This window comes from Schistocerca piceifrons, chromosome 1 (assembly GCF_021461385.2).
Source record: "Schistocerca piceifrons isolate TAMUIC-IGC-003096 chromosome 1, iqSchPice1.1, whole genome shotgun sequence".
In the NCBI taxonomy this organism is placed as follows: domain Eukaryota; kingdom Metazoa; phylum Arthropoda; class Insecta; order Orthoptera; family Acrididae; genus Schistocerca; species Schistocerca piceifrons.
Genome location: NC_060138.1, coordinates 650,594,494 through 650,882,851, shown reverse-complemented (window position 1 = coordinate 650,882,851; position 288,358 = coordinate 650,594,494). Strand labels below are relative to the sequence as shown.

General features: G+C 42.7%; 1 protein-coding gene across 1 annotated transcript; it reads left to right on the top strand.

Moving 5' to 3' along the window:
- The first annotated feature begins 50,638 nt into the window (after positions 1–50,638).
- On the top strand, positions 50,639–278,712 carry LOC124761130 (neural cell adhesion molecule 2-like). Its single transcript, XM_047249111.1, has 13 exons — positions 50,639–51,029; positions 64,849–64,959; positions 87,520–87,723; positions 183,426–183,571; positions 187,958–188,102; positions 194,978–195,108; positions 207,202–207,361; positions 216,442–216,735; positions 229,801–230,130; positions 246,816–246,941; positions 253,087–253,328; positions 256,264–256,317; positions 278,581–278,712. Exons 1-13 carry the CDS (start codon positions 50,639–50,641, stop codon positions 278,710–278,712), a joined length of 2,466 nt encoding a protein of 821 aa, XP_047105067.1.
- Positions 278,713–288,358: the final 9,646 nt, after the last annotated feature.

The window sequence follows — 288,358 nt, the reverse complement described above, 5'->3', positions numbered from 1 at the left end:
CTTTTCCGTTGCCCATCGTTGGACCTTGAGCGCGTTTCGTCTAAAATGGAATTTCCGCTTCTGACAGACGCTCGGTAAGTGAGATTAATGGTCAATTTCCAGGCTACGGACGTCTCAAAACGCAGTAGCTGCTCCCCTGAAGGAGCGCGCTCTTCCTCAAAGACGCCCCCAGGGGTCACAGCAAAGAAAGCGCGAATTAGCGCGCTTCATCATTGCGTGGCGTTTATTGAGTAACGGCTTCCTTGCCGTGGCGGCGGCGGCGGCGGCGGCGGCGGCGGCGGCAGCAGCAGCTAATAAGCCGGTGAGATAGCGAAATAAGCGCAGAACCTGTTTCCGCGGCGCAGCGGCGGCACAGAAATCGCATTACGGGCGGTGATTTATCGCCGTCGGCACCACCTCGCGGACAATAGCCGGTGATAACTCAGGCCGGCCGCGCGCGGCTCCCAGGAATCGCAGCAAGGCTCCGCGCTTCCCACGCAAAGTGCCTCCTGACGTCACACGCCACTCCAGCCCCCTGGCAGCTATTCCACTTTAAATATAAATCGAGCCCCGCGGCGGGCTAAGCGGCGTCGGCAGCAAGTGCCGTTTGCTGTTGTAGCGCGCCTACAGTCACCGGGATATGTACTGTTGTTGTCCCTCTGCGAACGGTAGGCGCTATTCTCGCCATGTCCTAACCAGTGTACGGCACGCAGCGTGCGTGCCCTGGGCTCAGTTTCCGTATGGACACAGTTAAGAGGAGGAGGGAGAGAAGCAGAAGCAGAAAAAGGTAGACGTAAATGAAGGGACAACATTAGAGGCCACCAAAATCGGAAAGGAAGATGGCAGTGGCGCAAGTAGTCGACTTAGCTAACTGCTAGGCAGGACACACTTCAGTTTTTAACTCGCCTCCCTACTGACATTTCGCCGTTTTTTGCTTAAACCTCATCGCTCCCTAACGTATTTATTTAATGAAACGACAAGCCTTTATAGGAAGTGAAAGATACGGATCGAAGGAAACAATTAGAGATTCTGGTAGGGAGACGCTATACCCTAATACATTGACCCGTTTACTTGAGCCAAATGAGCCCACGCAACGAAAGAGTAAAGAATTTGTTTTGCATTTGTTGTTTCAACATAATACAAAAAGAAATTATTGAACTCTGTACCTTTACGGCTCTGTAAGATCATGTGGTTTCCAAAAACAAATCCGTTAAACAGCAATGAGCATTAAGCAAAAAACTAGGGACATATCAATACGGCGGCGGGTTCGAAGTTGGCGTTTGCCGTAGGCGACAGTTAGCTTACTTACGTAGTTGCACCACGTTCTGGCTTGCTGTATGAAATAGCGAAACAATGTCCTCGGAGTCTTTCGCGTGCGGCGTGTCTGAATAAAATTTTCTCGGTTTTCGAGCTGTGACAAATGAATTGAGGCGGCTTGAAATCTGAGAAGATTTCATTCAGTAAAACAGTGTTCCAGGATCAAACAGTCTGGCTACGTAAGTGCAAGTTAATTGTGCAGATTGTCAGGATACGGGGTGCACGCAGTAACTTACTTTGTTAAGCTATACATAAACGATAGAAATAGTTCTAAGAAATATGTTAGTAAAATATTAAAACCACAACTTTGTATTTTCTGTCGATAGTTACAAAATTCAAATGTAATGCTTTTCCATGTCTCCTAAGGAGTTGATAATTTCACTCGTCATAATATTCTCCCTCATGCCAGCCCATGACAGCATTGTAAAGTTCTTCACGAGAACCATAGCTTTGGGAGCCAAGCCGATTTTTCAAGTGCATTAGGATATGAAAATTACTTGGAGCCTAATCTGCGGTATAAGGTGGCTTTTCGTGGCAGACTACATGCAGGTGACTACTTTTCTCATCTTTCTGAAAAATTGGTCTTTCCGTTTTGAAACAACCGATACATTGATGCAAAACTTTTTTACTTATCAATTTTTCACTGAACACGAGATGTACGTCGCGGCGAACATCAAAAAGTTAACACAATCGGTAGGGAAACTGCCTATGAAGGGTTAGGCTGGGACCTGATGTCTCATTTTAGCAGGCAGTTTTATTCGGCCACGAAGTTTCAAACACGACACATTCCACTACAGGGTGAAATGCAGGAAGGTCACTATCCTTGGAACTTTTATCCACTGAAAACCGTATTACAAAACGGATTTAACTTCATGCGGGATTTTCGATTGGAATGCTTAATTTGAAATGATATCGTATGCGAAGGTGAATAAATGCGGCCCTCTGGCTATCACGATTCTGAGCGTACTTACGTACTGTGTCAGTCGGTGCACCTGTAGTTCAACTCTGCCAAGAATTGTACGTGCTACGTGGAAACGGATGCTACTTTCGGTCGGCTCCGGTAGTCACAGAACGAAACAACAAATGCTTGGAGCAGTTGGCATACAGTGTAGTACAAAAAATTTAATTAAACCAATGCTAAACGGTTCATAAAACTGTGTATTAAGCAGAAACACTCTTCAACACCGAGCGAGGTGGCGCAGTGGTTAGACACTGGACTCGCATTCGGAAGGACGGCGGTTCAATCCCGCGTCCGGCCATCCTGATTTAGGTTTTCCGTGATTTCCCTAAATCACTCCAGGCAAATGCCGGGATGGTTCCTCTGAAAGGGCACGGGCGACTTCCTTCCCCATCCTTCCCTAATCCGATGAGACCGATGACCACGCTGTCTGGTCTCCTTCCTCAAACCAACCAACCAACCAACTCTTCAACAGTAGCTGTGGTGGTGGGGAGGGGAAGCGGAGAGGGTTTATAATTGCTGTTGGCCGCCGGTTGCATGTCCTGCTATTTCCTAGGTGTGGGGAAAATTTGCCAGAATTTTCGTGACAAGGTGCATTTTTTTTTTTTTTTTTTTTTTTTTTTTTTTTTGTACAAGCTGCTTAATGATTGCTAAGGCCTGCCATCTTATTATCTTATGCACGCCGTAGTGTTCGAAACAGACCTCTTAGCCAGCTCCCATGGACGCCACCGCGCGGTGAAATTAAGCTATGCTGTTGAGGCCACTGGAATTGTTGCCCATGCAGCACCACGTGGACGTGTGGCTCATTTTGTTCGCTCTTTAGTATTATATTTTATTTACTTACAGCAATTACACATATTTTTAAAGAAAAATGTATGTATGTGGAAGCATAATTTAAGAAGAAAATAAAAAGAAGACAAGAAGGAGTAGATGCAGATATTCGTTCACCAACACCACCCTGGGAATTCGTATTGTACTTCAAGTCCTGCGTCACCGTGTGGTGCTAGCAATTTTAATATCATCCGCATGAACATCACTCCCCGGGAAAACTCGACTTGTTCAGTCTGTGGGGAGCTAATATATGTTGCTGTTCTTTGTTAGCGTGTTGTATGAGTTAATGTTAGTTAAGTTATGTGACTTCAGCTACTACTGGATTAGTAAACAAATTTTCCTACGCCGGTGTGATCTACGAGGTGCATTCAAGTTCTAAGGCCTCCGATTTTTTTTCTAATTAACTACTCACCCAAAATCGATGAAACTGGCGTTACTTCTCGACGTAATCGCCCTGCAGACGTACACATTTTTCACAACGCTGACGCCATGATTCGATGGCAGCGGCGAAGGCTTCTTTGGGAGTCTGTTTTGACCACTGGAAAATCGCTGAGGCAATAGTAGCACGGCTGGTGAATGTGCAGCCACGGAGTGTGTCTTTCATTATTGGAAAAAGCCAAAAGTCACTAGGAGCCAGGTCAGGTGAGTAGGGAGCATGAGGAATCACTTCAAAGTTGTTATCACGAAGAAACTGTTGCGTAACGTTAGCTCGATGTGCGGGTGCGTTGTCTTGGTGAAACAGCACACGCGCAGCCCTTCCCGGACGTTTCTGTTGCAGTCCAGGAAGGAATTTGTTCTTCAAAATATTTTCGTAGGATGCACCTGTTACCGTAGTGCCCTTTGGAACGCAATGGGTAAGGATTACGCCCTCGCTGTCCCAGAACATGGACACCATCATTTTTTCAGCACTGGCGGTTACCCGAAATATTTTTGGTGGCAGTGAATCTGTGCGCTTCCATTGAGCTGACTGGCGCTTTGTTTCTGGATTGAAAAATGGCATCCACGTCTCATCCATTGTCACAACCGACGAAAAGAAAGTCCCATTCATGCTGTCGTTGTGCGTTAACATTGCTTGGCAACATGCCACACGGGCAGCCACGTGGTCGTCCGTCAGCATTCGTGGCACCCACCTGGATGACACTTTTCGCATTTTCAGGTCGTCATGCAGGATTGTGTGCACGGAACCCACAGAAATGCCAACTCTGGAGGTGATCTGTTCAACAGTCATTCGGCGATCCTCCAAAACAATTCTCTCCACTTTCTCGGTCATGTCGTCAGACCAGCTTGTGCGAGCCCGAGGTTGTTTCGGTTTGTTGTCACACGATGTTCTGTCGCACCCACGAACGCACTTTCGACACATCCATAACTCCATCACCACATGTCTCCTTCAACTGTCGATGAATTTCAATTGGTTTCACACCACGCAAATTCAGAAAACGAATGATTGCACGCTGTTCAAGAAAGGAAAACGTCGCCATTTTAAGTATTTAAAACAGTTCTCATTCTCGCCGCTGGCGGTAAAATTCCATCTGCCGTACGGTGCTGCCATCTCTGGGACGTATTGACAATGAACGCGGCCTCATTTTAAAACAATGCGCATGTTTCTATCTCTTTCTAGTCCGGAGAAAATAAATCGGAGGCCTTAGAACTTGAATGCACCTCGTAGTTAAGTTATGTGCAGACCTTACGTTTCTGCAGAAAAATAACAAGCCACAACTAAGCAGATTATTAATTGTATAGAAACATGTTTCTATAACAAAACTAATATCTCTGAGTAGTGTACTTGTTAATTCCGTATATATTGCGTAATATGCATGATCTGTCACTGTTGTCTATGAATGCAGTTAGAATTATTTTTGACTTGTGTTATACTACATTTGTATAACATTCATATTATTACATTTACAATGATGTGTTCTTTTATATTACTAATTAACATAGATATTACAGGTTTAACGTGCATTCTATATCGCACGTTTCGGAAGTTCTTCCATACTTAGTCTGAAAGCCAATACTGATGTCCTTCTGGGCGTCAGATAAATCGCACCATTTCCGCTTTACGACAATTGCTACATTGTTTTCCGTATGTCCCAACACACTATATCTTATGTCCACTGGCAGCCCGGCCACCTGTCGTTTGTCAGCAGTCATTGCACGTTGACGTCTAAGATTAATGTGACTGGGAGTGTAAAACATAATTAATAAATTGATAACGTTAACCTTAATAAACAGCGCCATCACACACTACTGGAAACGTTCTCTCCGTTTTGTCATCTGAGGAGTGTCTCCCATAGTTATCACATACTCGAACGAAGATACATTGAAAGGTGACGTGCACTTTAGTTGAAGAGTAATATACGCCTATCAGGCTTAAAACAATTATTGAAGTTGCCTAAGTGTGCCTGATGTTGATCAGGTACTGCTCTAGTAGACTTGTAGTATCGTTTCTGTTCAGAGAGCCATATTCTTCTTTACCGCAGTCGCGTGATAGGAATGCCGCCTAGCCGTGCAATGTAGGTGTTTTCTTTAACTGCCGTAGTTGTACCTAGAGCGTGTAAGAACGTTGTGGAATCGAGTCGCCCTAATCTTGTTGTTGTTGCGGTCTTCAGTCCAGAGACTGGTCTCATGCAGCTCTCCATGCTGCTCTATTCTGTGCAAGGTTCTTCATCTCTCAGTACCTACTGCAACCTACATCCCTCTGAATCTGTTTAGTGTATTCATCTCCTGGTCTCCCTCTACGATTTTTACCCTCCACGCTGCCCTCCAATACTAAATTGGTGATCCCTTGATGCCTCAGAACATGCCCTACCAACCGATCCCTTCTTCTAGTCAAGTTGTGCCACAAATTTCCCTTCTCTCCAAGTCTATTCAATATCTCCTCATTAGCTATGTGATCCACCCATCTATTCTTCATCATTCTTCTGTAGCACCACATTTCGAAAGCTTCTATTCTCTTCTTGTATAAACTATTTACCGTCCACGTTTCACTTCCATACATGGCTACACTTCATACAAATACTTTCAGAAACCACTTCCTGATACATAAATCTATACTCGATGTTAACAAATTTCTCTTCTTCAGAAATGATTTCCTTGCCATTGCCAGTCTACAATTATATCCTCTTTACTTCGACCATCATCTGTTATTTTGCTCCCCAAATAGCAAAACTCGTTTACGACATTAAGCGTCTCATTTCCTAATCTAATTCTCGCAGCATCACCAAATTTAATTCGACTACATTCCATTATCTTCGTTTTGCTTTTGTTGATATTCATCTTACACCTTCCTTTCAAGACACTGTCCATTCCGTTCAGCTGCTCTTCCACGTCGTTTGCTGTCTCTGACAGAATTGCAATGTCATCGGCGAACCTCAAAGTTTTTATTTCCAACTCCTAATTCTTCTTTTGCTTCCTTTACTGCTTGCTCAATATACAGATTGAATAACATCGAGGATAGGCTACAACCCTGTCTCACTCTCATCCCGACCACTGCTTCCCTTTCATGTCCCTCGACTCTTATAACTGCCATCGTTTGCTGTCTCTGACAGAATTGCAATGTCATCGGCGAACCTCAAAGTTTTTATTTCCAACTCCTAATTCTTCTTTTGCTTCCTTTACTGCTTGCTCAATATACAGATTGAATAACATCGAGGATAGGCTACAACCCTGTCTCACTCTCATCCCGACCACTGCTTCCCTTTCATGTCCCTCGACTCTTATAACTGCCATCTGGTTTCTGTACAATTTGTAAATAGCCTTTCGCTCCCTGTATTTTACTCGTGCCACCTTCAGAATTTGAAAGAGAGTATTCTTGTCAACATTGTCAAAAGCTTTCTCTAAGTCCACAAATGCTAGAAACGTAGGTTTGCCTTTCCTTAATCTACTTCTAAGATAAGTCGTAGAGTCAGTATTGCCTCACGTGTTCCACATTTCTACCGAATCCAAACTGATCTTCCCCGAGGTCGGCTTCTACCAGTTTTTCCATTCGTCTGTAATGAATTCGTGTTAGTATTTTGCAGCCGTGGCTTATTAAACTGATAGTTCGGTAATTTTCTCATCTGTCAACACCTGCTTTCTTTGGGATTGGAATTATTATATTCTTATTGAAGTCTGAGGGTATTTCGCCTGTCTCATTCATCTTGCTCACCAGATGGTAGAGTTTCGTTAGGCCTGGCTCTCCCAATGCTCTCAGTAGTTCTAATGGAATGTTGTCTACTCTTGGGGACTTGTTTCGCCTTAGGTCTCTCAGTGCTCTGTCAAACTCTTCACGCAGTATCGTATCTCCTATTTCATCTTCATCTACATTCCCTTCCATTTCCATAATATTGTCGTCAAGAAGATCGCCATTGTATAGACCCTCTATATACTCCTTCCACCTTTCTGCTTTCATTTCTTTGCTTAGAACTGCGTTTCCATCTGAGCTCTTGGTATTCATGCAAGTGGTTCTCTTTTCTCCAAAGATCTCTTTAATTTTCCTGTTGGCAGTATCTATCTTACCCCTAGTGATATGTGCCTCTACATCCTTACATTTGTCCTCTAGCCATCCCTGCTTAGCCCTAATCTTAGCTTTCGTATTTGCAAGACAACTGCTACTCAGTGTTCCTCGTCTCTCTGATTAGTAGTTCCAGGATGGTTAATGGACTTACGTGCGGCATTCCTGTTTTCCCTCACCTGTCATAGATGGCTGCTTCGACCAGCTTGTCAGCACATTCATTCGAAGAAATATCGCAACCTTTACCCATCGTGTTGTAACACCTTAATTCCTAATTGTGACCATTAACATGAGACTGAGAACGTCGTATGCAACCGGATGATTGTTTTCACCACAACAGACGTATCTTAGTAACGAAGTACTGACATGGATTCAGAGAGGTTAATCATCTGATCATCCACATGCTTCTCGGTGTACGGGAGAGCTCAGCACACACCGCTAAACACAATTGTCGTTACTTATTTCCTCAGACAACAAGAATTTCTTACCACGAGCAAATCCATCGTTCTTCGAGTCTTCGGTAGACATGAGCTACGTATGTGTGGTTGGCTAGATATTGAATATGCAATCGGTTGAGTATCCATAGACGAAGTCTAGGACTAATACAGCTTTTAAAAAGTTGTAATATGCTGTCTAGTCTTCGAGAAGATAAACTTCTTTTTATAAATAGGCGGGTTTCCACATACTCTGCAACAAGACGAAGATTTTTTTAGCCAGTGTGTGGACGTAGCGTACAAGTTCGATAAGGCACGAATGTTTTACAAAATCTCTTCCTGTGCGAACTGTGACTCTTTTGGTAGGTGTAAGGGTGGGTCAATTATCTCTTTGGAGGATGCTTTATTCGCAATTTATTTTATTGCCCCCAGAAACAGTAAGCACTTTAAGGAGTTATAACCACATTTAAAATAAATTTTCAGTTAATTTCATAGGGACATATATTTGGGAAGCTATAGAACCACTGCACAACTTCATTTGTTTTAAAGTGTAAATTGTATTTACCATGACAAAGCTTTGAATGTATGGACAGCTTCACACTTATACTGTTGTACACGTAAGAGTTTACATTTTTATACCTTTGTCTGTTACACATCTAATTCCACAGCGGTTGCAACATTCAGTTTCCCCTGTCGATGAATGAAAAAGCCGAAAACTGTCGCATTATAAATAAAAGATGTTGCAGCACACTAAAAGCGTTTGCTTTTCTGTCTGTAACGAAGAACTGTGGGTCTGACATAACTGCAAAGGCATCCACGACCAGTGTCCACTTGCGCTAAATCATTTTGGGTGTAACTCCGCGTCATTACTGAACATTTTAAAATATCTACTAACTCGATGTTTCAACAGTCTTTGCAGCAGTCCACCTCAGGGCGACTAAAGTGCAGATTTTTTATGTTGAATAATGACGACTCTTTCCCCTCTAAGTGTAGGTTTACTGAACTTAACAATACAGTGCGTTCGTGAACGTGTCGATTGCCTCTTCGACATTTAAATATTTCACGCATCACTCGAAGCCGTACGTACCTTCGCATTAGTCGCAGAGACATAGATTTACCATTAAAATCCTCGTGGATATGATGCTGCGTCGTATAATAAAATACTTAAATATGCTTAAGTGTCCGACGTGTCGGCTCTGTTGCACCGACCTTCTTCACGGCAAGCTTATACGCTGAGAAAGGTCGCTGCAACATTTCATACGCTGACTCGACGGTACATCCAGTAGAGTTCCCGCAAGATTGACACCAGGCACGGAAGCTTACCTATTTAGACACGAAGCCGCTTCCCACAGAACCGCCTCAAGTGACAAATCGGGCCGCGATCGCGAGCTGACACATAAGTAAGTGGTATCGCGAGGCGTGCAGCTGCAACGTCACATCGCTACGTCACAGGCGCCACAACTCTGGCGCGCTGGGAGCGGAGCAGCTCCGGGCGCCACGACGTGAGGTGCCGCGACGTGGGGCGGTAGGGTTACGGCAGCGCGGCCTGCCTTCAGACGTCCCGTCTTGCAGAGCCGCGCTGGCGCCGGATTAAAAGCGACCCGCGCCGCCTCCCTCGCTACTCGTAAACCCCGGCAGCCGGCCCGTCTGCCGGATGAGCGGCTTTTCAGAAAGGTGCCTTCTCTCTGCTCCTCCATTTTCCATTAGAAGCTGTCTGGCGTACGCATCCACACGTAAGGTATTCGGTAACGCTGCGGAAAGTGAAATGAGCACACGGGCAGTTTTAATGTCAGCTGCCCGCATTATTATAATAAACACAGCAACCAGCCACTTTTTAACGTATTTTTTTAATGTCAAAAAGCACTTCAGGTTTCTGATCAACTGTAATGGGCGTAATGTTCTGAAGAACCAAAGAAATTGGTACACTTGTCTCATATCGTGTAGCACGCAGAAGTGCCAAAACACGAAGTGACATGGACTCGACTGTTGTTTCAAGTAGTGCTGGAGGCAACTGACACCATGAAGCCTGCAGGGCTGTCCATAAATCCGAAAGAGTACGAGAGGGGGGAGATCTCTTCTGAACAGTATGTTGCAAGGCATCCCATATATGATTTTCATGTCAGGAGAGTTTGGTGGCAACGGAAGTGTTTAAACTAAGAAGAGTGTCCTTGGAGGCACTCTGTAGCAATTCCGGACGTGTGGAGTGTCGCATTGTCCTGCTGGAACTGTCCATCTTCGTCGGAATGCACAATGGTCATGAATGGATGCAGGTGATCAGACAGGATGTTTACATACGTGTCATCTGTCAGAGTCGTATTTAGACGTATCAGGGGTCCCATATCACTCCAACCGAAAGCGCCCCACACCATTACAGAACCTCTACGAGCTTGAACAGTCCCCTGCTGATATGTAAGGTCCATGGATTCATGAGGCTCTCTCCATGCTAGTTCACGTTCATCTGCTCGATACAATTTGAAACGAGACTCGTCCGACAAGGAAATATGTTTCCAGTCATCAACAGTTCAATATCGACGTTGACGGAAACAGACGAGGTTCAAAAATGGTTCAAATGGTTCTGAGCACTATGGGACTCAACTGCTGAGGTCATTAGTCCCCTAGAACTTAGAACTAGTTGAACCTAACTAACCTAAGGACATCACAAACATCCATGCCCGAGGCAGGATTCGAACCTGCGACCGTAGCGGTCTTGCGGTTCCAGACTGCAGCGCCTTTAACCGCACGGCCACTTCGGCCGGCGAAACAGACGAGGTGTTAAGCTTCGTGTCGTGCAGTCGTCAACGGTACACGAGTGGGCCTTCGGCTCAAAAAACGCATATCGATGATGTTTCGTTGAATGATTCGCACGCTGACACTTGTTGATGGCCCAGCACTGAATTCTGCAGCAACTTTACGGAATGGTTGCACTTCCGTCTTTTCCTTTCTTGCAGCATCTGTTTCCGGCCGCAACGATGTCGGAGATAGGAAGTTTCACCGGATTCCTAATATTCACTGTACATTTGTGAAATGGTCGTACGGAAAATTCCAACTTCATCGCTACCTCGGAGATTCTGTGTCCCATCGCTCGTGCACCGACTACAAAACTACGTTCAAACTCACTTAAATCTGGATAACCTGCCATTGCAGTAGCGGTAACCGATCTAACAACTGCATCAAACAGTTGTTGTCTTATATAGGCGTTGCCGACCGAAGCGTCGTATTCTGCCTGTGCTGCTTCTAAATCGGATTCGGTTCATCCTCCTGCGTCTGGTCGGGCATTTTGAGGTGCGTATCACCTATATCAAAACATGAGAGCTTCCGTTTGATAATTGTCATAGAGCTGTTATATGAAGGTGTGTTTTAAAATATTGTGGTTTTGTATAATCATTATATGTTTGCGCCTTGGGTCGTGTTCTCACTGGTTGCTTAGAAACGGATTGTGTTGATAAACGTGTCAGGACTGCCCTAAGTAATTTCGGGTCTGCTCGTCCGGGCCATATTGCCCAACATGCGGAGGTTTCATATCAAGGAGCTATAATTCTTCTAAGTTCCGCTTTATCGAAACAATTTTAGGTAACCCTCAATTATTTGTGGTATTTTAGTCAAACATATTCAAGAAATGTTTGTGAACTACCTGTCAGAAGAACCTTTGAAGAGAATGTTATGTAACTTCAATTGCTGAAATATTGCCTTGCTTCTCTTACTAAAATTTGCTGTAAACATTTCAACAGTAGTAACCACTGGCACACAAGTTTTGTATATTTTTAGAAAGACAATAAAATTTTTAGTAAATCTAAATGTTCATACTTAATGTTTCCATGAACGACTTTCAGAGAGTTGAGAGCATTTGAATTAATACTCTAACCTCTCGTTATTTGATCTCGCTGAAATACACTACTGGCCATTAAAATTACGCCGACCAGAGTGGCCGAGCGGTTCTAGGGGCTTCAGTCTGGTACCGCGCGACCGCTACAGGTGCAGGTTCGAATTCTGCCTCGGGCATGGATGTGCCTGACGTCCATAGGTTAGTTAGGTTTAAGTAGTTCTAAATTCTAGGGGACTGATGACTTCAGATGTTAAGTCCCATTGTACTCAGAGCCATTTGATCCATTAAAATTGCTACACCAAGAAGAAATGCAGATGATAAACGGGTATTCATTGGACAAAAATATTATACTAGAACTGACATGTGTTTACATTTTCATACAGTTTGGGTGCATAGCTCCTGAGAAATCAGTACCCAGAAAAACCACCTCTGGTCGTAATAACGGCTTTGATACGCCTGTGTATTAAGTCAAACAGAGCTTGGATGGCGTGTGCAGGTACAGCTGCCCATGCAGCTTCAACACGATACCACAGTTCATCAAGAGTTGTGACTGGCGTATTTTGACAAGCCAGTTGCTCGGCCATCATTGACCAGACGTTTTCAATTGGTGATAGATCTGGAGAATGTGCTGGCCAGGGCAGTAGTCGAACATTTTCTGTATTCAGAAAGGCCCGTACAGGAACTGCAACATGCGGTCGTACATTATCCTGCTGAAACGTACTGTTTCGCAGGGATCGAATTAAGGGTAGAGCAACGGGTCGTAACACATCTGAAATATAACGTCAACTGTTCAAAGTGCCGTCAGTACGAACAAGAGGTGACCGAGACGTGTAACTAATGGCACCCTATACCATCACGCCAGGTGATACGCCAGTATGGCGATGACGAATACACGCTTCCAGTGTGTGTTCTCTGCGATGTCGCCAAACACGGATGCGATCATCATGATGCTGTAAACAGAGCCTGGATTCATCCAAAAAAATTACGTTTTGGCATACGTGCACCCAGGTTCGTTGTTGGGTGCACCATCGCAAGCGCTCCTTTCTGTGGTGCAGCGTCAATGGTAGCCGCAGCCATGGTCTCTGAGCTGATAGTTCATGCTGCTGCGATCATCGTCGAACTGTTCGTGCAGATAGTTGTTGTCTTGCAAACGTCCCCATCTGTAGACTCAGGGATCGAGTCGTGGCTGCACGATCCGTTACAGCCATGCGGATAAGATGCCTGTCATCTCGACTGCTAGTAATAAGAGGCCGTTGGGTTCCAGCACGGCGTTCCGTATTACCCTCCTGAAACCACCGATTCCATATTCTGCTAACAGTCATTGGATCTCGACCAACGCGAGCAGCAATGTCGCGATATGATAAACCGCAATCGCGATGGGCTACAATCCGACTTTTACCAAAGTCGGAAACGTAATGGTACGCATTTCTCCTCCTTACGCGAGGCATCGCAACAACTTTTCACCAGGCAACGCCGGTCAACTGCTGTCTGTGGATGAGAAATCGGTTGGAAACTTTCCTCATGTCAGCACGTTGTAGGTGTCGCCACCGGCGCAAACTTGCGTGAAAGCTCTGTTAAGCTAATCATTTGCGTATCATAGCGTCTTCTTCCTGTCGGTTAAATTTCGCGTCTGTAGCACGTCATCTTCGTGGTGTAGCAATTTTAATGGCCAGTAGTGTATTTGATAAATTATTGATTCATCGTCGGTAATTTTTTCTAACAAGGGAACATCCCCATTGCACCCCCCTCAGATTTAGTTATAAGTTGGCACAGTGGATAGGCCTTGAAAAACTGAACACAGATCGATCGAGAAAACAGGAAAAAGTTGTGTAGAACTATGAAAAAATAAGCAAAATATACAAACTGGTTCGTCCATGTGTAATATAGGCAATATTAAGGGGAGTATAAGACGAGGAGCGCCGTGGTCCCGTGGTTAGTGTGAACATCCGCAGAACGAGAGGTCTTCAGTTCAAATCTTCCCTCGACCGAAAATTTTAACTTTTTATTTTCAGTTTATGTGAAAAACTCTTATGTTTTCATCACTTTTTTGGAGTGATTATTACATCCACAAGAAAACATAAATCGGGTAAGGTAGAAGAATCTTTTCACCCATTCGCCAAGTGTACTAGTTAGGTGGGTCGACAACATATTCCTGTCATGTGACGCACATGCTGTCACCAGTGTCGTATACAAAATATCAGACGTGTTTTCCTGTGGAGGAATCGGTTGACCTATGACCTTGCGATCAAATGTTTTCGGTTCCCATTGGAGAGGTACGTCCTTTCGTCAACTAATCACACGGTTTTGCGGTACGGTCGCAAAACACAGACACTAAACTTATTACAGTGAACAGAGACGTCAATGAACGAACGGACAGATCATAACTTTGCGAAAATAAAGAAAGCAAAATTTTCAGTCGAGGGCAGATTTGAAGCAAGGACCTCTCGTTCCGCAGCTGTTCACGCTAACCACGGGACCACGTCGCTCCTCGCCTCATGTTGGCCTTAATATTACCTATCTTACGCATGGACGACCCAGTTTGTATATTTTGCTTATTTTTTCATAGTTCCACACAACTTCTTCCTGTTTTCTCGATTGATCTGTGTTCAGTTTTTCAAGGCCTATCCACTGTGCCAGCTTATAACTAAATCTGAGGGGGGTGCGATGGGGAGGTTCCCTTGCAAGCAATTTTATTTAAATTAACAGTTTTGTCTTGATATGTCAAGGTCTTGTTGGCCTAGTTCGTAAAATTACTCTGCTGACAAGTGTTAATAAAAGTCTTCATACGAATGATGTTCAACCCTTATTTGGCCCGGTCCTTCCACTCCCAAGTAACCTTACGCCAGTAATGCGAACCTGTAACACAGAAAGACGTGATAAATCGTTTGTGTTCATTTGGGATACTCTCAGTTTTGACTGAGGCTGGAATATGTACACCGAAGCGCCAAAGAAACTGGTATAGGCATGAGTATTCTTTACGAGTGCCGTGTGATCTCGACATCGAAGCAACGAACTAAATGTAGCTCACTGTCATAGAAAGCCGCTGTGCGATGACAGTCAGTGGAATACTTGGAGGCGCCAGATGATGTGTGGATGACGACGACCCACTACTCTCTTCCAGACCTGGTAGGCCAAACGAATAATCTGCCCACTCCAGTTTCCGGTGCAGTTCCCTTGCGTTCGGAAGATGCTCAGCCAGACTAACTAGGAAGTCACACGGACAACAGAACAAACAGCCGGCCCGTTACCCCGCAGGCCTATGCTACCCGTGCCGCTGCACTGACTCCTCCTGCGGAAAGGCTTCAACTGTATTCGCGGCAAACGTGCTACGCCCACTTCACGCCAAAGATTGTGTTCCAGGAGCCGTGGCGCGAGCTGCTGATCGCACGACGGTCCACTTATTAGTAGGATTTTTACTGCAAACTACCTCTGTGTATCCTGTGTTACATTTCCATGTTCTTCACTCGTTTCGGTATATTGTGGATGTGAATACTTGACTTCTGTCAGGATATCTTTCTTTAAGGCTATGAACGAGTAGCTTTCAATAAGTAATGTAACTACTTTGTTAAAGCAGGTTGCTGTTATTCAGGATTCCAATACTCAATATTATTCCCCACTCTTTCGGCTACAAAAACTGGATTTTCATCATAATCTCCTTTCATAGCGACAGCCTTACGTAACTCTACTTGGAGGGCCTACACGCCCACATAGCACCGCTTTACAGAACGACCTCGGAGCCAACGTCTTGTTCTATCACTAACCTCCCCATCATCCACAGACTGCTTCCCACCGAGCGCGTAGATCATTGGGCCAGACAGATGGAAGTCGGAAGATGCCAGATCAGGGATGTAGTGTGGATGGGGAAGAGCAGCCAAATGAAGTTTTGTGAGCACTTCTCGGGTACCCAGACTCATCTGGTGCCTTGCGTTTTCATGGACAATGAGAAATTTTTGTGACGACGAACACGCTGAAGTTGTTTCCTTAATTACCTGACGGTAGCACAATTCACTTCAGCATTGATTGTTGCGCCCTGGTGGAGGACGTCAAACTTAATAACTCCTTTAGATTCCCAGAAGACTCTCGCCATGACTTCATCGGCTGAGGGTGTGACTTCGAACTTTTTCTTTGCAGGAGATGCAGTGTGGCGGCACTCCATGGATTGCCGTTTGGATCCATCCTTCGTCGCCTGTGACGATATTCGACAAAAAATTGCCACGATCAGCCTCGTAACTCGCAACCAACTCCGCACAGATGGTCCTTCGTTGCTCTTTACGGTCTTCTTTTTGGAGGACAGGAACCCAGCGGTTACACACACCAACTGGTGGAAGACTGTTTCAGCACTACCAACAGAGACTTCCTGTAGAGTGGCAAGATGTATCCCAGTCATCCATCGATCATCTCGAATAAGAGTGTCCGCACATTCCAACATTGCCGGTGTCACAGCTGTGTGCGGACGGCCGGCAACGGGAGGTCAGACATGTTTGCGCCTCCTTGTTCCATTGGTGACAGACGCCTCGCCCAAAGACTCTCCGTGCTTTTGTTCACTGTAGCGTCTCCGTTGATATTCTGCAAGCTCCTATGAATATCCGCAATTCTGGAGTTTCCAGCCAAAAATAACACAATGACAGCTCTCCCCCGTGACACACCTTCGCTACAAACGATATTTTGAAAGCCACGTATGGCGCTGCCACCCAGCGAAACTTCATGAAACTATATGGGCTGATTCGGGAATATTCCACGAAATTCTGCATTGTTTTCAAACGGAATTGGCCGGAAAAAATGTGTCGAATTAATTACTGAATAACCCTCGTAACAGCATACAAGCGTTCGGCTAAACTAATGTACACTCGTAATTGTCAAAAACGAAGAGTAGTATAACATTTCCAGCGTTGAGATGGCTGTACGGGCATGTTCTGAAAGCCAATAAATAAAAAAGGGCCTTCAGTTACTACAGTGCTAAGAATACCAACCTCGGTTTGGATGCTGCAGCCGCCCTATGCAAATTAACAATTGCTTTAACCGCTACTCTTCGCGAGTTCTTTATTTGCGATATATTACTTGTTAAATATACTTACATTCTATTGTGCTTTTTGTTGCTCGAGGTTTTCGCTATATAGTAGTCGCATAAGAACTTTTCCTTTACATATTGCATGAAAACAGAGTAATATCCGCCATGTTGCCGACTACCATTTTTGTTTGCATCTGAAAACTATGTCTGCGGTGAGAGCTACAGTTTCCTTAGAGGTTAGGAAAATAGTGTTGAAGTCAGTTTGGTATTAATATTAGATATTTAAAATTTAAGCTCCTGAAATTGGTCGTTTAGATCGCTCATACTTTCTCGACCGCTCCGGATTCTTGGATGGCGTTTGGGAAAATGAATGCTCGTAGCGGGCAGGTTCTGGCTGGCTGGCTGTACGAGAAACGGTGGGCGGACGCGCGGTCCGACGCGCTCGCTGCGTGATGTTGCGATTATTATGGTGGCAGCTCTGCGTATCTGTTGGCTGATGTTGATTATGAAATACTCGCACCAGGTGATGGAAATGCACTCACATCAGTCTACCTATGATTTAGACAAGTTTTCCCAAACGATAGTGTCTAATCGCAACATCTTTATCATCCATAAGAAAAATAGCTCGTTTCGTACGATGACGGAAATTTGGAAACAGTTTAAAGTCTCACAGCAAAACTAAGTAACTACCAGCTCTTATAATGATGGTCGGTCGTGGAGTGAAACATCATATTGCCATTTTTGTTACACCATCCACTTTATTTGAGGCAAATTTACATGTGCAAACTTTACTACCTAACAGAAAAACAAAATAGTCTCCAAATTACTCTCTACTAGAGTTGTAATTACTCGTACAATGAATTGCCCCGATATCATCGACTCCTTTCAAATCACGTTTGCTTCGTCTGACCGAGAAAAGGTTGCCTGCTGGCTATAATTTCTTTAGCTATCTAATAGCCATGGGGGACTGGAACGCAGTTGTAGGGAAAGGAGTAGAAGAAAAGGTTACAGGGGAATATGGGCTTGGGACAAGGAATGAAAGTGAAGAAAGACTAATTGAGTACTGCAATAAATTTGAGCTAGTAATAGCTAATACCCTGTTCGAGAATTACAAAAGGAGGAGGTATACTTAACAAAGATAGGGTGATACGGTGATATTTCAGTTAGATTACATCATGGTCAGACAGAGATTCCGAAATCAGATACTGGATTGTAAGGCGTACCCAGGAGCAGATATAGACTCAGATCACAATGTAGCAGTGATGAGGAGTAGGCTGAAGTTTAAGAGATAAGTCAGGAAGAATCATTACGCAAAGAAGTGCGATACGGAAGTATTAAGGAATGACGAGATACGCTTTAATTTCTTTAAGGCTGTAGATACAGCAATCACAGTAGACAGTACAATTGAAGAGGAATGGACATCTCTAAAAAAGAGTAATCACAGCTGGAAATAAAAACATAGCTACAAAGAAGGTAACTGCAGTGGAACCATTAGTAACAGAAAAAATACTTCATCTGATCGATAAAAAAAAGAAGTACAAAAATGTTCCGGGAAATTCAAGTTATGCTGAAACACATGTCGCTGAGGAATGAAATAAATAGGAAGTGCAGGAAAGCTAAGACAAAATTTCTGCATGAAAAATGTGAAGAAATCGAAAAAGAAAGACAGACGCACCATATAGGACAGTCAACAGAACCTTCGGTGACATTAAAAGCAAGACTGGTATCATTAATAGTGCTACGAGAGTTCCACTGCCAAATGCAGAGGAGAGAGCAGATAAGTGGAAAGAATACATTGAAAGCCTCTATGAAGGGAAGATTTGTCTTATGTGGTAGAAGGAGAAACACCAGTCGATTTAGAAGAGATAGGGAATCCAGTACTATAATCAGATTTTAGAAGGGCTTTTGAGGACTTAAAACCAAACAAAGCAGAATGATGGACAACATTCCATCAGAATTTCTAGAATCATTGCGTGAAGTGCCAACAAAACGACTCACTACGCTGGTGTATAGAATATATGAGTCTGGTGACATACCATCTAGCTTTCGGAAAAATATCATCCACTCAATTCCGAAGACTGCAAGAGTTGACATGTATGAGAATTATCGCACAATCAGCTTAACAGCTCATGCATCTAAGTTTCTGACTAGAACATTATAAAGAAGACTGGAAAAGAAAATTTAGGATGTGCTATACGACGATCAGTTTGGTTTTAGGAAAGGTAAAGGCACGAGAAGGCAGTTCTGACGTTACGGTTGATAATGGAAGCAAGACTAAAGAAAAATGAAGACACTTTCATAGGATTTGTCGACCTGGAAAAAGCGTTCGACAATGTAAATGGTGCAAGATGTTCGAAATTCTGAAAAAAAGTCGGGTTTCGCTTTAGGGAGAGATTGGTAATGTACAATATGTACAAGAGCCAAGAAGGAATAATAAGAGTGGACGACCAAGAACGAAGTGTACGGATTAAAAAGGGTGTAAGACAGGGGTGTAGTCTTTCGCCCCTACTTTTCAATCTGAATATCGAAGAAGCAATGAAGGAGAAAAAAGGAAGGTTCAGGAGTGAAATTAAAGTTCAAGGTGAAAGGGTATCAATGACATGATTTGCTGATGACATTGCTTTCCTGAGTGAAAGTGAAGAAGAATTACATGATCTGCTGAATGGAATGGACAGTCTAATGAGTTCACAATATGGATTGAGAGTAAATCGGAGAAAGACGAAAGTAATGAGTATTAGTCGAAATGAGAACAGCGACAAACCTAACATCAGGATTGATGGTCGCGAAATGGATGAAGGAATTCTGCTACCTAGGCAGCAAAATAACCAATGACGGACGGAGGAAGGAGAACATCAAAAACAGATTAGCACTAGCAAAAAATGCATTCCTGGCTAAGAGAAGTCTACTAGTATCAAACCTACGCCTTAATTTGAGGAATAAATTTCTGTGAATGTACGTTTGGAGCACAGCATTGTATGGGAGTGGGAAAATCGGAACAGAAGAGCATCGAAGCATTTGAGATACGGTGCTACAGACGATTGTTGAAAATTAGGTTTAGTGCTAAGGTAAGGAATGGGGAGGTTCTGCGTAGAATCGGAGAGTAAAGCAATATTTGTAAACCACTGCCAAGGATAAGGGACAGGATGATAGGAGATCTGTTAAGACATCAGGGACTGATATCCATGGTACTAAATGGAGCTGTAGGGGGCTAAATCTGTAGAGAAAGAGGGAGATTACAATACATCCGGCAGGAAATTGAGGACGTAGGTTGCAGGTGCAACTCTGAAATGGAAAGGTTGGCACAGGAGCGAAATTCGCGGCGTGCCACATCAAACCAGTCAGAAAACTGATGACTCAAGAAAAAAAAATCCAAGTTTGAGGCTGGAACACAAAACCTTCTTCTCAGTGAAGTAGGTTGGGAAAGAGAGTACCGTTACGTTTCCACCTCTCAAGTGGAAAGTCGTCTTCGCCATTATATATTCGGGTTGAATACTAGTCAGCCTCATTGGTAAACAGAGTATGACGTGACCCACCGTCTTGTTACTGAGATATTTTTGGCGACTAAGCGCGGATGAAATTCTCTCAGTGGCCCTAACCAAGTATTTACAAATATCTCGAAAACAGAAAATTTATAATTTTCTGCTAGCTTACCTGGAACCGACGTTTTATCACGAATCCCTAGGGCAGTAGCCGGCCGCGGTGGCCGTGCGGTTCTAGGCACGTCAGCCCGGAACCGCGTGACTGCTACGGTCGCAGGTTCGAATCCTGCCTCGGGCATGGAAGGTGTGTGATGTCCTTAGGTTAGTTAGGTTTAATTAGTTCTTAGTTCTAGGGGACTGATGACCTCAGATGTTGAGTCCCATAGTGCTCAGAGCCATTTGAACCATTTGAACCTAGGGCAGTATTTATATCTATCAGAAATGGATATCATTTTTAACAACAGGGACAGTGGGCCACAGAAATGCTTCTACTATGTGCAATGTCCGAATTTCGACTTTCTCGTCTACGAGACGGATACAGCGCTTTTTCGGTACGGTATACACGATAATACTGCAATTGTACCACACTGTCAAGTACCAGTGACACAGGAACTGGCGTTTTGCAACTAAATACAATTTGCATTTCCCGAATACTTGACGTATTGGAGGGACTTTTATAATGAATAAATGTATAACCGCTGACTTAAATAGGATGGGCTCATATTGAAATGTCAATGGAAATATATTGTGTTTTATTTATTATTAATACTATTCTTCGTGACTGTACTTAGCGGGTGGTCATGTAAACGTATTTTGGAAGTTATTTAGAAACATTTTTTTGGGTAACTCTGTTTCAGTTCAATTTCAAAGCAAGAAACTGGAGCAACAACAACCAAAATAGAAAATAAGTGTATCTAACATACATTTTATCTTAAATATGCAACTCACGAATAGTGATAGTTAAACAAATGGTTAATTTGCACAGGTCAGCTACACCATCGAAACAAGACAATGTTGTTAACGCAGTACTAACTGAATGTTAACATATAATATGCCAATAGAAAAGAGGTGAATGCCCGAAACGCGTATCGGCATAAATAAAAATGCATTTCCCGAACACCTGACGTACTGGAGGGACCTTTATAATGAATAAAGGTAAAACAGCTGACTTAATCACAGCCACAGACTCAACAACCAGTAACATGGATAAATCAACGCAGCTGTTTGTCCTTTCATATACGATTTCCTGTCACATTGGGTTGGCTATTTCAACGATTTTCCCGTCCTTGCCTGATAATGTTGCAGTTCATCTTATAAAAGATTCACTTAAATGAGAAAATGGAATGTTTCATGTTGCCTTTCTCGGTATTTAATCCTCCAACTCTCAAACGTTATTAGTGGAAACCATTGTTGGGTATAGTACTGACTAGGAAGAATTTGAAAATAAAATTAGCAAACCTGCAAATAAATTAATTTGAAGGATGCCGATTATGTGAAAGTAGAAGCTTGGGCTTCTGTCATGGTCGAATTCCCCTCTCTCTCACCTCCCTCCGCCCCACCTCCCCTAGTCTCTAATCCTTTCAGTACAGGACAATATTTTAAAATAATTTAGCTTTGTTGAGGAAATATTATACTCATTTACCTCAAATAGTAAATGTTACCTGTGTGAATTCTAAGGCATCAGACTATGAATGTTACTTTATCACACACTGATTTAATGAATTAATTAGTTCAATTTTAACAGTCATTTTTCTACACATTGGAATGTGAAGCCTTGAGATTCCTTTGTAACCACTTCCAGAACCAATTCAGTTAATGTCTCAGTGCTCATGAATCAAAACGATTCTTAAAGTAAGGCACAGCGTCTACTTATCAAGACCTCTTAAAGTCAGTAGAAAAATGAACAGTTAAATTTTGGCCGCATTGACGTTAACACCTTTTAGAGTTACCCACAACAAACGCATAAATAGCTTAAGAACCACTAAAAACACAGTAAATAATATTTAAGTCTCATGTACCACTTATTTGGTTACTAAACTGTTGATTAGTCTTGTCCGTATCTTTGAGCGTAGAACACAATTAATAAACTACTACAAATACACGTGTAACAATTTGTGAAAAGCAATGTATTTAGAATATCTGTGAACATTAGAGCTATTGTAACTAAGGAAATCACCAACTCGTTTTGGAAAACTTACTCCTAGAAATGAAGAGTTGCGCTGACACGACTACGACTGCTGGATATGTTAACTGAATCAACATAAAATAACGTTCAGTACAGTTGCAATAATTACACTTCACAGTAATCACACTAGATGTTCGTTGCGGCACATTTTTGTCCATTTTTAATAGCCTCCTTCCTGTAATATTAAGACTAGTCATTCGATTTACTTTCCGTGCAGATCCACTATCTCATTGACAAAAGCTCGTAATCTAGTGGTTAGCTTTTGTTCAAGGTAACTCCATTTACATTCCCGGCTGGGTTGGGTATTTTTCTTTGGTGGGGACTGGGCAGGTGTGTGGTCTATATCTACATCTACATAGATACTCCGCAAGTCACCGTACGGTGCGTGCCATAGGGTACCATGTACCACTAATAGTCATTTCCTTTCCCGTTCTGCTAGTAAAAAGAGCGAGGGGAGAACAACTGTCTATACGCCTCCGTATGAGGCTCTATTTTTGGCATTTTGTGTCTTCATGGCCCTTATGCGCAATATATGTTGGCAGCAGTAGAATCATTCAGCAGTCAGCTTCAAATGCCTCTTCTCTAAATTTTCTCAATAGTGTTCATCGAAAATAACATCGCCTTTGCTCCATGGATTCCCATTTGAGTTCCCAAAGCATCACTGTAGCACTTATGTTTTGCTCGAAACCACCGGTAACAAAACTTGCAGCCTGCCTCTGTGTTGCTTCGATGTCCTTCTTCAATCAGACCTGTTACGGACAACAAACACTCTAATAGTACTGAAGAATAGGTCCCACCAGCTTCCTATATGCGGTCTCCTATACAGATGAACCACACTTTCCCAAAATTCTCCCAATAAACCGAAGGGGACCATTCGCCTTCTCTTACACAGTCCTCACATTCTCTCTGAATTTAATAGCGCTTTACAATGTTGCCATCAGATATTTAAACGACGTGACTGTTTCAAGCAGTACACTACTAATGCTATACCCGCAATTTACAGGTTTGTTTCTTCTACCCATCCGCATTAAGTTAGATTATTCCGCATTTAGAGCTAGCTGCCATTCATCACACCAATTAGAAATTTTGTCTAAGTCACTTCGTACCTTCCTACAGTCACTCAACTTCGACCCCTACCATAAACCATAGCATCTTCAGCAAACAACCGCAGATTGCTGCCCACCCTGTCCGACAAATCATTTATGTACATAGACTACAACAGCGGTCCTATAACATTCCGCTGGGGCACTCCAGACGATATCCTTGTCTCTGATGAACATTCGCCGTCGGGAACAACGTACAGGATTCTATTACTTAAGAAGTGCTCGAGCCACTCACATTTCTGTGAACTTATTCCACATGCTTGTACCTTCGTTAACAGCCTGCAGTGAGGCACCGTGTCAAAAGTTTTCTGGAAATTTAGAAATATGAAATCTGCCTGTTGCCCTTCATCCATAGTTTGCAGTATATCTTTTAAGAAAAGGGCACGATGAGTTTTGCACGAGGCGATGCTCTCTAAAACAAAACTGATTCTAGGACATAAGCTTCTCAGTCTCAAGAAAATTTATTATATTCGAGCTCAGAATAAGTTCAAGGGTTCTGCAGCAAACCGAAGTTAGTGATTTTGGTCTGCAATTTTGCTGGTGCGTTATTTCACCCTTCTTACATACGGTAGTCACCTCAGCTTTTCGTCAGTCGCTTGGGACTTTGTGCTAGGAGAGAGATTCGCAATATATGCAAGTTAGGTAATGGGCCAATACCGTAGAGTATTCTTTGCGAGACCGAACTGGGATTACAGCCAGACCTGGTGACATACTTGCTTTCAAACATTTCAGTTGTTTCTCTACGTCAGGGATGCTTATTGCTATATCGTCCATGCGAGAGTCTGTCCGACTGTCTAATGACGGTATGTTTGTACGATTCTCCTCTGTGAACGATTTCTTGAACGCGAAATTTAAAACTTCGGCTTTCGTTTTGCTACCTCTAATTGCCACACCAGACTGGTCAGAAGGGACTGGATGGAGGCTCTAATCCGCTTACATAGGACCAAAATTTCCTCTGGTTCTTCGCCAGATCTTTTGCTAAGGTATGACGGCGTTATTTGTATGCTCTAGCGCAGACCTTTTCACAGACACACAAATCTCTACTAAATTTTGCTTGTCGTCATTTGTACGTTGCAGTTTTTACCAAGGGTGCAACAGAGTCTGCTAACTCAGTATCTTCCGAATTCGTTATTAAACCACTGTGAGTCTTTCTCATCCTTTATCCACTTACTAGGTACGTAACCCTCCAGAACACGATTTACAATCTGCTTGAACTTCGCCCATAACCCTCTACGTCCATCTTATTGGAATTAAGTGACGTCGATTCACTCCCTAAGTGAGATACTAACAACTGCTTATCTGCTCTACCTAGCAGAAACACTCTCCTAGCCTTATTAACTTACTGACTTCCGTAAGCACAGTAGCTATAATGACATCATGATCAGTAATCCCCGTTTCTATACTGACACAGATCCGGCCTATTTGTAGCCACAAGGTCTAAGATATTTCCATTGCGTGTGGGCTCCCTAACTAGCTGCTCAAGATAGTTTTCTGAAAACGTGGTCAAAAGATCTTCTCACGACTTTCTGTTCGTACCCCCGAATTGAATCCATAATTCCAGTCTGTGCTTGGTAGCTTAAAGTCGCCTCCAACTAGTATTGCAAGATCTGGATATTTCGGTGCTACTATTTTCTTTGAATGACTCTATTATTGGGTGGCTGTTGTGACCAGATACTTTTACTGTCACCCTCCATTTCGACCTCAATAACGACAATATTATTGTCAACTGCAATCCATACTCCCCTCTTACCGTTATACATTCCACGACTCGCTTAATATCTCAAGAGCTTTCCACTTCGGGTTTCAGCCAAGTCTCGGTCCCAAGAATAGTTTGAGGGCGAGAGCCGTCCTGGAGGGCAGTAAATTCAGGATCTTTGCTACGAATGCTTCTAGAGTTTACTGTCTTTACTCTGAACGCGATCTGACTTCCATTGCTGCGTATCGTCTGGCCAGAGTTTATCAGAATACCTCAGACTACCTTCTAGCCTAAGAAAACCCTCCTATGGAATCCGCAAGTACTCTGCTACCCAAGTATCTGCTTCCTTCGTGTAATGCACCCCTGACATAACATAGAACTCTGCTGCGACGACCGTTACAGAGGCGACGAATCCTTTGGTTGAGACCCTCCACTCGGATGCGAATCAGAGGACCCCGATCAGTTCTGGGAACTGTACTGCAAATTACGAGCTGTGCTTGCACCCCTTAGCGGGAGGCCAGCAGTCTTCAGCACCTCCGCCTGCAGCCTGTATGAACTGGAGATCTCCTCAGGACCCATGCGACGGGCATCGTTGGTGCCGACGTGAACCACAACTTATAGACGACTGCACCCTGCACCCTCGATAGCCGCAGGCAGTTCCGCCTCACATTTCGGATGAGGCCCCCGGCCAGTCTCCGCATTGGCCGTCCGCCTCTAGCGACGCGAACGCGTTACCACCCGCCACTCACGGTCCTGTGAGGACGGATCCACCGCGTCCAGTGCACTTGGAGGCGCTCGGAAGCGGAGCCCCTGGGCAACACAAGTGACACCTGAGGTGGTCCCATGAGACGCGCCAGATTCTAGTCACCGCTATACCCCGGGGCAGAAGCCTGAAGGTGATTGACCGTAGCCAACAACACCTTCAGCGTCCGTACGCAGCATGCAGACATCTAAACCATCCAAGCAAGACTAACTGAGGATGTAAACTATAAAAGCATACAGAATCCCAGATATGCGACTTGCTACCCTCCTGACGTGTCACCCATGGACGCAGATGCGTTAATGAGCTACGTAGCTCCTCAGTGAGCAACTACAGCGCTACAAAGTGAATGATTTTACCCTTAAAAATCGCATAACTGAACCTCTAAAACAGAAAAACATGCAAGAAATGTAATAAATATACTATGAGGCAGAAAAAGTAAACACTTAAAAGTCAACACTTAACTTGCCGCTCTGTAGATGTACATCTGCCAAGAGCTGCGGCCAGACTGACTGGCTTACTAAACGAACGGACGCTTCTCTTCAAAATAAAACAAATGAGCAACTGTTGCGGTACAGGCTGAATGATTGATCCTCATAAAAAGTGAGATTAAACCTCTTATACAGATCAACACGCACGAATAATAAATATACTACGAGGAAAAGAAAGAAAAAGATAAACACGTAAATTTGTCGCTCTCTAGATGTATGTCAGCAGACAATTGCGGCCTCTTTATCGATTTATCACCATTGACGAGCAAGTCGCCGAAGTGAAAAAAAAAAGACTTCTACTACTTGGCCGAACTCCGTAGAATGGGACTCTCGGCCAGAAATGCCATACTCTCACACGTACTATATGGTCAGAAAAGACATAGTATAGTTAGATATCGTTTGGTGCACTGAAAGTGTTTCATGTTAGTCACAGTCCAATAAATAACCAAGTCTCTCTCTTTCGAACAATAGATTTATTATAAAACATTTACGAAAGACTGCGACAGAAAAAATCTGTAATGAATGCCTAAATAAACTTTTAGTTCATGTCACTGTTAATCAAAATTGTGCTGTAGCAATTAAGAAGAAGATCCACACATATCATGTTAGCAACAGCTTCAGTTAGCAGGCCGGCCGGAGTCGCCGAGTGGTTCTAGGCGCTTCAGTCTGGAGCCGCGCGACCGCTGCGGTCGCAGGTTCAAATCCTGCCTCGGACATGGATGTGTGTGCTGTCCTTAGGTTAGTTAGGTTTAAGTAGTTCTAAGTTCTAGGCGACTGATGACCTCAGATGTTAAGTCCCATAGTGCTCAGAGCCATTTGAACCATTTTTCAGTTAGCAGTATCATGTTTACGTCTCTATGTGTTTGGATTGGCAGTCTTGTGGTTTAGTGCTGCTTTCTTCATGTTACTGGTTTTTCTTCAGGCAAACCTCATTAACACGTAACTCAGAGTGCTTGCGTTTAGCCACCCTATGTAACTCCGACGACTTCACCCACCTCAGAACGTATTAGCAAATTCTTCTCGTCAATGAGAAAGACTTTTCAGCTTTACTTCTTCGGACCATACGGCTTCTTTCCACATCTTAAGAAAACATACTTCCTCTACACATATATTCTTTGTCTTTTTCACCTCAAAACACCTTAATAATTCTTAACAATCAGTCGCGTCAAAATGTAGTATCTTCTCACCGAAAGAAGAAACACCTTTGATACTCTGTAGTATTTGCAAAGCTGCCAAGCCTGTGCAAAGAGCGAGTTACTATCATTTAACACAAACCAAAATGCTTCAAAGCTCTCTCTCTCTCTGAAACAGTTTTTAAAAACGTTTTTTGTCACCAACAATCTTTACAAATATACAAACACATTAAAAGATTAACGAATTGTACACAGAAAAGTTTGCTTATAGTGAAACGTCAGATTGATTTTACGGTGTCACACTCTCATATCGACATGACCTTGCAACTACTGTCGCCGCCTGGACGTGGCCAGTGGGCCAGTCACACTCGTTGCGCTACTTCGTTTATAGATGGCTCATGTGTATAGTATTTGTCATTCGTGCACGTGACATTTCTACCTGTATTCACCTGCCGATGCAGGTATAACTCATTGCTTCAATCACAGATGGCATAAGCATCTCTACACCCTTACGCTTGAGATGCGATTCCTTGATAGGTTACACAGGACTTCGTATCGGGGATGTTACAACGGCAAAGACTTGGTATAAGCTCCTTCCTCCACATAGCCTTATCACTGAGCGAGAAACCCAAAACAGTTTATACCTCAACTGTCTGGACTGCTTAAAGAATCTTCTGGATCTGAAGAATGCAACTAGAAAAATATTCAAGACTGGATCGAATTTGGTGCTGATGACCTCGTCAGTCAAGTACTGACTGACAATAAAATAATTATCAGTGTCATAGCAGACCAAGACCCTGCGACGACGAGAAAGTCTTGGCTCGCTTTAACCGTCATTTTCGACATTTAGAACAAGGTTGTTTTATTTGTAAGACGTGTCAGACAAAATAAATATACACAAAATTTTTTGTTTAATTAAGTGCTCCTTTTTGTCACATTCCTATCAACACTGGTACAGCATATTTTCGTAAACGATCAGTTACCCGAAAAAACAGTGAAATCCATACTCGTAAGACATTAATTTGTATTTTAAAATATTAAAGCACTTGTTAACTGTACTACAAATAAAGGTAACTTTGTGATCCACAGAAGGCACGCATGTTGTAAGACGGTTTTCAGTGGTATGTGAACTGCAATGTGCTCATGAAGTGGATAGTTCCGGACGGTACCGAAAAGGGTGAGAGAGAAATGTGAAATCTTTCTGAATCTGAGATTAATCAAGAAGCAGGAACGCCTGTGAGACCCACAGCTAAATTCAGTGTACCCGACGGATTTACAAATGCTTTGATTGACTGGCCCTAGCAAGGAATCTGAAGGCGGAGAATTGACAAAATAATATCATGTCAAGGAACTGGTTGTGATAATGAACACAATATTTAAATAACATTATTATTTACTATCAAAAGATGTGAATGTTAATGCAGTAAAACATAATTACGACGACAAGAAGATTAAAAGATGTTTCATAGTATACGTATCGCAAACTAACACTCTGAGTTGGCAATGTACGTGATGTTGATGATGTGTGGTTTTTGGGGCGCTCAAATTAAACGGTTATCAACGCTCGTACACAGTCCAGTCTTGCCACTTTCATGAATGATGATGAAATCATGCGGACAACGCAGACATTTAGTCCACGAGCGGAGAAAATCCCCACCCCGGGCGGCAATCGCACAGGGGATTCCATAGACAGCAAGGCTAGCCACTGGGCCACGAGCTGCGGACATTGCCAATGTAACCGAACGTGGCGGAGCTGCATCAGAGATCAGATCTAATCCTGTGACATAGACACAGAAATAGCCTTATTATGGTGATCGCAATGACAGTTTCTCTGGAACTAGCATCTAAATATCCTCCAGAATTAAGGAAGTGCAAATAAATGAGCCGGTGGCAGCTCTCTTTCAATTGAACTATGATACTTTCGATTTCCCTAATATACCAGAAAAGTAAGCGATGCTTGCCAAAATCTTCACCGATCTATGAGCAGAACGGAGACGCAGCTATTCCACGACTTGTGAATGCAGCACCAATCTAGTCTCCTCGTCTCCCAAGCGACACCTTTCTTAATCCACGCTTCCCGAGAGACTCCCTATTTCGCGTCTAAAAACCAAGCACGCTGCTGGCTTCCCACCAACACTACAAAGTTGTCAGCACCGCAGAATGATGGAATTGTATCATAGGCAAGATTGTACACACAAAAATGCCGAAACGGCAATAGGACAATGGATCACATTTATTCCGTTATTTTCTAAAAAGTTTGCTACCGTGTTTTACGTCCACATGACGTCACAACTAACACGCCAATTGATGTTCATTCTGCCATCAGCTAACTTCACATTTTTGGTCCTGTGAAAATGTAAAAAGCTTGCTATGAGACAAGTAACCAACCTTGCTACAGCGCCCATCCGTGAAGTAGATCAGGGTTGTTTTCTAGTTTTTTATGAACGCCAAGAAATGTTTACCTCCCAAAGTATTTCACTTCACAAGGTACCAGTACCTGTCGCCCACTGACAGAGCTCCAGTTTTGGAACGAAGGCATTCTCATGTCAGCTGTCCATAGATAATGGCTTGTAGCCCAGCGCTCCATGTGCCAAGTGAATTTCATCCACTGGACAGAAAGACAGGAGGCGGGTGCTTCACCTACCATTCTTTCCTGCTTCTGCGAAGGACCAGAGGGGCGACCCCCCCCCCCCCCCCCCCCCCCTCATCCAAATCCCATGGCTCACAATATGACGCGTCTCATCTTCAAAGCACTCCTCGCTGTTAAAGTAAGCCCAGAAAGCGATTGAAAGTTACCAGCACCAAGTTAGCCTGTAAGAAAATTAAGGAGAAAGGAAGTGAACTCAGCACATCCGTACACTGTAATAATACACATCCTGTTAAAATTATTGAATTCCTCTCGATTTGTGTAAGTAACGATTATCAAAGAATGGAAATAGGCTCACCAAGGGGCTTGCCGCATTTCAGGCGGTATGTTATGAGCGATGACAAGTGAATTTTTCGCTCCACCAGTTGATTATTGCAACTTGTGTGATACGGCGGAACACTTTCACTGTCCTGTTAGTGTCCACTAAAGCTACTGTCAGGTTTTAACTACACAATTTGCAGTTCAGTGCTATTTTTCTTCCACACTTCGTCATCTCACGCTTCCAATATTACTAGCTACTGTACTCACATCACGAGACCTGCTAGCAGAATTTTTAGTCAGCCGTTATACTTCTCTATTTTCTGTTTTTCATGATTCTTTCCCAAATACTCCTTATTTGAGCATATGCAAGCTCTAAGTAATTACAACTGCCACTGCAAAATGCATGCAGGGAGAGGAAAGCAACGAAAGGCCAAAATTGGTAAATCACGGGAGCATATGAGGCGCTACGTAAGGACGCAGTTGACACAGGAACAAGTGTAACTATCGATGGAAGTTGAAAGTGACAGGGAAGCTCCCCTTCTTGGATGTAATGAGTTCTAAAAAGAGTGATGGAACATTACGATGCAATGTTTAACGGAAATCCACCCACACCAACCGTCATCTGCATGCAATGAGCTGCATTCCCCATCATCAATTCAAAGGGGTGCTTACGATGTTGGCTCGGAGAAGAGCCACCATATCTGACAATGACCACTTGGCAGATGATTTGAACAGCTGAAGCTAGCGTTCAATCAGAATGCTTACTCTGATAAGCAGATTCATTGCACACTAGATTTGACAACCAGCTGAACCACAGGAAGGTGAATGAAAAACATGGTGTTCATTATACTTGAACTGTCTCCACAAAAACGGAGGTACTTAAAAGGATTTAACATTAAGACGTTGTAGCGTCCGACTTCCGAGGGTACAGTACTCCTTGGCTTCTAGACCAGTGTGTGCAAAATTACATGTACCTACGCAAGCACTAGTTAACAATTTTTGATCGAACAAAATTTCTGTCCACCAAGTACTCAACTTTGTACCTGACGATGGTGTAACAGCCGGAAAGCGGTTCGTAATACAATTACTAAATAGCATATTACACCAGTGTTGTGTCTGTTTTATTCATAATGAGAAACAATTGTTTGGAAAAAAATTGATACTAGGCGCAGTTTCCGAATTAATTAGTACTTAATTCAAACAATCAGGCTATTGCACGCGCAGATTGAAGCGGCATGCCAGATACAAACAGTATCAGTTGTTCTCAGAGCACAAATGATAGCGCTAAAGACTGCTCAGCCTTTGGCTCAGGCTCGATGCTTACTACCGTCCCATGTAAAAGTTTTCTCTGTCTCTCTTATTAGGTTCCAGGAAATCAAAATGAAGGACACGTTTTGAGACACCATCTAAGGGGCGCCGCTTCAGTCTGCGTGCGCCGCTAACTTCAATGCTAATTAATTCGGAAACTGCGCATAGTATCGATTTTTTTTTCTTTACGGCTGCTCCTCAACACAACCTACCCTCAAAAACCCTTCAAGTTTTTCAGATTGTTTCTTACCACTCTGTATATGGCGCAAACATGATATGATTAATGGCGTCTACACATTATATGTAAGTTTTACTTCTGCAGCTGTAATTTCCGAACAGCGCACGGATATTGCATACAGTTGCTTATTAACCTCTTCAGCGATATATGCACATATGTGGCCATTAACTTTATGCTGAGTATATTGAAGAATATGAGGTCCTGTAATGGGCAGTGGTTTCAGTTGTGGCCATTGTGTTCCTCATAAGTTGACTACCCTGTCCCTAGTTCATTAAGTTTCAATGTTATGGAGAGAGATGTTTCTATATCTGTGGATAGTCAGCTGCTACCTGTTGTTCAGTATGTGCATTTCATATCATAATTTACACTTTTTTGCAGGAGAATTTTTCGTCTACAATTTTTCATTGTGTGCTTTGAACGCTGTTGAAACAGTAATATCTGGGAACTATTTTGTATAAATCGACTGTTTACAAACGTACACATTTGTGCACACAGTGCAATAGGTAACATAACCTGAAATACAACGTAACCACCAGTGCCTCAATTATAAAATACCGTTTTTGTCATTTTGTTACTTTCATTTATTTTACAGTTTCTCTTCCAACATTATTAAAAATGAATCGAAGGAAAACATTGAGCCCAGAGGAAATTTTACTTATCTTAGATTCTGCTGATGATGACAATTGTTCTGATTTGGACGTACTTACAAGTGATGAGGACAGTGATATTCCTGATGATGATTTTGATGATAAGTCTTGTTGGTGATGACATTGTTGCTAGTGGTGATTTACCTGTTGATAGCGCAATTCAGTAAATAACAGTGCGGACCAATAGTGCAACTACAAGTACAAGCTCAACAGTTTCGAATTCTCCACCATCGTCCCTTATTATATGATATCCAAACAAAGACAACGACTTCATTGGTAACATTCCTGCATTCTGTGGCATTTACAAAAGTAATACTGACCCTTCAGTAGCAAAGACACCGTATTTTGCTACTGCAACATGTTCACTCCTGAAGTACTGGACGTGATAGAGAGACAGCATGGTATGCTTTTTCAAATCGTGAATGTCATTTCTCTGTCTCAGTAAGTGAAATTCATTGCTGCTTAGTGATTAATTTGATTATGACACATATGAAGTACCGAAACTATCGTATGTACTGTTCAAGTAACCCAGCTTTGAGAATGGATCTTATTGCTGACATTATTTCACTAAAGACATTTGAGAAAATAGAAACGTACTTATATTTTGTGGACAATGAGGATATCCCTGAAAACATCACTGATATCTTTGTGAAGGTGAAACCCATTTTGGACATACTGAAAGAAACATTTCCAGGGGCAGTAACTCCTACTGAATATCAATCTATAGATGAAATGATTATCGCCTTCAAGGGTAGAAGCAGGGCAAAACAGTACATAAAGTCTAAACCCAAAAAGTGAGGATTCAAAGCATAGGTACGCTCTAGCTCAGATGGATACGTGACATTTTCTGAGATGTACCGAGGGAAAAGTCAGGAACAGAATAACACACTGAACCCTAACTTTGCTTCTTTTGAGAATACTGTCGTAAGATTGTGCCAGGGGCTTGAAGGAAAGAATCACAAGATCATTCTTGACAATTTATTCACAACAGTCCCATTGCTTTCGTGTCTGAAGCAAAAGAAAATTCATGTACTGGGAACCATAAGATAGAACAAACTGAAGGGTGCAGAGAGTAAATTGACCAAAACCAAAGCTCTAATGAAATCAGGTCGAGCTTCAATGCCTATTGCTACTTCTAATGACAATATTACAGTTTTGCGATGGGTGGATAGAAACATTGCCCACACGGTATCTACCTTTGCCAGAGGGACACCAAGTGATACTGTCAAAAGATGGGACGTTACGAACCATGCTCGCATAGACATATAAAGACCATATGCTGTAGTATGCTACAACAAATTCATGGGCGGAGTAGACATGACTGACCGAATGGTTACACACTACCCTCACACAATGAAGAGCAAGAAGTTTTATTTGTGAATATTTTTCCACTGTTATAATGTTGCACTAGTAAATGCATGGATTCTTTACAAAAGAGACACTAAAAGAAATATTTCTTTCGTGGAATTCAAGCCATCAGTTGCTACTACAGTTACAGAGCTACGAAGCCTGCAAATGAAGTGTGGCAGACCATCAAATACCCCTGACCATGCTCACTTGAAGAAAAGGCAACGCACGGGATGATCTGCAGGTATAAGACTGGATGGAATAGGCCATTTCCCTGAAAAAAGGAATGTAACAATCCTCCTAGGTGCAGAGATAAAAACTGCAAAAGAAGAACAAAAGGTACATTTGCAAAAAAATGCAAGGTTCCTGTTTGCCCAGAATGTATGAAGTTGTTCCACAATACACGATGTGAACAATTTCTTGTTACTTGAATTTTGCCATTATTTATCACATTTTTTGGTTTCCTTATGTTTTGACGGCATGTAACATGCTATGCACCATCTACACAAATGTGACCATTTCCTATTTCCATTGTTGTACAGTAAATTGAAGTATTTGAAGAATAATATTTGTAATGACTTCCTTACATCTCAAATACAGTGCTAGAAATAATGGTCAAAATTGAAATTAATAAAAAAAATTCGACCATGGAGAGGGTAAACTAGTGATGAGAGAGTCCGATTCCCTAAACCTTGCGATGCTTTTGATAGGGATACTGTGATACTTCTTGTGAGTTTACGACATTATTGAATACCTGATACAGCAACCGATGTTACGGATTAGACCAAAAGTAATATTGAAACTGCCTTAGTCGAATGAATGAGTTAACCAACTGATGTCGCGTCTCTTCACTCATTTGTTGTCAGTCCCCCTGCTCTGCAAACGAATTTATTTGTGGCCGTTAGCAGGGTGATGCTGCCGCAGCCTCACCTGCTGCGCAGAGAGGAGTCACAGTCTGCTGACGCCCGGACGTCGCTTTTCACCGACTTGGCACAATTGTGCGGGAGCCGCCTTTGGCCGTTTGCTCGCCGAGCTGGAAAAACAGTCCCGTCGCGCAGCGCTTCTGTGATCGCCACTGCGTGCAGCGACGTCGATTAGTCGCGACAGTGGCGCCGCGGCGCGGCCAACCTGCGCGACGGCAATTACAGCCGGCGGGTCTTTGTGGGGCCGCTCGCGGCTTTTGTTTCGCAGATTGCTTTTCGGAGGGCAGCGGGGAGAAGCGAGGGGCAGCCGCGGACGACTCGAATTTTTGTTTGATGCGACCCGGGAATCGATTCGCGAGATCGACGGACGGAATCACACGACCGCTAGAAATAACTTCCGCTCGTAACACGGGCTGCCATTTCCGGCGCGCATTTAGCGCGAGCGGCAGCGGCGGCCCGTGCCTCGCGGGGCGCGTCCCAGCGGCCGCCGCTCGCAGCGAGGGTCGCCCGGCACAACACGCGTGGACAGCACTTCCCGCTCCTTTTTTTTCTCATACTACTCCGTCATTTGGCTCGTTTGATGTGGTCCTCATTTCTTTCTGTATTCATTTCTTTAGATCTCCGCAAACCCACCATGTGCTATGTCCTGCAGTGATTCAGATGCACATTTTTTTGTAAGCCTATTATATTTTCCTCTTCTACTGGCATTTGTGGAGGTACCTTGACGAAGGAATGAATAACATAGCACTGATTTTGTACATTATCAAATAACTTGTTTGCAATACAGTATTTTACACTAGCGATAAACGGAAAGAGTTTGCACCGTTTTAAACAGACTACCTTGTTTGCGGGAAGATAGTGGCTCCAGTCTTCATCCGACCAATCTGATTTGGGTTACTAACCCTTTCGCTAAATTCCTTCAGGCTAATCCCAGTATAGCTATCACCGCTCACTATTGCCAGTACTAGGCCTATACGTACAGAGTGATCAAAAAGTCGGTATAAATTTGAAAACTTAATAAACCACGTAATAATGTAGATAGAGAGGTAAAAATTGACACACATGCTTGGAATGACATGGGGTTTTACTAGAACAAAAAAAAAGTTTTGCTAGACGCGTGAACGATCTCTAGCGCGCGTCGTGTGCTCAGCCGCCACTTTCGTCATGCTTGGCCTCCCAGGTCCCCAGACCTCAGTCCGTGCGATTATTGGCTTTGGGGTTACCTGAAGTCATAAGTATATCGTGATCGACCGACATCTCTAGGGATGCTGAAAGACAGCATCCGACGCGAATGCCTCACCATAACTCCGGACATGCCTTACAGAGCTGTTCACAACATTATTCCTCGACAACAGCTATTGTTGAGGAATGATGGTGGACATATTGAGCATTTCCTGTAAAGAACATCATCTTTGCTTTGTCTTACTTTGTTATGCCAATTATTGCTTATTGTGATCAGATGAAGCGCCATCTGTCGGACATTTTTTGAACGTTTGTATTTTTTGGTTCTAATAAAACCCCATGTCATTCCAAGCATTTGTGTCAACTTGTACCTCTGTATCTACATTATTCCGTGATTTATTCAGTTTTAAAATTTATACTGACTTTTTGATCACCCGGTATATGAATACCAAGCAGCTTTTTTCCCCTACGACAACTCGTCCAATATCCTTGCAAAAGTATTCTAAGGATGGGTAAAAACGGCAACAATTACCACTACCTACTTGCTTTTACATTATATGATATGAATTGTATTTTTGGATAGCTTGGAGACTTTAATGTTTAGAAAGAATTCAAAGAAATACATTTTTTCAGATTTCGTTGCACGTTATTTACAAATTTGTCAACGGAAGATATTTCCACTGAGATTATGTTACATGTACGGTTGTTTAGACAGCATTTGGACAGTTTCGGCAAAACAGTGATTTTCACGTGGACAAGACCATGAACATGTGTCACATGTCTTTCAAACAACAACCATAGTATCTGATCATGATACTCATCATACGATTAGGTAAATATGTAAGTTTGTGTTAAAAAACTTACTTTGGTAATACTGCAATGTTCTTGCACGTACATTTACCGATTGTATGAAAATCACTTGATAAGATGGTATGGCACGTTTTGATGTCATACGATGTGTATGGACTTGGAGACGACCCTACCAACTTTTGATATGCAATAACGAACTTAGCTACGCATCGCCAAGCGTATCCGTTTTAATAGGAAAGAACCATCTTGTGGTTTCCTTAATGAAATACATAAGGATGTTACATTTACAAGGTTAGACAGCAGTGCATTAAACTGGTATATCTGTGAAACTCATACTTTGTATGGTTTTAATTTACAAATTATAAAAAATGTATGTCAGTCCATAGCAACGCATGTTGTCTAGAGGTAACAAGTTATCGGTATAAGTTTTTTACTTACTAAGAGCCGAGCGGGATTAGCCGAGCGGTCTGAAGCGCTGCAGTCATGGACTGAGCGGCTGGTCCCGGCGGAGGTTCGAGTCCTCCCTCGGGCATGGGTGTGTGTGTTTGTCCTTAGAACAATTTAGGTACCATAAGATATCATACACATTACTTTACATTACTTACTAAGAACGAGTTGAGGCCTCAAATATGACAAGCAGTGCGCAGAACACTTTGAAATGTCACTATTATTTTCTAGAATAGAAAATTTAAAACAGAGTTATTTTGGGATCAAGTCTTATCTTCTTTTAAAAACAGCCGCTTAAAGAACCTAAATTAATTATGTAAAATTTCTAGAGAGTGGCTGGGATTGTGTTGTTTCATATTTACGTACTGCATACTTTTAAAACGATTACTGAAAACTATGTCTTCATCAATAACTTCATCCACAAAACTTTACTAAACCTGTTTTTCACAACGCCAAACACAGCAACGTTGTTGAAACACCGTTACAAGAACATAGCACCCAAGAGAACACAAACGTTTACATCTACTTGTAGGCACAGTAATACATCAAATTTGGACAGGAAGTATTCAGCTACTGGAAATTAAAGAAATTACGGACTAAATATAATATTATCTTTTCAAATTCTGTTAATGACAGCTGCTGAAAACTTCAGGTTGAAATTTCATATGTTAGTTTATTGTGCAGCGCAACGTTATTTTATGGACCGGGTGCAGGATCCTAATAAAGGCACAGCAAATGCTGGTGAATGAAATGACAAGCTATTCGCTTTCGGCACTTAAATTAAAAACATTAATATTGTCACCACTCCTTCTTGTAATACAGTTGTAATGGAAACTTATACGTACGTCGCCTTCATACGACAAAAAAAAAAAGAGCTACAGGGGCTCGTGAACTGGCGCAGGTCATGTCCTGTTAAAGGTCGTATCAAACGTACATCGACTAACGGTAAGCGACAGCCACCAGAGAGAGTTGCCGTAAGCGACTTCGGGTTGCTGCCATCGGCCGCTGTCAGTTACGTTGTATTCGTAGACATGTTGGCCACAGCTCCCCAGATCACTAGCCAAGTCAGCGCTGAATAATCAACATCGGCGAACAGCCGTATCATCCAGAACACCTCTTCTCTCTGTCATTCAGGAGCCACTGCACGAAACACGTTGGTCTCCTCCCCGCACTTAACGTGGCACGGAGAACACCATGTCTCGAGAAAAACGCTATTTGAAGGACAAAACGCTGCGAAAAGTCTTCTACGTTGGTCAGTTTCGATGCACGTCTTTAAACGTCGATGGCAGTGCACGATTACGTCCTGGTGGCTAATAGTGTTTTCTGGCTAGCGGAGATAGTATTCTTGTGAGGTGGATATTGCATGGAGTTACCTGAAAGACTGAGAGACTCGTTAGTCAAACTGGTTAATGGAATGTATGAAAGAGATAGTATGAACAGTTACCGGACTTTTTTACCGGTTTATTCAGAAGGTTTTGAATTTTGAAGAAGTAATGAATAGAACAGTAGTGGCATATTTCAGCTCACGTAATCTGCGGTGAGACTCGCGGTTTGCCCTTGGGATAGATATAACAACATTAAATGAAATTTACTATTTTATGTCTACGTACTATCCCAGCAAAATGAGGACAGTACGTATTGTCCATGATTTAAGAATAGTATTTGATCGTGTGGAACATATAATAGTTTTGCATAGCTTGGAACAATGTGGAGAAAGATATAAAGCTCAACAATGGCTCAGGAGGTAGGTAGGGGGCAGAAGGCTGTTGTCCAGCCTCAACACCAATGAAAGAGTTTTGACCTGGGTTCGTTACTTTGCTTGGTTTATGCTGGAAAAAAACTGTTTACTTCAACATTTAACACATGAACCACAATTAGTACAATTTGCAAGCTGTTTACAGCCGCATTCCTGGTGAACCTTATATAAATATGCATCCGACCATTATTTACGAGGCGAGAACTGTTAACCTTCGCAAGCGGAAACGAAAACGAAATATTGAATATCGGAGGCCAATGACAAATTGTGATAATGAATATTTTGTTCCACAAAAGAAACAAGTGAACTACGGGTGCACAGATTACGAACTCTGTCATAGAGAAACCCTTACAAGAAATCACCTACACCATGCCCATATTTTTGCAGTTCGTTACTCTGTATGTAAGAACTCTGGCCATTACTTCAATACAATATCTTCATCTGCCTCTACACGTACATCTACATCTAGATTTACATCTACGTAGATACTACACAACCCACTTACGGTTCGTGGCAGAGGGTACCCTGTATCGCTACTAATCATTTCCTTTCCTGTTTCACTCGGAAATAGACAGAAGGAGAAACGACGGTCTGTATGCCTCCGTATGAGCTCTAATTTCTCGAATCTTACATTCGTCGTCCTTATGCACAATGTATGTTGGCGGCAGTGGAATCGTTGTGCGGTCAGCATCAAATACCAGTTCTTTAAATTTTCTCATAAATGCTTCTCGGAAAGAACATCGCCTTCCTTCCAGGAATTTTCTTGGAATCCCTGAAGCATCTCTGTAATACTTACATGTTGTTTGAAACTACCTGTAACAAATCTAGCAGCCTATCTTGAATTTCTTCGATGTCTTCCTTCAATTCGACCTGGTATGGATCCCAAACACTCGAGCAGTACTCAAGAATAGGTCGCGCTAGCGTCCTATATGCGATCTCCCTAAATTTCTCCCAATAAACCGAAGTCGACCATTCGCTTTCCCTGCGACAGTTCTCACATGCTCCTTCATTTACATATCACTTTTCAGTGTTACGCCCAGATGTTTAAACGGCTTGACTGTGTGAAACAAAACACTAGAAATACTGTAACCGTACATTAGAGGTTTGTTCTTCCAATTCATGTGCATTAACTTACATTTTCCCACATTTCGAGCTAGCTGCCATTCATCAAACCTCCTAGAAATTCTGCCTGTCTTGTATCTTCCTCTAGTCACTCAACTTCGACGCCCTGCCGTACACGACGATACCCTTGTCTCTGATGAACACTCGCCGCCGAGGATAACATATTGGGTTGTAGCACTTAAGAAGTCTTCAAGCCACTCACATACCCGTGAACGTGTTCCATATACCTTCGTTAACAGCCTGCAGTGGGGCACCATGTCAAATGCTTTCCTGAAATCTAGAGATATGGAATCTGGCTGTTGCCGTTAATCCATAGTACGCAGTATATCATCTGAGAAAAGGGCAAGTTGTCCGCACGACCGAATAATCTCTGAATCAGAACGAAATGTTATATGAGCATTGGTAAGAGCCGATTTGTAGCGTCGGCGCATTTAGCATCAAACGCACAATGTATGTTGGCGGCAGTAGAATCGTGGGCAGTCAGCATCAAATTCCAGTTCTTTAAATTTTCTCAATAGTGCTTCTCGGTAAGAACATCACCTTCCCTCCAGGAATTCTCATAGAGTGATTAAGCACCCAAAAGTATTAAAAGTCGAGTAATATACACCACTTTTTTGTTTAAAAAAAAAGAGGAAATGGAGCACCAGAAGATGAGGAGGAATGGAAATGGAACTTCAGAGGTTCAGTGTGTAGAAGGGGAACTCTACCTAGATTGCGGCCACGCCTGCCGGCATTAGTTATCCGGGGACTGTAGACCCAAGATTTATCGCTGACGACAATGCGACGCAATGCATCGGCGGTCTATGCTTCCTGGTCGCAGCGCCACTCCAAGTGTAGGCTATCGCTTGGGATGGGAAATTCGCTAGTCCGGATGATACTAGACTCGACCAGGGGTGCGGAATGACACAGAATATTGTAAGGAATACATCACTTGCTCTCGGAAGGCAGGTACATATGTGAAACAATTAAAATGTGCTTGGGGCACAATGCGGCTATCTTCCATTGTCGTGACCACGTGTGGTCCAACTTTGGGCCGCTGTCAGATCCGACTGCCCCACAGATCAGGATAGTTCGATTAAATCACCCGGCTAACAGGAGGCCCCCATTGAGGCCCCTCTAATATGCTATCATGTGCTGATAACGGTGTCCCAGACGACTAGGCTGCACCTCCGTGTCCTCCACAGTGATTGCTCAACGTCTGTTTTCTAGTACGGCAAATCCAGTCTCTTGTTATAGATTCCGCAACTGTAGTAGTGGTTCTGGAGAAAATGTCGGCACCAGTTGCACTTGTAAATTTATATTTAAAAAAAAATTGTTCAAATGGCTCTGAGCACTATGGGACTTAACATCTGTGGTCATCAATCCCCTAGAACTACTTAAACCTAACTAACCTAATGACATTACACACATCAATGCCCGAGGCAGGATTCGAACCTGCGACAGCAGCGGTCACACGGGCCAGACTGAAGCGCCTAGAACCGCACGGCCACACCGTCCGGCTTAATTTTAAACCATGACCGATTCCGGTCCCCAAGACCATTACCAAGGGGTATCTACATAGCACCAAACAACAAAGTGGAACAGAATTTTTCAAAAGCTGAAGAACTTACCAATAGTCATCTTCAACAACAAATTAAATGCATACATGTCGTAAACAAATTGTCCACACCCTTCATAAAAACAGCAAATTAAATAATAATGTAGTGGGAATTCGTCTACTTTCAAAAGGGACGTACGTTATGTAAAGTAAATAATGCTGAAAAACAAGTATTCAACAGATATAAACCACCGTATTAACATAGATATTGTATTACGTCGCTGACAATCTAGGAAACCGACATATGTCCCCAGAAAGTTCATTTCAGGCGTCCTGAGAAGACGCAGAACGATTGCGAAGAGACGCCATGATGTGTCACGTAAGTAGGAGACAGCCAAATTACAAAGAGAGCCTCTAGGGGACAGGTAGGTAAGTGATGATATAAAAGCTGACGAAGTACTTTAAAATGTAAATAAAATACGAAACAAACTTGAATATAAAACCCTGACAAGGTTGCATAATGAAATGTATAAAAAGTAGTACACTGAAGAACCAAAGAAGCTAGTACACCTGCTTAATATCGTGTAGAGCCCCCGCGAGATCACGCAAGTACTGCAACACTACGTGGCATGGACTCGACTAATGTCTGAAATAGTGCTGAATGGTACTGAAACAATGAATCTTACTGCGCTGTACATGAATCCGTAAGAGTACGAGAGTGTGCTGATGTCTTCCAAATAGCATGTTACAAGGCATCCCAGATATGCTCAATAATGTTCATGTCTGGGGAGTTTGGTGGACAGCGGAAATGTTTAAACTCAGGACAGCGTTCCTGGAGCCACTCTGTAATAACTCTGGACGTGTGAGGTGTCGCATTGTCCTGCTAGAATTCCCCAACTCCGTTGGAATGCGCAGTGGACATGAATGGACGCAGGTGATCAGACAGGATGCTTACGTACGTGTCACCTGTCATGGTTTTATCTAGACGTATCCACCAGCTTGAACAGTCCCCTCCCGACATGAAGGGTCCAGTTTCCTTTCAGGATCATTCTCCTGCCGCAGTGATGTCGGAGGTTTGACGTTTTACCGGATTCCTAATACGGCACACTCGTAAAATGTCCATACGGGAAAATCCCCACTTCGTCGCTACGTCGAAGATGCTTTGTCCGACTGCTCTTGCGCCGACTATAACATCACGTAAAATCTCAGTAAAACATTGATAAACTGCCATTGTAGCAGCAGTAACTGATCTAACGACTGCGCCAGACACTTGATGTCTCATATAGGCGTTGCCAACCGCAGCGCCGTACTCTGCCTGTTTACATTTCTTTGTATTTGAATACGCATGCCTACACTAGCTTCTTTGGCGCCTCAGCGTATTACGGAAAGAGAAAGCAACAACGGTCAACGCTCAGATATCCTGTGATGAGCGAAAAGTCAATGTAGAAACAAACACAAAACGGCACAGAGCACTAATACTGCCAATAACTTCAAATTTTTGCATAAAATTGGAAATATCTTCTTTATTATATTTCTAATTTTGGATCACAAACTTTATTTGTAATCAGGTTATTATTTTCGGCCAGTTATGTCCCTTTTCAGCCCTAGACAGATATAAGCATTTCGAGGTAGCCTAATTTACAAATGCACTCCTCAATATCAGAATGTAAAGCAGAAAACACTATAAAACAGCTGTACAACATATCGATTCCTAAGTAGAAACTAGTTGCATTGCACATATCACACCATTATACGTGCTGTTGCAGTCAGCTTTATGTTGCTGCAGCTTGTGCAGGTAAAAATAGTCAATAATAATAATAATAATAATAATAATAATAATAATAATGAGCGTACGGCATTGGTGGCCGGGAGACCCCTCGCGGGTCGGTTAGACTGTCGCCTCACAAGTTCTTTAACGCCACTACAACGACTTGCTAGTGAATGAGGATGAAATGATGATGGAATACACACAACAACCAGTCATCTTACGTTGCGCATTTACTATGGAAAATATTTAACAAACATTTTTAGTAAAAGATGTTTTCTAATTACTCTTTGTGTTTTAGAGGTAGGTAAGGTATGACTGTTTAGTATTTTGTCGTTTTGGCAAATTGCTTTTTAAGGCTTCTGTTTTTTCAAACGGATTTTGGAAGTACAGTACGAGTATGTATGTTTTATGAATTCTATTTTTTTATTTATCAAACTGCAGAGTTTTCTTTCTATTTTTACCCGTTTTTTTCTCTTCTTAGTCAGTGTGGTTGGAGCTCATGGGCGCTCAACGGCGGGGTTACGAGCACTTTCTTTCTCTGTGTGTGTTTTAATACTGATTGCCTTATACGAAGATATTGTACACAGATTACAAAATTGTTTACTTATTTGGTAATAGAAAAGCTGTTCATGCTCATAAGAGTAGGTAATACTGTTTCACAGCAATGTTTTTAAGTCATCCCATTACCCCTCATTTATCCGCTGTTGATTTGTGAGTGGATGCACGAGCGTACCCTGTCCGCTAAATAATATGTTTTATTTACGAGACAAACATTTGAAACTTCATGAACATTTATGTTGTACATTGGCTCGGGATTCCTGATGCGGCATATGCGTTACAATACCTTTTAAGAATGTATATTTTATAACACCTGTTTTCACACACTGATACTTTATAATTGTGGTTGCCATATGGATGGCATGTGGCAGTGGCGATATGGCGTCCAGTGACATTTTTATTCCATTTACCGTTATGCCTGAGGTTTATTGCGAGCTCTCGTCTGAAGGGCGTGCTGCGTGAGCGCATTGTCTATATTTGATAATACTTTCACTGGTGGGCTGCAATTTTTACTGTAATAAAATTGTTTTGAGTGTGTAAAGAGACTCTGCATTCTTCTGATATTAGTGTTTGTTATAATGAAGCATCGTTTCCTATTAAATTTATTATATGCTTTTTAAGCACAAGCATTTCAGTTTTAATTTCTATATTTCCTTTAATAAAATGTGAACAAAGTTTTTATATGTTTGAGTATAAGGGATATACTTTTTGAAATCGTGTAAACTGACGTGCAGGACGGCGACATCTTCCGGGATTGAATGGAGGCAAGTTTATTGTTGCTGCACGGCAGTTATAACTAAGTATCTCTTCATGTCCAGTATACTTGCTTCGGCATTACCCTTCACGTTACGTAATTTTATTTGTTCGACGAATCCGAAGGGGCTACTGATTTTGACTACACCATTACGTTACAGGCGTGATATTCTCGTATGGATATGTTGTGCAGTTGTTTTACTGTGTTTTCTGCTTAAAATTCGTGTAGTTAGGAATACGTTTGTAAATTAGGCTACCTCTGAGTGCTTATAACTTCCGAAGCCTGAAAATGGACATTACGGGTTGAAATTAAAAATCTGGCTACAAATAAACATTGTGATATAAGACTAGAACTATAATAATGAAAATATTTCCAATCTTATGCATAACTTTGAGGCTACTGGAAATATTATTACCACTGTGTCGTTTTGTGTTTGTTTCCATATGGACTTTTTGCTCATAATAGGGTATCTGAGAGTTGGCTGCTGCGCTTCCTTTTTCCGCAATAATACCTTTCATACATCTTTTTATTATGCAACCTTGCCAGTGTTTTGAATTTCAGATTTTTTCGTATTTTATTTATATTTTAAAGCATTCTGTCAGCTTTCATTTCATCTTTTGCCTCTGTCTGTTTACCTACCTGCCCCCTACAGGCTCTTATTGTAACTTGGCCCTCCCATACTTACATCCTGGCACTATCAGCAACAGCCCTGTGCCCTCTCGGAACGCCTGACATGAAAATATGTTGGTTTCTCGATTGTAACCGACCTCTTACATTATCTATGTTATTATGGCGTTTTTATTATGTACATTGGCAAGCTGTTTTTCAACGTTATTTAGTGTACACAAAATATATCCATTTTAGTAGTAAACGAGATTACACTAGTTTTTAATTTGTTGCTGTTATGAACTGAGTGAACGATTTTTTGAACAGTTATGTATTTGATTTTTTGTTGATGGTTCTTCATCATCTGATTAATTCTGTTGTTCTTTGTTGTTTGTTATAGTGTCCATACCACTAGATAATGGCCTTGGGGGTCCGAAACTGGTCATGGCTTAAAATAAAGAGAAAATGGGAAATGGTGATGACATTTTCTTCCAAAAACGCAGCATCTTAAGCTATGCACGCCCCTTATATACCATACCAGGCCTATCAAAACCACTAATGCTCTCTGGTGACCGCTTAACTGTTACAGAGAATTGCAGCTATAATCATTTACATACCCGTCGTCGGTGTTTACGTGTACGCTGTTACGACTACACTCACAATTGGTCAATTCTTCTGGGTGCTTCACTTTTATTGGTAGAAACTGTATGCATGAGACCCGTAACGTTCCGGTGTGTGCGAAGTATTTGTGAATTGCAGCACTGTTAAACAGGGTTAAGGATTATAGAATTACCTATTTCTTGGTTGAGGTTTCGTAACAGCTTGCTCTGTTACAAAAACTACTCCTTTTAAAGAATTGTCGTTGATGAACACCGAAATCCGAACAAAGTACAAAAATAGATCGCTTTACAGGAAACTCTGACTTTTTACCGAATAAGAGGAGGATTTACGGTTCTAGGCGCTACAGTCGGGAACCGCGCGACCACTATGGTCGCAGGTTCGAATCCTGCCTCGGACATGGATGTGTGTGATGTCCTTAGGTTAGTTAGGGTTAAGTAGTTCTAAGTTCTAGGGGACTGATGACCTCAGATGATAAGTCCCATAGTGCTGAGAGCCATTTGAACCATTTGGAGGATTTAGTATCTAGCATGAGCATGGGTGCTGACAGAATACATGGACATCCCGTTACACGTGGGCGCAGGACTCAAAGCCATTTACAAAGAACAACGTTCTACTTTCAGTCAGAATTCCAAAGAAAACATTTAATGAGCGTAATGACGACATCGGAAAAATAACTTCGTCGTACATGAAAGCGGCCGATTGCACTTGCAGTGCGTTTCTTAAATCAAAAGCATGTAGTGAACTCACAAACGGATTAGCAGAATCATAAAATGAACACAAAACAGCGACCATGCTTTGGATTACAACCAAAGGGGTCCTGCTGTGAGATGAAATGGCATCACAGACCATCACTCCTGTAGTTCGGGTTGGACGGTGGGTGGGCAGGTGGTAGTCCACCACCTTTATGGAGCGTCTCCAGACACCTCCCCGTCCAGAAATCTCATGGATGGGAGCAGAACTGTCTACAGTGATGAGCCCACCTTCGACGTGAGCCCCGATGTTCAGCGGTGACTTGTGCGGAGACGCCCCGGTAGCGGTGAGTGTTGCTCGCCATACGGCGTTGACAGTCAGGGGCGATGGTCTGGGTGCCATTTCATTTCAGAGTAGGATCTCTTTGGTTTCATACACGGCGACCTTGCAGCACAGCGGTATGTCGACGATACTCTTCGCGCCATTTTGTTGCCCTTAATGGCAAGTCGTCCTGGGCTTACATTTCGGCACGCCAATGCACACACGCACACGGCGAGAGTTGCTACTGCTTCTCATCGTGCTTGCCAAATCCTTCCTTGGCCAACAAGGTCACTTGATCTCTCTCCAGTTGAGAACGTTTGGAGCATTATGGACAGGGCGTTACAGCCAACATCGTATTTGGTGATCTAAAGCTCCAGTGGATATAATTTGTCACGACATCCCTCATGAGGGCATCATTAGGGATTATACAGAAGCGTCTGCAGTGTTCATTAAGTTGTATTTTCAGTAGTTTTCCAGTAGAAATGAAAAAATTCAGTAATAATCCCGAAGTATTCAAATCGAATTTAAAGGTTTTATTGTGGCACATTCCTTCCATTCTGTGCAGTATTTCCTCGTAGTAGAGGAGCGCTTTTCTTTGTCACGTGTTATTAATTAGTATACTCTCTGACTTTCTTTTATTGTTTATTAATTCTATAGTTTACCAATTTTAGTCAGTATTCAATAACTATGTACTGGCCTGTTACGTGTAAAAGTATTTCTGGCTCTCATGGTCCAATCGAACCCGATTAATAACTAAAATAAAATAAAAGTGGGCTCCTGATAAGACTGTATCAACTCTCCGCGATGAAGGATACAGGATCTTACGATCCGTTCATATGCATCGCTTTCTAGTTTAAGGCAACTCACAGGCTATTTATATTTTCAGAAAATCAGTTTTCCATTCCATCATTCCGCGACTGTCGGAATAATTTGAGAAACACTACATGGACGTGAGGGTTCTCGTTTCGGGCCTAAGAGAGGCTGACATCCACTGGACATGCCTGTGACGCCACAGAGCAGGATGAGCAATTTTTTTCTGCAATTGTGACCGTTCTTGGTTAATTATCGATGGAGCTTGAGATATGTTATGGGTCTCGATGGTTGCTGAAAGTCTTTATTGTCTGCTGGATCCTAGGACGCAATGTTTCGCCACCGTCAGGGCAAATCCGGGTAGTACATTTTACTGGGTGGTTGTGGATTGCTTACATTTAGTTTTTGTGCACAGCCAATAGTACAGTCCCTGTGGAAGTAATCTTCTAGTCTTCAACAGAGCAGAATAGTTGTCAAATATAAAATACATTAACTCAGTCTTTAAATTACACTACATTACCTTAACATTATGTATTATTTTTAAAAGTCATCATCGCCACCCTTGATTACTAAACTTACGCTATCAAAAGTTTCTAAGAGTGCAGCTTAAGCCTTTGGATTATTTTAAGGGGGAACAAGTTTACGTCATGTCATGTCTTAAAGTACGAAATCGTTCCATTTGAAAATGGCCGAAACGCCGAAATTATGGTAAATGAAGTAATTTTGATACATAAAAAGCAATAACCGTCTCGCTCAAAATGTTAATACGACTATGAACTGCGCAAAAAAAAAAAAAAAAAAAAAAAAAAAAAGAAAGAAAGAAAACCAACTGCGTCACATCTAATAATCGCTTACAGGTTAAGTTGTAGAAAATATGTGTACTCGTGTATCTGTCTCTTTTCTTTAATAATACTGTACCATTGAAGAAAGTGATCATGGTTTTATATCCAAATTTTTCACAGGTACAACGGACGGATGAACATCAACAGTGTCACATGCCTCACTTCACTGCACACTAAGAAGAGGTTTGGAATTTTGCTGATCAGGGACATTACACCACAACCCTTCCTTTCCCTTCAGCCATAAACGCAAAGGGAAAATTGTCAATAGCGTGCAGTGTAGAGGGATGGGCACCCATCCAGGTACTGTCTCCTCCAGATCGTGCCTAACTTCGATGATCTGATCGGGACAAGAATATCAACCACGCCATGGCAATTGACTCCTGCTTATACTGTTCTCTATAAACGTCTTCCTCCACTCTGTGTCTATATTTGATAATGATAACTGTAGGCTTCAACTGTCCTACCAGGATGATGTTTATATCTTTGCTCCATGTCTTTCTCGTTCTTTCTAAGTTGCTTATTTTAATCTTATCGTTTCCATTTCTAAGCGATCTAAGTATCTACTGCACTCTTAGAAATTATGTATTTCTTTCTCCCACGGAATGAACAAAGCGTCACAGCAGTTGTGTATGTCCCCTTACTATACTTCACAATATTTGTGTAGGCCATTTGTCATTGCTTCAGTGAACGTCCACTTTGTTCAGTCATTCTTAATTCATTCCAATACTTCCCCCATTTCTTCATTCTCTGGAATTTCAGCAAATTGCCTCTATTTTCTAGGCTGTAAATGGAATTGATATCCTGAATTGGTTTAAAATATCAGCAAATCGTTGTTAATACAGTTTGTAACCGCAATGTACTACAGTTCATATATTCACATGTATTTTTCTATTTACAAGTATAATTTCTTTTCGAATATTCTGCTTTTTGTACCTACCCGCTTTTAAAACCTTCCAGTCTTTCAAATTCAACCCATTTTGCTTCATGTATCGTCAGTATTCCATTTACGTCAGCGAGACCTAACGAAATGTTCCTGTTCGATAAACTCAGTAGCATTCTACCAAAATGCATTACGAGTTATAAGTTTTGTAACAATAACCCGTTTCATGTCGCTTCTTTTTATTCCACCAAACATTAAAAATTATGTTGGTGGCTCCAGAAATTTACCGATTGTTGTTTTGTAGGGCGGGAAACAACAGCCAAACTTCGACATATTTTCAAAGGAAATTCCGCACTGGCTGTATGGATGATTTTTATTAAATCTGCGACCGGTTTCGCACCACTTATCGGTGCATCCTCAGGCAATCTGTACAAAAAATAATATAATAAGAGCTCATATACACTATTCGATCCCCCAACTTTGAGGTGTAAATTAAACTTTTAAATAGTCAGTTTTTTGAATTAAACAAGAAAGTACTCACATAGGCTACTTATAACATAGTAACGTTGAACATTGCCCTGTAGCCACTCCCCACCATTCACGTCCAATATACCGTTATCTGGTGAAAGCGGTAGTTCAAATTTAAAAATCTTTTTTAAATTTTTTTTGAATGATGGGAACGGCAGTGACCTAGAAAATAAAAATAGAATACGATGTTGATAAAACTCTCCTAAAGACGAACGACGAAGAGCAGAACATCAGTATGAAGAAATAGAGGAATTAGGGACATGTAAACATACCAGAACTTGCACGAAGTTGAGAGGAGCCGCGTGGCTGTGGACACGGCCTGACTGACTGGATGTGTTATTGTGTTATGATTATCCTCGATTTCAACAATGTCTCGAACTCATCCGCACAGCACGTGTTGCCCGTGACTCTGTGTTTCTTCGGACCTACTGTCACTTGCTTCATCTTCACTGCCTCCTTGTGCCGCTTGAGAGAGCTGAGCCGCCCCCGCTGCGCCGGCGTTAAGTGGCCGCCCGCCTGCTGTTGCAGCTTCGACGTGCGCGGGCGGCCGCTGAGCCAGGCGACGCACTGGTCGTCTCCCGAGGCGTTCGGGCCGCGCGCCTACTTCCGCACCGTGTCGGAGCCGGCGCAGCTGGTGCTGGAGGACGTGCGCCTGCGCGACGAGGGCGTCTACCGCTGCCGCGTCGACTTCCGCAACACGCCCACGCGCTCCGCCAGGTTCAACCTCACCGTCATAGGTGAGCACACTGCTGGTTTTTCATACAATAAACAAGTTAGCGGAGAACCACAGGTACCGTTGTATAGAGTGAACCCAAACACATCCACCATGTCGGACGTTATTCAACGATATTTTCTGTTTTGCTATAAGGGACTCGTTTGTATGTAAGTGTGTGTGTGTGGTAACCGGGGACCTAGAAACGAAGGAGAGGCTTGGCCCCGCCGTAGCTCTCAGTGGTTCACAACACAACCACACGTCACAGCAGTCCACCCACCCCACCACCGGCACAAACCGAACCCAGGGCTATGCGGTTCCGCCCCCAGTGGACCAGTGCCACCCCCCCCCCCCCCCCTCCCGCTCCTGGGGCTCCAAATGTTTGAGTCGCAGAGTAATTATGGTGTACGCGTACAAGGAGACAGTGTTTCCGCAGCAATCGCCGACACAGTGTAATTGAGGCAGAATAAGGGCAATCAGCCCGAATTCGCCGAGGCAGATGGAAAACCGCCTTAAAAACCGTCCACAGGCTGGCTGGCACACCGGACCTCGACACTAATCCGCAGGGCGGATTCGTGCTGGGTACCGGCACGCCTTCCCGCTCGGGAAGCAGCGCGTTAGACCGCGCGACTAGCCAGGCGTGCCAGGGATCAATGCTGTCCAGTACGGACTAGCTAACAAGGAGACGACACGACCGTGGGGTCGGAGATTTGTCCTAAATTTTGTGTGGTGAAGGAGGAGCCCTAACACCTCACGTGGTTAAAATATTAGGACGCACTACCCGGAAAATCCCGGGAAAAATCGATCCAAAGTTTCTTAGGTGCCGTATGAGTATAAAATGTTAGTGCATTGGCGAGGCGCCGTCTGGCCTAGATGTTTAGGGCTCGTACTCTTTCGCCAGAGGTGACTAGTTCGATTCCTCCACCAGCACTGTTTTTTTCCTTCTGTTTCATTTTCTTTTGTTATTCCACGTATTATTCAGAAGGTTTCCCAAACCTACATTATCTTTAACAAATTAGTTACATTATTGAATAAAAATTATTTCTTTTTTGTCCAACAACACAATTCATGGCGGTAGGTTTTCCAGTTTTCATTGTAAAGTATATGAGGAGAAACATTGGGTTATAATCAGAATAACAAAGTCGATTGGGAAACATTCGATTTTTATACATATAATAATTATAAACACGAACCGCAGTGGTAATTATCGTAAAAACAAACAAAGCAATAGTTTTTGCGACATCTTGCTCAACATATGAAAGCGGACTTTTTGGAATCACAGGGCGTTTGCAATAAATCTGTACAAAAAAAGCCTCATTAACATTTACGAAAATGTTTTGAGTTTCTGATAATTTTGAGGCTAACCAGGAATATTGAATCGTGTCTCGGAATATTGGTGACGATAATTGATGGTGAATTATAGAATTAATTTTTATACAATCTTCCCGGGAATTAATTTCACGATTCTCCTGTAACAATGCGCTGCAATTCTGCAAGCAACAGAAGAAAAAAAAAGTGTGCTAGAGGAGGAACCGAACTCGAGACATCTGGTATGAGGATCCGAACGCTAACCATGTAGGCCAAACGGCGGCTCAGTAATGGACTAACATTTTCAATCAAACGGCACCTAAGAAACTTTGGATCGTTTTTCTCGGGATTTTCGGAGTAGTGCGTCCTAATATTTTAACCACGTGAGGTGTTAGGGGTCCTCTTTCACCACACAAAATTGCGGACAAATCCCCGTACCATCAGTCGTGCCGTCTCCTTGTAAGTAACAGCTTACTACCGCAGTTACCTTTATTTCCGTGACATACATTGATAACAGTTAAAAAGTCTAATATCCAATTACTGCAGTAGCTCTAGTGTGCTAAACGCCACATAGTCACCCAAGGGTAGCAGGGTAGCCGCCTGGCCATCATGGAATGGGTAAAGTGATGTCTGTGGCGACGGCGAAGCCAGTGAATACTCCCAGGAAATAAACTGCTCCTATTAACAGCACATTCTAAACAGCGAAGTCAACCAGTGTCCGAGTATAGGAATTGTTGAGACAGTCGACTGCAATATTGGCAGCAGCCCGGCTGGGCAGCCTTGCTGAGGTAACTGGTCTTAATGCAACTCCGCAGCGGAGAGACTGCGAGCAGCGAGTGTTTCCAGAATGAAGTTTTGACTCTGCAGTGGGGTGTGCGCAGATATGAAACTTCCTGGCAGATTAAAACTGTGTGGCAGACTGAGACTCGAACTCGGGACCTTTGCCTTTCGCGGGCAAGTGGTCTACCGGCTTTCTGCTGCAGAGCGAAAATTTCATTCTGGAAACATCCCCCAGGCTGTGGGTGAACCATGTCTGCGCGATACCCTTTCTTCCAGCAGTGCTAGTTCTGCAACGTATACAGGAGAGCTTTCGTGAAGTTTGGAAGGTGGGAGACGAGGTACTTGAAGAACTGAAGCTGTGGTGACGGGTCGGAGTCGTGCTTGGGTAGCTTGGTCGGTAGAGCACTTGCCCACGAAAGGCAAAGATCCTGAGTTCGAGTCTCGGTCGAGCGCACAGTTTTAGTTTGCCAGTATCAGCGAGTGTTGTCGGCAGTTCGGCAGGCACCTAGCCCGGATTGGCGTGATCTTTCTCGAACCCACTGATGCAGTTCTAGTCGTTAGTGCGTTCTGAATGGCCCATCACGGGGGAAGCGAAGAGGGTCCCATTTCGACACCTGAGAGCATTACCCTAGCTGGCGCTAGCAAGCCCGTGAATGAGTGTAGTAGCAGGTACAGACCATGGATGCTACCAGCAGGTGCAGAGATTGCATCAGTGCTGACGCTGGAGTCAAAGTCACGAACAAAGCTGAACGCAGCACAGTTCCAGTAGTACACATTCTGACGTCATAATTGTCCCTGTTGTCACGAAAAGTTAGTTTGTTGTCACGTAATGGTACGCCTGAAAAGCATTGCCACAGTCGCTGACGCGCAGAAGCATGCCCCGTTGTGGGACAAGTTGGGAAATGCAGGATCCTGAATAGCAGTATTATAAGGCCTTGCTGCAAAATTTCCTAATTTGCGGATCACTAGTCCGGCAGCCAAGCCGATCGATCCGACGTTACAGTAATGCGGAGAGATACGAAAGCACTGTGATGTTCCTTGCTTCACTGCTGGAACTGCTGACCTAGCATCCTTGTCCCGTCTTCCAATACATTCCACGAACCAATGCACGACGTGCATAGTAGCCAAGTATGGATACTGCTTTGTATTACTGTTAACGTACAACTGACATTGGTGGGAAGAAAACCGAAGCAGTAGCGAGCAGTTCTGAATCTAAGCTTAAGGGCGAAGAGTAAAGTGATACGTTATGGTACAAAAGGTAACTGAAACAATACCCAATGAAACGAACAGCATTGAAACTTTTATTCAAAGATCACATTTTCACAGAAGTTACCGCTATTTGTCATGGTCCCTTCGGCATTAAGAACGGCGGTACATGGTCCTTAGTAGAGTCTGTGATCAGCATAGTGAGTAACTCATGTTCTACAACGTGGTCTTCTGCTGCTACCCACAAGGCTATCTTGTGATAGAGCGTTGCATTCGTCCAACAGCGTGGTCTTTGGTACACGTACGCATCCCACATGTGGTCAATGTGATCAACCGCGAATTAACTCGGTGAAGGGAGGGTGGGGGGGGGAGGGGAACGTATAAGCCAGTCCATTCACCGCATATCCTCTTGTTCCAAGTGCTCTTCCACCTGCGCAGATCGTTGCGGTCTCCCATTGTGTTCCATTAAAAAGAAGTCGGAGTCAAATACACCCTGAAAAGACACACTTGGCGATGGAATACAGTGTCACAATAAGATCGACTCGTGAGTGTATAGAGTTCAAATATTTGGAGGTCAGTATGCCCATGACATATTATGCCTCCCCACCACGCGACACCAGGACCACCAAAACGACAATATTCGACAATGTTAATGTGTGGAAAAAATGTCCGCACCTCTGGATAGGTCCAGAATGAATGAACTGAGGGGAGAATGATTACATGCGTGTATGTACGCTGCAATTAGTCAAATCTTTTCTACGGGAGGAGGAGGAGGTTGTAGTATACATTACGTTCCTTACTCAGTGATGCTTCTTAAAACTTTATGGGGAGGCTTTCGATAGACAGTTGTCAGTGATACAGCGCTGCCATTTCAAGTTTTCCATTCTTCCCCGGACGATTTCCCGTGAGTCAAAACTACCTGTGATCGTTTGTGTTACCTTTCTTTGTATTTAGTATCCCTTTAGCCCTATATGGAATCATTCCACACGGTTTAGCGACAACGTAAGATGAGCCGAACAACTATTTTTCAGCTTAACATAAAAGTTTTCTGAGTATCTGACTGTGCCATAATGTAAAAAACGATACGTAGTTTCTCATATAGTGACACGGTGAGATACTCAGAAACCTTTTATGTCAATGACTGCCTCCGGAAGCCTATGGAATTACATTTCTCTGCAGCCTCGTTTCTAGACATTGCATTTTGCCAGTATCCTACCAATTAAGTCGACGATGTAATTTACCTACAACTTGGCGTGTATCATCATCCCATTTCACTTCCCTAGAAATTGCTTCACTGTGTTAGCTGTAAGATCTGATTTATTCCAGTTGCCACTCATTAATATTGTAGAAACACTTTACTAAGTTTTCATGAATTTTGAAGTTAACAAATGCACATTTTTGGACGCGTACAGCAATTTCCCCAATCATTACACCATTTTTGAAAACTTCCAGTAACGTTTCTGGATATTCTGAGAGTTTTCCTTACATAATACTATATTATAGTTGATTCCATCACCTGTAAAAGGTTTACTGTTACTGTACATGCAGCCTACCAAGTCATTAGTATACAGGGTGGTCCATTGATAATGACCGCGCAAATATCTCACGAAATAAGCATCGAACGATAAAACTACAAAGAACGAAACTCGTATAGCTTGAAGGGGAAAACCAGATAGCGCTATGGTTGGACCGCTAGATGGCGCTGCCATAGGTCAAACGGATATCAACTGTGTTTTTTTAATAGGAACCCCCATTTTTTATTACATATTCGTGTAGTACGTAAGGAAATATGAAAGTTTTTGTTGGACCACTTTTTTCGCTTTGTGATAAATGACGCTATAATAGTCACAAACGTATAAGTACGTGGTATCACGTAACATTCCGCCAGTGCGGATGGTATTTGCTTCGTGATACATTGCCCTTGTTAAAATGGACCGTTTACCAATTACGGAAAAGGTCGATATCGTGTTGATGTATGGCTATTGTGATCAAAATGCCCGACGGGCTTGTGCTATGTATGCTACTCGGTATCCTGGACGACATCATCCAAGTTTCCGAACCGTCCGCCGGATAGTTACGTTATTTAAGGAAACAGGAAGTGTTCCGCCACATGTGAAACGTCAACCACGACCTGCAACAAATGATGATGCCCAAGTAGGTGTTTTAGGTGCTGTCGCGGCTAATCCGCACATCAACAGCAGACAAATAGCGCGAAAATCAGGAATCTCAAAAACGTTGGTGTTGAGAATGCTATATCAACATCGATTGCACCCGTACCATGTTTCTATGCACAAGGAATTGCATGGCGACGACTCCGATCGTCGTGTACAATTCTCCCACTGGGCACAAGAGAAATTACGGACCGATGACAGATTTTTTGCACGCGTTCTATTTAGCGACGAAGCGTCATTTACCAACAGCGATAACGTAAAACCGGCATAATATGAACTATTGGGCAACGGCAAATCCACGGTGGCTGCGACAATTGGAACATCAGTGACCATGGCGGGTTAATGTATGGTGCGGAGTTATGGGAGGAAGGATAATTGGCCCCATTTTATTTATGGTAATCTAAATGGTGCAATGTATGCTAATTTCATACGTAATGTTCTACGATGTTACTACAAGATGTGTCACAGCATGACAGAATGGTCATGTACATCCAACATGATGGATGCCCGGCACATAGCTCACGTGCGGTTGAAACGGTATTGAATAGCATATTTCATGACAGGTGGATTGGTCGTAGAAGCCCCATGCCATGGCCCGCACGTTCACCGGATCTGACGACCCCGGATTTCTTTCTGTGGAGAAAGTTGAATGATATTTGCTATCGTGATCCACCGACAACGCCTGACAATATGCGTCAGCGCATTGTCAATGCATGTGTGAAAATACGGAAGGTGAACTACTCGCTGTTGAGAGGAATGTCGTTACACGTATTGAAAATGCATTGAGGTTGACGGACATCATTTCTAGCATTTATTGCATTAATGTGGTATTTACAGGAAATCACGCTATAACAGCATGCGTTCTCAGAAATGAATAAGTTCACAAAGGTACATGAATCACATTCGAACAACCGAAATAAAATGTTCAAACGTACCTACGTTCTGTATTTTAATTTAAAAAACCTACCTGCTACCAACTGTTCGTCTAAAATTGAGAGCCTTATGTTTGTGACTATTACAGCGCCATCTATCACAAAGCGATAAAAGTGGTACAAATAAAATATTCATATTTCTTTACGTACTACACGAATGTGTAATAAAATGGGGGTTCCTATTTTAAAAAAAAATCGCAGTTGATATCCGTTTGACCTATGGCAGCGGCCGGCCTGGGTGGCCGAGCGGTTCTGCAGTCGCTACGGTCGCAGTTTCGAATCCTGCCTCGGGCATGGATGTGTGTGATGTCCTTAGGTTGGTTAGGTTTAAGTAGTTCTAAGTTCTAGGGGACTGACGACCTCAGAAGTTAAGTCCCACAGAGCTCAGAGCCATTTGAACAATTTTTTAACCTATGGCAGCGCCATCTAGCGGGCCAGCCGTAACGCCATCTGGTTTGCACCTTCAAGCTAGACAAGTTTCGTTCATTGTAGTTTTTTCGTTTGACGCTTATTTTGTGAGATATTGGCCCGGTCACGATCAATGGCCCAATCTGTATAACTTGCACAGTCTGCCGCTGGTAGTGCTGCGAGGCGGTCACGCGCCAGAGCGCTGCGGGCGATGAAGTTAAAATACCACCAGTGGATCTAATTGGTATCCACTTGTCCATAGTTAGCAGTACCGTGTACGTCAAAATGATCAACGATGCGGCCTGCGACAAGTTGCTTCAGCAGGGAAAACGTGGACTGCGCTTCTGTCATTCCGACGGCAACGTCGGACCCGTTACCGTCGATCACGCAGGTCTCGGCACACGATTCTACCTTTGTGCCGGCTGGAGTGGCCGAGCTGTTCTAGGCGCTACAGTCTGGAACTGCACGACCGCTACGGTCGCAGGTTCGAATCCTGCTTCGGGTATGGATGTCTGTGACGTTCTTAGGTTAGTTAGGTTTAAGTAATTCTAAGTTCTAGGGGACTGATGACCTCAGAAGTTAAGTCCCATAGTGCTCAGAGCCATTTTTTTTTTTCTACTTTTGTTTATAAGTTTGTACTGTTTCAAATATTTTCAGTAGCCAATAAGTACTAAATCTCTCTTATTGCCTTGATCCATGGCCTTCTTTATAATATGTGACAAAAGAGTGAGGCCGGTTTCACATCATCGATGTTTTCGAAATCCTTGCTGGTTGGGATGTAGGAGGTCATTCTATTCGAGGTACCTCATTCCGTTTGAGCTCAGAATGTGTTTTAAGATTCCGCAACAGATGGATGTCAGTGAGATTGGGTAATAGGTTTGTGGATCACTTCTGTTATCTTGTAGATGGATGAGTCTATTGGTTTCTTCCGAATAGGAGGCACACATTTTTGTTCGAATGACTTACGGTAAACTACAGTTAGAAGTTGGAAATTCAGTACAGAAGATGATAGAGGTTCCATTGGGTCTCGGACCCTCGTTCAGTTTTAGCGACTTCAGCTGTTAGTCAAAGTCACTGGCCATAACGTCTAAATCATCATATTTGAGGTTGGGCGAAGCTAAATTGTATCTGTAACCCTAGTTCCTCGTTTGTAACGGAAAAGGGGATTACAATTTTTAAATTTGCTTTGCTTCCTTCAGTATTAGTTCCTGTGTCATCTGTGAGTGTCTGGACACTGATTTAGGTGCTACTGACACCATGTACACAATAACTTAATTTCTTCTGGTTTTGTGACTGTCTTTCGGTAAGAGTGAGATATGACTAACGTTGAAGTTATACGCATTCTCTATACAATGGCCGCATCATCTCTATCTGCTGCTGTACGACTTTTCTACACACCTGATGATCAGTATCTATTGTTTAGTTAGATGTTTATTGCAGCGACTGTGTTCTGTGGAGCAGTCTGCCCCTCCCCCCCCCCCCTCCCTCTGTCAGGATCCTAATTGGTGTTCGGAAATTCCCGTGACAAACCTCTAGCACTTTTAGAGGAGAGTGAGTAGATAATATTTTGAATTGGAACCTATGTCCTGAAACGTACCGTTCCTATGCTACAACCAGTTGAAAAAGTGTTCGTAACTCGATCACTTTTACAAGTAATTCTTTAAGCGTGACTTGTCTTACGGATCTCGTTGTTAAAACTCAAAAAACTGCTCATGGTTCTCTTCAACCTGATGCGGTACGGCATCTTGCCAAAACGGGTTTCCGGCGTCTCCTTCGACCACTACAGTCACGCCTGCTGATGGTGAAGATATCCTTTCTGGAACCCGTTGCGTAATTGTGGAGAAAAGAGTGTGTGATGGAGTCAGACATTGTGGAGAACGATCTCGATAAAGGCGACGAGCAGGTCTTTCATTGCCATGCGCTTCGCCATTCAGAAGGATCATGTCGGTATATTTTGCAAATGTACTCAAACATGTTGCTGCAAAACTCACAGATACGCGAATGAGGCTCGAACCAGGTTAGAGAGGTAGTAAAGATGTCAGATGACATTAGCCTATCGGACGTAAGCACCCACTACAGTAACTACCCTGTTACATATCTGCTTTGGAAACACGTTTTGTAATGGCTCTAGCACGGAAACGGTACGTTATCGGACATTGGTTCCTATTCAGAATATTATGTAATCACTCCCTTCTAAAAGTCCAAGAAGTTAATAAGGTGGACTTCCGTATACTCTATATATATCCCGAGCGCTTCCTCAGCTACTATTCTGATTTAGAGCTACAGCTACTGTACATGCTTTTGTCCAGAACAATATCTTCTTCACAGGTAATACGTGCACTTAATATGCAGCGGGAATTTTACAACTTACTGCATAAAAACTATTGACCTATATTCAATATGTCACACGCCTTATTTACAGCTGGCAGCACACGGCAGAATGGTGCCATTTCATTGTTGTTTCACACTCTGAATACAATGAAACTGCCGGCCGCGGTGGTCTAGCGCTTCTACGCGCTCAGTCCGGAACCGGGGGACTGCTACGGTCGCAAGTTCGAATCCTGCCTCGGGCATGGATGTGTGTCATGTCCTTAGGTTGGTTAGGTTTAAGTAGTTCTAAGTTCTAGGGGACTGATGTCCACAGATGTTAAGTCCCATAGTGCAGAGAGCCATTTGAACCATTTTTTACAATGAAACTGCTGCTAAAAATTAAAAATGTTGTGTTAATACAAAAGAACCCAATAGCAGCGGGCTTCCTCTAATGATTAAATACAAATATGAGCTGGAGGGAAGGGAATTTAACTTTCAGCGTAACAATAAAATTCCAGTCATGTTGTGGAAAAACTAAGAACATGTTGCTATTTCCACAATTTAGAAAATACATAAAGACATCACAAAATTTGCAAGAAAATACCAAGGTGAAAATAAAGTGATGGGTTGTTGTTTGCCCGCTATTGCCAGGTACTATATCGACGAAGATGTTGATAAATTTGTTCAAGTGTGTGAACCTTACGTAGTGGGATGGAGTTCCCAGGTATGTTGCAAGACAGTTGACTGGTGGCTTCTAATATCGGAAACAGATAGGGGGACTAAAACTTTTGATGAATATGAAATAACTTTCAGAGGACGTACGAGTTTTCAAAGCAGAGGGTCACATGTTCGTCTTGGGGCAAATGTGGAGATTACTGGACAGTTTTGCGGCCGTCAATCAAAATTTCTAAGAAATGTACAAATGTTGTCATTTGTGTTAAGTGAAACGAGAGACACGATGACAATACATATAATGAATTCATAATGTCAATTTTAATTGGAAAAAAGGGGTAGAAATAAAACGTTCAACAGTTAATGAACGATTTTCTACTCTAATGATTAAAACCTATCAAATTTGTGAAAATTTTGTGTGGTGAGAACAGAAGGGCCCGTAAAAAGATTGACCTCACTGGTCATCAGGGCTCACTGAATGCGTCGCTATCTCGGCACGAATCACGTTGCCGGCGTGCACCCAGATCTACTGCATTGAAATGAAGCAGCCACTGCGAATGCTTGTATCGAGCGCCTGCGATGTAGGTCGCCCAACAAACAGCACGAAGCCGCGGGTCACGGGACGCGGCTCGGCGCTGCACCCGTTTCCTTGGTCTCGTTGCGAATCCCCGTATCAGAGGACACACGGCCGGGGGTTCCCTTCGCCACGGAGGATCTCCGCGGCCCGGAATCCAATTTGGCTGTCGGCTCCTCGCCGCTGCCTCTCGCTGACCCACCACGGCACCTGCAGTGGCTGCCATTGCTGCTCCAGCCTTGGGTCACCAGCTGCTTCTTCCTATTTCAAAAGCTATCATTTTTGTTTACTTTCATTCAGTAATTTAATAATTTACGTTTTACATCATACGAACAGTAATATTTTTGATGGGATACAATAATGAAAGAAAATGTTTTAGGGCATTGTTTGGCTTGAAGGATCCCTAGGCATAGGTAGAGCCGCCTACCAGAACAGGCTTTCCTTCCCCTAATGGATGCTCGTAGAGCGTGATGGCCCGTTAATGATGAGAGAAGGGAGAGGGTGAAAACCAGTGCCACATCGCAGTCTGCTCCTCTCCTATATCACCAAGCGGGTGGCCGAGCTTAACGTCAACACACGAGACATGTAACCCTATCACTAGCTCCATATATCCTCACTACATGAAACAATACGAGTCTGGAATTTAATCCAGGATAGTGACGTATATCTGTTGTTCAGGAACTTCATGTCACCACCTCTCCTCCCCTTTCCGGAAAAGTACTTGTGGTCATAACATCTTCCACCGACGTAGTTCCGGCCAGCCAAGCGTGGATCACCGACATTAACTGTGGAGGGAATTGTGATACGATGGGTTGCTAACAAACTTCAAGCTTGTGATCGTGACCTTCTGACACAAGCTTATGGTGTGCCTAGTGCTCACTGGGAGACGTCGAACGTACGAGTTCCATACCTACTCCCGGAATAGTACATGACTTTTTTTTTTAGATTCGATTTGTTTGCTAGTATCTTCTGGATTCTACGGTCGCCTATAATTTTATCTTGGTGAACAGTTTCTGCTATTCAGTCCCAGTTAATAATCTTATTCACCGTTCTCGGATCCTCTTTCCCCAAGATTTCGTGAATTAGCTGAAGAAAGAACTAACTTCTCCCAGCAAGTAACGTAAAACGTTCATAACCAGAGTTCCATTGTTTCAACCAGGTACTCTCAAATTAACCATTAATAGAATGTACTTTACAATGAACACCAGGCCCCTCTTTTTCTATGTACTGTATACTGTAGAGTAAGTCAGTTATATTTTAAATAACGTTTACTAATAATACAGGCTCTTTGGTTATTCCTTGGCGGGCCACCTCAACTCCTCCCATCAGCGGCTACACGGAATAACACGCCCACCACAGAAACTGACGACGTCCGTTCACCACTCATGCCCACCACGGGAGGTGCAACTCCTGCGTAAATTCTTTGCTGTGCACAAACAGAAACCGACAGTGTTTGGTTCCACTCTAGGTCAATTAACTTCAAATAATAGTTTTCCTCTCCATATTCACGTATCTTAAGAGCGTAACATGAAATGTCCTAACAAAATGTCATGGAACATTACATGTTGATTAGCAAATAGGACAGAGAAAGTTTATAGCTAGGTGCCATTGTAATCATATGTATGTGTAGAGCACCAATGTCCAACTTTGTAAGTAACCTTAAAACTGAAAATTTTCAAAACATTTTTTTCTGTGTTTGGCTGTGTATCTCACATTATGTTTACTGCGTTGTTATAGCCCTCTAGTGATGATTTTGTGGACCGAAACTTATGTACGCCCAGAGGTTTGACCCTTGCAGATTGGTGAACGGTATAGTGGACAGAATATATGTGAAGGATTTTTCACCTGAAGCTTTTATAGAAAAATATGAGAGGGTATACAAACTTGTACTCATTCGTGGTTTACAAGATAGGAGGAAAGGAAAATATGAAATGAAAACTTGAGATAACCTGATGATGCCCTGCCCTATTCGGGTGAAACGCGTCGTTTTTGGGACAATAAAGACCATTGTGCAACCTAGGACTGTCTTTAAATATTAATTACTGGGTTGCCTAAAAGAGCCAATTTATAAATCACAGTTAAAATTCAAAAAGTTTTAAAGGCACCAATGAGAAAATCAGACAACATACAATTTTAAAAAGTATTTAAAAGGCCAATGACCAAATCAGACGTCGAAAACATATATAAACCGCCAATAATTAAATCAGAAATTGCAGACTTGAAAGTACTTGAAATGCATGAATAATCAACTCTATAGCTTTTCGTGGATTTAAACCTAATAACTTACAGGAGTGCAGCTACAGAAGTCAAATTCCGGCCCTCATTTAGTTAGAACACAAAAAAGGCCAATAACTGACGAGAATGTTAAGGGCTCACTCTGAAAAACTTCGTTCAGAGGTTGGTATAAGCATGTTTACATTCGGCGCCGGTCCCAACACGTCGTCCCATCAGATTTATAAAGGTGCACTGAAAGAATTCGGTTTTAGCGCTACGAAACAAAGAAACAACGATATTACCATACGTCCTATAACATCTTAAAAGAATTACATATAATTTAAGTAAAGACGCCTGTGATCACAAAACTGTGTACGATAACATCACTTCCGTGATTTACAATCTTTAGAGGAAAATTTAAATCGCAAGAAAACACACACGTTATTGCTCGCACTTCCTTTGAAATCTTAAATGCAAGGAGCATGTAAATCTAACATCTTACGCCGCAGAGGTAGTAACCGATTTCTCAATTATATATATCAAAACAGGTACGTAAATGCTGAGGCAGTCGAGATCACTCGAGCATTATCAAGACTGAGTCTCGCAGGCAATATGTTCAGCGTCATTTGGTACAACGAAACCCCGTTAATATGTAATACAGCTGACGGAAAATGACCATTAACTTCCATTGTTTGATGATAATTATTGCCGCAACCGCCTCGCAGCAGGTGCAACTCGTTGACGAAGTTTCGTAGCAAAATTACGACCTGGGTCACCGCATGTAAATGCTCCAAACCAGCTCCTTTCCAAGTTGGAACTTGTCGCTCTGCCGGGAAATCTTTCCTACGCACCGTTCACCGCGTACTGCCCTTCGCGTCCTCTCGCGGTGTTCCAAGGGAACTTCAGGTACTTTAAGTCAAGCACCACCACTATCTCATTAACACATCGATACGAATGTATCAGCACCTTACTGCACCGATTCCATATAACCGACTCGCACATAAACACCACTTCAACAGCTTGATTCACGTCAGGGTTGTAGAGTCACATGGGAGCCTGCTACTATTGTTACAGCAAGTACTGTGCGATATATGTTCTATTTTAAAATGGTGACTGTTATTTCGGCTGGTGATCTTAAACTATCTGTCAGAAGCACATGCACTGTAAGCCCCACGTTGATCCCTTGTGACGCTCACGTGTTCTTAGCAGCATCACGCCGTTTCCTGTGACAGTGTGGTCAACCTTGCCGTTGCTGTTGTGTGCCCGCAGTGCTGCCCGAGGCGCCGCAGGTGCTGGACCGGCTGGGCCGCCGCCTCAACGCGACGCTGGGCCCACTGCTCGAGGGCGACGACATCGTGCTCACGTGCCGCGTGGTCGGCGGTGAGTAGCCCTCCGTCTCCTGCCTGCTGCGCGCTACACCATTAGAACACAACCCATGCCAAATAACGTGGTGCTAAAATGAATGGGTGAGTAAAATACACTACTGACCATTAAAAATGCTACACCAAGAAGAAATGCAAATGATAAACGAGCATTCATTGGACAAATATATTATACTAGAACTGACATGTGATTACATTTTCAATCAGTTTGGGTGCATAGATCCTGAGGGATCAGTACCTAGAACAACCACCTCTGGCCCTAATAACGGCCTTGACACGCCTGGGCATTGAGTCACACAGAGCTTGGATGGCGTGTACAGGTACAGCTGCCGATGAAGCTTCAACAGGATACCACAGTTCATCAAGAGTAGTGACTGGCGAATTGTGACGAGCCAGTTGCTCGGCCACCATTCACCAGACGTTTTCAGTTGGTGAGGGATCTGGAGAATGTGCTGACCAGGGCAGAAGCCGAACATTTTCTGTATCCAGAAAGGCCCGTGCAGGACCTGCAACATGCGGTCATGCATTATCCTGCTGAACTGTATGGTTTCGCAGGGATGGAATGAAGGGTAGAACCACGGGTAGTAACACATCTGAAATGTAATGTCCACTGTTCAAAGTGCCGTCAATGCGAACAAGAGGTGGCCGAGACGTGTAACCAACGGCACCCCATACAATCACGCCGGGTGATACGCCAGTATGGCGATGACAAATACACGCTTCCAATGCGCGTTCACCGCCATGTCGCCAAACGTGGATGCGACAATCATGGTGCTCTAAACAAAACATGGATTAATCCGAAAAAATGACGTTTTGCCATTCGTGCACCCAGGTTCGTCGTTGAGCACACCATGGCAGGCGCTCCTGTGTGTGATGCAGCGTCAAGGGTAACCGCAGCTATTGTCTCCGAGCTGATAGTCCATGCTGCTGCAAACGTAGTCGAACTGTTCGTGCAGATTGTTGTTGTCTTGATAACGTCGCCATCTGTTGAGTCAGGGATCGAGACGTGGCTGCGGATAAGATGTCTGTCATCTCGACTGCTAGTGATACGAGGCCTTTGGGATCCAGCACGGCGTTCCGTATTACCCTCCTGAACCCACCGATTCCATATTCTGCTAACAGTCATTGGATCTCGACCAACGCGAGCAGCGATGTCGCGATACGATATACCGCAATCGCGATAGGCTACAATCCGACCTTGGTCAAAGTCGGAAAGGTGATGGTACGCATTTCTCCTCCTTACACGAGGCATCACAACAACGTTTCACCAGACAACGTCGGTCAACTGCTGTTTGTGTATGAGAAATCGGTTGGAAACTTTCCTCATTTCAACATGTTGTAGGTGTCGCCACCGGCACCAACTTTGTGTGAATGCTCTGAAAAGATAATCATTTGCATATCACAGCATCTTCTTCCTGTCGGTTAAATTTCGCGTCTGTAGCACGTCGTTTTCGTGGTTTAGTAATTTTAATGGCCAGTAGTGTATGTGTGTCATGAACCGTTACAGCACACCTGGAGACCTTTCAGTGTGACGTGGTGGGAGTAAAACGCGGAGAAACCGTTGAGCAGACAAAAATTAAGTAAAACAGCTTATGCACGATTCTGTGTGTAGTATAGAAAAACTAAGGAGTTAATATTGATGTGACATATATAAAGAGAAAGGATGGGATCATAACAAGTTTCTGAACTGTCAGCATGTAACGATATTTCATGTAAATTGTGTGAAATCGTACTTAATCTCTGACTCGTCTTTGAACACATGGTTTTCGGTATGCTTTCTTTTCCGCGGTATCGGCCGCGATCCAGTCGCCGCACTTTCAAATACGCGCGCCGGCCAATTAAGTCACCGCGGTTCCTATAGCCGCCACCGCGGCACGAGGGCGCTGCCTGCCACCAAGAGTTACGCCGCTGCCAAAGAGATGCGAGCATGCCATCTCCAAAGCTCCAGCGTCGTGTGCACTTAAGTTCTAGCGTTCATACAAAGAGCCCATTTGTATGTTCTCCAGTTGAATAACATTTACAGGGCACGACATTTTCTGAACTGACATCGTATTGTAGAATGACAGATTTGTAAATTTTTTGTATCTATATATATTTTTACATTCAAAGCTACTGATAACAACTGACGCTGCTATACCAGCAACAAAGTCGTGTATTAGTTTTACTATTTGAGTATTGGTTAAAAACAGTCTTGGTTGTAATTATAGTTTTTATTTTTCAACTACGCGTCCATCTAGAAAAAGGTTTTACTGAGTTTAACGAAGGCGATGTGGCCTGATATATTCGACGATACCCTTTGGCTACACTGACAAAAGGATCCTTCTAAGAAATACCAAATTAAGATAACCTGAAATGAAATGAAATGTCGTGTGACGAGGGCCTCCCGTCGGGTAGACCGTTCGCCTGGTGCAAGTCTTTCGATCTGACGCCACTTCGGCGACTTGCGCGTCGATGGGGATGAAATGATGATGATGATTAGGACAACACAACACCCAGCCCCCGAGTGGAGAAAATCTCCGACCCAGCCGGGAATCGAATCCGGGCCCTTTGGACTGACAGTCTTTCGCGCTGACCACTCAGCTACCGGGGGCGGACATTAAGATAACCTGAAGATGCCTAAATAAGGCGAAACGCGTAGTTCAAAAATAAAAACTAAAATTGCAACCAAGACTGTTTTTAACCAATACTGTTAAGCACTGGTTTGCTGTATGCCACATATGGATTAAGAATTCTCTGCTCTGTTCCTCGCTCCCGTGTCCACTGAAGAACCACATAGCGTGCAAAGGAAGACATGTTGTGGTCTTCAGTACAAGGACTGGTTTGATGCGGCTCTCCGTGCTACTCTATCCTGTGCAACCTTCTTCTTCTCCGAGTATCTGCTGCAACCTACATCCTTCTGAATCTGCTTACTGTATTCATCTCGTGGCCTTCTTCTATGACTTTTATCCCGTCCCCCCCCCCCCCCTTCCGCCCCCGCGTTTCCCACAAGTACTAAATTGGTGATCCCTTGATGCCTCAGAATGTGTCCTACCAACCGATCCCTTCTTCTAGTCAGCTTGTGCCACATGTTTCCCTTCTCCGCACACTATTCAGTACCTCCTCATTAGTTACTTGATTTACCCATCTAATCTTGAGCATTCTTCTGTAGCACCACATTTCAAAAGCTTCTTTTCTCTTCTTGTCTAAGCCGCTTATTGTCCATGTTTCACTTCCATACATGACTACACTTCATAGAAATACTTCCAGGAAGGTTTTCCTGACACTTAAATCTACACGCGATGTTGACAAATTTCTCTCCTTCAGTAACGCCTTTCTTGCCATTGCTATCTACGTTTTATATCCTCCATACTTCGACCATCATCAGCTATTTTGCTTCCCAAAAAGCAAAACCGATCGACTACTATAAGTGTCTCATTTCCTTACACAATCCCCTCAGCATCACCCGATTTAATTCGACAACATTCCATTATCCTCGTTTTGCTTTTCTTGATTTGCTTCTTATGTCCTCCTTTCAAGACGCTGTCCATTCCGTTCAATCTCTCTTCCAAGTCCTTTGCTCTCTCTGACAAAATTACGATGTCATCAGCAAACCTCGAAGTTTTTATTTCTTCTCCCCGGACTTTAATTCCTACGCCAAATTTTTCTTTTGTTTTCTTTACTGCCTGCTCAGTATATAGATTAAATAACGTGGGGGATAGGCTACAACCCTGTCTCACTCCTTTCTCAACCACTGCGTTCCTTTCTTGCCCCTCGATTCTTATAACTGCAATCTGGTTTATCTACAAATTGTTAATAGCCTTTCGATTCCTGTATTTTACCCCTGCCACCTTTAGAATTTGAAAGAGAATGTTCCAGTCAACATTGTCAAAAGCTTTCTCTACGCCTACAAATATTATAAACGTAGGTTTTTCTTTCCTTAACCTATCTTCTATGAGTATGTGTTGGGTCAGCATTGCCTTGCGTGTTACTACTTTCTCCTGAATCCAAACTGAACTTCCCCGAGGTCGGTTTCTACCAGTTTTTGCATTCTTCTGTGAAGGATACGTGTTAGTATTTTGCAGCCGTGATTTATTAAACCGATAGTTTGGTAATTTTCACGTCTGTCACCACCTGCTTTCTTTAGAATTGGTATTATTACATTCTTCTTGAAGTCTGAGAGTATTTCACGTGTCTCATACATCTTGCTCACCAGATGGAAGAGTTTCGCTAAGGCTGGCTCTCCCAAGGCTATTAGTAGTTCTAACGGAATGTTGTCTACTCCCGGGGCCTCTTTCGACATAAGTCTTTCAGTGCTTTGTCAAATTCTTCACGAATTATCATATGTTCCTCCTCATATTCATCTACGCCCTCTTCCACTTCTATAATAATTCCCTCAAGTATATCTCCCTAGTACAGACCCTCTGTATACTCCTTCCACCTTCCTGCTTTCCCTTCTTTGCTTATGACTGGTTTTCCATCTGAGCTCTTAATATTCATACAGGTGGTTCTCTTTTCTCCAAAGGTCTCTTTAATTTTCCTGTAGGTTGCATCTATCTTACCCCTAGTGATACATGCTTCTACATCCTTACATTAGTCTTCTAGGAAGTCCTGCTTACCCATTTTGCACTTCCCGTCGATCTCATTTTTAGGCGTTTGTATTCCCTTTCACCTGCTTCATTTATTGAATTTTTATATTTTCTCCTCTCATCAAATAAACTCAATATCTCTTGTGTTACCCAAGGATTTCTACTTGCCCTCGTCTTTTTACCTACTTGATCCTCTGCTGCCTTCACTATTTCATCCCTCAAAGCTACCCATTCTTCTTCTACTGTATTCCTTTCCCCTGTTCTCGTTAATCGTTCCCTAATGCTCTCTTTGAAACTCTCTACAACCTCTGGTTCTTTCAGTTTATCCAGATCCCATCCCCTTAAAATCCCGCCTTTTTGCAGTTTCTTCAGTTTTAATCTGCGGTTCACAACCATTAATTTCTCGTCAGAATCCACATTTGCCCCTGGAAATGTCTTAAAATCTAAAACCTGGTTCCTAAATCTCATTCTTACTATCATATAATCAGTCTGAAACCTTCCGCTGTCTCCAGGTGTCTTCTACGTATGAAGCCTCCTTTAGTAGTTCTTAAACCAAGTGTTAGCTGTGATTAAATTGTGCTGTGTGCAAAATACTACCAGAGGGCTTCCTCTTTCATTCCTTTCCCCTCCGTCTATATTCACCTACTACTTTTCCTGCTCTTAACATAACATTTTCTTATTCTTGAGAATCCTAGTAAAAATAGCAACTGTAATAACCAGAATAACAACCAGAATAAGAGCCAGAAGTAATAACAAAAACTGCAACCAGCGCAATAATGCAATATTTGGGAGAGTAAACCAGAACAAAATACAGAGAGTTAAGTGGACTAACAAAACAGAGATGCCTCTTCAAAGTAGGACAGCAAACGAAGCTTCGAGCCTCTGCGTTGAGGGAATGGTGGAAGAGACAGTGCCCCACTCGGCTGCCGCTAAATAAGGGAACCGTAGGCTACAGCCAGCAGTTTTGGAGGGGGAAGCACTCAATTGAGGTGAAAGACTCGCGAGCCGCTGTTTGCCAGCTCTGGTCTAAACGTTAAGAGTAGTAAAGACTAGTTCACGGGGAATTCAGTTATAAGAGAACGAAGTTTTGATTTAGTTTAAAGAAAAAAAGAAGATCTATAGAGAGATTACAGCTTAACGTTCTGTCAACATGGAGGTAATTAACTAGACTAGAATAACTCAACAAGAAAAATCGAGTTACGAAATTTTGATTTCCGGTATTAAAAAGTGTATCTGTTCAGAATTTCGGGGTATTGTATTGTGTATGCCTCAGTGACGCACCATCATCAGCTCGAACCACACAGCAGACTTTGTTGAATAGATAATTGCTTTATCACTGACACTGCTCTCTTCAATCCTAGCGGTTTGTCAGTAACACTATTAACGGGACTAGTCCATTATTGAATTAGGAAAAGAGGATTGTGTTGTTGTTAAGATGGAAAAATATAAAGTCGATTGCGCGGTCGTTAAGCCGGTGATGGTGAGACATTAAGCTTCTGGAGTGCTGTCCGGCTGCATCCAGCACAGTTGTCTGCTTTATTCACTTTTTCACTTGTCATATACGGTACTAGACTGCAGTACAGTTCGTTTCTGACCAAAAGCGCATCCTGTCTCCAGTAACAGTTGACAGTTATTTGCGGAATGAAATTCGTATGGTTTCGTTGGCTGGCAGACCCCGGAGGCCAGGTTCGACCTCCTCATTGCAAACGTGTCTTTGTCCTAAGCAAAAAATTTCACCGTTCCTTTGCTAGGTGTGAGAGTTGTCTGTGTAAGAGTGTTTGGTACGTGTTGGTGACTCTAATGGGTGTGTTTAGTGTTGTGTTTTTGTTGGATGAAGATGATGAGAGGAGGAAGAGGGTGAAACCTGGTGATGCACAAAGTCGGCTCCTCTCGAATAGCTCTAATGGGGTCGCCGAGCTTACGTCCCCTTCCGACGGACGGATCACCAGCAACAGTGGCATATGATCTCACTTCATGAGGCACTGTGGAGAGATATGGAACTGAACCCAGGACACGGGTGCAAAGTCTGGTGATCAGAAACGTTACGTCATCACTTCTCCTTCCCTTTAGCGTGAAGACAAAGGGAAAGCAGCATCCGGTGTACTCAGGAGGTTACAAGTACGCCTAACTTCGATATTCTGATGAGAACTGGTGTATTCAGCGAGTCGCGGCCATTGACATAATAGTGTGTAAAATTCATAGGGGGACATAGCAACAGTGCCCAGAATGCGTTAGATTTGACATGTAGTTCCGTGAATTATGAATGAAGACTTAAAATACAAATCAGGATCATTATTGCAAGTATCTTAGACTGCTGTTTGTTGATTCTTAATTTCTGGTACGTTTAGCATGTAATAAATTAATATATTACATAAAATCTGTGTACATGACTTCAGCCTGAGGCGCAGCGTACGATATAAGTCTTGATTTACGTGATAGTCTTATGATGAGGGTTTTACGAGTGTTTCCAGATGACAGACCCATGATTGTTACACTGTGATTCCTTAGATTTCCTTCTGAACGGATTCCTTAAAGAAAATGTTTTTATGTAATTTATTGTAGACTAGCGATACCCGCCCATGGTTTGCTGTGGCTCAGTCTGCTTAAATGGAAAGAAAGAGAAAGCACACGTTTCTATTATATGCATCCTCTAACCTATCTCTGTCCATCTCCCATTCCTTCTGTTTTTGTTCATCTATTTCTCATTTCCCCCTCTCTGTCCATTACCTCTGCCTCTGTCCATCTTCTCCACGCACCCCTCTCTCTCCATCTCCTGCTGCCTCCTTTCTCCATCCACCTTCTCCTTCCCGTTTTCTGTGTCCATTTCCTCTTACCCATTTGTCCATCTGCCCTTTCCCCTCTCTCTGACCTTGAGCCTTCTTTATTGTTATTCCAGATTCATATTCTGTAGTAGCATTCTAATTATAAACCAGTAAGCTATAGACAGAAGCTTTCTTGTTTGATAACATCGTTTCACTATTGCATATACGGAAAAATCGCAACACCAAAAACAAATAATGACCGAAATTAATGAATACGTTTTTCTAGGTAACGTATTGCAGTGATCAACATTGCAAGATCACAGATGCGAAAAGTTACTGCAAATATGAAATGCTGGCACGTTAATAACCGGTGTAACCGCCAGAATCTTCAATGCAAGTATACATATGTGCATGCGTTGTGTTTTACAGATACCGGAAGTTAGTTTGTGGGAAGATTTATGCTGTTTGTGGATGATATTGGAGTTGTCTCGGATGATGTGCCATATGTGTTTCATTGGAGATAGACCTGGTGATCGAGCAGGCCAACGCAACATGTAGATACGCTGTAGAGCATGTTGGGTTATACCAGCGGTTTGTAGGCGAGCATTATGTGTTGGAAAACACCCCCTGGAATAATGTTCATGAATAGCAGCACAACAGGTCGAATCACCAGACTGAATTTGGAGGCAGGGAGCGTGGGATACTCACGACTGCTCCTGCTGTCGTACGAAATCGCACACTTGGGCATAATTGCCCTATGTGTGTGTAGCATGCAGGCATGTAGGCTGCAGGCCCTCAGCTGTCCTCCTTCCAAACGACACACGGCCATCAATGGCACCGCGGCAGATCAACTTTCATCAGAAAACGCAACAGACCTTCACTCTACTCAAAATGAGCTCTCTTAGACTCCAATGAAGTCGCAAGTGGCAGCGGTTTTGGGTAAGGGAGTATGGTTCGGAGTTGTCCTTGAAGTAACCGATTTGCAACAATTCGTTGTGTGACTGTGGGGCGAACTGGTGCTCAGATTGCTCCTGCAGATACAATACGATGCGTTAGAGCCATATGCCAAACATGCTGGTCTTCCCTCTCGGTAGTGCCACGTGGCCGTCCGGAGCCCGGTCGTCTTGTTACTGCGGCTGCCAGTAATCACGTGCAGCGACTACATTCGTGCGAAGTACTTTTGCAGTATCACTGAAGGAACATCCATCTTCTAAGTCCGCACGCGTCCAAAACTCTCATCCACTGCAGTAGCAGAGGAAGACAAAATATGAATCACGCTCCACTCATACCACGTATTTCCACCGAAGCTACTTCGACACCACGTTATATCAGTTAAGTCCTCTGCCTCACAAAATGTCAGCCTTCTATACAAAATACGATATGGGACACATATAAATTGTCACTTTTTCTAAGCCCCGTAATTGTCTCGCATTGTGACACGGGAGTTTAAAACTTGGCTCAAAAATGCATACAGTCTTTCTCTTTAATGGTGCCAAACCGTGGCTCTCTGCAACGTGACCCTCAGATTCGACTACGATCCAGACAGCACGCATGAGAAAGAAAGGCAAATTCCTATGTGGTGTAATTTGTGTGAATGACGTCACATTGGCAAAAAATTTCACCACAATTCTGCCCAAAGCCATCGTGGACGTGTCACAGAATGAGAGGGTCGACACACCCCATCTTACCCATACATATATATATATTTCAAATATACGCTCAGAATCGATACGAAAAGGTCTGGGTGGCATGAAGGGCGTCAATTGGAACCACCCCTCCCCTCTGGGCATTGGTTCTCACATATTACGCAGTCGAAAACGTGCAATTCGCTGTCCGATGACCAACTGGACGACGTTTTTGATTTTGACACTGCTAATATCCCTGGGCGAATCAGACCTTCTCTTAAGGATATTAGGGCCTGCAATGGCACTGACATTGGCCGTACCCCTTCAGATCGTAGCGCGACCGTAATTTTTGCTGTAGTGAACGTTGCAGAACCATTCGGGACCGTTCGAAACGATTGGGCCAAGTCTCGACCTAATCCGAAGCTGCAAAGAGTGTTTATGCTTCTTCAGCCCTCCTCTTTTGCGCCCTCCTGTCACGTGATCACGGGGGAGGAAGCCGGGTACCAGGAGTGGGTGAAGAAGAAGGCAAACTTCTCTCTAAGAAAACAAAGGCAACCATTTCGACACACGTCAACTGAGTGCTGCTACGTCGCTGAACTAGTGCCAGCTGGCCACATGTGCAGGGTGACAATTATTGAACTATATGGAAAAAATGTAGATTAGTTACAAACTACTGGGTGCACACACTTTATTCAGCATTTACACTTCACTACAGATATTCGGATTTAGGTTATGACATGTTCGATATGCCTGCCATCATTGGCGATGATATGGCGCAGACGAATAGATAAATTCTGCATGACCCGCTGAAGTGTCGGAACATCGATGCTGTCAATGACCTCCTGAATAGCTGTTTTCGGCAAGGGTTTGGGGTTATTGCTGTACACTTCGTCTTTACCATAGCCTCACAAAAGGGAGTCGTCTGTGTTCAGGTCCGAAGAATTTGGCGACCAATCGAAGGCCATCTCAGTGGCCTCTAGGTACCCCAGAACCAGAATGCGTCCCAAAAGTGCTCCTCCAGGACATCAAACGTTCTCCTGCTTCGGTAGGGTGCTCCGTCTTGCATGATCCACATCTTGTCGTAATCAGGGTCACTTTGGATAATGGGGATAAAATCATCTTCCAAAACCTTTACATACCGTTCCGTAGTCACCGCGCCATCAAGGAATATCGCAGCCATTATTCCGTGACTGGACATTGCACACCACACAGCCACCTGTTGAGAGTGGAAAGACTTCTCGATCGCGAACTGCGGATTCTCAGTCCGGCAAATGCACCAATTTTGCTAGTTGACGAACCTATCCAAATGAAAATGGCCGACAATACCAAGGCGCGTGCGAAAGTGCATACTAATTCCCATCGTGCCCCGCGACCAACCGTGCAGATTGAACGTCCTAAAACTCAAACCGTTTAGGAGTTATGACGATTTTATTTCATATAGTTCAATAATTGTCACCCTGCAAAAGATAACGGATTTTCGAAAGGTATGGCTCTCACGCCAGCGCCCAGGAAGCAGTGAACGGCCATGTCTGTGTAAACACATTTTTAAAGTGCCCAATAAACGTGTGCGGGGGGTAACGAGGGTGTTGCCAAACTGGAGTTCCTAGAGGGACTCTTATCCCTTTTATTCAGCCTTGTGCGAATGTTGCACCCCACAGTCATCACGCCACAGAAAGGCGTGAAACAGTAGCGCTGAAAAGGCATAAACGCCCTTTGCCGATTCGGCTCACGTTCTGATTTCCCCAAATGGTTTTGAACGGCCCCAAGTGCTTCTACCCTGCACACCAGAACAAAAATTGCGGTCGAGTTGCACTGCGAAGCGGAGCGCTCACATTCGTTGTGGTTGCAGGTCCACGTGCCCTTAGAGAAAAGTTGACTAGTCCGGTACATGTCAGCAGTTTCAAAGAAGCAGTTCCACGAGCTTCGTACTGCCGCTCGTCGCGCTGCGGGAACTGTTGTTACCGAACGCAAAATATGTGATGATCAAAGCAACAAGAGAGGAGGTAGTTTCATTGGTGTCCATTATGCCACCCCCTGAGACCTTTTCGTATAAACTTTTAGCAGCAGGTGCGCCTGAAACGTTTACATCGGCCACCTAAAAGAAAACTTCTGTATTTCAACGCAGGGGGTCGCGGTTTGACCTCCGTTACAGAGGTGTGAAGAGAGGGGGTGAAATGTGGATAAGACAGCGTGTGACGACCTTCTCATTGAGTGACACGTCCGCTGTGATGTTCAACAGAACTGTGGTGAAATCTGATGCCAAAATGACATCAGTAGCCTACCTTACACCTCAAGGAATTTCTGAGCAGTGGCCGTTTTTTCCGATTTGTCTATGGCTTGCTATTTAAAGCGCCTCCCCTAGTTCGAGGGTGACGTCGCAGAGTGCCAAGCTCCTGCACCATTACAGAGAAATGTTTTAGGTACCTTTGAGCAAAATTTCAAACTTATGCGTCGCAATGAGATAAAATTAGGTTTTAAAAAAATTGCCCTTTAATTGTATTGTATAACCGACAGCTTCAGGGGCGTGAAAGTTTTGTGAGAACTCTCTAGAGATCCCAGAAACAAGCATCAACACTGGAATAATGACGATGGAATAGGATCACGTTCTGTCAAAACTCAACGAGCCTGTAAACGAAATTTATTTATTTATGTAGTTGCTTTTTATTTATTTATTGAGTTATTGTCTTCAGTCTGATGACCGGTTTGATGCAGCTCTCCATGATGCTCTGTCCTGTGCGAGCTTCTTCATCTCCGAGTAACTACTGCAACCTACATCCATCTCATTCTGCTTACTGTATTCATCTCTTGGCCTCCCTCTACGACTTTTACCCTCCGCCCCAGCGTTTCCCTCCAGTACTAAATTGGTGATCCCTTGATGACTCATACTGTATCCTACCAACCGATGATCCCTTCATCTAGTCACTATGTGCCACAAATTTCATTGCTCTCCAATTCTGTCAGTACCTCCTCATTAATTATGTGATATATCCATCTAATCTTCAGCATTCATCTCTATCACCACATATCAAAACCCGCTGTTCTCTTCCTGTCAACTGTTTATCGTCCATGTTTCACTTCTATACGTGGCTACACTTCAGTCAAATACGTTCATAAAATATTTCCTTACGCTTAAATCTATATTCGATGTTAACAAATTTCTTTTCTTTAGAAGTGCATTTTGTATCCTCTCTATTTTGGCCATTATCGGTGGTTTCTTCCTCTAATCGAATTCCCTCAGCTGCACTAGATTTAATTAGACTACGTTCCATTATCCTTGTTTTGATTTTGTTGATGTTCATCTGATATGCTCCTTTCAAGACATTGTCCATTCCGTTCAACTGCCCTTCAAAGTCCTTTCACGTCTCTGACAGAATTACAATGTCATCGGCAAACCTCTACACTCATGCTCATAAATTAAGGATAATGCTGATACATGGTGAAACAACGCTCTGGTGGGCGGTTTGTGGGTTTAAATAAAGTTAATAAAAAGTCATAGAGACACGCAGTTTAAGCATATGATACACAGTTCTATAGATCTTGACGTCAGCTAGAGAATGGCCATATTTCTATTATTGTTTAACAAGTACACGAAAAGTTGTGAATTGTTTATGGAATAATAGTATAAGGATGCCAAACAAAGATTTCTCCACACGTTCACAAAAGATTATCGTCAGCATGCGTGAGTTGTTCTATTATTCTATCAATCCACATGTTTATTCAGTGAGATTTTGGTAACTTTATGTAAGATTGTCATTTTAGTAACATAAGACCGCAGTGCCAAAGTGAATAAGGTTGTCAAGCTGAATAGGTTTTCTGAAGTTCCGTTTGTGTTGTATAAATCTGAATAAAGCCAGTTACTTTGCTATTTACATGTTACATATATTTAAAATGCGTACGTGGTATAACATGCATAATGTTATGGAGGAATGATGCTACACAAACGACTGATACATCTCTTCAACGAATGTTGGAAGAAGAAGAGCATTCCCAAAGACTGAAAAACATCTAGAGTGATATCAATTTTTTTAAAAAATAAGATAAAAGCCTATCCAGTAATTACAGAGTAATAAGTTTACTGTACTCAGCATGCAAGGCGTATGCTAAGATTTTAAATACAAGAATTAAAAACATAGAAGAAGCAGTACTGCATGACGAACAAATGGGTTTTAGGAAAGGACGCTCCACAATAGATGCAGTTTTTATTCTACAGCAAATAATAGAAAAACGGAGATAGTGTAATAAACAAACACACGTTGCTTTTATTGACTTTAAAAAAGCTTTTACAATGTCAATAGACAGAAACTTTGGGGAATAATGTCAAATCATTGATATCCACAACATCTAGTAAATGCGATAAGAAGCTTATATGAAGATACAAATATCACTCTAGATCTCAATGGTAAAACAACTAATGAGATACCAACTAACAAAGGGGTACGACAAGGTTGCTGCATCTCTCCAACTTTGTTCGACATCTACGTTAATGAAATAATACATATATGGAAATCAGAATTTGAGAAATGCATCTACCTAGACAGGAACATTCTTTTAAATACTTTACTATATGCCAATGATACAGTGATACTAGCAGATAAGGAAGACGCCTTTCAGAAAGAAATCTACTTGCTAAAACAAATAAGTACAAAATGTAACATGGAAATTTCAAAAGAAAAGACTAAGATAATGGTCTTCATGGGGAAAGAACCAATCACAACCAAAATAGTGGTAGATCAGAAGATTTTCGAGCAAGTAAACCATTTCAACTACCTAGGATGTGAAATGACATATTGCTACAGCAGAGATATTGAAATTAGGCTTAGTAAATTCAGCCGCGTATGTGTAACAATTAAAAGACACCTAAAAAACAAAACCAGGAAAGACACTCAAATTAAATTTTACGAAACTGGTACAGTTCCCACACTGCTCTATGGAAATGAGACATGGGTGATTACCAAGAAGCAACAAAGCCGGATTCAGGCACAAGAAATGAAATTCCTTAGAGGTGTTAAAGGTTGCACAAGAGAAGACAGGCTAAGAAATCAAGATATTTGAGAAGAAATGGAAATCTTTAGCCTCAGTGATACAATTAGAGATTGAAGGAGAAAATGGAATGAACATCTACAAAGAATGGAGAGTGAGAGACTTCCCTTAAGGGCAAGAAATTATAAGTGCTTTGGGAGAAGAGACAGAGGAAGACCCCGACAGAGATGGGTACCGTAACAGGCAATTTCTGCCTTACCTGAAGAGAATATGAAGATGATGTTAGGAGTGTAGTCAAGTCAGTAGTTGTGCTGAGGAAGGCAGCGGGTCACATGACGAAGTTTTCAAAAGGGTTGACAGCTTAGAGCGCAGCGTCTTGGTATTCGTATCTTGGTCAGTGACGTTGGCGTTGGTATGCTATGTGCGACCAAAGAGCCGCTTGAGCTTAAGAGTTATTCAGGATTAGAAATGTTTCGATGCCACCAGTTCGAATCTTAGAAATATTTTCGTGTGTACCAGTTTGGGAATTACAGTAGCTTGAAGCTCTGACTGCAAGTGGACATTGACTCATAATCGGGCTAACAGTGAATGAATATATCAGCCCCGGTGAAGCTGTTACTATGTAAACGATTGTACACAATCTCTGAACTTTAACATTTCATTACATTTTAAGCGATTTGATGCGGGGCTCCATGCTTCTACTTAATATCCGATACTGCCTACAAACGCTCCGCTTGCTGTTGAAAATGAATCATTTTCGTTTCTTGCACACAGAGTTTTCTCGGTAAAAACCGGTCTGAGGGTCGTATTCGGAATACATTTGTGTTTGATTTGAATAAACAAATAATTGAACAGAAGCTTTGGTTGTAGTGCACATCATCATGCTTCAGTGCTACATTAATTACGGTATTTTCCTTTCAATAATCCCAATCTATTTATTGATTTATTTATTTGCTTCAGTGTTATGTCATTGCTAGATTAATGTTTCTCATAAACGATCTCTACTTTTGCAATATCTTAATGCAACAGTGCAAGACCGAACATATTTTGGTCAGATGAGCCATATAGAAATTTAATTATAAAATCGTGAATTCGCTCTCTGGTGACAAGGGAGCAAAGTATTGATGCTGACTGGCGATTAAGTTCTCATTATTGTTGTCAAGGCCGAGTTATGTTGCAAAGACTTTGCACGAGCTCGATATAAGGGGCCATCATAAAGTTTCCGTTGAAAGGGTGTACAGTCCAGGAACGGTATGCCAATCAGGAAAAATCGCCTTGAGTATCGAAACAGTCATCTAACCGACCCCACCAGGCTGAACATACCCTTGTAGTAAAATATGTATCTTGCTGCGTGAAGAAGTTCGTAACTGCCCGCCGCACATTCTCATCCGACAGGAATTGTTGCCCCGTCAAGGCCTGTTTTAACGGACCGGAGGTGTGATAATCCCATGGGGGAGAATACTATAGGCTGCATGATCGAGTGTGTCCCATTTACGTTGACGTAAATTTTGCGTTATGACGCATCCGAAATGGCGGTGTGCGTTATCAGGTTGGCTCTAAGCACTATGGGGCTTAACATCTGAGGTCATCAGTCCTCTAGACTTAGAACTACTTAAACCTAACTAACCTAAGGACATCACACACATCCATGCCCAAGGCAGTATTCGAACCTGCGACCGTAGCACCTACGCGGTTCCGGACTGAAGCGCCTAGAACCGCTCGGTCACAGTGGCCGGCGCGTTATCAGGAAACAACAGCACCCCATCACAACGTTGATTCTGGACAGACCTGCTGCCTCTTACGTCCATACACATTCTTTATTCTGCTATTGATATTTACCGGCGTTTCACCTTCGGTAGCCAGAAAAATAATAGCAGCACGTTGACCCTGGTTGAACACATTAGGTAATAACATCGCCATAGTTCACTTTTCCGCATTTGCCACAGGCACTTCCGAAAGACATGAATCCCTCAATTAACCCTTTCCTAGATGTCGGTGCTTATATACCCGCTTCGGAGCAGCCCTACTTTACATATATGCTGCTGCAAGCTTTCATACGGAGTCTTTTCGATCACCCCTTATATTTCGTCAGCTTGTTATTAGACTTTGTATCATTTTTATTAGACAGCATTTGGTCGTAAACAAACACCCTAATTTCAGAATGTATGAAGTTGGAATTAACATTATCCTATAAGACACTGACGTATGATAAGATAAATAAGAGTCGCATTACACTTTTCTAGCGTCACAGATTTTGTGGTTGTGAATCAGCTGTAATGTGCTTCGTTACTGCAGCTGAGAAATTTATGGCATCTTAAAACCAAACTTGTGTTAAAATCGTTGTCTGTATCAGGGAAATTGGGCAGACGTATTCAGGACTTCTTCTCCTCCACTGCGGCATCCGGTTATCCGGCGACCGCTCTTCAGTTAGTGTAATTTCCGGACGGACTGTGACTCGGCTACTTAGCCCCCGCCAGCGCCCCCCCCCCCCCCCCCCACCCAGCGACCACCACCTCACCCCCACCCTGACTCGTCACACCTGGCAGGGACGTAAAGTAATTTGGTGCCGCGCCGACGCTCCACTCCGCGCTGTAATGGAAATCCTTTAAATATCGGCAGCCGCCACCGCCCCTGCTGCATATTAGACTCGAGCCGGCTGCGTGACATAAATACCAATTTTGTCTTACAACGTCTGCGAAATTCAGAGCCTCCAAATTTCGTCGTCACTGATTTACTCCACCCACTACGTCCCGATGGTACTCGTTAACCCAAAGCGGTGTATGTACGTTCACAAGGAAGAGCATATGGTGCCTCAGACATGCTTACTTTGCAGTGTAGTTCACGTAGACGGACATTTTACCACACGCTTGGATGACAGTATTAATTTCATGTAATATTAATGCACGACTCAGCAGCGGTTTCTAAAGGCAGTTATAGTGGAAGTAGCCACAGAAATGATGCACTAAGCTTATGCATATTTTCAAAAGCTTTACGACAAATGACACACGCATCTCCTAAAATCTTTAAATACCTATAACTCATTATCTGACATTTAATGTCATTAGAATAACCTTTTGGAGATATACTCAATGTACTAGTGTTCTGAAAACCTTAGTTATAGGATACAGGCTGTAATGTGTTATAATATCAAACACACCAAATACACTCCTGGAAATTGAAATAAGAACACCGTGAATTCATTGTCCCAGGAAGGGGAAACTTTATTGACACATTCCTGGGGTCAGATACATCACATGATCACACTGACAGAACCACAGGCACATAGACACAGGCAACAGAGCATGCACAATGTCGGCACTAGTACAGTGTATATCCACCTTTCGCACCAATGCAGGCTGCTATTCTCCCATGGAGACGATCGTAGAGATGCTGGATGTAGTCCTGTGGAACGGCTTGCCATGCCATTTCCACCTGGCGCCTCAGTTGGACCAGCGTTCGTGCTGGACGTGCAGACCGCGTGAGACGACGCTTCATCCAGTCCCAAACATGCTCAATGGGGGACAGATCCGGAGATCTTGCTGGCCAGGGTAGTTGACTTACACCTTCTAGAGCACGTTGGGTGGCACGGGATACATGCGGACGTGCATTGTCCTGTTGGAACAGCAAGTTCCCTTGCCGGTCTAGGAATGGTAGAACGATGGGTTCGATGACGGTTTGGATGTACCGTGCACTATTCAGTGTCCCCTCGACGATCACCAGTGGTGTACGGCCAGTGTAGGAGATCGCTCCCCACACCATGATGCCGGGTGTTGGCCCTGTGTGCCTCGGTCGTATGCAGTCCTGATTGTGGCGCTCACCTGCACGGCGCCAAACACGCATACGACCATCATTGGCACCAAGGCAGAAGCGACTCTCATCGCTGAAGACGACACGTCTCCATTCGTCCCTCCATTCACGCCTGTCGCGACACCACTGGAGGCGGGCTGCACGATGTTGGGGCGTGAGCGGAAGACGGCCTAACGGTGTGCGGGACCGTAGCCCAGCTTCATGGAGACGGTTGCGAATGGTCCTCGCCGATACCCCAGGAGCAACAGTGTCCCTAATTTGCTGGGAAGTGGCGGTGCGGTCCCCTACGGCACTGCGTAGGATCCTACGGTCTTGGCGTGCATCCGTGCGTCGCTGCGGTCCGGTCCCAGGTCGACGGGCACGTGCACCTTCCGCCGACCACTGGCGACAACATCGATGTACTGTGGAGACCTCACGCCCCACGTGTTGAGCAATTCGGCGGTACGTCCACCCGGCCTCCCGCATGCCCACTATAAGCCCTCGCTCAAAGTCCGTCAACTGCACATACGGTTCACGTCCACGCTGTCGCGGCATGCTACCAGTGTTAAAGACTGCGATGGAGCTCCGTATGCCACGGAAAACTGGCTGGCACTGACGGCGGCGGTGCACAAATGCTGCGCAGCTAGAGCCATTCGACGGCCAACACCGCGGTTCCTGGTGTGTCCGCTGTGCCGTGCGTGTGATCATTGCATGTACAGCCCTCTCGCAGCGTCCGGAGCAAGTATGGTGGGTCTGACACACCGGTGTCAATGTGTTCTTTTTTCCATTTCCAGGAGTGTAAGTGCTTCATGAAATTCAATACGCCGGCCGTTGTGGACGAGCGGTTCTAGGCGCTTCAGTCTGGAACCGCGCGACCGCTACGGTCGCAGGTTCGAATCCTGCCTCGGGCATGGCTGTGAGTGATGTCCTTAGGTTAGTTAGGTTTAAGTAGTTCTAAGTTCTAGGGGACTGATGACCTCAGATGTTAAGTCCTATAGCGCTCAGAGCCATTTGAAATTCAATACGGCCTACCCGAGGAGCGTAGCCAAAGTGTATCTTTAAAAGAAGAGCAGCCACAGTACCTGTCACAACATATATGTATATAATTGCACATGTCCTTGGGCAACTGTACTCCTAAGTACAATGTTTCTTCGATTTTTATATTTATTTTTGTTGAGAAATGTAAGTTTAGCCTAGAACGTCTTGCGTAACGAACATTAATTATGAAAGTCATTTTATATTTTTATAACTGATTGGTAAACCTTCTCCAAATAGTGCATTTAGGATCCCCTATGTCTTGAACAAATCTATACAGTGAGTTTGGTTATTATTATAATGGCTCTTTTCTGCGATCTGAAAGTTGTAGTCATATTTCGTACATTTGTACTGCAGAAAAGAATTCGATAACTAAGAATGAGTGTCCATACGTAACTAAATGTGAGCTGATGTGCACTGATGATATTCTGTGTGAAATTTATTTGTGTGCCCAAACCATTTGTATTTCTTATGTAGTCTGTAGAGATACCAACATCATCAGGTTTCAGAATGAAATTTTCACTCCGCAGCGGACTGTACGCTGGTGTGAAACTTCAAATGGCTCTGAGCACTATGGGACTTAACTACTGAGGTCATCAGTCCCCTAGAACTTAGAACTACTTAAACCTAACTAACCTAAGGACATCACACACATCCATGCCCGAGGAAGGATTCGAACCTGCGACCGTAGCGGTCACGCGGTTCCAAACTGACGCGCTTAGAACCGCACGGCCACACCGGCCGGCTCTGTGAAACTTCCTGTCAGATTACAACTGTGTGCGGCAAAGTGTTGGAGAAAGGTAAAGGCCCCGAGTCAGAGAGTAGGTCTGGCACACAGTTTCAATCTGCCAAGAAGCTTCGTCATCTGTCGTCTGCTGTGTTAACATGTCCCTTACGTCTAAGTTTGTGGCGGCCCTTCGCTTCCTTCATGATGCTGTATGTACTACGATCCAGCAGTCTTCCAGAATCTGAAAACTTTTCCTCCACCGTTTGGTCTTCTTTTCCAAAAAACCTTATCAGACTCTTGTATCGAGTTTCTTTTCATTTAGGTTTACAATGTTCTTTCGTCAAAAAATTATGGGAGATAAGTTAACAGTTTACTTTTCTTCTTTGTGTTAGCTTAGTATGTTATTGTCTCTGCTATTCCATGCTTCCGGGGACATCCTCATTTTCGTCCATATCCATGCAACTTATTCTCTCCATCTTCCTCCACATTTACATCTTTAAAGGACGCATCCATGCTCTGTCTTTCTTTTGGGTTTTTCATGTTTCGCTCCCCTACAACAGGATACTCCATACAGTACGATTTATCAGTAAAAATTTTGTTTCTGTGTGGGTTTACAGCTTAAGTATTCTACAAATGAAAATACAATCCGTTTTAGGCTGTACCTTAATGTCCTTCATTACGAATTAAATAAGGAAAGTTAGCTTACACCTTAGAATAGGTCATGTCCTCAATTTATTAGTCTTTTCTTCACATGCAGTTTGAACATTAATAAAAACCGAAAGCGTGCAGGGACAGATTCCTGACTGCAAATGGAGGAAGGAAGTCCTACGAACATGTGTCAGTGAGCGAGGTAGTGGAGCAGTGGTTAGCGAACTGGACTCGCATTTGGGAGGACGAGGCATCAAACCCGCGTCTGGCCGTCCTGACTCAGATTTTCCGTGATTTCCCTAAATCGTTTCAGGCAAATGCCGGGATGGTTCCTTTGAAAGGGCACTGACGACTTCCTTCCCCAACCTTCTCTAATCCAATGAGACCGATGAAATCGCTGTTAGGTCCTCTCCCCCAAATCAACCAGCCAACCAACCAATATCTGTCCGAAAATCCATCGTTTCCACGGTAGATGTCACTGACGAATGAAAGTTCCTCTGACAACGTGCGTGTGTTCGTTATGTGTTTTAGGGTGTGTCATTGATGCAGCGTAACGTAAGCAGAAGAAATAACCCTGTATTCACGTCGGGAACAAGCCGAGAGAGTGTTTGTGTACGGCCAAGGAGACGGAAACGGTCAAGAGGCAGCACGGCTATACCAAAGCAAGTACCCTCACAGACACCAACCACATCACACAACATTTCGTGTCCTTTATGGGCGTTTGTATGATCATGGTACTTTCACACAGACGAACGTGCAGGGAAGTGTAATGTGCTGCGAATACATAGAAAGAAAGATCCTTTATCATTTAGCTACAATTTAGCAGGTCAGCAACTGGAAGCAGTTAATTCCATAAATTATCTAGAAGTAGGCATTAGGAGTGATTTAAAATGGAGTGGTCATATAAAGCTGATCGTCGGTAAAGTATACGCCAGACTGAGATTCATTGGAAGAATCCTAAGGAAATGCAATCCGAAAACAAAGGAAGTAGGTCACAGTACAGTAGTTCGCCCACTGCTTGAATACTGCTCAGCAGTGTGAGATTCGTACCAGATAGGGTTGATAGAAGAGATAGAGAAGATCCAACCGAGAGCAGCGCGCTTCGTTACAGGATCATTTACTAATCGCGAAAGCGTTACGGAGGTCATAGATAAACTCCAGTGGAAGACTGCAAAAAGAAACGCTCAGTAGCTCGGTATGGGCTTTTGTTGATGTTTCGAGAACATACGTTCACCGAGGAGTCAAGCAGTATATCGCTCCCTCCTACGTATATCTCGCGAAGAGACCTTGAGGATAAAATCAGAGAGATTAGAGCCCACACAGAGGCGTACATACACTCTTTCTTTCCACGAACAATACGAGACTGGAATAGAAGGGAGAACCGATAGAGGTACTCAAAGTATCCTCCGCCACACACCGTCATGTCGCTTGCGGAGTATGGATGTAGATGTATGTATAGAAGCAGCGGACTGTGCATACACCAGATTTGGAGGACCTGGTTCTGCCTCTCGACCATTTCCATCTGCTTGGCCGTACACGAACACCGTCTCGGTTTGTGTCGACGTAAATACTGGACCACTCTGCTGCTGACAGTTCGCTGCGTAAGTCACGCAGCCTGTAACACACAAGGACCACAAGACAAGTGGCCGCAGAAACTTTAATTCGTCAGTGCTATTTACCGTGGCAACGATGCATTTCAGGACATATGTTCATAGAACATTTTTGCTCCATTTCCGCTCATGAATCTGTTTGTGCAGTTTCTAGGTGGTATTACTGTTACCCCTGTATTTGTCCACATTGCAGCAGTAAAGTATCTTCTACTTAGAAAATACTTTTTTCACCATTCTCGTTATATTTTTTGTGATGCATTCCGGCACGTGAGATACCATCTACCCATCTACTTTTAATTTAACAATGTCATAAACCCTTTTCAAACTGAAGTTCACCGCAGTTTCTTTTTTTTTCTTCGAACGTAACTGCATTTGCATACTGATCGATTGCGAACTTAGGTTACGGTTTCATTTGCTTCCCCACGTTTCATCAGAAACTAAAATGTTTGTCATCCCTTCGACTCCGAATCGCTCAGGACATCGGCATCACTGTGCGGCTGGTCCCGGCGGAGGTTCGAGTCCTCCCTCTGGCATGGGTGTGTGTGTTTGTCCTTAGGATAATTTTGGTTAAGTAGTGTGTAAGCTTAGGGACTGATGACCTTAGCATTTAAGTCCCATAAGATTTCACACACATTTCAACTTTTTGAACATCCGCATCAAGTAGTGACAGCAATCGGTTCTAACCCTTGCAGCATAACTCGGGCCAGACGAATGTAACCAGGAGATACTGTTGCACTTGGTCTTCTGTGAGAAGAGCCGGTCAGATGACGCTTTGTACTTGTCGAGCAGAACGTGAGCCAGCCGTGCGTTGTGGTGGCAGGGAAGCCGGAGCCGTCGGTGCGCTGGCTGCTGGACGGCGAGGTGGTGGACGCCGACTGCGAGCGGCGCGTCGCGGGCGTCGTGGAGAACCGGCTGGCGTTCCGCGGCGTGGCTCGCCGCCACCTGGGCGCCGTCTTCTCCTGCCAGGCGCGCAACACGCCGCTCGTGGAGCCGCGCCGCGTCGCCCTCACGCTCGACCTGCACCGTGAGTGAAGCACAGCGACTGCACTAGGGATGGCATGAGATGCTAACTGCCGACAGCAGCTTACAGCGTTCCAGCTCCAAACAAGTAATGCGCTGAAGAGCCAAAGAAACCGGTACACCTCCTTAACACCTGTACGGCCCCCGCGAGCACGCGGAAGTGCCGCAACATGACGTGGCATGGACTCGACTAATGTCTGAAGTAGTGCTGGAGGGAACTGACACCATGAATCCTGCAGGGCTGTTCATAAATCCGTAAAAGTACAAGCGGTGGAGATCTCTCCTGAACAGCACGTTGCAGATATGCTCAATAGTGTTCATGTTTGGTGGCCAGAGGAGTGTTCCTGGAGCCACTCTGTAGCAGTTCTGGGCGTGTGGGGTGTTGCATTGTCCTGCCGGAATTGACCAAGTCCGTCGGAACGTACAATGGTCATGAATGGATGCAGGTGATAAGACAGGATTCTTATGTACCTGTCACCTGTCAGAGTCATATCTAAACGTATCAGGGGTCCGATATCACCCCAACTTGTAAGGTGCCTCTTACGTGAGGAAGACATTTTTACCAGTTTTAATAAATTATTGTCTCTCATTGACGTATTCACGGTAGTTAGGAAGTGCTGTAGTCCGTAGCCGGCCATGAATCGGAGAGCATTTCCCACGCTGTCAGGCTAGGTGACGAAGCGACCATATGTCGCGCGTAGTGGGGTGATACTCGGCGCTGGACCGTAGCAACAAGCGTTAGCCTGGGAAATATACATGACGGGAAGTACCGCCAACTTGGTGCCAAAGTCACCGATTTTGTTTATTTATATTTAATAATTAAAGTCATTTATGACAACATGAATACTAGGAGGCGCCTCTGGATGTTTAAAGCTCTTTATCACAATTTTGCCTCGTTAAAATTCACAGCCGTTCATTAACAAATGCATAGCTTAGTAAGTACGAACTTGATCGGAAATCCACGAGCTGTGACGACACTAGTAAGAGATACGGACTGCGCGCCAAAGCCGGCAGTCGGCGTTAAGAGCTCTTCCTGTCTTGTTCGATGGTAGCCATGCTCTCGGTTACGAGTAGTTTGTGACATGAGTGTTTCATTATTGATCTGATCGGAATAAAAGTGATATTACGGCATTCTGAATGTTAATTTCGAGTAAATAGATACCCTAAAGTTGATCGACAGCAATTTCAGATAATTAGCTTCCCCCGACAGAGACATCCAATGCGCCAATGAAGAATCTGCACGGGACGACATTTACCAGAGCTGCACCGTGCACAGGTAGGAGGAAATCCTACGACACAACCCACCAAAGCGGATCAAGGAAGATCCGACTTACACTCGCAAATTCAGGGTGGAAATGCTGACCAGTCATACTATACGTCACGTATACCACCCTCTACGGACTCGCGGATAAGCTGAGTAATAACAGTATCAGTTTGGAAGCGAGGGGATCTTGCAAACTCCACACGCCCCACACCACTACAGTGTCTCCACCAGCTTGAACAGTCCCCTGCTGACATGCACAGTCCATGGATTCATGAGGTTGTCTCCATAGCCGTGCACGTCTATCCGCTCGTTACAGTCTGAAACGAGGCAGTTCCAACCACGCAGCATGTTCCAGTCATCAAATGTCCATTGTTGGTGTCGATGGGTCCACGCGAGGCGTAAAGCAGTGTATCGTGCAGTAATCAATGGTACACGAGTGGGCCTTCGGATCCGAAAGTCCATATCTATGATCTTTCTTTGAATGGTTCGCACGCTGACTCTTTTTGATGGTCCAGCACTGAAATCTGCAGCAATTTGCCGAAGGGTTGCACTTCTGTCACGTTTAACGATTCTCTTGAGTCGTCGTTGGTCCCGGTCTCGGAGGATATTTTTCCGGCAGCAGCGATATCGGAGATTTGTTGTTTTACCTGATTCCTGTTACTCACTACCTCGGAGATGCCGTGTCCCATCGCTCGTGCCCCGACCATAACACCACGTTCAAACTCGCTGAAATCTTGGTCACCTGGCACTGTAGCAGCAGTAACCGATCTAACAACTAGGCCAGACACTTTTTGTCTTATATAGACGCTGCCGACCACAGCGCCGTATTCTGGCTGTTCACATCTCTCTGTATTTCAATGCGTATGGCTATACCAGTTTCTTTGGAGCTTCAGTGTAGCTTGCAGAAAATGTCGTGCAGTACATTAAAACTCGCACAATAGCTCGCATCACTGTAGCATTTTTCCTGTGAACTGATGAAGTTCTGCTTGCCTCCGTTGCAGGTATTTTGTCTGGTTACTCTACGTAGTACGTCAACATTATGTCTGACTACAAATATTGCAATATTCAATTTTGCTACTTTCGCCTCTTACAGAAGAAAATCTTTATGAATCAGTACACCTCTCTCTTAAAGTCAGCACTGAGAACATGCACAACGACTCACGCAGCGGAATGTAAAGTTTCTATTATTCATTTTCCTACAATATGTCACGTAACACGTGGCAGAATCCCCTCGCTGTAGTAAACCGAAATTAAAGTTTTTCGGCAAGTTGAAAAAGAGAGGGGGAGAGAGGGAGATATAAACCAGCGTATGATAAAACCCTCCCCTCGAAAATTCCTTCACACCTTCTCTGTGTTACCACAGATGACGTGTCACTGATGGTATTTTTACTAAGATTGCAATACATAAGAGGTGCCTATTTGCTTCCACCACCCTGAGTGGAATGCCTAAGTTCTAATTAATGTTCACCAACCTGCAGTCCTCTGTCCTCTGTGCATAAAATAGCACGTCGTGAGTCCCTTACCTTGAGGGTATAATAAACTCTTAGCGAGGAACTGGTATTGTGTAAATAATTAAATCTTCAATTGGTTTGCTTAATGTGATGCCACTCGCATTTTTACTAGCAGATAATGAGAAACTGCACAATTATAATCCACTTTACGTATGACAAATAATCTCCATTCTTCACATTTTCAAAGAAAATTTAAAAATTAATGAACAGTGTATTTGCGTAGTTTGTGTAGCTACAATCATTGTTCTCAGCTGCATGCCCACATAAGCAGAAATTGCTAAATTGTTCTCAACCGATAGGACCAAGACAGACAACATGTCTGTCTTCCGAGACTGCCGAACTAGTTCTGATCTTACAGCAAACCACTTCGCTCGCCATCCAAGTTAGGCGTGATCCGAATATCTTGTAAGTGCTTCGCCTGCCTTTTCGGTTAGCAGTTGTTTATTAATCTACTGGTAATTAACAGTTTTGAATTAACGTAGTGGCAGCATGCTATTGATAGATGCTTCTACATGAAATGCTTGTAAATTCACTGTTTAGTTTCACAAATATAAATAACAGAGACTTATCATTTAGGAGCTCTACTCCCGAACGCAGCAACCCATTATGGAGAAGGACCAAAACGTAGGCGGTCTTTCTCGTGATACCCGTACCGAGCAAACCATCTGTCATCGGTACCTCACACCACATTACGTCATCTTCCCATTGCTGCCTTCTCAACTCCTCTTAGAGGAGCTTCTAGTAGGCGAATATGATGGCTGCAAAGCCAGAAATATTAGTTTTTGTCAGTTTATCCTGCAAATCCGTACAAAGTGGTGTGTGTGATGTACAGTACAAATGGTCATGCCTTCCCACCCGCCGGCCGGAGTGGCCGAGCGGTTCTAGGCGCTTCAGTCTGGAACCGCGCGACCGCTACGGTCGCAGGTTCGAATCCTGCCTCGGGCATGGATGTGTGTGATGTCCTTAGGTTAGTTAAGTGTAAGTAGTTCTAAGTTCTAGGGGACTGATGACCTCAGATGTTAAGTCCTATAGTGCTCAGAGCCATTTTTTAAACCTTCCCACCCGAGACTGCGCTAGTTAAGTTAACTCTCCTGGATATCTTAAAGAATCAGCGCTTAAAGTTTCTTCCAACTTGTTTTCTGCGAATCTCTCGATGATGTTGCCCCTTGGAACATTTCTTATAGCGCATTGCATTCTTCAAAGATGCATGCCGGCTACCTGTCATAAGTGTGGCGTGGATATCTAATTGACATGAAATAAATAAGGGAATGCCATTACGAAGCGTTTATTAACAAACACCGTAAAACAATAACAATTCAGTAGCCTGAAAACGATTCATCTCAAAAAGCTAATAAACCTCGAGAGCATGGTGAAGCCGACTATTATATTAGAACATGTTCCGAGCACATCATATTGCGAATTGGTGAGTTTGGCGTACGGCCGAAGTCTCTTGCTCACATCGTAAAACTTCGTAGCTCTTCGTACAGCTTACGGAACTTAACAATATTCTTTTGTCTACTGAATTAACTGGTTTACTGTAGAGATGGATCGTTCGCGAACTAACAGGACCAAATGAACGGTTCATCAAGATGAACGGAAGGAGCGAGGAACGAATTCTAAGGAACGGTCTTTCATAGTTCACTTCGGTCGTGGCTTTCTGCTTATAGTTCCGGGAACAGGAAACGGTCGGACTCGTTCCAGCAACGACACTTCGGCCGGTCTCGTTCCAGGCTCTGTTCCGTTCCCGTCTCTGTCTCGGTCTCGGTCTCCCTCTGCCGGACTCGTCCTTCGCGTGGCCACTCTTCGCAGTTCCACTGCTGACTCTCCTAGTTAGTTCGGTATCGAGATGTCGTTCATTTCGTTCGCTGCGCACGCCAATTCTGGATATGTTTCAAACATTTTTTGAACTCTGGATTTCTGGTTCTTTTCGTATTCTATTCAACGTCCACGACAGGTAATTAAAACGTATTTTATAATTACGTAAATTACATAAATATAGGGTGTATGTAATACATACCGGTACATCTTTTCAGGCAAGGAAAGGGCGTATCAGCTTACTTCACTATTTCGATAAACAGCAGAAGACATAAAAAGGAAAGTTTTTTTGTTATTAGACATGCAAAGGAAAACGGCACGACACACACGAGTGGCCATTTTCTGTCTTTTTTTATCCAAGGTGAAACAGCATCTCCATTGTTATGGAAGGCAGACCGACTTACGACAGAATGAAGCCCGCGGTCCATAATCGACTGTCTGGTGTCACATTTTATAACGAGAATATGATAACTTATACAATATTATTTTAGTGGTACAGATTGGCACACGAAAAATCGGCTCCGAGTACTAGACTGCTCGTTGTCGCTCACCAATCGTCATCTATTGTTTCGAAGTTGTTGTTTTCATTAGCTTATTTGTTATTTCTTTAGTGCCTAATTATTATATGTTTTTCCATTCTGCTCGTAGCGGTCAACAAATCGTGCGTAATTGGTGTTCAGTCTGTACTCGGGGCCGGTTTTTAGTGCGGCCCCTTATATTATTTCATTGCGATCAGCCACATAACGATACAGTTGGCTAAACGAGAGGTTTTGCAGAACCACGAAAATTACTTCTACAAGTGTATGAGAATTCTGTAGTGAAAGAAAGCTCTGTACTCCAGGGGGAAGGTAAGTGCCCCCTCTTGGCGCCTTCCATCTTCAGTCACCTATGCTACTAATTTTCAGTTTTTCATAAGAACCATATACCATGCACAAATGAACGGTGAACGAATAAACATGAACGGTTTCCAAAAAATGAGCGATCACAGTGAACTAAACCCCACAATGAACGAGTTGGCCCATCTCTAGTTTACTGCATAGCGATAAGATGGTATTAAGACCCTTATGACCCATTGGCTCTCCTACTTTTTGCTATGACGTATGTGGACTTTAATAACTGGTATTTAATAAAGAAAATTTTGTGTTTCCCGCCAAGACACTCGTGGTTCCCCTACGTATAGACTGCCAATCAATATTCGCTCTCAGGCCTTGCGCACTTCTCCCCACTCCCATGACTCACTACCACGCCATATGGTCCACTCGTCACCTCTGCCTTTGTTGGAACTATATAGCTTCCTATTCGCTGCCCTCGCACTCTGCAGCGCTGCTGAAGACAGCGAATTACTACAGCTATCTGCTGATTCTGATAAATGTAAGATTTAGGAAAAAGAAGTCATTCCAAAACAGGAGGAACATCAATAAATGAATACTGGCCTTTAACTATTTTCAGTTACTTCTGGGAAAATGTTAATGATTGTGTGTGTGCGTGTGTGTGTGTGTGTGTGCCTATTAAGAGCGCGTGTAACTCTGTTCGCGGCAGTGCACCCCTACCAACTGTTACCAAGTGAATGGATACGTTCCGTCTGCGAGTAACAACATGACCTGACGGAACGATTAATTAACCTCCTCAGCTGCCGCACAGTACTGCTGCGTCTGAACGATCTGAAGATATCAACACGTTGCAGGTGCGTAGATAACACCATGACTGCACAGAGCTGTCTGTACATAACAGTCAGCAAGACAGAGCTCTTAGGCTGTCAGTTACAGCGACAATGCACGAATGGTATTGATAAGCTTGCAATTAGATTTTGCAAAGAAACAAGAAAAGCACTGTAACAAAAACTACAAAGATTTTTCAGTATTAAACAAAAGGAGTGAATGGCGAAAACTCGCTTTCCTGCTGATAAATCTTCCCGTATTAAAATTTTGACAGGGTCCAGAATGAACCTTTTGTTTTGATTAATAGGTACTATTCGGAAACAGTCGAATTTTCATAGTCAAATGTCGCCTGTCACTATTCTATACTGCACTCAAACCTCAGATTTTTTCCATTACCAGTGCGTCTCTTTGTTTCATAGGTATTTATTTCTCACTTCCTTCATACATATTTTTTAACCATCACAACTTAAAACTGTTGCTAAATATAGCAAGGTAACACCTGATCTTCATCTCACGTAGATTTTAGACCCTACATACGTAAAATTGCCTTCACATTGAAAATGTCACTTGTATTCACATAGACCACTAGATACAGTTGACAGCTAACCACTCGTTTGTATTACAGCAGTTAATTCCATTCATGAATTATGTTCAGTGCCCCCCCCCCCCCCCCTAATTCCTTTTCGGCTTTGCTGTGTTCTTGGGCTATAAACCCGGTATGTCATCGTGATTGCACCCCTGCCTACATCTCCAAAAACTAAGGTAGTACAAAGTGGTTAGCAGTGATAACGTCTCGAGAGCTTCAGAAATTTGACACTGTCGTCTCTTTGTTCCGTCCATTTGTACTGATTAGTAGAAAACTAGAAACAGATACCCTGTGCAAAAGATTTCCGCTAATGTGAACAAACAGCACTCCATACCATATTCATTACGACGTCACGATATTTTCACGAGATCACAGAGGCAGACTATCCTGACCAAAGCTCATGGTAACTGTTGCATTAATCGCAGGATTTCTGTGTCTATTTACATCTAATTTGTTCGTTATTATTGGTGCATATACTGAAGCATTGTGCTCTGCCTCTCAGCTGCCAGTTTTACCGATTTGTCAAGCCTGATTTACGGCAGCGCACAACAAGAACAGACGTCTTATGGTCCGAAAGGTCTGTTTCAACAAGCATGCAACATTTACAGCATTGGTAATTCACATGTAATTTTGTCTTCGGCGTTAGGTCGTCGGGATGTCTAGACGTCAGACAGAATACATAAATATAATAGGCGCTCAAACAGTTTTCGTTTGTGAGAGTTTCTGTATTGTATTTTATTTGTTATTAATTACATGTTGTAATTTCTTGTACTGACGCGTTCCATGATCTTGGACATTTTTCAAACCGACCTACAATTCTCCAACCAAATCAGAATACCACACTGTTGACCCACATACTTGATTTTCGCTTCAACCAAGGACAATAAAAGATTGATGTTTTATCTCCTTCAAAATTTTAGGAATCTGTTGGAGTCCAGGCAGCTGCCAGACAATGTCGACTTGCCTTGTTCTTACGTTAGTTAGCGGCTTCTGTTTTCTCCATCGAAAACATCTTTCTGGTCTTACCGAAGAAGTACGCTTCTCCATCGTCATCACGTGTCACATCTTCATCACTTTCAGTTTCTTTCTCCGAATTAGTATCGTGATCAATAAACACACGAAATCTGGGTCAGTATCACTGTCCAAAAATGTGTGTGAAATCTTATGGGACTTAACTGCTAAGGTCACCAGTCCCTAAGATTACACACTACTTAACCTGCAATATCCTAAGGACAAACACACACACCCATGCCCGAGGGAGGACTCGAACCTCCTCCGGGACCAGCCGCACTGTCCACGACTGCAGCGCCCAAGACCGCTCAGCTAATCCCGCGCGGCTCAGTATCACTGTCATAAAAGTCTTCATCTCAGAATTCGATGAAGCGTTGTAGAACACACGTATCTGTCTCGCGTAGAAAACATTGCATAGATGGTCTAGCTTTTTTCACCTCGGAGAAACGGTAACGCTCAACAAAAACGCGACACGCAAACACTATGATATGTCGGTGAAACGTCCAAAGGGCCAAGAATAAGAAACAAATTGTAAGAACAATGCCAGATTTCTGACACGTGTAGCCTGTCATCCAATAGGAAGGTACACAGACAAGTCAACTTCTCCTCACTGAGTTGTGTGAAATATCACAAGACAAAAAACTGTAGCGGTCTGAGAGACCATCCATAGTAGCGTCGAAACAAAGTCAGACAACAGCTCGAAATGTAATACTCATCCCGTCCTTTAATTACCGGGATCCACTGCTCATTGATTTCAAGAGCCTGGTGTCTCCGTCTGCGGTACTGCGCAGTGTTGGAGAAATTACGGTGACGAGGGTTGCTGCTCCTTCTTTGTAACGCTCATCCGGATATCGTTAATGTCGTAAAGCAGAAGTTATGCCGACTTAAGTGGGAGATACTTGAGTACGCGCCCAATATTCCTGATCTCTCCCGATGCGACAATCGGTCACATAAATAAGGAGTTAAAGAGTCGACTGTCAGCCTCTGTGGCTGATCGGTTCTAGGCGCTTCAGTCCGGAACCGCGCTGCTGCTGCAGTCGCACGTTCGAATCCTGAATAGGGCATGGATGTGTGTGTGTCCTTAGGTTAGTTAGGTTTAAGTAGTTCTAAGTTCTAGGGGACTAATGACTTCAGATGTTAAGTCCCGTAGTGCTCAGAGCCATTTGAACCATTTGAAAGAGTCCTCCTGTCTGACGAAACTGTGCAGCAGGCAGTTACGGATTTTTTCACGCAGCAGGACACGGTGTTTTACCAAACGGGTATCTCCAACCTGGTGAGCTGGTGGTGTGATAGCCTCAATCCTCACAGAGATTTTGCCTCATTGAAGTACAGATTATGGACTGTACGATCTTCGAATAGTAACTTTTTGAGAAGCACATTTTTTTGGTGTCTACAGTGAGGTTTCATTCGTGGGAGAACTAGCTTTCCCCTTTGCCCTGTCGCTTTAGTTTCAGAGTACGATGGATTTTAATATTATCTATGAATCGGTATTCAGTCCTTCGTCGGATTCTTACATACTTAGGTTTTCCAAAGCATAGGTTTCCCCCAAGAAAATCATGTTACAACTGTTGAATGTAGTCAGTACTTCCCTTTCTTTAGTTATCATCATTTATACCGCAGCCATTTTTGTTATGTGTTTCTGTTTTTACTTTATCATTTATCGTTAAAAAAAGCAGTCCGGCAGGTAATTGGTCACTTCTAGGAGACGCCACGCAATTACTGTGGAACACCGCTTCGTTTTTGGATAATGGTCTCAATTCAGCGGGTCCGCAGCTCGTGGTCTCACAACCGCGTTCTCGCTTCCCGAGCACGGGGTCCCGGGTTCGATTCCCGGCGGGGTCAGGGATTGTCACCTGCCTCGAGATGACTGGGTGTTCGTGTTGTCCTCATCATTTCATCATCATTCATGAAAATGTGAGATTGGGCTGAGAAAACGTTGGGAATTAGTACGGGCGCTGATAACCGCGCAGTTGAGCGCCCCACAAACCAAACGTCGTCGTCGTCAATTCAGCGCCCTAGAGAGCCCGCATGTTTCTCCAGGTGTATCACAGCCAGCTGAATATTGCATCCCGTAGCGCCGGAAAACTGCTGGAAGGCTGACTTTTGTGTTTCAACTGCTGTTCCAAACCGTGTCAGATATTTTCTATGGGATTAAGGTTGGGAGCTTTAGTTGATCAATCGAGTTGCAATAACGTTTATGACTTTTTATCGAACAAGCATAGTATGATTGTAGACTTGTGGTCACAGCTGTCATCGTCTTGGTAGAAGCGAGTTTCCACAGCATATCTTCATGAAGACATCAGACCTTTCAGTTTCATCTCTGGTCATTATTGTATAGGAGCTTTTTACAATCACTATACGTACACCATATTCATGGTTGTGACGTACACCTTTCCTTGCAGACATGTTGGGTAGTCAGTCTGTGTTGATCCTTTCTCTCACATGCTCTCTTTCTAGGCACACAAACAACAGGCGTCGGCAGTCTCAGAAATGTGAGGTTTGTAATCTCCTAGCTCCTGCAGCTGAGGATGCAAAAACGTGTTTTCCAACCCCTGGCATATAGGCTGCCTTTTGTGACAAAAATATTGTGTAGAAAGAATGTCAGCTGCCTGATCGATCTACTTTGGAGGGCAACCTACGTGCCAGGGGCAAGACCTGGTTCTCCAACCCCAGGCACACAGGCTTCCCTGCATGGTAGGCTGTTGTATAGGAGTAGTATCAACTTGGATGGAGGTACAGACTGGCTGAGAGGGAAACAGGAGAGCATGGATACATAATAGGGGGAAGGAGACTAGGAACAGTGACACGTGTGGAGGAAAAGGACAGGGTGTGAGGCCAGAGGAGATGGAGAGAGAGAAAGGAGTGTGGAGAGAAAGGACAGAGAGGGGGACAAGGTGGTCAGAGACAGAGGGAGGAGGAGATTGAGAGATTGTTAGGGAAGCGTGGATAGAGAAATAGGAAGTAGGAGATATACAGACAGAATATGGGGAGAACAATATTTAAATAGAGTCAGAGGAGGAGGTAGAGAGAGGGACGAGGATGAGTTGAGGGGACAAAGAGAATGGAGAGGAGGAGACAGACAGAGCTGGAATGATGAGGTGGATAAAATGGGAGATGAAGAGGTGGAAAAATAGAGGCAGGAGGAAGTGTCAGCAATGTTGTGTCAAATGAATATTTGCGTGAAGCTGTGAGGAAAGGCTAGTACACAATAAAATGGAAACTTGATCATGGGAAAGTCGAAACACTATAGCTTCCTCTCTGCCATTCTGATCCATCTTACAGCATTGACTCTGTACAAGCCACTGGCATATACACAAACTTTCATAGTCATCAGTTGTTAATGGTATTCAAGTTGCAGTTCTACTCCTTGTACAATAGTCCAAAGCGACCAGTGAGCTACTGTAAGATAGTGGTAGAGACTGGTCCACAAAATGTAAGAACGGAAGTAACTTTAGCATAATGTGTCACTGCCAAGTAACATAGAATGAAACGGTCCATACGCAGAAGGAACTGCTACAGTAGAGTTCAGAAAGTAATTGAAAGAGATACGCAGCGAGACAAACTGAAATAACACGATTATTCAGAGACAGTAAGACCACTGAAGTCACCGCGATTTACGATGGTCAACTGGACATAACAATTCCCAAGACGACCATGCATCCTGTGCAACGTGCTCCCATGTTGGCTAAAAGGTTTGTAAGGTGTCCTTGTGGTAGGACGCCCCGTTTCCTCACCAGCGCGGTTGACAACTGGTGGATGGTCATTTGTGCACGTGGAAGTGCTGAAATATGTGTCCCCAAAGCATCCCACACGTGCTTGGTAAGATTTAAGTCTGGGGAACGCGCAAATCCTTCGAGAGCTATTCCATCGGCGCAGTTCGATGCGGTCCCACGTTGTCACCCGCAGAACTGAAGTCAGGGCCGAATGGAAAGTATGAACCAGTGGAAGCAGTACAGTGTCAGAATAATGTGGAATGGTGAGTATACCGTGTTTTATTTGGAGGTCAGTGCATCAATGCTGCATTATACCTTCACACACCATAACAACGACCATGTTTGGCAATACTGGACGTACCATCATACGGCAACAGGAGGGAACACGTAATGTACCCAAGAACATTGTTGAACACGATCTTTTTGGTCTTCCAGGTGTTATGGTGTGTGTGTGGGGCGGGGGAGGGGAGGGGGGGTCACATAATGTTGGAAGGGCATACTGACCTCCAAATATTTGACCGTACTACACTCACCGGTCAAGACTATGGTTACACTGTACTTGAGCCGTGTGGCTCGATCAGCGATATTGCCGCCGCCGGTATGGGTCATCTTTCCGTTGGTGTGCGCAGAGCGCGCGGTGACGCTACCTAGCGGGCCGATCGGGGAGCGAGGGGTAAGCTCTAGCAAGCAGCGAGGATTTTGCTTTGGGACGCCTAGCAGTAACGTCGTTTGGGAAGTCTGGCGGACAGTACAGGCGCCGTGCGAGGCGGCAGGAAGAGCACATCTGAAAGGGGCTGTTTACCCGGGTGACGGCGCTCTAGCAAATATCGCCGGCGTGGAAGCAGTCACGTTACTGGGAAGCCGTTGGTGTATTTCGCTTCCTGCATGTCTCCTGGCACCGGGATGTGCGTCGACTGGCTTCGTCGAACAAGCAAGTGGGTAAGGGCCTTGCTTGTGCTGTAAATTGTGGCCGGAATCGACTACTGCGTTCAATGCTGTTGACTTCATTTTCTTGGCCGACCGTTGCTACTCCTACTGTGTCTGTCTTCGAATGTGTTAATTTCAACTTGCTTAGTACGCAAGGTCCTAGTGAGAGCTATATGTGATGTGATGATTAACATTTACTAGGGCCTGGAGTGCTGATACATGCTGGTTGTAGATTGCTACTGTCAGTGTTGACCGCCATTGAAAACAGTTTGGCTGGTCCTTGTCTGTGTGCCGCCTGGTTATTGTATTTATATCACACGACGGAGTTAAGCTGGCCAGTTGCTATGGATATACATGGACAAAATTTTCCCTGGATATAATTTGCTTCGAATTGCAATAACATTACTGTTACGTTTGTATCTGAAGTGATAGTGTGTCTGAGAACACATGTCTAATTCTAAATGAGAAGTTTCATAAATTCTTACAAGTTACTGAGAGGCCAGTTGTTATTGTGTGCTTAAATAGTTTGAAACTGATTGTATTAATGAAAGTACAAGAATTCCTTCAATGACGCGATGTGGATGTGGTAATTAATTCTGATTTAATTACAAGTTTAAGTGTGGTTGTAATTCGCCTTACCCACATAGGGTAATAGATTTGTACTGCTTAGCTGATGTTCAGTAATGAGTTGATTAATTCTACAGATGATGTGCTGTAATGAATTATTGTGTTTCTAGTTACTCAAGGCAGATGTCAGTCTGTTGTTGCTGATTTCTCGTTGCATGCACTATGAATTACTTTGGTAATACCAATCGCTGCAGTAACGAAAGGCTATATTTCCTCGTTAAATTTTAGTAAATTGTTCTTCAGGTTGATCATAGTTTTTGAGTAAATAATTTTTGGCTCATTTCACTAAATGTGTAATAGGGCATAAATGCAGTGGTTTATGAATGTTAAATCTCCCCTTAGAAAATTTTTATATATGAAATTGCTGGAAAACCTCAACGTTATTTGATTTTCAAACAGCTGAGCAAAACTGAACGTACTGAGACATTCACTAAACTGACACACAATATTTTTCTAGCGCAACGCAGTCTGACTTTCAACAACCCCTACAAAAGAATGGTCCCGACTAACAATAACCTATACCTTTCATGAATCACTTACCTCACAAAAATCTTCGTTACTCAAACTACTGCCATACAGCGTGCGCCAATACTGCCAGCTGAATAAAAGATTCTAACTACTGATAGGCATAGCTAGCAAATGAAAGATTTTGATAGAGAACAATGTATTTACCTTAATAATGTTCAAAAGTCATCATACACTCCTGGAAATGGAAAAAAGAACACATTGACACCGGTGTGTCAGACCCACCATACTTGCTCCGGACACTGCGAGAGGGCTGTACAAGCAATGATCACACGCACGGCACAGCGAACACACCAGGAACCGCGGTGTTGGCCGTCGAATGGCGCTAGCTGCGCAGCATTTGTGCACCGCCGCCGTCAGTGTCAGCCAGTTTGCCGTGGCATACGGAGCTCCATCGCAGTCTTTAACACTGGTAGCATGCCGCGACAGCGTGGACGTGAACCGTATGTGCAGTTGACGGACTTTGAGCGAGGGCGTATAGTGGGCATGCGGGAGGCCGGGTGGACGTACCGCCGAATTGCTCAACACGTGGGGCGTGAGGTCTCCACAGTACATCGATGTTGTCGCCAGTGGTCGGCGGAAGGTGCACGTGCCCGTCGACCTGGGACCGGACCGCAGCGACGCACGGATGCACGCCAAGACCGTAGGATCCTACGCAGTGCCGTAGGGGACCGCACCGCCACTTCCCAGCAAATTAGGGACACTGTTGCTCCTGGGGTATCGGCGAGGACCATTCGCAACCGTCTCCATGAAGCTGGGCTACGGTCCCGCACACCGTTAGGCCGTCTTCCGCTCACGCCCCAACATCGTGCAGCCCGCCTCCAGTGGTGTCGCGACAGGCGTGAATGGAGGGACGAATGGAGACGTGTCGTCTTCAGCGATGAGAGTCGCTTCTGTCTTGGTACCAATGATGGTCGTATGTGTGTTTGACGCCGTGCAGGTGAGCGCCACAATCAGGACTGCATACGACCGAGGCACACAGGGCCAACACCCGGCATCATGGTGTGAGGAGCGATCTCCTACACTGGCCGTACACCACTGGTGATCGTCGAGGGGACACTGAATAGTGCACGGTACATCCAAACCGCCATCGAACCCAGCGTTCTACCATTCCTAGACCGGCAAGGGAACTTGCTGTTCCAACAGGACAATGCACGTCCGCATGTATCCCGTGCCACCCAACGTGCTCTAGAAGGTGTAAGTCAACTACCCTGGCCAGCAAGATCTCCGGATCTGTCCCCCATTGAGCATGTTTGGGACTGGATGAAGCGTCGTCTCACGCGGTCTGCACGCCCAGCACGAACGCTGGTCCAACTGAGGCGCCAGGTGGAAATGGCATGGCAAGCCGTTCCACAGGACTACATCCAGCATCTCTACGATCGTCTCCATGGGAGAATAGCAGCCTGCATTGCTGCGAAAGGTGGATATACACTGTGCTAGTGCCGACATTGTGCATGCTCTGTTGCCTGTGTCTATGTGCCTGTGGTTCTGTCAGTGTGATCATGTGATGTATCTGACCCCAGGAATGTGTCAATAAAGTTTCCCCTTCCTGGGACAATGAATTCACGGTGTTCTTATTTCAATTTCCAGGAGTGTATATATCAGTTCATGATATCCAATATTACAAATTTACTCTTATGGACCCACGTCCAGATCGCCCGTTCTCAAAATTCTGCCATCTCTCTCTCCCCACATCTACCACTGCTGGCGGCTCACCTCCAACTGCGCAACGCTACGCGCTTTTCACATCCAACTGCCCAACACTACAACAGCAAATATTCCAACAACGCAAACCAGCCACAGACTGCACACAGCACAGTCAGTGATTTTCATACAGAGCGCTAAGTGGCGTTACCAACATAAAAACCTGAACAGCCTACTTACAAATGTTTAAATTCTGAAGTAACTTGTTCTCACCTAAATGCTACTTTTAAAAATGTGTTGACGGTTTTATTTGTTATTTGTCTTGTTTAAATGTGCCAAATAAATGTTTAGATGTGATTGCCTGATGTGTCACTTGGTCCAGTCCTACGACTCCACAGCCTCTTTTGCTGAGCTTGTGTGGTTGCGTAAAAGTTGAATTCCATGCTGTGATGACACATCAGTACTCCCTGCCTATGTTCGTCTTTTCAGGACTGTGTTAGGCCCACACTTCATTTTTATGGATGACAATGCACGACTGCATTGAACTGCACAGGTGCAGGAGCTCTTCGAAGGAGAGGATACTCGTCGAATGAACTGGCCAGCCCGTTTCCCCGACTTGAATTCGTCGAGCACTTAGCGCTGTGTTGGCGAGAAGTACTACAGCACGTCTACATCCAGCATCAACGGTTGTCAACTACTTGATGAAGGACTGGAAAAACCTGTCAAAAGAACTCACCAGCCTCGTGGCCAGCATGGGTACACACCGCTGAGCATGCAGTGCCATGTACCGCTTTTTGTAATACCCTGCATAACATGACAATTCGCGATGAATACAGTTTAAGTATAGACTGCATAAAGGAGTCATTGTTGTTCGCTTCATGGCGTATTTGTTTCAGTTACCTTCTGTAGTCGACTGTAGCAGTTCTTTCTGTTTATGGTCCAAGTTTCAACGAGCTACGTTACTTGGCGGAGACACATCATGCGAAAGTTTCTTTCGTCGTTAAGTTTTGCACATCAGTGCATTTTGTTGGGCAACCTTACACTAAGCCGCTTTCTGCACTAACACTCGAACGAAAGTACCCTGTATGTATCGGATACCTCTTAAAACTGGATTATTCATATTAAAGATTTCAGTCGGATCACTAGTGCATTGTGGAACTACGGCGCATACTTGTAACTGACACTGTTCAAAAGCATAACTTCTCAAATAAAAACGGGCCAGTTAGCAGGAAATTCGTGTACTCTGCGATTTGGGTAATTTCCAAAAATGATTGCCTATCGAAGTTGGAGCGCTCCAAACGATAGATATCGAAGTTGCGATAGTAAATCGATTATGAAAGTCTCGTGGCGCGTTTTACGAGTATGTTTGAAGGTGCACTACAGAATGACAGAAGAAAAGCGTTAGAGAAGCTCTCGCAAATTGAAAGGCGGCGACTTACGTTACTCGTCGTCAGTGTTATCGTCTTGTGATAGTCCGCGTGATGTATAAGCTACAGGGACAAGCCCTTTTTTTCCCATACCCAGTGGAAACTCTGCCAATATCGCGTAGGAATATCGACAGAGCGTCGCGTGCGTCGACTTTCCGCTGCAAACGCAAGTTGTGAAAGTATAGGTACTGGAACAAAGACAGTTCGTCCCTCTGTCCTGGACAACCTCCTTTTCTTACGGTTGGCTTTGCAGGCTTCCACAGGCGTTCTATGTTCTGGGTATGGACACTGGCGTCATCTGAAGAGACAAACGCGACAGACTGCTTCACAAATTCGTGCTCGAACCCTTCAGCTTTGAGACTCTGGTATGACTGAAACCCGTCGATGATGACTTTTGTTCCAGGCAGTATGAAATGATTTATAAGACCCACTAAAGTGACCTTGTCTCGCGACAATACCCTGGCAATGAAACACTTGCGTGACTCCATTTCTACCCCACCAAAAACCCAAATATGATCTACTTCACTTTTAGAAGGTCGTACTCTCTGATTCTTTCGCCTAGCAATGTGAGACTCGTCTACTTCCACTATTTTGTTCGGTCCACCAATTGGTGCACTGTCATTTGTCACTATGACGTAGCACACTTCTCGGCAAAACCCGAATTAATCACAGACAGTATTCGCCGATAGCTCAGTTTCTGATGCTGTGGCTTTCAGTGTGTAATCACGAATCCAGCACGACACAAGTATTACGCTCGTCTGAATCGATAAATTAGAGGACTCGAACCACGTATTTTTCCTGATACTGGTTCGCTTTCCACAAAGTCCGCAATGAAATTGCAACGGAATCTCAGTGTCCGCACTCCTCTTACGCAGTTTCACAGACTTCGCAGCACCACAGTCAATACAGTCTGTCCTGTCGTCGTCCGGCAGAAGTCCATATTTCCGGGAAAAAGTCAACATTTGTCTACACTTCATATGCATGGAATTAGAGTTTTCTATGTGAGGCAATCCGCAGAAGAAACTTGAGAAGCAGCACACATTACACTCGCTATGAAGAGAAACTGTCACAAACACTTATGACGGGAACGTAATCTACTCAAATTGAAGAAACAACGCCAAACTGATACAAATGACGATCACAATTAGTGTATCATAACGCGCCCCGCGAGACTTCCATAATCGATTTACTATCGCAACTTCGATATGTATCGTTTGGAGCGCTCCAACTTCGATAGGCAATCATTCTTGGAAATTACCGCGATTTGTGTTACAGTGTCCAAGGTGAGATCTCGTTGTGGGCATCAAGAATCGAAACTGTCTACAAGTTCAATTTTTTATGCGTACCCTAATTCTAAACTAATTGTACTAATGTTAACTTCGGCAGCAACAAGAAAAAGACTTTTGCCAAGACATTTTACAGATTTAATGCATCTTTACAAAAACAGTGAAAAAAAGCACGAGCCTTCGTGTAATACCGACAGACATGTCAGTCTGCAAACAGAGGGCTGTAGTGGCTTCAGAGCTGTCAGCGCAGCCCAGCACCAGGCGACAGCTGTTACCTAGCAACGATGCGATCGGCCCGCTGGTTCCATTGCGCTCGCGATGTACGAGCTGCTCGCGGCAGTCGCCAGGTGCGCTCCCCTCCTCTAGATGGACGGCTCAGCCACGCTCACAATTGGACAGGCACACCGTAACTTACGCGCGGCGCAGACACGGGCCTCAACGGTGGAGATTGAACGCATAATTCAGCCACTTTGATCCAGCAAACAGCTCTCTGTGAAAGAGTTGTGCGACTTCCATAGTAAGTCGTAAAGCGCGTTCTAGAGTAAGGTTCCAAATTTCCATGACTCTGTTCCCTCCGCCAATAAAAACAGTTAAGTGTTATAAAGATTCGAACCTAGCTTCATACTACGTGCGCGTAGTGAATTAGAGACACTTTAACTTTTGCAGTAAAGTAAAAACAGCAACCAGTCACTGTTAATAATGCTATTTATTAGGAACAAATAGCGCCGTTACCGGTTTCGAGCCGACAGATTCATCCTCAGGTGACAGCTCGCTATGTGCTATACACACACAGCTAAGCATTTCGGCAACAAGTGCATGTGGTGCTCTCATCTATTTGCGTCTTCAAAGTTCAGGGATTTGTTAAGTATTGCTAGGTAGTCAGTAAAATATGCATTTCTTCGAAAGCACCCTACAGTGCAATGAGAAGCATAGTATTTTCCGATGACACCTTCACCCCAATGAACTTCTGCCGCAATCAGTGAACACAACACTACAGCATAACGTAATTTTAAATGTGAACATCCGTCTGAGGATCAACCTGTCCGTTTGAACACGGGTAACGGCACTATTTGTGCCTAATTAATTAACATTGTCATGCGTGACTTGTTGCTCTCTTGATTTTATTATAGAAATCAATTTGTATTTTCAGACAGCCGAGGCCTCAACAGACAACTTTCGACAAAACAGCAGAACGACTTGAGAATTGATCAACAGTAACACACGTAACCTAGAGACACAATACATTCAGACTAAGACAATTGTCTAAAATCGCCGTGTGTCAAACATGGGACAAGTGGCGTATATTGGCAACCAAAATGTACCGACAACCTTCGGGAAACCAACTGTTGATAGGAAACCTTTGCCCGAAACATCACCGTTTAAAGTTACACCACGTCGGACTTAGAGGAAATAAACATCTGCCGGTAGTCCGCCACTTTACGACCAAAGATGCACTGAAAAACGGATCGCAAGGCAAGCTCCTCGGAATGAACTAGTGTTGAGAATGTTAAATGACGTTCAACGCATCCACGCTGTTACAACACTGTGGGGACAACCAAGCGCAGTAACTTGCGGATTACCATCTGTCAGTCAGTATTGTCAAAATGCTACAAAGTATTTCGACATTGTCACCTACTGAAAACAACGAAACTTTGATCGCACTCATACCTAGTAATTATTCATTGTCTTTCCCTTTCAAAGTAAGAATCGCAGTTTTACATTATGTATAGACTGAAATAAGTGGAAATATCTACAAATTTTGTCGTCGAGATACGTGGAGTAAACAAAAATTTGGAAGTACTAAGACCAGATAGCATTACTATGTCTAATACGGTGTGGGAAACCCGCTGGTATTCAGAACAGCTTCCTGTCGTCTTGGAATAGATAAATACTGGTCTTGTGCGGTTTTCAAGGGAATTGTATATCATCTTTCCTGCGAAATGGCAGCAAGTTCAGGAGCCGGATAAAAATCACGCAGCCTTATCTTCAAAGTAATCCACAAATTCTCAACAATTTTGAGATCTGTTGGCTGCGGTGCCCAGTAGAGATGCGACAGTTCATCCCGATCTGCCAAAACGATCTGATAATCCTTGGAAATAATGCGACCTTGTAGAGTGACCATGAAGCCCATGGTATACAGCGCTATGGCTGCCAGACCATCACCGAACCTCCGTCATGTTTCACTCTTGCGACGTAAACACGGCCAGAAGCTGGAAACTGTGCAACAAAACTTACTCGACCAAATTAATTTGTTCCATTGTTCCACACTCCAGGTATTATGGCTTCGGCATCACGTTTTGCTGTTAAGCAGATTTACGTCTCTGGGTGTAGGTTTTTGAGGTTTCAACTCGCTCTGCAATTCCCTGTTTGAGGGGCTCCCTTCATGTTGTTTTTTATGCTGGCAGGGATCGCGAATGTGACGTTCATTTCTGCAGTGACTTGTGCACCTGTCGTCATCTTATTTTTCGTCACAATGCTCTTCACTGACCGTCTGTCACGACAACTAAACACACACTTTCGTCCGCGTTGTGACTTAGTGGATGATGTTTTTCCGCTTTCACTGTATGCGCTGTAAATCTTCGATACGATGCCTCTTGAAACACATAGCACTTTGGTTACGTTGGTTACGGAAGCACCCACCATGAGGATCAACAATTTGCCCACATTCTAATCCACTCAACTCCGGCATATTGCACTTACAACTACACAGAACACTGTTCTGACCACAAATGACACGCACAACGCACTAAGAACATTGCACAGGTACCGTTCCTAGCCAAATAGGATGGCACAACATGCGGGCTGGACTAGCATCTGCATTTATGTTCAACCGTGCCCCTCCCGCGTTGTTTATGTATTTTTGTCCAACACCTGTATTTTCTACATAATTGAGAGAATGCTATGTCAGTGATGACGCAAATTTCATTTCGCAGTTATACAACAACTGGACTTAAGTGTCAAAGAATTGCACTGAGCTAAGCCAGGACTCTCTAGACCCTCGTAATAAACGCGTAGTGTTGTCCTATGGAGAACCACGTTAGTTCGTGTCCATAACAATAAAAATTGTCAGACAGTATCGTATGAAGTTGGTTGTAGTGGTGGCGCTCTCCCAGTCGCGTACTATTTCCACTTCGCGTCAATTTTGATGTGTGGTGGAAATATTAAATATGAGATCATTTCCATTTGGAAAAATGGCCATATCATAACAAACCATGTCATCCTTGCAGAGCGTGCACCTCTCGAGGAGGGACCAAAACGCACTACACCTGTATTTTATTCTGTATTAAACATCGGACACATTATTCAGTGATGATTATACGCTCTCAAACAAGTATTGGAAGACCTGATGCACTTTCAGCACATTTTAACACTAAGGTTGGTTGCAGCAAGACGTTTCTACTAACTGCTATAGAACACCATCCTTAATGTGAGTTGTCCACACGAGGAGAAGACGGCTGGTCTTACGTTGTGATAGCACGGTCCACAGGCGGAAGAGAGATGCTGAGTCTCACATGCCTGCAACAGTCATCAGATGTTATCGCTTGCAGGGTAGCGCGTGATAGTGGCAACTGTGACTTCCAAAATGGTTCAAATGGCTCTGAGCACTATGGGACTTAACTTCTAAGGTCATCAGTCCCCTAGAACTTAGAACTACTTAAACCTAACTAACCTAAGGACATCACACACATCCATGCCCGAGGCAGGATTCGAACCTGCGACCGCAGCGGTCGCGCGGTTCCAGACTGTAGCGCAGCTGTGACTCTTTCTGATATTAAACTCGAAATTAAGTTTATGGCATCGTTCATACCCCAACAAAACGAAACAGATTTCGAATTCATCATCAGCGTTTGAATGAATGTAGTGAGCAAGTCTCCCACCTTTCCTTAGTAGGCACTATCACTTGCTTTTATATTTCCTATTCTTTTCGTATGCCCGATGGGTCTTGTACCGAAGCTAGAAGTTACACACAATGAACATCACAATTCTGCGTTTCACAGGATGCAACCTTTCTATATCTCCATCTATGTAAACAGGGTGTTACAAAAAGGTACGGCCAAACTTTCAGGAAACATTCCTCACACACAAATAAAGAAAAGATGTTATGTCGACATGTGTCCGGAAACGTTTAATTTCCATGTTAGAGCTCATTATAGTTTCGTCCGTATGTACTGTACCGCCAGTTGGCCCAATTGAAGGAAGGTAATGTTGACTTCGGTCCTTGTGTTGACATGCGACATTTATGTGAACGTTTGGGCAAGCATTGTTGGTGATGTCTTGATTGGGCCCCATGTTCTTCCACCTACGCTCAATGGAGCACATTACCATGATCTCATGCGGGACACACTACCTGTGCTGCTAGAACATGTGCCTTTACAAGTGCGACTCAACATGTGGTTCATGCACGATGGAGCTCCTGCACATTTCAGTCGAAGTGTTCGTACGCTTCTCAACAACAGATTCGGTGACCGATGGATTGGTAGAGGCGGACCAAGTCCATGGCCTCTACGCTCTCCTGACCTCAACCCTCTTGACTTTCATTTATGGGGGCATTTGAAAGCTTTTGTCTACGCAACCTCGGTACCAAATGTAGAGACTCTTCGTGCTCGTATTGTGGACGGCGGTGATACAATACGCCATTCTCCAGGGCTGCATCAGCGCATCAGGGATTCCATGCGACGGAGGGTGGATGCATGTATCCTCGCTAACGGAGGACATTTTGAACATTTCCTGTAACAAAATGTTTGAAGTCACGCTGGTACGTTCTGTTGCTGTGTGTTTCGATTCCATGATTAATGTGATTTGAAGAGAAGTAATAAAATGATCTCTAACATGGAAAGTAAGCGTTTCCGGACACATGTCCACATATCATATTTTCTTTCTTTGTGTGTGAGGAATGTTTCCTGAAAGTTTGACCTTACCTTTTTGTAACACCCTGTATACTCCGCAAGTCACAGTACGGTGCGTGGTGGTGGTTACTCTGTATCTCTATTAATCATATTGGACTACACTTATGTAGATTCGTACTTTTATCTTATTTATATACAGGAATCACCTGTGCTATTTTCCAGTCGCTTGGGACTTTTGCGCTAGGCGAGAGATACGCTATAAATGCAAGCTAAGTAGGGGGCCAGTGCCGTAGAATACTGTTTGTAAAAACTGAATAGGGTTTCCATTCGTACTTGGAGACTTAATCTTTCAGCTGTTTCTAGACGCCAGGGGCGCTTGTTACTGTCGTCCATACAGTACTCTGTGCGAAGTTCAAAAGACGGTACGAGTCTTCCGCGTGAAGAATTTCTTAAACACGAAATTTATGACCTCGGCTTTCGTTCTGCCATCTTTCACTGCCACACGAGACTAATCATCAAGTGTTTGGACGGAAGCCTTAGACCTACTTAGCGACTTTACATAGGACCAGAATTTTCTCTGGTTCTTGGCTAGATGTTTTGCTAAGGTATGACGGTGGCAGTTGTATGCTTCGTGCATAGCTCTTTTCACGGGCAGACTAATCTTTACTAACGCTTGCCTGTCGTCATGTGCGCGTTATCTTTTGAACCGCTTTCTTGCTGTACACTGCACTGTTTCTACCGTATTCCCTGTGGGTGTTTGGGATTGACTGTCAGATGGTCCATCTGCCGTTAATTCCTTCTGAAGAGTTTTGTCACTAATTACTCCCTCTTTCCTTTAACCTCGGTCGTGCTCCGGTAAGTACAAACTTTTATTCGACTGCTACTTATAATCCCAAGACTGCCGAGTAGGTCTAATACAGCCACCGTTTCTATTATGGTGATAGCATTGCGTCACCCCACAGTCGCCAGATAAGAATTTGTTGTTTTGTTCCCGTGTTCGAATGTATTTTCTATCTAGTTTATGATAACTGAGGTAAAGCCCGCTCCATCCACCGCCCTTCTTAAAAGAAAAAAAAGTCCGTCTCACAGAACAGTATAATAGCGACAGTCAGAAACACAGTTGTCCCCGTTAAATAGATTCTCTACCAAAATGCTGGATTCACTTCCCATCAGTTACACACTAGCGGCAGAGTTACAGTAACAGATGAAAACGGAGTAGTGATGAAAGGTTGTAAAGAACTAAAATTTAATTGTGGCACTTGCTTGTGTAATGACTCGTGAAAGCAGACGACTGCAAAAGTAGTTTTGTATGACATTCAATATCTCGTTCTTCACAACTACTTCATAAACATTAATTGCTTTCTATTCTGTTTAATCTATCTGTATCAAATAATAAACGGTTTTGCAGTGCTATGTAGTTCGAATGACTGGCGAATGCTATTGCCAAGGTGTCTATCAAATACTTAGCTCTCCAGTGCCGTGCATTCGAAGGTTATGTGTGATGCAGTTTCTTCATTCTCATCACAGGTCCTACATTTAGGGTCTTCTTAGGTGCTTTTTGAAATTCCCATGGCTGGGCATCAGTCCTACCATGAGTTTAATCTCTTTCCTGTTCAGGCTCAGGATTACAGAGCTTCTTTTAAAACATGCCTTGGCATCGTCACCATGTTTTTGTTTATAGACCTTGGTCCAGTATTCTACATGCTGTCTTCTAAGCCAGTTCCATAGTTCTAATCTGATCATAGCCTTGGTGATTGTCAGGACAGGTTCCGGTCTAATGAATGGAGTCTTTGCCCCTTTCTTGGCCAACCTGTCAGCTTCTTCACTGCTACCGATTCTTGAGTGGCCAGGGATCCACACTAGGCTTACCCTACTGCTTCCCCCTAGATCCGCCAGAGCATTGTGACATTCTGCAACAATCTTAGACATTGTTGCGGGAACTGCCTATGATTTTAGGGCTGCCTGGCTGTCTGACTAGATGCAGATGTTACAGTCCTTGTAGCACCTATGCACATTCTCCTCCATACACGCTCTTATTGCAGTAATTTCAACTTGTAATACCGAGGCCAGTTTTCCAAGGGAAATGATGCCCTCCAATCATGACGGAACCCTGTACGCCCTGGCGCCAGTGCCTCGGTCTGATTTTGACCCATCAGTGAACCAGACAGTGTCCCCTGTGCGGTGTCGAAATGTTTTTTCCCACTGCTCCCTGTTTACAATTATTATACTGTAACACTTGTTGAAACAGTTGGGAGTTATTGTATAGTCGCCTGACATGTACGCAGCCATTCCGATATTTACCTCACTCACTATTTTAGTGTGTGATTCTGGATATCGCAATGAGATCCAATTTTTACCAGTTTTGAGTCTGTATGCACCTGCTGATGCCTTCATCTTGACCCAAAGGTGTAGTGGGGACATGTCCAGCATGACGTCCATCCCAGCAGTTGGTGTGCTGCTAATTCCGCCTGTTATGACTAAGCAGGCCAGTCTCTGCACCTTAGCAAGCTCCTTAGCTACAACCTGCTGTTCTGCCTTCTTCCACCACACTACAGCCCCATAGGAGATCGTAGGTCTAGCCACCATGGTGTATATCTGATGCATACCTCTGGGGCTTAGGCCTCAGTTTTTGCCACAAGACCTTCTGGTCCTCACTAGAGTACCTTTCACCTTGGACCAGATGCTCTTAATGTGAGTGTTTCATGCTAGTTTCTCATCTAGGGTTACCCCTAGATATTTCATTATCCTCTTCACAGGTAGAGTTTCATCGAAAAGCTTTAGATTCCAACTTGAGTGTTGGATATGCTTCTTTGTGAATGGTACCACAAGGGTCTTCTTAGGATTAACCCTTAGATCCTGCTTAATGCACCAGTTTTGCACAATGTCCAGTGCACCTTTAGCCATACTCCTAAATGTGTCAGTAAATTTGCCAAGTATTACTATGACAAGGTCATCTGCGTATCCTTGGCAAAAGCATTGACTGGAATTTAGTTCCCTAATGGGTTCGTTCACCACTAGATTCCACAATAAACGGGACAAAACTCCTCCTTGTATACAACCTCTAGTGGTGTTGATTACTATCTTTTCATTCATTATGGTGGGCTCTACCTTCCTTCCACTAACATGGCCCTAGTCCACCAACATACAGTGGTCACTACATCATGTACTTCTGCCGTCCTAACCACGGAATCGAAGGTTGTGTAACTAAAAGCCCCCTCGATGTCCAGGGAGATGCAGAGGGCTATTTCCTGAAACCAAAGTGCTTTCTCCACCCTCCTAATGAGTTGATCGACAGCTGTCTTACATGATTTGCGTGGTTGATAGGCATGTTGGTTTGAATGTAGAGAAGCTGTAGTTATCCTCCTCTTCCCAACATGTACATTAACCAGTTTGTCCAATGTTTTAAGAATGAAGGGGGACAGACTGATTGGTTTCGTATCCTTGGCATTCGTATGATCGGTTCTCCCTGGCTTTGGTATAAAGACAATCCTCACTGCCCTCCTGGCATTGGGAATAATTCCTGCTGCTAGGCTAAACCTGAATAACCTGCATAGGACTCTTATAAGATTCTTTCATGCTTTTTGCAGGGAAGCTGGAAAGACTCCATCTAGGCCAGGTGACTTGAACGATTGGAATGTTCCCACCGCCCATTGGACTTTACTGAAGTCCACATACTCATTGGCCAATTCCCAGTCCTCTCTTTGACTACCTGGGAACCATTGTCTCTCAGGGATCGCATTCTGGTGTATGTTATCCGCCAGAGCATATTGGCAGAAGTGAGTTTTTAGGAGCAATTCAAGCGTCTATTGTGATGTCTTTGTATATTCCCTATACTTGTTCCTCAATGTACCTCCTGGATTACATGGTAATCTAGTGACGATTTTGTGAAGTTTGACATGAGCAGCTGTGCCCTCCACTTCCCCACAGAATGCCTTCCGGGATGCCTCCTTTGCTTGTCTAATTGCAAGGCTGTAGTTGACAAGGGCCTCACGGTATCTTGCCCATTGCCCTTTACATTTTGGAAGGCTAAACATAGTACCTTTTTCCTTTGCGTTTCCTAATTATTGTTTCACCTAGGCACACTCCTATTTGTGCACGTCTTGGTGATTGAGCAGTTGTCCTGGTATGAGGTCGCTGTTACAGAGGTTAGAGTCTCTGCTACTTCCTCAAACTCTGCTGGATTCCTTATCAAGGTTTTAATTTCCGATAAGCTTAAATCAAGTTGCCCCTACATGTCTCCCAGTCTGTTTTCCTGGGATTCCTATTGGCTGTGGCCCGTCTGATTCCCAATTCAACCTTGAATTTAATATGTATGTGGACTGATGAGAATGGCTCTAATGCCATGTGCCATTGTTTGACATAGCTACCCATCATCATAGAACCAAAGGTTATGTTAATTACTTCTTACCTTCTGCTATTCCTGAATGTAGGTCCATCACCCCAATTCAGGACCTCCAAGTTGTTAGACAAGAGAAACTCAAGAAGGTACTCACACCTACTTTGGTGTCCTTGCTGCTCCACACTTGGTTGTGGGCATTGGCATCACATCCAACCAACAGTTGGTCGCCTTACTGATGGCAGGATTCTGCCAGTCTCCTGACCTCCAAACTAGGAGGAGAGCTGTCTTCGTAAGGAAGGTGTGCTGAGGCCAAAACAATTTCCCTCGCTATACCTTCCTCACATTGCTGCATCCTGATGGTCACCAGGTCCCTGGAACAGAAATCAATCATTGGCATTAAATAAATTCCATTTCTCACATAAATGCATGTTCTGGAGTTTCTTAAATTTCTAGCATAAATCTGCTTAGCTCCAGTGCCACCCAGGCCCTATACACCCCCTTCATATAAGTAGGGTTCTTGTATCAGGGACACATCCACTCTGGTCTCCCCAGGCAATGGCTCAGGGGAGCAGTGGTCCCTTTACTGGGCTGCAGATTTATCTGCAGTACCTCAAGTCTCCATAGTGCTGCTACCATTGCCTTTGAGGTCGTTTATTAGCCTGACGGAAATCTGCGAGAACCCTAGAAACAATTTCAGGTGTTGCTCTCACATCGCTTTCATGCAGTTCTGTCCGACCTCGACCCCCAGGGCTCATCCTTCCAGTACAGTCTTCTGGATGATTACTCTTCAACCCTCTATCGACACTTTTGGGTTTTTGACCCTTATTTTTTCGAACAGAGTCTTTGGAGAGACATTGTTAGGGATCTTTGGTATCAATATTGATACCTTTGCAGTCTTAAGCTGCTCAACTGCCATCTTGACCAGCAGCTTCGCAAACAAAAATGAGGCACCACGATCTAAATAGACTCTCCTGAAACTGGGTACTGCACCAGCATCCCATCCCCCCAATCTTTTCAAAGAGGGCCATCTGTATGAACTGCTCCTGCTGAGAGCTGGTGCCTACCAGTGGATAACCTTCTTGGATAACTGCCATCCTAAAAATCGAGACTGCAGAACTATAGGTCTGTTTCGCTATTTATTGTCTCGGCTTTTTCTGGGCTCGCTTATCCTGAGAGGAAGGAGTGTTGTTACCTGTCTTCCTCATGGCGGGGGGGGGGGGGGGGGTCTGTGTATCCCCTTCAACCTGAGACAGTTTTTTCTTGGAGGTCTTGGGCTCAAGCTAGAAAAGGCTTTAATCTTGATCTAGTTCAACTGCTCAGTTACAGTTCCCACTTCTTGCTCAGGTCTAGACCCTGATTCAGTAGTGGGAGTGCATTTCATCGGTCCTGACCCCGATGTTTGGGTGTCTGAGGTCTCAGTTTGCCCGTCAGTTTGTTTTAAATTACTTTCATGAGTCGTGTTCATCTTGGTACCACGAGATTTTGGTATCTACACTGTCCACACCACGGAAACCCCGCGTGGTGTAAGGCTACTTACTCAGGCAGGTCGCCGAGTATCAGTGAAGCTCCGTTTGCGGCACATCTTCCCATGTGCCAAGCACTCCTCGGCGTGGATCACATCACACGTTGGTTGGGGAAGGGAATTGGGTAAGGATTAGGAGTGGATAAGGAACACAGGACGTTGTGGGACACTCTTAGTATGACCCATCACTTAACGTCTCTCTGACAGTAGGTCCTCTATCTTCGGCACAGCCCTCAGCTTCACGCAGATACGCCACAAGGACAGTGCTTCGCCAAGGTGGTGTCCCTTGGAGACATCACTATTCTTACTTACTCTTGTACTTTCAGTCATAATTTTGTATTCGCTTCAACTCTCTGAACCTCTGTGTCAAATCTTTCGCTTTATCTGTAACCTGATCCTGAAATTTATGTACTTCTTTCTCAAAAAGCGCCACTGCCAAATTTATTTTTACTATCTTCTTTTTTTATATCTCAATCCAATTAATATGGCATTCAGTTCACACTTATTCATTTTTCACTTCTTTCATATTGAGTTCTGTTTTACTAGAAATACCATTTTCTAATTTTGGCATTCTTCCAGAAAGGGCTCTTTCTAATTTGGTTATAGTGCCAAACATGTCTCATACATTAATTGCCACTGGACCACAAACATTGCTTCCCATTATAACCATTTTCCGAGCAAAACTACTGTTCGTGTTATCTAAAATTGGCGCTATTTAGCAATGAATGGAAGTTTACGGGATATTTATCCAGACTTCGTTCTCCATTTTTGTACTCAGTATCTTCTAATTCACTTTCAATGTCAGGCATTCATATGTTTTGGGTTGAAGTGGCTTCTCCAGAACATTGTTCGTGATTAAGCACTATGAGCTGTTATATTGCCTAAAAGACCCTAACATGGTCGCATGTGTTTCATTTTCCCTTGGGTTCGTAAATCTGGGTCCTCTCCCTTCACTCATAAAGAAGTGCAGGGTGACGCCGACTAAACACCGAAAGCGCCTGGTAAAACTCTCTTCCAACATTTACGTTTTTCCGGTTTTCACCTACAGCCATTTTAGTTTAAAAATGTTCTCGTATGTAATTTCTTACATTTTGATAGTATTGAAGCCGTTGTTGTTTCCACAGTGTGTAAATACACTTAAAATATACTTAATGTAATGGATACTATTTCGCTACTGTTTGCACGTTAGTGCTGTTCGATGTACAAAAATTTATATGGTATATAGCGACGTTAGCACCTACCAAATATGGCAATGTTGTCTCACGGTCGCCACGTCTAACAACCGTCATCTCGTCTCTATTCGTAACAAATAGCTTTCTCTTATCGTCATTTATTACGAGCAACTGCTCAGATTTGTTAAGCTGCATGATCTTGCTACAACCTTGCATGTCTTTTGTGACATTTAACCTTGGAGTCACTAATAAAAACAATAATATTAACACTTTGAACATTTAGCATGAACTCAGTTTGATGGATAATTTCAGACTTGTTTGTTGCTGAATGAAAATTAATCAGGCTATTATACTTCTTTCGTAGCGTTTACCGGACCAACAAGTGAACATTACATTAGAAAACGAAGTACATACTCCATTTCTTGGTTTCATTTACCTGTCTGATAATTAGTGATCCACAGTAAATCACAGTGTCAGCATTTACCACTAAGCCAGTAAACAATAACAACTCGCTCTGAGAACTTTTCTCCCGTAAATCAACAATTCCATTTGCCAATGTCGATGGCCATATCCTGAGGGGACGAATTTTGGAAGAATGCTCTTTAACACAGAACATTTAATGGATTTATATTGTAATTAGTGTAATTATTGAGTTTTGATTAGAATGAAACAAACAAAATTTAAATCAGTTCCTTTTCAAATGCCACTTTAAGAACTTTCCCAAGAAAAAATAATTAAGTTACAATAATTGGTTTATTGTAGCCGAATAGCCGTTCAAGTTCTAACTACAATTATAGTAATAACCGAAATTTGAGTTGGTTTGCATAGTCACTTACTGCCGTGTCCTTGTGATACCGAGTTCTATATGGTAACGTTAACGATTGCATATTCAGTGACACAGTCTAATTCACGCATTGCTTTTTTCTTTGTCCATATTCGCTCAGTCCTGGCGTCTGTGCTGTAAAATTCTGGAGGTATTTCATCTCTTTCTTCCTTCATAGATTTTAGTACATCTTCCAAAGCGCTTGTGTGGGGGAGCCTCAGGTTTTCCTGCAGGTCTTGAATGACAAAAGGATTCCCTTGCTAGAGGGTGTGTACCAATCTGGATCGTGGTATTTTGCACATTTCGATCGTTTCTTCAATACAAGTCGCCTTTACTCTTTCCAGAGTCGTTAGGATTTTCACTGTAAGATGGGGTGTGATGATTTCTGTTTTGTACGTCAGTACTGGCAAGATTTTGGCTCTGAATAGTGCCATTGCTGTCTCTAGGCTGAGGGATCTAATATGTTGTGTTTAATGGGCAGCCATTATTGCTTGCCATACTTCCTCTGTTAGGGTTTTTGTGAAACATGTTGCACCTATGTGTATTGCGACGCCTAGGTTCTTCGAGTCTGGTACGATTATTATTTTGCTCTCCTGTGTGAAGATCTCAGTCGATGCAGGTGCTCCTTCTCCATTACTATCTGCCGTAATTTCCGTTTTTGGTTCAATTAGTTTGAAGCCGTGTTCGACGTATCAATCTTCTATATCGTGTTATGTTTCTTGTAGCTTTCTCTCCTTTCAAGAGTTTCCCTTATTGTCTTCAGCAGGAATTCTTTTGCTGTCAGAGATGATCTGTCCTTCCCGAATCCCATTTGACTTTTAGGGAGGTATTCATCGATTGTTTGCTTTATTCTTTCCGCTATTATTTCTGTGAATATTTTGAAAAGTATGTTTCCTAATGTTATGTCTCTGTATTTGCTAGGGTCCAAGGGGGTCTCCTTTCGCTTTGCATATCACTTTTTTTATTGATTGTCTCCAGTTTCTATTCACTTACTGTTGAGTTTTGTCCTCATTGGCGTTAGTATTTGAGCTGCGTCTTTTAATTATTCGCTATACGGTTTCTCAGGGCCTGTAGCTTTTGGTATCTTTGACCTCTCAAACAGCCAATCGAACCCAGTCTGTAGCTGTGTGCTATTAATGGCATCTTTGACCTCTTACACAGCCAACGGGACCCATTCTGTTGCTGTCTGCCTCTTAGTTCCTCCTTGTTCAATATGTTGCCGAAATGCGTCTCCCATTCTTCCATGTTGATGTAATGTGTTTCGGCTCGTTGTCTGGGGCGTAGTGCAGTATATGGACATTTATCTATTCCGGCTTCCTCGACTAGTTTCTTTCCTTCTCTTTCCCAGAATGTTCTTTTCATTTAGAGTTTTCTTATAGATATATTGTTTTTCAGAGAAAGTCCTGAGGAGTGTAGGTTTTTCTACTGACCTTTTAGCTGATTACTCTTTCCAGTAAATCTTTTCGTAGCCTTCATCACTCCGTTTCAAGCCTTTTTTTTCTCTTCTTTTGTTCCAGGGATTGAGACTTGTTTTAGAAGTCCTTCCAATGCTTCTGCTGCTTCCTCTAGTCGAGCGCCGTCAGTTAGCATTTCAAATCGTTTTATGTCGCCTGATTTTGCTTCCACTTTTCTGATGTCGATTATTCCCGAAAGTGTTTGCGCCAAAGGAGTAGGGTTCCATGCCGCCAGAATTGAAGCCACCTCAGCTCATCTTTTCTTGTGCTTTTCGCCATTCTCCTTAGATACGTATTTCCAGCGGAATATGTTTCCGAAGTGATGTGTAGTTGGCAGTCTAGAGAGATGTTATATTGCCCCTGATTGGTCCGTCTATGAATGTGATGCCTGTTCTGCTTTTGGGTGCAATATATGTAGGCATGCTGGCATTTCTTTTAATAGGATAAAATCTCTTCTGGCAACTTTTCCACCATTGTTTTTGCTTTAGTTATGTATATCCATTCTGCAGGTTAAGTCTCCGGCAATAATTAATAGTGTACTCGTATTAGTTTAGTCTCAGTGTTCAGCTGGCCTATTTCATCTATTATATCAATAGCTGTATTGTTGGGTTGGAAATACGGTGATATGATTGTAAAGTGTTTCGTTTCTGTCATGAGTGTATGTTTCTGTTTCGGCTATCAATGTTTCTGTTGGGATTGCTGTGTCCTGTCCCTGTGGAAAACTTCTTGGAAACATATTTCCTGCACTTTTTAGACCTATAGTCCATAGGAGGATCTTTAAAGTTCGAACTATTTTTACTTTTTTGCATTTTTTTTTCGAGCGGTGGTCTTGTGTCTTTTTGTAGCGACACCCTCCATTTTCTCGGAAAAAGCGGGGAAAGCGAAAGCACCTGACAACCATGCTGGCCAGAATTTAGTTCTATTGTGCAATTATATGTTGTTGAAGTGGATGCGTACCATAAAGGACTTCGTATTACTTTTGTTTGTCAGGTCTTCACATTTCAAGTTTTATTGAGAATCACTTCTTACTGAGAAACCGTTTTATTGAATCTGGTGTTGTTTCAGGTTTCAGCCGTCCTACATAGACCAAGGCCTCCTTATGGGCACCTTGTAGATTTCTTGCTCTTGGTCCAGTTGGTGTCAGTGTCTCATGTGTTGCTTAGCTGGTCTCCTCTCTCTTCTACGAGTAACCGCAATCCATTGTTTTTCGTTTAGATTCGTTTTCGTTTCTTGATCTTGTGTCACATCTCTTATTGTAGGTGCTTCGTCCTCAGTCGTGTCAAACATGCTTTCTGTTTCCCTCTCTGAGGTGTTGGGCCTTTGTCGTGGTTTTGGTGACCTCTGTCCTCCATCTCCAGTTTTCTCCTTTTTGAAAATCCTTGCACTTTTCGTGAAATTCTCGACCATGAGACCTATGTTTTGTGTAACTTTTCCGTAGTTTTTGTCTCTAACTATCATTAGACAAGTTAATAATTTCTTTGGCAGAATGTTACACTTTTCTTAATAATAAAATATAGGTTAACATACTCAGGAAGAGCTCAGACTTTACAAAAGTGATTGTTTTAGATCTGTAAGTACAACAGTGAAATGAATGTGCAGTTACTAATTACAGTATACTTTTATGATGGTTGAATAAGGACTCTCTCCCAATAATGATCTTTAATTAATCATTAATATGTCATATCAGGTACTGGCAACACACTCCATAACGTTGCACCGTTAAAACTTAAGTATCTGTTTCTCTTTTCTTTTAATATGTTTTGTTATTCATAAGGTACTGTTGCTGTAAACAGTATTACGTTCCTCTGTATTTGCGTAATTCATATTACAATAGCTCTGTGACAATTGAACCTTAATAAAAGGTTTTATAATTTTTATTCTTGTTGTAATTGTCGCCCTGTATATGGTAACATGTTTTTTGTGTTCTTTGACGATTTGGGTTATTTCAAACGTTTTAGAATCTATAAACGTTTCTTTAATTTTCCGTTGTCACATGGTACATATTAATAATATCCATAAATTTTCAGCTATACTCCTGCATGAGTGTGGTGGCGTAAAAAGTTTGGTCGTATTCATAATGAAATCATGATGCTTTCTAAACCGTTTCTTTGTGTCGTAATGAACCTCTCACATCACCTCGGAGTACGTAGCTGGTTTAAGTGAGTAGCTACCACTCAGCTATGGAAAGTCTTCAATAGATTTACACTTTTAAACAAAAGTTGGATGGCTAGTCTTTCTTTCCCAAAGTGCTGCAATTCCAGTAGACCTCTCCGGACAACATCTTTGGAGTTTAAAGTGTTGAGGATAAGGGCTGACAGAAGCTTATAAGCAACGTTATTAATGTTGTGCATTATCAGAAAAAGAGGAAGTATGAATGTTACGCATTATCAGGAAAAGTGGAAACTGGAAAGAAATTTGATGTGCAGTCACTGTAAATGATAATCGAAGTACCCCACAAACCGGAGCTGCGCTAATGTGTTGGAAAAGAGCACTCCGCTTTAAACATGCACATAGTGCGAAGGCAATGCGAGCAGTCCATTAGATGTACCGTATGTCAATTATAGTATATCTCCCGTTTATTAATAAGCATGGTCTAATGGTACAGTTTACTTATTTTTGATCGTCTTCTGTAAGACAGAACGTTAGGATGCCCACAACCAGGTCACGTTCACGTCGTGTTGTTGGCAGGCATGGTGTGCGAAACGCGTACACTGCTTGACGTATTTGGCTAATTTTGTTTGTTACTTTTTGTTTAAACGTTTGTTTTTAGTTTTAAAACATCTCTAATTACTTGTTTTCCACTCTTTTATAAACCTTTAATAAGCCTTAACTCGTTCTACAATCATATCACATCCTGTACAGTAAATAGGCTTTCATTTCTTCTGATATTTTGAACAGTAAATTTTTACAGTGCAGAGACGCAGATATCTTTTAATCTTCGTTTTACAGTTCTCAGCCAATAGACTACTATAACTGTGTAGTATCCGTGTTTAATGTACATCGGAGAATTTTTATGTGATACTTAGGGAGCTGGCATTTTTCCCATGTCAAAAGAGTTTCATGTTAACGACGTTTGCAGCAAAAAACTATATTTTCGATCGCGTACAATTTTGTAGGTAATTAGTGTATACTGAATTTTCATGGGCTATGCATTACTACCTTGTGATGACTGTTTCGCCGGCCTTGGTGGACGAGCGGTTCTAGGCGCTACAGTCTGGAACCGCGCGACCGCTACGGTCGCAGGTTCGAATCCTGCCTCGGGCATGGATGTGTGTGATGTCCTTAGGTTAGTTCGGTTTAAGTAGTTCTAAGTTCTATGGGACTGATGACCTCAGATGTTAAGTCCCATAGTGCTCAGAGCCATTTGAACCATTTTGATGATTGTTTCAGCAAAATATTTCCGAAAAATAGTCATTTTACTCGTCGTCCTCATCGATGTTCAGAATGGTTTCCAAAACGTCTTCGTCTGTCATAATGGCGGCTGTACACATATAACAATCGGCTGTCAGGAATTCACCGCCTGCTACCATATAACACTGTCATAACGCTTCCCCAGAATGTGATTAACTGTCGGCTCAGTCTCATTAGCCACTGATTTTTGAAACGCCAGAGAATGTAGTAATTCAATTTGGAGAATCCCACATGACAAGATTAATTTTCAGTTGTCATTGGCGTCGTAATATTCACTGCAGAATGCATACACATCTAATCCATCATACAAACCGATGAAGATCTGTTCTTTTGACTCGAGTTAATGTTTCCGGAACAATTACGTTCGAAAGCGAAATTTCAAATTTTGTGTAATGTCTTAATCACATGGTTGTAAGACACTTGCGGTGTTTGAATGCAAAAGTATGAGCTTATAGGATTCTCTTTAATATCGGCTTGGCTGGCCAATTATCAATAATTGGGACTTAACGCTTCTCTTGTAAAAACCGATTATTCAAATTGACATTCCAATTCCCGAGCATAACGGCCGCCCCCCCTCCCCCTCCCTCCTTTTGTTCACCGAGTATTCGACTCGTAGTGTTCTTTCAGCTTTAAATACAACGATCTTAAAATAAGAGTAATTTCTCAGATTCATCTAAACTGCGTCCTGCCCTGCCAATACAATTATTCTTTACTCATACATCTCCCTCAAGCCGGCTGCGGTGGCCGAGCGGCTCTAGGCGCTTCAATACGGAACCGCGTGACTGCTACGATCGCAGGTTCGGATCCTGCCTCGGGCATGGATGTCTGTGATGTCCTTAGGTTAGTTAGGTTTAAGTAGTTCTAAGTTCTAGGGGACTGATGATCTCAGATATTAAGTCCCATAGTGCTCAGAGCCATTTGAACCATTTGAACATCTCCCCCTCCCCTTCCCTACAACGTGAACGAGGTTGCTTCTTAACCGAAGGAGTGTTACTGGCTAAGCATCAATGAAATAAGTAGTTCCGTTGGCGTTGAGGAATTCAGTCGCCTAATATTGTTTGAATATTCAGGCATCATTGACTGCAAACGATCTTTAGTCATAGTATGTCTCGCTTACATCGCGAAGAGATTTTTTATCTTTACTCGAAGCTTTCCAGCCAACCTGGATTTTCATGAAAGCCGATACACATTTGTTTTTCAACTACAACAACTCTTTCTAGCAGTGAAGATCCGGATACGGGAGAATTCTGAGACTTAGCTTTTTCACCCGAACCAGCGGCATCTCCACTTCGTGTTTGCCCGTTCTCTTTCCTTTTATATGTTGCTCAAATATATTCTGCCCAAACCCAGTTGTAATTTCATCTGGGTATTTAGTAACTGTCGATAATGGAGGCGCATCAGTCTAAACTCTCTTCGTGTTTCCTTTTTACATTTCCAATATTTTTATATCAGCTGCCGTAAACTGCTCCAACCTCACTTTGTGGGAATAGCTATCTGTTTTCGCCCTCATTTCTCTGCGTTTACGCGATAAAAAAGTAATTTACTGTATCTGCATATAAAAAGGAAAACACTACTGAAAAAATTTTGACACAAAGTTCACTGACTGCAGCACAGTTCACAGACGTTGACATAACCATGGCCGAATGTGATCACAAACTAGTGTTTTTACAATAGTAGTATCCGTAGGTAAAAGTTAAAATTGCAACAGTAGCAAATATTCTTTAGTATCTTCAATTTGAGAAACAAAAAATAGAAAGAAAATAAAGCAGGTAGACATCATGATTCCGAAATTAAGATGCATTTATTGGTTCTAGAACTGAAGCTGTTTCAGCTTAACGATATTTACTTAGGGTTACAAGAAAAATGCACGAAAGTACATAGCTTTTGTCTGAACCGCAGTAATATTTCGTGTTAACCAACTTTCGTGTTAACTATATTTCACTGCATTTAGCTGTGTTAGTTATAAGTGTTAGCAGTTTATCATGCGTCACGTGGTGTTTCTAAATTCATGATTCCTGGTATTTCTAAATTCCTTGTTAGAATATCTGATCGTTGTTCAATGTGGATTCTTTGTAATGTGTTTATGTTTACGTGTATCGGTGACATGGAGCGGTAGAGTTTATTGTGTGATAATATTTTGCACTTACGTATTGTAATTGTACTGGCCCTGGTCACAGGCCGTGGGGACTATTTCATTGACAACACAGTATCTGAAGTAGACGGTCAGTAAGGTGATTAGGATTGTTAGGGCAGATATTCGGAGATAACTTTGCTCTCTTTCGTTCTGTACTGTGACCACGTATAGTGGTTTAGTCTCAATTATCTCCTTGACCAGTACTAGGTCGCCTCCTAATGTGGCAGCGAACCTGCCAGGAAATTGTAGGAGAGCTTAGTTTCAGTGGCGATTCGCAGCTGTCGTCGATTATGTCGTCCTGATAGGAAACGTGTATTCCCTTCAGTTACTTGCCGAAATGCCTCACATATGCTGAGGTGACAAAAGTCATGACAGCGATATTCTCATATACAGATGGCGGTACTATCGCGTACACGTGGTAGAAAAGGATAGTGCATTGGCGGACCTGTCATTTATACGCAGGTGATTTGTGTGGAAAGGTGTCCAACGAGATTATGGCCGCACGACGCGGCATGGTGGCTGAAGTTGGATGCATGGGACTTTCCATGCCGGGAATTCAATATTCCGAGATTAACAGGGTCAAGAGTGCGTCGAGAATACCAAATTTCAGGTATTATCTCTCACATGGACAACGCAATGGCCGATGGCATTCAATTAACGACCGAGAACAGCGCCGTTTGCGTAGAGCTGTCTGCTAACAGACAAGGAACGTCTAAGTGGGATAATCGCAGACATCAATATGGGACGTACGACGAACGTATCCTTTAAGACAGTGGAGCGAAATCTGGCGTTAATGGGCTATGGGAGCAGACGACCGACGTCAGTGTCTTTGCTAACAGCGTGAAATCGCCTGCAGCGTCTCTCCTGGGCTCATGACGATATCGGTTGGATCGTCACCGGAATACAGTGACCTGGCCAGGTGAGTGTCGATTTCAGCTGGTAAGAGCCGACATTAGGGTCAGAGCGAGGCGCAGACGCCACAAGTCCGTAGACCCAGGTTGTCAATGGCACTGCACAAGATGGTGGTGGCTCCATAATGGTGTCGGCTGTGTTTACGTGGAATGAACTGAGTCCTCTGGTTCAACTGAACCAATCTTTGACCGTAGATGTTCAAGTTCGGCTACTTGGAGACCATCTGCAGCCATTCATGGCCTTCAGATTCCTGAAAAATGACTGAATGTGTGATGGAAGACAATGCGCCTTTTCACCGGGTCACAGCTGTTCCCGATTTGTTTGAAGAACATTCTGGAGAATTTGAGCGAATGATTTGGCCACCTAGTGTCGCTCGACATGAATCCCATCGTACACTTGTTGTTGTTGTTGTAGTCTTCAGTCCTGAGACTGGTTTGATGCAACTCTCCATGCTCCTCTATCCTGTGAAAGCTTCTTCATCTCCCAGTACCTACTGAAACCTACATCCTTCTGAATCTGCTTAGTGTATTCTTCTCTTGGTCTCCCTCTACGATTTTTACCTTCCACGCTGCCCTCCAATACTAAATTGGTGATACCTTGATGCCTCACAACATGTCCTACCAACCGATCCCTTCTTCTGGTCAAGTTGTGCCACAAACTTCTCTTCTCCCCAATCCTATTCAGTACTTCCTCATTAGTTATGTGATCTACCCATCTAATCTTCAGCATTCTTCTGTAGCACCACATTTCGAAAGCTTCTATTCTCTTCTTGTCCAAACTATTTATCGTCCATGTTTCACTTCCATACACTTACGGGACACAATTGAGAGGTCAGTCCGTGCACAAAATACTCCACCGGCAACACTTTTTCAATTATGGACAGCTACAGAGGCAGCATGGCTCAATATTTATGAAGGGGACATTCAGCGGCTTGTTGGGTCCGTACCACGTCGAGTTGCTCCACTATGCTTGGCGAAAGGAGGTCCGACACTATATTAGGAGGTATCCTATGTCTTTATCACCACACTGTATTTCTGCGTCTCCTGTACTCAGCGACTAAGTGGATGTTAGCTAGTACTGATATTCTACCATGTCATGGTCTTTAACTTACCCTGTAACTTGACTGCAGCCGATATTTCAGCAATTCTCATCATAAAGATATTAATGAATCTCTGGGTCTCAAGGCCATACCGGATTTATAAGTAAAGTTAATGAGATCACTATACATGAATATGCACCCTCTTCAGTGTGTTAGTTGTTTCTTCTGTGTCTAACAGTCTTCCCACAAACGCATCACGTAATTAACTACCTGATGTTTTCTACACCGTCCTAACAGCACCAAGAAGTGGATTATGCTTGCCAGTATAGACTTTCCCTTTTGCGTCCATGTAACCACATTTCAATATCTGACATTCTGCCTAGGGGAAAGTAAACATTAATGGCCTACTTGTATCTTGCGTACACTTAATAGCTATAATTAGTAGCCTGTAAGTGAAGATAACATTGATACAATGTTCTTCAGTGCACTGTATGAATCATCAATAAGAATATCAGCACTTATGCCCGTTACTCCGTATACGCCATGTTCTTTACATAGATCAGACTATCAGACTTCCTTGTCTCAGGACGTATGCGATCTTCCCGCCATTCCTCAGCGCTTTTGAGGCGGGGCACCAGTCTTTGCTTTGTTGTCAGTTTCTCGAGGAGTTTTTTTTTTATTTTCAATTTGACATCAACTGTCCCCCTCGAAGAACCTAGGCGTCTACGACCGGATTTGTGTTGCCTTGCAGCCTTGTCTGTACAGTGGACGTCATACTCTTCCGGTATAACCAAGTAGCTCTTAATAAATACTGTGCAGAGAGTGGGCATACTGTGTATTACCGCGCAACAAATATCTTGACACAGACGCCTTACCCACGGGACAGTGTTATTAGAGAGGCGATAGAGATTAGGCTGACAAAAACCTTACATCAAAGATTCCGGATTCAAGCCCAGCAAGGTCTGCGATTCTGCCTTTAAATAATTGAGACGAGGAAAGCCAATGTAAACCGACATACGAAGCTATCACCTCTTGACGCCAGCCGCGTTCAGTGCATTCGGATGTGGTGCAGCACATCTGGGGCAGACAAGGAGTGCGTGAGAGTGGGCAACATAGGAGATATCATCTGCAGGATCGCTAAAAGAGAGAAGAGAGGAAGAGTAGGACGATAAGTAGCATCTATAATCCGAAGAGAAACTCATGTGAGATTGAATACATCAGGTATTAGCTAATGATAAATACGAGTCAAATGATTTACGTTGTCGAAGTATAATGCCAAGAGAACAAAGGCCGATGATGTAATCGAGAAGGTATGATGTATCGACAGCGCCGGGACGGTATGAAAATTTACTGAACTCTAAATTTAATAACTGTAATCTCGTAATAGCTACATACAGAGTGTCCCAGGAATATGACAGGAACGTTCGTTTGAAGCAAAAGCTTCATGTGGAAGCTTACCCTATTCCAAATTGTTTCCGAGATGCAGCGGTTTTGACGTACATTTGTTTCTGGGCTAGTGGCGCGCTTGTATGTGTCTTACCATCCTACATCTTCGACGTTGTATTCTAGCCGAGCCAAACTCGTTGCTCTGAAGCTCTTTGATAGCGATGTCACTCTGCCACTAAACTAGCCCGTTGAACGTGAAATTGTTCAAGTTGTGTTGTGAGTGCAGTAGCGCGAAGGATTGATAGTGTTATCAGAGAGAACCACAAGTTAACTGCGTTTGTACACACGCTGTCTAAAGTGTCACACGTATACACTTCTACAGAATATGAAAGAATAGTCTTGTTTACGGCTTCTGCGATAGTAGTTTTCCTTCTGCTGTCCAAGAATACCGTTCCCACATTCAGACGCGTCGAATTTCTGATCGTTGCGGTGTTTACCACAGTTTTCAGCACACTGCGTGAAATAAATTTTCTTCCAAGTTCACATCTTCTTCTGAACGTGCAGTTCAACAACCTGTGCTTCAGAAAGCAACACATTGTTGAAATGCTGCACCGTAGTCCTACTACCGGCACACAGAGAGCATCTGCACGTAACAGTGTTCCATGAACACGTGTATGGCGGAAGTAACGTGCGCAGAATTTGTACACCTTTAACATGCAGCCTGTGCAGAATCTTCATACTGGCGACAATGCCACACAGTTTGAATGATGTCACTGGTTAAATGACAATCGTCATTTTCTTCCACTAAAACTATTAACTCATGAAGCTACGTTTACACGGAATGGAAACAACAACAGACGTAATAATCATCGATGGTCGCAGGAAAGTTCGTGTTTCGATCAATTTTTGGTGCGGCATGATCAGTAACATTTTGATAGATCCATTAATTTCAGAAGAGTGAATAGCGGGACAGAATTACTTGCACTTTTGGGAAATTCATTTGTTGAGCACATTCAGGAAGTTCCTTTGACCATGTGATCAGCCATGTGCTTCAAGCGTACACATATTTTACCAATCGTTTGAGTGAACATCTCAACAGCACTTACCCTAATCGCTGGACTCGTTGTAGTTGGCCACCAAGATCTCCATACATTACACCATTAGATTTTAGTTTATGGGATCGGTTGGTGCCTGAGACGTACAACGAATGGTTAATACGCAAGGTCACGGGGAGTGTTTCCGCCCTACTTGACAAAACCGGACATTTCTACTTTTATGAAAAATATGTAAATATGAATCTTTGCGCTTAGTTTGGTGTTTTTTTAACTGAAATATTCGCTTATTTATAATTTTAACTAAATGTTTGAAGATAATCAAGCACTAACATTTCAGAGAACTTTGTTTTTCGTCATTGGTGGAGAGTAAAACCTATGGTGACTTGTCAATTGCAAAATTAGAGCGCATTACTCATGTGCAGAAGAGAATGCACACGAGACGGGCAAAAACAGTGATTGGGAAGTACAAAGTTATCGGATGGACTCAGTATAAGGCACTGACTGACTGACAAAGTGATCAAATTACACAATATTATGGTACGGCTGTTAAATGTGACAGGAATAATTTAGAAGGTACGAAGAGAGCGGTTTGGGCAGTTTATTTCCACTAGCTGTTTACAGATGCTGAATCAACCCACAATATGTGTTCCATTGAGTGGTGTAAATACTCCAAGGTAAAAGAGGTTTCTCACAGAAAATTACTGTACCAAATACTGTTGTGCTTGCCATGAAACGTCTGCACATCCAGAGCTGTTGAATAAATGTCTGAAAGGCAAAACACAAAATGCCAACCTACTTTTTAACATGTTTTTGTAGGAAGGTCAGTCCTAGAATTTGATTTTTTCGGTGCTGCTCCTACTTTTAATGATGGCTATTCCGAGAAACTAAAGGTTTTGGAGCGTCTTGGAATTCGTAAAGTTTAAAACACCACTAAATGTGTGATGGACAAACAGCGAATCATGAAGGCAGAGATTGCAGCAAACAATATGTCAAAAGAAGCCAGATCCAAGGAAGGGAGAACAACATTGGTTGAGGAAGATGAAGAAAGAGATGAAGACTGCCAATCAGGAAGATTCTAATACATTTTGCATGTATCACTTGGGTGTGTATTAATTTTTTTCTTTGAAACTCAGTTTTCTCAAACTGAAGTTTTTCAGTATAAATGCCCTTTTTCTCTAGAGTTTCTAAATCTAGACCTATGAATTACCTACCCCACAACATGTAGTAGGTATAATTTAGTAGCATTTACTCTAACAGTTAAAATTCAAGAAATAAAAATTTAGAAACCTTACATCAAAACATTATATGTTTAGAAAAAAAATCAAACTGTTCTCCTAACTGTCACTTTTAAGTTAATGTAGAGCAATACGTTCACATAACGTGGGAGAAAATGTGGTACATATCTGATACTTATATACTCATCAGTTCCTGAGAAAACAGGGCATTTATGTAGGGAATTGAACACTGTCAGGATAGGGTGGTAAGATTTCCCTTAGGTGCTTGGTCGCACCATAGGTGCTGCTGTCCTCATTACGGAGCGTGCAGAGGCACCTGAACGAGCAACACAACATGTTCTCCCAAGAGAACACAAATGCACTGAAGTTGACGGTGGGATATTCGAACAATTATTTTGAACGGTAGAACAGCTGCGGTGTAACATGTACCATAATGCCTGGAGTTAGATGTGTTAAAAATAGGATTTTCTCAAACGACATTTTGTAAAAAGTATGTTCTAATGTTTACTAACTGTTGTATATTTTTAAACCTGACAGTGTATTGAAGCGTACGGGCAACAGTGTACATTACATGTATTCTATCTAGGAAACCATTCCGAATAGGACATACGTCCATATGTGGCATGTTGCTTGAAATGGTCATTCTTGTTATATCCTTGGATAACGACCTCTCCTGCAACAAATTGTGTATCATTCCTACTATACATAACGGAAGCAGTAACGTGAAACGTTTGATTATGTATAAATTGAACTTTAGTTGCAGCAGACAATTTTTATTTATTTTTGACACAAACATTGCTAAATTATTAACATCGCAAAATCTTCTGCATGTATTAACAAGACAAACAAATGGTTTTTTTTGCTCTTTAGAAATGATCTTAGTACTGATAGATAAACAAATAAGAAAAAAGCAAGTAAAAGGGTTTAGAACAAATACAATGTAGTAAAACTAATAGGGCGTCAAGAATGTGACATGCCTGATACCGATCCAACATTGAACTCTAAAATGTGGCGAATGGGATTTTTTAGCGCTGATAGAGGGAAAAATTGATTTCTCGTTCCTGTTCACCACGCTTTAGCGAAATTTATAAAACCAAAAGTCACTTCCTCACTGAATGTGTGCAAAACATCGCAAGGGCTGTTATCTAGTTATATAAATACGATTTGTTAAAAATCAACAAAAAGGTAGAAACATTAAATAAAGGGTCTCAGGGTGCTTTCCGTGGGCATACATCTCACAAATGGTTCTCAGAGGAGCATATTTATTAGTTAGATCTCACTAAATTCTTGAAACGGCAGTTGGCAATCTAAGACGTTTCTCTGCAGGCATTTGTCTCTGGTTCGTTCTTCATCTCCGCGAGGAAGCAGTGCGTCGCATGTGACTGACAGCTGCCGGCTGTTGAATGACCTAGTGTGCAGGCCTAGGGGACTAGCTGGCCATGCTAGCGCATTCACTAGTCAAGTAGTAACGTTACCAAAAGGCGACTCTCCAACCGAGGTGAAGTTTTGTGTCCGGCTGGATTACAGAGGGGCACGCAAGGAACAGGATTTTAACCGTAAGACGTTGGTTATCAGAATAACAGCTTGGAGCAAAGTCAAAACTCGAATCTGTATCGGAACTGCAAAGCAAAGTTAGGTGAAACACGGACATCTGACTTCAAAAAAGGAAACGAAGACGAATGCTAGTGAGAACAGTCAGAAAACCATAGAGTAGACTAGAAATTCAGGGAACGGAACATCACCAAGGGCAAGTGTAGACTCCTGTTTAACTACCAAGTCTCGAGATGAAGTCCCAACACGAAATCTCTCGTGAGATGTCTTACGCATCATTTCGTGTCTCCTCCGGAAAAGACCACGGAATGCCACCATTGTGCTCAAAATAAAGCTCTTGCCACTCTCGACTTGCATTTAGGTCTCTCCTTCCTTAAGCATTCATAGCACTAAAGTTGTCGTCATATCAGTGACTGACGATATGTCACTGCAGCTAATAGATTATTCCTCCTGGCAAGTTTCTCCTCCTTTTGACTCCTTGTCCCGTGGAGCCAACTTTCCGTTATTGTGGACGGTATTTCAGGTACCACGTCTAGCGAGCATTGTCTCGATTTTGCCCCGCAGGCCGACAGCTTGCAGTACCTCGCAACCAAGTTTAGTACCACAAGGAGTTTTCAGGTAGCAACAGGATAGTCGGCCAGGAGGCAACCTCCACCGTTATCTTTATCACGGAAGCGTAGGTTAAACAAATGAAGTGCTTTCCTAGTGCACGAGTGTCGTCAGTCGGTCATAAGCCCTCGACGACAAGGTCTCTCCCACTACAAACGGTCCTCTTCTCTGTCTATCCACTTTTGTCCGCCACATGCGTTTCGAGGAAGGATAGTCACACCCCACTAATAAGCGTTCATCTAGTGCCCTTTTGTGTGTAAGTCTGGTTAATACCAATGGCACTCTGTCTTTTGTACTTCGGCATTTACTACAGTGTAGATCAGAGGACTGAGACAGGAATTACATTCCACAGCACAAAGATGTGGAAATTCAGATACGAATGCACATGGCAACGACAAAGACAAAGCCTCATCCTATTTCGATAAAGCCGCTATACTGTTTAAAATAAATACTGTATATGTAGGACATCAATTATTGTACATGTAGTTCACTGGATGGAGAGAAGTTAATGAGTTGGTTATAAGAAAGCTACGGGTATTTAGCTCACCCAGAAAAAGTTATTAAGTTAATTACGATGTTAGACCGTCACTCGGACTCCCTCACAAAGAACACCTTGAATGTGAGGTCGCTAGTTCAATCTTTAGTAAGATTGATTTGAAGCTGTGCCAACAATAATGACAGGAAAAATAATATCTGCGAATGACTCACCATGTGCATCTGGAGGGTGCCAGACAGTGAGTGTCCGAGAGATGCAGAGATCAACCTTTATGGGATGTATGTATTACACTTCACAAAATGGTCAGCGTCGACATTCAAGAAATGTTCAAAACAAACCAATAACTTGCACCATGAACACCGAATGAAAAATGGCGAGTCACAATGATCACAATGTTTCGCACCATCAAGATCGAAGGCGAACTCCTTGGGAGTTACAAAGCTTGCCGGACATTCAGCTAGGTATCCATTCTTAAAGAATGCATGTAGAGTCATCCTGGTGTAACGGGGTGATGACAGCTGATGGGATGTTATGGCATGCAACATAATGCCAAACAGTCTGTCGTGGGGTTCATCGTGAAATTGGCTATCCCTGAAGGCGTAACTGCAGATGGTGCAATAATATCTTTTATAGCCACGGAAAAAAAAATTCCAGAGGCTGAATTAGTCCAGTGATTTCAGGTGGTATGAATTGCAATGTCACACACTTTTCGGGAGGGATAGTTTGCTTTGAAGATGTTTGATTTTTATACTCGGAACACGAATCAAGCAACAGCAAATTATTTTGACCAGCTATTGCCCAATAGTGCCTCTCGTACCATAATTCTCTTGTTTGCTGTGACGTAAATATTCCCTACTGCCCTTGCGAGGTCATGCACACGAGAAAGAATCGTAGGAGGCAGAACACTTCCGACTTCTCACAGCACAATAAATAACTTTCCAGGCAATTATCATCCAGATTAATATTCGGGCATAATTATATACGAATGCTTTAAAAGTTTGATGTTAGTTAATCTATATACAACTCTCTTTGCATCTCTAATTTCCACGGTTCATTTCATATGAGTTTCATCTTCAAATCCTGGCTGCTCGGCGTTGAAAAAAATTTCTTTACTGAGCCGAGGGATACGTTTGTCTATCTCACCTACAAATTTTCGGACCGATTCCGCAGTCTGGGGTGCACTGTCAAGTTGATGGTTTGTTTGAAATATCGTTATCTTACGTCTTACAGTTCTGTAGCACTGTCTGATGCAACCATTCATTGCTGCCCTTGAAATCGATGTACTCTATGTCACGCGCAGCTTGATGTACATAACGTAGTAAGTCACTACCATGCACACCCTGTAAATTGAATCGAGCACCCCTGAAACGCGCAGACACCAGTTTGTGTAACAAGTGCGCTTGTTCTTCCTTGAATATCCGTAGTTTTTCTTAGGCACTACACGGTCATAAAGATATGGAATTATTGAAAATCTGTTCACAACTGTTTTTTTACTATGCTACAGATGATCTTGCACGTACGTAATTATGTACGCTCCTTGCCCGCTCCTTGTACAACGAGAGTCCTTCACTACAGTTCATTTTGAACGAGATTTGTGGGACCCTGACAAGGACTATAAGCTACGTGGCTCAATACCTGTTTCCTTATCACTTGCGCTTGTTAAGCACGTATCGTCGTCATTGCCCGGACAGTCGAGAGTATACGACACCACACATTCCGTTGACCCATCTTGCAGAAACGCTGATATTTCAGCTGCCACTTCTTTCTCACTCTGCGAAATTACTTTGGTTCTTATCTGAAAAAATGTCAACTTCGGCAACCATTGTTGTGGATACAATGCAATGTTTCCTTCATATATATATATTTATCTTTTTGGATGGGTCCGCTTTTAGCAAAACGCAGTTTTGTTTTCTATCCCAAACGTGTGTCACTGCAGTTGCAGCACCATCAGTCGGCTTTTATTTTATAGGCTTTTACCACATGCTGTGGTCTTCCTGATGTATTAGAAAGCAGACACTTTAAAAACATGTATTATATAACAGACACATAAAAAAATGTATTAGAAAACAGACACTATAGAAAACATAATACATCAGGAAAATCACACCGTGTGATAGAAAGCCATAAGAAAAGCCCACTGATGATGCTGAAACTGCAGTGAAAAATGTGTGGGATAGAAAACAAAATTGTGTTTTTGTAAAGTTGGTTGCCATCCAGAAACATATATTGTTAAAACAAACATGGACAAAAAAGCTTCAAACTCAAGATGAATGTTTTCATCATTTATAGTTGCCATTGCTTTGCTCTGTATCTATGCCACTAGCATTGTAACACTGTTGTGAGTTTTCCGTCAACTAAGCAGTTCAACTACTCTCCGTAGTCTCATGCTGTGATCTCCATTTGGTGCCTCCAGTTCTGTCCACTGTTTGCATTAACAGCCAATATTGTGGATGCATAGTAGACAATATGTGGAGCGTCAAATGCCGTAAACTTCATTGGCCTTTTGTGACTTCACACCAAAGCGGCGTGAAGAGGAACCTTCCCTATTGAAAGGTGAGGACCTGGTTATATATCAGGTCCAATGAACAGTCCGGAAGTTTCACAACAGCGCACCCTACCCTGTTGATTCATAGGCTCATTCTGGGAACAAGTCATAGGTTGCGACTGTGGCATTTCCCCATGTCCCACACAAGCTAGTCCAGGCACGTTTGCGAGAGGGCTGAAGAGTTTGACAAGTAGGACTGAGATAAACGCAAAACTGAAGTTATCACTTAGCCCATAAGATGTTATTGAATAGCTTGAAAGCATATGGGTTTCGCTAACAACACAACTTTTGTCTCCTGGTTTGTAATGAATGATTTCGACCACAAATACAGGGTGTGCTAAATACAATTATTCCCAAACTCATGCACATTAAGAGAGGCAACCCAAATTACATCATCCACATCCAGCGCCGATGATGTAAGCTTGGATGCGTTTTGTAAGGTACGTGAAATATTTTATTTTATTTTGCTCACGTTCTATTATTACTGTCTCGACATCAGTTACGTAGGAGAACAGACACCTCATCTTGCAACGTCTTCCATATATACTATGCGATGGAATACTTATCCGCGATTTTTATGTGTCATGAGCTTTCATAGGTAGGCCAGCACCACAGATGACAACTTTGAATGACGTACACACTATTGTTTGCACTCAGCGTTCAAATACACTCGGGTTCAGGAAAATCAGAACACCTTGAACGACTAGAGGTAGAACGTTCGTATTCATATGGCATAGACATTAGTATGCTCTATAGGAACGATTAGCATTCGCCGGCCGCGGTGGCCGTGAGGTTCTGGAGCTGCAGTCCGGAACCGGGGGACTGCTACGGTCGCAGTTTCGAATCCTGCCTCGGGCATGGGTGTGTGTGATGTCCTTAGGTTAGTTAGGTTTAAGTAGTTCTAAGTTCTAGTGGACTTATGACCTAAGATGTTGAGTCCCATAGCGCTCAGAGCCATTTGAACCATTTTTGATTAGCATTCCAACCGTGTCGGACCGCGGGTTCAAGGTCAACGTCGATATCGCGGCACATAATGCATCAGTACGACTTGAGTAAACGTGCAGTATGCCTCGCAGGCGTATGCATGAACGGTAGCGTCAAATCACTGTGTTTGAAGAGGGTGCATTATTGGCACGAGAGAAAGTGGAACATCCATCCAGGAAATTAGTGATGATGTGGAACGAAGTGTTTCGGCAGTGCAACTGTTACGTGCAAAATAGTTCACGGGAGGCTGTAGAACAACACGAGAGGTGTCAGGTCGCACCACCCAGACCACCCACGGAGAAGATCGACACCTCTTCCAACTGGTTTGCACGACATTTCTGCGTCCTCCTCGGCTCTGGCGCAACAGCGCATTAGTGTAACACATTACACATTACCAGAAGTATCTATTTATTACGGCGTGGGTCACATAAACATCATCCACATCTTTACCTATCTGTGACAGATGTGCAGATACATGCTAGACGGCAGTGGTGTATCGAACGACATTACTGGGGACTGGAATGGCATCGATAGTGTACCCGGACGAATCCAGGTTCTGTTTGTATGAAAACGAAGGCCTTATGGTGTGGGATTCTATTGGGTACAATGACAAATCACAGTTCTCATGTATCCAGAGTGCTGTGACTAGTGTAACCTACGTGAATGACATACTGCGACCTGCACCTATACCCTTCCTGTGTAACAACCCAGATGCCATTTTTCAGGAAGACCATGCACGACCCCATTTTGCTGTATGGACGGTGCCTTCTTGGTGTCACAAGACGTCAGCCTTTTGTCCTGGCCCGCCGGATCACTAGGCTTGTCGCCAATCGAAAAGGTGTGGGATGTGGTGGAATGACAGGTGCAGTGTTGTGATCCAATGTCAACCATCACAGATGAACTTTGGAACTCAGTGAATGCTGCATGGATGCCTATACCACAGGACGCCATTCACACTTTATGCACGTTGATGCCATCATGCATGGGACAAGTTACCAGTGCACATCACAGACCTTGTGCCTACTAGGCAAGAGGACATATACTGAACCAAGGTGACTGAAATTCTAATCACTTCTGCAGAACATACTAATGTACATGTCAGTAGTAGGACAAAGAGAGAGCTGCCGCAATTTGTTAGTGCGGGTTGTCTACATCAGGGGTGGGTATGCACTCAGAGGCAAACCTATTGTTCTCCTTTGATTGACATGTACTTAACCTATTGTTCTCCTTTGATTAACCAGCCCTTAAACTATTGTTCTGCTAAATGGATCCTTCCTTTTGATTTACAGGTCCTTAACCTATTGTTAGCCCCCTCCCACTCATGACCCCCCTCAGGAAACCTCCTATTGACCGACTCCCCATCGCTGCTACAGGTACACTTTCAGGTCTGAGTTATTTGAATAGCCCCTCTCACTCTTATCAATTTGAATGATTACTTAATTAGATTGATCAATTAATTAATCTATCCCCCTATGGTAAACACTCCCCTTCCCCCTCCCCTCTCCCCCCTACCCTACCTCCCTCCCCCACCCCTACCTGGAAATTGGCAACTCTGTGGTGTAGAGGAAAGATCTCATGAAGGGAAATTCAAGTGTATATTTTTTTTATAAAAAAATCAGTTTCCAAGGCTTGGATTCCTCTTGTTCATCATTCTCTGCTGTTTGGAAAGATGCAGGTCTTGTGAGAAGTAATTACATTGATCGCATTTCTTTTTTTATTCCAACAATCGCACAAGGAATACTCTCATGAATTGCCTATAAAATGTAATTACACTGGCCAACTTTTTGATCATGAAGCATGTACCGCCCACCATCCCCAGTCCACTGGAACGCACAGAACACCACCATACCTGCTGACAGGAGTCGGCATCCACTGCCAGTTCCCGTGTATTGAAACTGCCGAACCATTCGCAGGTGTCAGTTCGGGTCCCGGGAGCATGAGGCAATGACATCCCTTTTATACTTGACATTTGAGAAATTCCTTTCGAAACACATATCTACCTAGACACCATTGATGGTGCAATGACATATGTCCTTTGTACTTGAGGTCCAGCGAGATGTTCGCATAGTGGACCACCCTCAGTGAACTGTTCCAATGTGCTCCCACGCGGACACCGCGAGCCACTGCCAGACAGACAAATACAGGGGAGTGAGCTATTACTCCCAGGCTGCTGCTGACAGCAGCCAGCAGGTGAAAGTCACATCAGTTTTTGGCTATACAGTTAGAGTTCTTCGTGTGTTATACTGAAGTCACATGTATATGTAAAAAAGAGCCAAGTCACCATCTGGGCGCATGTTCACCATTGCTGGTGCGATACCTCTCTACCCGTGGTTAATGACGTCACAGGTTGCGCTATTGAAATCTATTACAATGACTCCCAGAATAGAATAGGGAGAATTGTTCCTAGTGATCCTAACAGGACTATGAGATGCCTCCGGCCACACATGTGTTTACTGTGACTGACATCTACCTGCAAATCCAGTCTCAAGCAAGAGATGCCTGCATAGTGGCTCACCATTCAAAAGGTTCTCAGTGTTTTGTGGTTATTACAGGGCTATGTAAATAAGAGGCAAGTCGACCTCTAGGAAATTGTATAGTGTCCAATAAATAATTATCGGTCGCTTTTGTAGGATCTTTCATGATGTCCCAGCTTGTCCGAGTGAAAAATCTTGTCCTAACACACTCTGTTTACGAAAACAGCCCAGAATAACGCCGAATGCATTCCTCCTGATGTCTTAACATGCCACCCCATCCATCATGTGTTACCCTTCCTGGAAATCAATAAGTCCTGCTTTCAACAAACATCTCCAAAACGGAAACGTTCTCACCACTATATAGAGGCTCATATGTCCTGGCACAAAGGATGTTTTGTGAATGAATGGAGCATTATGTTTGGATCTTTCCAAATTTACTCTCCAGATTACTGATGCTGTCAATAAGGAAGCACTGTGCAGCTTGCTTTTTTGTAGACAAGACTTTCAGCAATAAAACTATTTTGTACAGATCACCATATTGCACTGACAGTTAAATTCTGCAAAAGTGATCTACAGATCGTCAAATACATCCCACATATTCAATGTGCTGCTGTGCAATGCCGATGGCGAAAACTACCACAGTAAACGCGGTCCATGACCGCAGCCGCAGAAGAGCATGTCAACCAGAGAGAGGCCAGCCGGCCGTGGACGGCCCCACATCCTGGGAGAACACTATAAATACTACCAGCGCAAACACTCGTCACAATGAGTCTTCTCAAATTTCTGCAGAGTATAAATGCGACACCTGCGGTCCCGAAGGCGACTCAATGCAAACTGGGTATTATTTCACTGTTCACCTGTCCAGGGAAGCTGCGAGTCAAATTACCATAAGTCAGAAGCTTTCTCACACTCTCTGAACTGGTGTACAAAGGATGGGCAATCCCCAGCACGGAACAAAGGCATTACTATTTTCTGGCACTGACCTGCTTGCCTGCTGCTATGCTTTCTATGGCCACCTTCAGACTCACAAGAATATTATGAACCAGGCATATATTTGTCAGTGTAACTACAATAGAATATTAGGATTGGTGCTGCAGTCTGGCACTGGGCAATGTACTGGATATGTCTCCTCTGCACGATTGTGGTTCTGGAGAAAGTCTCAGTATCTATAGCGCACATAATTTTCCACATAAAAGAACTTTCTTTCCCCTCACGGCTATTGATGTGCTGAATCTATACCCCCCTCATGATAGAACACGCAGTAGCGACCACCAGACACTCGTACATATGGCATGAAGACTGTTGTACAAAGGCTGAGTCAGTTCCCCTCAGAACAAAGGTGTCACTGTTTCTGGGCCCGACCTATTTCCTTGCTTGCTTGCTTTCTACACACATCTTCCGACTCTGTGATTACAGGAACACATCTATTTTCACATGGTTTGCCAGAATATTATACTATTTACGTTTACTTCTTGATATCAAGCACATAGCAGTATCCTACAAATCGCTCTCGCAACATAACTCTGAAGATATAGACCGGAAATTATTTCTCTAGAAACTCGAAACCATAGCGAGTTGGAGCTTCGTGTAAACCACTAAGTAACTAGAAACTGATCTTGTCTGTGAAGACTTTTACGTGAAACCTCGAAAAAATAAAGGAAACTGATATTTCCACTCATGAATACATATGTCGGTGATATAACATCATCCTTATAATTTACAAAGTCAACTAATTGATGTTCTCTCAACCAAATAAAGATGGGAAATGTGCAGAAGCAGTCAACCAGACAACTTACATGTGAGGGAATAATGGTCCAGTGCAAACTTATGTCATTATTGAATCTTCTCAAATTTCCACACGATCACGAAGGGTGTCCAACACATACTAAGTATTAGTCCGCTATTCCGCCGTCTAGAGGACGACACGCTTAAGTCAACTACATTCCTGCATCGCAATAGTCCTCTTCATGAGGACAGCTTCTGCTGTTAGAAGGAAACGTGAATCATTCCCGCCAGAGGCCACCAGCGCAGTGCACCAAGCACGCATAGAATCAGAATCCTCCTAGAAAACCAGCCACATATATTATATATGGTAATTATACTTACAATTAAATGTTACGATTTCGATTTCAATTGAATGATATTCGGCATTGAGCGAAGTATTGGAAATACACCCTGCTGGCAGCTGTGGCTCTGGAAATAGAAATATATGTACCATTCTTATGACTTGACGTACTGCTCCATTTGCTATCACAGTATTCCACGACAAATTCATACCTTCCTTACGACTGGGTATAGTCATTTCTTATGCACATATCGGAATACACACACGTACTTTACAAGCCTGATGCACAAGACGAACCTATCAAGCATACCCTACTACTAAGTTTAATACTTCGCCAATAACTGATTGCCGGCGATGCGAAACAACAATGTGAGAAAATCAGCGATTGGTGGACATGTCTCATAAGTTTTTCCTGCGAGTGCTGTCACTCTGTCTTAGAAAGAGAGGCATATTCGTCTTACAAACCGCTAAATGTTAAAAAAAAAACTTTTTTTTTGGCGAATACCAATAGACGGTGATTGCTGGAGTATATATTATCAGAAAAACAGTGCAGTTACACTTTGCTGATGGTGCAACATCGTAATAAAATTACCAAATTTAGAAAGTGATTTGGTTAAGGAATGTGGTATGAAACTGGTATTTGCAACTCCCTCATACAGCTGCTAGGTATTTCTCCAGTATTTGTAATACATTCTGTCTCGATGCAGTGTCAGAGGTTCTGCGATGTATCCACAGGGTTATAGGTGAAGGTTGATTGAGAAGGATAGCAAACAGTAGATGGTGTGCTGATTGAGGTCATAAGAAATGTTCACAGGCTTTCCAGATCTCTAGTGTTAACGCTATCTGCTAGAAATACTGTCAGGGATTTGGAATCAAGTCTTTCCATTCAACTACATACCTGCATTGAATCCTATGGAGAAGTCCTTTAATGATTACAGCAACTGGTGAATCATATTTCTGGCACTCTCCTATCTCAAAGCGAGCCACCTTTCTTAGATGTATCTTTTCGCATGTGATAGTTCCAATTTAAGTCGGAACTGAGAAGAAGTTGCAGAAAACGATGTCTAACAATTTCTTCAATCTGTGTAGAAACAGGCTAGGCTGCATTAGTGCAACAGAACTGTGTTTTGACCATTCGCTGTAAACAGGAGCATGTTGTCGTAGCACTGCTAACAAATGTGCTGTGTGTAAGGCCAGTGCCAAACGAAGCCTGCTCCTGCAACATGAGGTAGTATACAGGACAGTACGGGAACTGGGGGAAGGATGAGGATTTTGCGGCTGCATTGTGGTGAGTCTCAAAACTACATACAAGTACTGCTGTCTGAAGCAGATCCGCATCCCTCAGGGCCCATTTACGTCTATCATCCCAACATGCTATCTTTGTTATTCTGTACCACCCAACAGAGAAAAATTAGGAACTATAAAGGCTTTATTATCATTATCCAATAGAGAACTCGATAAGATTTTTACCACATCTCTCTCCTTCCATATACCGAAAATAAATACCATCTGCATGCCGGCATCGAGCACATGTGACGATCCTGCTAAATATAGAGCTAGCTGGTTTCTATCTGGTATACGTGCTCTTCTGTGGCTGCAGCCATTGTCCACATTTACGGTGGTAGTTTTCTCTGTCGTAGCTGCACAGTGGCATGGTGAATACGTGGGATATATTTAATGAACTGTAGATCACTTTTGCAGGGTTTAACTGTCAGTGCAATATGGTGACCTGTACAAAATAGTTTTGTCGCTGAAAGTCTCGTCTGCAGAAAAAGAGGCAGACAGTTATTCCACACTGACAGTCACTAAGATCCTATCATAATGCTCCAGTCATTGCCTGGACATAGGAGCCTCTACATAGCAATAAGAACGTTTGCGTTTCAGAGACAAGACTTTCACCTGCTGGCTGCTGTTGGCAGCAGCTCAGAGCAGTAGCTCCCGCCCCTGTATTCGTCTGTCTGGCATTGGCTCACAGCATCGGCATGTACGTATTGGAACAGTTCACCTTAAGCAATCTGCTATGCAAACATCTCGCTGTACAACAGGTACAAAGGACATGCGTCATGGCGCTAGCAACAGTGTCCTATGTTGATATGTGTTTTGAAAGGATTTTCTCAGGTGTCAAGTATCAAAGGGATGCCGCCGCCTCGTGCTCACAGGACCCGAACTGACACGTGGACATGGTTTGGCTGCGTGTGTTGTGGCGTTCTTTGCAGTCCAGTGGACAGGGGATGTCAGGCGGTGCGTGCTTTGGATCGAAAGATTTGCCAGTGTAGTTACATGTTATAGGTGTTTCATGACGATATTCCTTACACAATCAGAATAAAAAAAGAAATGGGCTCGATTTAATTACTCCTCACAAGACCTGCATCTTTTCAAAGAGCAGAGAATGATGAGCAAGAGAAATCCAAGTTCTGCAGAGTAATTTTTTTAATAAAAGGACAATATACCAATGTATTTCCCTTCGTGAGATCCTTCATCTCCACCACAAAGCTGCCAATTTTTCAAATATGGGAGGGGAGAGGAGGAGAGTGGGGAGGGGGAGAGGGGAGGGGGGGAATGGGGATTTACCAGAGGGGGAGGTGTTAATTAATTGATCAATCTAATTAAGTAGTCATTCAAACCGATAAGAGTGAGAGGGGCTATTTGAATAATTCAGATCTGAAAGGGCGAGGGAGTGGGAGGGGAGTAACAATACGTTAAGGACCTGTCAATCAAAAAGAAGAACCCTTTTAGCCGAACAATGGGGTATGTACCTGTCAATCAAAGGAGAACAATAGGTTAAGTAACTGTCAGTCAAAGGAGAACTATAGGTTTGCCCCTGAGTGCATACCTGCCCCTGATGTAGGCAACCAACACTAACAAATTGTGCTAACTCCCTCTTTGTCTTACTACTTGTGTTCTGTGAATATGAATGTCCTGTCTCTAGTCATTGAAGGAGTTCTGCTTTTCTCTGAACACGAGTGTATAAAATCTTTACTTAAATGCTTGGATATTTTAATTACTATGTACCATTCATGCAAAAGCCAGGTAGAGAGTTTTAAATAACGAAAAACTGCACCAGTTGTGTACTTTCGGTTTCATGCTTAGCACAACTCGTTTCGGGAATTTATTCTTATTTTCAAGAGAATTTGTTTACATTTTCTATATTGCTTGCACTGTAGTTGTCCTTTTGAGGTTATGCTAAAATTGGAAAACCGGACAAAATAACTTTTGGGATGTTTTGTATATGTTAATGTTAGGATGAGTATTGTTTTTCTGTCTACTTAGAGGTATTAAAACTCCTCCACTGCACAGTGTAATGGATCTGGGAGATGTTATTTTTTTACCGTATTTGTCGATACTGAATTGAAAATGTTTTCTTATATTTTTGTCAGAATTTATTATAATTTGTCTTATTATATGTTAATTTACTTCTGTTTTTGAGAGTAAAAGCACATTGATTACTATTAGAAAATGTATCGAAGAATAGCAAAGACACTGATTGTGTAAAATATCTTTGACGTTGGAGTAGTCTTTGACTATAGTCAGTCCGAGTCGGAAGTTAACTTTTGGTGTGTGTTGACAGAAGAACAATGTGAAGGTCGCAGTCATAAATAATTTTGAATTATGTTACTATTATTTTTGTATTAACTAAAAAGAAGAAACTACATTTGAAGAAACTGTATTTGAAACACCAAAATGAGAGAAAGACGCTGAACCACGTCATTTTCTGCAGCCGACAACGATGCATTGTGGAATCATACTTAGACAACTGAAGCCAAGACTTATATTTACTTGCAAACGTCTAATGGAGAAGGTACTGTCACGAAATATGGCAAATTTAAGTTTATAAAAAAGTAGTGACCATATTTTCAACTTGTGTAATAGCCGGGATGCCATATTTCAACAGGATATCACACACATGTAAATCATCACTTACACTGATTGTTTTTGTAATGAAAACATGTTACAGAAATGTTATCTTGGTATGCATTCACAATGTAACATCTCTAATTGGATATAAAATCTTTGTGAAACTGTACTGTCAAAATATCTCTGTAACATGTTTTGATTAAAAAAAAAATCAGTGTAAGTGATGATTTGTGTGTGTGTAATATTCTGTGCAATGAAGGACGCACAATACCTTTATGTAATGAAAGAAAAGTACTATTTCTAAAATTAATACAAAAAACATCATGAGGTTTGTTTTGTCTGAGTTTCTGATTGCGATATAGCTTCAAAAAGAGAACTGCTGTGTAACGTAGACAGAAAATTACACATGCAAACATAAAAAAAATATTCATATAAGCATTCAGTTGAAAATGAAAAGAAATTCTCGAAATGTGTTGTGGTGTAGTTTTCCATTATTTAAATCATGGACGACATAGTTACAGGATTTCCAAAATATCGATTATGATGAAGGAAATGAGAGAGAATTACAGATACTACTTTCATAATCACCAGTGGAAGTTACAAATCATAATTTGAGACAATTCTTAGGAAAACTGCCAGAAGTATTTCTTATGTCTCTTGTAACAAAGCCAGAGGACAGTAACTGTATGAATGGGGCGAGGTTCTGAAGTTGTCCTAGAGCCTGCCAGGCAGTGATCATTAGCTGCTATAGACTCTAGATACAAACAATCTACAAATTTCTTTACATTCATATTCCTTAACAGAGAGGAGCACTTTACTTTATCACGTATCGTGATCAGTGGGTAAATGAAATCTCTTCGGGTTGGACATGAAATATGAGGTCAAGTTTCTTCATTAACGTAGGGAAAAAATTGTTCGAGGAAGAATTAGCTGCAAAGATAACTATCCTAATTGCAGTCCATGCCTGGCACGCAGTTTTAATTCGCCAGGTACGTTGAGGTATTCTATTAAAGACTTTTCACTTTTTCCATGCTTTGAAAATTCCTGATATTTGCTTTATCAAGCTCAGGCATTCACTATGAACAAGAGTGGTAATAATCGGGAAACATAATATGCAGATTTTAATGTAAACTTCTATTTCTTGATTTTTCGTGTGTATGGCTTTGGAAACAATTATTGGACTATTATAAAAAACTAATCCGTTTGCGTATTGTATTCTTGTCGTGATTTCGTTCATCTTAATTTATCGGACATAATGGAATATTTCCTCCATGTCCACTAGTGTGAAGAAGATATATAACATTCTGCTGCTGAGCTTAGAACGTTGTCAGCTACATTCTTCTAGTTGCATGCCATATTAATACAGTGCACTGTTGGCTGGGCTACTGGGCTCCGACTCAACATTATGTGCAAAGTGGCTGTACCCGGTCCCCAGCCAGGTGGGGGGCCCCCCTTGGGAGCAGACGGTGGACGGGCCATCAATCAGCTGCACAGCCGTGACTACCGGCGCAGATGCCGCCGCGGGCAACTCACCTGTGCCTCCATTCTCGCTGCGCTGTCCCTGTCGTGGCCATCGCTGCTGAAGCTGAAATGTGGCTCCTGTGAATATGGAAGCAGGCCATAGCTGGTAGATCGAAACGTCTCTGTATTCACTGCACCAAAACATTCAACTGATTCGGTGTATTTGGCTTCTAGAGACGGGCGTCCACGGTGCATGCAAAAAAAAAAAAAAAAAAAGTCTACATCCTGTTCACTAAGAACTGCTGATTAACTCCGCAGAAAAAAAAAGTTTTCGATAATGCTGTACATGGGCAGGAAAGGAGGGAAAAAGGTTCTTGGACTCTGATTATGATGACTACGTCAGGAGGTCGACAGTCAGAAATTCTGAGTGGCCACTCTATCTTCTTCACATTAGTGGACATGGAGGAAATATTCCATTATGTCCGATAAATTAAGATGAACGAAATCACGACAACAATAAAATACGGAAACGGATTAGTCTCTTATAATAGTCCAATAACTGTTTCCAAAGCCATACACACAAAAACTCAAGAAATATAAGTTTACATTAAAATCTGCATATTATGTTTCCAGATTATTACCACTCTTGTTCATAGTGAATGCCTGAGCTTGATAAAGCAAATATCAAGAATTTTCAAAGCATGGAAAAAGTGAAAAGTCTTTAATAGAATACCTCAATGTACCTGGCGAATTAAAACTGCGTGCCAGGCACAGGCGACCGTTAAACGACAGAACAAAAAATTAGGAAAACTAAAGGGAATATATTTCAGTGTACCCAATACAAAGGGCGCGCCTAGGGAGGAAGCTACCAGGTTTAGGCCAGTCTAGGAGGTCAAACAACTAGTTGAAGTGGGCAATGGAAGGGGATGTGGTTCATGCTATTTGACATCAGTGGCCGGTCGTAAAACGCAGAGCCAGAGGATCTGCGTCCCAAAAGGACGTCTGTTCCGCTCGAGGTCTGGATCACAAAAGAGCGAAGCAACTGTATTCTGCACTGCCGAATACTTCAGCATCCATGCACGTGACCTGTATCCCACACACGCTGTTCGCTAAAACCAATGGCGTGAATTCGTTAGTAGTTTCAATGGAGGGCACAAGGCGTCTCTTGTCAGCAGGTTTAACTGGGCAGAACTGCCTCAGTTCTGAAAGGCAAGCAACGTGTGTCACGTAGAATCAGCAGAAATCGCTCTGGAGAACACTTGTTAAGATTTGACTGGGCCTTTGAAATATATTTTTTAAACTAATTCCCTAAAATATTCCTTGACTGGCTGCCACCCTATACAGTGCTGAGCCACAGTGACACTATTTTTTGAAAGAATACGCCATCATTCGATTGTATGTTTCTGTATGTTTCATTTGTACTACTTAGATTTCGGCTTTCACAACATTATCGATTACAATGCTAAAAAGCAAGAAGATACAAATAGTAAGACCCATCTGATTTTTTTAAAATATGAGATGCAGGGTGAAATACATTTACGAGGGATGTCCTTACTTCTTAGACTATTAACATTAATTTGCTATGTACTGTGCAGGATGACAAATACACAGTTCAACACATTTGCTCAACATAATATGAATGGTGTAAAATTAACATCTTCTTGCAATTCAGAACATCATATCTGGTTAAGTCAGCCCAAAGCAGGTAAACACAAGGCTAGCATATGTCTTCACGACGTAACCATGAAAGTGATGTCAAAGAATGCAGACTCTAGAAGACTTGACACATTAAGATATAGCAATATCACACATATAAGCTTAACAGTGCTAGATATCATCTGACTGTATGTGATTATCTTTGGAGTTGGCATTCGGAATCATCATCTTTGCTTTTACATGTAAACATCAGATCGTTAGTAATAAGTAGTGAACATACGTCATGTAACATGAAGGAAACGAAATATGTAAGGAACAAATCAAATAAATTACTGAATCCAATGAATCGCACTTAACGATATAATTATCACCAGTAATAATATAAAAAATACTAGATACAGGAGTAGGAGTGGAAAACGGGTAAGGGGGTGGTGAGAAGGGATTTTGGGGGGAAGGAGGGAGAAGTAATACGAAAAGATATTATTTTGCGAGGGTCGTATAAGATTAAGAAAAAGAACGGTGAAGAGTGTGACTGGAAGGCTGAGTGGGGGAGGAGGGAATTGGTGAGCTTGGTGAGAGGGGGGAGGGGGGCTCAGCTGTAGAGATCAGTTGTTGATGTGGTTAAATACGAACTGTAGTATTAGAATAAACGCAAAGATGATTATTTACATTGAGACCTTCAAAGTTAATCACACTTGGTCAGATTGCGTTTAACGCTATTAAACATGTATCTGTAGTCTAAGGGATAAGTGCATATATTTTAACTTTATATCAGCTTGCATCTAACATTTTAAAAAACCAATTCTTTACTGTGTGTCTTACTATTTGCATAGTCTCGCTTTTCTGCACTGTACTCAATGACGGCGTGAAAGCCAAATTCTAGAATTTACACTGGCAATATACAGAAATATACAATCAAATGGCAGTGTATTTTCTTAAAAAATCCGGCAGAATTGGTCCACTTCATAAAATATTAAAATTTGGCTCAACTACATATATTTTGTGATACAGCTGCAAACTGCACGACACGTTCAAAAAACAGGCTCGCATCTTATACAGTGCACATTTTATGGAGTGCACATGACTGTACGGAGCATCCACAATAACAGCAAACAGCTCAGAGCACTGCCGACTCGCGTCGCGGGCACACCAGTAGGTCGACCATCGTTTCCCAATAAACAAACAGCAGAGCTGGCGAAGACGATGGAGGAAGACGAATGCGTACATTCAACGGTGACATCAGATACTGAAAACTGAATGTAAGCAAGATGGCGAGAGCTTAGTCCGATGGCTCTACTGGTATTTAATTTGTAGATATTGTGATAGTGAATACCACAATAGAAGTTCAGTTGAAAGGCAGTCAAAGAGTTTTGATAGAGAGACAAAGATACAAAGAAGGTAATTGCGAGCAGACGTTTGATAACAGAAGAAATACTTCAACTGATCGACAAAAGAAGGAAGAAAAAGAATGTTTAGGGAAAGACAGGAATACATAAATGTAAGTCACGTAGGGATACAATAAATAGGAATTGCAGGAAAACGAAGGCGAAATGGCTGCAGGAAAAATGTGAAGAAATCGGGAAGGGAATAATCTTCAGAAGATCTGATGAAGCACACAGTAAGATCAAAAGAACTTCAGGTGAAATTAAAAGAAAAGGCGTTAGTATTCGGAGTTCAATGAGAATTCCACTGCTAACCGCAGAGGTGAGCGGAAAAGTTGAAAGAGTACACTGAAGGCCTCTGCGAGAGGGAAGACTTGTCTGATGACGTCATTGAGGAAGCAATGTCAGTCAGAATGGAAAACACATGGCATCCGGTACAGAGTAACAGTTTAATAGAGCTGTGGGAGACTTAGGATCCAATACGGAAGAAGGAATAAATAATGTACCTTCAGAATTTCTTAATAGTTGAGGGACATTTTAAGTTGGTGTGTTGAACCTATGAGCCTGGAGATATTCGATTCAACTTTCGCCAAAATATCATCCATAATATCCCAAAGTTGTCAGGGGCAGGAAAAAAGGAAAAAGATAGGATTATCGCAGAGTCATCTTAACACGTCAGACTCATAGCTCTGAAGATATGCATTTTAGACTCTACGTTTTTACTGTCTTTTTTTCCTTCGTTGATCCACACTACCAACTCTGAAAGTTGCCTACCCTAAAATCTTAACGACTGGAATGGTGCGTGTATTCCACTGACAGAGGTTCAGAACAGATTTCGCTTATGACTTTCGACTCGTTCGTTGCCGAGTAGGGTTATTTACCCCAACTGATGCATTTATCCTTCTCCATCATCGTAGAAAGCTTGTAACATCACCCTGTATATACATTCATTTACAGGCTCCGACGCCTGTAACTTTGACGGTACGTAGCGTCGTTGGATGACGTATCCGAACATGGGTTCCTATGTAAAACTTGATCTATTAGATCACCTCTGTAACCCCTAAACCTGTGTAACATTGATTGTGAAACATCCTGTATATTAGCAACTTAGTACAGAATCGGCTGAAAAAACTGAGAAAATAGCCCAATAATCAAGCTGAGAAGTGCAGTTATTAATGTAAAAGTAGTTTAGGACTTGCATTTTCTTGTACTGTACGGAACTGGGGACCTAGAAACGACGGAGAGATTTCGTCCCCGCCGTAGCCCGCAGTGGTTCACAACCCCACAACAGGCTACAGCAGTCCACTCACCTCACAGCCACTCCACACCGAACCCAGGGCTATTGTGTGGTTCGGCCCCCAGTGGATCCTCCCTGGGACGTCTCACACCAGGCGATTGTAACCCCAATGTTTGCGTGGTACAATAATTATGGTGTACTCGTACGTGGCGTACGAATCTACCGGGACGATTCGTGCCGGGGACAGGCACGCCTTCCCGCCCGGAAAGCAGTGCGTCAGACCGCAGGGCTAACCTGGGGGGCACTTTAGGACTTACCTTAAAATAGTACGAAGTAAGTAAGACAGAAAGATAACTGCAAATAGTTTTAAAAAATGAAGACGGATTAAATGTAAATTAATCGTAAACCTAATGCTTAACCAGTGCTCAAATGTAACACACTACGGAACGCAATTAAAAGCCGTGCAGTCTAAGGCGCCATGTCACGGATTGCGCTGCCCCACTCACCGGAGGTTCGAATCCTCCCTCTGGCATGGGTGTGTGTGTTGTTCTTAGCATAAGTTAGTTTAAGTAGTGTGTATGTTTAGGGTCCGATGACCTCTCCAATTTGGTCGCTTGGGAATTCACACACACACGATTAACGAGTCACATTTTGAGATCTCGTAATCGTCTGCCATTGCAACGCAGAAGTTTGAAATTTGCCTCAAAGATACCGAAAATCTTCCTCTGAAACGGTATAAAAGCATGGCACCCTTAGACGTCACACCCGAGCTCGGCGACGCTTCAAACAGTTGACGACACTTGCCAGACCTCAGTTCACGTGAGGTGTAAGGTGGGTCTCTGATGTCACATAGGCGCTAAATTTCACCACAATTCCGCCCAACACCTGTGAGTGTGTTATGCGATGGAGAGTTCGTCATACACACACACTCTCACCCACATTTCATCTCTTCTTTTGACACCTCTGTGACGGAGATCATATGGGCGCTAAATTTCACCACAAATTCCGCCCAACACCTGTGAGTGTGTTATGCGATGGAGAGTTCGTCATACACACACACTCTCACCCACATTTCATCTATTCTTTTGACACCTCTGTGACGGAGATCAGAACCGCAACTCCCAGCGTTGGTCACGCTGTTATCTTATGGGTGGCCGAGGAAAGTACCACCTCTCAGAATCGACAAGAAAAGGCCTCATGGTGTAGCATCAAGTGTGTCAATGAAACCACCCCCTCCCAAGCCATATGCTTTGCACCCCGGTCTACTGTCCCTAAAATAGGTAATTGGCAATAACTTTATTTACGTATTTATTTATGTATTTATTTCACTTGGCAAGATTAGGACCTTTTGGCACTCAGTCACATCCAATCAGACATCGGATCAGAAGTGCCTTAATTCTACAATATGCATAGCTTATGAGCAGTGCGTAATAATGTTAGTGGATACCAGTAGTATAAAATTACGCTATTCCAAAAAAAAAAAAAAAATTTAACACCTACTACGAATCAACTGAGTAACTTCCTCGTTACTTTCCTATCGAACGTGAGTATATATGTGCTTGGGAGGACATAAATCAAGTTTCGAGTTGTATTAGATACGAAGTGTATCTTATCATCAACTGCGTATTAACCTCATATTTACAATATAACCTTCACTATGTAGACAAAGACATTCTGGTTTCTCATCTCTAACTGGGGCAGCCTTACTTCAATAGCGTACTTTGCTCAGTGCTGCGTGCGCAGCCCCACAAACGCTCATTACAGTGTGTAAAGTGGGTCGAGAGCGTCCGACAAGTGTGGTCACTCTCCCAACAGATTGAGCCCGCGGCTTCGGCGGCAGGCCATCGACAATGCTGCCTCCACGGCGGTCCAAAAAGCGGGCGGCCGGAGCGGCGCCGTATGTTCCGTGCGGAGCGGGGCCGTATGTTCCGTGTGCCGCGCCGCTGCTCGTAATATCGGCGGCCCGGCCTGCCGGTCGCTCGCTAAGTTGGTCGATAAACAGGCCGCGGCGTGTTCGTTTGCGTAATCTGGGTGTATGGACAAGCAAGAACATCAGTTTAAGCTGTTTGTGTTGCTGATAGTTGTTTGTGCACCGGATGGCCGCGCGCGTGTTTGTCCTGGCGAGGAAGTTTGCGAGAAACCCACCGATCCGCGGTTTCGTGCATGTTTGCAAGAAAATTGCACGCAGGATTTCCATCGCAGCATTCTAAATTCGGCATTGTACTGTTGTAGACATAGCAGCTCGAAACACAGTAGTATGTTACATTTATCACTGGCAAAGATATATTTATTTACTAATACATGAACTTTTTCTCAGAAAAACAGTATTTTATTTGATGCAGACATAATAATCATTTTACAGGCAACTCTGTTAAATTCGATTGCTAACCAGTGTTCGGACTATTATCGGGTAGCAACTTACACATCTTCACACCAATAGATGGCCGAGCGGTTTTAGGCGCTACAGTCCGGAACCGCGCGACCGCTAAGGTCGCAGGTTCGAATTCTGCCTTCGGCATGGATGTGTGTGATGTCCTTAGGTTGGTAGGTATAATTAGTTCTAATTTCTAGCGGACTGGTGACCTCAGAAGTCAAGTCCCATAGTTCTCAGAGCCATTTGAACCATTTTTGAATCAGCAGATGTGAAGGACCACTTCGACGAATGGGGAGTAGTATGGAGAAGTGAAACAGAGAATCAGGTTGCGCCAATTTTAAAGTTTGTTTTTATTTTCTGAAAGTTTCGTGCTTTTTAAGTGCAGATGAATGGTTGATCACAGACAGCCAGACAATGGCAACTTGATTCCCGAAACGGTTAACTGTGCATTACATTCATTGCAAATAATTTTTGTATGGTATATAACGATATCGATTGTGTTCACAACTTCTACCTCCTCTCAGCAGGATGTAGAATATTGGACTACCTTGTTAAGTCAATAAACTTTCGCATGACAGCAATCAGTTTTGTGTTGTATACATAAAAATCCTGAGTTACATTATAGCATTTCGGACAGTGAAACGCTATTTAAATTACCTCATGGCAGTTGATTGTGGCGGGGTGTATGTTTTTCTCGTATCAAAGTACGCAAGATACGCCTTTGACTCGGTGGCACAAGAACAGCACATTACCAACACCACATAGGAGATACGCCGGGTAATCACGCTGTGGTAGGGATGGAAATCGGTGACGCGCCTTTGTGCTCTTGATTGACTCACCAGTGACCAGTACAGGGTATGAAGGCACCCCAGTCGCTTGATGCAAATATTCCGCAAATCACTGTACAGCCTTTGGCGCTGCGTATCTTATACTAAAACAATCGACCTCCTACGCTACTCCTACCAAAAAACAGAGCGAGGGAAAAATGACCGTCTGTACACCTCTGCAGCCGACAAAATGTTTTGTGTCATATTCTCATGATCCCTACTACAAAAAATTGAACGGAGATAGGCTACATGAAATCCATCTCGAATACCAGGTTTCATACTTTGTCCAGCAAAAAACACGGGAACAATGTTGCATTTCTTCGAAACAAACTCCGTTTCCTAATTAAATATTATGGAATCAGGCTGTACCAGCCTTTTGTGACGCTATCAGTGCACATATGAAGTTCTGAAATGTATGCGGAAAATTCAGATAAATATAGGTCAGCAAATCTTTAGTTGCGGAGTTACGGCTAATAAAATATTTTGCCTAAAATTTAGCAACTTCGCTAATATGAATCCATCGCAAAACTGTACGAGGTTAAAGTAAAGCACAATTTTCATTTATTTTGTTGTTATTGATCTCTTGACTCTAATAAAACATGTCCCAGACGTGTATCTGCAGTAGTAATTTCGTAAAATTTTTAATTTATTGGTTACTTGGCCCAATTTGTTTCTTAAATTCCAGACAGTTGCACGAAGTTTTCAACAGAAGTTGTATAGAATTTAATTTTGGAAAAGTGATGGTGTGCACCCTGTATGTGTGTATGTATGTTCCACGTCTCCTCCTAAACCACTGCAGCGATTTAGTCCAAACATGGTACACATATCACGTACTTCTGGGGCGAATCTCTATGGGGTTAACAACCACCTATCTATAAATGAAGTTGGGATGAATGTGAAAAAGCAGTGTAGCCTACCCACACTTTATTCATCGAGTATTTAATAATTATAGCACTTAATGACTATCAACAAGTTTTACATATAATTCCAAACATTTACGAAACATTTTCTCACTGACAACACTCATAAAATAATTAAAGGAAATAAAAATTATCGCCTACCACATTTTCGCTGTTCATGGGGTAAAACTGCTGCATGAAGGGGAACATTTTCATTTGTCACTTCTTTACTGCTAACTCCAATCGCAACGTGATTCGCACACGGGAACGACATATACCACTGGATGTACCTGCAAAATTCCGTCATTGTATGACACGTAGTTTAGCAGATACATTGAACTACGTGAAAACGAAACCGCTGGGTTAAATTCACTAGAGGTACAGGTGAAATGTGTGTACATAGACGTGTCAAATGCGTTAAATACATTTGAAATAGATTTATATGTGCGTACGCGGGCGAAAGCACAGCTAAAATGCAAAATGGCTCTGAGCACTATGGGACTCAACTGCTGTGGTCATAAGTCCCCTAGAACTTAGAACTACTTAAACCTAACTAACCTAAGGACATCACACACATCCATGCCCGAGGCAGGATTCGAACCTGCGACCGTAGCGGTCGTGCGGTTCCAGACTGGAGCGCCTTTAACCGCTCGGCCACTCCGGCCGGCTGCTAAAATGCACATCCTAGGCCTATGCAACGATTTAAACCAAATTTGTTACATACATTACTTGCGATCTGGAAAGAAATTTTGTGAGGGTAAGAACCACCACCTTCCTATTGGGGTGACGGTGATAACGTGGAGAGAGAAGTGGGAAAGGATGAGATGGACGGAGAGGGAGGGGGAAGAAGGAGATCGACGAAGATATGATGGGAGGAAGAGTAGATGGACACAGGTATGGTGGGGGGCAGAGGAGATGAACATAGAGAGGCAACAGGAGATCGTCAGAGAAAGGAAGGAGGAGGCGATGGACAGAGAGAGGTTACATGAGGACTTGAACAGCGAGAGGTGGGGGGGGGGAGATGAACGAAGACAGGTGGTGGAGATGCAGTTGGAATTACTGGGGAAGGGAGGGGATGGACAGAGAGGAGAAGAATAGGTAAACCAAGAGAGGGAGGAAGAGCAGATGGACACAGAGGGGCAAAGGAGGACATGCAGAGAGAGGGGGAGGAGGAGATAGACAGAAATGTGGAAGGTGGACCAATAGAAGACTGGAATAAATACGTACCTGGGTAATGCTGGGTATTCAGCTATTTCTGGTAAAGTCGAATCCGATTTAGTTCACCGAAAAGGTTGGATGTATTATTTTCCGGGCCCCAAAATTGATTAGTCGTGTTAAATACCTTGGGAAGAATAAAATAGTAGAAAAAAATGCTCCGAAAATTTTGTGAACCAGTACTTGGGAGGGGGTAAGCGACATGAAAAATGTCATTAAGGAAGTGCAAATTCACACTTTGAAAATGGGAAAAGTTGGGGAAATGAAGTACAAATGGCTCTGAGCACTATGGGACTGAACATCTACGGTAATCAGTCCCCTAGACTTAGAACTACTTAAACCTAACTAACCTAAGGACATCACACACATCCATGCCCGAGGCAGGATTCGAACCTGCGACCGTAGCGGTCACGCGGTACCAGACTGAAGCGCCTAGAACCGCACGGCCACAACGGCCGGCCAATGAAGTACAAATTGCTAGAACATCCCTCTCATTTATCACACTTAACTGCCTATTCCCTCATCTAAAGAAATTTCTTACTGGGAAACCTTTTTGCAGTAAAGTGAAAAGTTTTCTGTATTCATGGGTATTCTGCAGACCGTCCGAAGACAGTGGTGGCATTTCCTACCTTGAAAGACAATGGACAAAATGCATTACCCTAAAATGGGACTACTTCCATAAGTAAGAATGCTTTGGACGGGCAATGACTCATGGAGGAAAGGGTCTTTAAGATTCGTAGATTAACTTCGATTTTGACTACCCTATGACAAGGAGAAGAAATAAAAACATTGAGGTTCGCCGATGACATTGTAATTCTGTCAGAGACAGCAAAGGACTTGGAAGAGCAGTTGAATGGAATAGATAGTGTCTTGAAAGGAGGATATAAGATGAACATCAACAAAAGCAAAACAAGGATAATGGAATGTAGTCTAATTAAGTCGGGTGATGCTGAGGGAATTAGGTTAGGAAATGAGGCACTTAAAGTAGTAAAGGAGTTTTGCTCTTTGGGGAGCAAAATAACTGATGATGGTCGAAGTAGAGAGGATATAAAATGTAGGCTGGCAATGGCAAGGAAAGCGTTTCTGAAGAAGAGAAATTTGTTAACATCCAGTATTGATTTAAGTGTCAGGAAGTCATTTCTGAAAGTATTCGTATGGAGTGTAGCCATGTATGGAAGTGAAACATGGACGATAAATAGTTTGGACAAGAAGAGAATAGAAGCTTTCGAAATGTGTTGCTACAGAAGAATGCTGAAGATTAGATGGGTAGATCACATAACTAATGAGGAAGTATTGAATAGGATTGGGGAGAAGAGACGTTTGTGGCACAACTTGACCAGAAGAAGGGATCGGTTGGTAGGACATGTTCTGAGGCATCAAGGGATCACCAATTTAGTATTGGAGGGCAGCGTGGAGGGTAAAAATCGTAAAGGGAGACCAAGAGATGAATACACTAAGCAGATTCAGAAGGATGTAGGTTGCAGTAGGTACGGGGAGATGAAAAAGCTTGCACAGGACAGAGTAGCATGGAGCGCTGCATCAAACCAGTCTCAGGACTGAAGACCACAACAACAACAACAACAACAACAACAACAACATGACAATATCTGACAATGAGAGAGGTTATCCAACCGTCCCCCTTCATTTTATTCCACACCAATCTGAAACATGACAAAGGTAACACTGAACTGCACAATTCCCGCTTAATAAAACATCGGAAAGAAACACTAGCAGATCGTCTCTCAGGAAGCCAAGAAAAGTAGTGCGGTGTTGTTGTCGTGTTTCTAATGGTCAAATTGTTGAAAAGGGTGTTGTTTCACGTTTCCTGAAGTGTTCATTCTTCCTTATTAGAAAGGAAATACATTACATGTCTTTAAAATTGAAGTATGTAGCTAGTTTCTTCCACAGTATTGAAAAAAGAAAGAAGGAAGATTAGTGTTAAACGCACGTCGTCGTCGAGGTCATCAGAGACGGAGCGCAAACTCGGATTGTTTGAAGGATGGGGAAGGAAAACAGCAGTGCCCTTTCAAAAGAACTGTCCCGCCATTTGCCTGGAGCGATTTAGGGAAATCGCCGAAAACGTAAAGCGAATAGTGTGACACGAGTTCACACCATCGTCGTCCCGAATGCGAGTATAGTGTGCTATCCAATGTGCAACCACGATCGGTATTAGGTCGGTGTGCAGACAAGGATAATGCCATTTAGTTTTCGTGATCTGTAAACAGTTTGACTGTACGTTCTAAACTTTAGAGATGTATTGTAGGTGAAAGATGCAGATGCTGCTGTTGTGAAGGCAATTGTCTTCCTTCAAAAGATACTAGTAGGGCATACTATACAGTGAAGGTTTCTGTGTCTAGCTATCAATATGCCCATATGTCGATTCTCTCAGCGACACACGGAAGCCATAAATCAAGTATTGTTTCGACACATAATAGCACAAGCCCAGGCGGGCGCTACGCAGTGACGTGGGGAGGCGGAACTGGCCACTCCAGCCGGTGATGTACAGTACTGTAGCGTAAAACACACCAAACTGTCACCGTTACTTTGCTATTCTCTAACTTTGGTGACAGTTTTACGTTTGAAGCAGTACTGAACTGTTTGGAACCAAGAGTTCACAGACTGTAGAAAGGACATACGTTAATGAAGCAGACGAGGTTTGTCGAACGCCATTGTGTATGACGGAGACGTCTTTCGTAGTCTTCAGTGGTGCCTGTATAATCTTCCTTTGCAGTCTGTTCAAAACGACAGATTAGAGCAAAATTAGCTCACAGTAACGTTATGTTACTGTAGAATGTAATTCAGTGAGAGATACCTGCTGATTTTCTTCTTTTTTTTCGAGAAAAGGCTTCATCGTGGTGGCTGTTCTTGTCTCCCAAGGTAAAGCGGCAGAACATCATTCGAAAAACTTCGTCAGCTCTCAAATAATTAGGAAATACTTTTTCTATCGCTGTAGCAGAGCACCAGAATTAACTTGACAGATTAACACTGCCTGTCAGATCTTGACTCGACTCACAACACAGGCTGGAAAACTTATTCAGGAGGGAACGCTGAGCCGGGGCTGACATTACTCCCAACGTCTTCGAAATATACGCTATGTGATCAAAAGTATCCGGACACATGGCTGGAAATGACGTTCAAATTCGTGGCGCCCTTCATCGGTAATGATGGAATTCAATATGGTGTTGGACCACCCTTAGCCTTGATGACAGGCATACGTGCAATCAGGTGCTGGAAGTTTCTTGAGGAATGGCAGCCAATTCTTCCCGGAGTGCTGCATTGAGGGGAGGTACTGATGTCGTTCGGTGAGGCCTGGCACGAAGTCGGCGTTCCAAAACATCCCAAAGGTGTTCTATAGGATTCAGGTCAGGACTCTGTGCAGGCCATTCCATTACAGGGATGTTATTGCCGTGTACCTACTCCGCCAAAGGCCGTGCATTATGAAGAGATGCTCCATCGTGTTGAAAGATGCAATCGCCATCTCCGAATTCCTCTTCTACAGTGGGAATCAAGAAGGTACTTAAAACATCAGTGTGGTCCTTTGCTGTGATAGTGCCACGCAAAACAACAAGGGGTGCAAGCCCCCTCCATGAAAAGCACGACCACACCATAACACTATATCCTCTGAATTTTACTATTGGCACTACACACGCTGGCAAATGACGTTCACCATGCGTTCGCCATACCCACACCCTGCCATCGGATTGCCACATTGTGTACCGTGATTCGTCACTCCGCACACCGTTTTCCACTGTTCAATCGTCCTATGTTTACGCTCCTTACATCAAGCGAGGCGTCGTTTGGCATTTACTGGCGTCATGTTTGGGTTATGAGCAGCTGCTCGACCACGAGAGTCAAGTTTTCTCACGTCGCGCCTGTAATAGTACTTACAGTGGATGCTGATGCAGTTTGGAATTTCTGTGTGATGGTCTGGATAGATGTCTGCCTATTACACATTACGACCCTCTTCAGCAGTCGGCGGTCTCTGTCAGTCACCAGACGAGGTCGGCCTGTACGCTTTCGTGCTGTACGTGTCCCTTTACATTTCCATTTCACTATCACAATGAAAACAGTGGACCTAGTGATGTTTAGGAGTGAGGAAATCTCACGTACATACGTATGAAACAAGTGACACCTAATCACCTGACCACGTTCGAAGCCCGTGAGTTCCGCGGAGCGCCCCATTCTGCTCTCTCACGATGTATAATGATTACCGAGGTCGCTGATATGGAGTACGTGGCAGCACAGTGCACGTAATATGAAAAACGTATGTTTTTGGTGGTGTCCGGATACTTTTGATCACATAGTGTATTTAGAACAGTTTCTGATAAATTTATGAACTTGGAGACAGGTATCAGCATCTTGTAAACATGGAGAGTAACGTCTGTCGAATCTAAATTGCGTGGTCTGTAAGAGCTTTTTATACAATAGTTCAATACTGAGTTGGAATGCCGGTCCAACACACTGTTTCTATCTTCCAGAAAGTTTCAAGCCGTATCCTCACTCCAGGCAGTGGTGATCGAACATAGTGAGGATGAGAGCTTCTGTCGAAATACTGACCCTCCGGTACCAACGATCTGCTTTAATCAAAGACGACATCAAAGTGGTAGAATAAACCATCAAGTAAAATCAAGTAAGCGCAAAATATATTGCAGAATGAGAATTCTGATCAATTCACATTCGTAGGCTTCGCCCTCTCACCATCATTTTGTCAGCTTTAAACCTAACCTAGACGTCGGTTTAAGCCACTGATCAGTAGGCTAAGACAATAGGCTATTTTCCTGTGTTGAAAATATGGTTCAATTTGTTGTTATACTGATAGATTATAAAAAGCATTTACGGTCAATATTGTCACGTGATCGAAAACGCTCTATTACTGTTTGATGCTCTGCTGACGTCACAGACTAGGAGTAAGACGAAGTTACAGGAGCGTTAGCCGAAGTTACTAGGTTTTTACGTTCTTTTTCTGCAAACATTTTAGCTATCTAGTGATGGAAAACGCAATTACAACTTTTAAGTAACAATAGAAAAGAATTTTCTCAACCGTGGTAGCGGAAGCCTTGAGAAAGTTGATGCGTTTATGTTCCACTCATTTACAGCTTCAGTAAGAAATCTTGTGGCAGAAGTTTCTATTGTGAGATGTATTATGTACAGCTTCACATTAGTCTCAGTCTGAGAAATGTACAAGGGATACATGCATTTACTTCTCGAACAAACAATTCACTTTTTTGAAATGCATAGTGAAGATATCCCTCCCATGAACCATGGACCTTGCCGTTGGTGGGGAGGCTTGCGTGCCTCAGCGATACAGATGGCCGTACCGTAGGTGCAACCACAACGGAGGGGTATCTGTTGAGAGGCCAGACAAACGTGTGGTTCCTGAAGAAGGGCAGTAGCCTTTTCAGTAGTTGCAGGGGCAACAGTCTGGATGATTGACTGATCAGGCCTTGTAACACTAACCAAAACGGCCTTGCTTTGCTGGTACTGCGAACGGCTGAAAGCAAGGGGAAACTACAGCCGTAATTTTTCCCGAGGGCTTGCAGCAGATTCAGAAGGTTGTAGGTTGCAGTAAGTACTAGGAGACGAAGAAGCTTGCACAGGATTGAGTAGCATGGAGAGCTGCATTAAAATCAGTCTCAGGACTGAAGACCACAACAACAACAACAACAGTGAAGATATCATCTTACGGCCACTAGAATTATGAGGTTATGCGAACAGGTATAAAGCGAGTACAACACGCAGGTGACACAAACGAAGGGGCTGTGATACTTGTGTGTGTAAGCTAACTTTAGCGTCTGAAGCAGGCTTACTTCATCTTTATGTGAGATGATGAATGTGCCAAAGTTTAAACAGAAAGGATCTTACCTGGACAGTATGAAGATAAAATACTGTTTCTAATCAGGTAAAAAGTGTGTGGTCATATCAGCTAGAAAATATGTTTTCGCACGTGACGTGTGTGAACACAAAAATGGTTCAAATGGCTCTGAGCACTATGGGACTTAACATCTATGGCCATCAGTCCCCTGGAACTCAGAACTACTTAAACCTAACTAACCTAAGTACATCACACAACACCCAGTCATCACGAGGCAAAGAAAATCCCAGACCCCGCCGGGAATCGAACCCGGGAACCCGGGCGCGGGAAGCGAGAACGCTACCGCACGACCACGAGCTGCGGACGTGTGTGAACAGTGATTGCAAATGTAAACACATGTAAACAGCAAGAAAACCACAATAGTATTCTGTTTCTGGTCGGTGTGCAGAAGTTTTGAACTGTGATTTGGTTTTGATATGAGAGGACTGTCGAGTCGTTTAACAAATAAGTTAAAATGTATTTTTGGGTTAGATTCGAACCAGCGATCTATAAACATCATCTTATGACATTCGACGCTTTAGCGCATTAACAATTTTTTTTAAAAAAAGGAACCTTCCACAGTTTTTTTTTAAAAAAAGGGAACCTTCCCTGTGCCCAAAGGGAGGGGTGGGGCCAAAGTGGGCAGGCGTCGAAACCCGAGGCCTGGCCACAATGTACCGTTCCCACCTTTCAGGAACCAAGGAAAGCGTAGGGAACGTGGAGTAGAGGTACAATGAACATCGTTTATTTATTTATTTCCCTTTTCTTTCTTTGTTTTCTTTTTTATTTATTTCTTTAACATTAATACTACTGAGAATAGCAGGAAACCAGCATCGCGAGGAGGAGGGTGAAGCGAGACGGAAGACTCATTGAGACTGTCGACGTACATGTTTTCCCAGAAGAACATTCCAATGACCAGAGAATATATCGGGTCTAAGTGTGGAAGAGGCGGGGATCAACTCTTCTTGACAGGAACACCCCAGCTCTGGGGACGGTTAAGGAAGACACTGCAAAGGAAACTGGAGAAAAATTGTCTGTATTTTGGATTGCGGACAACTGCACTATGGCGTTCATTAAGGAACTGACAAAAATCAAGATACGTTTCTCGTCATCAGCAAAGAAGTAGTGAGCTGCGTGTCCACAAATCCACTTCACAGCCTTCGTCTCCGCTTGCGGGAAGTATCCCACGTCCAGAAAGAGGAGCATTTGAGTAGGTATCTGATGAAGAATCGTACGGATAATTAGGGGTAACATCTGAAGCACCAGGAATCTGCACACCAGGTGGTGCTCGTCTGTGTCCAAAACATCACAAGCGACACACAACGGGGCGTCTGCGAGGTGAATCCTGTGAATGCGTGGCTTGCATACTTGTTTCATATTGACAGTAAGGTGCCATGCACACTGGACGTCAGTGACAAGATAAGGATTGCCAAACGGCACACCAGTCGACGTGGCGATGCTTCCCCTCAACCACATCCTGTGACCTGTGCTGTCGAAGGAAACCATAGATCGCCTTCGTGGACGTCAAGTGCGCCGGCGGTATCACAGTACGGACGTAGCTCAGTTCAAGGAATAAGTGGCGTAAGTAAAAGAAGGGCGGCGGGATTTTCGAAAGCTGGATAGGTGGTGAGAGAGACAGTGGTGCAAGGACCTCCAGCAACAGGCTGGTAAGGCGCGAAGGACTTCGGCGCGACAGTGTCATGTGAAAGCCAATGTAAAGGGCTATCGCTCTGTCAGGCACATTATAAGGACCTAAACAGCCCCTGCACCGCGGGAGGGTGAGGGTTTCGTACCTTATCTTGAACAGCAAGCCGTGGCAAGCAAATGAACAGTGCCGCTGGCAGGCGGCTGTCCATAGGTGGCAGAATACGAAGTGTCTGTGCCGTGTGGAGGATACGTCACGTCAAATATATATTTACGTATTGTGTCCGTTGCAGAAGATCGAGTGCTCGTAAACCGTGATCTAAGAGACCAGCTCGTAGCCGGGAATGTAGACATCGGCAGTGGAGGGCAACTTTCCGCCGCAGATCACTTGCGTAATCGAGTCCTAAGCAACGGATAGTATCAGGTACACGCAAAGAAGCATCATTGTCCGCAGGAAGCAACGCACCTATAACCACGGCACTCGATTTGCAGACGTTAAGGCAGCTACCAGAAGCATCGCCGTAGGTGGTAACCCATGCAAGTGACTCTCTGATCTCAGCACCACTACGAGGAACAATGACGAGATCGTCTGCTTAAGCAGTGCAGCTGAATATATGGCCACCGAGAAACATCCCAGAGAGGCGTTGACGGAGGCAGCAGAGCAACATTTCTATGGCGAAAGACAACCGAGCTACTAAATCATTCAGTTGAAGCTGGCAAAAAACAACAATATTCCTAGGAGTTTAATTTCATTGAATGACATTATCCTTCGTTGTAACAGATAGAGGGCACATCTCGTAGCCAAGTTAAGGTTAACTTCATAGTGCAACACACTTTGAATTAAGTTAGTGAACTTTTGCGTCGAAATGGTGCAATTCGTCGGTAGAGTGCAGCAACACTTTAAGCAACTTCTTTTACTCTGGAACACTCAAAAACAACTTTTCATGTTTTTTTTTTATAATTGTATTTGTACAGTATGTTACTACACATCATCTGTAACACATTTTCCAAAACTTAAATCCCAAAACAAGTCATCACTGTGAATTAGCATTATAACATAAAGAGCAGCGAGCTAACCAGTGACATCTCTGGCATCACATGACCTGGATGTAGCGTTTTAGTGGGCTTTCCAACTATTTGAATTTCATTTCCGTTTTTCTAAAAGAATATTGAAATTCAAGAGGAATGAAAAGCGCGTTAGCAGCATAAAATGACATAATTAATCATTTAAAGCAGTTTCCAGAAAACAGTCAAATAATGTATTATGATTTCATATTCACGATCGTGGCCTCACCTTATACATAAGCAAAAAGGACACCTGCGAAATCCACCTACTGTAGACTTTGGACCACTCTACAGATTATTGTGCCACCACAACTTTCAGTCCAGAATATAATGCTGTTGTAAATAAATATATTCTGCGTTTTCTTAAAATGACTCCATAACTGCCTACATATACAGCAGTAGTAGGGAAAAGTTCGTTTCAGACCGTTTTGTTAGTGCAGGCTGCCTACATTCAGGTGCAAATATGTTGTTCTCTTTTGATTGACAGGTCCTTAAACTATTGTACTGCCACGAGGATTATGATCCCCTGAGGATAATCTTTCCATTCGACTGACAGGTTCAAATGGCTCTAAACACTGTGGGACTTAACATCTGAGGTCATCAGTCCCCTAGACGTAGAACTACTTAAACCTAACTAACCTAATGACAGTACATACATCCATGCCTGAGGCAGGATTCGAACCAGCAACCATGGTATCAGTGCAGTTCAGGACTGAAGCGCCTAGAACCGGTCAGCCACAGCAGCTGGCGATTGACAGGTCCTTAACCTTTAACCTATTGTTCCCCTACCCCTCCCCTCCAACTCCTGCTCCAAACTCCTTAGGAAACCTCCAACCCTGACCCCTCTTCCTCGCTGATACATGCACACTTTCAGCCCTGAGTTATTCGAACACCCCATCTCATTCAATCAGTCTGACTATCTACATAATTAAGTTGATTGATTAATTAACATCTACCCCTCTGGTAAACGCCCCAACCATCTCCTCCCCAAACACCCCCCGCCCCTTCCAGGAAATTGTCAGCACTCTGTTGGAGAGGAAGTATCTCACGACAGGAAGTTCAGTTACATAGCAGAAGGTGTATTGTTTATTTATAAAAAATTCAATTTTCAGGGGTTTGATCTCTCTTGTTTATCATTCTCTGCTGTTTGAGAAGATGCATGTCTTGTTAATTAAATGAAACAGAAGTAACTGAATCGATCGCTTTCTATTTCATCCCAGCTGTACAAGGAATACCACCATGAAAGACCCATCACACATTATTACACATTTATAAATCTTTCGACTGCCAAGCACGGACCATCTACTCGCCTGCGCAGAACGCAGGCTCCCCAGAGTTCGGATGCACCAGGGGCGACGTGTCTGTCAACAGTTGTGCCATGTGCTGTTGTCCAAGAGGTGTCCCCCTGGGGCCCATGACTGACAGACGCTAATCCATGAATGAAAGCACCAGCTGGGGCAACACTTTGATACCTGATGCCAGATAAATTCCTGTCAAAACACTTGCTCTCTCTGTTTCCCTCTGTCTCTCTCTCTCTCTCTCTCTTCCTTATGTTCCATAGCATGCCACTGCTTGGCCTGCATGTGCCATCAGTCGTGGTCAGATTGAACTGCAAACCAAGCAGCATTTAACCCATAAACCTGTGCAGAATACTGATGCACACAAGAACTCCTTCCAAGGCAATGTGCTGGAGACAAAGGATCTGATGACAGGAAATTCAATTATATATCATAAGATGTGTTGTTTACCTATAAAATTCAATTCGCAGTGGCTGGATCTCACTTTCATTTGGTGGGATAAACTAACATCCGGCAACTATACATCCTAATTACGTATTTAACTACTGCAGATTGCAGATGTCGTTTTATTGAAAAATTTTCATGTGTGTGCTCACCCTGACGTGTGGGGATGGACTGAGTTAGTGCACAGTGCACTAGATGCAAATAATCGTTTTGCACTATCCTGTCAAATTAATTGTTTAACAATCTAGAGGAGTCAAGTAGATTGCTTAAAATACTCATTTACACCTTATGATGACCCTCCTTCAGAATAAAACATATTTTCAACTGTTGAGTATCACATGCAAACACTATGCAAATCACGTAACGAAATTTCTGTCACAAACAGATCGTCTCCCCATGAACCATGGACCTTGCCATTGGTGGGGAGGCTTGCGTGCCTCAACGATACTGATAGCCATACTGTAGGTGCAACCACAATGGAGGGGTATCTGTTGAGAGGCCTTTTCAGTAGTTGCAGGGGCAACAGTCGGGATGATTGACTGATCTGGCCTTGTAACATTAACCAAAACGGCCTTGCTGTTGTGGTACTGTGAATGGCTGAAAGCAAGGGGAAACTACAGCCGTAATTTTTCCCGAGGGCATGCAGCTTTACTATATGGTTAAATGATGATGGCGTCCTCTTGGGTAAAATATTCCAGAAGTAAAATAGTACCCCATTCGGATCTCCGGGCGGGGACTACTCAAGAGGACGTCGTTATCAGGAGAAAGAAAACTGCCATTCTACGGATCAGAGTGTGGAATGTCAGATCCCTTAATCGGGCAGGTAGGTTAGAAAATTTAAAAAGGGAAATGGATAGGTTAAAATTAGATATAGTGGGAATTAGTGAACTTCGGTGGCACGAGGAACAAGACTTCTGGCCAGGTGAATACAGGGCTATAAATACAAAATCAAATAGGGGTAATGCAGGAGTAGGTTTAATAATGAATAAAAAAATAAGAGTGCGGGTAAGCTACTACAAACAGCATAGTGAACGTATTATAGTGGCCAAGATAGACACGAAGCCCATGGCTACTACAGTAGTACAAGTTTATATGCCAACTAGCTCTGCAGATGACGAAGAAATTGAAGAAATGTATGATGAGATAAAAGAAATTATTGAGGTAGTGAAGGGAGATGAAAATTTAATAGTCATGGGTGACTGGAATTCGACAGTAGGAAAAGGGAGAGAAGGAAACACAGTAGGTGAATATGGATTGGAGCTAAGAAATGAAAGAGGAAGCCATCTGTTAGACTTTTGCACAGATCATAACTTAATCATAGCTAACAAATGGTTCAAGAATCATAAAAGAAGGTTGTATACCTGGAAGAATCCTGGAGATACTAAAAGGTATCAGATAGATTATATAATGGTAAGACAGAGATTTAGGAACCATGTTTTAAATTGTAGGACATTTCCAGGGGCAGATGTGGACTCTGACCACAATCTATTGGTTATGAACTGTAGATTAAAAGTGAAGAAATTGCAAAAAGGCGGGAATTTAAGGAGATGGGACCTGGATACACTGACTAAACCAGAGGTTGTACAGAGTTTCAGGGAGAGCATAAGGGAACAATTGACAGGAATGGGGGAAAGAAATACAGTAGAAGACGAATGGGTAGCTCTGAGGGATGAAGTAGTGAAGGCAGCAGAGGATCAAGTAGGTAAAAAGACGAGGGCTAGTAGAAATCCTTGGGTAACAGAAGAAATATTGAATTTAATTGATGAAAGGAGAAAATATAAAAATGCAGTAAATGAAGCAGGCAAAAAGGAACACAAACGTCTCAAAACTGAGATCGACAGGAAGTGCAAAATGGCTAAGCAGGCATGGCTAGAGGACAAATGTAAGGATGTAGAGGCTTATCTCACTAGGGGTAAGATAGATACAGCCTACAGGAAAATTAAAGAGACCTTTGGAGAAAAGAGAGCCACTTGTATGAATATCAAGAGCTCAGATGGAAACCCAGTTCTAAGCAAAGAAGGGAAAGCAGAAAGGTGGAAGGAGTATATAGAGGGTCTATAAAAGGGAGATGTACTTGAGGACAATATTATAGAAATGGGAGAGGATGTAGATGAAAATGAAATGGGAGATACGATACAGCGTGAAGAGTTTGACAGAGCACTGAAAGAGTCGAAACAAGGCCCCGGGAGTAGACAACATTCCATTAGAACTACTGACGGCCTTGGGAGAGCCAGTCCTGACAAAACTCTACCATCTGGTGAGCAAGATGTACGAGACAGGCGAAACACCCTCAGACTTCAAGAAGAATATAATAATTCCAATCCCAAAGAAAGCAGGTGACAGATGCGAATATTACCGAACTATCAGTTTAATAAGTCACAGCTGCAAAATACTAACACGAATTATTTACAGATGAATGGAGAAACTAGTAGAAGCCGACCTCGGGGAAGATCAGTTTGGATTCCGTAGAAAAGTTGGAACACGTGAGGCAATACTGACCTTACGACTTATCTTAGAAGAAAGATTAAGGAAAGGTAAACCTACGTTTCTAGCATTTGTAGACTTAGAGAAAGCTTTTGACAATGTTGACTGGAATACTCTCTTTCAAATTCTAAAGGTGGCAGGGGTAAAATACAGGGAGCGAAACGCTATTTACAAATTGTACAGAAACCAGATGGCAGTTATAAGAGTCGAGGGGCATGGAAGGGAAGCAGTGGTTGGGAAGGGAGTGAGACAGGGTTGTAGCCTCTCTCCGATGTTATTCTATCTGTATATTGAGCAAGCATTAAAGGAAGCAAAAGAAAAATTTGGAGTAGGTATTAAAATCCATGGAGAAGAAATAAAAACTTTGTGGTTCGCCGACGACATTGTAATTCTGTCAGAGACAACAAAGGACTTGGAAGAGCAGTTGAACGGAATGGACAGTGTCTTGAAAGAAGGATATAAGATGAACATCAACAAAAGTAAAACGAGGATAATGGAATGTAGTCGAATTAAGTTGGGTGATGCTGAGGGAATTAGATTAGGAAATGAGACACTTAAAGTAGTGAAGGAGTTTTGCTATTTGGGGAGCAAAATAACTGATGATGGTCGAAGTAGAGAGGATATAAGATGTAGACTGGCAATGGAAAGGAAAGCGTTTCTGAAGAAGAGAAATTTGTTAACATCGAGAATAGATTTAAGTGTCAGGAAGTTGTTTCTGAAAGTATTTGTTTGGAGTGTAGCCAGGTATGGAAGTGAAACATGGACAATAAATAGTTTGGGCCAGAAGAGAATAGAAGCTTTCGAAATGTGGTGCTACAGAAGAATGTTGAAGATTAGGTGGGTAGATCACGTAACTAATGAGGAGGTACTGAATAGGACTGGGGAGAAGTTTGTGGCACAACTTGACTAGAAGAAGGGATCGGTTGGTAGGACATGTCCTGAGGCATCAAGGGATCACAAATTTAGCATTGGAGGGCAGCGTGGTGGGTAAAAATCGCAGAGGGAGACCAAGAGATGAATACACTTTCAGAAAGATGTAGGTTGCAGTAGGTACTGGGAGATGAAGGAGCTTGCACAAGATAGGATAGATTAGCATGGAGAGCTGCATCAAACCAGTCTCAGGACTGAAGACCACAACAACAACAACAACAACAGATCGTAGCCCTAAATATATCCGAGGGTTTGTACACACTGGCGTTTGAGGATATGGACACCTCCCTCCACCACAATTTTTACACTAAACATATCTGGTGAAAAAAAATCCTGAAGATCACACAAATTAGCAATCAGAAAGAGTGCCGTCCACCAACTGCAGGGTAGCACCACCTGCACTGGCAGGGAGAGAGAGACCCACACCCTTGCTGGCCATTTCCACCCATACTGAACGCATGTGTGCACACAGCTAACAGACACAATAAACTGATCAGTTCAGAAAGAGATAGGAAGGTTCTATTGCGTAATAGAATAGAGATAACACCAAATACCACTACAAAACAGAATTCACTGCGATGTATTGAGAAGCACTAAATACGACACACTCAAGCCATGATCCAACCCACAATAGTAGTAGTAGTAGTAGTAGTAGTAGTAGTTGTCGTGGCTAGATGTTGGAGATCGCTATCAGTCGGGAATTGGCATAGCGACTAGATTTTTAAAGCACTATAGATCTCCTAATCGGTTCTCTCCACTGTATTCGGAAGAAGAAAAGCTCTTCTGCATGAGAGGATCGATACAACAGCAAATGCACTGCAAGGCAGAGTCCACTGTAATGTATTGAGAAGTGATAAACAAGGCACAAAACAATACCCAGGTTAATTAATTAAACTGATCATGGGAGTCACTTCGCTAGGAGGGAAATTTTTCTTTTTCAGTAGTCGGAATACACTCAGCAGGTAGTTCAAATGGGAATCCCTGCATGGAAGAATATGTTGAACGATTCTACAGCTGGAAACATACATTTCGCATAAGAACAGCGCTATTATAAACATGATCACAATGACTATGTTACTGTCACCCTGCATAAAAGTGGTGTTGGTTCTACAGGCACAGCCGTGCGGTTCTAGGCGCTGCAGTCTGGAACCGCGAGACCGCTACGGTCGCAGGTTCGAATCCTGCCTCGGGCATGGATGTGTGTGATGTCCTTAGGTTAGTTAGGTTTAACTAGTTCTAAGTTCTAGGGGACTAATGACCTCAGAAGTTGAGTCCTATAGTGCTCAGAGCCATTTGAACCATCTACAGGCACACACGTGGGTCGCTGATATGATTACGTTTTCTGGTAGAAATGCTGTCTGAAATTTGGAGTCAAGTCTCCCCATTCAACCACATACCAGCATTGGATCCTATGAAGATGTCTTTTAATGATTACAACCAGTGGTGAATCACATTCATGCCACTCTCATGCCCTGAAAAGACTCACCTTTTTCGAACCTATCTGCTACAGGAAAACTCCAACGTGGCGTTAGACAGTCCCTCTACAACTTGTAACTAATCCTCAGTCTGCGCCCCGCCCTCCATGCAGCTTAGTCAATGTGATCGTCCCAGTTTACGGCGCAACTGAGCAGAGGTAGGAGAGCGCTGTATCTACCGCCTTCTGGATTCCTTGGAGAAACAGGTTGAGCTGAGTTAATGCGACAGGACCATCTTATTTGACCACTCGGTGGAAATGGGAACACTTCGTCGTAGCTTCGCCACCGGTGTACGATGTGTAAGATCAGCGCCAAAACTAAGCTTCTCCTGCAACATATGGCAGTATAAATGACAGTACGGGAACTGGAAGAAGGACTGGAAGAAGGACGGGTGTTTTGCTACACGAATTCTGTGCATTTCCAAACTGCATACAGGTACTGCCCTCGAAAGGAGATCTGCATCGCTCAGGGAGCATTCACGTCTGTCACCCAAACACTCTGTCATCTTTATTTTGTACCATCCAACAGAAAAACTACCAACTACAAAAGCTCCGGTAACATCATCCGACAGAGAACTCGATAACATTTCTCCGCGCCCCTGTCTTCAGATACATATAGCAGAAACAAATACCGTCTGTGTGCTGGCATCTGGCATATGTGCCTACCCTATTAAATATACAGTTACTGATCCATTGGAGCAGGTGGCCAGTGATCGAAGTCGTTTGCACAGTCCCGAGTAAAGTTTCGTCACCTGTAATGTAGTAGTACCATATTCCACAGACTATTGCTCACAAGAGAGGGTCCCTGTTTTGTTGTTTGATACATTGTTTCTTTTCTGTTATAACACGTCTGAGCGCTGTATTACTACACCTTTGTACACATCCATACATTTTCTTCTCTCCACCATGACTTCGATGTATGTGTCAGATTCTAAACTGGCATTAACATGTATCGATCCATTCGCTCTCACGGAAAACTAGACATTTCATGGTGTAAATCATGTTGCAGCTGCCCCCACAACAAACATACTGCATGATTGAAATAAAAGGTAGTCACAACATAAGTAAACTAAGAGAGTTTTACTGCACTGTGGAGCGCAATTGATGACCTCTACATTTAAACTCATCTTTCACAGTGACAGAGTAACAGATGGCTCGGTGTTCCATTTTGACTGATTCCTCTGATTGCAGTCAAGCATGTGTTCTTCACTGTTTCAGTGCTAGCCATCCGCAGAAGGTATTGCCTCTCCACCAAGACTCTTTCTCCATCTTTAGACAACTGAGGTCAGTCACTCACGATGTGGCAATCAACAATCTAAATACTAGATTGCGAATATAGTTAGATGACTGTGCAGTACGTCTGTTCATTGTTAGCTCTGGTATATATATATATATATATATATATATATATATATATATATACCAGACAGAAATATACATATTTCACCAGGCAGGGACCTACTCATTTCTAGCACTTTGATCGTAGGCCATAATTTACGATTATGATTCCCCATCTTTCCCTTTACAGATGGGTGTCACAGAGCATAGTCACATTCTTGAATAATCACTGGTTTCATCTGCAGCTGAGCAGAAGTAGACAGCTACATTTCACGTCTCATGAAGGAGCAGACCGAGCCGAGTACCTAATTATTGTTTCTCAGCAATCTTACTCACGGTACCCATACAAGCGCACAATATCTCTCCAGATGCGCGCATGTCGAGGAGATAAGCATCCCTTGTCGGTTTATAGTAGATGTGAACGGGTTGTGATGATAACAGATGGTTATGAAGAAGAAATATGTGGTTTATGCATGATGGAGCTCCAGACGGACTTAGGTTGGAGCATTTTACATAAATCTCCTGCACTGTGAATTCAGAAGCGAAGGTATTGGTAAGAGAGAACATAAACACATGTATTCCTGAAACTGTACGATTCTACACTTAAAACTCTCTGTAATGCTAAAACGATGTGGCTTCTGACCTATTAGTTGTGCGCAATGCAGCACTGCTATATTGGAATCTAAGAAATATGTCCCCAACCCATGACATACATTCTCCATGCAAGTTTCTCTACGATAAGCTATGGCGACATGTTGTAAAATGATAAAACTACTATCTTGCACAGAACAGAAAATATCGATTCCTGTAACACAAACACTACATAGTTTACCAGAGGTGCATGACTTGCTCTGTTCCCAGTCATTTACTTGCATGTGTTTAGGATGGAAAAGTGTAGTAACTGTTGTTTCGTACCTATATGAAACTGAAGACTCGATTTAAGTCCAAGATGTGACAGAGAAATGGAGTACTTCACATACATCTTCGTTCATGTAGAGGAAGGTACCGAAATAAGTTTTCCATCAATGGGCATGTTTCATCACACATGAGTTGGAAGTCGTCCCCTGACTCTGGTTTTGAGAGGTTTGCCGTTAACGATCGATGGTAGATAGTGCTCCAAGTTGCACACAGAACACCTAGTTGTATACAAGTTGATTGCAGGTTATACCACACAGCTGATGCACCCCGAGAGAAGACTGTGAAAAAATGGTCAAATGTGTAAGAAATGACCTATAGCAACATCTCCCTCTCTCCCTCTCAACCGATCACTTCATCTACTTCCTGTCATCCTTCAATGCGTATCCAAGAAAGTTTAGAGGCAGATGGATCCCTTTTCCAGGAAAGCATCAAAAACATCAGTCGACTTGCATGTATCACTATTACCTCAATGGACATACAATAGAATACTACAATACAGCACAAGTTGGTTTGCTGACGCCGTAAGGTTGCGAATGGCGGAGAGTACAGACAAGCACGTTTTAAATACTATTTGTTAGGATTTAAAACACCTAATAGTCCTGCACATGTTCAAACACGCGATCCATTCTGCAGCGGTATATTGCGGTCATCCCAGCCAGTGTACAACACTCTATAGCTAAGGACACTTTAAAAAAATTTATAAGGCTATGCCAATAACTTTGGGGTCACACCTGGACTTTTGATCCGACATATATTAATTTTGTGCTCTATATATGGCGGTCCCCCACGTTAAATATTCTATTCCAACTGTCTTATCACTGTCAACAAAGAATGTTTCCCTGGTTCCCAGTGCTTCCATGTTTACGTTTTCTCGTATTCATCTTGCTGTCACATGCTCGTTCCCATGTACAAGAACTGCCCGGCACCAAGCAAATCACATGCAAGAATTCCCTCAGTATTTTCACATTTCGAAGTATTTTCCCCCAATTTTTACACATTTTCCGTCATTTTTTCTTAATTTTTGTGATGTCATGTCACTTCTACCCATGTGATCATGACATCACTTCACGTTCCATATTAAAATTTCTTCTGAATGCAATACAGTTGCCAACACCTAGGGCAAATGTACTGTTTTTTTATGGTTGGACGGTATAGTATAGAACTGTACTCGAATGCATCCAACCACATATTCTACAGCTGCAATGAGTTTGCTCCTTGCATGTCTGTGTTTGTGGAAGTGACGTGCATGGGTCCCATGACCCAGAGTAGACCCGAGTTAGTGTTCGAGTGTGGATACACCAAGCGTTATATCCGGAGCGATGTAGGGATGTGGATCAACAATATGCCAAATCCGGTATAGGATTTGAAGTGGATCCACCACGTGATATATCCAGAGTGATTTTGTAACGCAGCTCCACAATATACCACGTCTCGGATAAGGTTTGAAGGCGAATGTGCCACGCGTTATATGCAGAGCGAGGTTCAGAGGCTGATCCTTAACACGTCACATCTGGGGTCGGAACCGCGCGACTGCTACGGTCGCAGGTTCGACTCCTGCCTCGGGCATGGATGTGTTTGTTGTCCTTAGGTTAGTTAAGAATGAATGTACATACTGCTCAGTCATCTGTCTACGTTTGCAATGTAGTATATACTACTTGCAAAAGAGTGGAGAAACGGTTTAGCGATGGTACAGGAACTGGGAAGCATGCTGCTGTGTCATTAATCTGCACTGAAGAAGTAGTAAAATTGCTAAATTTATTGCAGTACATCGACTGTGTCTTTTCCATCTGCCCACTGGTGCTCTATTGGTTACTAGGTAATTATTGACTGACTTCAGTTGTTAGAGATGGAGAAAGAGTCTTGGTGGTTGGGCAACACCTACCAGGGATGGATAGCACTGAAACAGTGATCATGTGCATGACTGCAGTTTGAGGAATCAGTCGAAATGGAACATGGAGCCATCTGTTACTCTGTCCCTATGAAAGATTAGTTTAAATATAGAGGTCATCAGTCAGCTTCAGGCAGCTCTTTGGAAACGCTCCACAATGCTGGAAAACTTTCCAAGTTTCCTTATGTTGTGCCTGCCTTTTATTTCAATCATCCAGTGTGTTTGTTGGTGGCGCAGCAGCAACATTATTTACATTTTGTGATGTCCAGTTTTCTGTGAGAGCCAATCTATCAGAACATGTTAATGTCAGTTTAGAAAATGGCACATACATGAAAGTCGTGGTGGAAATACAAAATGTATGGCTGTGTACAAAGCTGTAATAATACAGTGCTTGAAAGTGTTACAACAAAAAAACAATGAATCAGACAACAAAACAGGGACACTCTTGCAGCTGATAGTCTCTGGGATATCGTCCTACTACATTACAGGTGACGAAACTTTACTCTGGTCTGTGCAAACGACTTCGATCACTGGCCACCTGCTCCAGTGGCCCATAAACTGTGTATTTAATATGACTGCCACATATACTAGATGCCAGCACACAGACAGTATTTGTTTTCACTAGATGTATCTGAAAACAGGAGCGCCGAGAAATGTTATCGAGTTCTCTGTCGGATGGTGTTACCGGAGCTTTTGTAGTTTGTAGTTTTTTTTCTGTTGGATGGTATCAATGTTTGGGTGACATACGTGAATGCTCCCTGAGGGATGCAGATCTCCTATGGAGTGCAGTAGCTGTATGCAGTTTGGAGATGCACGGAACTGCAGTAGCAAAACAGTCGTCCTTCTGCCAGTCACTCTTTCAGTTGCTGTACTGTCTTTTGTACTGCCTCATGCTGCTGGAGATAGCTTTGTTTAGCGGTGATCTTACACAGGTGGTGGAGCTACGACGAAGTGTTATCAATTCCACCGAGTGGTCAAAAAAGATAATCCTACAGCAATAAATCAGCTCAATCTGTTTCTCCAAGGGGTCTAGAAGTTGATAGATACAGTACTCTCCGACCTCTGCTCAGTTCCACCTTAAATTGGGACGATCACATTGTCTAAACTGCAGGGAGAGCGGGGCAGAGACTGAGGAACCGTTACAAGTTGCAGAGCGATCGTATATATCCATGTTGGAATTTTGCTGTAGTAGATAGTTTCGGTAAAGGTGACTATTTTCAGGATATGAGAGTGGCATGAGTATGAATCACCAGTGGCTGTAATCATTAAAAGGCATCTCCATAGGATCCACGACAGGTTTGTGATTGATTGGAGGGAATTGCTTCCAAATCGCAGAAAGTATTTCTACCTGAAAGTTTAATGGTATCAGAGCCTCCTCTGTGTGTCTGTAGAACCAGGACGACATTTTATGCAGGATGGCGGTAACGTAGTCACTGTGATCGTGTTTCTTACAGCGTGGTCCTCCTGAGAAATGTATGTCGCTGGGGTAGAATCCTTCTGTGGTCAGTTTCAAATGTCGGTTGTCAATAGTGGTCCTCGAAAAGAACGTCGTCTTTCCACGAGGGATTCCCATTTGAACTGCCTCCGGAGTGTAATCCGACTACTGAAAAAGAAAACTTTCTCGCCATGCGAAGTGACTCTAATGATCAATTTAATTAATTAACCTTTCAGTGACATGCCACCTGGCGGGTGGAAGCGATAGCCACGGGACCATGGATATGGTTCTCGACTTGGCGTTTTTGTTTCCTTGGGACGATGTTTTTTAACGGTATTTGAATATCTCAGCCACATAGAGAGAGACCACAATCGAAATAAAATAAGATGTATTTCCGAATTGATAAAGTGATACATAGCGTAAACCTTATATTTACAACTTCTCTGAGCTGTTACCTTAATGGATAGTGTAAAAATAAGGTGGTGTCCTATGACAGTCGTAGATCTTACCATTCGATCAGAGCCGAAAATGACTTAAATATTGTAGCCCTGTGATGCAGAACGTGACAAAGAAGCAAAGATATTTTTCTACCCTATCAGAGAACACTTAGGTGAAATATAAGTTATGCCTTAGTCCTATGTAGGATTTTCACAAGTAACGGTACTTTAGCGCTTTGAAAACCCGTGCATGGTCCGATTTCACTTAACTTCGTTAATAACTCCTATAAAAGAGAGAAATTCGAGGTATATGGTTAACAACAACTCTTGACTCGGATTGGGTAAAGCAGATTTTTTAAACTGGTGGCCTATGTCACGGTGGAATTTCTTAGAACTACTGTATACCGTCGTGCTGCAGCTGCTTGTTTTGCAGTGCACCTTGGCTGGCTGCAGCAGCAGTCACGAGAAGCTGGCAACTGGAAGTAAGATATTAGCTAAGCCTGAGCCAGATACAAAAAATCTGTCTGATCTTGCTCACGGCAACACGGGTTGGCAAAGTGACCAATATACTCGGTGAGTGTGACAGAGGCGGACAAACGTGAGTTGTGTGAGAGATGATTCAAAATGAGGATGTTTGTAGTGGACATACTGATAACATCTGAATTCTTACCACTCCAATCACCCCCGGCTGTCCTCCATGGCGACAGTTGGTGCACTCTGGCATACATGTGTCACCGTGACTGCTGCTGCAGCTGCAGCTTTACTCTCCTCCAGTCCCTGAAGTTTGGTACTGGCAGTGAACGAGTGTGTGGGTATGCTGTATGTGACATCCGGGAGGTGAATACATGGGATGTGCGGGTGTTCGTCATCTCTGACATCTACCCATGGTAACTACTGCTATGGACTTGATTGTGTATTCTGTCATGTTTAGCGCTTCTCAATACATTTCAGTGGACTCCGTCCTCCAAGGGGTATTTGATGTTGCCTCTATTGTGTCACAAAGTGGAACCTACCTCCCTCTTTCGACATGTGGTGGAGAGAACCAATTTAGGTAGTCTGTGGTACCTTCAAATACCTAATCGCGAAGTCAAATTCCCGACTGATCAATTTATTGTTTCCGACAGTTGTATTGTGTGCAAACATGCGTTCAGTATGAACAGGCATGTCTCGCATGGGTGTGGGTCTTTCTCTACTTGCCAGGGAAGATGGGACTACCCTGCAGTTGGTGGACGGCATGCTTCGTGATCGCGAGTTTGTGTGATTGTCAGGAATTTTTTTCACCAGATATGTTTAGTGTAAACATTGTGGTAGAAGAGGGTGTTTATGTTCTCAAACGTCAGTGTGAAGAAGATCTCGTGTACATTTAGCACTACAATCTATTTGTGACATACCTTTCATTACTGATTAGCATTTCTTTGTGTGTGATACTCAAATATTGAAAACATGTTTTATTATAATGAAGGATCATCATAAGATGGAAGTGAGGATATTAAGCGATCTATTTGGCCCCTGTACACTGTTAAATAATTAATTTGACAGGGTGGAGTAAATGGATTATTTCACTCTATTCTGATATCGAATTTGTGGCAGCTTCCCTTTTTGTCTCCAGTATTAGCCGATTGGAGGAGAAATGAAAACCTACATCGTCATGTTTGGATCATTGGTTCAGACAGACAAACAGGGAGTGGCATTTTGAGAGAGACAGAGACAGGAAGCGAGTGTGAAATTTTCCATTCAACAGAATACCGCCACTTGATGCTCTGTTTGGGGTCCGTGAGATAAAAGAAGTCCGATTACTGGGCCGTGGTCAGCGCTATTTAGTAACGGGATATGTAATTAGGACATTGGGCTATTTTGACTTTCATGGCGGTGCCCAGGTGATAGACTCATATGCAGGAGACCTCAAACAGTGGCTACTATACCACACTTCATTCCATTCCCTGGGGATCACAGTTATTATGTCGTGGGGAGCAAGGTTGCGGGTGCAGTCATGATGTCTACCGCAGTGGGGGAACCCTGCCTGTAATTGACTGATTAAATAAACAATATCTATCAACATATTATTGACTTTGATTAGAATTTGATGTTGTGAGATCCGTCCTCTCCAGCCCAGGGTGGGTCATTTACCTACCAATTTTCTCTGGGATGGGTGGGCAGGGAGTGGGTGGGACATCCGTTGGTACTGGCACCATGCACTGGCTCAGTCGATACCTGCATGTCAAGGTGAGTGGGCACATGAAAATTTTCCAATAAAACTACACCTCCAATCTGCAGCAGTGTAATTACATAATTAGGACATGTAGTTGCTGGATGTGAGGTTATCCAAACAAATAAAAGTGAGATCCAACCCCTGCAAATTGAATTTTATAAGTAAACATTATATCCTGTGCTATAAAATTATATTTCTTGTCATAACGTCCTTCCTCTCCAGCACAGAAGACAGCTTAGATCTCATGCCGGAATCCATTCTCAGTCAGGCAATTAGCCTGGAGGCAGTTCTTTTGTGCATCAGAGTTCTGCAGGGGTTTACTGTGTAAAAGGTGCTTTGTTTGTTGTTCAGTCCAACCATGGCTGACAGCATGTGCAGGCGTGGCTGTGGTGCACTACAGGAAGAGAGACAGAGAGAGAGAATCTGACAGAGAGTGAGAAAGAGGGAGAGCACGTGTTTCTACAGGAATTTCTACATTATGAAGTATCAAAGTGCTGCCCCAGCTGATGCTTTTATTTGGAGATTAGCATAACATCCAGTCCGTAAGCCGCGGGCCCCAAGCGGAAACCTCTTGGACACCACCGCATGGTGCAGCTGCTGACAAACACGTCACTTTGTGGGGCCCCTGGTGCACCCCAACTCCAGGAAGCATGAGTTGCATTCTGTACAATGAGTGGTGAGTTTGTGCTTGGCGATCGAAAGAATTTTGAAATTGCAATAACTTGTGATGGGTGTTTCATAGTGACGTTCCTTGTACAATCAGGATAAAAAAAGAGCGATCTATTAGTTACTTAATATCAAAGTATTTTACAAGACCTGAATCTTCCCAAACAGCAGAGAACGAAGAGGGAGAGAGATCCAAACCCCTGCAAATTGAATTTCTTATAATTCAACAGTATACCATCTGGTATGTATTTGAATTTCGTGAGATACTTCTCTCTGCAGCACAGAGCTCCCGGTTTCGATGTAGGGGATTGGGTTTGGTGAGGGGAGGATAGGGTTGGGGGATTTACCAGAAGGGTAGGTGTTTAATTGACGACTTTAAGTAAGTAGTCAATCAAATTGATAGAGTGAGAGGGCTATTCGAATAACTTACAGTTGAAAGTGTAACTGTATCAGCTAGGGGGGAGAGGAGAGGGTTGTAGGTTTTCTGAGGGGTTGGGATAAGGAGGGTGAGGGGGAGGGGAGAAGAACAATAGGTTAAGGACCGGTCAATGAGAAGGAAGAATTATTCCCAGGGGTTCATAATCCTCCAAACAGAACAATAAGCTACAGACCCGTCAGTCGAAAGAGAACAATATTTTTGCACCTGCATGTATGCTTTCCCCTGAATGTAGGCAATCAGTACTAACAAAACGCCCCAAAACGAACTTTACCCTACTACTTACAGCTTTCGGTTACAAATGTTGAATTTATATTTGGTGTAGTTGAAAATGTTATAATTCGAAAATCTATAACTGTTGCGAGACTAAGCTAAGAAGTCTAATGTAGCGCCCAGTTCTGGAGTCATTTCCAAAATTTCTAGTTGCTGCTGACCTATGCTGAAACGAAAATTATTTTTACTATCCATCTATCTGTGTTTATGGATACATGCTGCCACACTGCACAAATCCAATGTCTGGTATCGGTAGGTTCAACACCCATCCGCTTCTGTGAAATGTTAATGAAATGAAACGAAGTACTGGTTCAGATCTCTTAAAGTCGACAGTCTGTCGTCTAGTTTCTTGCTGGCGTCCATCTTTTCCTATACTATGCTAACGTCTCTATGCTTTCATCTCTACATAAGTATTGCATAGAAAATCCTCTGTAACTTGTTTGAGAGACAAACATTTCTGCCAAAGGAACATACCCAACTGAACATTATAGTGGAGACTGAAAATACCGCCTGTGTTGTAAGGTTTTTTATTTTCCAGTGCTTAGACCATGACCGGTTTTGGGGTATTACATGCCCATCATGATGTGTGGTAATTTTGTGCTGCGGCCCCTATCACCACTATGGAGAACACAGGAAGCGGAGTAACATCCATGATATGCGGCCGCTGATTGTACAACGCGTCCTGTACTCTCCATTGCAGTGCTAGGGCTCGCAGCACAAAATTTCTACACATGTGAAGGCCATGTAATAGCCCGAAACTGGCTGTGACCTAAGCACTGGAAAGTAAATATCCCTACAACTCAAGTGGTATTTTAAATCTCTATTTGTTTGACACAGTCTATTCCTCATCTTCCCTTACCATACTCTTCCTTCCACAGCCACATAAATTATTCTTCACTGACACAGAGTATGTCCCTTAAATTCTGGTAAGGGTGTTCCATATACATCCCTCACCTACTTTTTCAGTACTTCATTAAAGACCACGGTTTAAGGGGGGGAGGGGGGGTAGGACGTCAAACGGGCCGACTTGGAGCAGACGAGGCACCACAGGACATTTTAATTTACACTGTCTATACTTTTACAAATAAATTCATAAAACTTTGTCATCATGACCAGGAAGGATTCAGAATTCACACTCCTAGCAATGGAAGTTCGAAAACATAACGAAGTAATTTTTTTACATGTAAAATTTCATCAATTTTTCACTTACTAATGGCAGCATTTGTTGCTATAGGTACACTTTCCTTCATAAGTAAAAGATTTTTCGATGAATTTTGCGCAGCATACAAACCAAATTTAAAGGTGTATAAAACTCTAGAATTTTCCAAATCTATTAAAAACTGTGGTAAAAATTTTGGTAATTAACTAGAAAATTTGTGTTTTTCCTAAACATGAAGTTTAAAATACAACAGTTCATTCGTTTTTTCATAAATAAAATAAATTCTAGAGTTTCATACACCTGTGAGTATGGTGTGTATGATGTGTAAAATTCATCGAAGAATCTCTCTGATTTATGAAGAAAAGTGTACCTAAAACAACAAATGCAGCCATTAGAAGAGAAAAAATGAAGAAATTTCACACATAAAAAAAATTATTTTGTTATGTTTACGAACTTCCAGTGAAATGAGTGTGAATTCTGACTCCTTCCTGGTGATGCTGACAAAGTTTTATGAATTTTGTTTGTAAAAGTATAAACACTGGAAATTAAAATCACCTGTGATGCCTCTCCTGCTCCAAGTCGGACCGTTTGAATTCCTACCGTCCTTAAGCCACGAAGCGTGCTCGGTATAACCTATTGTGAACAGCACTACGTACTAATGGGAGGTGACCAGGTCGTAGTCCGTGTTACATACGGCACTCAGTTGTAATGCCTCGGTAGCCACGATTACAGCGCCGGCTCGGCTGCAGAGTGGTCCAGTGAGTGTGCTGGAGGTGGTGACACGTGCCTTGGTGTGTGTGGCAGTGCGTCCGCTGTGGGTGCGCGTGCTGGACCGGCCGGGGCAGCTGGTGGCGGGCCGCCGCTACGCGGTGCGCTGCGAGACTGCGGGGTCGCGGCCGCCGGCGGTGCTCACCTGGTACAAGGCGTCGCGCCCGCTGCGCAGGACCAAGGTACGTCTGCCGCCTGCGTGCCGCTTCTCCGTAGATGGCGCAGTCATTCTGTTCTGGTACTCGAAATACAGTAGCATGACACTGAACAACAAACCATTTTGACACTGTTTTCCTTGAAACCAGAGCCTTCGTGCTGTACCCTTCGATTTAGAAATTATCCAGCCTGATTCATTTACATCATCGACTTTCACTAACAATAAACTTGGCACTTGATTGTAGAATTTACAATCAAAACTGATTTAAATTATTGACACTCATCAACAATGAAATTAGCACTTGACTGCAGCATTCACAATCACTATAAAATAAAAGGTTTTGGTGAACCCAGTGACGAAACAGAGCCCTCTCGAACATTATTCTAACTAGGAACGATCGATGATTAATTTACTGATTTAGAGCATAATTATGTAATAGTACACACATAAAAAAAACATTTTGCATCACCCCAATTCCTAGAACTCCTGACGATAGACGTTGACTGTGGATATTGTATCACAGACACAGTCCTTTGACTGTTCAGAGATGTCACTAAAACCACCAGCGATGTAAACAAACATGCATTAGCAGTGTATATTGGACGGAGGAGGTCCGACAGCCGATCAGTTCCAGTCATTCCACCAGGAACGAGGTACACGGCTCCTGTTGTCTCTAGTTCAACCATGCTTAGACGGTCAATACCGCGGTTCGATCGCGTCCGCATTGTCACATTGTGCCAGGAAGGGCTCCCAACAAGGGAAGTGTCCAGACGTCATGGAGTGAACCAAAACGATGTTGTTAGGACATGGGGGATATACAGAGAGACAGGAACTGTCGATGACGTGCCTCGCTCAGTCCGACAAAGAACTACTACAGCAGTAGATGACCGAGTCCTACGGATTATGGCTCGGAGAAACCCTGACAGCAACGCCACCATGTTGAATAATGCTTTTTGTGCAGCCACAGGACGTGTTACGACACAAACAGTCCACATTGGGCTGTATGATACACAACTTCACTCCCGACGTTCATGGCGAAGTCTATCTTTGCAACCACACCACCATGCAGCGCGGTGCAGATGGGCCCAACAACATGCCGAATGGATCGCTGAAGTCTGGCCCACGTTCTCTTCACCGATGAGTGTCACATATACCTTCAACCAGACAATCGTCAGAGACGTGTTTGGACGAAACCCGGTCAGGCCGAGTGCAACAAAGTGGAAGTTCCCTGCTGTTTTGGGGTGGCATTATGTGGGGTCGACGTACACCGCTGGTGGTCACGGAAGGCGCCGTAGCGGGTGTACGATACGTGAATGCTATCCTCCGACCGATAGTGCAACCATATTGGCAGAATATTGGCGAGGCATTCGTCTTCATGGACGACCATTCGCGCCTCCACCGCGCACATCTTGTGAATGACTTCCTTCAGGGTAACGACATCGCTCGACTAGTGTGGCCAGCATCTTCTCCTGACATGGACCCTAACGAACATGCCTGGGACAGATTGAAAAGGGATGTTTTTGGGCGACGTGACCCTCCAACCACTCTGAAGCATCTACGCCGAATGGCCATCGAGGAGTGGGACAATCTGGACCAAGAGTGCCTTGATGAACTTGTGGATAGTATGCCACGAAGAATATAGGCATGCATCAATGCTAGAGGACGTGGTACTAGGTATTAGAGGTGTCCGTGTGTGCAGCAGTCTGGACCACAACCTCTGAAGGTCTCACTGTATGGTGGTACAACATACAATGTGTGATTTTCATGATCAATAAAAAGGGCGCAAATGATGTTTATGTTGATCTATATTCCAATTTTCTGTACACGTTCCTGATTTCTCGGAACCGAACTTCTTTTGATGTGTGTATTTAAATGAAAATTTCGCCATTAGACTATATAGATTTTTTATGCTACTGTACAATCATGATTTCGGCCTTTGCCCATTTTCGTGTACGACAGTGTTTGGCTTGATTAGACTTCTACAAAGGAAAATGAGGTGTCGCGGAAGTGATCACGAGCCGAAGCGTCCACCTAATACATCTCTGCCAGCCGGCTGCAGCAAGCACAGCGTCAGCGACTCAACGGTCTAGCTAGCCAAGAAATTTTCAGCCAGCCTGCGGAAGTCCTTCCAGTACACCAGAGGCGAAGAAAGGGTGGCGCGCACAAACGTGGCAGGGGTCTCTCCTGCTACGGATCTTTCTTTGTAGTCAGCGTCTCACGGAGGGCCAATCGAATGCGAGTGTACTTCTAACACGGAAATATCTAGGACTTCGCTGACCCCGATCTAGGAACTGTGAAAGTGTTATGTAAAGACAGATGTGTTAAGGGGTATAGAAACAAATCGATAGGCCGACAGAGCAAAGCACCAACACAGAGTATGGAGCAAGAACACCAAGGCGTTCGTCGTCCCGTGTGAGCTGTAGTGTGTATTGTGTCCGTGGCCGACGTGAAGTAACTACCTGGACGGTGTTACGTTTTGTAATTTCGGTGCAAACGAATGAGAGTCGCTTGAGACTATGTCGGGGCTCTGCACTGGATTTTCCAATCATGCACAATGATATGTTTGCGTTAACTGTCGTATTTGTCTTTCCGTATCAGTCAGAAATCTGATTCATTTATGGTTTATGGCACTCGGTATTACCGCAGAGTGGAACTGTGGTATGTACACTCCTGGAAATTGAAATAAGAACACCGTGAATTCATTGTCCCAGGAAGGGGAAACTTTATTGACACATTCCTGAGGTCAGATACATCACATGATCACACTGACAGAACCACAGGCACATAGACACAGGCAACAGAGCATGCACAATGTCGGCACTAGTACAGTGTATATCCACCTTTCGCAGCAATGCAGGCTGCTATTCTCCCATGGAGACGATCGTAGAGATGCTGGATGTAGTCCTGTGGAACGGCCTACCATGCCATTTCCACCTGGCGCCTCAGTTGGACCAGCGTTCGTGCTGGACGTGCAGACCGCGTGAGACGACGCTTCATCCAGTCCCAAACATGCTCAATGGGGGACAGATCCGGAGATCTTGCTGGCCAGGGTAGTTGACTTACACCTTCTAGAGCACGTTGGGTGGCACGGGATACATGCGGACGTGCATTGTCCTGTTGGAACAGCAAGTTCCCTTGCCGGTCTAGGAATGGTAGAACGATGGGTTCGATGACGGTTTGGATGTACCGTGCACTATTCAGTGTCCCCTCGACGATCACCAGTGGTGTACGGCCAGTGTAGGAGATCGCTCCCCACACCATGATGCCGGGTGTTGGCCCTGTGTGCCTCGGTCGTATGCAGTCCTGATTGTGGCGCTCACCTGCACGGCGCCAAACACGCATACGACCATCATTGGCACCAAGGCAGAAGCGACTCTCATCGCTGAAGACGACACACCGGTGTCAATGTGTTCTTTTTTCCATTTCCAGGAGTGTAGCTGTAACAGCTTTAACTTGATGCTGAAGATTTGACAATATGACACACTTCGTGTTGGTGCTGCGTGGATTGTCCCATTTTACGCTCAGGAGTCTAATGCCGTAAGATTCAAACGCGTCGATACTTTATGAGAATTCAACAACTTACGAATGATGTTTTACTCACTTGTATGAAAAGAAGATAGAACACGTGCCACGGGACCGATTGTCACACGATCATCGCCTTGGATTATTTCTTGGAACTGCAATGTGACATCACTGGAGAAGTTCGCAAGCAGCTCCTGGTTTTTGATTCTTGCTATTCCTTGTTTGAATTCTTGTGCGAAACTGGGCTTAACTTTTCATGAAGTGCAGTTGTCTTAAGCGACAGGTATCACGACCGACTTCGTCTGTGATCTGTGCCTTGGCCTACAAAAATGGCAACAAATCAGCACTGGTCCAGTCGGGTACACTTCAGTGAAACATCAGCGGACCTGCACTGGTAGCAACCTACAAACGCTTGGCTGCAGAGTATTATGCACTGGCTGTCTTCCACCCGATACGCTTGCGCTATTTGAAACGGTATTTAGTGTTTTGGCGATTGTGACTTATTCATGGCTCACCCCTGTATATGCAGAGGAATTGTAAAAAACAATTAATAAAGTTGCCACGTTGGTTATATATTTTTTTCTTTATGACAGTGACACAGATGAGTTATTTAAATTCTAATTTCATAATTGACCTCACAGCTTTGTTGGTTCCTGTAAAAGTTTGATGTTAGCTGATGATGAATGTTTCGATCGAAACAGGTAGTGAATGAAGTTTCCACTACTAACAGCGTTCAATGAAACTGACTTCAACCACGCTGTAGGCATCTGAGGACCAGTCGGTGTGCTAACTGTGGCAAATATGTATTGCCAAATGGCTGAAGCTTACAGCGACGCCATGACGATTGTCTGCGTACTGCTGTGTGTATCTCTGTATGTGTGTTGCGCAGGAGGAGACGGCGGAGAACACGACGGTGAGCGAGCTGACGCTGGTGGCCGCCACGGACGACGACGGCAAGGTGGTGACGTGCCGCGCAGAGAACCCCAACGTGACCGGCGCCTACCTCGAGACCAGCTTCACGCTCACCGTCGTCTGTAAGCCGCTCTGCTCTCTCTCCATCTCTCTCCTCGCACTATTAAGTTCTCCTCTCATCCTTAACGCTACGTGACCGTCCTTAATACACACGCCATAATTCGTACTTTTTAACTCCCTTTTGGCACTTTAAACGCTTGGGATACGTTTGAGGGAAGATCATATTATTAACTTTTATTTTCTGAGAATTCTTTGCAAAACACATTTACTTTCTATATATTCACACGTCCGTGTTTCTGTACTTCATCTGTGGATTGGTGCATAAGCTCGTAGCGATTTACCAGAAGTTTAATAAGCGCAACAGATAAACGTAACAGAGATCTTATTCATGTTAATATACTATTCTTCACGTTTACACTGTTTACAACAGTCTGTCGACGCTGGGGTAACTTTTCCTTCCCGCGACTGTGGAACTCACGTGGTTTTGAGGTGAAGAACTCGTCGAGCCATGTTCGGAGGGCAGTTTCGTCTGGAAAGGAGGTTCTTGGAGGTTGTTCGATAGAGAACTGGAAACGTGAAAAATGTGGCCCAGGAACAGGTGAATAAGGTGTGTGTGGAATAACTTTCCAACGAAACTCCTTTACAGCATTTTTTTCTCACAATGAGAGGACGCCTACTCGTCATCACCGTAGGCTTCCAAATTTATGGTATGTGTAGCGCCTGGTGAGACAAGGAAGTGCTCCAAGTGGAAACTCCAGATGGCCAAGAGTTAAGGAAAGAAAAGGAATTTTGATACGGATCTATCACCATGTGCACCTTATCAACTGTCCCGGTAAGAGAGTGTTTAGGAAGCGGTAGCTCAGCTTGTTGGGTCAGAGGGTTAGCTGCCCTCTGCAATTAAAAAAAAAAAAAACTGAGTGAATCGATCCATGATGAGTCTGAACATGCGTCATGGGACGTCCGCCCCGAACAAATAGAACGAACAATAACGAATAAAAGGAGATTTAAAAAAGTTTTAAGACATCGGATTCGCATTGAAAGGGTCGCAGGTTCGACTCCATCCAGCGACAAATGTTTTTGTACTCCTTGGCATTGCGTACGCTACTGACTTCACAATTAACCGCAAGATCACATAGGTTATTTTATTAATTTATAGAAGCACAAAAAGTGTAGGCATAAGATGAAATGCGGGACTGCAAACATTTAAAAATGGATTGTAGTTAATGCATACAAGGGAACGTGTTGATGTTGTGCACATAGAAATACAAAATAACCTATATGATTTTGTGGTTAATTGTGACATCAGTAGTGTACACATTGCCAAGGAGCATTAAACTATCGGCTGCCGAGCAGAGTCAAACCCGCTATCCTTTCGAGTCAATTTTCTTACCGCTGAGCGAAACACCGCTTCCTAAACACACTGTCACAGGGACAATTGATAAGGTGCACATGGTGATAGATCCGTATCAAAATTCCTTTTACTTCCTAAACGCTTGGCCATCTGAAGCTCTCACTTGGGGCACTTTCTTGTCTGACCACGCCCTACATGTACCATGAATTTGTACGAATTCGGCGATGACGAGTGGCGTCCTCTCCCTGTCAGTGTAGCAGAATGGGGCGGCCATTACCGTTGAGTAGCATCACTTTACGCAGGCCGCCTGGTCGTCGTTCTTCGATTGCGCCTGTAAGACATCTCCGTTGTTGACAAAAAATGTCAGCAGTGATGGTTAAACGTCGGGGAAGCAATTCGTTGTACACCACACCGTCGCTGTTCTGTCAGATGCGTAACATTACGTTTCTTGAATGCGCACGGTTCTTTGCACGGGGTGTTGCTACTTAGTTCGTGCTCAACCGTTGCTTCCTTTTCCTTATTTTATCATAAAGACACCATTTTTCGTCACCAGTAACGATACAGGATAGGAATGGTCAGCGTTGTTCATTTGCCAATTGATGGCGAGCAAGCAGAGTTGCACATATTGCACACCCCCTGACTTTTGCGGTTTTGACTTAGATCATGAGGTATGCAATCACCCGATTTCCGATCCTTCTCCATTGCATGCAAATATCACACCATGGTGGAATAATCACACTTCATGACATTTGGCAGTGTCCGAGTGCAGCAACTTGGGCCATCGTGGATTAATGCGTCTAAATCATCTTCACAAACCCCGAATGTATTACTCAAATGGAGACTCGCAAATGACAACACAATCTTCCTTAGAACGAGAAAACCATTCTCTAGCCTTGCTCTCTCCAGTGGCGTTACCCCCACACACGACGCAAATGTTTGTGGCTACCTCCGCTGCTGTAATCCCTCTACTGAACGCAAACAGAAGAACATGTCGCAAACAGAAGAACATGTCACATGTGTGAGCAATGGCATCTCGTATACGTTACACACTTTGATTGCGTACCGAGGAGCAATTAAGATTCCGCAAATAGCAGGTGTGAGAAAGCAGAACACAAGCGAATTTACGCCTTTAAAAAAGAAATTTCGTGCTCATTATGTCATACATCTCCAAGTTAACGATAAAAATTGCCCATATTTCTCAGTACACGGCACCCGAAATACGGCACATAAACAGTATTCAAACCGAATGAGGAAAACTAGTGAGTGTTTCAAATCAGCAAACGACAGACAAGACATATTCATATCTACAGAGGTTTTTCGAATACGTTGCACTTGCGACAAAATGAATGTCGAATAACGGGACGATACGATAACACGAGAATCAAGAAACATAAACGAAACTGCAAGCTGGGACAGACGAATCAATTGGTGGTAGGTGAGCACTCATCGATTGAATGGAACTTTGTAAAGAACTGAAGATCTATCTGTGGAAAGAAATTAAAATTCCAGTCTGTTCAGAGAAGCAGTCGACATCTTCAGGCACGCTAACAACAAGAAAAAGAAAGTCCCTTGCTAAGCGGATGTCCGATTACTGCGACCAAGAAAATTCTTAGGACAAGACCACAGTTATTATATACAGCCTACGACCGCGAAACATGTTTCAATCAACCATCAGCTATAGAGAATAACTCTCTGTGAATGTTAGCCACTTGTGCTGCCTAAACGTTGGATTATCAAGAAATCCGCCGTCGGCCATAGAGCACGAAACGGATTTGACGGCTTTCGTCAACTGAAAAAACAGCACAACAGTTGCTTAATCCACAGTCTTTTACGTGTACATTCTTGGTTCCAGAACAATGAAAGTTTCGTCATTTGGTGTAAACCGTTATAATAAAACTATTCTATAACACGTTAGTGGGAGGGGCTCCTCAAGTCTAAAATATCAGATAGGGAACTATGCGGCTGAAATTTCTAAATTAAAATAAATTAAAAGACAGCACGGGACGTTACTTTCAAATAAAATCACTTAATCATCTGAAGACATCCCCACCCCAGTGTTGTCGTGAAATCATATGTTCCGTGTCAAAATGGTAAAAGGGACCTAAGAAATGCAAAAAGGAAACTGATATAACAACAAAAGTAACCAAAATAATGAAACATGTGAAATCTTATACAAATGGAGGAAGGGGAAGAAATCACATATTGCGTGGAATTACTTACATAGATTCCATAACAAGCGTTCTTCCATGCTGCATAATCGGCAATACGAACGGGAAAACTATGTAACAGTAAATACTAGATGCGAGTACTAAGTACACGACCGAAACTCAGTCGTGGAAGGAACCAGACGTGAGAGTGGTGAACTGATTAAACTGGAAAAGCGGGAGGTAACAGCAGAAAGGAGACGGAACCATTACATTTAAAAAGCAAGTAAAAATATTACGTTACATGTACACCTTAATCTGCCTAGATAATGTCATAATTAGGTGAAATATTTTTGTTGTTCCGGTCTGTGGGTGCATTAATTGTATCGAGAGCATAAAGATGAAGGCTTCCTATGATATCAGTTTCTTCAAGAACATTCAGTATCCGATCTTTCTCTGCAATGTTCAAGAGAGTTAAGTTATAGCTAACCTGTTGCAGCTGATGCTGGTTGTCAGTGAAATCCACCGTCAGAGATGACCTGGAACTGGCCAAGTCTTTATTTTCTCTAAATCTCGTACAAAAATTCTTGCCTTTCTGACCAATTTAACTGCTCTTACACAACTTGCTTTTATCACACTCATTTCGATACACTCTGAGGTAGGAGAAAGTATAATTTTTTATGACTTCACGGTTCCTTAGCATACTGCCCAAATTTTTTGGTATGAAAAATGCTGGAACTCTGTTGGCTGACATCAGTTTCTGCCGAATCGTCTCTGGTACGAATTCATGACTGGGCATATTATAAAACTTGTGCTTTTTCTTTTTCTCTGCTGGCTTCAGAGTGTTTATACCGCACTCTCTTCCATGTTCCTCTGATGTGAGGGGAAAATTATTTAATCTGAATGGGATGGACCAGAAAGCAGCAGTTTTATTTTTAAACGCGTGGTTCAATGGTACATTCATAACTATGTCAGTGCTAGACTCTTTTTGTATACATGTCAAACTCGACCTTGCCGACATTTAAGATCATCCCTAAGTCTAAATACGCCAAAGTTCCGTGAATCTGATGCTGAAGAGAAAAAGAAATCTTTCCACGGAATACATTAAATTTTTATGTAAACTGTCACACTCTTGCTTGCTCCGTATTGAACAAAAATGACATAACGTAACTTTGCCAACATATCTTAGCGGCCTCCTCCAGATACTTCTTAAAAGAACTCGTACTCGAAGCTACAGTGCAAGCCGGGTGGGGAGGGGGGGGGGGGGACCCATGACCAGACCCTGTTGCTGCCTGGACACTTGGTCACCAAATTTAAAATAATTAAAACGCAAGACCAAAGTTAAAATATTAACAACCTTCTCGATTTCGTCCGATGGACTGCTGCTAAATCTGATGAGGTTTTCAAGAACGATGCCACATATTTCGTCTGTAACTATATTAGTACACGTATGACTGACACCAAAGGTAGCCATATTGGTACCTACTGCGATGTTGGTATTTTTAACAACTGTAAATAGATCTTACCTGTTTTCTATCACTATAGACTCCCTGAAGTAAAAATGTTCCTTAAGGAAACCTGCATCAAATTTCTCAAGTATGTAACCTCACCACCCTGTGTGTTGCGTGCGTTGACAGTCTGTCTCGTCGTAGATTAAGAAACAATAAAGTCTTCAAAGAGGATCCTTTCTCCTATCCTAGAGTCTATCGTAGCGAGTGTGATAAAAGCCAGTTCTGTAAGAGCAGATACATTGGTCAGACAGGCAGGAATTTTTATACGAGATTTAAAGAACGTAAACACTTGGCCGATTCCAGATGTATTTCTGCAACAGGTTAGCGATAATTTAACTTCCTTAACACTGCAGAAGAGGTCGAATACTCAGTGTTCTGGAATAAACTGAAATCCTAGGAAGTCTTCATTCCCATCATCTCGATACAATTATTGAACTCAATGAACTCACAGACCTGTATCACAAAAGTGTTCCCGTTAATTATGACATTATCCAGGCAGATTTCCAGTTCAAACAGTTCACTAGTCTCATGTCTGGTTCATACTATGCCTGCGTTTCGGTCATGTGCGGCTTAGTCTCTCACGGCTAGTATTTGCTGTCACATAGTTTTCCCGTTTGTATTCTGGGTTGAGCAGCACGGGATACTCTTGTTATAGAGTCTATGTAAGTAATTCCACGCAATATGTGACTTCCTCCCCTCCCTCCATTTGTATAACATTTTACATGTTTCATTATGTTGGTAACTTTTGGTGTCCGGTTGTTATATCTGTTTCTTTTCGGTCCCTTTTACCATTTTGACACGGAACGATCGGTTCCATGACAACTTCAGATGATTAAGTGAGGCCCCGTTCTCTCTTTTAATTTATTTTAATTTAGAAATTTTAATCGCATAGTTCCTTGTCTGATGTTTCAGTCTTGAAGATCCCCCTCCCATTCGCATGTAACAGAACAGTTTTATTATTACGGCTTCTGCCCGATGATGGAACTTCAGTGTGCCGAAAGATTGTATATTAAGCAACTGTTGTGCAGTTTCATCATTTTATGACATGGACTTGTACAGTTGCGGCTGCCTCATAAGAAGAAATCCTTGTGAATAACCTCAGATAAAATTCGGTTTCATTTATTTTCACTTGGTCTCCTGAGTTCTGTTCTACATTGCAGTCTCTGAGATACATAGATAAAATTGTGACGTTAACAAATAATAATTAATTTGAAAGCAAGATATATAAGCTACTGATTTAATGTAGATTTGGTTTTGCATTTGTTGCTGTTTGAACTGCAGCTTTGAGACAGTACATAAAACAGATATATATAATAGCAGAGAAGGATGTGATCATGCGATTGTGGAAAGAGGTAGAACCAATTCTAAAATTTCTTTTTGCAACAATGTTTGTTCTACAGGAAAGTCACCTCGCAGTTATCATAAATATTGGTATATGCCATTACTTAATACCACATGCTAAGTTTAATAAACAAAGAAACACATTTTTATCATGTTTTGTCAACCAGCTATGTAAAATTTAGTTAATATTACGTAGTTAGGAAGTTACAGTATGATATATGCATTTCACTTGGAAATAAAGTATTTAATCGGTAGATATCCAACATAAAATATCAGTAATTTGTATTGCTTTTCGATTATGGATTATTTTGCTAATATGGAGACGAAAAGCAACTACACTTAAATTTGACAAGTTGTCTTAAAATCTAACCCTGAAGACTGTATGCTGACATGGAATATAATCCTTAAAGTTATATCAGCAGTTAGTGAAAGGAATTTTGTACATCTGTGTTACAACGTTGAAACCGCTTACTTTACCATTTTACACAATTTCATGATTATTTCCGACGTGATAAGTATGCTCAAGCGTGTTGCTCTGTCTGCTTGATCTTTTGTACTTCTCAGTGAAGACTGAAACCTCCACCCCACAGATCCACCTATAGTGTCGCTCCTCCTGGGATCCACACTGAACGCGGACGACATCAAGGAGGGCGACGACGTCTACTTTGAGTGTCAAGTCAGGGCCAACCCACCCTGGCGTAGGCTCTCCTGGCTGCACAACGTAAGTACAGAAAACTAGAAACCAATTCCGTGTTATTTAAGTTTGAACGGCACTTAGTATTACGCAAATTCTATGCGCGATAGAAAACTGTAGATTCTCTAAGGTCTCCTTTCATGTAAGTGGAGCACCAAGGATATCTTTGCTTTTGATACTGTCTGAAAGGACAGATGTTCCTCCTGTCCGTATAATAGCGGCAAGATAATGTTCGTAGAAATTAAATCATCCAGTCATCCAGAAGGACCTGCATACAACTACTCTTGAATAGATATAATTAGTCACTTTTGCAGAAAAAGCCCAGCATGGCTAGGCTGTCCCACGATCCCTTTCCGTATGTGTTATTATGACCCGTATGTCACAACACGACGCTTCTCGACCCACAGTAGCTAACGCGCACTTCGTGGCACATTCCTTACAAATTCCTTTACGTTTCACTGAAAACTAGGTAGCAAAATTACAAAGGGTACTGCTATCTTCAGCGAATCTGGTTGTGAAGTTTATGACATACTAAGTTATAAGTGGCTAGGAGCGCCACTACGTGATTTTTTTCTGTCAGATTCTTCAAGGAACTTACTTCAAAATCACCACAAATTAGAAATCCCTTCCATCTGTCTGACAGATAGGAAAATAATTCATCGAAATTTTCATTAGAATTTCCGAAGAACCTAGCGGACATCTGTGCACTGCAACAATCACAATTTTTTTTCTCAGTGTTACCTCACAAGCACATGGTTCTATATTTCGATCTACACAGAATTTTGTTATTTCTGGTTTTATACTTATCTTAGTTTTTATGAATCTGATAACACCTGCTTTACCCATATTGGATGTGTGTGAATACATCGCAAACCTAAAACCACTTAAATTAAGATGTTCTGTACCTGTGTTATTGTTTTTTGGAAAACAAAAATGAAATCAATTTTTTCCCACCTACTAAGCTCTTGCAAACAAAGTAACAAGTCAGCTACTTTACCTTTTGACCCTCTAACTCTCGTATCCTTGTGAAGCAAGCTGATTTCACTTTTCACTCTATTATGTGACCTACTACGCTTACCGATTTCATTTCCTTTAATACTATTTGTCTGAATTCAGAATTTGACCTTAAGTCGATGTCTCAATCGATCGCAATAACCACAGGCATTTGTCTAAGTCCACTGGCGCGCCCCCTCTCTATTAGTAGAAGCGTTCTTTGTAGTGTGACAGGAAATGCCATCGTAAAACCTGGACTCAGTCTGCAAAGATCTGTTTTAAAACGTGAAAATAACTGCCAGTATGCCTCCTAGTCCTCAAAGCTCGCATTATCAGTATCTGGGTAAGGCAAACTAAGAAGAATGATAAGACATGTGGAAGCCGTGCCATCTGCAGAAGTGACATCCTTCTGACAGTGAATCATGTGTGGTACGAAACTTCAGGATGACAGCTCTACACAGTGAATAGCTTATACACAGAACGAAATCTGATCACAACATGCAATGACCGCCTCATTGCCCTCATGAGAGTAACGGACAATGCTGCTTCGTCCACAGTGTTGCAAGACTGACACTGGCGTGGACCTGACTGCGTTTACGGTTCGACTCCGTATGTTGCGTGCTAGACGGGTGACTCACAGATGTCAGTATTAACTTCCATTCTCCAGAAACCAAAAATACTTCAGCTGGGAGAGGGCATGTGAATGCTTTCGACGGACGTACTGTGCCAAAACATGAGGCAACAGTGAGAGTGCAAAATGAACCTGTCCAGCTGTTATAGCAAACATGTCGACACCACGCAAGACGATATTGTGGTTAAGGCACTGGACCAACATTCGGGAGTCTGGGTTCAAATACCCGTTTGAACATCCAGATTTAGATTTTCCGCACTTTGCCTAAATTGCTTGACACGATTGCCAGGTTGGTCCATTTATTCGCGCGATCTGTTTGTGGTCCTTGCCTAATGTATCATAGTGAAGGAGCGTTAAACACTAATAATGCTTTCTGCCCTAATATAGTTTAGTTCATTATATACCAACGGTAGGTGCGACAGTTTACGATACCACTGCTATCTCCACTGATAGCACTGAACAGCAACCAACACGACAATGAGGATTTCGAGGTAGAGGTATTGAACGTCCTTCAGGACATGGCAGCCATTTCAGATGCACAATACCCGACAATATGTGAGAGTAACGGTGGAGTACAGGTATCTGTGCTATCTTCTTCGCGGAGCAACTCTGCAACTGCATACCAACGTAATGTGTGCATACAGGTACTGAATACATAATGAAATAAAGTAAGTGCACTTGAAACTTAAATTATACGTTATGTGACTCACAAAACATAGTGATTAAAGAAATTAGAGATGAGCAGCCACGTGCCCTGTATTCCCCGTATTAATTGATGTATTAGTAGTTTCCCTCTACACACGAGAACATCGTCAGATATTCATCGTTCTCATGATAACACATTAAAGATTCAAAGATCTGCTCTGCACCATAATCAACGCAAAAACTGCTTGACGATGGTGTTGAGTCCATCTTTCAACCTTTAGCGTGTTGCTGTCAGGAGTCACTCGTCTATATAGTGAAACTGGCAATAAAGCAAATTAATACGCGACATGTGGTGGTTTGTGTCTACGTCAGTTCCTGACACTCGCATGCGGTGCCTGCGTCTGTTACATTATAGAATTTGTTACTTTGCGCAGAACAGCTGTAACATTAAAATACAGTCGGCACACTGTTGACAAATATGAAACTGCACGAACCTGATTGATACTTTCTTTTGGCATACATAAGGCTACGAAAAGCGGACATTTGCTGTATTTCTTGATCCTAGAAGCTTTATCAAAACAAGCTAACATTAAAAAAAAGTCATCCACTCAAGTCCGCGGCCATCTAATCCCTTCTCCTGGATCCCTGAGTAGAGAGTCACTGGAACTCACATGTGGTTGTAGTGTGTCAGCATACACTTCCAACCTTACACCTACTTGCAAACATAGCCCAGGAGGGTGAAATTTGCTCTGTGCGATCAGAAGACTCCCCTCTTATCCGATACAATTTCGTACTTCCTCCATTTCACCGTTAACATTTACCAAGTCGTTCTACGTCTCTTTTTAACCGCTACTGAACGTAGTAAAACACACACCACTAAAGAAAATATCCTTGCTGATATACCATGTGATTATTTCCATCAACTGCACACTCGTACAGTTAGGTCTGTGCGCACTAACATTTGTAGGAAACTACATTTCCATAACTTGAAGCAAGTTAGATATGTAGGCAATGTGTAGACTTGAAGCGACTGATACTTCATAAACCTTAACTTCTTTATAAACTTCTGCATCTGTTAGGAGACATGATACTGTCATGCGACATATTATGTACGTGATTAGTATCGCAAAACTACATTATATTTTTTACGTGTGAGTCACTGCTTGCTACAATCAAGTCTCTGAATGTCGGGTAAGATGATTTCATATTTTTATCTTATGTATATAATTGAGTCTATGTAGAATCCAAGTTTCCGACCTTCAGAATCCTCAGGATAACTTTTTGTTGCAAGAAACTTACATAATTTTGGCACTCTTTTCGGACATTCGCCTATTACTTGGAAACTATGCATACTACTCAAAATGTTACCATTACCAAAACGAAAGAGCATTAAATTTTGTGTCCAATGATCAACTTAAATGTCAGAATCAGTGCAGCCGTTTGGCTGCAATCAGTTGTCAAAGTTCGGTCATTTTTACCAACTTGGCTAAAAAGTCGACTCCAAAGCCTGTAATTAAAAAACGGCTACTCCAAATGAAAAGTGTCAAGTAACCAAAGTTGTAGAGTATGAAATTTCATGTTACAAAAGCATCTGGTTCTTCAGTTTTAGGCATTATTAAGCATTCGCAAAATTGAAAGACCAGCTAATTCCATTTTTTTTAAGTCAAAGTTATTCAACGAAATGAAATTTCCAGTAGGGAGACATAAACCTGTCCCACCTTCCGGTGTAGAGGTATCTATTAATCTACTTCGATTGATATGTCGTAAACAACCGAGGCTGCAATTCCCTCCGTTCCCTTGTTACTGTTTACATTGTTAGCCACGCCCAGTCTTCCTATGTTGTGCAGGGTAGGCGTTCAATACTCCTTGTGTCCTGAACATTTTCCTTTCCTCGTTTGAGTTTACTTTCGCTGTGCGGGCAGTACGTTTAAAATGAGTGCTTCAGATCGTACGGAGGTGTCTTTTATATACGATGGCAATTTGGCAGATGGTGATGTGGGTAAAGTGATTGAAAGGACCGGAAACGCTCTGTAATCCAGCAAATTGCACCACATCGTAATCGGTTTGGGGAGAAATTTTGCAGACTTCCTAAGTAAAGCGAAATATTGTTAATAAAGTGATAAAACTTGAATTAAGAGTATCTGAAAGGCGAGGTGATGACTGAGCTTGAGAAGTAATGAAACATATCGTGATGAGGACCTATGTTCTAAGCTTTTCAATATCATAGGTTTTGTCACAGATTTTTTTCCAACCAGTCAGTGGTGAAGAAAAACAAGTAAGTCCTAGAGCCACACAGATAGATGAAGCAATGGAAATTGTTTCTTCCTACCTTGAAAAATCAGAAGAGTGGCAGTTTGCTTCGCAGGAGTTAAAGGACAATGGATGGCTGGGAGGCAGATGGGGGGGGGGGGGGGGAGATGGAAGAGGAATTTCCTCCTTCCAATTCCTGCAAGACGGCCCCATGCCAACTCAGTCTGCTGTCAAATGAGTTATGGCGATCATTCCCAGGGGTAAAAGACGTTAGGGGAGCTAGGCTCGCCACCCTTCCCCTCCCTGTGCTGCAGGTGAGGAAAGGATGTACTCTAAATACACAGTAGCCCGTTCACGCGTTTGCGCCACTGAGTTGTGATTGTATGCTGTAAAGCTCTTAATTATTACAACATACATCTGCCCACTGAAGCTGTGACAAGAATATCCAGTGTTGTGTGTATCGTGAGACCAAATACATCGCTAACTAAGTATGTCATTCTATTAAAACAACGTCGTGTGCTACATTGTTCAGATACTTATAATGAAGTGTACAACTAATTAAGACGACACCGCAAATTACATAGGTAAGTTTCGTTCCAGTGGTAACTTCCGTACCATAGACCCGTACGTATATCATCTTGTCCACCGTTTCTCCACTATAGACGTGTTCTTGATAACGTTTTCGTTATTTTCTCTGCCCACTCAGCATTAAAGTGCAAGTAAGTTAGTCGTCCCTGTTTCCGGCAAGCCCACAATCACCCACAGCGTCTAGCAAACTTACGGCTAAACTTGCTCAGCGTAATACGGGCTTAAAAGAAGGGCAGTATCTTCACTATAAAAGCTCCTTGACATACTGGTTAATACTAGGAGTGGGGGCGGCGTGCGAGTAAAAGTATCATAGTTGGTGTTTACCAGCAACGCGTCTCATGCCGTAATGCCGTTATTGCATTAACGTGACATCCATATGCGGATCTCTATGATGGATTGAAATGGCACTTGTCCGAAAACACTTCTCTTGCCAATGAGGGTCCACGTATCCATTGCGGTCGAAGGCATTTGCGAATTTTGGACGAGGAAAGTAGATACAATTGCAAACGTGGCACGTATATTGATCGTTCCAGATGTCTTCAAAATTTCGAAGCAGAATAGCCGACACTCACCCACTGAACCAACTCCAATGGGGGCGAATACTGTTACTGGTTTCCACAGCGCACGCAGTACTATCATCATATTGCAAACTGATCAAAGAGAGCTTATACCACGTTCACTACTTGCATAGTCCATGTGTGTGTGTGTGTGTGTGTGTGAGAGAGAGAGAGAGAGAGAGAGAGAGAGAGAGAGAGAGAGAGAGAGACAGAGAGACTGATTCTTTTTCGAACCAACAACGTTGGAGTTATTGTGTGCCATGAGATCTACGAGACACACTTTGCTTTTGCTCTCATGTACGCTAGTCGTTGATGTAGTTCCTCTGTCTTTGCTGTCTGTTACACTGATCTCTGAGGTCATCTCTGAGCGGACACCGCTGAACCTGCGTATACACCATCTCCCTGCAATCACAATCGCTCTTATCTGGTTCACTGGTATAAACTTTGTGAGTTTCAGCCCAATTACTCGAATGCGTGCCTGTAAAACACTTGAAGTTGGTTGTTAGATTACACATACCGTTAACTTGTTCTCATATCGGCTCTCGCAATCGTGAATCTGCTTTTCTAACGCTTAATAAATGAATGACGTCACATGTCATGGTTGGTAGTGTACGTAAAGTGGCTAGTGAGGTTGCAATCAACCTAAATATATCATCCGTTGGATCAGTTTGATCCACAGCCTCGGGTGAATCATATTATCTAATGAATCAATTTCACCCACGACTCGGGCTTTCATTATTATTGTTATTATTATTATTATTGTCCTAGTATAAGCTTTTTATCGCTTCAGCAACATCTATAGGATATTTAGCTTTAGTCATTATATCCCACTGTTTGTTTCTTGTTATATTGTCTTAGTGCAATCACAACGCTGAATTCATTGAATCAACCGAAAGATATCATCTGCTGATCGGTTTCACCCACAGCCTCAGTCGAATATTGACCCAGTAGATAATATCTTTCAGTTGATTCAAAGAATTCAGTGTGGCGATTGCGCCAGGACAGTGAGTGCAGAAAGGAACTATCGGACAAAAAGCGTGGATTCGGATATCTTACACGTCTTACAGAAGCTATAACGAGCTTATACAAGGACACAACAAGTCATAATATCGAAATATGACGATAACAATCTGAAAAAAATAGGATTTCAGCAAGGCTGTAGTCTGTTACCAACTTCATTTAACGCACACATAAAAGATTTGGCTCAGAACTGGAGCCTGGAAGTAAATTCGGATTTACGGATTGATAGAAATAAACATAATAATAACTTTACGTAACAATGAACTACAAAAATCTGTGCATGAACTGCATCATTTAGCATTTTATCAATCTTCCGCAACCACTTGCATAAAATAAATTTTATTTCCTTAACAGGTTTGGGGTCCATAGTGCCCTCCTTGAGAAAGTTATAATTATAGTGTCAGCCATAAGATGCCTGCAGTAATATCCTGCATGCATCTTATAACTGACAAATACAAATAATGCGGTAGTAATAGCCTTCTTAAGAAGGGCACTAACGCTCTGAAACCAGTTGAGGAAATAAAATTTCTTTAATGCAAGTGGTTGCTGATTACTTCGAAAAATTAATCAGTTAGGAAAAAGAGAACATAACCTTCGTATGCAAATAAAGAAAATTACGGCCATGGTTTATCATGGGAAAGGTGGTATGAGTTATGATATGGACATGGATATAAAAAATAAGATTAACAAATTTTACTTAATATGTGAAGAGATAAAACATATCAAAACAAAATACGGAAGGGATAAGAATAAAAATTTCATATAAACACGGCTGCACTTGTACTGGTATATGGAAATGAGTCATGTATCTCTAACAAACATGGTAAAAGTAAACTGTAAGTATCAGAAACGAGAGAAGTATTACCAGCGAAGACCATATAATAACTGAGGATATTGGGAATCAAGTAGGTATTTATAATATTGAAAATTGAACGAAATAAAACATTATGTAAATACCACCAACAAAGAATGATTGAATCACACTTAAGGCCTTGCCATAGCAGTCAAGAGGAAGGTGGGATGTACGAAGACCCAGAACGACGTGGCAATGGAAAACACAGATGGAGCAGGCGCAAGTGCGGAAACCTTGAAATTCAGAAGACGGGGAAGATTAATTTCACTCACATGAAATGAATGGTGACAATCAGAACAAAAATAATGAAGATACCATCTCGTGAAATGATTTGACCGAAGTAATGTTCAGAAAAGTAGTAAATCGGGGCTAGATTCCCAGTTTGGGGCAGTTGTTCGTTAGTCACTACCTACTCGAAACAGAATACCCTGATTCAGTGTGTGCCCCATAATTGCAAAAGCTGAATCATTATTACTGAGTTACTTTCAGATATCTCGACGTTTTCGACCACAGAATTAGTATCCATGGCAGCTTACCTGCTGCAATACAAGTGGTAGTCATCAAGCTTTGCTCTTCCTAAAAACATTTTTTTAAAAACAATAAGTTATTTAATTTTTGTTTGTTCTTGGGTATGTGGCAGCAGTCCTGGTATACTTTGGAAGGCTTGCGCCACAGTACCGTAGCACGCTTCTAGAAGACCCGAAAGGAAGTGGCTTAGCCCATTAAGAAAGTGGGGGTGGGTTGCACCATTTTGTATAGGCTGCATGTTAAGGTTCTGTTGCGCGAGTTTACAAAACGTACCTGGACTGAAGACACTTGTATCGAACTCTTGATTATCAGAGAGCGTATTATCCAGTTTTCAGATTATCCGAACAGAGTTCGGCGATATTTTGGAAAAAATAAGCATCGGAAAACAAAATATTTTGTAGCTGAGACTTATAATTGGACACAGCACCTTTTGTGCAAAGGTAACAGCTGTATTCTGTATATAGTTTGCAGTTTATATGGGTCATGAAGTATATGCACTGCCGTACTGATAGATGTTACGACACGTCATTAGTAATTCATTTGTTCTACTGTGATTAAAATGCAATGTCGAAACGGGTAGGTGTTGTAAAAAACGATGAAATACCTTCGTGTCATGCATTTAAAAATTATTCTGTACTTATTAGAATGAATCTGGTCGTTCAGTATTCACTATCACATATGTGAACCGTGTTTTACCGGCAGATGACGATGCAGCTACCTTCGCTGAAAAATAGTTTCTTTTATAGTAGAGGCATATGCTACTCGTATGACTGAACGATTGAAAGAAATTTCTGCTTGTGAACACATAGATGATGAAATAATTCCCGTGTGATTAAACAGGGATGGATATGAACCAGGACATCAGCAGCTTAGTGACGCAGGTGCAGAGAACAAAGTGTGTCCTGCAGAGGATTAGGGCGGAGACGAGGCGATCGAGAAACTCATCACGCTGGGAAACAACGACAGATTTTCAAGAATGGAAATGGATGTTTCTTATGTATTTTTTACCCCCCCAAAACACGAATACATTATTTGTGTTTCTTAGCACCCACAGATTTTAAAATAATTTTTTTACAATTACTCTTTAATCTTTTACAAAGTGGTAATAGTGCGTGTGACTCATTGTCTGTTGCTCCTAAACAGCACGTTCTTATCAGTCATTAAGAAATGCTTCCTTTTTTTAGCTGTACATTTATGGATGTGAGTAGTGTGATCTAAATATACCTTGTGCTGAGTGTTTCGTTTTGTTTCAGTGGTCAGTTTGTATTAGTGTTTGTAAAATGCCAAGGATATGTTTAAATCACCCAAATAACTTTTGCTGCATCTGTGCGGAGTTCATTATTAAATCATGCAGATGGCATGTGAGACCCGTAGTGAATAAACTGTATGGCATTTATTTCGGGTGCAAGTTAGGTGATCAGCACCGAAAATGGGCACCACATATTCTCTGTATGATCTGTTCGTCTCCCCGTAATGATAGGGTGAAGAAAAATCGTAAAGTTGCAATGTCCTTTGCCATTCCTATGATAAGGAGGGAACCGACAATCACGTAGATGATTGCTATTTCTGCATGTTAAAATAGCGGAGATAAAGGTCAAAGATAGAAAAACGATCAAGTATCACTCCCTGTACCACACTGTCCCCATTCCTTCATACTTGTGGTCATTGGAGAATAAAACCCAGATCGAATCTCGTACGGACGTGGAGAAGGCAAGCTTTGATCACGATTACGAAGGAATGACGCTACATCTCCTGCCACAAAATGATGTGAATGATCTTGTGAGGCCTGAACTTTTGGGTTCACATCTGGAAGAGTGGAATTTACTAGAAAAAGATAATACGGTTGTTTCTTTCGACATCGTCGGGCTGCCTTCACATTATTCTTTGACATGGAAGATTCACTCTGTTATTGCAATGACGTGAATGGACTGTTTAATGCTGTGGGAATGAAACATATCAACGGAATGGCGACTATTCGTTGATGGCTCCAAAACTAGCCTCAAAGCAGTGTTCTTTTCCAATAGCAATGTATATCCTCTGTTCCCATAGCTTATGCCGCTATTTTTAAAGAAACGTGCATAAACATGGTACTTTCGTTGAATAAAATTAAATACAACTGCCACAAATCGCAAATCGGTGGTGATTTCAACGTAACTGGGATACTTTCAGCATTAAAATGTGGGTATGCAAAAGCAATACAGTTTTCTTTGCGAAGGGGATAGCCATGATCGGAAAAGCTATGACAGGCGGATTTTGCCCGCCCGTACACAAATGGAAGCTGGTTGGAGGAACGTAGTAAACGTTGCACTGGTAAATTTAAAAGACATTTTGCAACCACCACTTTGCACAAAACTTGGATATGTGAAGTCGTTCTTTGTTGCAATGGACAAAGGTGGATATGGTTTTATGTACATACGTCAGAAATTCCCTGCGTTCTTCACTCACACTTGGATTCTTTTCCTTCTGATGCTCTTGGACAAGTCTCCGATGAACATGGGGAAATATTTCATCCGACCATATCTATACTGGAACAACGTTACCAGGGGCAACGTGTAAGAAGTATGATTGCTGATTACTGTTGGACACTATTGCTGGATAGTAGTGTCACACATAAGAGGCGCAGCAGAGGTCAAAACATTATTTAGGCATGCATGAAAACATTTCATTAGTATTTCGTGCTTTTCTTTGTGTTGATAAATTAGCATTTAAAAACGAAAACATCCTGTTTAGTCGGCGCGGAGTGGCCGCGCAGTTAAAAGCGTCATGTCACGGGTTGCGCGGCCCCTTCCGCCGGAGGTTAGAGTCCTTCCTCGGGTATGGGTGTGTGTGTTGTTCTTAGCATAAGTTGGTTTAAGTTAGTTTACGTAGTGTGTAAGTGTAGCGATCGATGATCTCAGCAGTTTGATCCCTTAGGAATTCAAACACATCTTGTTTCAACAACACAAAATCCGAATAAAATTAGATAGTGACTAGCACAATTTACACAAAAACTGTGGGTGACGTGAAAAGAAACAATACCAGGAGGCCTTCAGGACTTCAAAATACATAATGGTAACTATTTTGGTGCTAGAAAATTTTATAAAGTAGAATTTTGTAGATCGGTGTTACCATGCACACCGAGACACACAAATGCGTCATTCTGTTGTCTGAGAGTGTCAGCAAAATCGTTTAGTTGTATCGATGGTGGGACTCCCTGGAAAATGAGAACTGTTGTCAGGGAAAAACGTATGAAAAATAGAAAAAGAAAAAAAAACTGGAAGATTATTCCTGGAAGTGCTGAATGCAACTGATATGAAACTGAGCGTGTTTTAAATTTAAATTTGTAAATAAGTTATTCGTTGACAGTGAGTAACTCATGACCAATGAAATGGGCTTTCAATTGTGTAAACTCAGTTAATTGCAAGTTTCGGTAAAACCATGTGTACTTTGTATTACCTGTGCTTTTCAGTTATCCGTGCTGTCCCCAGCTCCCATTAGCCCAGATAATCGGGAGCTTGCTGTTCCTGAAAATAAAAATTTAATTTTTATGTAACATTCCGTTGGTTATTGGAGGAACATAGACATATTAAAGACTTTAATACAGAGCATTAATATTCCACAATCATATTCATTTACTTGATCGTTATGAGTAGGCTTTCGGCTTATTAGCTTATCATCAGATAACAGCTATCAGACGAGTGCCTAAGAAGCCGAAAGAGACTGACTCTGTTTTTTGGCTGTTGTATGTACACGTTCATCAATACCTCTTCTAGGAAACGTAAGTTAGCTACTCCGAACGCTAGGATAAAGTCGTATTAGCGTTGCTCTGTGATCTAGCCTTGTTTAACCGAGGCGACTACGCAACTCAGTGCACAGTTGCCTCGTTGCAGGGCCCGTTGAGTAAGCCTACGACGTGTATCGAATACAGGGGCGGCGTAGCGCTGCCCGGGCTTCCGCCGTGTAATTCCGCACAATTAGCCAACAAGGCGCCTGGCAGGTAGGCAGCCGCACGGCTCGCTGTGCAGCGCGGGCGGCCGCAGGCAGACTGAGCGGCGCGCGTTGGCCGCTGTTCGCAGGACGTGCCGCTGGCGCACAACCCGGCCGAACGCGTGATCCGCAGCAATCAGAGCCTCGTGCTGCAGAAGGTCAGCCGCCAGAACGCCGGTCGCTACGTCTGTGTCGCCTCCAACGGAGAGGGCGAGACTCCATCCAACGTCCTCACGCTCAGGGTCAAGTGTAAGTACACAGTTCATTGCACTTTTCTATGTTAATTGTATATAAATTTCCCAAACTGGGTTTACGTTGAGCGTAATATATAAACTTTCCTCCATAGTATGGCCATTGTCTTTCTCCACCATCATCTACACCCACAAGATTTAAGCCGTAGCACTAACTCTGCATCGGTTTAAAATGCAAAATTTTTCAAAGTGTTTGAAACCCATGCTCTCTTTTGCTTTCTACTTCACTGTATTACCGAAACACATTTCTTTCAACTTGGAAATATCGACACTCCCACACACATACACCTCATACGTTCGATTATCCTACACTTACACATGTTTAGAGGTGTGAAACTACCGTAGGTTACGGTAGACTATCAAAGGTAAGCGCAACCTAAGCTAATTTTTGCAGTAACTTCGTTCAGCTGAGGTCGTGCTCGCGTTACCTGTACGTCAGGTGTGTTGTATATCGATCGGGCATTATCTCAAAACGATCACTTCCTTTACGTACGCAAGTAATGTCTCACTTGGTTCGTCTAAAAACAAAGTTGTGAAGCGTATAACAACTGATTTAGGATATATAAAGGGACGGGTAAGTTTCTGAACAAGTTTTTCTACATAGTTAACCTCCTGTCAATCGTACACGGTATTTCTAACAAAACTGAAAGTCTCAGTGTTCATTCGGGTTTTACTCGAAACAGACTTTTAACGTGAAACAAAGAGGTGTTGTCGGGAAAACAAAGTAAACAATAATATAGATTTATCATGTAGCGCTAAATAACGCAATTTTTTCATCAACTCGATAAAAAACGCAAAACAAAAATATATCAAACATCTCTTCAGTACTTCCTCGAACTTTTATAACGCATGTTATTCATAGATACTCTCCGAATTTATTTATAACGGGGAATTCTTGATTTAGATCATGATCTAATAAATAAAAAATAACAATTGTCTACATATATTTTATGTTCATACATATAAACTGTGCCTACATAAATAATAAATGCTTCGTTTGTTTAGAAGCTTAGAAGTTGCGGAATCAATTTTTGTTACTTATCAAATGCTATTTAAGTTTTCTAAGAACATAAAGTACGTAATGGACTAGTTCCTAATGATGTGCGGTTATAATTATGTGCAAAATAAGCAACCAAGGAAAGAAGAAACAGAAGTTGTCGGCTCCCAGTGTCTTTTAGATATTCGTTTATGTTTCTTTCCTTATCAATGCTACCAGTACTATCGGCAATCTTACTATTTACTACGTTATTTATGTGGTGTACCGAAACCGCCGAACCGAAGTTTTGATAGAGCGCAATTCTACCTAAATAAAGATCATTATGGCCTCTTAATTCAGCCACGCAGGAAAACTGTGAAAGGCAGGATCTGTGGGGTTTTAGACATTTCATTCACTGGTAGAACACACAATTATTTTACACAATTTCACTCCCATAGCAGCCAACTAAACATTTATTTATTTTTTAAATTAATTAAAAGGCCAAGCAGTAAGAAGTTCATTTGAAATTCAATGCCAGTTCAAACAATTTACAGAAAAATTAAAGTTAACTTTAACCTAAGATGACTTAGTATTCTTTAAGGGAAGACACGCCCTATGTAAGTCCCAGAATGTAATAAGGCTAAAGGTATAATAAATGCTGACATAAATCTGAAAAACTGTACGAGAACAGACTAGAACGGCCTTAATTACAAAATGATGAGAGTAAGATATTATCTAAACTTGACTTACTATAAATCCTAAAACCATACCTAAAACAATGCAAAACAATTTAACACCAATATCTAGGCAAGATAATTTTAAATCCTGAAAAATATATCAATTGAAGATTTAACGCACTTTCCAATAACACAAGAACAATCAAGTTGCTACACGTAAGGTATATGTTTGGGTCACAGCACACATCAAAAGTCGTTTGGCATCAAGCTAACGGATACAAATTCAGAATTATTCCAAGTATAAACTTAACTTTAACAGGAACATTAAGTGGTGCGGCCGCGGTTGGAGGAAACAGCGCAAAAGACAGACAGCTGCGAGAGCTGCCGATCGCATCCACTCCAAATGACGTGAACAGCCGGCTAAGCAAGCCGACCAGGTGTAAGTAAATGGGGTCCGATACTAGGTATCACATACCAGGGATTATTAACGACAGTTTCCTGCAGCATAAATAATTTTAATTAGACAGAATTCCACAATCAGCCTTGTCCCAAGTAAATAACTCGTAGGGTAGAATTAATTAACCTGAGCTCTTACCAAAAGCCGTGACAACTTTACTGCCTTTTAACGAGTTAATGAAAAGATTTAGGAAAGCAACTAAAGATATTTGAAAATTAATTTCACCAATAACGTAATAATATCAGAAAAATTTTCCTTTCAAGTAAACCATTGAAGCACTCGCATAACGTTCACAGCTCATCAGTACACACATTAGTCCATTGCGGTTCTGAGAAAAAAGTGTCCTGGAAGAGACTAAAATTTATCTGAGCAACTTAAAGAGAACAGGTGCGTTATGTAATTTCTTAGACAGCATAGGCTTTCAGCATTAGCTTCAAAGAAACCGTAACAAAATCAAATTATAAATAGACCAATAAAAAAGCAAAACAGACGCACAATATCCCATGAATAGTTAATCATCCGTGATAACTGGTAATACTAAACATTTCACTGTGCTTCCTACTGAAAATTTCATGACAAATCATTAACTTTCAAAACTAGAAGAATTAAGGGAAGCGGACAAGAACAAGTAACCCATATACTAATGCACACCGCCAACATTGAAAATAAGTTTTCTTCTGGAACATGGTGCTTTACACTGGCCAAAGGTTTACAAGCATCATGGATACATAATGATAACATATAAAATAAACTGTAATGAGATATCAGCCAACGAATCGGTTCCACATGTCTACCAGATGTTGGAGTCACATTGCCCTTCGAATACCATGGAGACACAGGCATCCATACCCAACAAACAGAAGGAAGACACACCAAAATAACAATGAACACTACTCTGAAATCTGGGCGCTATTCTCATAAATCGCAACACAAACCACGTCGGTACTCGATAACTTACACAGGGTAACATGACCCCAACAATGGTCGCCCGCCAACAGCTAACACCACGGCGAAGAGGTCCCACGTAAAACTCGTTAGAGCTTCGTTCGTCAGCTTAGAGTGCCCGCCAAATCGTCCAACACGCCCGGAGCCGCCAAACGAGGGGGTGCTGCGCTCTAACGGCAACATTTTAGTCACAGAACATATCAATAGTGACGTCGATAAATTGCGAGAAAGCCTCAGCGGCTTATCTATATATACTTGGCACGTAACGTAATACCCCTACCAGGTTATCAAAGCAAAGACGTATCACTAGGGCGTTCCTGCCATTCACTAACTAAACATAAGTATTATCTTCTTAAACAGTTCTAACCTGTCATTCAATTCAAGCAATGTATCAAATCTAACAGCACCTCCATCACGTGCACCGAATCTGCGTTTGTCTCCCTTTATTTGTCTCTTTCTTCTATACTTCCTTTCCGTGATAATATGCTATAGCCAATACCCACACTCGTTTATCGTATCACAATAGTCGCTGCGTACTTGAAGGCTTCACGTAAATTGATGACACAGAGGACCTATTCAGTATCTAATCTATTCCGCTCTCACCAAATCACGTTCCCAAATGCTGTTAACTTCTGAAATACCCATCACCTGGAACACGTCTTCCACAAAACGGTGGAATATACTGTATAGTAGCAACTATAGAAATGCAAATAAAAGCACCCTTTTATAATCATCATAGATTTGTCGATGACATTGTTTTGTTTCCTTAGATTACAAACTACCTTCAATAATCTAAGAGGCTAAAGTTTCTTACGCTAAACTAATTGAAATATATCAGCGGAATGTATTGTTCGAAACGAGTTTGTTTAAAATCTGCATCCACTCATAGAACACAAGGCAATAGAACAATATTTATGTAGGATTTCCGTCCTTGAACACTGTTCAAAAAATGTGTGCCAAGCGCCAATACAAATTTACAGTAATTTTCCACGAGATATGAACTCTGTTGCTAAGAAACTGATGTTTCCAAACGTATAAGTAAGTCGGTGTCCTTTCTCAAGACGAACTCTTTCTTTCCCCAGTTGAGATACCTTAGACCCACTTAAATATGGTATGAGAAAGTGACACAATGAAATGTATGATGTGGTACCCCACACTATTTGTACAGGACTATTAATGCCATTTATTATGTAAATTTAATATGAGTTACCAAACTGAAAAAAGAGTTTTTTTATTGCATCGGGCTACTGAGGACCATGCCGTTTTTCTTTTCTGCTTTCTTTCTTTCCAGTAGTTTGTCGCTCTGTCACTATTTTATTCTCTTCTTTCTTCTGCGCGTGTTACGCCTGTCTCTTTCTTCTGGAAGACAATGAAACTTTTTACTTTTGCTTTGAAATTTTCTGTTTCTCGTATTTATACCTCCGTTGTATTCATTTCCCTCAAATATGCTTTCTTTGATCCACGTCATTAACGTTTTTGGGTTTCTGTCAAGCAAGTTAAAAATCCATTTTTTTATTTTTTTAACTAGCCTTTTTAGGTATCCATGTAATACAACTTGTCTTCCTCATTGTGTCTATTTTCCACTGCCATATTTTTACCCCAAGATTTTCTTGATTATTTTCCTTTCCTTTTTCTTCCATTTCACCTAAGCGTATTTAACGAACAGCAGAAGAGCTGTTGTGTTAACCAGACATCACTAAAATGCAATGAAAGTAACGACTAACTGTTCAACTGGAGCATTATCCTGATTTGAATTTACCACAATATTGTCCTAACATCCCAGACAATTGATTAGAATAAAAAAATGTTTTAGTGTAACTGGAAATTCAACCCTGATGGGAGTGCAATAGTGGAAGAAAAGTTTCAAGAAAATGTATCACTACATTAAAAAATTTTAAGGGTACATTTATGAAAATAGGTATTTCACTTCTCGGTTAGATATAAAGAAGTATTTGTTAGAGGATGAAAGCTGCTATGGAAATATCTCCACAACAACGCAAAAGGCGTTGGATCCCAGCTACTAGAATCACTTTTTGGTCAGAAGCGTATTCTAAAAGATCATTCTTATATGGCCTTCATTAGCGTGAAAAGTTTAGAGGGTGTTGAATTAATGAACAGCATAAAAATTCGATTAAATTATAACAAAAAAACTTTCTGCAGGCCATACAGACTAGGCGCAGAGAAGCAATAGGCGCTAAGCTAGTGAAGGAATAAATATCAGACGCCACTTTCCGCATCCATTACTAAATAAAAAGGAAATAGCATTCCACTGAAAGGAATTAAAAATAATCAACATACTATCTCTCATACGTCATCACAACGTAAAAGGAAAGCGAAAAATTCCTGAAAAAAAATGTACTGCTTATGTTCTGTAAACGCGTTTACGTTCACTGCGCTCCGTAATTGCTAAATATCCTTTAAAAAATTCATTAAGTATCAATATTTACTTGGTATACTGCCATTTAGTGTAGTCCGATGGGAATAAAAGAATTACGTTATAGCGAAATGAATGCAGAACAACGAGTGCTATTTAAAATACTTGAATGAAGTCTCTGTTATCTCACTACAGCAGTTGTATACTCTATACTGCCTGGGTCATTCGTTTTTCGCCGTCAACAATAACACACCCTTAGTCTAGGCACCATGTTCCCTTAATCGTAAAAATTTTTCCAAAGAAAAAATTAGTAACCATATTTTCCACCCACTTGCAGCCGCTATTCCATCACTCGGCAACTATTTTTAATACAGCTATTAAATGGCACGTTTGGAGCTACTAGTTTACTGGGGAATAAGAAAGGGCATGTGCGTCAAATATAGTAGGGCCGCTATACGGTGTGCATCGGCTCCTCTGCTATGCACTTTTTAAATATCGCAAATGAAGTAACACTTTGCTGTGGCACGCTGTCAAGGGTGCACATTTCATGCGTGACTTAGCGAACTCTAAGTGGCGCGGTTAGTCAAGGATTTGTTAAGTCTCAGGTAAGAAGTACATTTAATGCTCCTGTGAATGCTATATGTATCTCAACAGTTACTGATGTGGATAGTACAGTCGACGTTACGAGACCAGGAGGATCAAGGTCGCACGTGTCAGTCTGTTATGTCTGTCGAAGCTTCACCCCTGGCCCTGAATCGTTACCGTATCAGGCAGCAATTGGTCTGTCGTTATTATTCAGTACTCCCGTGCATTTGATTTCGCTTTGTTCCGTGAACTCTTTCCGATTTATAGAAAATTATTAGTGGTACGGAAGAGTAGCTTACTGTCAATAGAATAGTTGTTACTCCATGTTATATTGGTGTGTGGTGGTATCGAATGGGCGTTACATCTCAAATTAAATAAGTAATAGCTAATGTCTTGACGTTTTTCATCAAACTTGCTTATCAGGAAGAAGAACTTATATCAAGCAGCAAAACTGACGACAGAAGCATGAGATGTCTGAGAGATTACCGCAACAAGTTAGCTGCATCTTAGTTTCTCTAGAGTTTGTTAGTGTAAGTGCTCCATTCGCCAGGATAGGGGTATAAATGGGACAGCAGATTTAATAAATAAGTCATCAGCAGAGCTGTGTTAGAATTCTAGTATATAGGTGAGTATCCTTTGGCCATAAACGCCCGTGCCCAATTATAACATAAACGGAGTATGAGCATTTGAGAAACGATCGTTCGTTGTCTCCCAAAGGAAACTGATTTTCAGAAAACTTGACAATGAACACCAATTTAGCATGAAGCGAAGAGGTATAGCTTTATTCAGAGCTAAATTTTGGCAGACTATGCATTTATTTCATTCAGAGGGCAAAAATGCCAGTGGTTTATCTAGACGAAACGTGGGAATCGTAAACAGATTTACAATTTGGCAGGAATCCACGGGAAATGCTGGCTCAAAGTACCTACAGGTACTTCTGTACAGTGTTAATTTGTGGTTTTTGTGACAGATGCAATGGTGATGAGTTTGTAAGAGCTGCAAATACAATATTTTCGGGAGGTAGGGAACATTCTCGGTCCTAATAAGGCGAGCCGCCGGAAAAGGAACCCGGGCCGCAGCATGCTAGTCCTCGCGCGCTGTTGCACACGGAATCTCTCGTAAATAAACTGCGTTCGTAGGTACAGAGTACAATAACGAAATCTCAGAAGCTACCAAAATGAATTTTACCATTCTCTTAACAACTTTTACACCTGAAGTTTCTGCGAGAACATTTTTCGTTACACGTGCAAAACAATTTCACACCTCTTACGGTATTTTATTGATTACCTTGGAATACTTCTATGTTTTAACGATGAAATGTTATTCGCATGTAATATTTTGAAAATGTTCATTCTTTTTCAGGCAGCTTCTGACTTTTTACAGAGGTCGGTGTAAAAAAATATTTGCTTCCAAATTTTTTGGAAGGTTAGGTTTGAATATTTTTCGAAACGATTTGTAAAATTTTTACGTTCCAAAGCATATAAAGATCTTTAAAATTATTTGAAATACTTTAATGAATGGCTGAAGTGGGAATGCGTACAGAACTGGAGTTGGCGTGTAGCGTTTTGTAACTATAAGTAGTGTGTTTACTCTGTGTTACTGTCAGCAAAACTTTATACCAACTGATTGCGCAACGCAACTCCCAGTACCAATAAAGAAATACAGTCATTGTAAAATACATGCAGCCCCTTAGGTACTGAATCCTCTGGCCCTGTTCAAAACTGATAACTTTGATCCCTGTGCACATAACAAATAAATAAAATTGTCTTACCTCTAAAGCAGCAGCAACGGTTGATTGTGTAATTTTCTGCTCTCTCATGAGGAAGAATATAATATACCAGGTACAAGCAGAGCGGGGTGCAATGCTGGCAGTAATACTTTGAAATATACATGAAATTATTTTGGCTTATAAATGAAAACTTTGAAGTAATAATGAATATCTTTTTAAAAAACATATGACCTGGATAGGGAGGCAGTAGTGATATGAGTGACTTCCTAACATTGACTTCTTGACTTGTTTAATAGTATACTTGGATTCGAAGTTAAGTTTGGCTTTTCAAAACATCTGGCAATTGAAATTACATTACTCATAAAAATGTCATTATTTTTACTAAATGAAAACCATTCTTTGTTGACGTAGTCACGAACAATGAGACTCGTGCTGCAATTATTATCTAACATCACTAAATGTATCAAGATAAATCACCAAATTACGTACACCTCTGATACCAAATATCTAACTAGCCTATAAATCAGATCTGTTTACGTACATTCTAGAGTTACTCGACACGGAACTCGCTATCATCAATTATAAGCCAAATCATTTACGCTAACCGGCTGGCAAAGGGAAAGTAATAAAAGATTAACTTCTTTAACTTAACTGCGAGAAGACTTTTGCTTCCACATTTATATTTCCAATAATATATGTACTGGTGAAGCTTCTTTATAATATCAATCCAGTAATACTTTCTTGTACAAAATTTAATCTTACATTTCATTATTTCACCTTACATTCCATTATAAGATCACTTATGATTTTTAACTACCTATTTTACGTGCTGTGTAACACAAAATCTTGGTATGAGAAAATTTCTGCATTATAATCTAACACATTGTGGCTTTACAGAGCACGCCACAAAACTGCCTACCCCATCATCTTTCGCTCACACACTGAAACACACACACTGCTGTGCGCCAAGCGCCTCTCTTCTACAATCTCAGACCAGAAGCAGTATCTTTCGCTCTGCAGTCGTGGAAAGTCAGCAATCCGCTTAATACACCCATCGCAGACATACATCTTATTACAACATAATAGTTTCATTTTAGTTTACATTAGCATCATTACAGTATTCGGGTGCCACATGTAAGTGTACCCCTGTAGACTCCCTTCAAGCGCTACATCGTTTCCTACAGCAATAATGTATTTTTGGAAATTTCACTACCAACTGAAATTTCGATAACTGGCGATGGTGTAACCAGTTGAGACGAAACTGACTTTGTCACCGTGGAGATGACCACAGAGCACACTGCGCTCACAATGGACAATGCTTTTGTGACGCTGCAGACGCGCCGAGGTGCTCCGAGGAGCGCGCAGTGGTGGTGGGCGCGTCGCGCTCGGAGACGCTGGACGTGTGGTGCCGCGTGCAGAGCGACCCGCCGGCGCGCGCCTTCCGCTGGAAGTTCAACAACTCGGGCGAGACGATGGAGGTGGACAGCAAGCACTTCGCCAGCAACGGCAGCCTGTCACTGCTGCGCTACACGGTGCGCTCCGACCTCGACTACGGCACGCTGCTCTGCTGGTCCGACAACGCCGTCGGCGCGCAGGCCGCGCCCTGCGTCTTTCAGGTAGTGGCCGCAGGTAAAACACTGTGCCCTGCATTTTTCAGGTAGTGACTGCAGGTAAACCACTGTGCCCTGTGTCTTTCAGGTAGTGACTGCAGGTAAAACATTGTGCCCTGTGTCTTTCAGGTAGTGACCGCAGGTAAAACACTGTGCACTGCATCTTTCAGGTAGTGATGGCAGGTAAAACACCGCATCATGCGTCTTTCATGTAGTGACCGCAGGTAAAACACTGCGCCCTGCGTATTTCAGGTAGTGGCCCCAGGTAAAACACCGCGCCCTGCATCTTTCAGGTTGTGACTGCAGGTAAAACACTGTGCCCTGCATCTTTCAGGTAGTGCCTGCAGGTAAACCACTGTGCCCTGTGTATTTCAGGTACTATCGGCAGGTAAAACACCGCGCCCTGCGTCTTTCAGGTAGTGACCACAGGTAAAACACCGCACCCTGCGTCTTTCAGGTAGTGACTGCAGGTAAAACACTGCGCCCTGCGTCTTTCAGGTAGTGGCCGCAGGTAAAACACCGCGCCCTGCATCTTTCAGGTTGTGACTGCTGGTAAAACACTGTGCACTGCATCTTTCAGGTAGTGATGGCAGGTAAAACACCGCACCCTGCGTCTTTCATGTAGTGACCGCAGGTAAAACACTGTGCCCTGCATCTTTCGGGTAGTAACTGCAGGTAAAACACCACACCCTGCGTCTTTCAGGTAGTGCCCGTAGGTAAAAAATTGCATCCAGTGTCTCTGAGGCTGCAGCCACTGATAAAATGCAGCACCATGCATCCAGCAGATAGTAGCTGCGGGTAAAAGACCACACTAAACGTCTTTCAGGCAAGGGCCACTGGTAAATCACCACACACTGCCTATTTCAGGTAGTGACTGTAGTTAGAATGACACGCTCTGATTCTTTCAGGTAGTAGCTACTGATAAAACATCACTTTCTGCATATTTCATCTACTGGCTATGAATAAAACACTGTTATCTGTATCTTTTGTGTGGTGGCCACCGGAAAACACCACAGCTTTCTCTTTTCAGATAGTGGCTGCAGACATAATACCGCATCCTGCGTGTGTCAGGCACTGATCCCACGCACTACACACTGATCCAGCTACCGTGCCAGCTAGATGGAGATCTGCTCACTTCAAGTGGTACAAAAACTGAAATGCCTCTTCTCTATAACAACATCGCTGTACTGACACGTTTCACTCCAGTAACACATCACAGCAGCGACCCCTACATAAAGACCAATACCATAACATATCAACGAGCATGAGATTGTCAGTGAATATTGCATCTAATTAGTGATCTATACTTCTTGAGTTACCATGTTACAGCCATAACTGGCAGGGTTAAAAGTCGCACAGCATTGTCCTCAACTCTGTTAAACTCGTAGGACAAAATATCGTCACCTCGAAATTACAATCAGAAGCAGAATTGTCACTGAAGTATAATACTTGACAGTGAAAGCACATTTGTGGCTGGCATCAACGTACAGTCAAAACAGGAATGAAGGCCTCCGAGAGCACAGCCATTTATTCGAAATTCAAACTCTTGGAAAGCTAGTATTCATACACACACTGAATGTTACACAGTATACGAACGTTACAAACATAATACACTTCAAGAAACTTCCAGAAATGATACATTCTAAATAACAAACAATTGCTGATTGGCAGGTTTTAACCGACGAAACACAGCAAGCTACTGTATGCACCATGGCTCATCTCATTGACTCCTCTCCTGATAAACAGCGACCGCTTTATTTAGAAGTTCTCACTGGAGCTGACTACAGCACAACGGATCTTGATCTTCTCAGTGTTTCTCTGTATGATAGCGCTGGTGGATGCTGGCTTTCTGGTCGTGTTGTTACATCCTCTACACTACGATGAGCCTTGAAGATAGCCCTCCCATCGAAACAAAGCCATCGTCAAGTGAGTCATTTGTTTCATTGACCTCACACAGCCGATCTGCGTCTCTGCACTGTAGTAAGGCTTCATACGGTGGTTATGCACGATCACTTGAGCTTTTCTTTCCTTGATAAAGTGTCAGAATCCTTGACTTCATATGTGACGTCTGACAAGAAACGAAGAATACGATACAGCCCAAAGTATAACCTCAGTAACTTTTCTGATAGTCCTTCTTTTCGCACAGGTGTAAAAATCCGTACCAAGTATCTCGGGCTGCACCTTATTGACTGGTGCTTGGCGTTATTTCGCTCTCGAACTTACTCCTGGGCGCCCAGGTTCCGTCTGTATGTGAGCCAGTTCCCTTGCTTGTCATATCATGGTGATTAGGAGTTTCACTTTGTAATACTGAGTAATATTCTAGCAACTGTAACAGTGGAGCAGAGAAATCGGTGGGAATCCCGTACTGTCTTGTTCACTGTGGTGTACGCAAATGTCATTATAGGCAGTATTTATCCCAATCTCTCCCTTCGATATCAACATACATCTAAGGCCTATCTGCCGATTAAGGCGTTCTGTGAGCCAATTCGTCTGTGGATGGCAGATACTTCTCATTGACTTTAGTCTCGATGGGAAAATGTTTTCACAGCCAATCATCATCGCATGTTCCGTGCTTCAAAATGATGACTTCTATAAGGAACTTCGCAATTCCGAATTTTCGGCTGACGGCACGGCTTCAGGTATAGCTTACCTGTTGAGCTAGTTAGAGCAGACGGTCGTCCATCAATTCCCGCCTGCCGATTTAGGGAACCTCCCAAAGAGGAACCTCCCAAAGAGGAACCTCCCAAAGATGTCGATTCCAATCCGATGGAATGGCGCTGCTTCAAATTGGATTGGTACCAGATGTACCGTAGGTAAGTGCGGAAAATGTTTCCACCTTTGGCGTTCTGTACAGTGGCTTAGATTGTGTGTAACGGATCGGAAGATGCCTGGCCAGTGATACATACGTCTGATTCTACATAGGGTCTTCAGGAAACCCCGGCGACCAGATGTTGGAGCGTTGTTGAAATACTTCAGGATAACTGATTATAAATGCACTGAGATGACGAGTAACCATTTCCTACCCGCTAAATCACAGTTCCTCTTGTACAAAGCTCCGTTTATTTTCTGGAATTCACCATTGGTCGGTTCCTCCTCCTTCAAGGCTTCAATAATTTTCAATAGTGCCGGATCATTCCTCTGTTTAGCAGCAATGTAATTTAATGCAGCGTTGACTGAGAGTTCATCTACGTTGCTGTGTTATGTCGAGGGATTCCTTGAAAGACAGTCGGCGTCCTGGTTTGCATCCGCTTCCGTATGCCAGTGTGAAAGTTCAGTGCTCATTTCACCACTCGACCCAACGGATTCTTCGGACTAGTCAGCGAGCATATCGAATGGAGGTCACAACTGTGATTGACTTGCTGAATAATTATGGTTGTAACTTGTTGATTGCCCTCGGTTGTCAATAGTACTTTGGAACCACAAGCTACCACTTATTCAGCAGCTTCCTGAACCTGAAGTAGAACGGCACCTATCCCATAACCACTCACTCTTCGCAGTGTCCTCTATTTGCTGGAATCACTCTGTCGTTGTGGTATACTTCCGTAGAAGAGCTTTGTACAGGTATTTTGTCCGCTTCTGTCATGATCGCATTAACGATGTGGAATAGCACTAAAAAATTCTGTATGAACTTTTCCTTATGAAGTTTGATCTTGTTTTTTCGTTTTTGTTCTGATAATTGTGCTTGCTGCTGACTGTTGCCAAGTGTTTCCTTGAGTTCGGCCTAGAATTTGTCCTAGCTATATATCTTCTCTTCATCGTTATCGAACCACAGTTGAGCTTTGACAAGTCCATTTGCCAAACACATTTTGTCATTACACCTGTTGTATTTGGCGACTCGATTAATCGTTTTAGCCATTTCGTCGGGTCCTGAAAGGCTTCTCCGGAAAACACTGATGGTTGTCTGAGGTGCAGATGACTTACTAGTATTTTGAATCCAGCTGTATCCTGAATGTACGGATCTTAGGAATGATGTACTACTTGCATTCCTGTTTCTGCACGTTTAGGCGACGGCTTCTACGTTGCATGATTGGAAACACGGTAATGTAGAAGTTTTGAAGCACCCAGCGTCTCCATCAATCACTCTCATGTCGAAACCTCAATCAAGCGCAAATCCGAAGGCAGAGTCGCCGTTGAAGTACTACACTCGACAAGGAAAGCACGTTTATTACTGATACCTACGTACAGACATATCAGAACTGAAATCCTACAGGCTGAGTGAAGATGTTTGTACAAAGTACGAATATTCTACCTTGTAGTTATTTATAGAAACATCGAAAGTTACAGAACACGCAAACGTTATAAACATAAATTATTTCAGAAACTTCCACAAACGCCGGCCGGGGTGGCCGAGCGGTTCTAGGCGCTACAGTCTGGAACCGCGCGACTGCTACGGTCGCAGGTTCGAATCCTGCCTCGGGCATGGATGTGTGTGATGTCCTTACGTTATTTAGGTTTAAGTAGTTCTAAGTTCTTGGGGCTGATGACTTCAGAAGTTATGTTCCATAGTGGTCAGAGCCATTTGAACCATTTGAACTTCCACAAACGATAAATACTGAGTAATTGCTGGGGAAGCGAAGGCGCCGGTTTGAATTGTCAACCCCCAACAAAACAGCCATCGACAATGACCACCACACTGCACTGAACGCACTACAGATGACGGCCATGTTCGTAACCACCTTAAAAGGACAGACCAGTCGCTGGACCGCTGTAGATGGTGTAGGGAGTGTACTAGGTGGATCTCCACCGCTGACATAAACCATGTGCCAGTCGACTGAACGAAATCAGCTTAGTCAGAATGGTACAGTGAAGACATGACAAAACGGCCGAAAGGAGCTATCTTGTTTGGACGTGGTTGGTGACGTATCCCGATTTCTTGGTGTATCGGCGCAGACCATGTACCTACAAGTAATTGTGTACCAGTTGCAGCCATGTAATGTAATATAATAACAGTAATAAAAGATCCTAATGACAAAGATCGAAGACAAGTGCTATGCATTGTCAGTTACAGTCGGGTCAAAGCTCTCCAGAAATTGCAGCTGATACTAAATGCAGGTCCATCTCATCCGCGAAAATTGCGAAGGAACGTGCACATTTGGAGTCGGATAGCTGGCAAAAAGACCAGTGTTGACAGTACACGTATCTGCATGTATTAAATGGCCCAAAACACAGAAACTGGACCGTATCTGATTGGAGGGATTTATTGTCGACCATTTCGCTTCTTTTCGAATAATGCGTGGCATCGAGAATACCGACTGCCAACGAGGCGTTTCACTTGCAGTGTGCGGAAGAGGAGGGCTGAAGTCTCATGGTAATGGTTAATATTTCATAGTATTTTCATCAGTTCCTTCAGGATAAACTGGTGATACAAATTAATTGTAAATCACTCTGAATTCTCTTCTTGATAACAGTTTAATTTCTAGTAGTAGTAAGAGGCTTACAGTCTATGGCAGAAATATTGTTTGCCTAGTATGTCATGCACACAAGACAGAACTACCTTTATCAAATATCTTTAGTCAAAGGGAATCATTATTGTCACCTTTTATATATTTCTATTTGTTAACAATGTATATCTTTGGGGAATTTCAGCATGCACCACCAGTGAAAAACAATGGCGTAATATCCTGGTATTTTACATTGCTGTGGTGTGTTTCTTACAATGCGTCATATGTTTTCCCATTTCTACAACAAGCATAACATCCCACAAGTGCTTAAGCTGCGCCAGGTTGTGACGTATAGTCTTGACTGTGTAAACCTTGCAAACTTTGACGATGGAACTTTTCTTTTGAAGTAAACGTCGCAAACAAAAACCTGTAAAATAAAACCGAAATACAACATGTGATAGGCTTTTATTATATATATCACTTTCTCAGTGTACCACGTGGAACCATTGCTGACGTGTTAAAACAAAATAAAATTGCGAAAGTTAAGTTTACTTTTTACTTGAGCAGTCTGACTAGCAACACGAAGAGGGATCGACAACACCACATGGTTCAAGTCGATAACAGTTTATGATATCTCAGTTTTGTATTACTTTCTGTTCATAAACATCAATATTAAAAGAAAACAGACAAGTGGCAGAAGCAAAATGGAAAGAAACTCCTTGAAATTTGAAGAACTTTCAAACTCAAAATTATGTCTACACATTATCTAAAAATGTCTTAAAAGAACTCAAAGTCATTGCAGTCATCCAACAGAACTGTGGATGATTTCCGAAGACACCATATCGCAACTCGTATCAAAATGACAAACGGACTTTAAACTTTCTGCTACGCAAACGAGCACCGATATTTAACCTGATACTAAATTAAATATCCCAGAAATTCAGCAAAAGATGCCAGTAATTCATAAATACGATCCTAGTAAAATACAATTACTGCTATTAGCAAAAACTCGACTAAAGCGGAAGTACAGAATGAAGTGCAAGTCAGCGTTTATCAAATCTGCAACAAAATAAATTCCAATGTTACTTATAATCCGTCCTGACTGCAAAATGTTTGTTCATATGGCCGGTTTCGGTTCATCTAGAACCATATTCAGATCTTTAACGATAATGATACTAATTTACTATTTCATGAATGCAAATCTTTTTCATCCTATCTAGTCAAAATCAAATGTACCAGAACGTACCTGATATTTCGGTTACAGGAGTAACCCGTCCAAATACAGCAACTTTCACATGCTGTGTCACATAAAATTGGTTGGCAGAATGCACGTCATTTATATTAATTATAACACTATTACCGACAGGTGGCGTCTGGTACATTTGTTACATGAAATACAAATAGTGGACAGATCACGTCCTAAAACAATAATATTTGCCATAGCGAAATCTTATTACTTTCAAGGATCTGGAAACAATGTTTTTTTTATGTTAAATGATGTTATGCGCCCGTACAACGGGCTACAGAAACAGAAAACCAATAGTAAGCAACCGCACACGTAGCCAGGAAATGGTAGTAATAAGGAAACAATGAAAATCATCTGAAGAAATTCCATGGCAATATGTCCCACTAAAGAGGGAAATGTTTTAGGAAATCTAAACGCCGATGTCCATTTGCAACACTTCGGAAAAGACGCACAACACTTAACAATCACTGGGAAGACTGCACTAAAAGGTCAGCACGAAGATGACACACCACAGTCAAGGGCAGATGGGAGGGGGGACCTGGACAGATGAACGGGGAAGAAAGAGGGGGGAAGGAGAGGAAAAACGAAAGGCGGGGGGGGGGGGGGGAGTGAAACGACAAAGGGAGACGACTCAGAAGGGGGGAGCAGGGCAGACGCGAGAGGGAATGGGGAAAGGCAGAGGAACGAAAATGCAAAAGGAATCAGGGCAAAGAAGGGAGGGAGAGAGATGGTAGACGGGGAAAAAACAAGATGGAGGGGGGAGGGGAAGAGGGAGCCCAGGAAAAGGATAAAGGAAAGGAGGGGGGTGAGGATTAGAGTTGATAGGAGGGATAAATGAAGGGATAGAGGACATCATCCGGGAGGGGGAGTTTTACGGAAGCCACGTTTGGAAAGGGGATGAAGGGTGTATAGATGGAGGGCAAGGGGGACACAACAGTGAAGGCGCGGCAGAGGGCGGGGGTTGGAGAGGAGAGGAGCAACCAGGGGATGGGGGGGATCAAGGTGGCAGGAGGTGTAGGGTATGTGGAAATATTCGAGGAATAGGAGCAGAAGGGGGAAAGGAATCAGGTCGTAGAGGATCCGCGTAGGGGACGGGAGGCGTATATGGAAGGCGAGGCGGAGTGCATGACTCTCGAGAATCTGGAGGGACTTATAGAATTTGGAGGGTACGTTATCGATCGAACCCCTCTCGTATGTACCAGGTGATCAAAAAGTCAGTATAAATTTGAAAACTTAATAAACAACGGAATAATGTAGACAGAGAGGTAAAAATTGACACACATGCTTTGAATGACATGGGGTTTTATTAGAACCAAAAAAGAAATAGTACTGCTAGACACGTGAAAGATCTCTTGCGCGCGTCGTTTGGTGATGATCATGAGCTCAGCCGCCACTTTCGTCATGCTTGGCCTCCCAGCCCCCCAGACCTCAGTCCGTGCGATTATTGGCTTTGGGGTTACCTGAAGTCATAAGTGTATCGTGATCGACCGACATCTCTAGGGATGCTGAAAGACAACATCCGACGCCAATGCCTCACCATAACTCCGGACATGCTTTACAGTGCTGTTCACAACATTATTCCTTGACTACAGCTATTGTTGAGGAATGATGGTGGACACATTGAGCATTTCCTGTAAAGAACATCATCTTTACTTTGTCTTACTTTGTTATGCTAATTACTGCTATTCTGATCAGATGAAGCTCCATCTGTCGGACATTTTTTGAACGTTTGTATTTTTTTTTTTTTTTTTTTTTGGCTCTAATAAACCCCATGTCATTCCGAGCATGTGTGTCAATGTGTACCTCTCTGTCTACATTATTCCGTGATTTATTCAGTTTTCAAATTTATACTGACTTTTTGATCACCCAGTATATCTTGCACTGTCGTTACATAGTATAGAGTGTATCACATATTTTCTACATTTTCTGACGTTTTTCGTTTCACTCACACGGTTTTCCCTTCTCTGTTTGCGTAGTATATTTCTTTTAACAAGATAACATTATTAAGTGAGTTACAATACATTCTTATACTTTTCATGGAACGGCGTTTTGCAGGGTGTGTGAGGCCCTCTGGCGGTAAAGTTCCTCTGACTTCTCGCCTATGTCTTCTCACTTACTTTAGTCGGTGTTTAAACTTTTTCGCTTCTTCCCTAGTTATTCTATCAGCTTTATATTATGTTATAAGCACCATAAGCTTGTTGTTGTGCATGTTATTATTTTTACCTACAATAACCACGAGGGCATCTCAGATCATGTATTATCACTTAGCCATGTCCTTTTAACTGTACTGTACAATTTGCTATGAACAGTAGCGCGACTGACAGTACGACTCCACAAGAACTGGGGCCTAGTTTACACCATAGTTTAAATATGTCAGACCTTGCTAAGCTTGTTTTGTGACGATGCCACTATGGTTTTATTATATTAGGACACGTTATAAAACAGGTATACCTCGTTATGTTTTAAGCACATGTTTCCACATCCATGCAAGTAATGATTATTTGTTATGGCTCATTTTATTGTATTAAGACATAATCTGTCCACTAGTTGTATTTCATTTCGCACGTTTTGCTGCTGTTCTGAAAATGATCATTAATAACCGAAACCGCTAGTCTAAGGACCAAAACGTTTGTGATCAGTGACAGAAATGAAGGAAATTTATTCTGTCGTAGTTTCTGCCTGTAATTCTTCGTGGAAGTTTGACCATACATTTCCATACCCTGTAGGAACGCTTAAGATGTGGAATGTCATGTAGACGCCGTGAGTGTTCGACGTTTGGAGTGCACCTGCTGCTTAGCGGCCGCCAATGAGATCGCACTGAGCGTTGGGTAGAGCGCAACTCTGACAACAAGGAACTGTACAGGGAGCAGACGGTCAGCCTACCAAGACACCAGACATACCGTTAGATGCCGTTAACTGGTCAGAAACTGATGCAGTTGCACCATACGAGTCCCTGCGTACTTTCAGTTCTTTGTCTTAATACTCATTTTTACAGGCATCAGTAATAAACTGAAATGTCATTAACTAATTTCAAGTTGTCGATAGTTTTCAAGTACTGTCGATACTTCTTCGGTTCTGTAGTCGGGCTGCTCAACTGAAAAGACTTATATTCAGTATTTTACTGTATGTAATTTTAAACAACTATAAAATTTTGTTGTTTAAACCTTTGGCGTAAAGTCGTACTCTTATAATGATTTATCCTGTGATCTCTCGGGTTTTCTCGGCGTGACTGATTGATACTACGCTTTCTCGTGTTCATCAACTCGAATGAATACCCGAAAGATGTATTGCGGCTATAGTTTTAAGTACATCATTGAAATTGCGCTTTTACGGATTGCGTTTGTTAAAAATAATTTGTCAAATATGTGTGCAGTGTCACAGTAGAATAGCTTACATACGCAACAAGGAGGGACACACCTCGCTCATCTCCGTTCACAGTGTGCTTTCCCAAGTGTGCTTGTGAGTGAACTGCTGCCTCCTTTTATGTTGTGACAGCGCTACATTAAAAAGAAATTTAATTTTGCTGTGAGCTGTGCAGAATCATTGCTACGTTATTCGCATTCTGTTTTCTATCAGTTCTGAACATGAACTGAAATTGAAATTTCGTAGACTTCCCCATGATATCTCAAGATTGGAAATGGAAAACATTTTCAGTGCTACTTGCTCAGTACTCTGTTGCATGTCTCTATAGAGTTGGCCTAGGTGCAAAACCATAGAGAAAGACTTTCAAACATTAGTTAGTAGATAGTGTATGGCCTTCGTGCAAAGCTGTTCTTCCCTCTGGAGTTAGAAAATTTAAAATGTTGGAGCAGTGATTATCTGTTTACTACAGTCCTACTCTAAAATAACGTATGCTGTATTGCTGTACTTGTATTACGACAAATAAAAGGTAGTGTATCAGCATTAATGGAACTTGCAATAAAAACTGTCTTCCTGGTATTTTGTCGAATACTGACGCAATTCAGACTATGGCTTTCCAGAAAACATAAGATGGCTCTTGGAAAGAAAACAGAACAACCAGTCACCGAAAATAATTTTATTTACTTACACAAATAGCGCCGTTACCGGTTCCGATATCGGTAGTATATCTACAAACGGCCGTTAATGTTTATATTACATTTCTTGCTATTTAGGTTAACTGTTGGAAGTAAAAAAGGCAAAAACTAATGTAAATAACATTACAAGTTTTATAAACTAAAACGGCCGTCTGGTGATGAACCTGTCACATTTGAAATCGGTAATGGCGTGCTATTTGTGCAAATAAACAGCGTTGTTAACGGTGACTGGTTGCTGTTTCCTTCTCTGCAAGACTCTGGTTGCAAAAAACTTTCTTACTGGCACGCAGAACCAGTCAGTAACTTGGTATGACAGTTAGAATGTTCTTAATAAAATATTTATTTTCTTTTTTTACCAGTGGTGAAAAAGACAACAGAAAAGATATAGAAATTAATCTTAGTAAACTCAGGCAGGTGTGTAGAATAATCAACAAAAATCTTTAAAAACAAACTAGGAAAGATACTCAAATTAAATTCTACAAAACTGTTGCAGTCCCCACACTGGTCTACGGGAGCGAAACCTGAGTGATTACCAAAAGTCAAGAAAGCGGCACCGAGGCACAAGAAATGAAATTGCTAAGAAGAGTTAAAGGCAGCTCAATAAAAGACTAAAGAGTCAGTATACAAGAGAAAAACTAAAAAAATTAGTTTAAATGGTAAAATTCTAGATTATAGAAGGAAATGGAACCAACACTTACAAACAATTGACAGACTCCCGTCAAAGGCTAGAAATTTCAAGTGGCAAGGAAGAAGACATAGAGAAATACCCCGGAAAAGATAGGTACTGTAACAGGCAATTTTGTGGTACAGCGGTGAGCAGTACAGTTCGTACAACATTTCAATTTTTTGGCTAGAATACACTGATTTGCAAAGTTGCTGTTTGGTCTTCAGTCCTGAGACTAGTTTGATGCAGCTCTCCATGCTACTCTATCCTGTGCAAGCTTCTTCATCTCCCAGTACCTACTGCAACCTACATCCTTCTGGTTCAAATGGCTCTGAGCACTATGGGACTTAACATCTATGGTCATCAGTCCCCTAGAACTTAGAACTACTTAAACCTAACTAACCTAAGGACATCACACAACACCCAGTCATCACGAGACAGAGAAAATCCCTGACCCCGCCGGGAATCGAACCCGGGAACCCGGGCGCGGGAAGGGAGAACGCTACCGCACGACCACGAGCTGCGGAATACATCCTTCTGAATCTGCTTAGTGTATTCATCTCTTGGTCTCCCTCTACGATTTTTACGCTCCATGCTGCCCTCCAGTACTAAATTGGTGATCCCTTGATGCCTCACAACATGTCCTACCAACCGATCCCTCCTTCTGGTCAAGTTGTGCCACAAACTCCTCTTCTTCCCAATTCTATTCAATACTTCCTCATTAGTTATGTGATCTACCCATCCAATCTTCAGCATTCTTCTGTAGCACCACATTTCGAAAGCTTCTATTCTCTTCTTGTCCAAACTATTTATCGTCCATGTTTCACTTCCATACATGGCTACACTCCATACAAATACTTTCAGAAACGGCTTCCTGACACTTACATCAATACTCGATGTTAACAAATTTCTCTTCTTCAGTAACGCTTTCCTTGCCATTGCCAGTCTTTATTTAATATCCTCTCTACTTCGAACATTATCAGTTATTTTGCTCCCCAAATAGCAAAACTCCTTTACTACTTTAAGTGTCTCATTCCCTAATATAATTCCCTCAGCATCACCCGTCTTCATTCGACTACATTCCATTATCCTTGTTTTGCTTTTGTTGATGTTCATCTTATACCCTCCTTTCAAGACACTGTCCATTCCGTTCAACTGCTCTTCCAAGTCCTTTGCTGTCTCTGACAGAATTACAATGTCATCGGCAAACCTCAAAGTTTTTATTTCTTCTCCATAGATTTTAATACCTACTCCGAACTTTTCTTTTGTTTCCTTTACTGCTTGCTCAATATACAGATTGAGAAGCATCGGGGAGAAGCTACAACCCTGTCTCACTCCCTTCCCAAGCACTGCTTCCCTTTCATGTCCCTCGATTCTTATAACTGCCATCTGGTTTCTGTACAGATTGTAAATAGCCTTGCGCTCCCTGTATTTGACCCCTGCCACCTTCAGAATTTGAAAGAGAGTATTCCAGTCAACATTGTCAAAAGCTTTTTGCAAAGAGAGACACATTTTTCGTCATTCTCCAGTTACACATCAGATTTGAAGTTTAGAACGTTTTCCATCCCCGCTCAATATTTGTTGTTCCTGCGGCTGGGGTAAATAAAAGTCTCGGCACCAGCTATCGCAATTTGCTACACGCCTTAGCCCCTGCCACAGCTGTTACCAGTCAGCATAGCCTCGCGACCCCCGCCGGCGAGCCGTCCTGTGAGAGTGTGAGCCGTGTCGTGGTCCGCAGGGCGACCCTTCCCGGTGCGCAACTGCTCGCTGTGGAACCAGACGGCGTCCTCCGTGGAGGTGGTGTGCCAGCCGGGCTTCGACGGCGGCCTGCCGCAGCACTTCGTGCTGGAGCTGCACGCCGCTCCCGCCTCCAGAGCCGGCACCGCTTCCAGCTCCAGCGCCGGCGCGCGCCTCAACGTCACCGCTAGCGACTTCCCCTCCTTCGTCCTCACCGACCTCGAGCCCGACCTGACCTTCTGGGCTGCCATCTACGCCGTCAACGCCAAGGGCCGCAGCGTGCCAGTCCTCATCGAGGAGATCACCTCCAGGGACGCGGAGCGCAGGACAGGTCGGTGTTACCTATGATTTTCAGCACTAACAACGACACTCCACGGGAAACATTACTGGAGTGGCATGAAGCTTCGGCCCGTTACTTTGATTAGGGCAGGCACCGTACCGCGGTTAGCCGACCTAGACGAGTTAGGAGAAGCCCGGAGTATTTCCTATCTTCACTAAATCACTTAACGCTGTCTTACAAGGGGGCCATGAGACGTTCTAATCACGGATTTCGATAACTCCAAGATACTAGAAGGAAAGTCAGCGTTGGCCGTAATTTTGATTGTTTATTGACAGCAAAATCGATTTTCAATCACATAATGATCATCTTCAGTGCCGTAGTGTACAAATTAAAACTCATTGGCACTGGCGTCAAGTTATTATCAGTAACCAGAGCTATGAAACGATCACAATAATTTAGTTATTGAGGTATTGTGATGCCTATGAGTTTTAATTTGTACACTACAACACTGAAGATGATACGTGATTGAAAATCGATTTTGCTGTCAATAAACCATCAAAATTACGGCCAACGCTGAACTTCCTTCTAATTTCACGTATATGGTCGTTGTGCACACAGCACTCTATGGAGTCACCAATGAACTCCAAGATATGTTGTAGTCCTAGCATGTGGCTAAGGGCCTTTAATGCGACGGTCTCTAGTTTCCGAGAATATCCATATAGTAATTTTATGACTTTAGTCGTATTTCGATCAAGCGAGCTTAGCGCTGCGAGTAAGTCTCGCGGCTACCACACTGACAGTATGTTTTCAAATCCTGCCCACCTACCTTTTTCGGCGTCGTCGCATGGAATATCATTAAATAGAATATGCCACGCAAAATTATTCAAAACCAGTGATTTTCGTTGTAGTTATTTCATTAACAAATCAATCGTTACTACAGAATCGTCTTCCTATTGCTCGGAACGCTTATTGTACTACAACAGAAATCTGAGCAGTGTTTGTCGCAGAGTCAGACGAATCACAGATTCGTAGAGCACCACACACATGTAATGGATGCTACTACTTGGCAAGCACACGGATTTTTAGAAGCGACACCGTCCATTTAAAACAGAAAGTTTGTTCTTTCTTCGATCGACTTTGATGCAAACCAAGCGTATTTCATCATTCCTGTGAAAGTAGGTGCACTAAACTGATGCAGAATTAAAAAATGAATATTTACGGAATCCTCCCTCGAAGTGATGGCGCTGTTGGTATTTAGCTTTTTGAATGTTTTTCGTGAAAATCTTAAAATGCCTGCGGTTTTAGTACGATTGGGTGCGATCATTTTTACGCTACAAGTGCATATTTCTCTTTCATCTGGAAAGGTCTGATCGTAAAGTGTCTGATCAGTCTGCCCTCGCCACAAATCTGTACGGTAAAGAGGTTTTTCTTGTCCCACGTACGGGACAATGACAGATTTTAAAAAATTCTTCGTAGAGCGCTTTCGTGAACCTCCTTGATTTCGTGCTGCAGGTCAAAACTACATTTTTAATTTACGAGTCAACATGACAACACATTTTTTGAACAATTAGTACAAACTCCACGAATGGTTCTTGCATAAATAAGAAAACGGTCGATATAATCTTTCCTGATGGAAATGGAAATGAGCGTTTGGCGTCATTGGCCGGGAGGCCCCTTGCGTGGCAGGTCCGGCCGCCTTAGTGCAGATACAATTGCATTAGAGGCCACACTGGGCAACCTGCGCTCCAGATGGAGATGAAATGGTGATGAAGACAACACAACACCCAGTCCGTGAGCGGAGAAAATCTCCGACCCAGCCGAGAATCGAACCCGGCCCCGCAGGACGGCAATCCGTCACGTTGACCACTCAGCTATCTTTTTTTTCCAATGTCAGACTTACAACCTTTGCTGACATAAATTTTGTTGTACTACCGCATAAATAGTATCTACAATGTCCAAATGTTGACAAATAGTGGATAATTAGAAAATTAATTAATTAAGGAAATGAATAAAACGGAAAATGTCCAAATGAAAGACATGAAGACATTGCGGATAGTACAAATACAAAAGAAACATGCTCCTGTAGCAATGAAATGAGATTCGTGTCGGGGGCGACACCTGCTCACGACCCGACGTGAGAGCATCTATCGACTCGTTCTCCAGACGTTGGTGTAAGACTGGGTCGTCCTCTCGAAATTAACTAAGGGTCCGTAAGTGTGATCGATGTCTATCTCGGCTTCTTCGCCTATCTCATCTCTCACCCGTCACACCCCATCTGGCCGGCGGGTCGATAAATGTAAGTCGCAAATAATTTGCGAAGTCTTGCCTATATTTCTTATGCTGTTGCAGCTTCGTGTGTCTATCCAGGAGAAAATGCCAAAAATCACACCCTCAGGTGGCTTGCAGAGTATGGATGTAGATGTGGTTGTAGATGTAGGTCTCTAGTTCAGTTGTCAGGAGTTTTTCTGTCACTATCCTTTCTTTCATCGCTAGTAATGATTTGTATATGTAAAAAATGCTAAGTTCTACTGGGTTTTTAGTCTTTTTTAAACTTCATGGGCCCTGTAACTGGTTGATTGGTCAGTCCATAGGAAGGCAAGTCTAGTAAGGGAATGCGTCTGAAACCGACATTCAGGCAGAGGGCAGTATTACGCTATTAATATTATTAACTTGTTGAAACACTTTGGTTGTCGAAGACTAGGTCGTCAATGGTGATCAAGTTCAGTTTGAGAGAACCTCTCTTGCACTCATTACCCCATCCCCACAGCTCTTGCTGATGTTTCGCGGCGTCTAAGTTTTTGGGCTTCCAAAATCCCGAGTGCAGCACATCGAGCCGAAGACAATTGGCATTAACGACGGTAGCTGACAGCACAATAGCGTTTCAGGCAAAATCTTGGGGAAATAATTCTTCAGTATTATTAGTCTCGATCTCAACTGATACTGTTTTCAGTTTATTTTACAAAATATCTTCACATCTAAGATTAAATTAAAAATTATAGTAGCTTCCATAGGTAGTGACTTCCATGTAAAAAACAGAGAACCCTGTCATCTAGCGTTAGTATTACCACCATGCATCCTTTGGTGAATGGTTGCAGTAGAATCTCGTCCAACTGTACCGTTAGACGATGTCACCTGTGAAAATACCGTCTAACGGGTCGATCAACGACCTGCGATTTTAAAGCATGAACCTGCGATCGTTCCCAGACATTCGGCCGTGGCTGATTTGTCGAGCATTGCGGGACGTGTTCACTGGGAAATCCCGCACCTTGCCACAGGCAGGACGGGGCTAGGTCCAAAGTCAAACAAACTTTTTCCTACGTACCGCAAGCTGCATCGGGTCCAACATCAGACTGGATTGGCCTTCTGCGTTTGCGTTCTGCGTTGTGAGGCCTTAATGTTTCCCCGTCAACTGCTATACCCCAAGGAGTACGCGCATCTATGTAATTTATACGCTGGACTGAAAGTTGCGCATGTCACGTCTAGGACTAATATTGCAGGTAGCGGTTCATAAATCATAATTAAGTGGAACCCCATGCAATTGAAACGATAGCCGATGTCTCGTCCTTTAACAATAAGTGCATTAAAAAGTATCCAACAGCTCCTCAAGCGTCAAACTGACTTTGCCTCGTTTGGTCTTTTGATCTTAGGCTTAAAATCTCTACAGCAGGACACATGGTGACAGAGGGAATGATCCAATGGCTGGATCAAATCTGTGATAATAATATGTTCGCTGTCCAGTCGATCCAATTCTGCCCTCACAGCGTGCCTTACGGTGAAAAAGCTGGACCTTGATGTGAAGTATTTAGGTTTTGCATTTGGCTCCTGTAAAATAGGAGCACGCAGATCTTCAGTTCATCCAGAACTCAACCAGTACTGTAAGTAATCAAATGAACACAAACTTGATGCATTGGACGCATCCATGCCAAAATATTTGCCTTTCCTTGTTTATATGGAACATGCAGCTACAAGCATTTCTCAACCGATTTGTCTTCGAGATCGATCTTAACCGTCCCCGAACTGGGATCTTCTGTCATGCACAAAATGTGAGGGTAATGCGGCCTAGTTGTAGGATCAGACAACTAAAATTCTGCCATATGGAATTTATAAGGAAAGCCGTTGCTCTAGCTTGAATCTGCAATACCGGGCTCTCTTCTTGAATGAAATGAAAGATGTGAATCAGTCAGGCTTCGAGGATAGTAACAGCGGTAAACTTCATCTACTACGTTCATTTTCATTTGGTCGCAGATTTTGCAAAACAAACGGATACCAAGTGACTCTGTTTACCGCAAATGAGCAGGGAGCGTTATTTTGGAAATCTCGGTTACCGCGTTTCGAAAAGCAGTGCGGCATGATATAAAGTCTCCCTTAAACACGACAAACGCTCCTCCACGCCGTTCACCCCACCTTCAGATTCTGCACAGAAGATTCCACTTGCAGAGAACTGCCGCTCGTTGGTTGCACTGATGTTGTTGTACTTACGTCTTGATTATCTTGGAAGTTTGTTCGAATGCGTTTGCTGGAACTAGACTTGTATTTTTTATCGTAGGTACAATGTCCCAAAACCTATTTGAAAATAAGCTTGCCTACTTCCATTTCTGTTGTGAAACAAACGTCGTGTGTTTCGGGGAGTGACATAATACTGCTGACCCAATGCCACTTTAACTTACTACAAAGCTTTTAAAAGAAAAAAATATATATATACAAATTTGACACATCATTATCTGTCAGAAAGGGAGAAATGGGGGGGTAATGTCGTAATGTCTGATTTGAAATTTAGGATGGGACTTTTTTTCAACAACGAGTTAAAAATCTCATATCCGTTCAGCGCCTCCGTACGGTCAGCTTCGTCCACGGCGTGCTGAACCAACGTTCGCAATTTTTAATGATTATATGAAGATTTGCAATAGGCTTGTCAGCATTTGAACTATCACAATTTGAAGCAACCATAGAGTGTGAAACACAGTTTATGTGATTAATATTGTCCTTTGGTGGTTGAAATAAAAGTAAACGGTATGACAAAACATGACTGATGCTGCAAAACTACAGGCATGCACTGAAGAGACTAAGAAATTTGCATACCTACCTTGTATCGTGTAGGGCCCCAGCGAGCACGTAGAAGTACCGCAACACGTTGTGGCATGGACTCGACTAATGTCTGAAGTAGTGTCAGGGTGAACTGACACCATAAATCCTGCAGGGCTGCCCATAAATCGTACACTTCCATCCACTCGATACTATTTGGAAGGAGACTCGTCCGACCTTGCAAAATGTTTCCCGGCATCAACAGCCCATGTCGGTGTTGACAGGCCAAAGCAGGGCGTAAAGCTTTGTGTTGTGCAGTCATCAAGGGCACACGAGAGGGTCTCCGGCTCCGAAAACTCCTATATATGACGTTCCGTTGAATGCTTCGCACTTTCACACTTGATGATGGCCCAGCATTGAGATCTGCGGCAACTTGCAGAAGGGTTGCACTTCTGTTACGTTGAACGATTCTCTTCAGTCGTCATTGGTCACGGTCTTGTAAAATTTTTTTCCCGGCCGCAGCGATGTCGGAGACTTGATTTTTTACAGTATTCCTGATATTCACGGTACACGCTTGAAATGGTCGTACGGGAAAATCCCCACTTCATCGCTACCTCGGAGATCGCTTGTGCGTCGGCTATAAAACCACGTTCAAACTCACTTAAATCTTGATAACATGCCATTGTAGCTGCAGTGACCGATCTAACCGCTGCGCTAGACACTTTTCCTGTATAGACGTTGCCGACCGCAGCGCCGTATTCTGCCTGTTTACGTAACTCTATATGTGAATACGCGTGTCTGTACCAGATTCTTCGGCGCTTCAGTGTAGCTTCTGCTGAAGAGCGTTCAACGGCGTGGGCAGTACAACATTCTCAGGACGATCTTCTGCATTGATCGCAATGCTTACGAACTTCAGAAACGAAGTGCACTGCAGACAGTCGTCATGTTACCTTGGACCATGTCAGTTCTGAGATGGTAAAATTGTGGAAAAGGTGGCTTGTCTGGTGACTTTAACCTTGTGATCGGGCGTCCTGTTTCTCCATATTTTGCATTAAGTACTGTCGTTGCTGTTTCTGCGAAGTCTGAAGTTGCTTTCTCATTAGTTCAGCTGCTGTTTGGCCGCCTGAGGAACATGGCAAGAATGCATAAAGAAATGAATTTGCGCTGTTATGTCGTTGCTGGCAACGCACATAAAACAACGTTACTTCACTTCTTTGTATGCTCACTGGCCTTGCGAACGGTAAAACCTATGACCATAGACAGTGGAAATCAGGCAGTTCCGTATTTGTGTAGAAGATAAACTCAAGCAATTAATGGTGCCAGTGGCTTTTATTTCCTTCATATGAGTATATAGTTTTTTGGATATAGCCAGTTGTCTTACATTTCGTTTCGTTACAATTCAGGTTTTTACCATTTCCTATCGTAATACGACACTAAAGTCAAAATGGTTCAAATGGCTCTGAGCACTATGCGACTCAACTTATGTGGCCATCAGTCGCCTAGAACTTAGAACTAATTAAACCTAACTAACCTAAGGACGCCACACACATCCATGCCCGAGGCAGGATTCGAACCTGCGACCGTAGCGGTCGCTCGGTTCCAGACTGCAGCGCCCAGAACCGCACGGTCACTCCGGCCGGCACACTAAAGTCATACGATATAAATTATGACAAAGGTACATACGAAATGATCTAGTTAAAAGCAAATTGCAGGTCGTTATTTAAACAAATTTGTATAACATTTTCACTCATAAACATAAAAGAAAAACAGAAGAGGTCATGAGATCGCACTTATTACAAACAAACGGTACATTTTAAGTCAAAGGACATTACCAATTCACACTAGGAAACTAAGAACCAGACAACATGCATCTGTGCGTTTACATCTTTAGATCTTTCCCACATAAACGTATCCCCATTAAAAAACTTATAAGTATATGTGCTTATAGATTTCAGCATATTTATTTGATAATGAACTGCCCAAACTAGCAAACCGATTTCCATTACTTCAGAATACTGTAGTAGATCTGTACGTGTAAAGTGCGACCATGTCTCATCTCTGACAACTCACTGGAAAATTACAGCTACTCTTATTCTGTGATTGCTGGTGGTTTGTTTTCTCTCCTTTCAAAATAATTTTCGGTGCTGTTTAGCGTAGCATAGGAAAAATTGATATCTTTATAATAAATTAAAAACATCACCTTGGTTAGTCTAATTTTACTACAGTAATTAATTACCTGGTTATCATTTTGTAGATAAATCAATACTGCCTGCTTAAGATATCGAAGGGATTCGTTTGCGCTCAAATAGTTATGAGGTATTGGAGAACAGAAAAACTTAACAATTTCAAATCCTTTAGTCTGCAGCTAAATAGCTGAAGTGTCTGCAAGCGATTTATTAAAAAATGTGATTTGTTATTTAATTTCAATATGAGAAACGTAATAAAAATGCCACACACAATCCCAATTAATCTTTCTTTACAGTTCGCTGCTATCATTTCTCGTTAACGTAAATCGCAATAAATTTAATCAAATCCCGTCCACGACCATAAAGAGAATTTGATGTTTTTGCTTACGTCTCTCGTCAGTGTTCACGCAAATAAATTCGGTCGGCGTGGTGTACCTGCGCCATTCGTAGCAGGTAACGGCTAATTAAAACTTAACCGCCTACTCACAACTGAACAGAGTGCTTATGTCAGTATCAATTTTCTCATTATAAATGGCTCCCCGAAAAATAATTTTATCTGCAAAAAATAGTAAATAGCTGAATCAAGATAAAACGTTTTCAAAAATCTCTTAGGTATACCATATTTACGGATGATCTTACAGTGTTGGCGAACGTAAAGAAACGTGTTGCGCTGCAAATACAGCAAAATACGTAACTTTATTTGCCTACTTGCTCGGCGATCAGTCTGAGCCATCAGCTGAAACACCCTAGGGTGTTATAATCTCTGTTAGGAGGTATTTAAGATTGGATATCAATGTGAATACAGCTGCGGGGAAGCAGGTGAGAGAGTGACGTTTATCGGAAGAATTTAGGAAAATGTAATACATCTACAATAGAAGATGCTCGTGACACCTGTTCCTGAGTATTCTTCACCACTGTTAGACCTTTATTAACTCTGACTGGCGGAAGAGCTGGGAAATATTCAAACAGGAATTAGCCAGGAGTTGTTTAGTGAGGTCACCGTCCCGGATTAGTTGAGATTTGGAGGAGGAGGAGGAGATTAGTGTTTAACGTCCCGTCGACAATGAGGTCATTAGAGACGGAGCACAAGCTCGGATTAGGGAACGATGGGGAAGGAAATCGGCCGCGCGGGAACAATGATTTTCGGTTAACTTCCATATGATCTCGAATTTTATGACCTTGTGGCGAGATGTGAGTGGCAGGAGAATATTTTTCTAAGCAACATAACATTGCACCCTCTGCGTGTCACACGATGCCGCTGGATGAGTATTTCCATGGCACTCTGATGTTAACGATGCTAGTCCATGACAAAACTTGCTACTGTTCTTTGGATGACCTTCACCTCCACTATTTACATGTTGAAAGTTCCAGCTTACGAGCTCACAAAAAGAGCACAATGGTTTTTCTAAGCCACTTCTGCTGCGAGTGAATTAAACGATTTCAGTCTGGTGCTCACATTTACGTTCACTAATGTACCCGTACCTCTTGAAAACGCTCTGCAACGATTCTGAAAGATATTTAACAATGGTTTCTGTTCCCAAACACTGATCACCAAGTGTGCAAAGGAAAAATAACAAGTTCTTCTGTCTTATACCCGTGCAGTACATCAGTTGATTTATGTTGACGATCAACTGCAAGATATGTCACTAAGCTTGTAGTTTTTCCTCATTTGCAATCAATTATCTGGCTTTACGGTTTCCTGGAGTTCAACAGCATTATCCGGGAACATTCGAGTACACTGAACGCCACTCGCATTGTCATCCCTAAGCTCGTTTTGATTTAGTGGCCATAGTCTAAAACTCCTATAACCACGTCATGCCTTTCTTATCTCCCACATCCTTCTTAATCACGTATGGAAAGGTTATCCTACGATTATTCATACTTTTATTCCCGGAGATGAATGTCCTACAGTGATTCGTAAGGAAATTGCAATCCATATCTTGTTGCTGAGAACAAATATTTTATTTACCTTGCCAACATTCGTTTTAATACTTGTAGTCATTGATACTACAACAGCATTCTATACTGAATTTAAAACAGTGGATCTGTTCACCAAGAAATTTAAAACGTTGTCCCCACAAGAAACTGCTCAAGGTGATTTTCGGATGAGTGATTTCGTACAATATAACATTAATCGTAGTCCGTGGCACCTGTTCTTATCAAGTGAGTCTCGCAGTCTACAGCTTGCGAGTCCTAAAAGTATCGTGATTCGAGTCATGTATCTGAGACTGGACACATTTACTCAACAGATGTTTAGGGTTTAAGGTCCCATTAATAACAAGGTAATTAGCGACGGAACACCAGGTCAGCTTCAGGAGGGATGGGGGAAGAAAACTGGCTTTTAAAGGAATCATTCCAGCCTTCACCTCAAGCGATTTAGGGGAAACCTAAATCTTCATGGCAGAACGGGGATTTTAAAAGTGAGCCTCCAGAATACGGGTCCAGGGTGCCAACCACTGCACCATTTCGCTCGCTCACAATGACTGCGCAATGGCTCTTGAAATTTCTACGTCTACTGAGGACTATGCCGTGCAGAGCAGTGACCTAACGGCTTTGCACGGATGAAGAATGAATACCGCAAAAAAATAAAAAGAAACGCAACACGATGGAATTATCAGAATGCGGCGGAAATCCATAGATGTAATTTACATGTAGAGAAATTTCTGTGATTTATCCAACAGAAAGTGCTTCACGAACTGAGCAAGTCATTAACGCGTTGACCCATCTCTGGCCCTTGTCCAGACAGTTATTTGGCGTGACAGTGATTGACAGGGTTATTCGGTGTCCTTCTGAAGATATATCGTGACAAATTCTCTCCAACTGATGCGTTAGATGGTCAAAACGCCAGCTGGTTGGAGGGGTCTGCCCATAATGCCCCAACCGTTACCAGTTAGTGAAAGATCTAGCAACCTTGCTGGTCATGGTAGATTTAAGCAAGTACGAAGAGAAGTAGTAGAAACTCTCGTCGTGTGCGGGTGGGCGTTATCTTCCTGAACTGTAAGCCCAGGATGGCTTGCCATTAATGCAAGGAGTATAATTGTCTTCAGTGATGAGTTCTGCTTAGAACAGAGCCCCGATGGCCAGCGATGATGTGACTGAAGCCGCCGTGGACAACAGTGGAATACCAACCTGACTATCGCCCACCATACGGCCGCAGCACCATTACGGCGCAGCGGTACATCGATTATATTCTACGCCTCGTTATCTTTCCCTTCATCGGAAGCCACACTGGACTTCAATTTCAGCAAGATAATAACCGCATGCACACGGTTAGTGTTTCTATTGCATGTCTTCGTCTTTGTCAAAGCCGGAATGTTCGCCGGATGTCTCCTCAATTGAGAAAGTTTGGAGCATTATGGGCAGGGCCCTCCAACCAGCTATAGAATTTGACAATGTAACGCACCAGTTGGACAGAATTTGATACGACATCCCTCAGAGGGACATCTAACAACTTTATCCATGAGTGCGAAGCCGATTAACTGCTTGCATAAGGGCCAGAGGTGGACCGACGCGTTCCTGACCTGGTTTGTGAAGATCTTTCTCTTGAACAACTCATTCAATTTTTCTGAAAATGCCATCATTTGTTTGTTGTATATGTACATGACATCTATCATTTTCCGTCTCATTCGGATAATTCCATCGCGGTGCGTCGTTTTTTTGTCTTTGAGTGCAAAAAGGTCTATACGCTGTTCCGTCCTACTTTTACTTTATTTACACCGCTGACATGATTTTAATTACACATACGTTGCCTTTCTGTACAGCGCTCACCTCTTCTTACTTTTTTGTCTGCTTTAAGATTGGTCCATCTGTACCACATCCCCTGAGCGCGTCGGTGCTGCCTCATTGTCTGTTGTGTACACCAGGACTGGTTTCTGGTGTCCGGGGCAAGGAGGCTTTGACCAGCCGTTAGACGATGTGGCTGTCTTCTAAATGGGTTGCGGTTGGGACCATTTGTGCTGGCTTAAGGACAAGTGGTTTTCTCAAAAATGGTAGAGGTTTTCCAGTTTCTGTGGGAAGTAAACTTTGAAAAGCCGTAGCCAGAAGCTGCTCTTTTCTTAAAGTTTCTATTAGCAAAAATTGCAGCAATATCTAAATTCTCTCTGTTTCATGTGGATCGCATACGGCACAGTCACGTTGAGATTACCGTTGCCTGAAGACTAATGCCGAAGTTAATATCGAAAAGTGAAATCCATACCAAAGTAATACTCGAAAATTCTATCACCCGTTTCGTTAAATGCTGGGAACGCTCAAATCCAAAACTGCAGCAAGTCCCTCATACTCCGTTGCCGCCATCTTGGCCGATCACGTATAGTGATGAAAATGGTAACTGTTACACCACTGACGCTTTGATCCAACGCTTACGACCTCATACCCTAGTATTTCCCATCTCTGTCGCATAAATTGATTACAACTGTACCTTGTTATCATTATTTTCAGTACATAGAAAAGCTAGTACATAATGCTTAATGGTTGCGTCTTACTTTGCTGGAAGTTTCAGATACAGATCGCAGCACAACATGTACAGACGACATGCACGTGCAGCTGTTCTTTAAACTACGAGAAAGGTCGAATCGTTATCACAAGGGAGATGGGATTATCATAGTAACAAATCTCATACACAGTTCGCTGTAATGCGACAACTGCAAAAGGAGTAGTGACGAGGTGTACTGGGCACAGCAGTGTCACACCGTCCTACCTGACGCACTGCACCAAGAGAGTACCGTAGGATTGTTCGATTACTTCTGACGAATAGACGACTGACAACAGTTGGAATTCGGGCAGAGGATATAGGGACAGGTCACCATCAACCGTCGGGAAGAAATTACTGAAAATTAGGATTAGGTTTGGAGATTCCACGCGACGCTTGGCCCTGACACCACACCACAAACAACAGAAGCTAGCGTGGATGGAGCCAGGGCCAACCAGAACATTGGATGTCAATATTTGGTGCTCAGCGATGAGTCTCGATTCTGTTTGTAGCCATCAGATCTTCGCCAATGTGTACGTACTCACAGACGTCCTGAAAATATCTAATGCCCTCTAATTCCTGGAACCACGGTGTGCGTGAGGCAAAAGGACTGATTTGTTGATTTTATAAAGGAGTGTGAATGCTTGCCAGTTCGTGGCAAGATGGATAAAGTTTTTGACACACATTTCGTGACCAGATTACCAAATGGCATACGCCGGCGTAATATCACAAGGTACATTACTGCACTTCGCACCACAAACGGCCTGATAAATGTACGAACCGGTGGCTAGCCTGCCCATTCTCCTTATTTGCCATCCACAATACATGTTTGGGATGTGATGGGTAGCCACACCTCTTTCCAGGCAGCAATACTCATGAAACGGCAAAGAGTTTTGTACATGCCAAAATATTCCTCTAGGTGACATTTGAGATCTGTTTGCTCCCATACCACGAGGAAGACAAGAGTATTTTCGCGCACATGTTGGTCACATCACAAGATGATGTACACTGCCGGAAAAAAATACATCGTGAAGGACTGTTCAGGTTACAGCATGTACATACTGAGGGGTTGTAATGTTAGTAATTTATTTGTCACGGTCACCGGACCGCAATCCGATGGCGCCCAGGAGACTTGTGAGTGCAACCCCTCTTTCGACTGTGCAGGCAGTAATTGTACTGAGTTTACAGATGAACAGTGTTTCCAACATTCATTCTAGAGTACCACCATGACCCACTGACGAGTACGTACTCGTATTAAACAGCCATATGAACGGGGTCGCATTGTGGACCTGCGTGGAAGCTATATGAACGTCGCGGTTGATTACTGCACATGTTGGGCACAGACCGTTGAGGTGGGTAGCTGCTTTTAATAGTGGTCTGTCGGACGTTACCACATACGTAGACCAGACTCTGGGCGTCAGCGGAATACTGACACATGTCAAAATCGACGAATTGTGCGAGCAACGGTGGTCGAGCCAACAGCATCCAGGAACGAAATATGGACACAGAGAGTGGAATGGAGCTCTATTCCTCAGTGATGAGGCTAGGTTCCGTCTGTATGCGTGTGATAGACCTACACGTTTACAACGTAGACGTGACGGTTGGCTATTCCAGACCTGTGACACACAGGTCCCATCACAGACTTCGTAGTGTGAGGGTCATCAAACTCCCCGTCATATTTGGCGTTCCTGGAGAGTAAAGTAAGCAGTGCCAGCTGCATTGCAATGGCTACTACCATTTCTGCGACAGGAAGGTAACGTGCTTCTTCAGCATGACAGTGCACGTCGACATATCGCTGCTGCGACGCAACGTACTCTTCGTGGTGTATAACAACTTCCTTGGTAATCAAAATGTCCACGGGTGTACTGCCGGTCTAGAGTGTCCGACGGCCACAATATTTCGGCGATCAAACATGTCGCCATCATCAGGTGAACTGACGGACTGAGCTCCTGTGAACGTGCCGGCACGGAGATCCGTACGCTATGGCTGCGCAGGGAGAACTGGGTTCGGTCGCGGTGGCGGCCGGTTTAAGTACCCTCCGCCCGCGGCGCGCTCCGCCCGCCGTCCGCGCCCCGCGCCACGGTCGCGCGGTGGAACAGATTGCGACGGCGTCTGAGATGACGTCGGTGTGATGGCTCTGTCCGCCGTGGTCGTCACAACTATACGTTTGCTCGATGCGTGCGCCTGTATATGGAATAAACGCAGTGCCTACGTCCTCCCACCTCGTGACAACAAGAGGGAGCGCTCTGAAATTGTTGTCTTACCGGCTGACGTAGGCAGTGCTACAGTTGTTGTCTCCCATAAGGACTGCACTGATAAGATGCAGAGCCTGCTAAATGACGATTCCTACCGGAAGATCAGCGTTGACCCTACAAAGAAGGTGGAGAACAAGACGAGGTCGCTTCTCAAGGACGCAGATTTACCGGAGGATGACGCAAAGAAATTGTTACCCCAAGGTCCTGTACCGCCTAGACTATATGGACTCCCGAAGGTTCACAAAGAGGGGGTATCATTACGCCCCATTGTCAGCAACATCAGGGCACCTACATATTTGTTGGCCAAATACTCGACGGGAATATTAAGTCCTTATGTGGGTAAATGCCCACATCACATCCGTAATTCCGTGGATTTTGTTAAACGCCTTGACAGCTTCAGGTTGGATGAGTCAGATATCATGGTGAGTTTTGACGTCGTTTTCTTGTTTACGAGGGTACCCCTGCGAGAGTCACTAGAATTGATTAGTCAGAAGTTTGACGAGAAGACCACTGAACTTTTTAGGCATGTCTTGACTTCCACGTATTTTCTTTTTAATGGAGAATACTACGAACAAACGGAGGGAGTCACCATGGGTAGCCCACTCTCGCTGGTGGTAGCGAATTTGTGCATGGAGAACTTTGAGGAGGAAGCCCTGTCGTCATCCGAACGGAAACCTACTTGCTTTTTCCGTTACGTCGACGACACGTCCGTCATCTGGCCACATGTTATGGATAAACTCCTTGACTTCCTTACACATCTAAATCCCATACACCCCAACATCAAATTCACTATGGAGACTGAAACGGAGGGTAAATTACCTTTCCTTGACGTCTTGGTCAAGAGAATGGCTGACGGCACCCTAGGTCATAGGGTGTATCGGAAGACAACGCACACTGATCTGTATTTGCACGCAGACAGCTGCCACCACCTTTCGCTGACCGCGGTGGTCTCGCGTTTCTAGGCGCGCAGTCCGGAACCGCGCGACTGCTACGGTCGCAGGTTCGAATCCTGCCTCGGGCATGGATGTGTGTGATGTCCATAGGTTAGTTAGGTTTAAGTAGTTCTAAGTTATAGGGGACTGATGACCACAGCTGTTAAGTCCCATAGTGCTCAGAGCTATTTGAACCATTTGAACCACCACCTTTCACAGAGGAATGGGGTACTTAAAACTCTAGTACATAGGGCGCGCACTATCTCTGACGCAGAGAGTCTACCCCCGGAATTGGAACATCTGAGAACTGTATTTCGAAAAAATGGGTACTCAGAGTGGCAGATTCAACGTGCTCTCCGCCCAACCACTACAGCACAACCTGTGGAGATGGATGAAATCACGAGGGAGGAGGTAGGCACTGCGTTTATTCCATATACAGGCGCACTCTCGGGGAAAATCGCCCGCATTTTGAAGAAACACCGGGTCGGAACTGTATTTTGTCCTCCGAATAAAACTCGTGCACTGGTGGGGAGCGCCAAAGATGACCTCGGTTTGAGGAAGGCCGGCGTGTACCAAATTCCGTGTCAATGTGGCAAGTCGTATATTGGTCAGACGATGCGTACCGTCGAGGATCGAAGCCGTGAACACCAGAGGCACACTCGACTGATGTATCCGAGCAAGTCGGCGGTCGCTGAACATTGTTTATCGGAAATTCACGCTATGGAGTATGAGCGCACGAGGATTCTGGTACAGACGTCGAGATACTGGGACAGCGTTGTTAGAGAGGCCATCGAAATTCGCACCATTGACGACCTCATACACCGTGACTGTGGCTATAATCTTAGCAAGGCTTGGGAACCAGCGATTGGGTTAATCAAGAGTAAATCGAGCAAACGTATAGTTGTGACGACCACGGCGGACAGAGCCATCACACCGACGTCATCTCAGACGCCGTCGCAATCTGTTCCACCGCGCGACCGTGGCGCGGGGCGCGGACGGCGGGCGGAGCGCGCCGCGGGCGGAGGGTATTTAAATCGGCCGCCGCCGCGACCGAACCCAGTTCCCCCTGCGCAGCCATAGCGTACGGATCTCCGTGCCGGCACGTTCACAGGAGCTCAGTCCGTCAGTTCACCTGATGATGGCGACATGTTTGATCGCAGAAATATTGTGCTCGTTGGACACTCTAGACCGGCAGTACACCCGTGGATATTTTGATTATTAAATACGCCGGGAGAAACTCAAGAATGACAACTTCCTTGGTCATCAAGATCACCAGATCTCTCCAATTGAACACGTCTGGGACATGATGCAGCATAAACCTATTCGCTCCCCTGTGACTGCTCCTTTTACTCTGACATGAGTTTCTCATTTGATCCGAATTTGTTATCGTTGTCTCCTATAATGATGTCCTACCTGTTAACACAGTTGTCGATAAAATGACCTTGTACTTGAGCTCGTTGCTCTTTTTAGCTGGCTGTGTAGATGATGTACATCAGATCCGAATGGAATAAACGTTTGATCTTTTAATATCCACTATGTCCTTATCACCTGCACCAAGTTTGAATATCGAACTGGTGCTAGATAGTCCAGCACGTCACATTTCCACGAGATGCCGAAACCAGGCTTCTGGTTATACCGTTTTACAGCATTGTAACTTCATCGAAAACCCATTTTTCTCTTCTCCGTTCTCCGACTCTCGCTCCAAGTAATGGTTATTTTAAGCAATGTATGTGTTTGATATTTAGAAGTGTATTCTTGTTTCTCAGAGGCAAGAATGTAGCTAAAGAGAGCTCTTAGAAGACGACATCTGCAGGCGGTCTGAATGACGTGAGTGCTTGTGACCGAGTGTCAGTCCAGCTCTCCCCGCATATAGGCGACGAGTCGCTGTCTGCGGCGCCAGTGATGGGCGCCGTGCTGGGAGTGTCCCTGACGCTGCTGGCCGTGGCCCTGGGGGCGGCAGCGACGCTCAGCCGGCGATCCAGGAGGCGGCGCCACCTGCGCGCAGCCGCCGCCGCCGCCGGCAAGGCGCTGCCCCCGCACCACACCGCCGCCCTCATCGCCGAGGAGAAGGATCCAGACCTCATCCCAGCCGGCTTCGGTAAGTTGTCTTACTGCTGCACAATCCTCCCGTCCTCACTACAATAGCTCTCACAAGCAGATTTTTTTTCAAGATATCAGACGGATTTGTGATCTAGGATTATATTGTTTGAAATACTGTCTCATGAGCACCCGTTTGACACTTCAGAGTTTGTGTGTGCCTTGTCTTAAAATTGCATCAGCATCGGGGGTAGCATATGACAAAATTTAACTTACTGTGCATATATAGTAGAGTGGAAAGAAATACATGAGTTGTCGGTTATTTAAGGGTATACAGAGTGGGACACAAGGTAGACACTTCTGGCAGCAACAATACCTTTAACGTGGTCTCATCGAGTCGAGGTAGGGCTGGATGACAGATAAGGTTGCGTGAGACCATGCTGCAACAGTTCTCTGCCAGTGACGTATGTTACGGTTCAAATGGCTCCAAGCACTGTAGGACTTAACATCTGAGGTCATCAGTCCCCTAGACTTATAACTACTAAAACCTAACTAACCTAAGAACAATACACACATCCATGCCCGAGGCAGGATTCGAACCTGCGACCGTAGCAGCAGCGCGGTTCCAGACTCAAGCGCCTAGTACCGCTCGGCCACAACAGCCGGCGTATGTTATGCCTCGTGTAAGAGAAAGACGCGTTTACCAGTACATGTCGGAATTCAACAGCGTCAGATTCATGCCCTGTAGAGACAGCAGATTATCGTTCCGCGGTACTGCTGCTCGCTTTTTTCAGCATTTTATGAACGTCATGCGAATATGAAATCAATAAGTTTAGGAGTGCCATACGCAAGGGCTCTACACGGCTAGTAACCGAGAGCACTTCCGTGTTGTACCTTAGACCCTGCAGAATCGTAAATAAACGTTACGTCCTTGGAGTCAGGAACTCGTTTGCAGCCAGGCGGTATACGCAGGGATAGCGTGACGACGTCTGGAGCGGCACGGACTGTCAGCACGGCTGCCATTGTCGCGGCTTCCACAGATTCGGCAACAGATGAAGGCGTGAAGATTGGAGTGCGTCTGACGGCGACATGCACACAGGAGTGGCACTGTGTCGCCGTTTCAGACGAGTCTCGATTCCGTGTACGGCACGACGATGAACGTATCAGGGTGTGGAGAGTCTGAACGATGCTGGTTGCTTTCATCATCGTCACGTGGGCACTTACTTGGCTTCTTGATACAGGCTGCCACTGGACACACAACTCGATCACCTCTGACAACATGGACACCAAGAATCACATTTCTGTCTTGTTAAGAGACGCGGCCGTATCCTAACTCTGAGATCGCCGTGAAATCCTTCAGTAAGATGAAGCAAGACCACTTGTTTGCCGTGCAGTTCAGACCTGTCTTGATAGAGGAGGTGTTTGACTCTTGTCCTGATAACAGTTCCAGATCTCTTACCCACTGAAACATCGATTCATAGGTGGCCGAGCATACGAGCCACTTACATGCCAGGCACTGTAATGTTTGGCACTGTGTTGAAGCAGTGCTGAAGTTCATTTCGACTCTATGCCCAGCGGCTTAGAGGCATAGTTTATGCAACAAGTAGCAGATTTTTCTATTAAATTACCCTCCACAGCCCAAAATCGACTACAGTTTTCATTTAGTCTTCCTACTGTTCCATGAACCCTGAATTCGAAAGGTTTCGATATTTTCTGCACTTCCTGGCGCCATGCTTTTAATGGCCAACATTGTAAATGATGATGTAGTTGTAGACTGAATGCAAACGTCTGTGAACTAAAATGGGCTGCTTCTTATAGGAACCTAACATTACTGAAAAGTATCTGGCAAGTACACAGATATCCCTTTCATTTTGTGTAAAAACTATGATACGTCATTTTCTATCGAAGGGATAAAAGATGTGTATAGTGAAATGATTGTTTACTGGGTTGATCAGTTTGATAAAACTGGTCTCAGTGTAACGATTCATTTGATTTTGCCAACAGTCGCACGCCAAAACAATGCGGCAAATATCTCCTTAATTCTGCTAGCAGTATCGTTTATTATCTGTGAATATTGGAAAAATCTGGAACTGCATGAAACAACGCTGGAGGGCTGACTTTTGCTATATAATGAAAAACAGCGAAGTCGCAGTCGAGATGTAGTAGGTAAGGAAGAGTTTTCCACATGGCATGAATGAGAATCTATGATCTGTTACGGATAATATGGGACAAGAATCGTTAGTGTAAAGGCTTTTCCCTATTACAAATTATGCTATCTTTCCGGAATCGTTTGAATCGTTCAGGCTGCAGTACTTACGTGGTAACTATGGGATCAATTATATTTATATAGATGACTTTGTCTGAACGAGTGCACTCTGTATTGTATCACTGATGGTTTGTGGGGCGCTCAACTGCGCGGTCATTTGCGCCCGTACAAAACCTTTTACATACCCGCATTAAAAAAAGTCCAAGGGAGTGATATCTTGCGAGCGCCGTGGCCAAGAAATTGGCCCATCCCTCCAAATCTATCTGCCTGGAAATGTTTCATTGAGGAACAGACGAACATGCAGTCCCCAATGTGGTGGTGCACCATCTTGCTGGGAAATGATAGTTGGTTGTAAGTCAATCAATTGTGGCGCTTCATATTCGGTCAGAAGGTCGAGGTAAACATCTGCAGTTACTGTAGACTGTCTGAAGAAAAATAGACCAATTATTCGGTTCCACATGATTCCACACAACACATTCACCTACGGTCGCTGGTTCGAATCCTGCCTCGGGCATGGATGTGTGTGATGTCCTTAGGTTAGTTAGGTTTAAGTAGTTCTAAGTTCTAGGGGACTGATGACCACAACTGTTAAGTCCCATAGTGCTCAGAGCCATTTGAACCATTTTTGAACACATTCACTTTTGGACTATCCCGCTGAAGCTCCCTAGTCACGTGGGGGTGTTCAGATCTCCAGATTCTCACATTGTGTCTGTTTAATGTCCCAGAAACATGAAATGCTGCCTCGTCACAGAAACAAACTCGCTTGAGGAGTGCTTCATCCTCAGAAAGGCGTTCCTGCACGTTCAGTGCAAACTCTGTCCGTTTTGGCTTGTCATTTGGCTCAAGTGTCTGAAACAGTTTCATTTTGTAAGCGTACAACTGGCAGCAGTTCGGATGAAATTCGTAGGTGAACGAGTGAAGACGCTTAAAACGTGATCGATGTTTTCCTCGGATGTTCCTCGCTTGCTCCTCCCTTTATGCAACACTGTCCCCGTCTCCATAAATTTCTTGTGCCATGCACGGATTGAATGGCGCGATGGTGAATCTCTTCCATACTTCGTTCTGAAGTTATGTTGAGTCTCAACATCCGATTTTGTCTCAAAAAACCAAGACACACATTGTGCTTTCTCGTGAGGAGTTGCCATTGTATAGAGGTTCACTTCCTTCCATCAACAGAGTATCTGAAACACAAAATTTTGGTATATATGTATATATAAACTTAAGTAAACAGTGATTACAATAAAAGAAATTTTGTTAAAATATTTCGACAATTACCGTTGTAATAAAATTTTGAAGTTGTAAAGGGACTTTATGGACACCCTGTATATTTTTTTCTCAGTGCCTTGCAAGGTTCTAGGGGTAAACTTTAAGACATGATGATTCATATAATTTTTTGTCCACGACGAAGTCATTGGAAACGAAACACAAACTTTGTTTGAACAAAGATGGAGTAGCAACTCAGCAGCGCGATTTTCAAAAAAGATATGTTGTACAATGTTTTACCTAAGCTACTTAGGGAAATAACGAGAAATCTAAATCAGTAAGGTCTGACGGAGATTACATCCTTGCTTCTCCGGATTGCCATGATAGTGATTTAATCACTGCTCCGTTTCACTTCGTTGGTAAATAGCGTTCACCATATTGGGCGAATTGGGGGGGGGGGGGGGGTGGACATCTTTCATTCCAATAAAAAAATTTATATTTGCGATGTTAGCCAATAAATTAATCCTGAAGCGAACTGACATAGATTCTGCTTCGAAGTCTGTACTGAGATGCAAGTTCCCCAACCTTTCAAAAGGTCAGTTTATTTAAACTGACACCGAACGTCTCAGCAATCTCCAAAGCATGCCTTTGCCAGTTAGGATTCTCGTGTTGCACTCCCTCGACTGAGCTCTTTTATGCCTAAGAAACTTAATCTCTTCCTAATTAAAGCCACAACTTAAATTTTTAATCACCTGGCTATCGACGTGACTGCTGATCAGTGTAAATATCCGTTGGTAGCTAATGTGTGAAATACAGCCACGTTATAAGTAACTGTACTCTTCGTAGCTGTGCAGACAACAGCTAACCTTCTTCTTCCTCTTCTTCTTCACTTCAAGGAGGTAGGTCCTTCGGTTTTTCCGATTTAGGTCCTGACATCTCATCCATGGTCTTCCACGATATCATTTTCCGTTTCGCTTCAAATTCGATTCTTGTTTAGTTTTCTCTCTGACATCCTAATAAATTCCAGAATCAGCTCCGATGTCTTCATTTCTTATCTGATCCCTCACACTGCAACCATTTGTTTTTTTCATAAGGTTCATTTCAGTGTTCCACATACTTTTTTCTTCTTGCTTTCGTATTATCCATTGTCAGGAGCCAAAACAGATGAGCCATTACTTGAAAAATATTTAGTTTTCTTTTCTTTCATTCCACATATTGTTGCCTAGTGTTCTTTGCATTTTATGGTTCACCATACAATATTTAGTTGATTTATTCTATAGGCCATTTTCAAGCTAACAGCTTAGCTGGCAGAGGATTTAAAATGGGAAACTAATTCTAAAACATTACCGTGTTGCACGACTTAGGAATGTAAGTGATTTTATCCTTAAAAGCAATGATTGTAGCCTTTCTTCATATTGTAGAGAACTGTGTACTGTAAGATCAGTTAAGTTCATAAGACAAAATATTATACAACCCCTTAAACAAGAAAACTGGTCGCTTTGGAACAGGCGATCTCGAGATCCCAACAACGTAAGACATGTCAGTGAAACAGTGCGAATGTGTAAGTTGGTTGTATGGAACCACCGTAGTAAGAAGGTTCGACGTGGGTACGTGAGTGTATGGCAGAAATGAGTTATCCTACTTGGATGTGCCCATGACAACACCTTGAGAGACGTTGTCACATTTCAACGGAACTGTCCACCTTGTTTCCTTGGAGTGATGCACCACTCGTAGCCATGTACCGCGGCGTAAGAACAGTGGTCTTGGTAAGATCTCAACCGACTGGGGGCGATTGTTACTCCTTGTCAATGGCAGTCAATTTCAAACCTGACAGAAATTGTTGTTATTAGTGAATGTGGGTGCACCTTATTCAGTTTTCGATAGAACAGTGCGAAAAGAATGGCATGCGTTTAAGCTGCAAGGAGTAGCTGTCGGACGAGGGTGTTGACGGTGTAGGTAGCGTTAGAGGTCGTTCTGTGGAATATCTAAGGCGTTTTTCGTACCATTAGTTGAGCCGAATCATCCCGCTTACCGGTATTTGAACCAGAATGTCTGTTTCAGCATTGCTGGTGATCAAGTGTTGCCCTTCCTTCCGCATCTGCTTCATTCGCATCTTTAAATGGTCCGTGGTCGTAGGTCTGGTTTGACTCAAGCATCCTGTCGCACCTCTACTGTCCTCTTATGTCACCCCATCACGACCCCCTTGAAATGACTGGGCTTGTTTAGAGCAGCGCCTGAAACGTATCAGCTAACGTCACCTCGGTTTAGCAGCTGTCAGGATGTAATCATCAATGACTCACTTGAATGCGTCATCGCTGAAGAAACTTGTGGACTCTGTTCCTCGTCGAGGTGAGTCCATTGTCACTGTTGGAGACAGTTCTACGCGGTATTTGCGTGGTATCATCTGGGAATGACTAACCCTCAATCCGGTCTCCATATCTCACAAATGAAAGAAAAAGTACACAGTATTTATGTGACAGGAGTTTTAGAATTTTAGTCATTTAAACTAAATTATTGTTTTTACTAAAGTGGGTCGCCATCCAAGACTGTGAACGCTATTGATTGCGTACAAAATGGATTAAATTCGTAGAGCGGTTGTAGTGCACTAATCTGAAGGTAACTCTTGTCACGTCTGCAGCTGGTGGAGGGATGCGAGCGTCGGGCGACCGCGTGCCGCTGTCCGCGCCGTCGCTTGGCAACGGCAGCGTGGTGTCCCCGGCTCTGGCAGGCAGCCTGGTGTCGCCGCCGGCCAGCAAGCTGCCCACGCCGCAGGGCTCCCTCACTCTGGTCTCGCCGCAGGGCCCGCTCGACGCGGCCAGCATGCTCACTCCGCTGGGCTCAGCGCTCTGGCCCAGGACAGTCTCACCGCCACCTGTAACGGTGAGTACTGCACCTGCTGCCGAGTTGTAACGTCAAGGGAAACGACACGAACAACGTGGCATTACTTACGTATTTCGCAAAATGTAGAATCAGACTTTTTAAGCAGGAATGTCTTGTGCGCTGCAGAACAACCTCCTGTCATGGTCGCCAAAGGAAAAATGTGTGCTGAGGAGCAATGTAGTGCGGGCCGTGTTGCTGTGTTTCGTCAGAAACCTTATGGGACAACCACATTGCTATTGTGTTAAGAACACATTACTAGGATGTTAAGAACACCAAAAATACTGAATGGAGAATCTGCACAATGTTAGGATTATGAGCGTGCCAGTCATCAGAAAACGAATAATTAATAGCCTTCTCATAGTTCTGACACAACCTGCGTGTTTCCAGATGAAGTCCGAAATTAAGTGAACGTAGGCAAAATAGATGAAGAAAAAAAAAATAAATTGTCTGCAGTACGCGCCTTCATTTCCCGTCACCCGCGAAAATGACCACTAAGTCACCCTCTGTAATTAGGGACCGACAGTCAGTAAAATTCTTCTGGTATACGTTTCCGTTATCGGCATGTAAAATTGTCTAACACTTCGGCCACTGTTGCAAATGGCCTTCCTCAGGGTGTTTTGGCCACTGTGGCAAATGGCCTTTCACAGTGTCTTTAGCCTGTTTAAGAAACAGTGGCCGAAATGCTGGAAGATTTTACATACTGACAGTGTGATACTTTGAAGAACTCTATTGACAGTGACAGTGACTGTGCATACCTATACTTGCACTACAGTGTGAATCTGACCTCTACCAGTAGGCCATCTGAAGTTGATCATGGTTGTTTGTTGAGTGTTCCGCAATAACAGACCCTAGTTAGAGAATAATTAGTTCAGTTTGTTACGCCTGTTGTCTTTGTTACCCTATTTTCTAATAAATCTCACACATTAATATGAATAGCAGTAATGCAGAATGTGTGATATCCCTGTCAAGAAAACACTTCCATTTTTTCATAGTACTGCTGATACCACAATTAAAAGAAGCTTCGCCCCAGGCCTTAACACTGACAAAAGTAGTTGTTCTTGTTGTGGTCTTCAGTCCTAAGACTGGTTTGTTGCAGCTCTCCATGCTACTCTATCCTGTGCTAGGTTCTTCATCTCCCAGAAACTACTGCAACCTACATCCTTCTGATAATCTCTTGGTCTCCCTCTACGATTCTTACCCTCCACGCCGCCCACCAATACTAAATTGGTGATCCCTTAATGCCTCAGAACATGTCCTACCAACCGATCCCTTCTTCTAGTCAAGTTGTGCCACAAACTTCTCTTCTCCCCAGTCCTATTCAGTACCTCCTCATTAGTTATGTGATCTACCCATCTAATCTTCAGCATTCTTCTGTAGCACCAAATTTCAAAAGCTCCTATTCTCTTCTTGTCGAAACTATTTATCGCCCATATTTCACTTCCATACATGGCTACACTCCATACAAACACTTTCAGAAACGACTTCCTGACACTTAAATCTATACTCGATGCAACAAATTTCTCTTCCTCAGAAACGCTTTCCTTGCCATTGCCAGTCTACATTTTATATCCACTCTACTTCGACTCTCATCAGTTATTTTTCTCCCCAAATAGCAAAATTCCTTTACTAATTTAAGAGTCTCATTTCCTAATATAATTCCCACAGCATCACCCGATTTAATTCGACTTCATTCCATTATCCTCGTTTTGCTTTTTTTTATGTTCATCTTATATCCTCCTTTCAAGACACACTCCGTTCCATTCAACTGCACTTCCAAGTCCTTTGCTGTCTCTGACAGAATTACAATGTCATCGGCGAACCTCAAAGTTTTTATTTCTTCTCCATGGATTTTAATAGCTACTCCTAATTTTTCTTTTGTTTCCTTCACTGCTTGCTCAATATACAGATTGAATAACATCGAGGAGAGGCTACAACCCCGTCTCACTCCCTTCCCAACCACTGCTTCCCTTTCGTGTCCCTCGACTCTTATAACTGCCATCTGGTTTCTGTACAAATTGTAAATAGCATTTCGCTCCCTGTATTTGACCCCTGCCACCTTCAGAATTTTAAAGAGAGTATTCCAGTCAACATTGTCAAAAGCTTTCCCTAAGTCTACAAATGCTAGAAACCTAGGTTTGTCTTTCCTTAATCTATTTTCTAAGATAAGTCGTAGGGTCAGTATTGCCTCACGTGTTCCAATATTTCTACTGAATCCAAACTGATCTTCCCCGAGGTCGGTTTCTACTAGTTTTTCCATTCGTCTGTGAAGAATTCGCGTTAGTATTTTGCAGCTGTGACTTATTAAACTGATAGTTCGGTAATTTTCGCATCTGTCAACACCTGCTTTCTTTGGGATTGGAATTATTATATTCTTCTTGAGGTCTGAGGGTATTTCGCCTGTCTCATGTATCTTGCTTATGTATATCATTGTCAAATGAACAGGAGAAGCTTACGAAATCATACTAAACTAACAGGAAAACAACTTTGCTACGGGAAATTACATTACATAAAATAACGACTTCCTTGCAATAGCTCTTCAAAACATCAACTTCCACTATGACAATAAGGATGACAACATTACGCCATGAACTCCTGTACTGCACTTTATTGTTAAAATACTGTGTGAAAATTGCTTTCTGTAAACAATTCACTCGCGATCCATAAACATTTTCCATCACAGAGTTTTTCGTAGCAGCTCTTGTTTGGCAAGATAGGTGAAAGATATTTTCCGACTTTTTAAGAACGGGAGACAGTTTCCGGCAGTAATTTCGAGTGGGCCACTTGTCGTACCAGAATGTCATGTCACGGTCGCCACATACAGCGTGTCCGCTGAGAACGACCTGTCGTTATCTTCTGCTGGAGCTTCTTACTTTCGGGAATATTCGGCCTCCATCTGCCACGACGTCCCTGCGACAGAGTGCTGGCCGTGTTGCAGGTGTCCGGGCCGGTGCTGAGCGTGGGCGGCGTGCTGCCGTGGGAGGCGCGCTCGGTGACGCCCCGAGCGTCGCCGCCGCCCCCGGCGCCGGAGTACCGGCCGCCGCCCCCGGGGCCCGCCGTGGCGGACATCGAGCTCAACGGGCGGGCCATCAAGGAACGGCTCATGGCCAGCCGCCTGCCAGAGAGCTGCGTATGATCTCCTCGCACAGTCGCGCACCGTCCAGAAACGAACGCCGACCAGTCGGCGCTGGGACCTGGCCGCCACCTCAGCCTGTCAGCCCGAGTGACAGCGGCGATGCGCCTCACGGCGACTGTTGCTGCTGTCAGTATTCGCGAAGTTCAGCCTTTGTACATCTGCGTTATAGACATGGTCGTTCAGCGTACATTGGACACAGTGGATCTATAACGAGCTAAATCAGGAGTCAGCGCTGATATAAAAATCTTTAACACACGAGGAAATGTCTGATACATTATTCTGTATTTAATAATGGCAACAACTCCGAAGAAGTTCTTCCACGCAGAAAAGTATAATTACTTCAGTTGAGCCACGGACTTTAATACCAAAGCACGTACGGTTATAAGTACTTACCGAAGTACATTACTGCTCACTTAAGTGTAGTACGATTAGCATGCGAAGCTATTCGTAAAAATGTTCTGCAGAACTTCAGGGTCTAGCATGCATTATCGACAGCTGAACATAACGAACTCGTTCTGATTCTACTATTTTCGAGCATTATCTCATGGTGGAGACTTGGCAGTATTGGAACTGATCTTGGCTTCTCTTCTGCCCCTATGAGTACTAGTTCAATAGCGGTTAAAAACTCAGATCTTTCTGGATTTATTAAAAACTGTTCTTATAGTACCATATGGTCTTGGTTTTGAACATATGTAGATATAAGAGGATCGTTCGAACGATATCTCAGTTTTCTTCTGCCAAATGTTCCCCATGACGGGAAAAACGACAAATAAAATGTGGATTGTAGCTAAAAACACCTCATGCTCGTATGACAAATGGTGATTATTTTGTTCTTCGATTAGCTTGTTTTTAATTTTGTGTTCATTATTGCCTTGAAAGATTCGATGCCGTCCACGATTTGTTCCTTTCTTGTGCTACTGTCGTCACCTCTGCGTACCTGATGCACCCGGTATCCTCCGTCAACAACCTCACACATTCTACCAGATACTTGCCACTTTGGTGTTTCTGTCTCTAACTTTTTCCTCTGACAGTATAAGTATTCCTGGATGTCTCAGCATTAATTTTTCCCTGCTTCTCGAAAGTAATTTCCAATGCCCGATTTTATAGCACCTAATTTTTACTTCACTTTTGATTTGGTTTGTTTACTTAATTTTTAGTATTCTTGGGCAGCACCACAAACTACATCCTCTCAATTACCTGTTCTTTGATTTTCGTACAAGTAGCGTTTCATATAACGCTGAACAAGACGACCACTTCCAGGAATTTCTTTCTCAGTTTTTTGTTAGTATGTAATACCAGTGGACGTCTCCTTCGAATTTCTGGCATTTTTCCTAGCTGGCTGTATTACCCTTGTAATTATTTGTAGCAGATCACCGCTTTTCTTACTAGTGTTAAAATTTTTTTGTGTTAATCTTACATATTCTGAGACGCACCCTCACCATTTCAATCAGCAATTCTTTCGCCTCTTCCTTACTTTCTGCCAGAAGGAACTTCCTTCTACGCTTCTTCGACAGTAACTTAAATAAAGGAGATATTAAACTGAAACACTGGAATAATCCCTTCACAACATGTTTACTAAGTTGCAAGACCTCTTGGAACATGGGGGTTATCTCCCCAGCACTATTTTTCGCCTCTCTGTTCGGTACCGTTCCTCTAATATTAACTGCGCGTGTACGTGATACGTCCGAAAGAATGTGACCACCCCATGGTTTTCCACATTTGACAATAGAAGCCTGATCAGAACGACGTGGCACAAAATCATTCTTCCATAGTCTGTACATAATTTATGTCTTTACCTAGCAGGAAAATTGCTGTAAATATGAGTCACATTGATCTAAACTTATCATCTAATATTCGTCATATAACCTGTTCTTACGCTAAGACTTGTCAACTTCTCGGGACATATTATATATCGTGCGCCTAATGGCCAGACTTATGAAAGTTGTAAGCTGTTACATGTGCGGCAGGTATCGAAAGGTAAAGTCACGTGAGAAATTATAATCACTTCTAGTACTCTTGTGTTCGTGTGGATTGCTAAACAGTCTACAGAATATGTGACCATGAACTGTACTCTTTTCTAAAATTTATCTGATCGATGGAAACGTAAGACACCCAAATGAGGCATCTGTAACAGCCGAACGCGGCAGTACCTTATCGTTGTTCGAACATTTTATATATGTTACCGTTTGAATATTCAAGTCGCTCTCATTTATTGTAGAAGACGAAGCATTTCTTTGATCGAAGTCGTATACCTAAGACGTCAGCTGATGTCTTCCTCTAAGATTTTAATAACACTATTTTATCCAGGGCAGCAGTAGTCAGATCCTTGTTAACTTTCCCAAAATTCAAACGTTTTTTTACTTTTCATTAGACAAAAATGTGGTTTACGAGCAAGTTCAAACCTTGTTTCAGCAGTTATAATCAAATTTTGTGTAAAATTTTCCGTCCACAAGTATGTTACTTTAGGTTTCTCAAGGTACAGTTTTACGAACAACACGGAACTGAATTCCCGCCTTAAGCAGTATTATGGTATCGTGACATGTTTTAGCACAATCTCAAAAGTATTCAAACGAATTATAATAAAACTGACGCCGTAGCAATGGTATCCTATGGTGAAACAAGTTCCTTGAATACAGTTGCTCTGTATGGAAGGCTCCTGTATTTCTTATATCGGAGCCTTCTCTAAAAGCCTGTGGCATGTATTAAAGAATCTATCGACCATTCACCAGTGAACACAAATGTGAACACATGAACTTCTACTCGGAAAACAGATATCGCCTAATTGTGATAATAAAGTTGATCTTGATGTAACAAAGTTTCTATTGTACATATTGGAGTTGTTTAACAAAGCAACATGTCGTTTTTATTGAAGCAAAGGTAATAAAAATTTTATCTATTTATCTATTTTACTTATTCATCAATCCTTCTCTATTATTTCAATGGAAACTAAACTGTTTGTATAACACAGTTATCTTTTTTCATAACACAGGGTATTATTTATTTCTGAATGAAGTGGCTATGAGATTTTATCTAAATTAGGCACACTTACCAGAATAAGCAGGTATTACATGATGTCACACGACTCCTTCAAAAACAACAATTGAAAGAAGTTGAGTATCACATAAGGTAAGAATAGGTAAAAATGAATTTTTAACTTGCTTTCATACTAACATCATGACATTATTAATTCATATAGAAACAAATATGCCATTGTTAATGAAGACATAAGGGACCCTCATTAAATAACCATTACTGGTGTAAGTAGACCAACAATTATATTAATTGTATTTACGACAGTATGCGTTACAGCCGAAATTCCTCTCTTTAGTAGATTGCTGCAGTCAATTTACAGTCATTTTTGTTTGCATTTGTTTTATATTGTTTAAAATTGCAACTTCTCTTTGAGAACCTAAAAATTTCGGTTCCTACGCAGAATTGGTCTTTGGTCTTATCAAAGTATACTGACTTATCCAGTGAATAAAGATGGGTAACATACGTGTAAACAACGCGATATTCAAGATTTCTTATCAAACAAGCATGTAATGTCACCCAACAAATCTTTCCATCACCTTCTCATGGCCTGCACACACACATTTCTCAATCCAGGCCTTGTCATCAAACCTGAACTGAGGTATACGTCTTGTATAGTGTAGTGTTCTTTAACGTCCATATCACCATCACGACCAACGATTCCTGGCAAGAACATTTCTAAGTTGATAGCTGGCTAATGTGGGAATCTGGCCGGGCAGTTAAAATATCATTGCCTTTGTGGGGTAGCGGGCGAGAGAGGTCACTCTACATGGCTAAGAACATTTCCTGTTTCGCAGGTGAACCATCGTCTCTTAGTATCACCCTAATGAACCCTATGTTGACATTTGCTGAAACAATAAAGAGGTAGAATCATATTGTTTAGAAAACGTGCTTTTATCGAATTGATTTTATGGTGAATTCCATACTACATAAGATCCTATATCGCAGAAAGTCATAAATGAAACCAGCATGCATACGGATTATCTCTTATTTGAAACATACAAGGTAAATACTGCGAGAACGAATCATAGTAGCAAAATTTCTAAGTTTTACGACCCACCATGACTCAACATACAAATACAATGTAAGTACAATTATTAGAAATGTAGCTACCAGGCGAATATTGACTAGCAGAAGTACTAGAAAATACTGCATGAAAGTGAGAGTACTAATAAATCTCTTGTCAGGTTGTAACCTCCCAACAGAAAAAAATATATAATTATGTATAGCACTCACATTTAGCGTAGATGGTGACAGCCTCAACGTGGCCTACCCCCCCAGTATCGTGCCGCACAACGATCGCATTGCGAGAAGAAAATCGAAATGCTCAGAACGAGCTGCGACACGAGAAGCAAATGTCACCACCAAACGGCGGCCGGACGTAGTAATACCTCCCGGCCCTCACAGGCGAAGTTACGCAAGAGAGCGAGACAAATGCCTCAGTTTCCCCCCCGGAGCCAAGTGCGTGGACGAATACGTATATGCCAAGTTAACATAGAAGGATACACGAGGACAAAAGGAGACATCCTCACAAAGCTACTAACAGAAGAAAAAATTGATGTGCTGACCTTGCAGGAAACACATCTATCAGAAGAAAATATCTCGAGACTTCTAATACCAGGCTATGATATTGTGGGCTATAAAGCCCATAATAAACACGGTATTGCAACACTGATCAAGAAAGAACTGGTTGATAATATTGAGGAAACTATGCACCACGAATTTGCCGTGGGAATCAAACTAAACGATATGACTGTGTATAACGTGTACAAGCCACCATCAGAAAAATGGGAACAACCTGTTTTACCTAACCCACAACACCCTGCAGTCATAATTGGCGATTTTAACTCCCACCACCCCAGGTGGGGCTATCAGTCTTGCGACAAAGAAGGACTCATGCTGGCAGACTGGGCAGATATAAATAATTATACATTAATATACGATGCAAAAGATACCCCCACCTTCTGTTCAGGAGCGTGGGGCACAACATCAACGCCCGATCTTTGTTTTGTCTCATCTGGAGAAACTGGAATAGCACTTCCGTCCAAGAGAACTGTACTGAGCCGTATTCCTCGGAGCCAACACAGACCAGTTATTATAGACCTTGGGATCCAAATACCAGTAATAAAGAGCCCCCCTATAGCCCGCTGGAACCTCAGGAAGGCTAACTGGGTTAAGTTTAAAGATACCATTGAAAATAATGTAAACAGAATTCCCCCAATTCCAGAAAATTACGACAGATTTACGAAGTTAATTATCAAAGCGGCACATAACTCAATACCAAGAGGAGCGCGGAAAGAATACATCCCATGCTGGACAAAGGAGTGCGAACAACTACTCGATGAATATAACAAAACAGAGAATCCAGAACTAGGAGAACAGCTCATAAGAGCTATGGACGAGGAACGCAAACAGAGATGGCAAAAGCGGATGGAACAAATGGACTTTACGCACTCCTCACAGAAGAGCTGGAGTCTACTGAGGAAACTTGGCGGAGCACAATTCAAGGGACGGAACATCAATAATAAAATGACCCCTAACAAGATATGCTCTTCTATACTACAAACATCCAGAATCCATGCCTCCGCCTCGAAGAAAAAAGAACTGCACCAACTGATGAACGAAGAGCTAGATGCAGGCGAGGAGGAAGCAGGTTTAGCGAACTGGGTAACACAAGTAGAGATAAATATAGCACTAAAGAAAATGTCACCTGGTAAAGCAGCTGGCTGTGACGGCCTTCTTCCAGAATTCTTGAAGAACCTCGGGCCAAAGGGAAGAGTATGGCTGTCTTCTCTTTTCTCTAATATCATAGATACCAGCCGGTTACCAAAGCAATGGAAAAACGCACAAGTCATAGCCATCCAGAAACCAGGGAAAACAGGAGAGAATGCTAAAGATTATAGACCGATATCTTTATTGTGCACCACTTACAAGCTGTTTGAACGAGTCATCCTAGGCAGAATAGAAAGTAAAATAGAAGCTGCTCTTCCCCCCGAGCAAGGCGGTTTTCGAAAAGGAAGAGACTGTTGCGACCAAGTTCTCGCCCTAACCACTTTCATTGAAAGAGGTTACCAAAACAAAAAGAAAACGGGCATGGTATTATTAGATCTCACCTCAGCATACGACACCGTATGGACAAAAGGGATACTGTATAAACTGTCAAAAGTCGTGAAATGCAAGAAGATCATAGATCTAGTCAGAAATATGTTGATAAACAGGAGATTCAAGGTATCTCTGAATGGGAAAACAAGCAGCTACAGGACACTACAAAATGGTCTCCCCCAAGGGTCTGTTGTGCTGGCTCCATGCCTTTTCAATTTATACATAGCGGACATCCCAAACCTGGAATCTCGTTCTTTTATGTATGCAGATGACATCGCTATCGCGGCTCACGCCAACACTTTCGAAGAACTGGAAGAAATTTTAAACAGGGATCTGGAACGACTACAACAATATTATGACAACTGGCACCTCAAAGTAAATCCGACTAAATCCGTGGCATCAATAATGCACTTGTGTAACAAAGATGCAAATCGTGAGCTAAAAGTGCAAATAAAAGGTAAATTGTTGAAAAACGATAGAACGCCAAAATATCTGGGTGTTAAGCTAGATCGCACTCTCACATATAAGAGCCACCTGTACGAAGTCGCCCAAAAAATGAAAACAAGAAACAACATCATAATGAAACTGGCAGGAACAACCTGGGGATGTTCCACTGAAACTCTACGCACATCAGCACTGGCACTTCTGTATAGTGTAGCGGAATATTGCGCACCCGTCTGGGCCCGCAGTAGGCATGTCAGATATATTGATGTGCAACTTAACGAGACAATGAGGCTCATAACAGGAACAGTAAGACCCACCCCGAAACCTTGGCTGCCCGTCCTTGCCAATATCGAACCACCCTCGATTAGACGTGAAAGAGCAATCCAGAGGTACAAAGAAAAGTTCAGGGACCTACCTCCTCCCCCTGACAGATTGATGTCAAGAAATCCCTTCTGGAAAGAACTCAAACAACAGATTGATATCGATAACCTGTGGAAACAGCAATGGCAGGAAAGCAAAGTGAATAACAGTTTCCTTATTGAGGACCCATCTCAACGAGTTCCAGGCTTCCAACTCCAACGTAGAGTGTGGGTAACTCTAAATCGTCTGCGGACAGGTGTTGGTCGGTGCGGATATTTGTTAAAAAAGTGGGGTTTCTCCCAGGACCCCAATTGTGAGTGCGGAGAGAGTCAAACCATGCAGCATATAGTTGAGTGCGACGTACACGGACTTAAGGGAGGAAATCTGATGGACATACATGTAAATCATTGTTCTGAGGCATCAAGGGATCACCAATTTAGTATTGGAGGGCAGCGTGGAGGGTAAAAATCGTAGAGGGAGACCAAGAGATGAATACACTAAGCAGATTCAGAAGGATGTAGGTTGCAGTAGGTACTGGGAGATGAAAAAGCTTGCACAGGATAGAGTAGCATGGAGAGCTGCATCAAACCAGTCTCAGGACTGAAGACCACAACAACAACAACAACATACATGTGATAAGCGACCAAGCACTTTTGTGGCTGGAAACCCTGAAAATTTTATTGTAAATCATTGTTAATGTTAATTTAAATTTTTATGTTGATGTTTGTAAGTGTATCACGCTTTGCCTGTAGCTGAACGAGAAATAAATAAATAAATAAATTAGCGTAACCTCCCAATAAATAAATTCCGTAACCTATGACTAATACAATGTGACTAATCTCTCAATAAAATTGTGGCTCACTTATAACCTTTCAATAATTGACTGTGAATTTAAACTGGTAGATTTGGCCCTGAAAGATCATTCTGAATAAATTGAAAGTTCTTACCTCTATAAGGTCGCCGGATAATGCATATATATATATATATATATCTGCTCCTATAAGAAATTTTCTGGCACAGCCTAGTGCTATGCTGGCCGATAGACTTGTCATGAATAAAAAGAAACAATTGATTTTTCTTTACAATAATCGGGATGACCATGGACTGGAGAAATTACTAAATTCTTTAAATTGAGATGAATGATTGTCAAAAGTTAATTCTTATAAGAAAGATTATTATTAAGAGATTTTTTTTAAAAAGATTTACATGGGACTTGATATTACAATAGCACATATGAGCGAGGCTCCTTTTACCTTATACTACAACGCTCAGGCACCGCCATCACTCCCCAATACCAGCCCAACCAACTTCATACACACGACTGCATGCTACTACTAACTTCTACTACTACGCAGTTCCTACTGTTGACAATACTGCTCTCTGGTCTGAGATTCTCTTATAGCTTACAATTTCGCAGGCAGCGCGTGAGTAATCCATCGAAATTACATCTGCTCGAGTGCGCTAGCAACAAATTCCTTAGTCATGGACCTCTTACAAGATTCGTTCAAGAGTACTTTATTCGGTCTGAGGTCTGTTCTATGCAGAACTGGAAGGAAGGATAGAAAACAGTCTAAAACATGACTTTAACAATTCATCATGCCATGGTTTCATCAGAGCAATAGTTCGCGGCTAGCTGAAACCTGAATATAGTCTACCATGAACAACTCTGCATTGCACGGAGGGATAAGTGAGAAAGTTCTGCAACATAGCAGCATGCAAGAGCTGTAATTGATTATTCAAACTAATCATTAACCTACCGCAGCAAATGCATGTCACAGACTGAAGACAGTCCAGCTGCAGCATCCGAACAACTAGATTTTGCGGCATTTGACTTTTAAATTTCCTAATGATTTCTGATTTCTAGCACATCCACCATACGAAAATTAATATCCAACGCCAATTTAATAGGGAGATTCCGGAAATCAGCCTCACAAAACAGACGATAAAACACTCTGGAAAGTAATTATTCGTTGATGGACTCGTTCATATGAAAATACACGCACACACACACACACACACACACACACACACACACACACACACACGCATTACTCCCCATACACGAAAACGTATTGCATTATTTAGCATGAATCTGTGGAGGAATGAGTCGTAGTGTCAATTAAACCACCCCAATAAAAGTTCAGAATTGAAGAAAGCTTCTTCTCAATCATAAAGTTATCAATTTTTCAAGTTAACTGTAAGGGAATGCGGAATATACATTGGGAGGAAACGGGTAGTCGAAATTTATTAATTAGGAAGTGCGTGGATTGGTGTCCTCATTTGATGCTTTTTCGAAAAACGTAAGGCTCAGTACCACACCTGTGCTGACTATCGAAAGTGCTATCGTACGGGGCATCAAGGGAAATTTGTGACTGAACTAATAACTTCTTGGTAGAGAGGACGCAGTATGTTATCTTGAGTAGAGAGTAACTGCAGGCGTGCCCTAGGAAGGCTTGTTGGGATCCTTGCGCTCACATGTTAATAAGCTTCCTGATATTGTTAATAGTAACTTTTCGCAGATGATACAATTATCTACAGTGAAGTATTGTCTACAAAAAGCTACGCAAACATTGAGTCAGATCCTCATAATATTTAAAAGTAGCGTAAAGATTTAAAACTTGCTTCAAATGTTCAAAAATGTAAAATTGTGCCCTTCACAAAATGAAAAAATTGTGTCCCACGACTACAATATTTACGAGTTACAGATGGATTCAGTCAACTCATACAAACACCCGAGAGTAACAGTTTGTAGGTATAAGAACTGCAACGATCACTTAGCCTCAGTTGTAGGTAAACCATGTGGTGGACTTCGGTGCATTGTTCATATACTAGGGATATGCAGTCTACAAAGGAGATTTCCCTGCAAAACACTGGTGCGACCCTTCCTATTAAACCACTCGAGAGTGTGGAATCAGTAACAAATAGGACTAAAGGGGATATTGAAAGCATACAAAGACGCGGACCACGAATGACTACAGGTTTTTTCAACCGTCGCAGAGACGCTGAAGAAACAGAACTGACAGACACCTGAAGAGAGATGCAAGACCATCCCTAGAAAGAATACATAAGAAGTAGCTTTAAATAATCAGTCTAGGAATATTCACTGTGGTGACAAAAGCCATGAGACAGCTATATGCTGATACAGGTGGTAGTAGTATCACGCACACAAGGTATAAAAGGGCAAAGCATTAGCGAAGCTATCGTGCGTCCTCAGGTGATTCATGCGAATAGGTGTCCGACATAATTACGGCCACAGACTTTGAAGTCGAAATGATAGTTAGAGGTGGACACATGGGACATTCCATTTTGAATACCGGTTGGGGATTCAATATTTCGAAATCCACAGTATCATGAATCTGCCGAGAGTCCCAAATTTCAGACATTATCTCTCATCACGGACAATGCAGTGGTCAATGGCCTTCACCTAACGACCGAGAGCCATGGCGTTTGCATAGAGTTGTCAGTACTACCAAACAAGCAACACAACGTGAAATAACCGCAGAAATCGACATGAGAAGTACGACGAACGTATCCGTTAAGACAGTGTGGTGAAATCTGGCGTTAATGGGCTATGGCAGTAGACGACCAACGAGAGTGCCTTTCTTAACAGCACGACATTTTCTCCAGTACCTCTACTGGGCTCGTGATCATGTAGGTTGGACGATAGACGACTGGAAAACCGTGGCTTGGTCAGACGAGTCCCGATATCAGCTGGTCAGAGCTGATGGTTGGGTTCGAGTGTGTCGCAGACCCCGCGCAACCATGGGCCCAAGTTGTCAACAAGGCGCTGTACAAGCTGGTGGTGGAACCATAATACTTGTATGGGCCGTGTTTGCATGGAATAGACTGGGTTCACTGGGCCAACTGAGCCAATCACTGACCATTTGCAGCCATTTATGGTCCTCACGTTCCCAAACAACGGTGGAATTTTTATGGCTGACAATGCGTCATGTCACTGGCCCGCAACTGTTTATCACTGGTTTTAAGAACATTCGAGTCACCTCGAGCGAATGATTTGGCCACACATACCGCCCGACATCAGTTCCATCGAACGTTAATGGGACATACCCGACAGGTCAGTTCGTGCACAAAATCCTGAAATTCTCAGCTTGCAGCAGTTTTTTTCAGTTCATGCCCCGTCGAGTTGCTTAATTTTTTTTTATTTATTTATTTATCTTCTTTTTAGTCACCAGTCTGGTTTGATGTGGTGCGGCCCGCCACAAATTCCTCTCCTGTGCCAACTTCTTTATATCCGAGTAGCACACCTACATCCTCAATTATTTGCTGGATGTGTTCCAATCTCGAACGTCCTCTACGGTTTTTACCATGTACAACTCCCTCTAGTACCATGGAAATTATTCCCTGAAGCATTGTGCTATCATCCTGTCCCTTCTTCTTGTCAATGACTACCAATTATTCCCTTCCTCCCACATTCCGCCCAGAATCTCCTGATTCCTTATCTTATCAGTCCACCCAATTCTCAACGTTCGTCTGTAACACTACATCTCAAATGCTTCGATTCTCTTCTGTTCCGGTTTTCACACAGCCCTTGTTTCACTAGCATACAATACTGTTCTACAAAAGTCCATTCCCAGAAATTTCATCCTTCCTATATTCAATACGAGTAAATTTCACTTGGTAAGAAACGCCCTTTTTGCCAGTGCTAGTCTGCTTTTGATGTCCTCCTTATCCTGTCCGTCATGGGTTACTTTGCTTCCTAGGTAGCAGAATTCCTTACCTTCATCTACTTCGTCACCATTAAGCTTCTCGCTGTTATCATTTCAGCTACTTCTCATTACTTTCGTCTTTCTTCGATTTACTCTCAATCCGTATTCTTTACTCAATAGACTGTTCATTCCATTCGGCAGATCCTTTAATTCTTCTTCACTTTCACTGAAGATATCAATATCATCAGCGAATTCTGTTATTGATATCCTTTCCCCTTGAATTTTAGTTCCAGCATTGAACCTTTCATTTATTTCAGTCATTCCTTCTTCGATGCACGGATTAAAATGTACAGGCGAAAGACTACATCTCTGTCTTTCATCCTTCTCAATTCGAGCACTTCGTTCTTGGTCTTCCACTCGTGTTATTCCCTCTTGGCTATTGTACAATGAGAAACAAAAACATTGCCCTGTCCGAATAATTTAGACTCCAAGAAAGAGCACTGCCCATGACCAAGTTCAGATGTGTCAGTGTTCACAACTCTAGCGGTCTGGGGAGCTTCGGCTTGGTGTTTACATCGTCAGATAGAAGCAGTATATAATTTGGGTACAGTATATGTCGAGATTCCGAGCTCCACATCGGTTGAACGACGAGCGTTTCTCATCTGTTTCACTGGTTTCCTGGTGTCGGCACGGTAGCTCAGCGTGTTCGGCCAGATGGTTAGCTGCTCTCTGTAGTAAAAAAACCGAGTTAAGGGATCAACGATGAACTTGAACGGATGTCATGGGACGTCCCCAGCGAACAAATGGAACGAACAAAATGAGATCAACAAAAAGAAAACAAAAAAAAAAAGAAAATGAAGTAAAACAAAGTGGATAGATTGACGGTTTACTAATGTAAAGGACGAGTTTAGAGTCTGACCGGAGTTCAGTTTTTCTTTCTTTAATTAAATTTGTGCTGGTAATATTTTAAGCCTTAATTCTCTACAAATTGTCTAGTTGTAGGCTTTTCTAAGTTTCATATTCTATCAAAATAGTCATATTTTATTGCAGTCTAATCTTTAAACAAATGGTGATAGTAAAAATATTGAAAGTAGATGTATTTATTTGTAATTACTCCGGCCGCGACCTGGTGTCTCTATAGTTTTCACCTAAGAGAAAAGCGGTTCATGTGATTGATACAAACACCTTTCCTTGCTATCGCCTGAATTAGGAGTCTTATTGCTTGTTTGGTTTAATTAATTAATACAATATGAAGCAGTTGGTATAAAGAATGGTTCAAATGGCTCTGAGCACTATGGGACTCAACATCTTAGGTCATAAGTCCCCTAGAACTTAGAACTACTTAAACCTAACTAACCTAAGGACATCACACACACCCATGCCCGAGGCAGGATTCGAACCTGGGACCGTAGCAGCCTCGCGGTTCCGGACTGCAGCGCCAGAACTGCACGGCCACCGCGGCCGGCCTATAAAGAATGCTTTTTCCAAACTTTCTATAAAAGGAAGTCTGCTATCAAGACATTGCTTTTGTTCAGTTACTTTATTTATGACTGAACATTTCTAAAACTGAAGACACTCGTCCCTGCTCTGCTCTGCAGTCTATATCTGGCAACATCGTTCTCTGTTCATTGGCTGACTGTGTTTTGTGACGTCAGATGCGCAGAACGAACCTAAACTCGGCTGCCAACATAAATGACGCGCACTTTAGTATCTGTAGTATGTGTCGGATCCAATTTCACGGCAGCCTTATTTTGCGTGGCAAATGTTTTGTGCTTCATTTACTTTTTATTATTAAATTATAGTTCCTTTTGTACTTTTTTCAATATTTTCTTCAGTAAATAACTCATTAGGTTTGTGAATTTAATCATTCATGTATAGTAATATTTATCTTACGTCCCATATCAATAAAAATAATTACCCTTGGAGGGCGATATTCGTTTGACCTTTCATAAAAACAATAGCGAAATCAGAGTTAAGATACTCGTATTGTAAGTAGGCTGTTTATGTTTTCTCTATGTAAGTAGGCTGTTTATGTTTTCTCTATGTAAGTAGGCTGTTTAGGTTTTTTATTGGTAACGCCACCTCTGTATGACAATCACTGGCTGTGCTGTGGGCAGTCTGTGTCTGCTTTGCATTGTTGTAATACTCGCCATTGTAGTGTTAGGCAGCTGGCTGTGAACAGCGCATAGCGTTGCGCAGTTGGAGGTGAGCCGCCAGCAGTGGTGGATGTGGGGAGAGAGATGGCGGAGGTTTGCAGTTTGTCATGAACTGATATATATATATTATGATTTGTGATGATATTAAGGTAAATACATTGTTTGCTCTCTATTAATATCTTTCATTTGCTAACTACCCCTATCAGTAGTTAGTGCCTTCAGTAGTTTGAATCTTTTATTTAGCTGGCAGTAGTGGCGCTCGCTGTATTGCAGTAGCTTGAGCAGCGAAGATTTTTGTGAGGTAAGTGATTTGTGAAAGGTATAGTTTAATGTTTGTCAGGGCCATTCTTTAGTAGGGAGTTTTGAAAGTCAGATTGCGTTGCGCTAAAAATATTGTGTGTCAGGTTAAGGACAGTCTTGTATAAATTGTACTAAGGGGACGTTTCATATGTCGACCCTTAGCCTAGGATACCTCACTGGAATCTTCTGATTTTTTCTTGTAGTTTGTGTATTTAGTGTAGCTTTTGTTTATTGCTAGCGCGTAATTGTAGAGAGAATCTCCTTTGTAGTTGTAGCCTTTCATTGTTGTACAGTAAAACAGTTGTGGCATGCATATAGATTTGCACCAAGTATTTCGCAGCTGTAATTAACAAGATATTATTTTCAGTGTTATGTTAATGTGTTCTCTTATTTTTGCTCTTCAAATTGTGTTTTTCTGTGTTGTCGTGTGAAATACTGTGACAATAATGGCGTGTGAAAAACGTAATACTAGGCTCCAAAGTAAACTGAGAAATGACAGTGAAAATGAGAGCAGTGTGTTAGCGCCACCGAGTTATGAATTAACTGATGTTCAAAGTAGTAATTTGGTAATTGTGCATAGGGAAATGGAGCGGGCGGCAAACAATGGCGTGGACAGTGAAACAATTAGTGAAGAGGGAAGCATTATCGATCGATCGGTCGGCAACAGCTCGCCTCAGGAATCCGAAATGACAGGACACATTTTCGCAAATACTGTAGATTCAGGTTTTGGGTCATCACCGTTTTCTCAAATAAGTCAAGACACATTTTCTGCTTGTCAAAATGTGAATGTTGTCGGTGCAAATGCACTGCCGAAAAGCGTAGAGAAACAGATTCCAGACACTAATACATTATTATTGCAATTAATGCAACAAATGGGACAAAAGCTTGAAAAGTTAGACACAATGGAACAACACCAGAGACAAACACAGCAACAGTTAGACACAGTGGAACAAAATCTCAAAAAGTTAGACACAGTGGAACAAAATCTCAAAAAGTTAGACACAGTGGAACAAAATCTCAAAAAGTTAGACACTACACTTGAACAAACACGTGAAGATTTAACCACTGAGTTACATAACATCGAATCGAAATGTCAAAAAGTCTGTAATGACGTAAAAACACAAATTTGTGAGCATTTTCAACCTATTTTTTCGCGGCATGAAAATGCATTACAGAATCACGAAGCAGCCATAAAAGAGCTGCAAACCATTGTTCATGAAAATCTTGAGACCTTGTGGGCTAAATTTGACTCAGTTGCATCTACCGATTCGGTTACGCAACTTGCAAAAGCTCAGGAAAACTTAAAGGACAAAGTAGATACTCTGAAACTTGGTTCAGAAAAACACGCTGAGGAAATAAGTACACTATCAGAGAAAGTAGCCGAACTTTCGGATCAATTCACTAACTTATCTACAAAGGTAGATGATGATCTGAATGACACAAGACCCGTAGCCTTCACTGACACAGAAGAGTATGAACAAATAAGAAAATTCAAACAAAATCAGAATCAAATTAATACACAACACCAAAGAGAAATCCGGGAAGTACAAGATCAGCTGACACAGGTAATACAAGAACTACGTATTTCAGAGGACACTCGCGCTCCAACACGGGAAAAGGGACTTAGAAACACGGAAAAGCTGCAAAATAATAACACAGGGCATTTCGGAAGTAATGAAAGAAATTGGGAATGTGCACCGAATTTTGAGATGGAACGGCCGACACGACCTAACAATGACCGATATGCGACTCGCCGTCATGATGATTTTGACTATAAGCTGTTCATTACTACACGTAAATTCAAAACATTTAAGAATTCTGGCAACGACATTCATCCACAAGCATGGCTCCATCAATTCTCTCATTGTTTTCCTCCCAACTGGTCGTTGGAACACAGATTAGAATTTATGTGTGGCTACTTAGAGAATGAACCAGCTGTAAGAATGCGATCGGTAATTCACGATTGCCACAGTGAAGGAGAGTTTTACCATGCCTTCCTCTCAGCATATTGGTCTCAGGCTACACAAGACCGTGTAAAACATAGCATCATAATGATGAAACGTTTCGAACAATCTGAATTTTCCAGTCTTGTGAAATATTTTGAAGACATGTTGCACAAGAATCAATACCTGTCAAACCCATACAGCCCCTCAGAACTCATCCGCATTTGCTTAATCAAACTGCCTGAACATTTACGACGTATTATTTTGGCAGGACGTTGCAAAGACGACATTGAAGCATTTCAGGGACTCTTACAAGAATTAGAAATTGACACTGACAGTCGCCGGATGCGAAAACAGGAAAACAATCACTATAGGTCACATCCGTCACAATTCCGTGACGACAGAAACAATAACTGGCCACGACAAGCCTATTCTTACAACGCAAATCGTGACCAAAACAGACACCGCCCATATGACAACCATTGGCAGAGTAATAGTTACAGAGAAAGATCGCATTTCCGTAGTAATGAATATGACAGAGACAATCATAGAAATAGACAATATGACAACCAGAACTATTATTATCAAGGGAGACAGAATAACTTCAGACGCAACAGTTCGGCGCACAGTTACGATTCAGGGAGAAATTCTCCACCACGTGACGGACAAGGAAGAAACTACGGAACCCACCGACATGACGACAGACGATATGATCGTAACGACAGACCTGAATTGTATCAGAACTGGCGAGCTTCAAACAGAGCAGGGCCCTCTCGAGGAGGTGAATTTGTAGAAGTTAGGTCTCCAAATCCCAATAACGACGCGCGCCAACAAAGGAACAGACAATGACTCGCACCGCAGGCAGCCACCTGCGCCGGCTGGCTCAGAGAAAAATAACACAGACGCTAACCTTGAGAAAAGATTTAACATTCCTTACCGACATATAAAACATGACAGTTGCTTTTCAGTTGAAACTCTGCGTACTAGGAAGAGTAAAGGTTTACACCACATTTCACATGTAAAACCGTTTATTGAAAGATAATCTGCTTTTTAACTTAGTCTTTGTCATAAAATTTTTCGCTTCACATTACTAATATGCTTTGTCAGACTTAGAATCTGTTAACATTCAACAATGTTTGAAGTGAAATATCCAATCCAGAACCAAGAGAACTTATTTAAACAGAAATGACGAATGCATTGTTATAGTGAACAGACGACACAGTGTTATTGTGTGTGTGCATTCTTGCTTGTTTGTTGCACGATTAAGTAACGACTATAAGGCTCACATACTTAGAACATTTACCAGTACTGCTAATGAGATTTTAATGCAACATTTTGGTTTACTTGAAAATACATTCTGAATTAATGTGCTTTCTGAGAGATACCAGATGACACAGAGGTTAGTTTATGTGACAGCTACACGGTTTTATCACGACGCTACTAATGAGTGACAATTTACAATGTTGCTTTTGCGGTGTATCTGTTTTATATCTGCACAGTTTTCTGAATTCTTCTGGAAATCAAAACATGTTTTAGTAGTAACTTTTGTGGTATAGCTACAAGGAGACAGCCTTTTCCATAGCACAACAATACGTTACAGCACAGTACTTTCATCATCACAACAATAAGCGTAATAACTAAGATATCTCTACGCAAAGCATTTCACTTTTGTTTATCATGAGGTAAGTACATTGACTTCTGCAGAACTTGGCTTTCGGAGGACGATAAGTACGACACTTCCACAGAATTATCTTACAGCAAGACGCACATTTAGCGCTACAGGACACGCATTTGAGAGATTTTGTACTTAAGCCATTTATTTTTCAAGATTTTTGAATTACAAAGAAAGTTTTCCGTGATATATTTCATTCTATTCCTGTAATCTGTAACACCTGAGGGTATAATTACATTAATCCTCAGGGGGGTACACGCTTACTTTGTGTACCATGTGTTTGGCAAGCACAAGGAGCCCTAGCTAATATGGTATTTGCTTATACAACTTTACACATCGGTACCATATTTCTCTAACACACAAATTACACAGCTATCTGATCATTTAACTGAGAGATAAACATGTTTTTTACTACATCAGTGACAGATGTTTACGCAATTACACCGTTGGATAACTTCACACTTATGAAACTGTATTTTGTCTGTACTTTGTAAACTGTTCATATTTTTTCGGAATCATTGTGATACTATGAGAGCTTTGAATGATGTATTTGGTATGAGATCATGATTTTTAAAGTACATTTGAGGCAGCTGACACTTTTGACATGAGCAGAGAATTTTTTTAGGTTTTGATATTATTGCAGAAAGCTACGACGTTTTTGAGATTTGACTGAGGTGTTATGATGTTATTATTACGACGACGATGTGTATTATGCTGTTGAGGTATGTTTATGATCAATAAGATGATGATACCGTATCTGAGGAATTTGATTATGCTACATGTTTCTCAGGATGAAATATTGAAGAAGTGTCGACGAATATGTATATGTATAATAAGGTAAGGAATAATGAATAGTGGTTAGGGACTCTGATTTATGAAAAGGATGTTGGAAACCAAGAAACGTACTTTAAGAGTTATGAAATGTGTGTGTATATGCGTGAATGTATTACAATGCAGACGAAAATTTTTTTGGACACTGTTATATCAATAGCATTTTGTTTCTACAGATTTGTAACGCAAATTCTTGACCTGTGAAATATTTTTATATCAGACTGTCACTTTAGCGGTAAATATTTCCGTAAGAAAGTTAAGTGACCACCTGCACGTAATGCGTCGCGGGCACCCAGCTGTGTCAGACGCCTGGAGAAAAAGCCATTATTGCGAGCCCTTTTCAGCGGCACAGGTAGAAAAAAAAGAAAGGGAAGGCCATTGTACGCGCTACTGACATCTCCTTGTTGAAAGCATACTGTGGAGCTCGTAATTTATGATATTTACTGAAATGCCTAATGAAACGATGAGAAACATTTCACAGCTATTGTCTTGCTAGTTAAGAAAAATGCCATATGGCTTGCTTTATGTATTTATTTACACATTTTGTTTAATATCAAGTTTCTAGCTGCACTGCAGCAATGGTTAAAATAAAATTTAATATATGTACTAATATAAATATTTTATGCCTACAGATCCAGTAAATAATTTTATGATCCATCCAAAACAAATGAGGGAGCACAAAAAGAAATTTCCCTTCACAGGAATTGCATAAATAATTTTTTTACGATTTGGTAACTTATCTACTAGCGTAAGTTTTTGTGATGCATCACTCTAATGTTAAGATGTGACATAGGTATTAGACATGGCCATTTTAGTGTAATATTTTTTCTGCTTGCGCTATGTCATGTTTAGGTATAAGTTGCTGCTGTTTGCCAGGCATAGTGTTATTGAATTTGACTTTTGCTCATTTATGCTGCTAGCTTTGCCAATTTGCATTTTTTTGCATTGCTGTTTGTGTTGATTTGTTATGTGATGCTGCATTGCCTCGTCCCTTAGTTTAGCATCTGAGCTCAGTAGATTTAAGTTAGCTTAAGAGGGGGTAGCCTCTAAGAGAATGAGTTGCGATGAATTGGAAGAAATGCATTGAGAAAACAGGTTTAGGTAGGATTTTCTTGGAAATAAATGTTGAGGTACGAAATGTGTGAACATTTAAATACAGAAAGCATGCTTAGATAGAATTTTTTTGGTGGAAACAACGGATGAAATAAAAGGAAAGATATATGAAGTTTTAGGTTGGACTGCAGTACCAAATGTTACACTGAAAACGAACCCTGTCCTTTCCTTTTGTGTTATCCCAGTACGTGTTTGTGTACCCTTGTGTATTTGTTTTCTTCCTGTCTCTGTGTAGTTTCATAGAATTTTTTCTTCTTTTAATATTAAGCTACATTCACTATGATGAGGAATACTGTTATCCTCAAATATAATTGGCATTAATAATATGTTATTTACTTTGTAAAGATGTTAGACATTATTCATTCTGTTTAAATGCTCATGTGTGAAGTTGATGTTTCAATAATTATTCTGATCTTCTATGTATGTACTCATGTCATAATTCCTGTAACACTGACGTATATGTCTATTTCTGTTCTTTTGTAACGCCTGTTTTACTACAAATGTTATCTGCACTGTTATGTTCTTTAATGATGTATTGTGTACCTTTGTTATTGTATTCTCATGTTATAAAATTGTAATTGTTACCAGTTCTTCAAATTAAGTAACATTTCACTGCACACGTTTCTGTTGGTCATAGTATATGGACAATATGTGAGAAGTAGGGACTGTTAGTGTTTGCACGTGTGTTACTAATTCAGTAAGGGACTGGATAACAGCATTGCTGGTTCTAAGGACAATTCCAAAAACTTTGTGAGTGCACAAGTGGTGGTTTATGGACTTGCTATATTCTCCGCAAGACTCTTCAGTGGTGATTGTGCACCTGCACAGTCACAACAGATGGCTGCTGGCTATCTCTACAAGGACTACAGTGGGTCTGCATCTATGATGACCCACCAACGCCATTATTTCTACAAGGACTACAGTGGGTCTGCATCTTTGATGACCCACCAATACCATTATTTCTACAAGGACTGCAGTGGGTCTGCACCTCTGGTGGCCCACCAATACCGTAATCTCTACCAGGACTACAGTGGGTCTGCTCTGTGATGACCTACCTACCAATACTCTTCAAAATTTCGACTGACTCTGCTGTGGGTTTGCTCTGTTGTGGCCCATTACCTGTATGCATATCAAGAGTCAGCACTGTCTTTCCATTGGAAGGACAACACTACTTCTTCAAGACTGCATGGAAATCCACTACTTCCGTGTGCATTTTCTTTTACTGCTCAGACTTTGAGAAAAAACACTGCTATTCTACTCTTATTTACGATTAGGACTGTCTTTATGGACTGTGAGAAAATTTTAGCTTTTGACCAACATTGTATCAATAAGTGTGTGCATTTGACATGTTTGTTATTGTAATTATGAAAAATTTTATCAAATCATTATTGGCCACAGCCCAAAAAATATTTTGTAAAATTTTTGTGGGGAGCATGGGGGCTATGTAAGTAGGCTGTTTATGTTTTCTCTATGTAAGTAGGCTGTTTATGTTTTCTCTATGTAAGTAGGCTGTTTAGGTTTTTTATTGGTAACGCCACCTCTGTATGACAATCACTGGCTGTGCTGTGGGCAGTCTGTGTCTGCTTTGCATTGTTGTAATACTCGCCATTGTAGTGTTAGGCAGCTGGCTGTGAACAGCGCGTAGCGTTGCGCAGTTGGAGGTGAGCCGCCAGCAGTGGTGGATGTGGGGAGAGAGATGGCGGAGGTTTGCAGTTTGTCATGAACTGATATATATATATTATGATTTGTGATGATATTAAGGTAAATACATTGTTTGCTCTCTATTAATATCTTTCATTTGCTAACTACCCCTATCAGTAGTTAGTGCCTTCAGTAGTTTGAATCTTTTATTTAGCTGGCAGTAGTGGCGCTCGCTGTATTGCAGTAGCTTGAGCAGCGAAGATTTTTGTGAGGTAAGTGATTTGTGAAAGGTATAGTTTAATGTTTGTCAGGGCCATTCTTTAGTAGGGAGTTTTGAAAGTCAGATTGCGTTGCGCTAAAAATATTGTGTGTCAGGTTAAGCACAGTCCTGTAAAATTGTTCAAAGGGGACGTTTCATAGTATTACCTACAAAGGTCTAAATAAATAAAAAATGACAACTAACCCAGTTAGATTCCAAAATTCGTCTTTTACGTTCGTAAACCGCCAGCCTATCCACTTCTTTTATCTTCTTTTTGTTCGTTACTGTTAGTTGCATTTCATCGGGGCGAACGTACTATGACACCCATTGAAGTTCAACGTTGATCCATTCACTCAGTGTTTTTTATTACAGAGGGCAGCTAACTCTCGGACCGAACACTGAGCTTGACTCACGGGAATATCCAATTAACCAACGAGCTGAAAAAGGACGGCTACCTCCTTTCCTAACTTTTCTTGGAAAACCTGGGGCATGGTGCCGTTCGTCTACGAGCGGGCAGCTTTCGTCATACTGTGCACATCACTGTTTCCTAAGTACACTTGCACACATTCCACGTAGGACTGGTCATAAATATCATTTACAGAAAGGTCTCGAGCACCTCATAGAGGTTTATGAAGATAATAACTATCCATCATGGAAGATCCGCAAGGCTTTGCGTTTCAAACTGAGTGGGAGTGATCTACCACAAGAAGCAGAAGAGGAAAGGTTGGCGTAGAAGGCTTTCCTATTGTTCGTAGGTAATCTGTCCTGTATAATAGGTAGTGTCTGCTCTAGACATAAAGTCAAGATTATCTTTCTGTCAGCAGGAAAGTAAACCACTCTCGGTGGCTGGGAAAAGGATGACTTGATTTTGTAGAGGGCAGGCGTGCATCATATTTCTAGTCGTTGTGGGTTGTCGTATAATGGGCGTACTTTGCGTAAGATTGAAGCACGTTGCGTTAAACTTCGGCGCTATGTGACCCCCTCTCCCCCCGCCCCCCCCCCCCCTCGTCCTCCGTCCCCAAAAATACACTTCTATAAATCGACCATCGCAGAGCACTGTATTTGGCTATGCTATACTAGAATACCCCCATGAACGATGGACCTTGCCGTTGGTGGGGAGGCTTGCGTGCCTCAGCGATACAGATAGCCGTACCGTAGGTGCAACCACAACGGAGGGGTATCTGTTGAGAGGCCAGACAAACGTGTGGTTCCTGAAGAGGGGCAGCAGCCTTTTCAGTAGTTGCAAGGGCAACAGTCTGGATGATTGACTGATCTGGCCTTGTAACAATAACCAAAACGGCCTTGCTATGCTGGTACTGCGAACGGCTGAAAGCAAGGGGAAACTACAGCCGTAATTTTTCCCGAGGGCATGCAGCTTTACTGTATGATTACATGATGATGGCGTCCTCTTGGGTAAAATATTCCGGAGGTAAAATAGTCCCCCATTCGGATCTCCGGGCGGGGACTACTCAAGAGGATGTCGTTATCAGGAGAAAGAAAACTGGCGTTCTACGGATCGGAGCGTGGAATGTCAGATCCCTTAATCGGGCAGGTAGGTTAGAAAATTTAAAAAGGGAAATGGATAGGTTGAAGTTAGATATAGTGGGAATTAGTGAAGTTCGGTGGCAGGAGGAACAAGACTTCTGGTCAGGTGACTACAGGGTTATAAACACAAAATCAAATAGGGGTAATGCAGGAGTAGGTTTAATAATGAATAGGAAAATAGGAATGCGGGTAAGCTACTACAAACAGCATAGTGAACGCATTATTGTGGCCAAGATAGATACGAAGCCCACACCTACTACAGTAGTACAAGTTTATATGCCAACTAGCTCTGGAGATGACGAAGAAATTGAAGAAATGTATGATGAAATAAAAGAAATTATTCAGATTGTGAAGGGAGACGAAAATTTAATAGTCATGGGTGACTGGAATTCGAGTGTGGGAAAAGGGAGAGAAGGAAACATAGTAGGTGAATATGGATTGGGGGACAGAAATGAAAGAGGAAGCCGTCTGGTAGAATTTTGCACAGAGCACAACATAATCATAACTAACACTTGGTTTAAGAATCATGAAAGAAGGTTGTATACATGAAAGAACCCTGGAGATACTAAAAGGTATCAGATAGATTATATAATGGTAAGACAGAGATTTAGGAACCAGGTTTTAAATTGTAAGACATTTCCAGGGGCAGATGTGGATTCTGACCACAATCTATTGGTTATGAACTGCAGATTGAAACTGAAGAAACTGAAAAAGGTGGGAATTTAAGAAGATGGGACCTGGATAAACTGAAAGAACCAGAGGTTGTACAGAGATTCAGGGAGAGCATAAGGGAGCAATTGACAGGAATGGGGGAAATAAATACAGTAGAAGAAGAATGGGTAGCTTTGAGGGATGAAGTAGTGAAGGCAGCAGAGGATCAAGTAGGTAAAAAGACGAGGGCTAGTAGAAATCCTTGGGTAACAGAAGAAATATTGAATTTAATTGATGAAAGGAGAAAATATAAAAATGCAGTAAGTGAAACAGGCAAAAAGGAATACAAACGTCTCAAAAATGAGATCGACAGGAAGTGCAAAATGGCTAAGCAGGGATGGCTAGAGGACAAATGTAAGGATGTAGAGGCCTATCTCACTAGGGGTAAGGTAGATACCGCCTACAGGAAAATTAAAGAGACCTTTGGAGATAAGAGAACGACTGGTATGAATATCAAGAGCTCAGATGGAAACCCAGTTCTAAGCAAAGAAGGGAAAGCATAAAGGTGGAAGGAGTATATAGAGGGTCTATACAAGGGCGATGTACTTGAGGACAATATTATGGAAATGGAAGAGGATGTAGATGAAGATGAAATGGGAGATACGATACTGCGTGAAGAGTTTGACAGAGCACTGAAAGACCTGAGTCGAAACAAGGCCCCCGGAGTAGACAATATTCCATTGGAACTACTGAAGGCCGTGGGAGAGCCAGTCCTGACAAAACTCTACCATCTGGTGAGCAAGATGTATAAAACAGGCGAAATATCCTCAGACTTCAAGAAGAATATAATAATTCCAATCCCAAAGAAAGCAGGTGTTGACAGATGTGAAAATTACCGAACTATCAGCTTAATAAGTCACAGCTGCAAAATACTAACACGAATTCTTTACAGACGAATGGAAAAACTAGTAGAAGCCAACCTCGGGGAAGATCAGTTTGGATTCCGTAGAAACACTGGAACACGTGAGGCAATACTGACCTTACGACTTATCTTAGAAGAAAGATTAAGGAAAGGCAAACCTACGTTTCTAGCATTTGTAGACTTAGAGAAAGCTTTTGACAATGTTGACTGGAATACTCTCTTTCAAATTCTAAAGGTGGCAAGGGTAAAATACAGGGAGCGAAAGGCTATTTACAATTTGTACAGAAACCAGATGGCAGTTATAAGAGTCGAGGGACATGAAAGGGAAGCAGTGGTTGGGAAGGGAGTAAGACAGGGTTGTAGCCTCTCCCCGATGTTGTTTAATCTGTATATTGAGCAAGCAGTAAAGGAAACAAAAGAAAAATTCGGGGTAGGTATTAAAATTCATGGAGAAGAAATAAAAACTTTGAGGTTCGCCGATGACATTGTAATTCTGTCAGAGACAGCAAAGGACTTGGAAGAGCAGTTGAATGGAATGGACAGTGTCTTGAAAGGAGGATATAAGATGAACATCAACAAAAGCAAAACAAGGATAATGGAATGTAGTCTAATTAAGTCGGGTGATGCTGAGGGAATTAGATTAGGAAATGAGGCACTTAAAGTAGTAAAGGAGTTTTGCTATTTGGGGAGCAAAATAACTGATGATGGTCGAAGTAGAGAGGATATAAAATGTAGGCTGGCAATGGCAAGGAAAGCGTTTCTGAAGAAGAGAAATTTGTTAACATCCAGTATTGATTTAAGTGTCAGGAAGTCATTTCTGAAAGTATTCGTATGGAGTGTTGCCATGTATGGAAGTGAAACATGGACGATAAATAGTTTGGACAAGAAGAGAATAGAAGCTTTCGAAATGTGGTGCTACAGAAGAATGCTGAAGATTAGATGGGTAGATCACATAACTAATGAGGAAGTATTGAATAGGATTGGGGAGAAGAGAAGTTTGTGGCATAACTTGACCAGAAGAAGGGATCGGTTGGTAGGACATGTTCTGAGGCATCAAGGGATCACCAATTTAGTATTGGAGGGCAGCGTGGAGGGTAAAAATCGTAGAGGGAGACCAAGAGATGAATACACTAAGCAGATTCAGAAGGATGTAGGTTGCAGTAGGTACTGGGAGATGAAAAATCTTGCACAGGATAGAGTGGCATGGAGAGCTGCATCAAACCAGCCTCAGGACTGAAGACCACAACAACAACAACAACATACTAGAATGTCCAAGTTTAAAAATATGTTTCATTTTCTGGGATTCAGTTTTCAGTGAAGCCACAGAAATACTTTCGTCGAATCATTTAATTAATTTTGATTATGGATATAACCTTGACAATATTGGGAATCCAGCACTAGCAGCTGTTAACTCTTTTCTAAGTTCTATGGGACTGATGAGCAGAGCAGTTAATTCCCATAGTGCTCAGAGCCATTTGAACCATTTGTTAACTCTTATTGACAACGGTATCATTCCTCTGCTGACCAGAATTTGTGACACGTGATCTCTCAGAGAACGTGTCACGGTAGCATGTATCTTGTACGCTCATGGGGTATTTCTGCTTCTGTAGTTTGTCCCTTAACTCTCAGTCATGGAAGTGCTAGATGCTCTCTCATGGGATCAGAATATCATCGTCGCCACTTGTCATTGTTACGTCCACGTCGAGAGGTTAGCTGCTACAGAGGTACACTAACTCGATCGTTGGACAGTATTACCGTCATCAACTAATAAGATGAAGCGGTTTTTAGAACAGCTGCTATGACAAAAATTGTAGTCTACACGGCATCTGTATATGTATACATGAAGTTTAAACTAGAAAGCACCATTTACACATAGCCATGCTTCTAAATGCTAAGTCAGTGACCCTTAAAAGAAGAACATATTACGCCAGTGTTTCACCTCATTTGTTTTCTATTATCAAAGTAATCTTTGTCCCAACTTGACCATGCTGAACGCTATGCAATCTCAATGAAATCTTCCCGCATCTCCCGGTCTTTTACAAGTATACCTTCTCCTCTTGTGATTCTTGAACAGAGTATCCGCTGTTACTAACTGAAATTTATTGAAGAACTCAATTGGTCTTTCTCGTCTCTTGTTCCAGGTAACAAGTCAATTTTCTCCAGCAACTCTTTCTTCCTGTAAAACCGCATTCCAGTGCCCCATAACTATTAGATTTTCGTCTCCCTTTTCGTACTGCATTACCCGTTCAGTATCCTCATGTACTTTATCTATGTCTTGATTTTCAGTTTTCGACGTCGCCAGGTATATCTGAACTATCGCTGTGTTGGTTTCTATCGATTATGATGAGTACAACTCTATCTCTGAACTGTTCACACCCACTTATTTTCTGACCGGCCTTTGCCGCCCGTTGTGGCCGAGAGGCTCTACGCGCTTCAGTCTGCAACCGGGCGACCGCTAAGGTCACAGGTTCGAATCCTGCCTCGGGCATGGATGTGTGTGATGTCCTTAGGTTAGTTATTGTATTGTATTGTATGTTAAATGGTGGTGTACGCGTACGTGGAGAACTTGTTTGCGCAGCAATCGCCGACCTAGTGTAACTGAGGCGGAATAAGGGAAACAAGCCCGCTTTCGCCGAGGCAGATGGAAAACCGCCTAAAAACCATCCACAGACTGGCCGGTTCACCGGACCTCGACACAAATCCGCCGGGCGGATTCGTGCCGGGGACTAGGAGCTCCTTCCCGCCCGGAAAGCCTTACGTTGGACCGCACGGCCAACCGGTCGGGCTTAGGTTTAAGTAGTTCTAAGTTCTAGGGGACTGATGACCTCAGATGTTACGTCCCATAGTGCCCAGAGCCATTTGAACCATTTGGCCGGCCTTTGTTTTCATAACAAATCCTGCTCCCGTTATACCATTTTCTGCTATTGTTGATATTACCCTAAACTCCTGTGACCAGAAATCCTATCTTAATTTCACTGACTCCACTATATCTACATTGAGCATTAGCATTTCCATTTTCAGATTTTCCGGTTTTCCTACCACGTTCCAAGTTCTGACGTACCACAGTTCGGGTATTAGGACGTTATCCTTTCGTTGGTCATTCAGTCTTGGCGTCATTATCCTCTCCTTTGAACACTGAACATTACAAAGCAGAACAAAGACTTCTGTAGCAGCGCTACGCACGTGCCAGGCGTCATTTCCAGGCGGGCACAGGCACGCCGCGGTGCGGTGCGGCGTGGTAGTTACCGCTCGGAGATGTGTCACTTTTTCCGCACAACGGAAATCCGATTACAACGCCGCTGCGGCTGAGTCCTCGGCTGCGACTCTTCCGGCGGATGGCCCTCCAGAGTGACATCCAGGGCGGAGGGAGTGGGGGTTGAAGTAGGGGGCGGGGACCATTTGTCAAGCGGAGCGGTGATCGCTGCCGCCGTGGGACGAGCGCTCTTGAGGGAATGCTTCCTCCCGTCAGACGTCACTGCCAGGCGCCGGCTGTCTCACGCTCTGCGGATCCGTGCGTCAGCCGCCAAAGGCACGGAGCCTCCCTGCCTCCACCATCACGTTCCCTGTCCTCCTGAAGTGTTATTAAGATATGTTACTATCAGAAGTAAAATATATCCATCTCCACATCAGGAACTTTATGACACCGTCCTCTTTTATTGCATCCAGATATTACGTTTCTGCTTTCAGAGACTCTGAAAGGTGATCTGGACACAACAGGCCAGGACTACTTACATTGGGACCCTATCTAGACGGACCATTTCTGCAGCAACAACTTAAAAGTTCAATAATTTGATCAACACCACTATTTTAACTAACATGTAAGAAATGTATTCGCATTTGTGAATACGATTACACTTCAGCTGCACAGTTTATCCGTAAATTACGAAACTTTGTGCCAGATCGGGACTCGAACCCAGATTTCCCGCCTTACGCGAGCAGTCGCCTTAACCACTTCGACTATCCGAACACTCTTCCCAGGCCGACAGAAACCTTTGTATACCTCCATCTGTCCACGCCCTGCACTCGCACAATTGCTGTGAATACCGCACACGGGGAGATTTGTTTACTATCGTTGCGGCCTATTTAGGCATGAAGTACCATTTGCACTTCATGTGTTTCATGGCGTGATATGCATTGCACTGTACTCATCATGGAAAGTAGAGAAAGACAGAGATTGGAATACATCCAGCAAATAAGTGGGGACGTAAGTTGCAAGCGCCATTGTGGGATTAAAATGTTGGCACAAACGAAGAATTCGTGACGGGTCGCATCAATCTGAAGACTGTTGACTCAAAAATTGAAAAAAAAATGCGAAATTCTTCAGGCATGCTCGCGTTTACTCTCTAAATGTAGCCATTGCAATCATTAGTGTTGTACACATGCCTGTAACGAATAAAATGTCGATACAGTATTTGTTTCACTGTGTGGGAAGATTGGATCAGTCCATGAGGCGTCCCTGGATAGCCAAAGCGGTTAAGAGTACTGTTCACGTAAAGCAGGATATCAGAATTATAGTCCCGGTCCGGTGAAGAATTTCATGTATCACTAATAAATCCTGCAGATGAAGTCTAATCCAATTCGCAACTGTGAACATGATTCTTCCATTTCATACGGCTGTAGATCGCAACACTGCTTCTTACTTCAAACATGCGTATCTGAAGGACATGGCATAATGGATCGTAAAACACACACAATGCAAACAGTATAATACGCCGAGACGGCTGTGATAATAATACATAAGTCTCTCCCCGTGCTGGATCACAGCAACTGTGCGAATGCAGGACTTGGAAATACGACGACGGGTCAGTCCGGCAGGCGTGCTCGCATAGCGGAAATGGTTAAGGTGACGACTCACATAATGCGGCAGACCCGGGTTCGAGTCCCAGTCAGGCACAAATTACCGTAAGTTACCAATAAATTTCATTTCATAAGTCTAATCGTATTCGCAATTGCGAATACATTTCTTCCATATCGGTCGTAGATCGTAGCAGTGTCTATTCGTTCATACATGCGGGCATGGCTGAAAAACATTGCTCACTAGATCGTAAAACTTTGACACTGCGAATAGTATATTAATTTAGTGCTTTCAGGATAGCCAAAAGTATTGGGTGCGCTCATTCTTTACCAGAGAATTACTTTCTAAACACCAGGAGTACCATAATCAATTGAGCCTGTAGTCAATGCCTTTATTGGTACGTCAATTACCTCGGCGAAATTTCAGCCGCTTATGTTAAAATTTATTGGTACGTCAATTACCTCGGCGAAATTTCAGTCGCTTATGTTAAAATCACGTCCATTAACAGGAAAAAGCGCAGTTTTACATATGCAGACTTCATAGTACTCTACACATGAGTTCGGAGAGGTCTGTTGCGAAAGTACGTGGTATTTCGATTCAGAGGATAGAGTGTAACCCATGCAAAAAAATCACTTCATTACAGTAATCTACTACAAATACTATACACGAAAACGATGATCCAGCAGCAGTCAATAAATCAGTAAACTGTTTTGCTATAGCCGGCCGGCGTGGTCGAGCGGTTCTAGGCGCATCAGTCTGCAACCGCGCGACCGCTACGGTCGCAGGTTCGAATTATGCCTCGGGCATGGATGTGTGTGATGTCCTTAGATTAGTTAGGTTTAAGTAGTTCTAAGTTCTAGAGAACTGATGACCTCAGATGATAAGTCCCATAGTGCTTAGAGCCATTTTTTTGTTTTACTACAAATGATAGAGATAGGAAAATTAGCTCAGTGTTATCGGCACTATAAATCTGAAGTACAATAATGGGCATTGTAGCGGTGAAGCGGTGTTTGCAATGCGTATGCGGTATTATTCACACTAAGCTTTATTTCTCTACTGAAATATAAAATTCGCAAAAGTAACGATCGTTAGCATCTCTTAGGTAAATCAGCTGGCTCAGTTGATTTGACAAGAAACAATTACTTCACCTACCACTTATGTCAACTTCCTGTACCCTCACACTTTGATCGGCAACATAATGTTGAATACTCACAGCTCTGAGACGAAGTTCGTTATTGTCATCAATACTCCAGCTTACTGCTCTCAAAATGTTTTTGCCATTAATAACACCCCCCTCCACCACTTAAAACTCACCTGACTTGTGTAACCGGAACAGCAAGTTAAATTCTCTCTCCCGAAAGGAAAAGTGATTCTGATTTCTTGACGCCTTCCCGCATTTGGAGATTCCTGTGAATCACAAATTACAGGTGGAGAAAGTTAGGGAAATCGTGTGAAGCTGTGCCTCTTTGACACCAGAAGCCCTGATGACGAATGTTCATTAACTTATATTCAGTTGTACGGGTTAGTTGCAGCCAGTAAACCTCTGACACTACCTTGTATGAAACCACTTCAAGCGCCTGATTACTTTACAAATGAGTTAATGCGTGAAATATTTGACTTTAGGTATGTAAACGAGACAAAGTATAGAAAATGTTTGAAATTTTGCTTAACGTTTGTTGTAAGTTGCCAAGTCTCTCGTTACAAAATAGTGGATGAATAGAGTCCGGGAAAGTTTCACAAATGAAAAGATTGTTTTTCAAGCATCTCAATATTTTCGGCGTCATGCATTCTGAGCTATGTGTCATACAATAATATAATTTTGCTCATACATTCAGTGGTATATTTTGATACTGTGTGTCCCGAATATAGGTAGTAGTATAGAAATGATAAATTAAAATGACATGCCTGATGTTGAGGCTTCAGTGTGTGCCATTTTAAGCAAAAACTAGTTTTTTACGAATCTAAACGTTTACGATGCCTTACTTCCTAGAACATGTGTCGTACAATGGTATATTTGTGCAGGTACATTCAGTGATTCTGTCTGGAAACAGTATTGCAAACATTGTTTGTAGCAAAGAAGTAATAAATTAATAATCATATGTGATGCTGATGTTTGACTACAGGAACAGTGAAAATGTAGTAGGCGATAAGTTTTTTTACTTTCATCATTTTGTGGGGAGTGCGGGTGAAAAAAGTTTTTTCTTGATTCAAAGTTATATTTTAAGTTTGTTGGAAGTCGCTAATTGCTCTCATTGTGAAATACTGGATGAATAAGTCCGCGTATTGCCACGCTGTCAGTTACGCTGTCTCCAGACAAACACACAATTTCCAACTATAATAATTATCTTATTGTTTTAAAGTTTTAATGTAAGATTGTACCACTTAATGAGTACATTACGACAGCATTCTAAATTTTTGAAGTCCTTCAGTAACCACACAAAGTGCTGGAACACAAGTTCTTGTTGC

Excerpts from the sequence above, each read along its gene's own strand:
- LOC124761130 (XM_047249111.1), top strand. The coding sequence starts at position 50,639 with ATGATTATCCTCGATTTCAACAATGTCTCGAACTCATCCGCACAGCAC. Across the intron at positions 64,960-87,519 it reads CACGTGCCGCGTGGTCGGCG|GGAAGCCGGAGCCGTCGGTG; the intron begins GTGAGTAGCCCT and ends TTGTGGTGGCAG. Across the intron at positions 246,942-253,086 it reads CAGGAGGCGGCGCCACCTGC|CTGGTGGAGGGATGCGAGCG; the intron begins GCGCAGCCGCCG and ends TCACGTCTGCAG.